This window comes from Vulpes lagopus, chromosome 22 (assembly GCF_018345385.1).
Source record: "Vulpes lagopus strain Blue_001 chromosome 22, ASM1834538v1, whole genome shotgun sequence".
NCBI classification, from domain to species: Eukaryota; Metazoa; Chordata; class Mammalia; order Carnivora; family Canidae; genus Vulpes; species Vulpes lagopus.
Genome location: NC_054845.1, coordinates 20,495,390 through 20,783,747, shown reverse-complemented (window position 1 = coordinate 20,783,747; position 288,358 = coordinate 20,495,390). Strand labels below are relative to the sequence as shown.

The following is a 288,358-nucleotide window of genomic DNA, read 5'->3' as shown; positions in this document are numbered from 1 at the left end:
ATATTTATTGAGCAACTCCTTTATGCCAGGAAATTCATGTTTAATCTCATGTAATTCTTACAGCGACCATAATCCACATCGTATAGGTCAGAAATTTGAAGCACAGAGATTAAATAAATTGTCCAGTGTCGCCAGCTGTAAGTGCCATATGCAGGGTAGGATCTCAGGCAATCCAGCCCTAGTTCAGCCTTGTAACCACCATGATATGGCACTCCCTAATTTTGTTTCTAATCTTTTATCTTCACACAAATACTCTCCTCAATTCTCCAGATTTTTATGAAGGAATATATCTTTTTGGCACACAACTATATTCTGTTCTCTTAATAGTGGTTCTGTTTCTTTTGAACCAAGAATGATCATATCCTTTCATAGTGCATTTCCAGGAGCAAATTCCCTCCTTTCTTGCTTCTCAGTTTATATTCACTTTCATGTCAAAATCTCAGCTTCATTTTGTTTGTTTGTTTTTTGTTTTTTTATTTATGATAGTCACAGAGAGAGAGAGAGAGAGAGAGAGAGAGAGAGAGAGAGAGGCAGAGACACAGGCAGAGGGAGAAGCAGGCTCCATGCTGGCAGCCTAATGCTAGACTGGATCCTGGGACTCCAGGATCTCACCCTGGGCCAAAGGCAGGCGCTAAACTGCCTTGCCACCCAGGGATCCCCTCATTTTGTTTATTCATCATATTTTTCAACTATTCTGGCCCTTAGATAATGCACAGGAATTGAAAAAAAAAAAAAAGGTGGTCTGAGTAAGTTAATCTAATGTACCTCCCTCAAAAGTATAATACGTTTTGACAAATACAGGAAGGAATATACCCTTCTATTCCTATTACTTCTATTAGATATTTTTAAAGTGAAAATACTGAAGAATGGTCATTTGTAAGGTTAAAATTGGAAGAAATTTTGGAATTCATCTAATTTAACTCTATGTTACCATTGTTGTTTTTTTTATTTTTATAAAATACAGTCTATAATTTCAGATACAAAAATGCTACATACAACCATATTTTGATATCCTCTAAATTGTAATCTGAGTTTTCTTTTTTTTATAAATTTATTTTTTATTGGTGTTCAATTTGCCAACATATAGAATAACACCCAGTGCTCATCCCATCAAGTGCCCCCCACATCGCCGGTCACCCAGTCACCCCCCCACCCCCCCCACCCACCTCCCTTTCTACCACCCCTAGTTCATTTCCCAGAGTTAGGTTACCTTTGAAGAGAAGATACTTGCATATGTTAAATGACATGCCTGTAGTTAAACCAAATTCCTTGTTTTTCCAAAGTAATGCTTTCAGCAAGTGATCAATAGTTAAAATGATATTTAGTTGTAAATTTAACTATATTCATTATCATTCTGCAACTCTTTCTCCCAATTTATTAGGTAGTAAATTTAAAATATACCCCTTTATCATTTTGCATTTTGAGTTTCTAAGGCTACAGTGTTTCAATTATGTCTGTAGTGATAGATTCAGAATGGGTGAAAGACTACATCTTGTAACATAAAAACTTCTACTGTAATTAGACAACATGTATTCTGGAAAAGACATGTAAAACCAGCGTACATAAAAATTCTATAGCATTTCTAATGAAGAAACCTTTCTAAAATTTCAAATGTAGGCAAAAGGAGAATAATAAAAATAGAACACTGGTTCTCAAAGCAATCTCAACAGGAAAATGTGTATTCAGTGGGAAAGCATACAGCCCCCCCCTTTTTTTTTAAACACTAAAGGCTTTTTTATTTTAATGACGTTAGATTCCCCTCCCTTCCTCCACCCCAAAATGTGTTGGGTTTCCTTCAAATGACAGAAAATTATGAGTGCTAATGACAGAAAACTTTGGCAAAGAGGAAGGTAAAAAATGAGGGTTGTTTTGTTTTAATGAGCTGTTGCCCTCTCGTTTTTTTAAGTGGTAGAGTACATTTGTGGCCATTTGGATGCTTTCTGCCAAAGGAGAGAGATCTTGTCCCTTTCACAGCAAGATAAAGTCCAGAGGCAGGACTTTTAGTTTTTCTTTTCCTGAATTGGAACTACAACAGATTTCTTCTCTCATTCTAGTAACACTATATTTGATAAGGTAAAAGTTCCCTGTGGTTGTCTAATTCATTACAGGCATTCCTCATTTTATTGAGTTTCGTAGATACTGTAGGGTTTGGTTGTTTTTTTGTTTGGTTGGGGTATTTTTTGTTGTTGTTGTTGTTCCTTTTTGCTACAAATTAAAGGTTGGGGGATCCCTGGGTGGCTCAGCAGTTTAGCTCCTGCCTTTGGCCCAGGGTGAGATCCTGGAGACTCAGGATCGAGTCTTGCATTAGGCGCCGGCATGGAGCCTGCTTCTCCCTCTGCCTGTGTCTCTGCCTCTCTCTCTCTCTCTCTCTCTCTCTCTCTCTCTCTGTGTGTGTCTTTCATAAATGAATAAATAAATAAAATCTTTAAAAAAAAATTAAAGGTTGGTGGTAACCCTGTGTCAATCAAGTATATTGGTGCCATTTTTCTAAAAGCATTTGCTCAAAAAATAAAATAAAATAAAATAAAATAAAATAAAATAAAATAAAAGCATTTGCTCACTCAAAGCATTTGTGTCACATTTTGATAATTCTTTTTTTTTTAATATTTAATTTATTTATTTGAGAGAGAGAGAGTGTGTGTGTGTGTGTGTGTGTGTGTGTGTGTGAGCATGAGCTGGGGGAGAGGCAGAGGGAGAGGCAGACTCCTGCTAAGCAGTGCAGGGCTTGGTCTCAGGACCCCAGGATCATGACCTAAGCCCAAGGCAGATGCTTAACTGGCTGAGCGACCCAGGCACCCCACATTTCGATAAGTCTTGCAATATTTCAAACTTCTTCATTATTATTACATTTGTTCTAGTCATCTGTGGTCAGTGAACATGATTTGCTGAAAGCTTAGATGATGGTTAGCCATTTTTAGCAATATTTTTAAATTAAGACATGTACATTGTTTTTAGACATAATGCCATGCACACTTAATACACTACAGTAGTATAAACATAACTTTAAATGCACTAGGAAACAAAAAAATTCATTTGACTTGTTTTATTACAATATCTGCTTTATTGTAGTGGTCTGGAACTGAACTCACAATACCTCCAAGATATGCCTGTATTTTGCCATAAGTGTAATTTACTGACACATTTCATTAAAAATACATTGGTTTTAAACGTAAGCATTGACAAAAAAAAAACGAGCATTATGAAGAAACATTTTCAAAATCTGTAATTTAATGATAAAAATTTACATAAGTAGGTCAAAATGAATATTTGGGAAGTCTGAGAAAATTAAAAATTGTGGAAAAACTGAAATTGCACATATGATACAGTTTTAATTGTAACCCAGTGCATATCCTTTCATGCATCTGATATCATATTAAAAAGAAGACTCAAAGGTAAAAAATAAACTTGAAGGAAACTAAATTTCATTGCATATTATATGCATCATTTATGAGAATAAAAATTTGCAAATGGGCTTGTGGAATGGTTTGACAATGATATAATAGAAAAATAGGGACACTTTGGTGACTCAGTCATTTAAATGTCTGACTCTTAATTTCAGCTCAGGTCAGGATCTCAGGGTCATGAGATCAATCTCCAGTAGGGATCCATGCTAGGCATGGAGCCTGCTTAAGATTCTCTCTCCTCTCACCCTCCTCACGCATGTGCCTTCTCTCTCTGTGTGTCTCTGTCTCTAAAACCAAAAAAAAAAAAAAAAAAAAAGGAAAGAAAAGAAAAGAAAAGAAAAGAAAAAAAAAAAAAGTAATGATCTCAACAAAGAAAACCATTTCTTCCGGTAATTGTGGTCAACTATTGACAAGTGTCTCTTCCTTGTCAGCCACCTACTGTGATGGGATCCACCTTTGCTCCATTCCACAAGGGGCTTATCCTCAGGGCAGAGCAAAAGCCCTTACTAAAGTAGACTAAAGGTACCTACTTTTAAGACCTACGATTTTAAACTTGAAAAAGGATGTTTCAGAAAGTGAATAGTTTACTTTTTAAAACAAGAAATGAAGACACCAAATATTATGGTCATAACAATCAAACTGGCTTCACAGATGTCCTCAGAAAAGCCAGGAGTTTCCACCCAAGGGAATATTGGGTCCAGAACCCAAAGTGCTTGAGTTCCTCATTTGCAGCTATAAAAACTGTTAATACATTAAGTCAAGTCACTTACCTCTCTGTTCTAATAACTTTCTCATCTATAAAAGTAAGATGATGGGGATCCCTGGGTGGCGCAGCGGTTTAGCACCTGCCTTTGGCCCAGGGCGCGATCCTGGAGACGCAGGTTCGAGTCCCACGTCGGGCTCCTGGTGCATGGAGGCTGCTTCTCCCTCTGCCTGTGTCTCTGCCTCTCTCTCTCTCTCTGTGACTATCATAAATTAAAAAAAAAAAAAGTAAGATGATGCTAATTGGCTGTATAGCCTTCATTTTTCATTCATTTTAGTTTATGTATTCATAACTTAATTTCATATCAAAATAAGTTTGAGACAGCTTCTAAAATAAGTACAAAAAATAAGGAGAATCAGAAGAGGAAGAATACGGAAAGTAAAGCTAAAACGAAATCAGGGGAAGGGTTGGTGGACAGTTTTCATGGTGTTATATCTGGGCATAAGCTATTCCACAGTGAATAACTCCCATCTTCGCGTGAAGTGATATATTCATCTTTACTGTCATGGTAAGAAAGAGTAAACATAAAAATTCCTTTTTAAAAAAAAATATTTTATTTATTTATTCATGAGAGACAGAGAGAGAGAGAGAGAGAGAGAGAGAGAGGCAGAGACACAGGCAGAGGGAGAAGCAGGCTCCATGCAGGGAGCCTGACATAGGACTCGATCCGGGGACTCCAGGATCACACCTGGGCTGAAAGCAGGCACTAAACCGCTGAGCCACCCGGGGGGGTCCCAACATAAAAATCCCTAAATAACTAAGAATGGTAAACATTCTTTAATTATTTTCCAGTTTTGTTTCCACTCATATACACCTTTTAAAAAAAGGAGCAAATTTCTAAAACTTAATGTAGGCCAGTATTGATAGGCTCTGACTATGTATCCAAATCACCACATAATTTGTACACAAATCTCACAATTCCAGAACTTAAAATATCCTTTTACTGAGGCTGCTGTAGGAAATGATCCCATATAATACTTGCTTTTCTGACACTACTGCCATTAAAACATAGAATCTTCCTGTGACTAATTCTTACAAATGCTTTCTTTCATTTTCTGCCACTCTTCAGTTTTTTTTTTCTTCCTCAGTCCCAAATTATGGAAGCAGCTTTCAATGTCTTATGGATGCATTCCCTTCCAATCCAAAATGAGCCTTAATAATGTAAGTGTCAGAAACTAGTTCCATAGCAACTGTAAAAGGAGCTTTTACATGGACACACGTTTCTAGAGAAATTAGGTTTGGAACTCACAATAGTACAAAGAAACTTACACTAAAATTATCTTTTGCATTTGGTAGGAAAAATAGGAGTAGTTCAAATATCTCAAGGATATTTCTTAAGAGCTCTCCCTAGGTCAATTAAGTTGTATTATTTTGCTACCAAGCTTGTGCCACTTTAAAGCAAGATTCAGAGCCTGGAAGTAATACCAAGCTCTTCTAAGTGATTTAAATGATCGCGGTTTTCAAAAGATTAAAAAAAAAACAGAATAATTTTGCCATGATATTTTGTAATTTCCTTTCTCACATATAAAATAATTTTATTCCTCTGAGAAAACCTGCTGAGTTAATATGGAAGACATTTCCACTACAGGTACTAAAAATTCACAGTAACCCTTACAGTTCATACAAAGAAAATCAAATTCTATTTTAGTGAAGTTTTCATAACAGCCTTTTGGCTAATAATGTTGAAGAATCATGATATATTTAAGAGATATTAATTCTAGTAATAGTCATTTATCTTTGATGTCAAAGAGAGACAAAGGCTTGGGAAATAGAAGATTTATGATGACATATTATAGACTCACTTGGTAGATGTTAGATTTTTTACTCTTCCTCTGAAACGACAGATAATGAAGCTTTATCAACTTCCTTTTATTAAGGCTAAAAATATATCCTATAATAGGATCATAAACATTTAATGAAACTCACAGCTGTACTGAATTTTAAAATTAGTGGAGGATGGACAAAGTAGATCATAGAAAAGTAAATCAGCATAACTCATACATTATGATTTGACAACCCAGCTTGTTTTAATTTAATATATCTCTGGGTCTGACCTCTGTCCTGGAGTCCAGACATGTATTTCCAACTTCCTAAATGAACCTAGGAATCCAAAATGAGTTGATTTTCTTCCCAAGCACATCCAAATATCTGAGACATGTCAGTAGAGAAAGCTCAAATTCAAGAAGATAGAACAGGATGAAAACTTTCCTTTTATTCTTCTCCTGCTTTCTGAGAAGATTGAAATTCTTCTCTCTCTCTCCAGTTGGGTTCCCCAGAAAACACTCTGAAGTGGGGATTCATGTGAAGGTGATTAATAGGAAGCTTTCCCAGTAAAAACCATTTCCTGGGAAGCTTTCCCAGGAAATACCATTTTAGGGAAATGGGACTAGCTTAGGTGACTAGGGAGGTATGTGTTATCACGCAAAATTTCGCGAAGAGTAAGTTTGACTCTGTCCCACAAAGGATGTCTAAAGACAGTGTAGGCCACACCTCAGATTTATCTTTATCAAGACAAAGTAGCTGGAATATTTATTCTCCTGTACTTGTCGATCATTGGTTAAGAATTGCCCCTGGGGAGCTATAAACTCCCAGGTGCTTCTGACAAAGTAAAGCAAAATGAGTTCTAGCTGCCTGAGGCCAGCCCCCCAACAAAGAGACATAATGCTGGCAGTTTAAGAGTGAAAATACTCCTGGAGCCAGTGTGCATGGAAATGAGAAAAGATCCAAGCAAGCTATGGTGGTGTGCTGACTGGGTCTGCTCCAGTCTTCATACTGGTTACTGGATTTAAACTTATTTTCCTAATACCCACCTTTATTCTTCTTTAACTATTATTTACACAGTGAATCCTGGAGTAGGGGAGTCTCAATTCTTGACAGTAAAGTGCTACAGACAGGCCAAAGCTGAAGCTCCTTCTCTATTCCACAACTTAATGAGACCAGTTTATTGACTGTATGATTGGTCAGCTCAGTGTTTTAAAAAATTGGATAGGAATGCCTTCAGATGAGGCATGTTTTCTCGAATTCACCAGAATTTCCTAACTATATCAATTATAATTTAATTCAGTTGCATATAACAAACACAAGAAAAATCCGAAGTAATAGTGCTTCTCCAAGTATGGTTTCCAGACCAACTGCATCAGCATCACCTGGAAGCCAACAAATAATATGGTTTCTACGACATCATCAAGGACCCAGTCTCTCCCACCTTCGTGGAATTAAAAAATAAATAAGTAATGGCTGCGTTAGCAGCACCATCACAGCCCTATACCAAGATGGGGGAAGGTGCAAGAAAGGACGTGAGGGGCTTATGAAAGGTTTTTTTAAAGGTGAGTAATGCGTTCTACTGGTGGTTGTCCTCAACCAGTATTGTGCTGGTCAACGTTTGATTGAGACCCCCCCCCCCCAATTTTCATTGTGTAAGTACTCCTGTGTGGCTGACTTCAAGCTTTCAACTCGTTATTAAACAGAGATGAGGAGAGACATAGTTAAGTAAAACAAAGATCATGATATTTGGTGCTTAATTGTTCACATATATGCAAAAATCTCTTACATGAAGGAGCAACGTTAAAAAGGAGTTAGATACAGTTGCATAGCAACCTTCCACAGTAAAGGGTACTCCTGTTCTGTGTGTTCATGGGGTCACTATGTTAAAGAGCCTTGCTAGCTCACTCTTTAGTTCAAGAATTGCCATGTAGAGAATAAAGCCATTGAAACTATCCTGCCTCCTCTTTTACACAAAATTTCTGCTCATCGACACTGGGTACATTTTGTCATCCCCTTTCCCAACACACTTCACAGTGATGGTGGTTGAAGATGGTTCTGAATCTCAGAACATAGCTGAAACATCTCTCATTTCTATTTTGTGCCTGACAGACCTTGGTCGTGGTTATGTTAACAGGGCTCTAACTTCAGTCCAGCTGAGTTTGAACCCAACTCTGCCATGTGCTATTAAATAACCTCAGAGATCTTATTTTACCTGTGTGTGATGAGCACTGGGTGTTATACGCACCTGTAAATTATTGGACACTACATCTGAAACTATGCATTATATGTTGGCTAATTGAATTCAAATTAAAAAAATTTTCAATTCACATAATTTGCATATGTGTTATGAAACACTATTCTGACTTTTTTCAACTATTAAAAATAATTAAAATATTTTTAACTTGACATTCTGTACAAAAAAAAAAAGGCAAAGGGACAGAACTGGCGGCTGGGCTAACATTTGCCCACCCCTACTCCCATGGTATCTTCTTTAGAGTAACAGCATTGTTGCTATATAAATCCAACAGTTCACCCATTTACATTTAAGTATACAATTCCAGGTTTGTTTATTTATTTATTTTTAAAATTTATTATGATGATTTTTTTTTCAATTCCAGGTTTTTAAATACATTCTCAGACATGCGGATCTCATAATCTAATTTTAGGACATCTTCCTCACTCTCAAAAGAAATCCAGTAGCAATCATTTTCATTACTCCCCTGACCCCTCTGAACCCCTGCAGCCCTAAGCAACAAGTGTCTATCTTCTGTCTCAATAAGTTTGCTTATTCTTTCATATACGTGGAGTCCTATAACACGTGACATTTTGTGCCTGACTTCTTTCACTTACATAACATTTTCATGTTTTACCCAACTAATAGCATGATCAGTACTTCGTTTATTTTTTTTTAAAGATTTTATTTATTTATTCATGAGAGACCCACAGAGAGAGAGAGAGGCAGAGACACAGGTAGAGGGCGAAGCAGGCTCCATGCAGGGAGCCTGATGTGGGACTCGATTCCGGGTCTCCAGGATCAGGCCCTGGGTTGAAGGCGGCGCTAAACTGCTGAGCCACCCAGGCTACCCTACTTTGTTTATTTTTATTGCTGAATAATTCTCCATCTTGTTGATTTTCTGTCTGGCTGTTCTACCCATTATCAAAAGTGATATATTGAAGCTTTTAATGATTATTGTTGAATTTTCTCTTTCTTCCTTTAATTCTGACGGTTTTTGCTGCGTGTATTTTAGAGCTTTACTGTTTGATACACATGTTTACAATTGTATCTTCTTAGGAGATTGACCCTTTTGTCATTATCAAGTGACCCATTTTAATATCTAGCAATATATTTTGTTTTAAAGTCTATTTTGCCTGATATTATTATAGCCATTCCAGTTCTTTTATATGGTTGCTGTTTGCCTTGCATATATCTTTTCCATTCGTTTACCTTCAACCTATTTTTTTATTTTTAAATCCAAATAGTATTTCCTGTAGACAGCATATATTTGATTTTGTTTTTGTTTTTCTGTTAAATATAATTTTACTATTTCTTATTTTTACGGGATTGTTTGATATATTCACTTTTAATGTTATTGATATGGTTAGACTTACATCTGTTTTCCATGTTTATTTTCTGCATGTCACATTTCTTTTTTTGTATCTATATTCCTCCTTTCTTACCTTATTATATAGTGAGTGGACATTTTCCACTGGAACATTTTAATTCCTTTAATGATGTGTTTAATCATATGTGTATGTTATTTTCTTAGCAGTTGCATCAGGGCCTACAAAGTGTATCTTATCAGAATCTACTTCAGATTTATACCGACTTAATTTCAATGAAACCTGGAAATCCCACTCCTATGAAGTTTAGTTCTCTCTCCATCTTTTTTGTGCTTTTACTGTAATGCATATTAAGCTTATTCATGTTATAATTCCAACACTATATTATTCTAGTTACTATTTTATATAAGCTGATGTACTTAATGAACATTATCATATATTGTCATTTCCTCACTCTAATACAGCACTGTTCACACCCTTCTCCCTTATGCCATTATTATCAAATACATTTTGTCTCTCCATTACAGACCCCCAAATATAATTATATTCATATTGTATTATGTAATTCCTTTTAAAATCATACAAGAGGTGAAAGGAGAAATATGCAATTAAATTATTTTTCATAATTACCCACATACTTACTGTATGAGATTCATACAGATGCGGTAACAAATTACCACAAGGTTCATGGCTAAAAGCAAGGCAATTTATACTCTAATAATGGACTAATGTCAAGATGACTGCAGGGCTGGTTAATTTGGGAGGCTCCCGGAGAGAATTAGTTTCCTGTTTCTTCCAGCTTCTAGAGGCTGCTCGTATTTCTTGAGTTGTGGTTCCATGACTCCACCATCTACTTCTGTCATATACATCATCTTGCCTGTCACCTATCGGATGTTCTTGCATCCTTCTTTTGAAGACCCTTGTGACTACATTTGTTTCCATCTGGATAATCCAGGAGAACCTCGCCATACAAGACACTTAATTTAATCATACATGCAATGTCCTTTTGCCACATTAGGTAACATTAATAGGTTCCTGGGATTAGGATGTGGACATCTTTGTGGGGACCATTATTAACCTTACCACAGCCTGCTCTGTCATCTGACCACTAAAGATTCAAGTACATTTCAAGTACATTCAAATAATGCACCCCATTCCAAAATCCCCCAAAGTGTCAACCCATTACAGCATCAACTCAAAGTCTAAATATTACTAGCTCAAAAGTCCCAGATATAGTCCTCTAAACCACCTGAATCCGGTATGATTCAGATGTTCAATATGATCCATTCTGGGGGAAATTTCTTCTCTATGTCTGGACCAATGAATCTAGAAAACAAATTATCTCCCAAAATACAAGACAGGCATAGGTAATAGTTACTGTCATTTCCATTTAAGAAAGGTGAACATTGAAGAAAGAAAGGAGTAACCAGTCCCAAGCAACTGAGATCAAATTTTCCTGAATATGTACAGCCTACATTATGTGTAGGCTTTCTGACTCCCGCAGTTGGGTGTGATCCCAGAGAGACATTTTTGGCTCTTTCCCTTGTTTTGTCTAGTGAACTTCTGATTACTCTGCAATTTTGTTTGTATCAGAACTACCAGCTTTCTCTTAATTGCTCTCCGGCAGGATCTCCATTCTGCATGACAACAGCCTTAGGTGCAGAGTTCTCTTTCTGTTCCAAATAAGAACTGTCCTCTCAGGGTCGCCTGGTTGGCTCAGTGGTTGAGTGTCTGCCTTTGTGTGATCCGTGAGTCCCAGGATGGAGTCCTGCACCGGGCTTCCTGCATGGAGCCTGCTTCTCCCTCTGTCTACACCTCTGCCTCTCTCTCTGTGTCTCTCATGAATAAATAAATTCTTAAAAAAAAAAAAAAAAAGGAACTGTCCCCTCAGATAAGGCTGCAGAGCTCTTTCTCTTTATGGCCCTCCTTACCCCTTGGGCAGAATTCCTGTGCCACTGCACCAGAGCTGAGGTTGGGGGTCTGCTTTTCCAGGAGTGATACTTCTACTCTACAAGTGGTCACAGGGGCAAGTGGTGGCTGCTCCAGCTCTTCTTGGCTTGACTCTGAACATGGAACTTCAACTCCATGAATGAGCTGAGAGAAGGGGAGGGAGGAAGGGAGAGGTTTATAATCAGGACCTCAATATTCTCAGTCTCTTGTGCCTGGAGCAGAGCTTCTGCTTTAAAAATGGGGGCTGGGTAGGGAGGAAGTCCTCTCCTCCATGCCTACTTCTACAATATGGCTCCAGGAGAAATAAGACCTTCTGGCAGCCAGCTCCTCATGGTAATATCCAAAGCTCATGACAGGGAGCTGGAGAAGTAGGGAGCTCCCATCTGAGAGGCAGAGCCGGGGTAGAGCCTCGGCAACACTAAGCTGAGTAATGGAATGGATGAAGGTTCAACTGTTACAGAATCTCATTATTCTTAATAGATTTAGTAGATTTTCTTGAATAAATTCTTTCCCACTTGCTGTATGCTCTTAGGACAATTTCCGGAGGTTTAAATAAATGTTTTTTATAACCTACACCACTTTTTCACTATTTTTTTTATTCGCTTGAGAGTTCTTGTCATTCTGGGAGTCCTGCTCCCTAACCTCTTTAAGCCTCATGTCCCCCACCTGTAACATGAAGATGATGGTTATATGATGATTATACGCTGATGCATTTGCCGTAGCTGGGAGATATGAAATACCAAAAATAAGGTTACTTATAACTAGAAAAATATGCAGTTATATTATTCCATTTTGTTTATTTTTTATTCTTCCATTTTAAACAATTATATTTTACTAAAATTCCTTAGTTAACAGAAAAGTAGCAGCAATGCATTATAGAGCAGAAAGAAAAAAATTAGGGGATACGATCCTCTCAAGCTGTGAAATACTGCATATATGTTATATGTAAATACTTAAGTTTTAATTTCAGTTCTGTCATGGACCTCTAATGAAATTTTTGATAGTCTATTCTGCTGTACAAACATTGCTTCATTATTTAGTCTTGTTCTTTATTTTCAGAATTTACAAAATGATTGGATATGGAACCTGCCCTAATGAAGAAATAGCTTTCTCAGGGAACAGTAGTCTTTTCTTCTTGTGAAATGTAAATAGAAAAGATAGTCTTGAAACCCCACCCTGTCAGGAAATAGCAGTTGGTTGATTATATGCATGAATATTTGTGACATGAAGACAAAGTGTTCTACAAGTTCCATCTCTCCTCTTGGAATGCTGAAACTCTGCTTGACCCTGGAAAAAACCTGATGGAAAACAATCAGTTATTTCAAAAAAAAAAGATTAGCATTGTAGCTTCTGGTGACTCACTTAGCACTTGGACTTGCCCAAACTGGTTCTGGCTGTTCCTTTTTCTGCATTAGCCAACCGGGAGATTACCTAAAGAAAACTGGTCTTGATTTCTGATATGGACTAAACCTGTTACTTTTTTAGTTATGTAGGTGGATTTGTACTCATTCATCTATAAGGTCTTCCAAGATAAATTCTAGTATTTGTAAGTCATAATACCTGGGGTGGGGTGAGTTAGAAACATTGCATTAGAACCTCATTACATCAGTTTTACAAGCCTCGTCTTCAAATTAGAACTTTCATAATGTCTCTGAGCACTTAAAACTTCCATATGTTGAAAAATACTATACACTTTTTACTATGTTTGATGCCTGTAATTCCATTAAAGCAAAATTTATCTGATTTTAAACCATTAGCTCTTATTTATATGCAAATAATCTTAGAGGGGTCATTATATTAACCTATGATAACTTACAAACCACCTTATTGTTTTATTTTCAATTGTGCAATTATTTGAGATTAGTCTTTGGTAAATGGAAGAAAAGACTGAAAACAATATAAGTGATCTCAGAATGTCTATCGATGGACTTGTCTTTCGACACTGGAAAAATGGCATCATGGAAGATTATATAGATCCCAAAAGGAAAAGTAGACTCTCCTGCGCGCACACACACACACACACACAATTCAATCACTTCCCAGTTGTCCCTAGGCCAATATTGAATACCAACTACACTACATTAAAGTTGTATGAAGATATACCAAAAGACAGCACTAATGTGTGTGTCCAAAAAGCCTCCCTGATAGTTTGTCAGGGGCACTGAGGCAGTGCCATATAAAGAGAATCCGACAGTTCTTCCTAGCTTCAAAACAAGCATAAATCAAATGAACAACATAAAAGAATCTTGTGTAAGACATAGGGTGATTTTTCAATTGTACTTTCATATAGATGACAAATATGCATCATTAATTTTTCTAGTTATATCTCCATTTTCATTGCAAATACTGGTTTTAAGTTCTTAATAAATTTTGACATTCTCAATTTTTATGTTATTGATCTTCTTTACTATTTATATTTTGTTTCATTAATCTCTTCATTGGCTTATTCTCTACTATCTTTTTTCTGTTCTTACTCTAACTCCCTAAGTTCAATGATTACATCACTATTTTTTTTTCCATTTTTTATGTTTTCCCTTTGGTAGATACACAAAGAGCTAAAAATGTCTAAGAACTTCTATTACTGGATCCAACAAATTTCTAATACAGTGCATTCACTGAAATCTATTTCTAAATGTCACGATTTACATAATTATTTATTTTTGGACCTGCAACTGCTTAGAATTTAGGTTTTTAGTTTGCCAAGATAGGACTATGAGCTTTCTTTCCATATTTACTTTATAAACTAATTGCATTTTTAAATCCATTAATTAACAAATAATGTATTATTGGTTTCAGAGGTAGAGGTCAGTGATTCATCAGTCTTATACCCAGTGCTCATGACATCACATGCCTTCTTTAATGTCCATCACCCAGTTATCTCATTCCTCCACCCATCTCCCTTCCAGCAACCCTCAGTTTGTTTCCTATGATTAAGCATCTTTTATGGTCTGTCTCCCTCTCTAATTTCATCTTGTTTTATTTTTTCCTCTCTTCCCCTATGATCCTCTGGTTTTTTTTTAAATTCCACATGAGTGAGATCACATGATAATTGTCTTTCACTGATCGACTTATTTTACTTAGCATAATACCCTCTAGTTCCATCCATGTCATTGCAATGGCAAGATTTCATTATTTTTGATGGCTGAGTAGTATTCCACTATATTCTAGTTGATAGATATCTCACATCTTTATCCACTCATCTGTTGATGGACATCTGAACTCTGATATTAATTTGTTTTATAGAGATTTCCTCTGAACCTCATTGTAGATTATTTTTATCATCTATATGCAATTTAAAAGGCTGCATATTCTGTTTTGCAAGTCTATAGTTGACTAATAGTTCAATTTTTAATTGAATACTGTTTGATAGTTAATAGTTCAATAGTTAATTTCAATTTTCTTTGTCATTACCACTTTTTGCTTAGCTTCAATTTACTGGCTTTTGAACAAGGTGTTAAGATTATTTAATTATGGGGCTCCTGGGTGGCTCAGTTGGTTAAGCATGGGATTCTTGATTTCTGTTGAGGTCATGATCTCAGGGTCATGATCAGGGTCCTGAAATTGAGTGACATGGCTCCACGTTGGGCATGGAGCATGCTTAAGATTCTCTCTCTCCCTCTCCCCCTATTCATGCCCCACTCACCTGCTCATGCATGAGCTTCTTTCTCCCTAATTTTTTTTTAAGATTTTATTTATTTATTCACGAGAGAGAGAGAGAGAGAGGCAGAGACAGAGACACAGGGAGAGGGAGAAGTGGGGTCCATGCAGGGAGCCTGACATGGGACTCGATCCCAAGTCTCCAGGATCAGGCCCTGGGCTGAAGGCAGCGCTAAACTGCTAAGCCACCCGGGCTGCCCTATTTCTCCCTTAAAAAAAGAAAAAGAGATTATCCAATTATGTGGTAGATCTACCAATTTATTCTTATAATTCAGTCCATTTTTACTTTATATATTCAAGGCAATGTTGTTATGCTATATGCCTATGCCTAGAGACTCAGAAATGTTTTGTTTTTCTGGTGAATTGAAACTTTATACTTAAATACATATCCTATTAATACTAATAATTTTTTCTTAAGATCTGTTTTCTCTGGTATTAATATACCTGTGCCAGATTAATTTTGGTAATTATCTTATGATTTTTTTTCTATCTCTATACATCAATCATGTTTTAAGTGAATGTTTTATGCAATCACATTTTAAATAAATCCCTTATAAACCACATTTAGTTGGGCTTCCAAAAAAAATCTACTTTTAAAAGCTTTGTTTTTTTACATGCTATTTTTACTAGGATACATTATGATGAATGTATCCAGTGTATTTTGATTTATTTCTATTATATTGTTATACTACATCATATTACTGTATGTACTATATTTCCATTTACCATACATTTCCTTTCTTCCTTTTTCCATTCTTCCTGCCTTCTAATGAGTAGATGATTTTTCTTTCTCCCTGTTTTCCCTTAACTAGTTTAGAAGTTTATAGACTCTATTTTTATATGTTTAATGATTATCCTTATTACATAGCATATTTACTTGATTAAAAAAATTTAAAAGTAATCATTATAGAGGGACTAATTAAATAATTTATTTTATTCTTTTTTTTTAATTTTTATTTATTTATGATAGTCACAGAGAGAGAGAGAGAGAGGCAGAGACACAGACAGAGGGAGAAGCAGGCTCCATGCACCGGGAGCCTGATGTGGGATTCGATCCCGGGTCTCCAGGATCGCGCCCTGGGCCAAAGGCAGGCGCCAAACCGCTGCGCCACCCAGGGATCCCTAAATAATTTATTTTAGGGACACCTGGCTGGCTCAGCAGTTGAGTGCCTGCCTTTGGACCAGGGCATGATCCTAGAGTCCCGGGATCAAATCCCACATCGGGCTCCCTGCATGGAGCCTGCTTCTCTCTCTGCCTATGTCTCTGACTCCCTCTCTCTCTCTCTCTCATGAATAAATAAGTAAAATCTTTAAAAAATAAAATAAAATAAATAATTTATTTTACTCCAAACGATAGGTTATGATAATGATTTTTTATTTTAAAAAGCATCCTAATATGTACTGATACAGGATGATCTCCAAGTAGTTTAATAAGAAAGGAACAGTTATGTAATGAGGTGTGTTACTATTTTTACATATACAGACATATGCAAATGAATGAATGTACAAAATATCTCTGGGAGTATACCTAGGAAACTAGTAATAGTAGTTGCCTCTGGGGAAAGGAAATAGGCATGTATGGAGTAAATGTGGGTAAGAAAATAATTTTCACTGAATACCTTTGTATATTTGAATTTTGTATATTCTTTGCCAAAAAAGCAATAATTTAAAATAGATTAACTAATACCTCTTCTCCCAAACAATTCAAGAGATTTAGTATGCTTTAAATCCAATCTTCTCTGTTTTCACATCCTTATTAGTAGCTTACATATCCATGAGGTATTGCTGCTTAACCAATAGTCACAAAATTCCAGGAACTTTCAACAATAAGCAATCACTTCTCACTCATGTGTCTGGGTCATGTGGGTATGACTGAGCTAGGCTGGACTTGGCTGGACTAAACTTTGGGTCCAAACTACGTATTAGTTCAGTTCTTCAGACATCTCTCATCTTCCTCAAACCAGTGGCTACCTGGAGCATACTCTTCACATTGCTAAAAGTAGGAAAGCAAGAGTAAGAACAGAGGAATGCACATCATTTCAGGGCTTTTCTCTTATTAGATATGTTAGCATTCCATTAACCAAAGCAAGTTACAAGTCCAAGCCCGACATCAATGAAGTGGAGAAGTATATTCCTCCCATGTGTGTGAAGAGTAGAGTGAGTGGATATTTGCTGAATAATCAGATCTAACACATTAATGATTTTAACTCTGCTTTGCTTTGAAATGTCCCCCAAATCAGTCTTTTTATAATACTTAGTATTTAATTTGATTTGGTTAAGTCTTTTACCTATTTCTTTGCCCAAAATATCTACTTGAATTTCATTCCTTTTTACTTAGTTCAATTTCTCTCTTAGTACATAATTCTTTCAGCAAAAGTTTGAGTAGTAAACTTTCATTGTCTTTATTTAGGGATGTATTTTGAATGATAACTAAGTCTAGAGTAGAAAAGCCTAGAACTTAGGCTCAACAATTAAGTATTGAATATTTTACAGAGTTAAAATATAACTTTGATCACAGTCCTGCCAAATATTTTGTATGAGACTTAGAATTCAATTGGGAATGAAATGAACCTTAAAACATAGAATAAGCACATCTAGGTGTGCTCAGATAAATATGAGGACTTGGAGCTGTCAAATCTCCCTGAATCTCTGTCATCAGAACCAGTCATTCCCCTATTGTATGAGAAGACCAGCATTTTCTTGCTTGAGGATCCTGTAATAACTTCACTAGTGGTCTCTTTTCAACATCTTCCAATAGGCTTCATTGCCTCCAGACCTATAACCACAATTAAATCCGAGTATGCCTCAGGGGAAGGCACAAAGTCTGGCTATACCTAGTGAACTGTGAGATTTTGCTAATTTATATTGACAAATCTCTGAGGATTATGAATTCTAACAATGTTAGATCAAGTGGGATGGAATAAACATTGGCTCAGACCAAAGTTATTAATATGATGTACTTGTCAGAAATTCCGAGTTTAATGTATAAGTTCCAATACCTGAATCTAAAAGTTAGCTTGTTTAACTTAAACCTGGACTTGGTGACGGATTATGGCTGAGGGTGAAATTCTAGAATTTCCCTTAAATAATGTAGAGAAAATAATCCAGAAACATGGAGATCTGAGTGTATACATCATATGTGTTTTGCAAATCCACCTTCCCATTCTGTCCCTCAGAAGAGCCCAGAGTGTACTTCCTTCTTTAAGACATTGAGCAGTGCATGAGAGGAGGCCACTAACATCCTTGAATAGCACTGTAAAATCTGACCTATGTAGGCCAGGTCAGATAGAGAAGTACCATTACTCAAATGCACTTTCTGATTTCAAGGGGTTAGGTATGATGGCATCTTGAAGAGCCAAAGCAAGTAGGTACCATTACCCAGTAGATAGCAGAGATACAGATTGGCTATATCTCTTATTTGCAATGTGTATTTGGAGACAGCTGGGAGTTTTCTTAAGACAGTGTTTTCCATGACCCCTCTGCCCTCTCCATATGCATTAACACAATATACACAAAGTCTGATGCTAATTCTTAAGATAACATTCTCTTCGTCACTATTAAAAATGCAAAAAATCCTTAGAGGAAATATCGGGACAACTATTGGTGACTTGTAATAAGATCTTAAGTAGGACGTTTTCTCTTGTCCAGAACTGGTTACTAAGACCCAAAGTTCAGGAAAAAGAAGCCTCAAGTAAGCTCACTCTAAATAAAGTAGCAGGTTAGTTGAGTAAATAGTAGGAGCTAGATATTCATTTTTGATATGAGGCATCTGAATCAGCAACCTCCCCCTACCCCACTATAATCTCAGCTGTAATCTGCAGTATTGTCTGTATAGAGAGAAAATAAAGAATGAGGGCTAAGGGTTTTATTTACCCTTCCCACCCTCACCTCTACCTCTTAGGTGGAAGAAGACCATGTGAAGGGAAGGGTGCTTCCCTTTTCCAAAGACCAGTAAGAGTGGAACTCCAAGAAATTCACTCAAAGTAATTGAAAATGCTTACCAGAATTGGAGAGAGCCATGCCATCCAGTTCAGCTAACACATTTGCTGTTTTGTTGAGCCTACCAGAGCCAAGAAAAATAAAATTGGAAAATGACAGCCAGATAAACACAAGAAGGTAATGAGACAGCCAACACTTCTCTCATTTATCATTGTGGAGCTCCCTAAGTTTCCTCTGATCCAAGAAACACAGATAAAAAGTTTGTTCTGTCTTGTTGGTACCTAAGAAGGGAAAGCCTGTCAGGGAAGGGGAAGATCAGCAGAGAGTAGCCATGGAGGATAATCAAAGGAGCTGAAGGTTTCTGGAAAAGGAAAAAAACCTGACCAAATTGGTACAGGGAGTTTCAGGAAAGGGAATCTTCTCCAAATGTCATTAAGGATGGCAAAGTTTTTATTGATAGAAAGCAGTAATTTAAAAAAAATTAAATAAAACCTTTTTTGTTTGTGTACTATTGAATTCAAAAGGTTCAACAAATAAGTTATAAATACAGAGAATGCTGAAAGAGGATGAACCAAAGAAAAAATAAAGACTGAGGTTTCAAGTTTGGGCAAGACGAGGATTCTTCTGAAAAAGGGAAAGGGAAAGAGAGGATTAGTGGGAGAAGCTAGAATAACTGACGTGTTGGACATTTGAATTCCACAGAGGGCTATATTTCCAAATGGAAATATCTAGAAGGTAACTGGAAGTGCATGGAAGAAGGTAAAAAGGAGGTTAAGGAATACAGATATGGCAGTGGTTCAGAAAGAGATGATCGCCAAATATATGAAAAGGAATAAATTTTCCATGGTATATATTCCTTAATGATATACATACATCTCTCAAAATCAAACTCAGGGTTCCCGTTGTCTGCCTCAGGTCACAAACAAAAAACTTAAATATTTAAATATTGCATTAAAGTAACAATGGGAAAATCAAAACAGAGTGGCCTGTGCCTTTCAACTATTCTTATCCCTTCATTGATTAAACCCTAAGCTCTTATATTTGATGATAGCTGTTATATTTATAATAAAGTCCCTTCTATTTTTTTATGAAAAGGACATTTCTTTTCAAGAAAGCCAAACTTTGTTGAAAGATCCTGTCACTTAATAACTCCAGCTTTGCTATTTAAACAGCCTAGATTTGTCCTTAATGACCAGACAAGTGTCTGTCACTATAAAATTAGGCAAGTCAAACTTCTAACTTTTGGAAAGTTACAGGTAACTTTCTGAGAACCATTCTTCACAGGAATGGGAGAACAAAAGTATAAGTGCCTAATTTCCTAGGTATAGAATCTTTTTCAACCAAAACTATATGCTATGTTTATTTTTTTCTACAAATTTGTCTATTATCACTTGAACTTCATTCATAAAAACCAAAAATTAGACTGTTCATTTGAAACGATAGAGGTGTGTGATGTTCTGGGTGTTCATGGTGTTTAATAAAGCATAACCTAATATGAATAAAGAAAAAAAAAACCACCTTTATTCTGAAAGCAAGGGTGTTTTTCCCCCCCGTGGCACTTTATGACACTTGGCAGCTCATTATCACACTTCACAGAGTCTCGTGTCAGCATGTCAGATTTCTCTAAATTTTGACAGAATTAAAGTAGTGCCGTTTGATATAATTGATATTGTACAGTTAATCAGGCAGTAGCTCCATAACAGAGTAACATTCTCAAAAGGCTTAATTACTGAACTGTGAAGATTTACTGCCATCTGGAAGTTCCTTTCCAAAGTTCTGTTCCTGAATTTTATGTAGGGTTCACAAAAATAACTTGGTCCATTTAGAAATCATGCCCTCGATTTGAAGATTAAAATTGTTATTTTTGGAATCTCATTTGGCCTAGAGATCATAGAAACCTTATGAAAAATAAAGGAGCAATGGCAAACGAGAATGAAGAAAATAAAAGTGGAAGCTCTGGAAATTATTTCCTTTATAGCATGTTTAAGAGTACAGACTCTGGAGCCAGATGGCTTGGTTTCAAACCCCCGTTCCACCACTTACTAAGCATCCGACCTTGGGCAAGTGATTTAAACCCTCTGTGCCTCAGTTTCTTTGTCTGTAAAATGAGGATACTAATAGCACTTAAATGATGGGGTTAGAGTAAGGATGAAATGTAATAACATTTGAAGAGTGCTTGGCACTATCCCTGGCATGTTGTAAGAGCAATGTGAGAGCTTGCTGTTATTGTTATTATTAAGATTTAAAAATGACTTTGTCCTCAGGATTGTGCTCATCCTAAGAGACAATTATACCATTTGAAAAGTTTCTTCTGGATCTTAAACTTTCTATGCCTAAACAATCATAAGATAAATACATAGCAGCACCGTCACTGCTCAGGAATCCTATAGCCAGGATCCCTACTTTTGAGTAAAAGGTTGAACTAGATTTTCTCAATTTCATTCTGGCCTAAAAAATCTATGATTCTATAAAAATTATAACAAGTACTATGGATGAAATTGTGTTCCACCAAAATGTATATGTTGAAGCTATAACCCCCAATGTGATAGTATTTGGAGATGAGGCCTTTGAGAGGCAATTAGGTTTAGATGAAGTCATGAGGGTGAGGTCCTCATGAGGAGATCAGGACCATTATTAGAAGACACGAGAGAGCTTGCTTCCTCCTTCTCCTCACCATTTGAGGACACAAGAAGGAAGCCACCTGCAAGCCAGGAAGAGAGCCCCTCACTAAGGGACTAATTGACACCTTGATCTTGGACTTCTTTGAGAAATTTCTATTGCTTAAGCTGGTTAATATAACCCATAAGATAACTGATAAGAAATTTCAGGAAAGGAGGCTTTTATCCAAAAGAAACGTTAATTTTGTAATTATCTTGCTGATGCAGAAGAAGATGCTATGAAGGAGAATAAGAACAGAAATGAAAAGCAGAAGGAGAAGAAGAAGAATTGTTGTTGTGGAAACTCTCTATTAGTAGGAAGTTCGAAATAATTCCTGGAGAGAAAGTGAGGTCGTCTTTAGCCTGAGTAGAACCCTAGGAGGATGAAGCAAAATATATGGGAAAAAATAAATAATAAAGAAGTACATTAGTCGTTCCCAAGAAAAAGAAAATTATTGTTTTAGACAAAATAGAATTGACTTTATAAAATCAGATCATATGTTGATATGATATATCTATAACCAGAAATTTCAATTTTTTATTGTGAATATTTTGGGGCACCTCAGTGGCTCAGTCAGTTAAGCATCTGCCTTCAGCTCAGGCCATGATCTCGGGGTCCTAAGATTGAGCATCATGTCGATGGTGCTCCCTGCTCAATGAGGAGTCTGTTTCTCCCTCTCCCTCAGATCCTCCCTCCTGCTTATACTCTTGCTGGTTGCTCTCTCCCAAATGAATAAATTTTTAAAAATCTTTATTATGAATATTTTAATATCATCATATATCCTTCTATTGTGATTTTTTGTTGTTAGGGATCCAGTGTTTCACTGAATGGACAGACCACAATTTATTGAATAAATCCTGAATTAATAGTAATTTATCAATTGTTTTCCCTTGCTTAATGATATGATAAATATTCTTATGACTACAATATTGGACACCTCTTTAGCTCTTCTTCAGATCCTTTCATTCTTACCTGTTTTATCACAGACACTTCTGTGACAACCACTTCTGTACAAGGTCGGAACAGCTTCATATGGATGCCACCAATAGCATCTTTCCTTGAATATTTATGATGAGCCTCTCATCTCCCATCCCAGGAATTCTCTATTGACTCAAAGACATGGGATTCCTAGAAACCTCCTGGTGCACATGCCTCATGGGATGAAATCTTGATCAATAGGAAAGAACCTGGTGGATATAGGCTTATCACCTTCCTATCTCAAGATGGACAGATCTGATAAGAATTTTATAAAGTTTCTCAGATGTTCCTACAGGATTTAGCATACATTCATACATTCATAGTGATTTTTCCTCTTTCTCTTCTTTGCTTCCCTTTGCAAATTTCTCCAAATAAAGCATATATACATAAGCCCTTGTTTTAGATTATGCTTTTTGGAGAAAACAAATCAAGAAAGATGATATTAGGAATGACCTTAGAATTAGATCATCACAATAGGATTTTGGAGCTGGATTACTCAATGGTTAGACATTAATGAGGACCCCTCCGTGCACCCCCACACACACATACACACTGATGACATCCCAATTACCAACGCTTTCTCCTTTGGTTGATTAAGATGAGGTCTAGTTAGAAGGTAACACATCTGAATGGTATAAAGGCAATTATAACTAGTTATTGTAAAGATTGTGGCATACGCTAGCTTTTGTTTACTCTATTAGAAATCTTAGAAAAAAGAAATGACAGCCAATGAATTGCAATTGTCAACTCTAGGAGACTGCTTGGCTCAAAGATCCTCTATGGGGCAGCCTGAGTGGCTCAGCGGTTTAGCACCGACTTCGGCCCAGGTTGTGATCCTGGAGACCCGGGATCGAGTCCCACGTCGGGCTCCCTGCATGGGGCCTGCTTCTCCCTCTGCCTGTGTCTCTGCCTTTCTCTCTCTCTCTTTCTCTCTCTCTCTCTCTCTCTGTGTGTATGTGTGTCTGTCATGAATAAATAAGTAAAAAAATCTTTAAAAAGATCCTCTATGGCAGCTCTGAAGGAGAATCTTATCTCTTCCAGTTACAGCAGCCACTTGACTGAAAATCAAGCTTGAGATACAATTGTAAAGGTGGCAGAATGTAAATGAGATTATGAGGCAGCATCTGTATAGAAATTCTATATCAGAGTTGGGGCCCTGATAGGGAAGGGGCTTGGAGCTCAGAACTGAAATGAGAACATTTGGATGGAAAAGCCTAAGGATCACACTCTCTCACATTCTTAACTTGATATGTTGCTGAGACAGCACCTTTGCCAGAAGAAAGGACTCTTCCCTTGCATCTGTAACGACCTCATCTGAGTCTGGTACCTTGCAGGATGATGCAAGACCTGCCACTGAAACACTTGTTAGTCTCCAAGTTGGTAACCAGGGTCAAACTGAGTCATCACCATGTATAGTTTCGACCCTTAGGAGAAATAGCTTAACTACCAAGAAATTGCAGGACCTGGATAATATGTATTAGCAGGATTCAGGAGAACATGTAAGAATGGCTCTTCAGCACAAATAAGGAAGGTGTTGGAATAAAAATAGAGATTGCAGAAAATGCTTTGACATGGGGTAGAATGCACGACCTATAATTCAGGATTCAGTGTCTTGTTGGGAATATCTGGAACTGGTCCTAATACTTTCCTGGGATGGATTCTTGAAACTTGCACTAAAGTAAATTAGATGAGTGTAAATGTTAGAATTTCCTTGGAATGGTATTAAGAGAGTGGTTAAAAAGTTCATGGAGATGAGAAGGCAAAAATGGATTCAATATGCAAATCCAGAGAATGCATTTGACATTTTATTTCCCCCAAATGGCCACACCATTATCTCGCATCCCACATTTTATCCTAGGACTTAACCATCAAGAGGTGATAGTTAGAATCTGGGCAGGTCTGTGACTGCTTCAATGAACAGAAGGCAGTAGACTTGGCATTACAAAATGTCTGAGGTTATGTTACTAGTTGCTGTACCATAAATGACATCACACTAATTGGACCGGTGAGGAGCTGATGCCCTAGAAAGACTCATGGCTGTCAAAGATTAAACAATGAAACCCACAAAAATTCAAGAGCTTGTCACATCTATACTTTGTAGGGCCTTTGATTTGGAGGCATGTTAGGGTATCCTCTTTAAGTAAAGACATAAACATGTGAACCAGACACCCTATGTGAACCACTCTGTTTCACCAATACCCCTTTATCTTCTCCAACCTGTGATTTCAAGGGGGTAGAGGGTCTTGTCTATAGAGCAACTGATACAGGAGGAAAGTACCTGGGCCTGGCTCACAGTTGGGTCAGCACAATACTTTGATGTTAATTAAAAATGGACTGGCTCTGTATTACAGCACCACTCAGGGTGACCTAAATGCCACTGGTGAAGGGAAATTCTCTCAATGGGAAGTGAGCAGTATACTTAGTTGTTCAATTCAAATAGAAAAAACAACAAAAAAAAAAAAAAAAAAAAAAAAAAACAAAACTGTGACCCAGGGTAAGGATATAGAGCGAGCCCTAGGCAGTGGCAAATGACTAGGCTGGTTTTCCAGTGAACTAAAAACAAGTTTAGAAAATTGATGACAAGTAAATCTGTGAAAAAGTCCTATGCACTGGGCACAAAGAATGAAGATTTGTATCTGACATCAGTGCCCAACAGAGGACATCCACCACAAAAATTATATGGCTTATCCTGTGAAGATCGACTTCACTCGGTCCTTTACTAGTGCTAGGAATGCAGTGGCTATCGTGGAGAGGTAGAGACTATACATGGCCTCTCTTTTATCACTACTGTCCTGCTGAATGACCAACCTGTCAACAGCAGAGATCAACACATGATATAGCATCGTTCCCTGAGGAGATAAGCCAGACAGCTTATTGCAGGTTGATTACATTGGATCCATTTCCACTCTGAGGGCCAAGTGTTGGCTATGGGTGAGGGGAATCTTGAATTGGTGATGAAGAAGGGAAGTAATAAGTAAAAATTGCAATCTCTGGACCAGCAGCGTTAGTGGAGATTGTGAGGTGTTTTGCTTTGGTTTTGTTTGGTTTGTTTGCTTGTTTTTCACTCATTTTCTTCTGTTAAGTCTTTGTAGCTGTCCTTTACCTTGAAAAAGTTTGTGGCAAATTTGACTTGCACATTTCCTCTTTCAGGGAAGAAGTGAAGACAACCTACTCTCTCAAAAAAAGAAGGCCCGTGTCACAGTAGGGGAGATGTATGCTATGGAGGACCTGAGCAAATCTATGTTGCAAGGAATGGGTTTTTCTTGAATATCTCCTATGCACATCAGATCCTCTCAGCCTCATGTTCCCGGCAATTCAAGGGCATTGATAAGTTTCAGACAAGTGCAATCTGACCACACCGCACCTTGGGCACAGGTGGAGTGATCCTCCAACTAGACTTGAGACACTAGGATGGGGATGGAGGGACATGTGCAACCTGGAAATGCGGCAGAGCTGACCCTCTGTGAGGTGAACTTTTGCCCATTGAGAAATGGGGCAGGTACATAAGTGCTGCCCCTTTTCCCTCAGATAGAAAGCCTGAGACGCATTTCATTGGCTTCCCAGATGACCTTGCAATATCAAGCAAACTCTTTCTCATAATGGTGACTGAATCAATATTAAATCCTTAAGCTGGCTTTCCTTCCTTCCTTCTTTTTGTCCCCAGCCCTCCCTCCCATTCCCTAGAATAACACTGTAGTAAAGGACTCACCCATAAAACTTTATTTCAGGGTCTGCTTTTGGAGACACAGGCAAAGACACTAACTTTCTTCATATATTTATGTTTCCTTAAGATAAATTCCTATATCTGAAATTGCTGAGTCAAAGCACATTTTTAAGACTTACATACAATATTGCCAAAATTGCTCTTCAGAAGGATTTTGCAATTTACCCTCATGCATTCTCATTATCATGAGGCATATATGAAAGTGGCCATTTCCCCACATATTCATTAATGGCTGGCTTTTTTTTTTATTATTCTGTAATTTCATACATAAGAAATGATATATCTCTTCTAATTTTTATTTTTCTGTGTAAGCATAAACTTGGACTCTATTCAATAAGTATATGTTTATTGTCCAATTGTTTATATTCAGAAAAGTGTATATGCTTTGACAGTGCTATATCATCTTTAATGTAATTTTAAGAGATCCTTATTTGTTAAAGTTACAAAAAAAATCCATTATCTTTTTCATTTGGGGACTGTGTTTTTCTACTTTGTTGTCTTTAGATTTTCCTTATGACGCTTTTGGACCTACAAACATTTATTGTTGTTTTGGAGGTCTGTCCAATTGATCTGGCTCTTCCTTTATCAAAATTATATTGTTTTATTATGACAGGTTTATAGTGCTTTAATATCTTCTAATGCTAGATTCCTATTTTCTTTATTCATTTTTAAAAACTTCCTTGGCTATTCTTACACAATCATTGTTTCTAAAATATCAGTTATATGTTAAATTTAACAAATGATTCTAGACATCTGAACTCAGTGTTCACATAGCTTTCATTTTGACTTATTTCCACTGTGAATTATATTCCCAAATTAAACAAGTATTTAAGTGTCTTGAATAAATGCTACATGATCTCTTTCTATTCTCACTACTGCTAGGTTAGTTTGAATTTTTTTTCTAATTTTATTTATTTGACAGAGAGAACACATGCAGGGAGAGCAGCAAGCAGAGGGAGAGGGAAAAGCAGGCCCGCCGCTGAGCAGTGAGCCCATTGTGGGGCTCGATCCCAGGATAGGGAGATCATGACCTAAGTGGAAAGCAGATGCTTAACCACTGAGCCCCCAAATGCCCCAGTTTGGATTTTTGTATCTGTTTTATTACAATGGCCTCCCCAAAAGACTCAATACCCTACAACCTTGACTCTCCTCCAAAGACATAGGGTTTTCTTCAAAGAATCAAATCTGATGAGTTTCCTGGTTCTTCACACCCTTCAGTATGAACTCCATTTAACATAGTGGGCATGATCTCTCTCAGTCTAGCCTTTGGATTTGTCTCCTATCCCAACCCTTGCCATTTTCTTTCCCCATTCCAACCCAACCTAATACAGGCCTCTGTAGCTCTTCAGTTGTTCCCAGAGTGGGCAATATACTCTGTCATTGGTGCTTCTGCCCAGGGTGCTGCCTCCACAAAAACTGTCTCATCCTTCTCCTGGTCATCTGCCTGTCTAACGTCTACTCATGATTCTTGGCTCAGCTTTCATCTTCTCTAAGATGCCTCTCTTGATCCAATTCTGAATTTGTTTTCTTTCCTACGTATTCCCACCTCATACATCCTGCTATCATTATATGTTTACACTCCATGATCACTGTTGTTAAATCTTTAGAGTCATGGATGATGCTCAGAGTCTAGCACAGCATCTGGCATATAAAACTCAGTTAATATATGATGGTTGAGAGGATGAATAACTCTCAGTTTTCATATCTTAGAGATGAGAATGATATTTCAGCTGAACAACATAATAGTAAAACTACATGAACATATGAGAGGGGTTTGAATACTGTTAATTGCTATAGAAATGCAAGATGAGAATCAAAGATATAAAGTCATACACCCAAATGATCAGAGTGAGAATATTGTTACTTCCTAGGATAAAGAAGATAATGTAATCATTTACACATTTTGTTTTAAAGTCCATTGATTCTCAGGAATAATTTTGAGTTTATAAATATTTTACTTGGGGTTTTTTCATTAATACCTAAAAATGTTTTTAGGATGCATAATTACCATTATTTCCACCCAACCTTTATAGTGTCTAACATTAAGTTTAGAAACTTTCCTTTGTTAAAAGGTTATCTTTTACCTTAAAAAAAAACAGTTCTATCAATTACCTCAAAAGGAGAAACCATATATGTATATTATAATCTGAAAACTGTGGGTATTTATATTCATTTTAGAGTGTTTTAAAGGGCAAGTACACATTCTGAATAACAAGTTATGTATATTAAATGAGTGTAGCAAAAGTTGGAAAGAGTAATCATAAATGTCTAAAGTTGCTGACATTCTTGCCACATGAAAAAAGGAGTATAGAGTTGAACATTTTTTAACCTACTCATTAAAAATACGTGTATAGGTGGATTGAGGGACTGTGATCTCCTAAAACCTTTTAAAAATTTAAAGACAAGTTTTTACACTGACAAATGTACCAAGCTGATTTACAGAGGCTATTCAATTTTGCTGAAGGTTTTAAGTATTTTTCTTTAAATATGCTTGCCTTTATATAAATTTTATTTTGTAACTCCTTAACAGTTATTTTAATGCAATGATTATGATAAATTTACTGGGGGCAAGATTTGTTTAAGAGCTAATACATAATTTAAGAAACAGGAGAGTGATATGAATTCTGTGACCATTTAATGCATATTTATTGAATAAATATCTATCTAAAATATTCAGAAAATTTTCATGAGAGCTCACATCTGATTTCCTCCTATTACGATCTTCTAAAAATGTATACTTCTTCCCATATTAAATCTTACTTTTGGATTGCTTTAATTAACTCATATTTTTGCTACTTTTTAAATGTCTTAATATCTTAAGCAACTGACATTTCTTTGATCTCTCTTTTGACTCTCTTTGCTAATGTTAGATCTACGTATATTTGAAGGAACAATTTTTTATCTTCCTAAAAATTAAGACATATATAATGGAGCTTTTCAGTACAGTGCTTGACTCAAAATGTCATGAATTAAAATAATACATTCTTCAGGAAAAAGCAAAGCACTTCTGTTGGATATGTGTTAGGGAAAAGGATAGGAGGTAGTAGTTAAAAAGTTCCCAAATATTAAGCATCCCTGGAACATATCAATTCTCACCTGTCAACCTTTTTTGTTGTTTTTGTTTTTCTCTCTGGCTTCCAGGATGTGTATTTCACCTTCCAAGGGGTCTATAACCCTTACACAATTCATTCCCTATCTTAAAAATTTCCCTGCCTTTTCTTGCTGAATCCTTATTGCCAAAACACTTCATCTCACAGATATGAAAGCAAAACGTGAAAATGGGGCCGCACATCTGCACATGTACTTTTAAAGGAAAACAAAAACGATGTAGGAGAGTATGATACGTAATCAAAACCTAATAATCATCTTATTTTTGTCGATTTCCTCTTCACTACTAAATGCAAAAGTCATACATATTGGTACTTAAATGGACTCATGATAAATAAAAAAATTTTTTTTTCATTATTTGGCACTAGGCTTGCTGAAAGTAGTTCAGTATGCTGTTTCACTCCCATCTGAAATGCCAGCATGGAATTTTTAGCATCATGGGTATGTTGTGGGATCAACACAACAGACTGAGTATTAAGTCCGTAAAAAGTGAACTTTGCATATTTTTAAATATACTTGTTAGGAAGCAAAAAAAAAAAAAAAGATTTTAAAAATGTTGACAAAAGTCACATAACATAGGGTATAATAAAGATTACCAACAAAGAACTTTCTATACTATATATAATATGGACATGTTTGATCTTTTAAAATCAAATACGCCCCTTAAAAGAAAGGAACTCAAAATCTTGCTTAATGGACAATACTTCATGTAGCAAGCAAGCAATACTTTTCATGTAATAGGAAAGAGAGAAATCACTTGAAACTTTCTTTAATCTTAATAGCTGGTGTTATCACTTTTGAAAATCTGTGTACACCTCTCCACACTAGGGATAGACATCAGCTTCAAGAGAAACACTGTGGGGCAAGGTGCCTCTCTTCCACCATCCAACTATTTCTCAAAAATCTTTCTCATCAGTGTCAAGGAGCCCTTCTCTGTTACCATATTTCATCTACAGATAACATAAAGCTTTCACAGGAAAGCTTCAAGTCTTTGTTCCCCAAATGTTCCCCAATACTTTTTTTTAAACAGAGTAGGGGAGGGGCAGAGGGAGAGAGAGAATCTTAAGCAGACTCCATACCCAGCATGGAGGCTTATACCTGGCTTGATCTTACAACCCTGCAATTATGACCTGAGTGGAAATCAAGAATTGGACACTTAACTGAATGAGCTACGCAGGTCCCCCTAAACCTGTAATCTTTAAAAGGCCTTTTCTGGGATGCCTGGGTGGCTTAGTGGTTGAGCATCTGCCTTTGGCTCAGGGCATGATACTGGAGTCCTTCCTGGGATCGAGTCCCACATCAAGCCCCCTGCATAGAGCCTGCTTCTCCCTCTGCCTGTGTCTCTCATGAATAAATAAATAAAATCTCTAAAAAAATTTTTTTTAAAAAGGCCTTTTCTGTCATGTTAAAAATGTATTTTCTGTATATTATATACATAATTTAATATACTTTTAATTTCTACAAATTGACGTAAATAAAAATAGCTTTATTTGCTGATTAGCAAAATATTGAATGTTCAATGTAAATGCTTCAGGTTATAAATAACCATTTTTCAACATATGTTCTTATATTTTTTACAAAAATGGGAATATACTCTAACCTGCTTTTTTTCACTTAACATTACTCTTAGAGATATTTGTCCATAATCCAGAGAACTGATTATTTCTTAGTAAAGAGTATTCCACTGTGTAAGTGCTATCTTAATTGGTCCATCCGGTCCTATATTTCCTAATATCAAGTTTGTTTTCTATTTTCATTCCCTGAAACAATCTTCCATTCTTGTACATACCTTTGTGCTTACCCACAAGACCATGTCTACAGGATGAAATCTAAGATGGAGAAAGGCATACACATTCTTTTATTATGTTATGAATTGCCGAGTTACTCTCGGCATAGGATTTCTATCAGCCTACTACTCCCGCCACCAACACTGTGGAAGTGTACTTGTATATAATTTTATCTCTATAATCTCACCAATGCTAGGTCTCAGCATTTTTTAAATCAAATTAATGAAAAATAAGACTTTTATTATTTTCTTTGAAATTCCTTTGACTTTTTGTGAAATCAGAGACTGTTTTTTGCCTTAAGGTAATACTGAAAAAACATTCCCTGGTATTTCCTCGCATGGCCTTTTCTTTGCGCACATGAATCCCTGGTGTCTCTTCCTTTTCTTATAAGGACACAAATCATATTGGAGTAGGGCCCCACACTTATGATTTAATTATCTTAAATACATCTTTAAAGGCCCTATTTCCAAATATGTTCACATTGGGTGTTAGGTTTCCATATATAAATTTTCTTTTAATTTTTTAAATTTAAATTCGCTTAATTAACATAAAATGTATTATTAGTTTCAGAAGTAGAGGTCAGTGCTTCATCAGTTTTATATAATATCCAGCGCTCATTACATTACCTAGCCTCCTTAATGCCCATCATCTAGTTACCCCATCACTCCACCCTGTTCCCCTCCAGCAACCCTCAGTTTGTTTCTTATGATTAAGAGTCTCTTATGCTTTATCTTCCTCTGATTTTGTCTAGTTTTATTTTTCCTCTCTTGTTTCTTAAATTCCACATGAGTGAGATCATATGATAATTGTCTTTTACTGATTGACTTATTCTACTCAGCATAATACCCTCTAGTTCTCTCTGCATCATTGCAAATAGCAAGATTTCATTTTCTTTGAATAGTATTTCATTGTGTGTGTGTGTGTGTATCACATCTTATTCGTCCATTCATTTGTCAATGGACATCTGGGCTCTTTACATAGTTTGGTTATTGTGTGTGTCGCTGCTATAAACACTGGGGTGCAGGTACCCCTTCCGATCACTACATTTGTATCTTTGGGTAAATACCTAGTAATGCAATTGCTGGGTCGTAGAGTAGCTTTATTTTCAACTTTTTGAGGAACCTCTATACTCTTCTCCAGAGTGGAAGCACCAGCTTGCATTTCCACTAGTAGTGTAGTGTCCATATCATCCTGAATGTGCCTGATCTGATCTCGTCTAATCTCCACATGTGAATTTTGAGGACACACTGAAAAGGCAGCTATCTGCAAGTCAAGGAGAGAAGCCTTGACAGAAATCAGCCCTGCCTGCAGTGATCTTGGACTTTGCCTCCAGAACTTTGAGAAGTGAAGTTAAATTCTATGATTTAAGCGATCCAGTCTATGATATTTCGTTACAGCAGTCTGAGTTGACTAACACATTTCCCCCACCTCAAGATTAGAACATTTTAAATTTTCTTCTCATGCTTTATGATCTTATTTTTTCAATTTAAATATCAAATGTTAAATGTCAAATAAAAATTGTGATATATTTTAGTGTAAATGGGCATAGGGTTTCAACTTTATATTTTTACAAATGCTATGCCATTTGTTCTAAAATATCTTTGTAGAATGCATTCAATGTATGGATTAGAAATGTCACCTGTAGCACAGGCTAAATTCCCTCTTGTATCTTCTTCTGGACTCCTTAATCTCTTCCACTGTTTTGCCTGTTTCTTCTTTTGCTATTATCATACTGTTTTAATTGTCACATCTTAGCAATATGGTTTAATATGTCTGTGGCAAATTCCTAATCCTTACTCTTCTTTCTCAGAATGCTTCTAAATAATCCTACATATGTAGTCTTCCAAACAAATGAGGATTATATTGTCATGTAAACACAAAACAAACAAAAAACAGAGGGAATCTGTGGTATAAATACAAATAAATTAATAGAAAATTCAGGCCTTTACAATATCTGTGCTCCCAAAAAGTACATACAATGCCTTTCCATTCATTCTAATATCCTTTGAAGTCCTTTATTTAGTTGGTCAGTCTCTGGGTTTTTTGTTTTTGTTTTTATTTTTCATACAGGTTGTATGTATTTCTTGCTAAATTTATTCTTGGCTTCCTTTGTACTGGGCCTGGACTTTGCATGGTAAGATGAGATGCCCTGCAGAGTTGGTTTGAGTCTGAAATCTACCCCTCCTTCTTAGGTCTGGCTTATTTCTAAAAACATCATTCTTGAAGAACTTTGATAAGCTTCTGACCAATTTTGGTCTTGACAGCACCATCATTTAAAATACGGAACCAGAAATTTTGAAATGAGAGGCTTCTCCCTGCGTTGCTACATCCACCTTGTCACTGATTCTCAGTAGCTGCAAACGTGACCTGAGAACAGGCCTGCAAAGCTTTGGTTGCTTAGCAACAAATGGGACTAGCTCCTCCTTTCCCCATTCTTCTAGAAATAAAGGCTTAAGCCTCAAGGCCCTGAAGGGAAACATCAGTAGTAAAGGGCCTTTCTTCCTTAATCTGCCTTTGCTTACTTCCAAAAGCCCTTACTGCATTCCAAGCTTTGGTCACAGGATGGATTTATAAAGGGAAGTCTCATCACACGTGGGAGGGGACCTGTATTGGAAAGTACCTCATACAGGTTAGAATTCCCAGCTCTCTCCATTCTCCAGGATAACATTATTCTCTGTCAGGATCCCAATTTTAACCCAAAAAACACAGCTTCATGGAGGACTCTGCTGCTGTCACATAGTGGTCTCAGTGCAGGAAACAGCGGTAGAAACCACTTCCTTCAACAGAGATGTACCATATCCATGTATTTTCTTGTCTGTTCCCCACAGGGTAGCCTAAACCCAAGGCAAGCTTCCTTCTATGTATCCCTTCTCTTACTGTACTACATTTAAACTACAAAGAGTTACCAATTTACTCCAACAAAACTCTCCCACTCAGCTCCTTTAATTTCCAAATTTGAGAAATGAACCTATTGTCTCCCAGACCTTTTTCAGCCACAACCCAGTGCTGGCCACTAGCCACTAGCCAGACCATAGCTTGGTTGCCCTTGGTTAGGTGTCCATCTCTGATCCAACCTGCTGTAGCCAGAGTCAAGGGACAAAGAATATGGCCTTTATCTCGTGTTCCAGATAGTACAGCACAGAATGAATGTGATTGGGTAATAGCAATTAGCTTTTCTATTGTACTGTCTTTTTTCAACTTTGGAGTCAATTTGTTTCCTTTTCTCTCCTTTATACACTAGAGAGGCTGTTTTCAATCTAATTTGAGGATGCACCTTTTAAATAAATGAGTTGTTAAACCCATTTTCATTTAGATTTAATAATTTAAATGAAATGCATTAAATGACTTAATTTAACAAAAGCATTTGGCGTTTATGGGACACTCAGGATGTGCTAGGTATTATCATAATCCCTTTCTATAGAAGTGATATGTTATCATTAAATCCTCACACATGTGGGATGTTTATCATCTCATATGATAGATGAGAACATGAGGCACAAACAGGTTAAGAAACTTGCTAAGTAGCACACATTGAGTAGTCAGTGAACCGAGATCACAACCCAAGGGTAACTGATGCAAAGCAAGACTTTCCTGTCGTCTTAGTTCCAGTTTTCCATACAGTGTGTCCTCTATTTTTAACATTTTGCCTTGTGGTCCATATTTTCTTCTCCACCTCCATTGGTGTCCTTATTCCTGTCGCTATTTCAGACTTACCTCTTCATAGGAGAGGGATGCCCTCCTTCCTTTGAGGGAACTCAGGCAACTATCAAAAGGCCAGATCAGAGAAACAGTGAGGAGGGCTGGGTACTCACTTTACATTCCAGGGATGCCAGCAGGGGCCTTGGAATGTTGTTGAACTATGGTATGAGAGAGGCTCAGAGGCCCCATCCTTTCTTAGAGTGGGCCTGCAGCCAGCGGGATCTTTGATATTAGCAGAGCTTGCCAGGATTTCCTCTACTTCCCATAGGACTCTCTCCCATGAAGAAATGGCATCTTCTTTTAATTTGCTTCTAGACTCTATTTAGAAAAAAATCTTAGACATTTGTGGTCTGTGTTTGATATCCTTTCCAGAGCAAGCATCCTCCCCGTCATCTCACTCCACCTTACCCGTGTGTTTGCTTTATTTTGATGAAAAGGTACTTTTTTTTGGTTGGGGGTAGGATATGTGCCCTTATGCCACCATCATTCTGGAATTGTTTGTTTCCTTTTGCTTCATCCTATTCTAGGTGATCTTTAATTTAAGATTGGTATCTACATGAGGAACATTTTCAGCTGCCTAATATCATCATTAAAATATGCCTAAATATTTTAGAAATGAGCAATCAGCAAAAAATTATTGTTTCTGTATACAGACTCCATTTAACTAAGGTGCCTAGAAACTAATGTTAAAGAAAAATAGCAATAATGATAATAATAAATGGTAATGTTAATATTTTATATAATAAAACCATTAAGTATGTATATATATTATAAATTAATACTTATCTACCAGGAATCTAAATGTCATTTTAAATGCTACATATTTATCAAAAAATCCCATTGAGACCAGGAAAAACATTAAAAGAACATTAACCTGCTATATGGCACAAAGTTCACCAGTTTCTCGTTTGTAGTTTTGTATTCTGGGATATAGCAACGAATTAGACTCTGGATGTCTGACAAAATTTCACCGACTCCAGTAAAAGTCAATGGAAGTTTTGCATGAGTCAGATCATGCTCCTTAAGTTATTTAAACACTAAGTATGAATTTGGACTAATAGAAGAGAAATTGATTAAGGTCAAGCAGTTTATAATTAATGTGTAGACCAATAAGCACTGCAGAAAGCTTAATTCCAAAAGCTATTCTAAAGTAGGACAAAATAATTTAAAAATTAACTGGAAGAGCTTTCATTGAATTGTGTATTTTATTGAAGAAAGGTACACAGAATGATGTAATGACGTCTTCTTTTAAAGGTATTATACTAGTTGAAAAATGATCATATTCCATGTGGAATTGTCTGAGATATAAATATATATATATAGTTCCATTAGTGTTTCACAAACTAGTATAAGAAAAAACTTAAATCTTTCTGCTACAGAAATATAACAGCAAAAAAGTCTAAATATAATACTACTAAGCCTCATAAAACACAGAATCCTTTCTCACCACTAAAGTCCTAAAAGGAGGATGCAACATGGTCAGAATTATTTCTGGTTTTGAAAACATCAATTATGAAAACCATTAGGATTGTGTTTTTACCAGCAACTGCTTACCACATATCTGGGAATTCGGTATAATTTTCACAAATGAGGTAGCTAATGCAGTTTTATGCTATAACTTACCTCAAAATAGTACCATACCTCTCAAGGAGCATCCTAGGTCTTGGAGATATTGAGTGCCACACAGGAAATTATATCTATGCTCTGCAGGAAAAAGAAAAATATCAGAAGACAAACCTATGAAAAGAAAGGCAGGTAGAGCAGAAAAGGAGAACAAAAAGAACAGAAAGAGGAATAAAAATTAAAAAGATAAAATTATGACTTCTATTTCATCGTAAAGTAATGGTTCTGGCTTTAATGTGAAATATTTTTCACTGCTATTTAGTTTTAATTCATACATCTTCCAGGAAAAAAATCACTTAAAAAATTATGGCATATGGCTGAAAGCTAACCTTGTGCCCTCTGTGAGAGGGTAATTAAATCAGACAGTGTTTAGCATCCAGTTGTAACCCTGTGATCCTTACATTCACCTACTGACAAATCTGGTTCACGACTATTTGGAATATAATTTTTCTACACTGAATCATTTCCATAATAAATTACTTCTGTGGCTCTTTTTATTATATCTGAAATTAATGCTTTAGTTTAAAAATTAAGGTAAAATAAGCCTTCCTTACCATATTTTGAAAAAGATTTTTAAAAATCTCCTTTAACAGTCTCAACTTTGAGGACTGATCAAAACTAATATCTTGATGTTTTTTACATACCAGTACCTGAGAAGGTACTCAAAGGTAGTCTCTCTTGAAAACACAACTTCTGAGCCATCATACCCCAGTAGCTTCATAAGTGCACCAGTTTCTCAGTTCAACAAAAAGAAATGAAAGAATTTTAAGGAAATAAAAATAATCTTTACATGTATTGGAAAACATATTTAGAAAGCGGAATATTTCTAGCATGTTCTTTGACTGCCACAACTGACACTGGTCTGGATCTTTAAAAAGTTGGGACTAATGACATGATTTTCCCAGAAATGTGGCATTTGAGATAAATAGCATGTAATACAGCCTAGAATTTTTTTTTTTTTTTTTTAATGAAAAGGATCCAGAAAGAAGGACTACTGCTGTTTAACAAACTCTAATGTCAAAACAACCAGACATATAATATGGATGAATGAATAGGGCCTGTGTAAGTGTATATGCATAGTCTAGTGGGTAGTGGGGGCCGTGGCAAATTAAAGAGAGCACGTCCTGTCTAAATGGGAGAAGACTAATGTGCTGGTGTAAATACACACACACACACACACACACACACTTTTTTTTTTTAACACACACTTTTTCATGCAGAGCCATTCATTAAATATTAGTACATTCCTCATGATCAACACTCATTCCCCTGTATCTTCATTCAGTCATACAGTTTTAGAACTATTGTTTTTAGCAACAGCCAATGTTTTATCCCAGTCCAAACTACAAACTACTCATCTAAACTCCATACTGTCATATCCAGCTGCCTATTTACCATCTCCACTTGGGCATATACAAGGAATCTCAGATATAACAAATTCTTGATCTTTGATTCTGTCTTTTGAAATCCAAACAGGATCTCTCCTCATTTTGTCCCAGCCCGGTGAATGGCTCTGCCATGAATGGTTGCTCAAGTCCAAACCTGCAAGCAGTCCTTGAATCTTCTTCCCTCCCTCCCCCCATCCTTAAATCTAATCCATGAGCAAGTCCTGTGGACATTACTTTTGAAATGTGCTCGGGGCCAGACTACATCTTTCCATATCTATCATTACTACTCTTATTTCATCTGTGTCCTGAACAATTGAAAATAGCCACAGCTATCTCTCTGCTTTCATTCTTACTTCTTCATATCCTCTTCTCCATGCAGCAACTACAGATTCTTTTAGGTATTAAAATAAATAAAATGTAAAGTGCCCCCAGGTACTTTAGCCCCAAAATGATCTTGGCTAGGGGGGAAAAAAGCTATTCAGTGTTCCTCTACCTTGGAGATTTGCCCTCTTTTTTCCATCTCTCGATAATACTATATATGCACATCAGTCTCACCATGACCACAGCTCTGGAGCAGTCTATCATTATATGACATACCATATTTGCTCTCTTGTTAATTGTTCATCTTGTGCCTTTAGCATGAAAGCTCCAGAAGGGTGGGCTTTGTCTGAGTTCTTTACTACTCTGTCCACAGAGGCAAGAACTGTTCCAGGCCCACAGTGATTACTCAATAATGGATGAATGGATGGATGCATCAATCCATTGGTTGGTGGATCAGTGGCTAGATGGAAGGAAAGAAGGACAGATGAACAAACAGCTAAATCTAAATCCAGGCATGTAATCTCAAAGTTTATGCTTTCACCATTAAACAACTTCACTCATAGCTGGAGTCAGGTCATGAAGGGGCCTTAGGCGTCAAAACAAAAAGCTTTAATTCTATTCTGAGAGCAAGAGGTTATTGAAAGGTTTTAAATGGAGGGATGACACAATTGGATCCACACTAAAGAAAGACTGCTTTGACAGCATCTTTGAGAATATTTTGGATGGAGGGAAACCACTTAGAACGAATTGTCATAATCTAAGCAAGAGAGGCCAGTGGCCTGAAATAGGGTTGTGGCCAGAGAAAAAGAGAGAAAAGGACTAATTAAAAAGTTGTTTTAAGATGGATTCCTAGGGACCTATCACTGATTGGCTGTGGGAGGTAAGCATAGTGAGGAGTTAAGGATAATTTACGTGGTTATGGGTGTCATTCTCTGTAATTGATTGGCCTGGGAAATAATTAGTTCAATGTGGTCACACTAAGTTTATGTTTGTAGGAAATTCACATGGAGTTATCATCAGGCAGTAATACAGAGGTCAAGCCTAGGGATTTAGATTTTTGAACCATTTGCTCTACAAATTATAATTGGAGCTATTGGAGTAGAGATCACTGAAGCATACCATGAAGATTAAGAGTTGAAAGGAATCTAGGATAAAAACATAAAGAAAACATATAAGAAATAGGCAGAGGAAGAAAAGCTTGCAAAGAAGAGTAAGTGGTCAGCGAGTAAAAGCAAAACCTACTATTGTTTGCCCAGAAAGAACTAAAGCAGTTGACTGAGGTGCCTAATATATTCTCTAGAAGTAGTATGTACTAGGAGACTGTGAATCAAATTACACCATCATTCAAAAAAGCTAATGTGTAAAACCATCAGAACAGAGGAGATGGACAAGCTGGAAAGACATAATGGGTTGATCAATACAATGTCATGCTTGGTATTAAATATGGTATATGATAAATAAGCAATAACGGATAGCAAGGTGCTGGGAAATGCCGAGTAGAGAAATGATGACAGAGGAAATAAAAGAAAGGGGAATGAAATATCATACCAAGCTAGCAGCCTGTATAACTATTCTACCTCAATCTTCCCATTACACTCACTGTTTATTTGTAAAATTTTGCAACATTTTGAAATCTCTAATAGCTGCTTCTCATCAACGCATGTGGGAGCAGGGTAGGTAGCAAACTTATGTATGTGTCTCACCAAATTAATTCTATTGTATACACTGAATCATGTTTATTGTTGATCCTTGTGATAAAGAAGTAGTAATTTTAAACAATTTTTTTTTAAATTTTTTTTAATTTTTTAAAATTTATTTATGATAGTCACAGAGAGAGAGAGAGGCAGAGACACAGGCGGAGGGAGAAGCAGGCTCCATGCACCGGGAGCCCGACGTGGGACTCGATCCCGGGTCTCCAGGATCGCGCCCTGGGCCAAAGGCAGGCGCCAGACCGCTGCGCCACCCAGGGATCCCCAGAAGTAGTAATTTTAATAGCAAAATCAGCTAATTTTCAATGATTGTTTCAGAGTATTGTTGCAAGATCTCTGACATTACTTTTTTAACAATTGTAAATGCAAAATTTTTCAGTATAATTGTACATAATAAAGATACTCAGAATAAAAGTTAAGATTACATTTTAAAAATATGCTTTGTTTAACAACAGCTCACATTTATTGAGCGATTATTATATACTCGGGAATCTTTTAAGTGCTCTATGCATGTCAGCTAATTTAGTTTGCACCACAACTCTGTATAGTGGATTTTATTAGGTTGCCATTTTACAAATGAAGAAGCTGAGGCACAGGGTGTTTGGATATTTCAGTATTTTGCTTATTCTTTCCAGTTATTTTGCCTACAATATTTTATCATTTGGCCATTCATTTATCAGGTTTTTTTGGGGGGGGAGAGCTAAATATCACACCGAATACATTACATCTCACAAAATGACAAAAAATGTTATCTCAATCATTTTTTATGAGAAAAATTAATTTTTATAATAGAAAAATTCTCTTGTGTTGCTTTCTGAACTGAACAATCATACAGAAACTGAACTCAATAATGAAGCACTTATACATATAGATTTTAACATGAAATAAATACAAAAATGTGATCAATATTTAATTTCTTACAAATATTTCCATTTGTAAATGGAATTCCATTTCCATCCAAATGGGCTTATTTCCATTTCCTGGTCAGAAAACCTCAAGAGATCTCAGCTGACAGAACCGATGACTAGGAGGGAACACAGCTAGGCAAGTACTCTCCAAAGTAGTTCCTGAATGCCTGGTTTCTTTGAACTGAAATTATTTAAGAGTACATGGCATACCTTCTGGTCTCATCTTCCTATTTTTCCCTTTTACTGCCATAAATTTCAAATTTTCTGTAATTTCTCACACTTTGATCAATGTATTTACTAATAACTAATTTTGCATTTAGAGGGTATTGATAATCTAGGTATAATTCGTATTTTAACATTTTATATTTGAAATACATGTAATACCTTGTCTATTTAAAAGAATGTAAGAGACAGTGTCTATTTCTATTTTATTATTTTCCATAAATGAACTTCAACGTCATGTACATCTGATAAACATGGGTAAAATACTGTATATAAATGGTGAAGTAAGAGTTTGGAGTGATTAAGTCAGATAGAAAAGTCATGGGTTTGATTTTAATAATACTGAATGAATTCCTGCAATTCAAATAAAGGACAATTGAGCACAGGGTAAATAAATAAATGAGTCCTTGTATTCCCAATTCTATTCTAGAGAGAGAAATATACATGTGTAGAGACGCTAGGGAAATATATGTACATTCACAGAAATACATGGATGTGCCTGTTAATGAATGTTTCTCAGGGAAATTTACACCAGAAATACATGACTAGTTGTGAATGACTTTGTAGTAGTAGGACTAGCCTGTGCTTGATTTCTAAGATTGGTTTGTTCTTTTTTTTTTTTTTTTCTATTAACTTATTTTTAGTTCCAAAAATAAGTTCAGAAAGGAATGGAGAGAGATGGATATGGTGTTGCAACTATTCAGTATCTTGGCTGTGGTGGAAACAGGACTGAACAGAGATGAGAAAATGATAAAGAACTTCACATGCACATGCGCACATCCACACACAAATGCGGACACTGGGAAACCGAGTAAAATTTCTGAAATGTAAAAATGTCAATATCCTGGTTGTGATATTATATTATGGTGTCGCAAAATGTTACCGTTGGGAGAAACCTAGCAAAATGTATAGGAAATCTCTCTTCATTATATCTTACAAGTGCACATAAGTGTATAATTCTCTTGATGACTATCTCAATAAAAGGTAATAAATTTTAAATTAGCTTTATTAAACAGTGAAGTAAAATAAAAATCAAATTAATTTTACAGTCTACATTTTATGAATTAAAAATATTTCCATGTATTAAATTTGTTTTAAAGGCCACACTGTGTTTACTTTATTGAAAAAGTAACATATAATTATTTTATTTTCTATAACTTTGTTACTATCTTTGAGGGCTCATCTATTTGTTAAGTTTCTTATAAGTAGATTTATTTATTGCATGGACACATGACTGGAAAAGAGTCCAGCCAGGTTTTATCTATCTCAAAGTACATGGGAAAATTATAAAGCAGCAAATACAATGTTTTATTGAAACTGAAAGTAAAATAAGTGATTTTACATGGAATAAACTGCAATTACTTCCCAATGTGGATGGTAACAACAAAAATTTTAGAACAATATTGTAGAACAATAAGAAGAAGGAGGAGGAGGAGAAAAGGGGAAGAAGATGAAAAACTGAGTTATCACTCATGAAGAATTTTTACACATGACAGTAATCTAAGTCCTTTCTGTTTTTAATTTATTTAATTTCTATAACAATCTCGTAAGGTTGATAGTATAATTATCTCCATATCATAGATGAAAATACTGAGACCAACAGTAATTAATCTGCCAAAGCAAAATATCCAATTACAATCAAGGTTTAAATTAAAATCAAGGGGATCCCTGGGTGGCTAAGCGGTTTGGCGCCTGCTTTGGTCCAGGGTGCGATCCTGGAGTCCTGGGATGGAGTCCCACGTTGGGCTCCCTGCATGGAGCCAGCTTCTTCCTCTGCCTGTGTCTCTGCCTCTCTCTCTCTCTCTTTCTCTCTCTGTCTATCATAAATAAATAAATAAGTCTTTAAAAAAATTAAAATCAAGTTAGAATTTTTTTGGTCTTCAGCTAACTTCTATGCATCCAAATCCTCATGTATATCTTTTCTTTACCCAAGATAAGGCTGCATTAGCTAACTAAAATTTCAAAGTACTCAGCTTTTGGGTAGAATTACCTCAACAGAACTGATAACACTGATTATTTTTTGCAAATCTTTAGAATTTTATATGAAATGTCATGACATTTTAGAAATTTTTGTGGTCTGTGGGGAAGAAATTAAAAACCAGAAATTACTCTTATAGCATTTCCAATAGCAAAGAAGAGAAACAAGCAAACAAACAAAATCAAATGACGAAATGATGATGGTTACATACTTAGTTTAGTCAACAGTTTTAGAATTATTAATATGTGTTAATTACAGTATGGAAATGAGATTAAATGCACAAGTTCATAAATTTGATTTATTCATTTTACAAGTATTTATTAAGCGTTATTACCTGCAAGCAGTATTCTGAAAGCCAGGAAAAACATGGAAATATGTAAATTGCAGTCCTTGCCCTCAAGGAGCTCAAAATCTGTGCAGAAAGATAAGAAATGTAGGCAAATAAATTCAGTGCAAGTCAGTATGTTCTGAGGTTCAAATAAATGGGGAAAATAAAACATTTTAGTAGGTGAGTATAAATGTAATTCAGAAAGGTGTCTTAGTTGAGTTGTGATACTTACCTAGCCTTGGCGATAAAGGCAATTTATTAATTTACAAATTCGAAATATCACTAGTGGAAGTCGCAAGTAAGGCCTGATATGGTAGCTCTATGGCATTCACCAAGAGGCTGTTTTATTTCTCTCTCCAGTATTTTTCTAGTGTGGCAAATATATTCCAAGGTTAGTTAACTTGTCATTACAAAATGGCTACCAACAATGACAATAAGCAGATGGGAGAGAGAAAGAAAGTGAGAAAAAGACTAATTTTCTTACCTCAAATACCAACTAAAATCTTATACTTCCTTCTAACTGAACCACTGAGGTCCTCTACTGACACCTGGCCAATCTTTCTGACCAGGGGAATCCCATATACGAAGAAGCCTAAAGCCTTGATTCACATGACCCATCATCCTTGAGCTAATCTCTATACCAGGTTCATGGCTGTATCATTCAAATGGGCATCAGCTAATCAGAGTCCAATCTTAGAGGAGCTGAACTGGCTTAATTTCACTCCAACCAGGAGGCTTCTAGACAAGAAGGCTAGTGTAGAAAGAATATTAGGGGGCAGCCTGCTCCATGCTTCCATACCCATCCTCCTTCCCATTTGAAGGCCTTCTTGAAAGAGGTGGCATTTGAGGTGAAACCATTGAAGAACAGAAAAATACGCAACTTTCTTTTCTTGATGATTTCAGAAGGCACTTCAAAATCTTTATAAGCTAAGGACATCATTATATTCAATTTACTGGAGTGAAGAAAGGATGAAATGTTACTCAAGTCTCCCAGGTAATCATTCGGTATCAGGGAGGAAAAGCTGTTGCTAGAGGTAGGGTGGTTTTGAGTTCTATCTTACCAAGAATTTCCCCTTCTGCTCCCCACTTCTCCATGTAACCACTCAGAGCCAGGGTTTCCAAAACTGAAACCTGATCAGTTGTATGGCTGAGTGTGGGTGTTTAATGCCCTATGAGACATTCTATTTTAGATATTAAAACTGGCTCTTGTGTGCTCATGTTTGTGAGGAGGCTTGATTCATCTAATATCTGGTGCCTACAAATGTCTCTGATGCTCTTAAAAACCCTCTGAATCAACTTCTTCCCCTAATTTCTGTCATTTACGTTAGACATCTGAGGTCCAAAACTCCCTGCCACAACTTCCCAACTTTCAAATTTGATTTTATTCTTTGGTTTCCATTTCCCACAGTGAGTCCATTCATTCTACTATATCATAAATTTCTATTTCACTTATTTAAACTCTCCTTTCTCATTTCTTTATTTATGTCACCAAAACATGTTAAAGTGGACCTTACTTTATTTCCCACTCTCCTGAAGCAAGACTGGGTTTCTTCAGAAAATACTACAACATTTAGCCTCTAGTGATGATTACACTTTTGTTTGCCCTTTTCATATCACTCAATGAGGAAAAGAGAAATTGACAGATTTGGGGGTCTCCAGATCTTGAATTCACCATTATTATTCCATTGTCCTTCCTTTGATGTTTAAAATATCCAAATAAAATACTTTTTAATTTTTTTTTGCATTTCCTTCGTTTTTCTCTGCCTCCACCCACAAAAGATGCTCTTTTCTTGTTATTTTCAGAATTGGGCTCATGATTTTCTCCTAGTATTTATTTATTTATTTATTTAAGATTTTTTTTTAAGATTTTATTTATTTATTCATAGAGACACAGAGAGAAAGAGAGGCAGAGACACAGGCAGAGGGAGAAGCAGGCTCCATGCAGAGAGCCTGACATGGGACTCGATCCAGGTTCTCCAGGATCACGCCCTGGGCTGCAGGTGGAGCTAAACCACTGTGCCACCTGGGCTGCCCTATTTAAAGATTTTATTTATTTATTCATAAGAGACACACAGAGAGAGAGACATAGGCAGGGGGAGAAGCAGTCTCCACGCAGGGAGCCAGATGTGGGACTCGATTTGGGGACTCCAGGATCATGCCCTGGGCCAGAGAGAGGTGCCCAACCACTGAGCCACCCAGGCGTCCCTTCTCCTGGTATTTAAAATTGAATGCCATCCCCAACAATTTCCAACTCTTTGTTAAAAGCTCACCTTATATAATTATCTTCAAATTCTTTGCTTTCTTCAGATCCAATATGCTGCATGTCTCCTCCATAATGGCTCTGTTCCAACACAACCAGGTCTCTACAGATGGCGTTCTCACAAGAGTTCAGACTCATCAGGATTTCAGTCTAGATCCTCTCCCTTGTTGACTCGTACTTTTACCTGCCATCTCTTCCTCTCCCAAGTAACTACTCTTCCCCCTCCATCCAGAGCTTCATCACTGGATCTCATCCATTTCTCCCAGTCCAGTTGATCCTTCCCGCTAATACCTTTTTTTATTATTATTATTGATTTATGATAGTCACACAGAGAGAGAGAGAGAGGCAGAGACATAGAGAGAGAAGCAGGCTCCATGCAGGGAGCCCGACGTGGGATTCGATCCCGGGTCTCCAGGATCGCACCCTGGGCCAAAGGCAGGCGCCAAACCGCTGCAGCACCCAGGGATCCCCGCTAATACCTTCTAAGTGCCAGGTCCATCCACCTGCACCACAAAGGTGAAGCTTTGGCCCTTCAGGGATTTCCTTACATGTTTCTAATTTTCACTTACTGTATCCTCCAACACAAACCACATATACTATCTAAACTGGTTTAATTACTACCCCATGGACACATCAGTGATTACTTTTACCTTGCCATCTTTATTCACCCTCTTTTCTGTAGGAAGAAGTAGATATAGAAGTAGGTTATTCCTGCTTCTATATTTATGCAAATTTACTCATTCTCTAAGGAATCACTCAATTTCCACCTCCACAAGGCTTTCCCAGCCCATGCAAGCAGAGTGGCCCCTGTCTCTTCTGAACTCCTATGGAACTTGTGTGTACTATCCTCTTGGAACTTTATCATATAGATTTTATGATTATTGAATTTGGCATACATATATATGGGCTGTTATTCTCAAAAATATAAGATTCTGAACGTAGGGTTTATGTCTCATTTTTTCGTATCCTCTACTCAGTGCTAAGAGCAAAAGATGGACATAGTGCAGTACTTTGAATGAAAAAAATAAGAAAAACTTGGTTTTAAGGCAGCAAACCCTAATCAGGTTTTCAATCACATGGCTACACTACATCTTGTTTAAACTATCAGGTTTAGTGACAGATAATAGAACAATGTAAAAAGAAAGCACTCAAGTTAATTGTATTAAACTTTCTATGAATGTGATGTAGTAATCAAGCATGCAGGTTCTAAAATCAACAAAATCTGGATTTGAATCCAAGCATATTAAATGTGTAAGGATGGGCAAATGTCTTAACTTTTCTCTAAGACTCAGTTCCTATTCTTTAAAATGAAGATTTTAATACTGCCAATCATATAGGGTTGTTTTAAAGATTAGAGCAAAGTGTTAAGTACTCTGCTGACCACTGAGTAAGTTCTAGAGAAATATTAATTATTATTTTCAGATATCTATAATGTAAAGAGGACCAATGACTCTAAAGGATTACTATATGATCATTTGTCTGTCTAGAAAATGAAAAATACTCTCTGCTGGTACACGCGGACGCCACAGCGTGTCAATTGCTATTGCATGAACTATTAATATGTATATTTTGCATCAGGTAGTTTGAAAAGACCTAAAGTCTTGTGATGATGTAAAACAATGAGAATTTTCCAGCATTTTTTGACAAGCAGTTTTTTACATTAAGCTCCACCTCCACTATAAGTAGCTCCCAGAGCCATCTTAGGTATGAGAATCCTCTGTGGAGATGATTGCTCACTGCCTTCCCCACATGCAGTCAGGACTACTGCTCTCTATTAACAAGATGTCCTATGTTGTATCTTCCTTAGCCTGTGGCAATTCTCAATTACACAGTAACCCCCATTATTTGGATGCTCTAGATTTCAATAAAAAATTATTTCCCATGTTCTATGCAGGAGCTACTGTTTTGTTCACTTTTAGGACCATGAGCAAATTTTCCCTACAGAATCCACAGGTTTAAAAATAGGGGGCTACAGGGATCCCTGGGTGGCTCAGCGGTTTAGCGCCTGCCTTCGGCCCAGGGAGTGATCCTGGAGTCCCAGGATTGAATCCCGCATTGGGCTCCCCTCATGGAGCCTGCTTCTCCCCATTCCTGTGTCTTTGCCTCTCTCTGTGTGTCTCTCATGAATAAATAAATAAAATCTTTAAAAAAAATAGGGAGCTCATCATGACTTTCCTCCTCCTAAAGCTTCTCTCTTCTGCTGACAATTCAGCAGCCTCTTCTTACTCTCTTACCTAGTGCAGAAGTTGCCAAGTTTTTCCATTGACTGCCCACTATATGACAGGCACAATTTCTACATGGAGAATTAGTAGCTCTGACCCCTAGGAGTTTATGTTCTAAAGGCATGAGGTTTGAGTGGAAAAGGGGCAGCCACACTCTCTTATTTTGTGTTTATTCATTCTTTCCCTTGAATGATTGGGTAACAAGCTTCTAAGCTACTACAAACTCATCCAAAGACTAGTGACCTTCCTAACCTTTCAAAGAGTGGTCTGCTCCTCAAGATGGGTCTTCTTTCTTGTCCCAGTGCTGACAAGACATTCCAGTAGACTCCAGGTTCTCTCTCAAGAAGCAATAAATAGAAATTGTCAGTCTCTTGGGCATATTGATGACAAGTGGTATCTTAAACAAAGCTGAATGCTCATCAGCTCCTAAAATATTTGCCCAGAGGGGCAGTTTTCAACTTTCCTAAATCTACTTAAGGAGGCCAGAGGTCAGAGCTCTGAATTCTTATTCTAACTAAATCCCTGGAATATGGCAGAGGTATCTTCTTACACAAATCTTAGAATTATTGTCCTGAGCTGTTGAAGTTACATTAAATGCACATAATTTCAAAAAATAAAAAGCAAGCCAAATCCAACCAAATAAAAAAATTTTAAAATCAGGTTGATGTCTGTTGAGAACTAAACAGTACACTCTTTGTACTAACTTTGGAACTGTTTTTCCACAAATCTAAAACTATTCTAAAATATAAATTAAAAGAAAAAAAGGTTTCTGGCCAAAAATGGTAGAAGGAAGTATAGGTGTCATTTGTCTCCCATTTTAGTCTTTCTGTTGCTTCAGACCCCTTCTGCTATGAAGCCGTTGGGAAGCTAAAATCTTATTCACTGTGTAAACTGCCTTATAAGATGTTTCTTCTTTTTCTTTCTAAAACTTCTTAATTGATTTGCCAAGAGTCAAGCAGAGAAAAAAAAATAAAAGTCATTCTAACCTTCATAGCAGATTAAAAAAAAGACTTAAGTGCATTGACATAATGTGTTGTTCCTCATATATAATCATAAGGCTGACATACTGTCAATAGCACTCAGCTTAGAGCTGAGCAGTAGTGACAGGTGGATTCTGGGCTATCCGCAAAGAGCCAGAGGACGCATTCCCTGGAAGATGGACATGAGGCTTGGCTGGAAGCAGGACAGGGGCTGAACCTGAGTCCAGTACCTAGATGAGAATCAAAACAGTGTTGAAGGCAAAGTAAGCACAAAGTATGAAATTCTTCCTGCTTTTGGGCAAGATACTTACCAGGAACTGAGCGAGGGCTGACCCGCCTACAGTGGTCTAAAGGCATATTCTTTGGCCCAATGGTTTTGAAGTGGTGTAGGTGCATCCTAAGGAGTCTGCAGTAAAGGCTCTTAGGGTTAAAAGAAGAAAACATTAGAACTTATATGTATTTTTATCTAAAAAGGAGTGCATTGAAAAATACTGATACTAAATATAGGGGTTGACGCTAACACCCTCACTAGATCTAGTCGAGTAAACTTTGGTAGAGGAGAACATTGTTTTCTCACACCGTGCTTCCTTTAGAGGGGACTTTCCTAGGCAAACTTTTCATCTTTCCACTCCTCTGACCCAATTTGAGCAGTCTTACCTGAGCGGTCTTCTCTCTTGGCGAGTCCAGCTCTAATCTAGCACTACCTAGAATGAATAGGCAAGTCTGCTCATTCTGGGACCCTGTTGGCAGGCCCACGTGGCTCTCACATCAAGCTGCATTCTCTAATCTAGATTTTTAGTACATATACCCATATCATTTCACACCTCAATTTGTTTAAAGAGGCCCCATTAGAGACTCCAACAGTCTTTTATTACATGACCATATCAAGCTTTTCTAAGGGAGATGTAGGAGTTCCACAACTAGAGGCTCGACCATGGTACTCTCATTCATTCATCATTCATTCATTCATTCATTCACTTTTAGGCTCTTGCAGTTCACACATGAATGCATATGATTTTATGAGTATTCCAGATGTCTTTCATTGACTCCTCCAGCTCTCCTCTCTACCCTTTTTACTTCACCCTTTTCACTCAGAAAGACTGACCTTAGTGGGCTACGTTGTCAGCTTCTGGTTGGTGACATTTTCTGTGATAACCAGTGGCTATACTTCCTAATAGCCACTTGCAAAAATATAATCAATCTTTTCATGGTAGAGGTAATGTTTTAAAAATGACTGAAATAGTAATTACTTAAAAAAATCTCATGCTGTGGAGGGCACATTTGGAAAAGGAACTTTTGGAATGATTTCTACTATAATTTTTTTTGTGTGTAGCTGAAACAGTGTAAGTAAATCTGCCGTGTTTAAAAATATCTTATATCCTGATACCTAGAAAACTTAAAGACAGAATTTTCTGACTTGCTTAAAAATATTTCAGTGACTTTGAAATATATTTGTCAAAAACAAAATAGTCAATCCTTTGATTGCTTTGTAACAATTGCCAATTGAAGATGGAAACTTAACTTTACAAACAAAATTTCAACAAAACCTTTGTGTAAACTTTTGGGCAGGATTGAAAACTAAGTGTCATAATTTTTTTTTTTAGGGCAGGCAAATATTTCTCCCATTTGGTTCTGCCTCTAATTGTAAGAAGTCTTTTTTGGTTGTTAAAGGAAAGCATTAGGAGATTTTTGATGACTGCTTCAATTTCCTTGCTGGTTATGGGTCTGTTCAAGTTTTCTATTTTTCCTGTTTCAGTTTTGGTAGTTTATACATCCCCAGGAATGCATTTATTTCTTCCAGATTACCTAATTTGTTGGCATAGTTGCTCATAGTATATTCTTATTAAAGGAAAGCATTAAAATAAACTGAGCTTCTAAACAGAACTTTCAAATTTTTAACAAAGAGGGTTTTTTTTTTTTAAGACTTTATTTATTTGGGAGGGTGGGAGAGCACAGAGGGCGAGTAGGTAGAGGGAGAAGCAGACTCCTTGCTGAGCAGGGAGCCCTACACGGGACTAGATCCCAGGACCCTGAGACAGTGACCTGGAGCTGAAGCCAGATGCCTAACTAACTGAGCCACCCAGCTGCCCCCAGAAAAGAGTTTTAAACTAAGATTTTTTAAAAATGTAATTTTTGATAATATGAAATAAAATAATTTAAGATGGAAAGAGCCTAGTTCTCTTAATCATTTAGTGGTTCATCACTGATCGTGAACCCACAGTAATGTGTAATGTGAACAAAAATAAGCTTTAGTATGTTTAAGGCACTGAGATTTTAGCGTCTAGTTACAGTAGCTATCCACCCTTGGTAAGTGCAGAAATTGGTACTTAGACATGTGCTGCTGTTGTAACAAACTCAAGATAAGTGCCATTGGTTTGGAGACCGGCCAGCAGGAAGTAAGGAGACAATACAGCAGGCTAGATGTCTGGAGAGTTCTGCTCTGGCTCAGGATATTTTCAGTGAAGTTGTCATGGGAGATCATGGAATGCAGACCGCAAATCTCCTGAGCCTGTAGCTCGGGGGAAGTAGCTATAACTGTCAGCTTGATGGTGTGTTGTTCACCACTTACTCAAGAAAGGCATGTAACTCAGGTGAGTTTGGGCTAATTTTTAAGCCAAGAATGGTGAGAGTAGAAAGTTCAGGGATCAAGGGCCTTCCTTAGTAGAAAAGTTGGTAGCTTTGGGACCTGAAATTAAAAAAAAAAAAAATAATGGCCCCAAATGACAAAGGGCTAGTGAGATTTCTCAAATGACTCAGCCCTTCAGTAAACATCAGAGAAGTTAGCATATGGTTTCACAGCATGTGGTTTCGGATTGCCATTAAGTTGAAGGGAAAAATATGGAGACCAGGAAACAAAGGAATAACCCAAGTTTAATAACTATTAAAAAAAAAAAAAAAAAACCTTGGCACATGGAACTAACTGAAAGTAAATAGATCAGAAACTCACCAAAACAATGTTTAAAGAAATTGTAATGCCAAAGAAACCATGAGCCAGGGCTGAAAAAAAGACCTTAAAACCATCCTTGGAGAGCAAGAGAGATAGGAAAGCTGCACAATCCACAAAGAGGATGTTCTTCAACAACCATTTCAGATATCTCTGTGGAAGATAATGGTTAAGGAAGAAACTCTCAGAGAGAGGAGCCAAGGGCCACAGAGAGAAGAATCAGGGACAGAACAAAAACCTATTCACATCTTGGCTAGTCACCATTCACAGGGTCTTTCCAGAAAGTTTTAATAATTTCTGTGGGTCATTGACTATTATGTGTATCCTCTTCCCTTTTTTTGACCCGAAGCTTTTATTGCACTTATGCTAGGAAAAGGATACAGAAACTAGACCCAGGGAGGTCTGCATGATTGTAAGCCCTACTACAAAATGAAAATTTGGTCTCCTTGTTCAATCAGTAGGGAAAAGTTGCCATTGAAAAAGTTAAAACATAAAGCCTTATCCTTTCCTTTCCGGTAGGTTGTGACTTATTATGGTATTTTATATTTGCTACTTAATGTCATTCTAAGTAAAGAAATGTTTAATTTTACCATTCACGTTTTTATTGTGCAATGCCAGTTTTAAAATGCAAATACAAGAGCATTTAACTCAAATGTGGAATTAATGAAATTATACTATTTTTCTTTTGTGGCTCACACATGCATATGTATTTTGTTCTCACCAGAAAAGTGGAAATGCTGCACCCAATAATGCAACTGTTTTTATTTTGCTTCTCTGTGTGTGCACATTCTTTCAATACTCTCTACCTTTGGCTTACTGATGAGTAAAAAAGGAAAGAAGGAACTATGGTTGTTCTTTCTCTTTCCTTCTAAGACGTCATATTAGTGTAGGTGGAAGATAGCATAAGATCAAGGATATTACAGAGTTCCTGGATCTTCTGTGTTTCTTAGAATGCCATTGCCTTCTTTCTGCATTCATAGCAAGTTTTTAGTTCATATGGAAAGCATGGTTTCTTGGGTCTATCAATGACCTGCTTATTCAACCATAGATATACTTACCTTGTGCTCACATTGAGCTTGCTAAATTCCCAAGCACCATAGACCTACCAGAATTCTGTCCTCAAGAGCAACACAAACTTCATATGAATGGGGTAGTAAAGGACAAAGAATACATATGTACATATCTGCTCTACTCATATGCATGCTCCATTATCCCACTGGACTTCACTTATAAAACACAAATTCAACAGTAAAATTATTAGTAATTTCATGAAGTGAGAGCAGAGCATTAAACCAATTGCAGGGGCTCATCTGAGTGTGGGGAACCATGTAACTGCATGGGCCCCATACTCATGAGGCCCTTCCTTAGTGGACTTGAGAGAGCCACAGCAGACATGAGCCCAGAGATTCTGGACTTTGAGCAGATTCTGTGACTGGTTGGGGCCTTGGATGATCTCATCTGGAGAGATGAGAAGTAAGTTCTTTGTGAAGGAAAAAGAGTGGAATGGTTTTCTTCCTTCCCTCTTTCCCTTTCTTTTTTCTTTTTTTTTTTTGAATAAAAATACTCTGTTTTACTCACCAAACCTATTTCCTTTTTCCTTCAGGGCACACAGTTAGGCTATATTCCTAGCCTTCTTTGTTGTTAGGTATGCCATATGACTGAGTTCAGTCCAATGAAGTGTGAGCAGAAAGGATGGCTGATCCACAGAAACTTCATGATCCCCTGTTCTCTCCCTTTCTAGTCTGCTAGGCAGATGCAGAGGAACCAGTGGAGGACTCCAATCCCCCAAGGGATGATTGAGCATTTGAAAATTTGGAAATGTCCTGAATCTCACCATATGCTTCGAGAAACAGATAAACTTCTAATGTGTTAAGTCACTGAGGTATTTGAGTTTATTTATTATGTATGTTAGGCTCTTCTAAATAAAGCAAACTTCCACTCTCATAGTATCATCATGAGGGCCTAAGTGGCAACAAGAGAAATCGGGCTACAGATGTCAGCTGACCTTGGAGACTAGACAGATATATGTGTAAATCAGGGATGCAAATGAGATTTTAGTGGTGGAAATCCCTGGACATGGGGAGACCAGTGGTTGATTACAAAAGCTGGGAATTAAAAAAAAAAAAAAGCTGGGAATAAGGCTAACCATGATTATGAATCTTAAAGAGCCGTGAGGTTAGTAGACCATTGTAGCTGGGGGTGAGAGCTGGGGTCAATAACATTTTCTAAAAATCAATGTTATATTCTCTGACAGGCCTTCTGTGATACCTAAGTAGCACCTTTCTTCTCTGACTCTTTTATTCTTTACCATGACACTTTGACATATAAGACACATTTTAATAATATATTTGTTTGCTGAATTAATTATTGTTTTACCCAGTATAATGTTTTATAAGATCAGTTTTGTCAGGGGCTCTTGGGTGGCTCTGTGGTTGAGCATCTGCCTTGGCTCAGGTCATGATCCCGGGGTCCTGGGATCAAGTCCTGCATCAGGCTCCCTGCTGGGAGCCTGCTTCTCCCTCTGCCTGTGTCTCTGCCTCTCTGTGTGTGTCTCTCATGAATAAATAAATAAAATATTTTTTTAAAAAGACCAATTTTTTCAGGTATATTAACCCTTGTTTCTAACAGCTCAGTCCTTGACTGAACAGGTGAATACATGAAAACCTCTATAGGAACATGCATAAATTATGTTCAGTCATGGGACATTTAATACTGTAGACCATCTTTAATTGGTCCCTGCCTTGGCCCCTGGTACTACATAAATGGCTATCCTATTTCTGAGCTCAGTCTTGCTTGACTGTGTCACTGAATCATGTAGTTGGACTTCTACAATATTACCCACCCTACAGCTTAGACCTTTTGTATTTGCCTGCCATTTTGACTTTTGCCCACCACACGCGCCCTGCTTGTTTAAATATACTCCCTAGGCTTTCCTCCCTTGATTTGGATGCTTTGCCTTTAGGACTTTTGCCCATTTTCCCATTCTTGATTCATCTTCAGATTCACAATTTTGTGTATTTGCTCCCAGCATAGCTGACACTTGCTTCATACTAAGGTCCTGGATCATGTATCTTATTCCTGCCATTCTGAGTCAAGTGTGCTCAGACTGAAGCTGCCACTGAGCCATCTCTTTCTAAATTTCCTTAGCATTCAACATAGAACAGCTTTTATTGGGCTCACACTGCCAATTATCCTGAACAAATGTGGTCCATATGAAATGTATACCTTTAAAAATAAAATGAGACTGTCCAAATGAAAGGGAAAAGGATTTAATTTAAAAATATTTTAGCAGTGCTGAAAAAAATTATGATATGATAAGTAGACATTCATCTCAAAGAAGAGCTTGGGAGGTCAGGGATTGCATGTATACTACCTTAGATCACACACAATCCCCAATACAGTGCTATGCACACAGCAAATAATAAATATTTCTTTATGGATTGCTTGGTTATTGTGACTAAAACTTCATAATTTTGACAAATACTGATGTAGTGGAACATGCCACAAAGTCTGCTCCTGGTTCCCATCCTCTTTAGCAGCCTTGGCTCGCTATCCAAATGATTATGTTCTGAGGCCTCTCATAGCCACATTTCATCACAGTGGTGACAGCGTTGAAGTGGCTGAGTGAATGTAGTGCCTGTTCATAAAATCATTTCAAGTAAAAGGCTTCAAGATCCTTCCAGCTGTTATTCAAATCTATATCATTATTTACTGTAGAGCATAAAACACCAAGGTCTCATATATTTCCTCCCTCATTGAACTAGCACCAGCCAAGCCATGTGATGGGGCACTGAGGTACAATAAAGTCGGTCACCTCAGAATTTGTTTCCTTAAGGATTCTATTCTTTCTCTAAATTGTGGGTAATGGAACTGACAGTCTCATGGACTTTAAGATAATTACATTCAATAGACTAAAGCTTGGGTGCTTTGAAATGAACAGGCCACATGCAGTGGGTACAGAAAACTGGGAAGTTATTATGTAGCTGTTTTGAGATAAACACTTTGCTGCTGCTGACATTCTGCAACTTTTTATCATATTTTCAAAAAAAAAAAAAAAGTGAGCCAAACTGGTTGCCTTGGAAATGATTATGATGTCACAGAGGATGATGACTTCTAGTAATCTATAAGCAGCTAGAGCAGATGTGCTTGTAAGAAACAAAGATCTTGTTTTCATACAAATGTTCTCAAAATAAAACACAAAGGAAGAAAAATACCCAGAGCACATAATGCAAAGAAAAAGAATTGGTTCTAAATAGAATGTTTTACAAAGTTTTCCATAAAGCCTCAGCTGCTCCTCAAAGCACAACCAGCTTGAACATGGATAACAGACGTGAAATTACAGTACTCACAAAATTAGTATTCAGGTTGCACAATCTCTCCTTTCAAAGGCTTCAAGCATACTTTATGCATGCACAATTATAGAAGCAGGTAATGAGAAAGATTCTGATTCTCTCCCTATTGTTGCTATTGTACTTAGCTAGATAAGTCTTGATAAAAATTGCTTTGTTAAAAATAAATCTAAGCAATAATTTATTAATTCTATTGAAAAGATTTTTTTGCCTTTTATTATAAGATACATTGGATGATTTTTCTAAAACACACATTATTCTGTCCATGGAGATGGGTAGCAACATAATCAACTTTTAGTAAAGAATCAAAGCTCAGTAATAATTAATAATCTGCAAGCTACGGTAATTCTTTGTAATTTTATTATTTCACATCACAATTAATTTCACTTCAATTATTAGCGATTTTAAAAAAGGATATCCAAAGTTTATGACTATGACCCCCTGAAATACATAGATAGGATAAACAATATATCAAATGAATGGGTCGTGTCAAAATATATTACAATGCTTTCACTACGTCACTTTGAATTTAATCCTCTACCTTGATGGTCATTGATAACATCCTAAATTAATTCTTCGGATTCTCAAATATCTCCCACGGTAACTTCAAATATTTCTTAGAATTAATCAAAGTTTAAATAATGAAAATGAATTAATTATGATAAAGTTTTCACTCCATACAATAAAAAAACCTCTCCATCCTACTTACAGTATGTATTTGCCAATAAAAATTTTAAAATTCTCATATAACTAAATGAGAAATATGAACCAGTAGAAAGGAGATAAAGTAACAATTCTGACAATTCCTAAAATATATTGTTCCTAAATAAATCTAATATAGAATAATCTTTTGAATGAAAATGGAAAAGATAAGAGACATTAGGCCAGAATTGTGCATTACTATTAAGTAGTAGCATACACATTTTTTTTTTACTTCTAATCTAATGCCCAAATTAACTTTTCATTTCATTCAAATGAAAATTGAATTTGTTAATTTCATTGAGAAATGCATAATACTAAAACTACATAAAAGAAAAACATACAAATAAAAGAGTAAAAATTAAAAGTTCACCATGTTCTCTAGCCTGAGTTAAAAGAAATTGAGAATAAGTAACAGGTGTTTCTGAAAGCTAGCCTTTAATCCTCGTTTTAGTTCTGTGATCATATTGAAGTCATATACTATTTTAAGACATAAGCTCACTTTTTAAAAGTACATAATATGAATACAGTACTCTAAATGGACACCAGTGTTTGAGGCATATAGTGAGAACTGACATATTATGATAATATAAGAAGAGGAATAAAAACACTCCAGAGATAGGCTTTTTATAAACATTGCAAGGAGTTAGAAGAAAACAAAGTGACTTTTAATAACTGCAAAAGGCAGGAATAGTTTAGTCGATTTAGCCAAAGTGCAAAGATCTAAACCAAAAAGAAAATATAGCATTGATATTTGAAAATAGAAAAAGAGAAAGGAAACTGCATTAAAAGTACTTTTTAATGAATGAATGATGAGACAGCTTTGGAGTATTTTATACTACTTTATTGACAAAGGATTCAATCTCAATGATAATTTTAACAAAGATGGTTCCAAGTCTGTGTAAATCATTGTATTAAGAAATAAGACCATTATAAAAAATGATGACCCAGTCATTCTCTAAAATTACTCTAATATAGTAAGAAAGGTAAGATAAACATGCATGAAAATATTTTATTGTGAAATAAAATGAATAATGGAAACATTATTAATGCAGATAGTAGAAGCAAGCAATAAAGTTAACCTAAATGAAATTATAAGGCACATATTTATAACGTACGGTAGCACACGAGTTCAGGGAAACAAATACAAAATGTGTTTTAATAATTCAACAGAATATGATAGAAAATGTAGTCTTTTCGTATATAAAAGTTTTTGTCTATAATTAGGTTTTTAAAAAATCTTTGATTTCATTAAATAATGCTTATGTCAAATTTTTCCATTTTAAAGACTCCTAAGGAGGGCGAGCAAACAAAAACTGGATAGTTTCTAGTCTCTGGGCAGATATCTTAGTTTGCAAATTGTCATAATCCTTGCACCCCCTACATGAGCGTGGGTTAATTTAGCTGTTTGTTGCTATGTGAGGTTTTTCTAGGCAATGACACATATGCTCTAATTTATAGTTGGCTGAGATCTGTATTTAAAAAAAACCCGAATCTGACATATTTCATTAGGAGAATTACATTTTAAAAAGCAAGCATGAGAAATGTGTATTTGATCCACGTGGCAGAGAATATGTTTATTTTTCTAATTTTTCTTTTCTTTAAATGGAAAAAAGGTTTTAAAACTTGGGAAGAAAATAAACAGAAAAATATGGGGCAAAACAATGGTCAGCTTGTGTGTCACTACAATAATCAATTACTAACTGCAATCACACTAATTTAAGAATGTCCTTTGAAAAACTGTTATTCAGATTATTTGCTTGCTTAATTTATTAAAGAAATACAATATAACCCTTACCAGGGCCAAGGGCTTTTCTCAGCCTTGATTTGATCAGTTACAAATATTACTTGCTTAATCCTATTGTTTTAAAAAACGCTTATGGGGTAAATTCTATTATTACTATCCACTTTTAATAGATGAGGAAACAGAGATTAAGAAATTTGTCTAGGGACACCTGGGTGGCTCAGTGGTTGAGCATCTGCCTTTAGCTCAGGGCATGATCCCAGGTTTGGGGATCAAGCCCCACTTTGGGCTCCCTGCAAGGAACCTATTTCTCCCTCTGCCTATGTCTCTGCCTCTCTCTCTCTCTCTGTGTGTGTGTGTCTCTCAAGAATAAATGAATAAAATCTTTAAAAAAAATTGTCTAACTATTAAGTAACAGAAAGTGATAGAGCTGGGATTTGACCCTAGGCTTTCTAGATTGAAGATGTTTAAATCCTGTGCCACCAATGACACTTTTGGGAGTATCAACTGGGTCAAATTTCTCTTGTAGCACTGAGCTAGGAAATTGTGTGTGCTTGGGATGATGAGTTCACAGGCTTCCCGGATAATTAGAGCAATTCGTCTTTTGCTTGGTAGCTATGAGTTCAGAAGTAAGCTTTGTGTTCATTTGTGGGGTTTTCATTATCAGAATTTCTTAGGATTTCTTCTTCCCCTTTGCTTCTTTGTTTCTTTCATGTTATATGTGGTTTTTCATCTTATTGTTCTCTGAATTTACAATGAGTTCAAATTCTTTTAGGAAGTTTTTGGGGGATCAATCGCTAATCAACTTCTAGCAATAACTACAAATCAGTCTCGAACAGAACTCCTTCATATTCTCCAATTTATAAATCAAATAACTACGGGAGACCTGACACGGCTACCATCGATTATTTAAGATTAAGGTGTGGCTAAACTAAACTGAAAGGTCACCTGAAACCAGTGATCATAACTTCTTTTAATATAACAATAAAGAGACACATTTTAATTGAATTTGGCCTTTTTCAAAGCATCCACTCTTTCCTTTAGTAGCTCCAGAAGAACCATTGGTCACTAGGCTCAATTTATATGGTGACGGTGAGGATAATGGTATCTCTTGACCTTATTATCCTAGATAAAATGATGCTGTGTCTTTTCATCTTTCACAAGGGCAGTTGCATGGTAGAAAATGAAAGAGTATGATTTTAGATGGCTTGCCTTTATTTAGCCTGAATTCTACTACTAGCTAGCTGGTAACATTGAAAAGTCATTTAAATTCGATGGGTTGAATATCATGTGATTAAAAACATCTTCATTATAGATTTCCATCTCTCCTTCCAGCTGGACATTTTAATCACTCTCTTATCTTATTCTTTTATTTCATGTGTGAAGAAACAAATATCAGAAATGAAGTACATCAATCATTGGAAAACAGTACAAAGGTCTCCTGATTTCTGGAATTTTATTAAGAACTCAAATATTGTAGGTATATCCCATCTTTCTCCCTCTCAATCCAGAGGTTACTGCTATTCTGAAAGTGTTATCTTTCTTTTCCATTTTATTGTACTTAGTACATATATACATATATATATGTAAATAAGCAATATAGAGTACTGTTTTCAAAGTTTATTTTTTATTTTACTTTTTAAAAATATTTTTTATTTATTCATGACAGATACAGAGAGAGAGAGAGAGAGAGAGAGATCGATCCTGGGTCTCCAGGATCACACCCTGGGCTGAAAGTAGCGCTAAACTGCTGAGCCACCAGGGCTGCCCCCTGTTTTCAATGTTTAATGTAAGAAAATTCTTTTACTATTGACCCAACATAATATTTTGGATTTTATCCATGCTGATATATGTGGTGGTATATATAACTGCTATATATTTTTAAAGATTTTATTTATTTATTCATGAGAGACAGAGAGAGAGAGGCAGAGACTTAGGCAGAGGGAGAAGCAGATTTAACACAGGGTGCCGGATGTGGAACTTGATCCCAGGACTCTCGGATCACACCCTGAGCTGAAGGCAGATGCTCAACCACTGAGCCACCCAGGCGTCCCTATAACTGCTATATGGTATTTTGATAAAGGGATAGACCTCGATTTGTTCATCTGTTTTCTTGAACAATGGCTTTCAAACTTTTATTGACCATGCAGTCCATAGGGGTAAAAATACATTTTATGTGGTAAGCCAGATCTGCATATCTGTGAAATCAAAGTTTACCTTTTTATTTATCCTTGTCGTATATGATGTACTGTACTTTTCTATTTCATTCTTTAAAAATGCTGGTTATGACACACTAAATATATAGCCCTCTATTAAGTCACAACCTGACATTTGAAAAACACTGTTCTTGAGGAATATTTTTCAAACTGCTACAATACTTCCAATACTCTGATACTTCTCTAGGATGGGTTTGGAAGCTAGGGGTCGGGGAATAAGTGCTGCTTAGAATTTTTTCAAGCAAGGAATGATGTAGGGAAGTAGGAATATATTAATTGATGCAACTAAATAGAAATAAAACCTGCAGATGGCTTAGGTACAGAAAACAAGTTTGTGAAGCACGGTTTTAAGAAGTTAGGCTGATTTCTTATCATGAGATAATTCTAAAAATATCTATAAGATTTTTAAATAAGTGATTCATATTTTAAATTGATGCTGCAAGCTTACTACTTTAATGATTCCTATTAACAGTTTATTTGTAAATTGGAATGAGTATTTTTAGAAAGTGAATAAAAACCACTCATTTTAACTTATATATTCATTTGTCACGGTGAATGAAGAATGTCATAACTCAGAGAAATGGCGTTATCTATATATTTCCATAAGCTACATCAATAAGCTTTATGCCTAAGTTGCATTGCAGCGTATTATTTACAGACTTAAAATACAAATGACTTCAGTGACTTACAGTCTCCTATGAAGATGTTGCAATGGGGATTTCTATGTTGAGTGGAAGTAGGACCATTTCTTTTTTTAAAAAAACTTTAATTCCAATATGGTTACATGTTATATTGGTCTTTAAAGGTGCATTTTATCCTATGGCCATGACTAGAGACATAAGAATAATTTGCTTTAAACAAGATTGGCCATTATTATTTGGTTTTTGGCATTATCATCTGACTTAAGTACTCCAGTCCTTTCATCATCAGCTCTCAGTATACAATGCTTGGCAAAATCTAATGACTTAGATGAATACACCAGTCTTCATAAAATCCAGAGGTCAGAAACTGCCTTGCTCTCTTATTCTGATTTTTAAGTAAGTAATGAAGTTGAGTTGACAGAGAAAGCCAAATCTGCCAAAACTCCAAAGAAAGAAAACTCAAAATGTAAGTGCAAGGGGAAGCAAGTGTTAGGAGGCTATCATCCCAATTAGGAGCCATGGTATGGCCATGACCTGTAGCAATTTAGGCCTCGTGAATCTTTCACGTTGGAATACAGTGCTACAATTTCTGGCCACAGTGTAAAAATGTAAGTAATGATAAGCATATTGTCAATTCAATTCCAGATCAAAGAAATCAGGAGGTTGATAAAGAAATTGATATGGAAGATGGAAGCTCCAGGTGAGGCTAACTCATCTATTCCACACTCTCAACTCAACCACTATTTGCTGTCTCCTCTGATTCAGTGTAACACTGCTCCTTCTCCTCCCAAACCTTTCTTACCATGGTCCCTGGAACTCCTTTTTCAAGCATAACAAGCCAGAAATTTCCATCCTACATCTGCTCATTAATTTAAAAAATACTTGTTTCCTAAATGAGAGAGCTCTTTGTTGAGGCCATGACTCCCTTTTAAGCTAGAATGAACATGTAGTTTAACATAGAAACAAGAACACTGGGGATCCCTGGGTGGCGCAGAGGTTTAGCGCCTGCCTTTGGCCCAGGGCGCGATCCTGGAGACCCGGGATCGTATCCCATGTCGAGCTCCCGGTGCATGGAGCCTGCTTCTCCCTCTGCCTATGTCTCTGCCTCTCTCTCTCTCTCTCTCTCTCTCTGTGTGTGTGTGTGTGACTATCATAAATAAATAAAATTTAAAAAAAACGAAAGAATCAAGAACACTTTTAAAAGCAAAAGAGGGTACTATTAATAGTTATGAAAGGACCATAGGTGTAAACTGGGACTGTTACTGACAAACCGGATGTTAAGGTCCCTACCTATAGTCCTCTCAAGTGAAGGCCACTCACTTTCCTAATATTCACCTAGCTCAGGGTTAGAAAATAGGATCAGCATTCCCTATACAACCCAAACCATTTTTTCAGACTATTTACACTACTGTGTAAAACTGCAGTTCCTCTGATGTTCCTTCTTCACTGCTACCTCAATACTCTTCAGGGACTAGCTCTTCAAAGACTTTAGCACCTAGTTCAATATCTTCCTCTACCTCCAAGACCCAAGATAATCTTCTGATATCCCATCACTTTTCTCATAGTCCAACCCATTGAAGTCATGACTTCTCAACCTCCATTCTGGATCCTGGCATGTTATTATTCAACAGAAATGACAAATTTCTGTTCAAAGTCCCATATATTTTCATATATCTCACTCAGTATTCCCTTTTAGACAAGTTCTTCAACCTCACTGGGATGCAAGGTCTCTATATCTCTCTACTTCTTGTGTTGGTCACCACCCCATCAGTATCCTTCTCTATAAAGCTTACTCAATAGTCCATTACTTTATTTCTTTTCATTAAACTCAACTTTTTTTTGATCCAGGGTCTTAGAGCTCTCTGTTGAAATTTCTACACTGGGTCAATCCTGTGGTTCAGATTTTCAAGAGTTTTATACCTAGTTGGTGAGCTCACCTATAAGTTATAGCATCCAGCATATTGATGGTTTACTTGTGGTCACCAGCCTCAACTGGTTCTTCTATTCTGCCTATTAGTTTTTCCAAATACATTTTAAAAATTAGCCTCTCTCACATTCTTCATAGCAAATATTTCAAGCTTATTAACTTTTGTTAAACTTTCAATCCATTCACTCTTCTCCTCACTCTCAGAAAATAACACTGACACCTTCTTCAAACCCTCCCCAACTTCCTATCACGTCAACCAACAGACTTCTTTGTAAATACTCATACTTTCTTGCTTTTCTTGCATACAAGAGGTATACTTATTTTATTTGTGCTCTATGACTTTTTTTTTTTTCCTGTCCCTTCAGGGACTTCCCTTCACCAATTTTCTTCTATCTCCAATCTCTAAATTGCTATTGGCACCTTCTGATCAGCATGCTTGAAGTCTTAAAAAAACAAAACTTTCCTCAACCTCACATCCTCCTCCAGCTCCTAGCCTCTGTCTTTCCTTTTATAGCCAAACTCATCGAGATTATTGTTTTATACTCACAGACTCTATTTTCTCACACTCTCTTCAGTGACTCCCATCTGTTTTCTGCTGCCATCCCTACAGGCAGCATTTATTGCTATTAGTCTCTTCCTTTATTCTTATTTCGCCTGGTTTTCCTCTTGATCTCTAAATGGTTCCGTTTGGATAGCTTATCTCAAAAATGCTATTGTCCCTCATGAATCTCCTTAAGTAGCCTGGTTTGATTGAGGCTGAAGGATTCGTTGAAGTTCTAAGACATGATATTCTTTTTTTTTTTTTTTTTTTAAGATTTTATTTATTTATTCATGAGAGAGAGAGAGAGAGACACAGGCAGAGGGAGAAGCAGGCTCCATGCAAAGAGCCCGATGTGGGGACTCGATCCTGGAACTCTGGGATCATGCCCTGAGCCAAAGGTAGACAGACGCTCAACCGCTGAGCCACCCAGACATCCCTAAGACGTGATATTCTTGAGGGTCAGGAGAAAAGTCTGGCCAGATGACAAGGGTCATGTGCATGTGCAAAATGGAATAAACATAGTGAGCTTCACTATCCAGGGTCTGGCCTTTAGCCTTGGAGGTTATAGAAATTCAAGTTTGTAGGTGTACCTAGGACAACTCAGAATGTTTAAATTTACAAAACATGGCTGTATGAAACTTAGAAATATCATCTATGTATAAAGGAAAGCGACTATTAAGTATACTCTCTTCACATAAGAAAGTTACATGAAAAGTGAAAATATCACTAAGTAGCTAATGTTGGGTTTGAAATTGATCAAAGCATTCTGTGTATGAAAGACTGTCTAATGGAATCAGGCCTTATAGCCTGCAATGTCTACCTCCACATTAGGAAGGAATTCCAAAAGTGTGTTCCCAAAGTCTTGGGAGAAGGATACCTCTCTCTTAGATATATTAGATTGTGAAGTAAGAAGATTCTTGTTTGAATATCAATGAGTCTTCTGTTAGGCATTTATTCTTGAACATAAGTATCAAGAGATGCTCAATTGTTTTTAAGAATATATTATGAATGAAGTGTCTGTCTGGGTGGCTCAGTTAAGCATCTGCCTTTGGCTTAAGTCATGATCTCAGGGTCCTGGGTTGGAGCCCCCACTGGGCTCTGTGCTCAGCAGACAGTCTGTTTCTCCTCTCCTTTTGTCCCCCGCCCCCACTCAGTTCTCTCTCTCTCTCAAATAAATAAACAAAATCATTTAAAAAACTCAGAATATATTATGAACATGCCAGACCCCTGGTTAATTTCATATTTTGGCTATCTCAAGATGTTTTGGGAAGCTCTTCTGCCTTAGGACAGGCCATCCAAAATCCTAAAAAAAAAAAAAAAATTTTTCCCCAAAGCCATCAGTCAGCTTCCTTCATAAGTAGTACCTCTGTTATCAAATAAAAGTAATATTTCTTTTTGTTTTGGGGAAGAAAAACCTGCTATGAGAGAACAAATATGTTACTCCTAATACCTATGCAAAGTGGGGTAGAAAAACCTAATTAAAAGACTATAGTTTTATGTCTCTATTCCAGTATTCAATTTGTAAATTAAAACATAGAAAAATCCTATTCTCACAGGCTTCCTTTAATGGATCCTAGCAAAATGTTCAAATTGACCTTTACTATAAACTGAGAGTTGCTCTCCACTAGAAAAAAATCTGTTATTTGAATTCAAAATGTCATTTAAGAATACCATAACCATTTAAAATCACAATGTTCACTACACAAATTCAGTCATTCATTTTTTGCACACTTAGGTCAAGTAAGTCTACAAAAGGAAGGAGTATGATGCTTATGTTTTTGGGAGCAGTGAATCAGAAGTGTTCCCTTTTGAAATAAAAGTGCAAATATGCTTGGTGAACCAGAACTTAAAGTTAAGATTTTTTATGTATCTCTTTGTCACCATTAATTGATACTCATTCTTTTTTTTTAAATAATAAATTTATTTTTTTATTGGTGTTCAATTTGCCAACATACAGAATAACACCCAGTGCTCATCGCGTCAAGTGCCCCCCTCAGTGCCCGTCACCCATTCACCCCCACCCCCCGCCCTCCTCCCCTTCCACCACCCCTAGTTCATTTCCCATAGCTAGGAATCTTCATGTTCTGTCTCCCTTTCTGATATTTCCTACCCATTTCTTCTCCCTTCCCTTCTATTCCCTTTCACTATTATTTATATTCCCCAAATGAATGAGAAAATATAACGTTTGTCCTTCTCTGATTGACTTATTTCACTCAGCATAATACACTCCTGTTCCATCCATGTTGAAGCAAATGGTGGGTATTTGTCATTTCTAATGGCTAAGATTCCATGGTATACATAAACCACATCTTCTTTATCCATTCATTTCTCGATGGACACCGAGGCTCCTTCCACAGTTTGGCTATTGTAGACATTGCTGCTATAAACATCGGGGTGCAGGTGTCCCGGCATTTTATTACATCTGTTTCTTTGGGGTAAATCTCCAGCAGTGCAATTGCTGGGTCAAAGGGCAGGTCTATTTTTAACTCTTTGAGGAACCTCCACACAGTTTTCCAGAGTGGCTGCACCAGTTCACATTCCCACCAACAGTGTAAGAGGGTTCCCTTTTCTCTGCATCCTCTCCAGCATTTGTGGTTTCCTGTCTTGTTAATTTTCCCCATTCTCACTGGTGTAAGGTGGTATCCCATTGCGGTTTTGATTTGTATTTCCCTGATGGCAAGTGATGCAGAGCATTTTCTCATGTGCGTGTTGGCCATGTCTATGTCTTCCTCTGTGAGATTTCTCTTCATGTCTTTTGCCCATTTCATGATTGGATTGTTTGTTTCTTTGGTGTTGAGTTTAATAAGTTCTTTATAGATCTTGGAAACTAGCCCTTTATCTGATACGTCATTTGCAAATATCTTCTCCCATTATGGAGGTTGTCTTTTAGTTTGGTTGACTGTATCCTTTGCTGTGCAAAAGCTTCTTATCTTGATGAAGTCCCAATAGTTCATTTTTGCTTTTGTTTCTTTTGCCTTCGTGGATATCTTGCAAGAAGTTACTGTGGCCGAGTTCAAAAAGGGTGTTGCCTGTGTTCTCCTCTATGATTTTGATGGACTCTTGTCTCACATTTAGATCTCTCATCCATTTTGAGTTTATCTTTGTGTATGGTGAAAGAGAGTGGTCTAGTTTCATTCTTCTGCATGTGGATGTCCAATTTTCCCAGCACCATTTATTGAAGAGACTGTCTTTGTTCCAGTGGATAGTCTTTCCTCCTTTATCGAATATTAGTTGACCATAAAGTTGAGGGTCCACTTCTGGATTCTCTATTCTGTTCCATTGATCTATGTGTCTGTTTTTGTGCCAGTACCACACTGTCTGTGCCAGTACCACACTGTGATACTCATTCTTTATGGGGTAGTTATCTTTTAACTCACTCTCTGTGGTTCTCTCATGTCTTTCACTTGTTCAGAAGAGCTCAAGGGAAGTATTGATGAATACCTGATGATAAAGTATTAGGTGTCAAATAGGTCATGTTTCACACAGATAGTCACTGGATTTGGTAGAGTTCCATGTTGATACCACATTTCAATAAACTTCTAAGAACATCATGGACATTTGAGTTTTCTTCCAAGCAGGTTCAATATTGAACAGTAGTTACCCAAAGGGGTGGAGTTAACTATGGCAGTGGTCCTGTATGATTGGTAAATACATCATGGTAGTTATTACCATCATGGGCTTTTTAGAACTTAAAACATGTCTTTGAGTCCAGCTCTGACAATATGCTTCCCCGAAAAGATAATAATGTATCCACATTTCAATTTCTTCATGTGGGAAATGGGGCTAATATTATCCCTTAAAAAGGACTACGGGGCTAAATGAGATAATGCATGTAACATGCTTATCATTATGCTTGGCGTAAAGTTAATGCCTATCATGGTAAAATAGGCATGGTATATAGCTGGTATACCATGGCATAGATGGTATATAGCTAGTCCCACTGATACTACATTGAAATCAGTTATATCATCAATCTTAAGTGCTATAGATTCTGCATAAGGATTTCTCAAAAATGATGTATTTCAAAAACATAGTCTTCCAATGAGGCAATTTCTGGAATATAGTTTATAGGACTTTTGATGATATCCTTAGTCTACTAAGTGGGACTTTCCCAGGTGTCTAGTACCTCACCATGACGTCAAGTTTTAAGTTCCTTTTTGAAGCGTGAACATAGCTGTTAGGGGGAGGGATACCGATAGTGTTATTCTCATCTTCATATATCATGTCTTGAGACAGTTCAGAATGCCACACTAACCTCTATATTAAGCTAACCTTTCTCTAAACCACAAGTCATGAGAATTGGGGGAGGTGACATTTGACTTTACTACCTGTAAATGACCTTTCTTTGATTAATTTCCCTCTTCCAAACCACACGCCATCTTTCAGAATTATCAGGCAGGAAACGGCTCCCCGTTTCTATCCCTGTGTGGCTTTTAATTCCCTAGGTTGTCGCCATCTGGTCATAAAAAGGGGGAAGATTGAATCCCAGGATCCTTTCCTTCACTTTCTGTTGGTGTGTTCTATTTTCTTCAGTCTATATAGGATTGTTTAAACATGTGATTAGATTCTGGCTGTACTGTGAAAGAATTTTGGTTTACAAGGAGTAGAGGCTTCTCACAAAAACTGGACATGTAATTCCATGAGCTTTTCACAGGACTGAAAAACAAAACAAAAGAAAACAGGATCATACTCCTATTGGCACTGGTTTAACTACCAAGTATTAGCCTTGCAATGTAACCTGTCATCTGCTTTGGACTATGGATATCTCTAGCAGAATCTCACTATTGGTATTATAAATCTCTAGGCTACTATGCCCTAATTTCATTTATCAACTCCAAAGTCAAATGGTCATTTTTTGGTTTTCTCTCTTATCCCCAGAGGGTGTTTATTATCTTGTATCCAACTTACTGCTCAGTAGACAACGTATGTTCTCCTTATTAATTATCCCTTCTATTTGTAAGCTGTGTCTTTAGAAAGTTGAATCATCTTTTTCTTCTTTTGTGCTAACACTTTACTGGAGAATTCATTAACCTCATTATACTTTCTGTGTTCATGGATTTTAGGGTGTTTAAGAAGAATGTTCTCCTCAATGTGTTTTAGAGTTGTTTTTTGAGCATCAGCTATCTACACTTGACCCGGCCCAAAGTTCCTTCATTTTTGCATTGATAGAATTCATTTCCTCATAATGCTGAACACAACTGCATCTTAAAGCAACTATGATATATTCTGATGACATCTTTAAGAATGTGTACTTTCATTTTGATTCAGAAACTTCTCCAGTCCTCACCCCCTTGGTCTAAGTTTAACTCCCACAATTTGTAATTCTCATTTGGGATAGAGATAGCTTATCTTCTGCTCTACATCAAAAGGTACTCTCTAGAAGAAATCTGATATTATTCTATCAAAGTGTGAATTTAAGTCACAATGTTACCTTTTCTAGGGACATGGGTATTTGCACAAGAGCCTTATCTCTAATTGCAAAGTGACACTCTTAAGAATTGTTAAAAGAAACTACTGTTCAGGGTGGATGGAATAAGAAGACCCTTACCATGGGGGACTCACATGCTATGCAAACAGACTCCAGATTATCAGTGTACTTGGGGAGGTATCAATATGCCTTACTTATGAACTGGATTTGGTATCTTAGAATGTTTTCTTTGAAATTATGGTTCTATTTCTGGCCTGCTTGCTTCTTCATGCTGTCAATCTAGGTCGACAGGAGAATATGAGACCATTGTTCCACATCCCGATTAAAAGAGAACACCACTTCAAAGAGAACACCACCACCTGACAAAAATAAAACAATAAGCAATCAGTTTAAAACATTGTGTCTGGTGCTTGTTAACTTTAACTTTTTCAGGGATTTAAGTAACTTTAGGGAACCTACTTTGGGTGATTATGTTCTATATCTGCACAACAAAGCCACCTAAATAAAAATAATTAATATATAATTAACTTCCAAAAATTTCCCCTTTAATATTAGGCAAGTATTACAATGTTTAGAATTGTCCCCTCTTGTCCCCTGCTAAAAACAAAAGTTAAAAACCATGGAGTAAATTCCTTGAACAACAATTCACTTTTATTAAAATTCCTTTAAATCTAACACAGATAAAATAAGCCATCCAAAGAAAACAAAATCCTTCATAATGTACCTTTTAGCTATGCTGCCTTTTAAAAATGTTCTTTTGCTAATTGCATTCAGTGATTACAGAATTAAATCTGTTGCGTTCTTTGTCAGTCAACTTGGTTTACGCATTATCAGGCATTAGCGTGAAATAAATTGTTTATGAAACAGAGAGGTCACATAAATGCATATTACTGAAAATTATATTTGATGTACAATTTTAACCACTCTTCCTCTTTATATTTGTAAAAATTATATTCTTTCCAAAGTGCTCACATTCTTCCTGTGGATGTAAGCCAGAGAGCTGACCTGTTGATGATGTTCATAACATTACTTATGAGCCAAGACTTGACCAAAGTCTTTATGAAATTAGACTATATCTTGTTATCCTACCCTTTTTGTCCCTTAAAAACAGTTTAACATACGAAGCTAGGTGAGTATGTGATTAACTCCACATTCATCCACTTAGTAAAGGTTTATTGAATACTGACGTACCAAACACTGTGCTAGTTGTGAGAGAACAGTTGTTAGCAGGACAGACTCTTAAAAAAGATGACATTCTGGTGGGGGAGACAGATTTTCTTTTAAAACTCAACAGATAAAAATATTTACAAATGGTACGATGAAAGAAACGTGCAAAGAGCCAAGATATGGGCTGGTGCTGGGTAGGCACAGTTTCTGGTAGGATGGGACAGAAAGGATGAGAAAGCAGCTATTTGAAAAATGGTGGGTGTGGGGTATGTTTTCTCCCCAACTCCTAACTCCCCAAAGTGAATATTTATACAGTACTGCACTTCCATGGTGGCACATTTTTATGCATAGTATAACCATCTACGTATTTTAAAAATGTGTGTATTGTAGTTACAGCAAAAGATGGAAATAAATACATCCTCTAGCCGCTATAAAAATACTGTAGAGAAAAACTGTGAACACAGTGAATTACTACAGTTTATACAAAGGTTCCTTTCTACAAGTACAATTGTGAGTCTCAGAGCCAGGATTATCCAACAGTAGAGGATAAAATAGAACCCCTGGTCTAAGGATGTAAACATAACCTTGACTTCTTTGGGGTGAGTTGGACATACTATGATCTGCAAATGAGAAAGAAACGTAAGACATTAAACCAGGGAAAAATCTCCCAAATGGTCTAATTCTCACAAATGGTTATGTGATCTTTGCCATCCTAAAATTTGGGAGCCATTGCCCCTTGCCTAAATCCCCCAGTCTTGGGGAGACAGGGCCACCAAATGTAAAGTGTCTGAATGCTTAGCCACTAGAGGGAGAGAGTGTGCCTCTGGTGCTTCCCGAGCCAATGAAAGTTAACTCCTGGAAAGGATAGGCTTTCAGGGGAGCTAAATTAAGCTCTAACCAGCTAGGGGTAAGGACTATTCCAACTCGAGTAGCTTTGGGAAATTTGAGGATGGTTCCTTAGGACTTCACAGTGGATCCTCTTCCACTAGTGATGAGACCGCTTAAACGATGCAGATATTTCACCTTCTTAATTCATCTTTTCCAAGGACCTCTTTGCAGATCCTTAAAACACAAGGCTTAAGTTTTAGAGAGGACTTGTGGCGATTCAGGGAAGTCATGTTTCCCTTTATGTTTTGGAAATTTATGTATGATGAACAACATTCCAACTTTCTAAGATAATTTAGGACTAAAATCTTTGCTGTCTACTGGGATGACTGGAATGATTTGTGGAATTCTGTCTTCAGTCTTCCTCAATTATATAAGACTTTAGGAAGATTTTTCTTTAGATAATAGGCTTAAAAAGATCCCCCAAACCCTGCCTTGCCAATACATAACTCATAGGAGAGAGAGAGAGAGAAAAAAAAACATATATATATAGACTCACAGGAATTGCAATTTTTCTTAAGATTGTCATGAAGTTGTTGCTGCCCTAAGCCCAACTGATTCCTTCTCCAATGAAAATTGGTCAATCTTGTTTGCACAATGGCACCAACTTTCATTTTCCATAATTCAGAAACGAGCTTCTCTGTACGATTGTCGAAAAAAAAAAAAAGACCCTTAAGTTTTTTTTTTTTGAAACAAACTCTAAAGAAGTAATCATTATACGACTTATATGCACAGTTATTACACAAATCCCACGGTGTCCATTACTCAGTGTTTATTAATGTGAATGGATTCCCCTTCCCACCTCGTTATCTAAAGACACGACCCAACCATTTACAGACCTACAGCCTAGGGTGTAAGATCTAGTTTGATGATCTTTATTTTCAGTGCAGCACTTCTCTTTCCACAGCAGGGAAGGAGAAGAAAAAAAAGAAAAAAAAAAAAAGACCAAACAAACCCAAAACTCTCCGCGACTATTTTTGGGATTCTTGAAAGGAGTAGGAGTACGATGCCTCCTCCTAACTCTTGCAGCATCGATCCCCTTCACAATCTGTGATACGGTTTCTCAGAAATGCTGTTTGGCAGTCCTGATAATTTCATGTGTTTTCAAACTCAAGCCACCCAGACTCCACAGTTCAGTATTTTCAGCTCCTTTCATTTTCCTTTTCCCTTTAATTATAGAAGCCTCTATTCCCTCTTTTTGCAAATGCGGTCAAGTTAGATGCTCCATGCTACTATTTGTAGAAGATACATGCTTTTTTTTTTTTTTTTTTTTTGCTCCCCCCCCACCCCCCAGGACGCTACTCTGGAGGTAGGAAGGCTGTGCTGTACCTGGCGGTGCAGACGGCAGCGCCCTGGGGGGTCGTGCGAGCTCCCCGGGACCCTCAGCCCCCCCACCCCCCCCACCCCGGGCTTCGGTGAACGCCGCAGCAGCCCCGGGGGCCGCAAGCAGAAGCCAACGCTCTAATTTTAAACTTGCACCGTGAGGCACTTTGCAGAGTGGAGCTCCGTCTCCTCCCTTCGCGCCCTCGCTTCCCCGGGACTGGCGCGCGGGGCTCCCCGGGGCCGCGGGTGGACGCCGCAGCCCCGCTCCCCGGGCGCGGCCTCGTCGCCAATCGCAGTTTGAAAGAAAACTTCGGCATGGACCTCGGGCCGCCGCTGCAGTCCCTCCTCCCCGGCCGGCGGAGAACGTGAGGTTTATTAGGACTCGGGGCGCGCGGGGCGGGCTGGGGGCCGCAGGTTACCTGGTCGCCCCCCCCCCGCCCCCCGCCCCCCGCGCTGCGGGGGGGGGGCGGGGCGGGGGCGCGCGGGGGGGCGCGAGGCAGTGCGCGCGCCGCGGAGCCGCCGCCGGGCAGCACTTGTCCTGTAATCGATTGCCGAGCGCGCCGAGCGGCCCAGAGCGCAGCCCCGCGCACACGCGCCGTCGCCGGCCCGCGCGCACCCGCGCACGCGCGCTCGCGCACCCCCCGCACCCACACGCACGCGCGCCGGGCCCCGCCGCCGCCGCCGCCGCCGCCGCCGGCCCGCCCTCCGCCCGCGGGCGTCTGCGCGAGCCCGGCCGGCGGGGGAGATGTGCTCCGGCTCCGGCTCCGGCTCCGGCGGATCGGTTTCTCGGGGTTTGACCAGCTGTCCCGGGCTAACCCTGCTCCTCGCTGAAGATGGAGGAAGTAAAAACAGGATTACCCTTAGCTCCAGATCCACTGCCTTAGTTTCCACCACCCACCGCAGTGCACAAACACACGTTAGGCTCAGGAAAGAGAGAGAGAAAGAGGCGATACAGTAACAGTAAACACACACAAAAGGGTGATGGGATTATTTTACTGCTTGCACTGCTGAGGTAAATCTCCGCTCGGCTTCGGCGTGGGGAAGAGCCGCTCCGGTTTTATTTGTCTTCTGGTTCCTAGATGGGCTATAAATACGCGTGTCTGATTTGCAGGGGGGGGGCGGGGAGTGTTTTCAAAGTTGAGCGTGATTCTGTAGCATCTCGTTTTGCACTGTGCTGTGATCAAGTGACTTGTTGCTGCGGAGCGGTCCCGGTGACAATACGGCGGCCGCTCGTGCGGGCGGCTCCGCGGCGGCCGGAGGGAGGGAGCCCGCGTCGGCGAGCGGGGCCCCGGGTCCGGCCGCTCGGGGCACCGGCCTGCGGGGATGCTCGCCCGCCCGCCCGCCCGCGGCTCCGCGGCCCCGCGGCTGTCAGGGCTCCGGGCTCGCCTTGCTTTGTTGTAACTCGAATTCCGAGGGAGACTGGGTAGCTTGAGATACCTTGCAGCCAGCCGTCCTGGTGGAAGGAAGGTAATATCCAGATCCTGCTGGAATTCTTGAAAAAAAAGCAAAAAAAAAAAAGAAGCTGGCATGACACATGTGCAAAGGCAGCCGCTCAATCACTTTGACAGGTTCCAGTATGGGCGAAAGCGGTGGCATTAAGATCTGATTTCTTTCTCTTTTTTTTTTTTTTTTAATTTTTTTCCCTTTTTTTTTTTTTTCCCCCTCCTCCCCCTTTTATTTTTATTATTTTATTTTGTGTGTGTGCCCAGGGCGAAAAGCCGCCCAGTGCAGTTGGCCTAGGCTCCCGGCTGCGATCTGACCGCCCCTCCCCTCCCCTCCCCTCCCCTCCTACCAGCCCCCCCCTCCACCCCCCCCCCCCCACCTTTTCTTTCAGTTTTCTTGTCTTAGCTTTTGGTCGATTCTTAAGGAACCGGTGGATCAAGTTTTTTCTCTTCTGGTTAATCGCATTGCTGTAGCACTGACTGACCTCTCTCTCCCTCTCTCTCTCCCTCTTTTTTTTTTTTTTTTTTCCTCTTTCCTGAAAGTACGTGGTGCCATTCCTGAGTGACTTTTCCTACTAGACCATCCCAAAGGGACGAGGGGGAGGGGGAGGAGGAGGAGGAGGAGGAGGAGGAGGAGGAGGAGGAGGAGAGGGGGGTGTTCCTTCTCTCTCATTTCTTGGTTTTGTTTATCAGCCGATCTGTTTGCAGGATTTGGGCTCGGAATGACCCACCTGTAAAGTGCTTTTCCTTCCTCCTCGCCTTGAACTCTGCAGGGGGCTTGGCGTGGAGGGGGCCAGGGAGGGAGAGAGAGAAGGGGGAAAACACAGAGAAAAAACTTCTTTCTTTCTCTCTCCGTTTATCTTCAGCCCGACATTGTCACCTCCTCTTTGAGGGGTTAGAAGAAGCTGAGATCTCCCGACAGAGCTGGAAATGGTGATGAATCTTTTTTAATCAAAGGACAATTTCTTTTGTATGTACATTTCGTTTCTCTTTCTCCTCTTTTTTTTTTTTTTTCTTCTTCTTTCTTTTCCTTCTTCTGAGGGTCAGTAACCATTTCATTGATGGGGGCAGACTTCTTTCGCTTCTCCCTGACGTTTCTTTTTTTTTTTTTTTTTCCTTTTTTGAATATGTGTGTGTTAAATGGTGTGTACAAGGCTAAAGAGATAAACTCATTTGTAAAATATCCGAGGAAACTGCTCCCCCTTTTAAACTTTGCGGATGCCTTTCTTGAAAGCCTTATGTAATCATAATTTGAAAGAATTTGATAACAGTACAGCAGGTTGAAATTTAAGTGCTATGTAGGGACTGAGTTGGGAATTTGATCTGATGATTCCATAAAGAAAGAAAGAAAAGTTTTTTTTTTGGGGGGGGGGAGGAGGTGGGGAGGGTGGTGGTGAAGAAGGGGAGGGGAGGGAGAAGGGAAGTGGTTTTGGAGACAAGAAGTGAAGCTGCCTGTTTTCCAGTAAGTAATGGAGAAATTCCAGGAGCCAGGGCTAAATATACTTGGCGATCAATACAGAAATGGCTCATTGTGAATAATTTAGCTGCTGGTGCAGTGAGAGTTTTGAAACTAAAGGCAAAAAGGACCAGGGCCAGAGGGGAAAAAAAAAAAAGAAAAAAAAGTAAAAATCTCCTCAGGACGTGTCAATTCTTTAAACTTTTTTTCCTTCAAAGAATACAGTTAGCTTATCGATCTTTTCATTATGTGAAATCAAAGCTAGGGGGTGTCATCCCATACAATTTACTTTTGTTTCTGAGAATTAAGTTCTTGTTTTGTGTCACTGGTGCATGAAAATAATTCCCCAAACTTTTGAAAAAGTGATCCCCTTCCCAAGAGCAAAAAAAAAAAAAAAAAAAAAAAAAAAGTTGGTGAAATTTTCAAAATCAGAATGTATTAAGTTGGCTTGGCATTTGTATCCAGCCTTCGTCTGGCAGGAAATTAAGGTTGCATTGAACAGGTGCTTACACAGAACTTAGTGTAGGCTAAAATGTCAATACAAGTCTGGGAGTAGGGTGACTGCCTGCAGAAGCCTTCGAGACACACTTGGGCACTAAATTTTTGTTTTGTTTTGTTTTCTTATGTTTGTTTGTCCTCCCCCCTCCCTATTAGAACATGATGAACCAACTTGCAACAATTGTGAATAGAGCTATCTGTATACCAGGGAAGTCCTCAAACTGCAGTGTGATTGTGGGAAGTAGTGAGTGGTAAAATACTTAAATCCCAGGGAAAGCTGGCACATTTGAGGTGTACCCTCCCTGTTTTTTTTTTTTTTTCCTTTAAGTAAATTCTGATTAACAGAGTCATTCCTTTCTCGCTACAGCCCATCTCACAGCACACTTATCTTTCCTATCCTATCTCCAGCAGGAATCAGATCATTTGCAGAAAGAGTTCAGTGACTTGCAAATGAGCACATACAGTACTGTAGTATGTTTCTTGGGCACAGGTTGCAGGAGCAGCAACATGGGCTAACTGCTTGGAGCTTCAAATAAGTTAAGCATTTAATGGCAGATACTGAAAGGAATCATTGTGTTAAGGGTATCATCTTTTGTATTGCAGCACTGCACTTTGACTATGGAAACAGAGGCTATTGATGGCTATATAACGTGTAAGTATTCATTTTCACTAATTCGTTATTGGTAATAAAATTGCATTTGTGTTGCCTGTATTTTATCTTCTGAATTATGTTTTTATCAGGGATTCTGTACTCTTATTTTCTGTCTGTTCACAGTTTCACCTTTAAATAAGTCTGAGGAAAATATCAGGAATATATATATCAGGAAATATATATATATATATATCAGGAAAATATATCAGGAAAATATCAGGAATATACCTACTCTATTAATGATAGTATGTTTAGTCAGTAGTGACTGGCTTAGCAGGTCAACACTTTTCCACTGGAGGGTTTTCATTTATTTTACTCTAAGTTTAGAATAAGTCAGGTTACATATATGTCTACTAATATGGCGTGTACTAAATATTTACTACTCTGTAACCTAATTTTTTGACACATAATGTGAAAGCTCCTTAAGTTGACCTTTTTTTTTTTTTTTTAGCCAACTTTCCTTTTTTGACATCCAGCTCTCTGATAGTCAGCATTTTGGAAAATGCTCGTTATAAATTACCCTGTGCTTAATAGTTAAATTAGATGTTCAAAGAAAACTTATTTTTTTCAACAGAAAAATACTTTAGAAATCAACTCTTTCAGTTGCCCTTATTTTACAGTTGATTATTATGATAATCAAATTTTGTAATTTCTTTTTTTTTTATTGTGGGCTGGGGTGGCTCTTCATTATTTCATTCATTTGCTATATATTTCTAAATTAAAATTCCTGATAGTTTCTTTTAAGGGAAAGATGTATTGCATTAAAATTTCAAGGCTATGCATGCCTCTGCATGTATGAAGCAAAGTTGGTAATTAGATTTTATGTGACAATGAACAGAGACTGAAAGATTTTATTTTGTGAAAGCAGGTGACAATGAGCTTTCACCTGAAAGAGAGCACTCCAATATGGCAATTGACCTCACCTCAAGCACACCCAATGGACAGCACGCCTCACCAAGTCACATGACAAGCAGTAAGTCTTCATTTTATGATTTTTTTTTTTTTCCTATTTCTCTAGCGACACACTTGAATTTGTTAGGTCTTTAGGGTCCTCTCACATTGTGGTGTAGTAGCTGCTATAGATTTTGCTAAAGAAAGAACAACACAGATTTATTCCTGTTCATTCTAGTATCATAAAACATGAGCCTGCTTACTAGTCTGACCTATCCCAAGGTGGCATTTGGGAGCTGGTGCTTACCTGTATCAGGTAAGAAATGTTAGACTTTGCTGGTTATTGTTTTGACTTGCCAGGTTTATGACTAGATTTGTTGTTGTTGTTAGATAAAAGAATATGGAAACAAGTCACTTCCAAAGGACTCTTCACAGAAAAAAAAAAAAAAAAAGAAAAGAAATAATTTTATATTGCCTTGGTACAAAGCTAATCCATCAGTGGGAGAATTGCAGTATTACTTTTTCTTTCTTTTTTTTTTTTTAATACGTGCAAGTTTCTTCACCAAAGTGATGGAAGTGAAGTGTAATCGGAAATTTATGGACCTGATTTAAATCCATTTCTCTAACAAAGTGAAAGCGTTTTGTTTTACCCTCTCCAGAGAACTGTGAAAATTAGGAAGGATGTTTTGAACTTGCAGGAATAGACAAGTTTGGGCTACTATTTTTGATAGAGTCATTCATTGATGTAGTAAACGTTGTTTTTTGGTAATAAAAGAGCAACTTCTCTGCTGTCCGTACAGAAGACAAAATACTTCATTAAGAATATGGTTTGTTTTCTCTTAATTATAATGTTTTTACCAGTTTAGTTATTAAGTGCAAATGCTGTTACTCTTCCTCAAACGTAATATGAAATACCGTGTTTCCCTTATACTTTTGTATGTGTTAAATTCTTCTGTAGAAAGGACATCTGACTTATATGTAAATATAACTTAATTTAAAAGTTTTCTATTTGGGTAATATGTGAGGGTAAGGCAGTTTCTTAGCTTTTTTTTTTTTTTTTTTTTAAACAAAGATTTAATAACTAAAGGAAACTGAATCTGCTACTAAACTATGAACATGTTCTCAAGTTAATTCTGATTATCCAGAGAGAACAAATGTTCTTTCCAGTTTCCTCTTATAGTTCTCAAAACTTGAGGTTGTTATAAAACTACTAACTTTGTAAATAGTAAAGACTTCTGAAGTATAAGCAAAAGTATATAAAGTACTATTAAATACATTTTGTAGTTCATTAACTTTAAGTGGTTGTAGCTATTGACTTGAAATTTTGATTGAACTATATGAATTTACCTATATAAAAGTTTTCTTTTTATTAATGGGAAGTATTTCCCAGGAGATTTCATTCTGGAAGCAATCGTTAAAAATCCTTTATCACATAGAAAGAAACATTAATAGAGAGTGAGTGAATGGATATTAAATTATAATGTTAATCTTTTATAATGGATCTTGTAACATTAATTTATTTTTTTGGCTAGTTGGCTATAATTTGACAAGTTATACTACTACAGTGTAGTTAGTACAATTTTTAGATTTTAACATTTAATGTTATTAGTTGCTTGGTACAATAGATTTTTTTATTTCTCTGATAATTTCTGTTTCAATTCCTAAAGAGTAAAGATAGATTGATAGGAAAATTTCTCTTAGAAGATTTAAGTACCGGCTTTAGAAACTTGAGAAACTTTGAATAATCATAGACTTTTTAGCTATCACCCCCTACCCACCACTAGGATATCAGCAGGAAAATGCGTGTTAATTGGCTCCTTTATTTGTGAATTTGATTTTGGTTTTGCAAGTACTCTTCAAAAAAGCAGCTCACCCATTTATTTTTAAGTAAACATCGCAGAGTGTGGGCATGATCAATTTGAACAAATAAGAACTGTGCTTTTCACATTTGAGCTTTCCTCACCCAGCCAACAACAGTAAAATTATGTTTGGTACAAGAGTTTTGTTTTGTTTTGTTTTTTTTTACCCAAACTTACTAGCCTGTGGCAATTCCACGTTAATACGGTTTTTGGCTAAGCTGCATGTGTTTTCGCGTTCTTTTTCCGAAGAGTTGCAGGTGAAATATTTGGCTCTCACTTCAGAGCTGTCTGTTGCATCCTTTATGTAGCCGGTCTTTACAGTATCTAGGTTACCCACTTAGGTGTTAGATGGAGAAGATACCCATTTTTCCTTTCTGTTAGATCTAGGAGAATATCAGCATTTTAGATTGCCCGAGCAAATAGTGGTAAAGAGGGACTCTTGTCTCTTACTTAGAACAAGAGACCTAAAATCGGTAACTCAGATGTTTTTCTGTAACTTGGAATAATTTATGAGTGTGCGCTGGGCCTGTCAAATTGCTTGTGGCAGAGATGATTGGTTTTCCTAAATCCATTTAAATGCATTGTTGAACTTTATCAAATGAAAATAGCTTATTTTTTTTTCTGCAGGATGTATATATATATATATATCTTCAAATACACTTCCTGAAGGGCTGTTGCGTCCAAAAACAGAATTGAAATTTTGATTGAAGGTATTTAAGCCAAAAGTAAATGGGAATACCTTTATGATAGATTAAGATAGCCTCCAGGAGCACCAAGGAGAGGACAGGATTGTATGTGTACAAGGGAGAAAGTTATTTTAAAACAGTTTAGGGGGAAAAAAAAAAAAGAATTAAAAAACCTTCCCCCCCCCCCCCCCCATCCCCATAAAGTAACATTCTGGCAGTAAAGTATCAATAACCTGTGATAGACCACTTCTTTTGGTTTTAGGAAACTGGTCAGTTTTACCACAAGGTCCTAGTCATTTGTTTAGGTTATTTGATGACTATTCTAAGATGAAGGGTGTCTGTACAACTTGCTGGCAGCTATTGTATAAAAAATAATGACAGCAGCTATCATTATTTGACAGTGCTAGGAAAAGAGCATTGGCAACTTGGGGGAAAACTAAAAATGTTATATTGTCTGCCGGCTTTTGGTTTTAAAATTCAGCATGTAAGGTAATCTTAAAAAGTAAAGGGTAATACTGATCTTAACATTTTACAGTAGTTATTTCCTGTGTTTTAGAATGAATTTTCTTAGAGAACTTTAGACTTTTGCTTATGGAATAGGATCTCTTTGATAAGAAGATGGGCATTGTTGGGCATTGTTGCCTGAGATCATTAGTGTACATATTGAGTCCGCTGACAATCTTCGGTGTCAGGGATGACAGTATATGCCTTGATGGCTACTGGAAATACACAGTGTTAAGTGATTTTAAAAATAGACTCTGGAAGTTAAGAATCTGAGACAGACAACTCAGACAGAACAATATAAAAATAATCCATATTGTATTTTGGCCATTCAGATGAATCTTACTTTGTGATTCCTTCTGTTTCTGGGTTAGCTTAATTCCAGTTCTTGCATAGTTGCTTCAGTATCGGTTTCAAATTGTTCCATCTATACATGCTGCTTACTATTTTAAGAAATTAAGGTTCAAAAATTCATAATTAATCTTTATCTTCTACTTTTATAATGCCAATAAGTAAATGTTCCTTGGAGATAGCTAATGGTATGAAAATACCCTGTGGCACAGATTTTGTTTCTATTACTTTAAGACTTTTTACATGGATCAACTTTGCAGTCAATACTATTTACCAGTCAGTTTGATGGCCAGGTGGCATGTATGGAATTGGAAGAAGTAGTAATTCTAGTTTTACAAGACTCTGACCAATAATCAGGTCAGGGAATCTAGTTTATTCTTTTCATAGTGCTACACATTCATTTTTTTTCTTAGTGAGTTTCCATTTTTAGAGCCTAGTGAAGCAGAAGTATATTATGTTTTCCATTTTTCTTATGTAGAAATGGAGATCTGAAGAAATCGGTTGACCTTGTAGGTCTCTTAACAAAAGGAGGGAGTTGTCAGGATTGGGACCAAAAAAACTATGATGTTACCTTGCGGGTTAGTTAGATCACTTAACTGTTCTCTCTCTATAATGTCATTATCTCAGTGTGTCCGCCTTGTCCAATACTGACCCATGTTTTAGTGACAAAACTGTATTACAGAAGTAGAGGAAGGTTATTATGAGGGCAGAGTGATAGCAGATAATCTTGTTAAGCAGATGCTCTTATGCACTTTAAAAAATATAGTTTATATTATGGGACTCACCAGCTTTCTGAATTGTCTTCTGTAGCTTGGTTTGGCAGTCACCCTTGGTTGGATTTCCATGGGATACACCCTAATGTAACACCAAATGGGCTTGATATAAAAACTCACTCTGTTTTGAGTTGTTGTACTTAGGTTTACGTGTATACCCAACCTACATTTAATTTTTACTTGTTGGGAAATTAGGAGAAGAGTTTGATTTGATTTCTTTACACCTATCAATCAAAGTTAAGTATCGTGGTTGTGACTTAAAAAAAAAAAAAAGGAAACTAAAGGAAGTATGTATGGGCAGGGAATTAACAGCAGAAATGCTGTATATTTGTCTTTGCCCCTCATTTCCCCCTCCTGGCATTTTTAGGCTGCCTCAGCATGAGAATAAAGGCCTGTATTCCTATAGAAGTGTTATCCTTATTGCCTCTGTCTTTGTCAAATATGTCTTTCCCACTGGAAGTACTTTTTTTTTTTTTTTTTAATGTAACATGATTGGTGAAGTTCTTTGGGAGTCTTCCTTCAAGCTTCAATGAATTGAGCTCTCTGGGTTCCTTGTTCTTTCTCCTAACTTTTAATACTGATGTATTTTGATCTGATGAAGTTCTGAAAGATCAATAGCAGGGCCACAGTTGTAAAGTGAGATAGAATGTGCTGTTTTTCTTTGATTTTTTTTTTCCCTTTATATCTATTTAGGTCAAATATATTTATTGATTGGGTAACATTTTCCTTTTGGTATTAATCAAGACACAGACTATCTATGCTTTGAAAGAGGTAAGGAGTATTTAGGAACAATGTATTCCTTATTATAAATGTTTAATCAGCACTCGAGTGAGAAAAGGACGGGGGATATAATTTATTGAGTATATATAGGAAGTCTAGCACTATGCTAGATGGATCCCTATTATTTCACTTAGTCTCAATGATAGCTCTGTGAGAGAAGTAGTTACTCCATTTTAAAAAAAGATTTTATCTATCTATCTATCTATCTATCTATCTATCTATCTATTTGAGAGAGAGAGAGAAAGTGAGAGAGCAGGGTGGGAGCAGAGGGAGAGAGAGAATCCCAAGTAGACTCCAAGCTGAGCGCAGAGCCCATGCTTCATTTTATAATACAGAATAAGGCACAGAAGCAGCAGATTATAAGTGGTTAAAGATATGGGCTTTGGAGTTACACATGCCTGTGTTAGAATTCCTGCTTTGCTATTAACTTGCTGTGTGCCCTTAGGCATGTTACTTCATGTCTCTGAGCTCCAGTTTCCATACCTGTAGAATGGGGATAAGCCATACCTGCTTCAGTGGACTGCTGTGAGTTTTAAATGAATATACACAAAACATGCACCAAGAACATGCTTAAATTCAATAAATAATCACTACTGGTATTGCTCAGAGCAGTCAAGGTACTTTATCATCGATCAGTGGCTCATAATAAAAAGAGTTTATTTCCAAATCCATTTCTGTTTGAAATTTAGGTCTTTTGCTCTTTCCTTTTTACTATGTGGAACAGAGATAGGGATTTCTAATAATTTAGAGTAAAAATTGAAAAAAAGCCTTTCTATTATTTAATATCTAGGAAGATTTCGATTAACAAAGAAGTAGAATTTGTCTGTATGTTAGAAATTCTTTTTATTAGGTTTCAGTGTTCCTGAGTGTAGTTTTATGTTTTTGGCTGTATGTAAAGAAATCATTGCTTACCTTCGGTGCTCCAAAGATATTGGTCATTAAGAATGGTAAAAGAGGGGATCCCTGTGTGGCTCAGTGATTTAGTGCCTGCTTTCGGCCTAGGGCGTGGTCCTGGAGTCCTGGGATTGAGTCCCCCGTCGGGCTCCCTGCATGGCATCTGCTTCTCACTCTGCCTGTGTCTCTGCCTTTCTCTCTCTCTTTCTCTCTCTCTCTGTCTCTCATGAATAGATAAATAAAATCTTTAAAAAAAAAAAAAAAAAAGAACGGTAAAAGAAAGAAATCCACTTAAACCTATTCATATCTATAATCAATTCTTTTTTTGAAGGTCTGTATCTAAAATTTTACTTCACTTGATGCTTCTGGTAGTACCATAAATTCTTATTTGATGATACCTAATCATGTTGTAGGCCAGATTGTTACTAATTGTGCATTTTGGGGTAATTTATTTGTTTTAAATTTGAAGTAAGCTTAAAAACTATAATTATCACTTCTAGGCATTTGCCATGTTGCTGCATCATTCTAATTGATTAGTTCAGCAAGTTTATAGACTACCTTTAATGCATCAGGCACTGCAAGGCGAATCCAAAGGTGAATAGTACACTGTACTCCAGGAGCTCATGCTCTAGTTTGAAAGGCATTTAAGCAGAGCATTATACTATGGTATGCTCAATGTTCTGATTATAATGGGAAGTGGACGGTGATACTAGTTCAGGAAGTCTTCTTAGAGACGGAGGCTGGTTGAGCTGAAACTTATTGAAGGAATAGGATTTAGAAGAGAAGTGGAAGGCTTTTTCCTTATAAAGGATGCATCCACAATGGGAGCTGAGAAATAATATATGTTCTGGGAAATAAAAGCAGTTGGTATTTCTAGAGTGTGAGGTTGGTGCATAGGATTTGAGGCCAGAGATGACTCTGGACAATTAATCAGGACAAAATCATGGAATACTGTATATAGGAGAAAATTTGGATTTCATTTTCAGGGGAGTCGAGGGATTTAACAAAGCAGATGTCTTCTGTCTTGATTGTTGTGGGATCACACTGGCCATACTGTGGGAGAAAAGACTGTGCATGGAGACCTGTCTAGAAGCTGGAGTATTTTAAACAGGTATTGCAATGGTTGAGTGAGAAGTTGTGAGAGCTAGTGGTAGTGGGGATAAAAAAGAAGAGAAGGATTTGGGAAATATTTCACAGCTCAAAGTGGATAGGACTTGGATAGTAGGGTTAAGGAGAGAAGGAAGTTCATGATGATGATCCCTCGATTATTGGATAAATGGCAGTAGGTTCCATCAGGGAGGATAGGGTATATTGGAGAGGTTTCCAGGAAAAGATGTAGTTTAGTTTAGTTTAGTTCTGAATCCAGAGAGTTTGAATCATCTGTAGGATTTCTGAGAAGATGGCAATCAGACATATGGACAGATGGACTGGAGTGTGAATTTTCCTAATCTCATAGATTGCGATTTGGTTACTTTGCTACTGTATTACTTTAACAATAATTTAGGACTTAAAAAAAATTCTCCCGTAAGTAAGTCCCAGCATTTGATCAGTGACTTTATTCCTAGTTGCCCCATTAAGTCAAGACTCTATGTTGAAATGTGTGAGTATAGGTTTCAATGCCCTCTCCCTGTTTCATGGAGTCCTTTTATGCCAGTCTCAGAAGTTGGATTAGTTGATGTGATTGACTTAACCGCATTTTGAACAAAATATGCCAACCCTTCTCTTTAAATTTTTGTGGTACATTTTATATCATAATTTTTGTGGTTATTTATTTTAAAAAATCATAAAGCTAATGTATAACATACACTCCAGTGATTTTACTATAATGATTTTTCTTTACTCTGTAACCTATTTCTTTATAAATCTAATCTATATAAATTTCTATATAAATATAAATTTCTATATAAATATAATCTAAAATACATGAGGAATGATGTTATCTACATGCTAGCCAGTTCTGCCACTTTAAGAGCCAAGATATTTAGTACTTTTATCCAGCGCTTTTCTGAAAACTTGAAGATAAATATACATACATGATATATATTATTTGAAAATGATTTGATACCTAGCTAATTTTTTTTAAAGTTTATAATATTGTGCCTGTTGGGGTAAAATTACCTAGAGTGTGATAATATAGTATGATATAAAAATATATCCTAATTGATATATTTATTACCTCAAAATATCTATTACAGAACTCCATCTTAAAAATGTAAGTGCTGATTACCCAAGACACCATAGAATTCCAAATGAATGTTAATGATGGAAATACTTTGAGATTTCCTGTATATGGAGATTCAGAACTCTCTAGAGAGATATTTTTCATCTTTCAATCATTGATCCAGTAAACATTTATTAAGCAGTTACTTTGTGTGATGCACTGCTGATGCTGAGGCACAAAAACTATGTTAGGGTTTTTGTAGAGAGGGATATTGTCTTTCAGGGTCCAAATGAATCTATTTGAGATATTAATAATCCTTTTGCATTTAGAAGTAAGTAAGTATGGTGTACTTACCATGATTTATATCCATTGTACATAAGTGAGTTGTTTCTCACCTTTTACCACCAAGAATTGTTCAAAAGTATATAAATTTGAAGATGCACAATGAAACAGAGGCAAAAAATGCAACAAGCTTCTAAGATAGGTTCCTACAGGATAACATTTCCCCAAGAAATGGGGAAATGTTATCCTGTAGGATTTGGCCATAAGGCTTGCAATTTCTCAGAATTGATTGGCTCTACATTTAGAGTGGATCCATATCTCAGGATTGACATACATGAAACAAGTTTATGAAATTGGCATTTAAAATCAGAAGACCAGTTTATATCAATACCTTTATTAAAAATAAAACAAAACAAAAAAACCCAACCAACTAAGAGAGGATCTAGATCACTCCAGTTGGCTCGAAGAGATCATTTTGGGTAATCAACAAGGTCACTTGGTGAACAAGGATCTGAACAAAAGGAGTTAGTTTATATAATTCAGATGTTTAACGGCATCACACTAAGAGAGCCTAATATATTCAGCATCACAATAGAGATAGCATTGCCATTTGTATGTTATAGTTAAGTCCTTTGATTCCTTCTTGCCTGAATGGACATGGATTTAGATTTCATATGTATAGGTGTAGCCAAAATACTTCTGGGACTCATTTTGTCCCCCTCAGCTTCCTTGGCTAAATCCTGCAGATTCAGTCTTTAACTTACATTAGTACATATAATCAGGTTACAACCAATTTTACTGGTCTAGGACCGATTCATTTTCTTTAGTGTTATTTTACATTCCTGCCTTAGATTTGTTAATTGTTGATATTATAGCTTAACTGTGTAAGAGCAATCTTTTAATGCTTATAAGGATACCCCAGTTACTATTACCATAAATTCAAACTTCTGTTCAAAGAAATGTTGATAGGTGATAGGGTCAGCAATTTAGGAGGTCTTAAAATCAGTTTTAAATGAAGATGGGAAATAGCATTGCCACTAAAGAAAGGTACTTCAGGTTAGCTGGGAATCTGGAAGTGCTCCTTGTTATAGGTCAAGAGAAACCAACAGTACATCAGTTTCCTGAAATCATTGACACCATCTGACGATAGCAAATGAGATTTTACAGAAAATTATAGTATTTTAGTTTAGTTAATAAGGAAGGGTATCGGGACGCCTGGGTGGCTCAGCAGTTGAACATTTGCCTTTGCCTCAGGACGTGATCCCGGAGTTCTGGGATCCAGTCCCACATAGGGCTCCTGCGTGGAGCCTGCTTCTCTTCCCTCTGCCTGTGTCTCTGCCTCTCTCTGTGTCTCTCATGAATAAATAAATAAAATCTTTAAAAAAAATAAGGAAGGCTATCTTAATTACTGAATGTTAATTTAAGAATATTTGTAGGGGTGCCTGGGTGGCTCAGTCGGTTAAGCATCCAACTCTTGATTTCAACTCAGGTTGTGATCTTAGGGTCCAGAGATCCAGCCCTGCCTGGGGCTCAGGGCTGAGTGTGGAGCCTGCTTAAAGATTCTTTCTCCCCACTGCACCCCTCTCTCTAAAAGTAAAATATATTTATTAAAGCATACAGCTTTATTTTGGGGCTGTACATTGATTACAAAGAAGCTAATCAGGAGATTTTCCAGATATGAATCTTTGAGGAAAATGACCATGCCCTATCTCTTTAGCCTTCAGTAATTATTTGTTAAATTAAGGAAATACTTATGATTGTATTGCATATATGTATTTAAATAATGTATTTCTGACCTATTTGAGGAGATTTGAAAACTTTAGTTTTTTGCTATTGAAATGATTCTGAAATCCTAACTTGTGATTTTCTCTGTTTGGGTATGTTGTTTTTAACTATGCCTCACTCTAAAAAAGATTTTATAATCTTCAGATTAGCCCCCAAAAACATAATTCTGAGATTTTAAACAGCTTTTAAGTTTTCTGATTCAATATAATCATGTTCAGTGGAATCAAGTGAATATAAATATTTTTATGAATATTTTATAGCCACCATCATCATCTTCATTACTATTATTTTTATATAGCACATTTAGAATTTACAGATTGAATTCCACATACTTACAATTTTGAAATCAGTTCTCTATTACTTATTTAAAACTAATTTTAGTAGCGTGTTCAAAATGAAATGCTTCAATTAACTTTTCTTATGCACTCCAGATATTTTGAGGAGCATATAATTAATCAGTGTAAAGTCACGTTCTAATAAATTAACATTCTGGGTGTCTACACCTTTGACATTTTTGTCATTGCTCTCTTATTATCATGGAAGTTATAGTTCTTATTACACCTGACTATGTCAACTCTACTTTCTTCTTACTAAGATATCAGTATGCAGGGCTTGGTCATATTTTGAAGTGCTAGGTGGCTACATTGCTCTGTTTCCATTGAATTAACTTTAAGAATTTCTGGTTGATTTCTAAAGAGGTGTCATTTCTTCTACAACTATAAGAAATATTTTTGTCATGGTCATTTTCATAAAGATCCTTGTTATTTAAAAACTAAACATTATAACAAGTAACACCTAGTCATTTTTAGGTATTGCTTTAAAATTCAAACACTTTAAAAACACTGCTTCTAATATAGTGTTTGAAACATGAGACGAATTCTATTATATTGCTGAACATTCACAAAATATTTGAAAACAGTAATAGATTTTGTTTGGACATAACTGAAAACTAGAAAAAAAGAAAGATATTTTCTGTGAGTCTGCTGTTTTTAGATTCTCAAATTATGAATTACACACCACCATCTGTCCGAACTATGACACATTAATCACCTAATGACAATTTTTGGATTCAATTTTTTGGAAACAAAAACAAAAAAGAAACACCCCTTTGTCTCCCACAACCCCCCCCAACTTAAAGTAAATTATTTTTACAAAATTATTATTACAGTAAGGCTATTTGCATAAAAAATTCTGATGGATTGAATAGTTTTAGTTGGTCCCACGGTTTGAATACAATAGCTGGTAACAGATTTGAAGAGATAATATTTTTTTTCATCAAATCAGAGAAGCTGTAGTCAAACAATTACTTTCATACAACTGTATGTACAAGAAAGTGCCATATGCCTTTTAAAGGCATATGTGCCCTGTGTGTGCACTTGTGTATGTGCGCGTGTGTGAATGCAAGAATAAGGACACAAAAGAACTGTCACATTATCGATAGAGTTCACTTTGGAGTATGGGAGGGTAGACAGGGCATTTTATCAACTTATTCCAAATAGTTCTGTAATATTTGATTGAATCTTTCACAAAAGATCTTTTACTTGCATAACTAAAAAAACCACCCTATTTCAGTCAGATATCTTCTCAAAGAAATAAAGTCTGAAGCTTTTCTGTAAGGGACAGTCATAGCTCTGATCACATGGGCTTATCCTTGAAATTTCAGTGATATTATAGAGTTACAACAATGGACTACTGCCATTAATGACAAGTATTGGGATGCCTGGGAGGCTCAGCGGTCAGTGGAGTGTCTGCCTTTGGCCCAGGGCGTGATCCTGATCCTGGAGTCCCGGAGGGCTCCCTGCAGGGGGCCTGCTTCTCCCTCTGCCTGTGTCTCTGCGTATCTCTTTCTGTGTCTCTCATGGATAAATAAATAAAATCTTAAAAAAAAAATAATGGGTACTGATTTCAGGGGTATTCTCATATACAAATGGTGTCCTGTAGGCTCTTTGAATATTAGATTTAGTCTGGATGTAAGGTGTTAATTACTATAATACAATGGAATTTACAAATAAAGTAATATACTTTGCATTTTTTTATGAGTGATATTCATTCACAGCATGAGATACTGTAAATAGTGTACATATCAGTGTACTTCTGGCAGTGGTTAGGAGACATAGCATTATGATACCAGAATAAATCTGAGTAGAGTGAGTTAAAACTTATAGCCTATATATGATAATCAAGATCAGTTTTTAAAAAGTGCCTTAGTCTCTTTTTCATGTTCATCAATTTAAAACTCCAGTGAGTGTTGTTAATGTTTACATTAAATCTTTTAAGGATACAGTTTTTAGCAAGACAACTGGGGTTTATTGCTAATGGGAGTAGGGTCTGTGAAAATAACTTCAGGCATATGAATGGAAGGAGCAGAGGTGTGAACCATAAGGGAACATAGAAGAGAGCTAGTTCAAGAAGGAAGAAAATAAAAATGATGAATGCAGGAGTGAGGGGCAAGCCACAGAACCCACTAGATTCCTAGATCTGCCAAAGACTTCAGGGCATATGAAAAATAATGATCTTTCCCTTCTTTTTTTCTTTCAGAAAGTATAAATAAGGCTAATAAGGCTTATTATATATAATAAATAAGGCTAATTATATGTATATAATTACTGCTTACATTTATGTATTATTATATTACATGTTTATATATTGTATTACATATGTAAATATAGAAATAAAGCTAAAGTGTATTTATAAGCTAATTAAAGAAGCTACCTGTCTGAATGATGAGGGATATGGCAGTAAGGTTAGAATGGTTTCTGGTAGGGGATCCCTGGGTGGCTCAGTGGTTTAGTGCCTGCCTTTGGCCCAGGGCGTGATCCTAGAATCCTGGGATCAAGTCCCACATCAGGCTCCCCTGCAGGGAGCCTGCTTCTCCCTCTGCCTGTGTCTCTGCCTCTCTATTTCTCTCTATGTGTGTGTGTGTGTGTGTGTGTGTCTAATGAATAAATAAATAAAATGTTAAAAAAAAAAAAGAATCGTTTCTGGTAGAAGATAAATGAAAAACCCTGAGATTCAGTAGAATGAAGTTCTTCACATATCTGAAGTCGGAGGGTAGAAGATGGGGGTGGAATAGTAAGAAGAACTGGAGTACTGTGGGTTTCAGTCTAGAAGGATGGGCAGATGGAAGCAGTATATAGAGGTTGGTAGTCCCTGGAATAGATTGCTTGCTGTCATAAACAGTGGCATTACTGATGGCCACTTTGTCCTTTTATCTTTTGCAAAAGTGACTGTGTAATATACTGTGTGTGAGAGCCTTAACTGGTTGTATTTCTGAATTACCACCAATGCAGTAAACTTTGGTCTTGTCCCTCAACCGCCTTTTTACCTCACTTCAGTGTGAGAGGGGTTCGGGAATTAGGGAAAGCTGTAGTCTTGACAGAAACAGTAAGAACTTTCTCTGCTTGCTTTCTTTCTTTCTTTCTTTCTTTCTTTCTTTCTTTCTTTCTTTCTTTCTTTCTTTCTTTTTTATTTTCCCTCTTGGGAGGTGGCAATGAAGAAGGAACTTGATATTGAGCAGATGAGATGGGGTTTTGCATCCAGTTTTTGTTCTCTGATCTGTTTTTTGTTTTTTGTTTTTTTTTCCATTTTCCTCCTGAAGTATCTAAGACACAAGCACTGAGTGTTTTAAAATACTTTCTTAAGATCATACTCTGTCAGAGATTTAGAATTCCCAGGTTGGCTTTTACTCACTGGAACACTTTTCTAAAATTAACCTGTGATAATACTGCAGTAAAAATTTATCAGACATGAGATGAAGTTTACACGTGTATTATTGTTGAATGAAAGGTTTGCTAAGCCCATAAATAATAAAAACAAGATCAGGGTATATGTTTAACTTCCTTAAGAAAACAGACTGCCTTGAAGCCTATTATTTAAGCCTAAGTACCATTTTATTTTTTAAGACACTTCACACTATTTGTAATGCTTTCACATCTAACATACAATGTGCTCATTAAAACTTGGACTTAAATATTTATTTAAGCAGTCTCTAAGGAATTTATTCTTCCTGGTAGTGTTTAAGCATTTTATTTGTTACTAGAAAATAATAAGCATATATATATTTTTAATTATAGGATTGAATAAATTTTCCTCTTCCCCTTCCGCCATAGAATATAAAAGTAAGCTCTGGTATTATATGTCAAATCTGTGATCCCCTAGCCAGATACTTCATCTCTTGGCATCTCAATTTGTGAGACAGGGACCTTATTGTCAGGAGTGGTGAGCTTTAGAAAGAATATTCATAAAGTCTCCAGAATGGTGACTGGCATGTGGTAAGTAAACTAGAACGGTAGCTATTATTTATTAGAAAAAAGAGCATAAGAAAACACTTGAGTCAAATAACTAAGAAATAGATTCCACAAACACGTTAAATAGTCTTCTAGGAAGGACATGCTTTGAGACTACTTTTAATCAACAATTGTAATAATAGTAAAAAAAAAAAAAAGAAGGAAAAAGCATTGCCAATAAAACACAAGAAATCTGCATCATTGACTAGAAATTTTGTTCTTCATCTGTCTGAGTGCTGTCAGATAGTCCTTGTTTGAAAAGAAATGTGTGTGCAGATATGAGGCAATTATTAATTCTGTTGTATTCAAATCAATTACTAAAGAAATGAAACTAAAATTACCTAATCAAAGTGAATCACAAATAAACCTGCTCTGTTTGTGAGGGATATAATTGAAATGGTAATTACGCAGTAGTAATGCATTTCATTTTGAGGATGGCAGTTCAGAAGATGTGTTCAGGATTTGACGGTAATGTGTATCTCCCTCTTAACCTGGTCCAGAGTAATCTGTTAGCAGGGACTTGTTTACTTGTTTACTTGTTTACTAGATGTGTTGGTGAATTCCCAATATGGTTCTGAAATTTCCTGAATTCCATACTCATGGTGCTGTGTGTCCTACATCAAAACACATTGCTCTGTTGTATATCTGGAATTCTCAACTATGTATCAAACCCTAGTAATGTCCATTTTTCCCCTTTTATCCTGTGAGCAATCAAGGAGAAAAGTGGATATTCTTTTAAAAAGATTTTATAGCAGAGTATGTTAATAAACAGACTACTCATAGGTCATTTGGTTAAAAGTCGCTGAAATCTTCGTAAATCCCAATGAGATCATTTAAAGATACACAATTTGCTTTTCATGTCCAAGTTTAACTTTTCTTGGGTCAGGGTTACTATTAGCATAGGGACTGTGTAATCAGTCTTTCAAATCAAATGACCCTTTTTATCCAAGAGTAATTACTTCTTTAAAAACTAGGAAGCCTTTATCACTTCCTATCTTGTTTTATCATTACTCCCTGACTTCTCTTCATCTTATCTCTCCCATGTGACTGGAATCTCCTTGAGGGCAGGGGAAATGATGTAATTTCTGCAGCCCAAGGATAGCAGAGAATAGGCTTGAATTTATATTGGCTGAGTTATATATTAGTCTTCACTTCCTCATTTGTAAAGGAGGGAGAGTTAGTGCTTGTCTCTTGGGATTGTTGTGAGGATTAATAAAATAACTCTATCATACTGCCTAACACATTTCAAGAAATAATTCAAGAAAAGGTAGTGGCTCTTTTCTATAGGAGCTAGTTAGTACAGTGCCTTATACATAGTAGTCTCTCTATTTAAAAAGTTGCCTGTTAATTTTTAAATACATTATGTGGTTAATATGTGTTGTTTGTCTCACTGGATACATTAGAGACATATCTCAGTTATTCCTGTAAGTTATTACTCAGATTGACCCCTACAGGTTTGGTCACTTCAGTACTGTGTGTGCTGTGGATACCAGAGACTACTAAGTCACCCAGCTAGTCTTTTTACCCACAAAGCAGTTTTAAAATAAATGGTCTAAAGTTAGCACTAGCTTCTTAGACTCTTTCTTCTCAACACACATTCAGGCAGAGTACTGCAGAATACTGCATTGGACTAAAAGTTTCAAGTACTTACAAGTTTCACAAAAATACTTCACAAAAATACATCCTTTCAGCTTCATAAAAATACATCTTTTCAGGCCAATGACACTCTCTTTAGAATATAGAGATGGATTTTAAAAAAGACTAAAAGATCTGTAGAGAAAAAAAATATATATATATATTCACCCTGAGACATTTTAATTATTTGTGTATTATTTAGAAACTGTATAGTTTTAAAGTTATTACTACTATTATTATTTTGAAGATTCTAATTTCATGATCTAGGATCTTCCAAATCATAACATGCCAATTTACTAAACATGTGTGAAAATGGGATATCATATTGCTGTTGTGTCAGTGAACTCTTATACAGCAGCTCAGTCCCAGAGATCATGTAAAATCTTAGAAATCAAATGGCTCTTCCTTAAAACTGTACCCAGTTCTGCTTATGCTAGATTGTGAGGCCAGATGTCAATTTTCTTAGAACAACTGTGTTAATTATCACATTTGTCGATGATATAATTATCATAACAGTACGTAGGATCAGTTACACAACCGTTACAAAAGTTTTTTTTTTCCCTAGTTTTTATCTGCATTCTTTCATGAAATCCTGTTTCCGTGTGTCCAAGCAATTTAGATGAGCAGTGGTTATCTAGTTTGCCAACATTTGTCATCATTCCTATGACTACAAGAATTAAGACCGTATATTTAATAGCTTAGAGAATACTAAGTCTTCTTGTTAGCATTATAAAAGATCATCTTATCTTTCTATTCTCTTTGATTTTCCTTCTTTTTTTTAAGTTACAACAAAATTGTATATTATTTAGAAGTTGGTGGAATGTAGTTCTCTTGATATAAGGTTCTGTAAATTAAGCCCATTATACTTAACTGGCACATAGAGGAAAAAAATGTACTTAATCCTAACTAAAATGAAAGTGCCTGTCTCCATATAGTACCTATTTAATGTAACAGGTTATCTGCATTTTTATGCTGAAAAGAAATCCTTGGTGGTAATCAATCTGTGATTTTCTATTTGCTATTTCTTTTATTTGTTGTATGAATGGTGGGATTTAAACTGCTGGAAAACATTTTTAGCTGCTAGCAAGTTTGTTTTTAATCAGTTAATAAGTATTACTCCCCACTTGGGTGACTCTTCAGGATGGTGGCAAACTTCACTCCTCCAAATGCTTCCTTTTCAAGTGTGGAGTTCATGGATATTTTGGATGTTAATATATTTTCAGGATCATGTATCTGGATGGGTACAGTGCTGGTGATTGATGCCTATTCATTGTTTTTATCACTTTATAATAAGGGTTTTATTGTCTTAAAATTCTCTCATACTTTGAAATTTGTGTTTTTACTTCTCTGCTGCCTATGAGATGTTGGGCTTAGAAATTAGTATTTATTTCTAAGTTTCCACTTTTAGTTTTGATTTTCTAGGTCACTGGCTATTGAGATAAAGGGAATGATCCAGTTAGTTGAAATCAGAAAGCTAGAAGCTTTCGGTAGGAATGTGAGAAGTATCTACTGCTCTAAGAGAATGATATAGAGAAGCAATGGCTTCATTAGAAGTGTCATAATCAGTGGTTGCCAATTACTCAGTGAACAGGAAACATCTGTTGCTCACCTTCATCTATTAGCAGCCCTTATGTCTCCATCTGCAGGTCCTCCTTTCTCAGTTTATTCCTTCAGATACTAATGATGCTTTGACTTTCAAATCTGTATTTGGTAATGTTCCTTTACTGAAACTCCAAGTCCAGTCCCTCAGAAAACATTGGCTCCACATCTAAAATACATCCTGAATGTGCATAATTCTCACCGTGTTCACTTCAATGATTTTGGTCTGAGCTACCATCATTTCCCAATTGCCTTAGCCAAAAATACAGCCAAAACTTATATCTGGCCTTCCTGCTTCCATTCCTTTTCCTCTGTTCCCCATAATCTACCAAAGAGGCAGAACTGGATTTTCTAAAACCTAAATCAGATTATATCAATCCATTGCTTCAAATACAAAAGTTTTCTATTGAAAGTAGAATAAAATTAAAATTCCTTTCTAAAGTCTATAAGGTCCTAAAGGCTGTTCCCCCTGCTTCCATCTCTGAACCCCTTTTCCTTCACTCTTCTTGTTCACCAAACTTTCAGATGCCTTCTATTTTTCTTCTTTTTGGACATGGCAAATTCATTCCTTTGAGGGTCTTTGTATTTAACTGTTCTTTCTGTTTGGAATACTAATGCTTCATAACTTTGCATGAAAGGCTCCTTCTTTTCTTAATTCAGTTGTTTCCTCTTTGGGAAGGAAGGCTCTTCCTGAGTACCCCAGGTAAATAAGCCCCTTATGGGCATTCTATGAATAATGTCTATTTTGTTGTCTTTGTCATACTTACTGGTATCTGAAATTATCTAATTTATTTATTTGTTTCTTCTCTAAATACATAGTTGTGGAGCACTTGTATTGGTTACTGACATAGTCCTAATCCCCAGAATAGAGTTAGGAACATAGTAGATGACAAATGTGGGCTCAACGGCCAACTAAATCCTATCCTTTGCCTTCCATAAACAGAATTTTCAGTGTGTGTGTGCGCTTGTGCGCACTCTCTCTCTGTGACTATCATCTGTATAGTAAACATAGTATTTTATATTGTGATATCCATTTGAAAACCTATATTGAGGCCCATGGTCATCTGGGGCAAGAATAGTAAAACAAACCTTGTCTTCTGGCTTTTGGCTTCGTGATCCTTCCCTTATATAAGATGTTCATTCCTTCCTTTTATTCATTTGTTTATTTACTCCACTTAAAGCAAATATTGGGTACCTGTCTGCCCTGGACTATAGCAGTCCCGGTGGGTGCAGTTGTTCTTTCATTTTGAGGTAAGATCCAGTGGAAGTGGTTAAGAGTACTGACTTTCAAGTTACATAGACTTGGGTTTGACTCCTGGCTGTTTCTTACTTTAAAGTTAAGCCTTAGGAATTGCTGATATCTGATTGTTTTTCAACTTATGTGACTGGGAATATTCCTTGGGTTTTCTACATTCTCTTCCCTCAGCCACAAATAATAGGTTTTAAGGTTTTACCTTTAGAGGTTAAACCTTTCATAAGGTTTTAAGAAATAAAAGCAATAACGTACATAAAGCATTTAGCTCATTTTCTGGCACAATTACCTGTTATTATTTGTGGATTGTAAATATTTGCATATGGTTTTTATACTTATTAGACATGGTTCCTAAGATATTACTTGAAATATAAAGAATAGGGATCCCTGGGTGGCGCAGCGGTTTGGCGCCTGCCTTTGGCCCGGGGCGCCCTGGAGACCTGGGATCGAATCCCACGTCAGGCTCTCTGCATGGAGCCTGCTTCTCCCTCTGTCCGTGTCTCTGCCTCTCTGTCTCTCTCTCTGTGACTATCATGAATAAATAAATAAAATCTTTAAAAAAAGAAAGAAATATAAAGAATATCAGCTCAGTCACAAGTTATTTCTTACATTCTTTTTCTGACTTGTTATAATATTTATTATTTATTTATTTAGAGAGAAAGAGAGTGCAAGCACACATGAGTGGAGAGAAGGACAAGGAAGAAGGAGAGAGTGGATCTTAAGCAGACTCCATGCTAAGCCCAGAGCCTGACATGGGCTTGATTTCATGACCCCAGTATCATGACCTGAGCTGAAATCAAGAGTTGGGTGCTTAATCCATTGAGCCACCCAGACTCCCCTTGATTGTTATAACATTTAGAATATTCTGCATTAAACAAACAAAAAGTTTGGGATGCCTGGGTGGCTCAGTGGTTGAGCATCTGCCTTTGGCTCAGGGCGTGATCCCCAGGGTCCTGGGATCAGGTCCTGCATCAGGCTCTCCACAGGGAGCCTGCTTCTCCCTTTGCCTGTGTTTCTGCCTCTCTCTCTGTGTCTCTCATGAATAAATTTAAATCTTAAAAAAAAAAAAAAGTTTGACATTTATAAATTTCACTGTTTCACAAATCCATTGTGGTGTTTCATAAATTTATTTTATTATGGTAACTTTATTTAGCTTTTCTATTTGATTTTATATTATACTTAATAGTATTTTAATTATTATGGTTGATTATCATGGTGACTTAATAGTCTGAGTACTTAGGAAAGGGAATGCTTTATAAAAACAATCAAGTCTCATTTCTTTAGTTCCTAGGATGCTTTGGAAATACTTTTTTTGTTAATTGGAAAAATCATGTCATAATTTTTTTAATTTTTAAAAATATTTTATTTATTTATTCATGACAGAGAGAGAGAGAGAGAGAGAGAGAGGCAGAGACACAGGCAGAGGGAGAAGCAGGCTCCATGAAAGGAGCCCGATGTGGGACTTGATCCTGGGTCTCCAGGATCACGCCCTGGGCCAAAGGCAGTGCTAAACCACTAAGCCACCAAGGCTGCCCATGTCATAATTTTTTTAGAAAATAAAATTGATATATCTAACCAAAAGTTCTGATGACAGATTAGAATCTAAAGAGAAAATGGAAACAAGCATATTACTGAGTCCAAATTACCTTTATTTGGGTTGAATTAACTATCTTCATTCCGAGGCTGTATGTGTGCAATATAGATCAATAAGGTGTTCAGAATGGGATTAACTATCTGGAAGGAAGTGATGTTATCTAAACCCTACAGCTGGAAAATATGAGAATTAGAAATTTAATTGATTAATAACGGATCACATCGTTATCCGATGATTAAAGACTGCTGGGTGGAACCTACATTCTAGGGTTTTCTTTTTAGAAATATCTTAATTGTAATGGTGTTCCACTTGGTATTTAGTAAAAATGCAATTCACTGAGAACACATTTAAGGTTTAGAAAGAGACCTAACCTCTGTAGCTTAGTGGTTTAGAGCCTCTGATGCAGAGTTGGGGAGAGGTTTAAAATTCGGATATAAAATCAGAGCAGCAGGACTTTAGTTAATGTACTATTTGCCCTTGACCTCTTCTCCACAACTTGCTAGTTATGATAGATATTTGACAAGTGTAACTGCCTTATGCCCATTTTATTTACAGTTTTCATAGCTAATGAATAATAAGAAAAAAGTCCACCAGGACCTGATTGTTTACTTCTCTAATAGCAATTTACGGATGGTACATACTGTGGCTGTTACAAACTATGTCCTATAATAGCATTTAATGTAAGTAGCTGCTCACCATTCTGTATTGTGGTTGGAGCTGGAGAAATAGAAAATTGGTCATTTCCCGGCAGATAGCAGTAAGTTTCAATTCAGTCAGAATGCCGTATGTACTGTGATAGGTTTATAATTATTACCCAAAGATTGATGGTTTTTTGGTGAGTGTAAATTTGTGCAGCCGTAATCCATTAAGAAATCAATAATCATTCCATTCTGATGTGTAGTTCCTACTCACTGTTATAAATGTTACCCAGAGCTGAAACCAATCCTTTTTTTTTTTCTTTAAATTGTAGTTGACACTATTGGAAATGAGGGTATTATTATGACATTTTTTTTTCAGTCGGATTCCTTTTTCTTTGCTTGTGTTCTCTTGCCCCATACACCATCCTAATGAAAGGGTGTATATTTTCTTAACATTTAAAAAACTTAGACCTCCTTACAGTTTCTGTCTTCATCTTTTACTTAGTTGCTTAATGGCAAATTATTTATATGTTTAAAGTACATTAGTGTTTCTTTCTGTAATATGAAGGTCGTTAATTACCAAATCTACATGATCAGGAAGGTGGTAGGTTCTTCCTTTTAAGATAAATTTTAATCTGAAAGCTATAATCTCACAAAAAACAAATTTAACATTTATTGTTGACATCTGTTAAGTACTTTGCTAGATGCTATTGGGAGAAGCAAGGATCAGGACAGCATTGCTCTCAGAAGCGCATATATTTTAGAGAAAGAGAGACTCAAGTCAGCACAAGTAACATAAGGATGTGAAGAAAGAAGAAAAGTAGTGGAGGAAATGTCAGCTCTGAAACCATCCATTACGTAAGTTCCGAACTGGAACTTTGGTGTTAGGGTATGATAGTGCTGGGGATGATAGGGTGTGGGTAGTGAACTTCATCCCACAGGGGATGTGGCCATGTTACAAAATTTGCCATGATCTGGGGCTGAAGAGTAGTCTATGTAAAGATTCTAAAGAAAAGTGATATAGGAATAGAGTATAAAATTAAAACAGTGGAGAAAAATATAAAATGAAAAGTAAAGGCCCCACTGCCTAGGTAATCCCAGTCCTCATTTTTCGTGTTACCAGTTTCTGAATTGTCTTTCCATAATTTTTTTGTATATTTATTCTAGCATAGTCAGGATAGAGGTAGTTCAACTGGAATATACAGTATCATGTATATGTATTTTCTTTTTTTTTAGTACAACTAGGAGTACACTGTGTCTACTGACTTATGACTTGGTTTTTCATTTAGGGATTTCTTTTTTTCTATCAGTATTTTGTTCTTGAGTGCATGTCATTCTGTTATACACTGAGGATACACTGTGATTTATTTAGCTAGTCCTTCACTGATGAACATTTAGTTTGTTTCTAGGTTTTTACTCTTACATACAGTATTACTGTGAATGTCTTTGTCCATCTATTTACCTTTACATACTTCTTTAGGATAATTTGGCTGTAGATTTACTATGTCAAGAAATCTGTGCATGACCATTTTGGTGGGTAAAGTATGGTCAGATTGCCTTCTGCAAAGGTTACTGATTCACACTACAAGTAGCTTGTGAGTTTCTGTTTTGTCATCTTTGACAATATTGATTTTTATCTATTTTAGTTAACCCAATGGGGGAAAATAATATTTAGGGATATTTTATATTTCTTAATTGTTGTTAAACATTATTTCATAATGCTTGTTGGTGGGGATATCTGTGTCTAATTTTTGTTCTTGGCTCATTTCTCTTTTAGCATCCAGGAGAAATTATAATTAAAAGCTCTATTGAGAACTTTGAGGGGTGCCTGGGTGGCTCAGTTGGTTAAATAAGCGTGCTGCTGAAGCGAGCACTGGCTCAGTTGGTTAAGTATCTGGCTCCTGCTCAGGCCATGATACCAGGGTCTTGGGATCAAGCCCCACATTGGGCTTCCTGCTCAGCTGCTTCTCCTTCTTCCTCTGTGGACCCCCTAGCTTGTGCATGCACTCTCTCTCTTTCAAATAAATAAATAAAATTAAAAAAAAAACTTAGAGAAGGGAAGAAAAAAGGTTTTATTTGGGGTCCATGTTTTGAGGCAGAATTAATGGAAGAATGCCTATCATTTGATGTTAAGCAAAAACTTAAGGATGTAGAATACTCTATAGCAGAAGATGTAGCTTTTGTTTCACTGGTTGGTTCATCTTGGCAAATCACATAAGAAATCCATCCAAAGTATTTAGCATAGCACTTCAGTAAAGTTCAGAGGTTAATGAAATGTTGTTATATCATGAAACCTGGCTATCCATGTAGCAGCAATTATTTTAAGAGGAAAGAGTATGTATCTAAAAAGTAGAGGTAGGATACCATCAACAAAACTAAAAGGTAATCTATGAAATGGGAGAAGATACTTGCAAGTGATGTATCTGATAAAGGGTTAGGATCTGAAATGTATAAAGAACTTATAAAAACAAATACCCAAAAAGCAAATAATCCAGTTAAAAAATGGGCAGAAGACATGAATAGATATTTTTCCAAAGAAGACATACTAAGATGATGACTAACAGACACATGAAAAGATGCTCATCATTATTCATCTTTAGGGAAATACAAACCAAAACTACAATGAGATATCACCTCACACCTGTCAGAATGGCTAAAATTAACAACACAGGAAACAACAGATGTTGGCGAGGATGCAGAGAAAGGGGAACCCTCTTACACTGTTGGTGGGAATTCAAACTGGTACAGCCACTCTGGAGAACAGTATGGAGGTTCCTCAAAAAGTTAAAAATAGAATTACCCTATGACCCAGCAATTACACTACTAGGTATTTACTCAAAGGATACAAAAATACTATTTCAAAGGGATATATGCGCCTTGATGTGTATAGCAGCATTATCAACAATAGCCAAACTAAGAAAGAGCTCAAATGTCCATCAACTGATGAATGGATAAAGAAGTGGTATATGTATATATACACATACGTATATACATACAGTGGACTATTACTCAGCCATCAAAAATAATGAAATCTTGTCATTTGTAATTATGTGGGTGGAGCTAGAGAGTATTAAGCAAAATAAGTCAGTCCGAAAAAGACATACTATATGATTTCACTCATGTGGAATTTAAGAAGCAAAACAAATGAACAAGGAGTGGGGGGAAGAGAGACAAAACCAAGAAACAGACTCTTAACTTGAGAGAACAAACTGATGGTTACCAGAGGGGAGTTGAGCAAGGGCATGGGTTAAATAGGTGTTGGGGATTAAGAAGAGTACTTGTGATGAGCACCAGATGTCGTATGTAAGTGATGAATCACTAAATTTTACACCTGAAACTAATATTGCACTGTAAAAACTTGGAGAAAAAAAAAAGTAGAAGTAGCAAAGAATACAGAAATAAAAATAAAGTTTTACTTAAAAATTATTTGATTAATTACATTTAAGGTGCTAGGAAAGGTATAAGCTGGTAAGGAGCTACCTATGTAGGACTCAGTTTCTCCTCCTTTCCTATTCCAAGACTGGTGGAGATCTCTGAGCCTTTCAGTTGATGAGCAGTTTGAATTGCCTAGAAACTCATAGGCTGAGTCTAATCTTGAAAAATACTGGAGTCTAGTCCTCTTTTTGTTTTCTTGTACACTTTTCTGGAAACTACTAGGTTTAGACTTGCCCTGTGTTTTGCTCACTGAAATATACTTGAGAGCTGAGAAGATTAATTGCATGACAAATGTTTTTCACGAGCAATTATGCATCTAACTGTGTTTTGTAGTTTTGTAGTTCCTACTCTGTCCCAAGGACTAGATTGTTGTGGCCTGCTGAGGAAAATGCTAGAGGTCACCAGGACCTGGGTTTGTTCTCAAAGAGGATATTATGGTAGAACAAACTTGTACCTCTTTCCCTTTCTCCCTTCCCTAGAATGGTGGTGTGAGAACATAGCTGATTCAACCTCTCGCTTTTTTGTGTACAAAATCACATTTAAAAATATCAGGCTTCCAAGTTCTCTTCTGGGGCTATGTGTGTGTGTGTGTGTGTGTGTGTGTGTGTGTGTGTGTACTCATGTCATTCATCTCAACACTGAAAATAGCCCTGATGAATCAAATACTTACTTGGAAGTGACCCCAAAGGTCATTTAGAACAACTTCCTAAAGAAAGCAAGAATATCCTTGACAGTGTGTATGACAGGTGGTCTCTGGGATTTTGTTTGACTGCTTCCAGGGCTAGAGGAAGGAAGCTCACTGTTGCATTGTTGATTGGCTCTAATTCTTAGAAAGTTCTTCCTTACGTTGAGTTCTCATCTGCCTCTCCGGAATGTCACTGCTTTTTACTAAGATACAAACTAAAGATCTAAGGGGAATTTCAGGTGCTTTGTTCTGTAATAGTGCTTATAGGCTAGGTTTTCACGTAGGTTTTTGAGTTTTGCATTGACTCAATATTTAAAAGACTATCATATTGTATTTAAAAGACTATCATAATTTCTTCTGAGGAATAATGCCACAGGGTAATATATGCCCTGTCCTTCTATCTTCACCCAAACAGCTACATGTGAACTAAGTATGGTTAAATAATAAACAAACAAAAAACCCAAAAATGGTTGGCTTTATTTTCAGTAACTTACATCTTAATGTTACTTTTAGTTATTTTACCCTTAAATGGCTTTTCAGTCTTTTGACAGTTGAAATTCAATTATAGTTAAGATGTTATTTTGCCAGAAAACTATACGTGTTTTCAAGACAGAAATCCACTGAGTATGTTTCCATTTCAAGTGGAATGCAAAATTTTAGTTTTGTGCATAGATGCTTTAGTAGTTACCATGTTAGTCTAAACTTTAATGCTGTGAGATTTTTTTTTTCGCTTTGGGATTTTAAAATGGACTTATAAGTGGAAAGGTATGTGGAGAAATGTCGCAAAATTTATGTAAGGAAAATGGGATCATTTTTCAGGGATTCATTTAACTTAGGATCTGGAAACTTAGCAACATTTTCCAGCTGAAATTTCTTAGGAAAGATTCCTAGGTGAAAAAGGTAATATGAAGTCCCCTGATGGGAGTTTTAGGCATCCACATTTGTTCCTCTCAGGACATTAGCAATTATTGAATTGGCTTCTAACTTTGTATTTCTCCCTTGCCTGACTGACAGTTTTACCGTGACTTTATTGGATTTACTATTGTAATTGGTTATGGAATTGTGCCGGGAAGCATATATTTTGATGTGTGCACCTTAACAATCTGAATTGTTAGGATGGTGACTCACTCCAATTTAACAGGAAAATTAGGTGGCTTTGTCTTTGTCTGAACATTTGGGGAGGAGTTGACCCCAGCTTCAGAGATGTACCAGTGTTCCAGATCACTTGTGGCAAAACATACCCATGTGGAGGGTGGGAATTTCTCTTGATTAGACAGGCTAGGTTTTGTCAGACCTGTCTTTGCTTTATTTTGGAGAATTATCTAATTAGGGCATTCACTGGCTGAGAAATGCTTGGGTATACATTTAGGGAATGTGTTGGCCCATTTAATCATGTCACTGCAGATTTGATAAGGGTGCTTCAGCAAGTTCACATACTACCATTGGGGTGTCATGACAAGGGGCATTATATTTTTTTTTTTTTTTTTTTTTTACGGGTTAGGGTTACGGTTAGGATTAGGGTTAGGGTTAGGGTACGGCTTTGGGTTAGGGTGAGGGAACGGGTTAGGTTTAGGGTTAGGGTTAAGGTTAGGGTTAGGGAAGGGTTTACGGTATGGGTTAGGGTTAGGTTTAGAGTACTGGTTAGGGTTAGGGTATGGATTAGGATTAGGGATAGGGTTAGGTTATGGGTTAGGATTAGGGTGAGGGTTAGGGTTAGCGTTAGGGTACAGGTTAGGGTTAGGTTTAGGGTTAGGGTTAGGATATGGGTTAGGGTTAGGTTTAGGGTTAGGGTACATGTTAGGGTTAGGGATAGGGTTAGGGTTGGGGTTAGGCTTAGGGTTAGAGACGGGTTAGGGTTAAGGTTAGGTTACGGGTTAGGGTTAGGGTTAGGTTTAGGGTTCGGGTTAGGATTAGGGTGAGGATTAGGTTAGGGTACTGGTTTGGTTTAGGATTAGGGTTAGGGTACGGGTTAGGGTTAAGGTTAGGGTTCGTGTACGGATTAGGGTTAGGGTTAGGGTTAGGGATAGGGTATGTGTTAGGGTTTGGGTAAGGGCTGGGTTAGGGTTAGGGTTAGGGTTAGGGTTAGGGTTGGGGTTTGGGTTATGGCTGGGTACAGGTTAGGGTTAGGGTACGGGTTAGGGTTAGCTTTAGGGTTAGGTTTGGGTACGGGTTAGTGTTCTGTTTATGGTTAATTTTTTTTTTTAATTAACTTTTATTGGTGTTTAATTTACCAACATACAGAAAAACACCCAGTGCTCATCCCGTCAAGTGTCCACCTCAGTGCCCGTCACCCATTCCCCTCCAACACCCGCCCTCCTCCCCTTCCACCACCCCTAGTTCGTTTCCCCGAGTTAGGAGTCTTTATGTTCTGTCTCCCTTCCTGATATTTCCCAACATTTCTTTTCGACAAGGGGCATTATAAAGTTCTTGGGAAAGAATAATCCTAATAACCAAATTATTTTTTAAAAATAGTTACGTCTGGGATCCCTGGGTGGCGCAGTGGTTTAGCGCCTGCCTTCAGCCCAGCGTGTGATCCTGGAGACCCGGGATCGAGTCCCACGTCGGGCTACCTGCATGGAGCCTGCTTCTCCCTCTGCCAGTGTCTCTGCCTCTCTCTCTCTCTGTCTCTCTGTCTCTCATGAATAAATAAAATAAAATATTAAAAAAATAGTTATGTCAGAGAGCACTTTTTCTCAAACTCGCTTGATCTTAACAATCATCTTGCTTGCCTGTAAAAATAAAGAGCCCCAAGCCTCACCACAGGCATACTGAGTCAAAATCCTCAAGAAGGAAGCCTGTGTTCCTGTGATACTGATGATCAGACAAGTTTAGGAAACACTGTTAAATAGTGTAAATGTAGGGAATTGGAAAGGACTGCACTGGGAAAGAAGATAGTGATTGCTCCAAGGAGCCAAGGAATTATAGCTTGTTACCTTCAGACACTAAAATGTTGCTTACTTTCAATGATACTATAGGGATATAACTGAACTGTATTTTTTGGGTTTGCAGGAGGTAGGAGAAAGAGATTGCTCTTTTCCAGAAAAAACTAAAAATGTAAAGATATATTGTCATTGTATTGTACTAGGCCAAAAGTCCCGGGATGCCTTGGTGGCTCAGTGGTTGAGCATCTGCCTTTCACTCAGGGCATGATCCCGCGGTCCCGGGATCGAGTCCCACATCGGGCTCCTGGATGCAGCCTGCTTCTCTCTCTGCCTATGTCTCTGCCTCTCTCTCTGTGTCTCTCACGAATAAATAAATAAAATCTTTTTTTTAAAAAGTCTTTATTCTTTTCCTCTACCTGCCTTTGGTTATTTTCCTTTTCCTACGCCTTCCACTTAATTTTGTTTGGAGCATTTATAAAACTATATGCAATGTCTTCATACTGGGTTTGATGAGATGGAGTATTTTCTCTCTTCATTTCTTTCTCAGTTGTATTCCTTCAGCCTGTTTACGAAAAATAGATACACGTTCCTGTTTCAGCCAGGGAGCTTGTGCATCTGTTGACACTTCAGAAATAATCAGTTTAGATTTCAACAGCTGATTAGTGCTCAGTTCTAACCAAACTGAGAAGGAACTCTTAAGAACGGTAACAAATATTATTCTTAGTTATCTCTACAAAAATGTAATAATGATCATTTTAAAGCAATGCTGTGGTTATAAAAGTCCTGTGCTGTAGTTACGTTTTTCTTTATTGCATCTCAGTGAAACTGTCAAGCCATTTAGTGACCAGTCTACCAAGAGCAATTATTATAAAATAATCACAAAAATTTCATTAGTGTCCTTTTACTTATCTACTCTGGTGGTTAGAAAAAGTATTAGTGAAATTCCAGAAACATCCTATATAATCTGCTAAACAGTTTCATGGGTGTTCCAACTTCCACATTGAATTACTACTGAATGTAAGAAATGTAGCTAATGGTATCAGTGTGGCACCCAAGTACTGATTTGTCTAAGATAGAAAGCCATATCCCCATGAGTTGGAGCCAAAAGGAAAGAAGAGATGCATGTTTTAAATGCACTTGTGAAAACACTTACCTGGTTGACCTTATATTTCTTCAGTAGTCTGGAGAAATAGACTAGAATAGATTGATGAAAATAATAGAATGGATAGAAATAAAATCAAAAGGCATAAAACTGATTTATAGAATAGATCCTATAGGGTTATTATGCATATTCATCTATTAATATTTATTGCATACTTAATTTATGAAAATATTGCATATAGGACAGAGAAGAAAAATGCGTTCTTCCTTTAAAGAGAATGAAATTTAGTAGAGAGACATTACAAAATAAATAAAAGGTTAAATATCAGTTGAATATTTCAGGCATGAGTTTGAGATAGGGAAACATAACAGTTTGCCAATTATATCCATATAATTAAGGCAGAGGATACATTGATTTCTTAGGAAGAATTGGAGGTTGTCTATTTTCTAGTTATATTCATAGAATTATCATCATCTTTCTGTAGTCTTGTCACCTATTTGTATAATACAGATCTGTTTGTCATTTCCTCTTTCTAAAAACCGTCATGACTGCTCCTACCTTTGTGCAGCTACAAAGAGCTAATAAACTCTCTTTAGTATTTTATACTGCTTCCTTCATTAAACAACACAATCTTTTTTATCTTCATCTCCTGAAATTCCCTTTCACATACACCGTGCTTCAACCACAGACACTTCCATGTCTTGAACATAGCAAGTTCTTTTGTATTGCCTTTTCTTTGCATAAACCCTTCTGTTTTCCTTGAATTTCTGTCTCCTTTACTCCACCAGGCAAACTCCCAGTCCTTAAAGAGCAAATGTTACTGCCTCTTTAACACTTCAGCTACTTCCCCATATTCCTGTAGCACGGAGTGTGTATATATCTCCATGACAGCACTTACCACATTCTGTTGTTACTGTTTTCCGTCTCTCCCATTTCAGACTGAGCTCTTCCAGGGCAGAGACTGTGCCTTATTTACTTGTGTACCTCTCATAATGCCACTGTACGTGGCACTCTTACCCAGTGTTTTTGAAACAAATGACCAAGAGAGAGCGAATGGGCTTTCATGAAGTGGATGGGAATGAGGACTGCTTTTGAGAAAGGCAGATGGTGGCAGCTCCATTAGCTGAAGGGAAAAAAGATCAAACAATAAAGGCTAATTTTCATCTGCCCATATGTGAACAGGTTGCAGTAAGGATCCTTACAGGATGGTCAAGTCACCTCTGAACCCAGAGCTCTAGAGATGGTCTTGCCCTCAGCGCTCAAGGCTATTCAGGTCTTGCTTCCTGCTTATTCTTGTCCTTTGGAGCTATCCAAGATGGGTCCATCTATAGCTGGGCTGCATGGTAGGCTGGAGTATTAATAAGCAAAATTCAGATGGACTTCCTTGTATGTGTCATCTGTAGCATGTACACTCTTTCTTCTTTGTCCTTCTCGTATTTCTTCTCTCCCACACTTGCATCTATCCTGTTTGTGCTGGCTCATGATTTTAGATTTCTATTAAAACTTCCTCTGGCTAAAGCTAGGGAAATTTGTTTCAGCTCACTTATTTGCCCTTTGTCAAGCTGACCTATTTCATTAAAAAAAAATGAGGTTGTGGTGGGATGAGTACTGAGAAGGCAGGAAGGGGCATGCCACTGGTGCCCCAGCAAAGGTTATGTAGATAAGGCTAGCTGTAGTGAAGTACCTGAATTGTCTTTGGGCCCCTTTTGCTATTCTTTCTTCTTCGTTAGCACTCCCCTTTAGAAACCCACTTCCCTTGTGGTACTTTCTTGCTTCTTCACTGTCCCAGTCTGTCCTGCCTTCCTTTCAGGGTTGCATGTTTCTGATCTTTGTCTCCACAACCCCTTTCCATCCAAATCAAAACTTATCTCACTAGGAATCCTTTCCTCAGCTTTCTATCCTGTCCTAGAACAATTCAAATAAACTCATTCAAGCTGAGATTTTATGAAGTGACTTTGTTTAATGGATTATTATTGTTTTATAGTAACATGTATGCTTTACTAGAGCTTTTTCTAGAAACTTGTTCTGAAGTTGTGATAAATTTCTAGGAAGGGGAATTTCATATCAGGTCACACTGGATTGTATGGAAGAGAAGTTTGGGGCTATGAAAATTATTCTCTTCTTTTCTGCCAAATTGATATCATCAATGTAACTGTTTTTCCAGCTCAAAGACCGTACGAGACCTGAGGTGAGACTTTTTTCCATGAGTACTAAGTATCAGCAGCAAAGACTAATTTTGTGGTTGAAAAGTGTTAGAGTGTATTAGGATCTAAAAGTGACTCCTTGGCCATTCTTTGACCCTTTGTCAATTAATTTTGGAGAAAGGAGGAAGTCTCAGGTGATTGTATCTATAAAGCCATATTAGAGCTTGAGCTAATAAGATTTGAAACTACCTTTTTCAGTTTGTTGAAGTTATATATATGTTTGTTTTGATATAAGAAATTTCTGGTTATAGTTTCATAAATACAGAACACATTTACAAATGTCTTTATACTGCATAAATATGCACTTGATACTCTCAGAGATCTCCACCTAGCCCCTGTTTATGGGCTCAGTCATATATAGTGTGGAAAAGTTGTACTCGTATTTAATACTTTCCACAGTTGTCCAAACTCTGATATAGAAAAGCATTGCAGCTGTTTTGATAAAGCCCCCATAAAACCACAGCTTTAAATATCTATAAAGATGAAAATGCACAGGTATAAAAGTATATTTTGCAAAAATATACCAAACCTTTTTATTTAGGTATACAATGTATTTGTCCTAGGAAGGAGGGAGAATCTGATCATCTGGAAGACACAGAACAAGAAATGTTTAATATAATAGGGATTGCCTTTTAAGTCCACTTTTCTTTTTTGTTAAGAATGTAGTTTTGTTCTGTATCCTGATTATGGTGGCTGTTACATGAATCTCTGCATGTTGTAGAACTGGATGCTAAAAGGAAAAAAAAAAGCTCAATTTTTTATAAGATAATTTAAAAAATAAAATTATGGAATAAAAGGATGCATTCTTTTTCATATGAAACCATGGTAAAATAAATCATGGTTAAATTTCCAGAATAATCAATGAAAAAGCTTGGTTAATGTAACATTATCTGATTGACAGTTTTAATAGTATTATGCAGATTAATCATTTATGAGAAAATACATTTCAAATCACAAATCAGAACTTGAGGAATGTATTTTCTGCTATATTGTCAGGAATGGGTAACAGAGTCATGGTGATCACAGTTCTGGTGGTAGTGGTGATAAATACAGTTTAGAGGTTGTCATGCTAAAGGGGTTCAGATTGAGAATTGGAAAAGGACTGAGAATAATCGTTAGAGACCCTGGCAACTTGGCCATGGGCAGTAATCAGTTACTTGATGTACCTAACATTTTGCCCATAGTAGATGCTCAATAACTACTGACTGGAAGCTGGGGCCTAGGTTCTGCCTCGGATCAGATACTGGCTCTACTTGCCAGCTTTGTGACCTTGGATAAGTTATTTAACCTCTGCGCTTCATGTCCCTTGTCCTTAAAGGTTGGGAAGCACACCTCTGTCATAGAGCTATTGGGAGAATCAAACGAGATGAGGCATGAAGCTGTAGGAGAGTTTGGTGCACATAGTGCACCTGTGAATGTGAAATGCTGTTATTAAAGAACTATTGGATGAATGGAAGTAGCTCCTGTTACTTTCTGTGTTAGGGAGGCAGTGTTGAATAGTGATGACTTGTTTAATGCTGGTTTGTTTATTGGGGTCAGGAGCTTTTGTGAAATTAATTTCTTAAATAGTACAGCACAGAACACTCTGATGTCTAAACTTCTTCTTGTTCCTTTCCCTTTCTAGATACCTTTGTTTTTGAACTTATTTCCTACTGAATTTTACCTTAAATGCCATTGAGTAAAAATTACGGAGTATTCCAGTTGTATGAAGGATTTATAATATGGGTTAATTTTCCTGCCTTGTGATTAGTGGTTGTGAAAAGGATGATTTTAATAAAGTATAATTTAATGGTATACATGCTTCACTGTAAATTTTTTTAAATAGAATGAATGCAGGTTAATTAAGGGGAAAAAGAAAATAAGCATAAGTAAAAATGGGGAAAAGCACTCAATCTTACAATCAGAACCAATTACTATGCTAACTAATAATAGCAGAAATTCTTATCTAGCATTTACTATATATCGGGAATAATTTTAAGTGCTTTGCATCTAATTTATTTAGCAACTCAAAGTGTATCTATCCAGGTTATTTTCTATGCCCCTATAAATATAGAAATGGCTGGGATCATATAGAAATAGTTTATGATATGATTATTTTTACTTAGCAGTATACATTCTAAACATTGTCTCATGTTACTGAGCACATATATTCATTATGATTTTTAACAGCCACAGAATATGTCATTCTGTATTAATGAGCCTACTGTGCTTCTGTAACTGAGGGAGAGTTTACCACTTCACTTGTTTTTCCTACAAATAGTGTTATTAGCCAGAAAGCCAATAAAGTATCATCTATTATTCTTTCATATTAAAAGAGATTCAGGCAGTGCTTTGTTATGGCTAAGAATTTTACCTTGTTTGTACCTCCTCTACAAAATATCCAGTGTTACACAGCTACTTTTTTACCGTCATTCACTCAAATGCTGATTCTGAGATAGTTATTTCTTTTCTAAATTGTCTTAAAGTAAAATTATGTTTGCTACATAAGTAATTAGATTTTTTTGGTTTACTGACATTTGGCCTATAGCATTTCTATTATCTTTTTGTTTTGGTGGGAAAAACTTGGTCTAATGCCAATTATGACTATTCCATGAGAGTTAATGGGACATATTTGTTGAGATCCACATGGTTTGAGTCATGCAGTGCCTTCACCTATCCCTTTAATGTATTTTTAAGGCAGGAGATGAGAGTGATGGATTGGTTTCAGGGTGTGAACACCAGTCTCTGATTGTAATTCGGGAGATATGTGGATCTGAAGTTGATGGGCAGGCTGCCTGCTTAGCCAGGCGAGCTTCCATTATCTCAAGAACCTGTACCGATTAGTCTGCTATCATATTGAGAGACCTCACTATGAAAACAGACATTTTCCCGGAGTGGCACAGAAACAAAAGGAAATATTCCATTTGAGATTTAATTCTTCCATTGTTTCAAGCCTATAGAATTTCACCTAACTAATAGGATAGCATGTTTATTCAGGAGGGGACTAGAAATCTTATTTTTCTGTCTAGTCACTATTCCCCCCTCCTCTCTCACATCAGGATCCGTTCATATTTAAGGCAAAAAAATGTATAATTTTATTTTCGTAGGCCAGTGCTTTGCATAAACTAAAAGTTCAATACGTTTATTGAATATCGAGTGAGTGAAATTTAGATTAAGACCTACATAGCAACATGAAATGTGATATAATGTGTGAGATTATACACGTTATTACCCAGCTTTTCCACAGCTACTTTGCCCCAGCATTACCTAATTTAGCTGTGATTTTGTCTCCTTAGAACCTGGTTGAAATTCCTCTTTTGCAGCTTTTAAGAGTTAATGTGCATTTGCTTTAATTCTAGAAGGCTTTCCCTGTATAGGTTTATGCTTTTGTTTCTTAAGAGGTTTTTGCCTTAAACAAGGTCATATTAGATTAGATCCTGTGGAAAATCGGATCTTCATGCATTTGGGGGGTATTTCTTTGACGGATCTCTTACCCTGATTTTCACATTATTTTTCATATACTTTATTTTGTGAATGCATTTAGTTCATATGTTGTACATTACACATTCAATTAATATGATCACTAACAATTATGTTTCTCTAGTCCATCCAGTAGTAAATCAGTGGGTGAAACATGAAAGGCAAAAAATAATAATAATAACAAAAAACAACAAAAGCTTGTCTTTCTTAATGTTTTATTTAACCAATATACTCTTAGATTTTTCTGTAATGATTTACATTTAGGATCTATCAAAATAAAACTGTCAGTGGAAAAGAATAAAAACACCTTTGTCTTTACAATACACACAGGTTTACAAATATGAACACTGAAAATATATTCAAAATTTTCAGCCAGCTGTTACTTGAACTTAAGCTTTGGAGTGGGTATCAATATTGAAGGAATTCAGGAAGTCATTTAAGGGCAGAGAACAAGGCTCAAGCAGATGTATTAGGCAGGACTGATTGCTATAGGTATCTCAGGAGAAGGGTGGTGTCGCAATTTCAGTGGGAGATGGGTGTCCTGCTAGCCTGCTAGCTACTTGCCATCCCTGTCATAAGTATAAAAACATTCATTTACCTTTATTTATGTCAAACTCATGTAGTTTGCTCCTCCTTGATGAATAGATGCCAAATGTAAGATTACAGTCCTAGTCAGATTTAGGAACATGTTAAAACTTTACAAAACCTTTCTTTATGTCTCCACAATTAGAAAAAAAATGTGCCAAATGTCAGTCGGTACAATTGGAAAAAGAGAGGACGAGGGAGAGGGAGAAGGAAAAGGAAGGAAGGAGGAAATAGAGAAAACAAAATTTCTTACTTCAAAAGTAAATTATCTTGTGGAGTGTCTGACTGGCTCAGTGGGTAGAGCATGCAACTCTTGATCTCTGGCTTATGAGTTTGAGACCCACATTGGGTGTAAAAATAAAATCTTAAAAAGGTAAATTAACTTTTAAATATGACTCTTTAGTTTTTGGAGAAACAGCCACTTGCATAATTAGGGGATTTTTTGAGATTGTACTTAATGTAGCATTTTTACCAGAGGTAGTCTAAATATTAATATTTGATATATAGAGAAGATAGATTATAGCGATTTGACAGAACGGTGAAATTATGTCTAATAAATATTTATTATTTATCGGTTCCAAAATACTTTTTGGAGAGGCCATGGAATACTGAGAATTAAGGAGGGAATAAAGGAATTCTTTCCTGCAGGCTGGATTTAAGATGTTTGTATACCTAAGTACCATAAAGATTAGAGTACTCTTTGCCTACCATTTCAAACTGAGTTAGAGTTGTACCATCATATGTCCAATATGTACCGTCATATTGTCCCTTGCTACAGCTATGCTAAGAACCAGCATGGATGTGCATTCGTCTTGGTGAGTCATTTTTGTTCTTGTGGGAATGATCACTGGATACCTGTGCCCTTTAATGTAGAATTTGCCACATGTATCTCCATTTCTTTTTGAATCCCTGAAGAATTAGCATATAAATCTGGGGAGGGCAAGCTCTCTCTACTCCCTAGGAGAATATTTGTTCACACCACCTCTCTTAGTGCCACCAACTTCTATAGGAGTTATGAGTAAGAGACATTGAACTCACGTATTCCAGGAACTTAGTTACTGAATTCCTTTTGATACTTGTAGTTAGGTTGAAGGTACCATTAACCTCTTTCACTATTCAATCAGAAGCAGTAAGGAGTAGGGGATAGGCAATAAGTCAGAAGGTTTTCATAAGTATCTTTTTTTTTAAAGATTTTATTTATTCTTCATGAGAGACAGAGAGAGAGAGAGAGAGAGAGAGAGAGAGGCAGAGACACTGCAGAGGGAGGCTCCCTGCATGGAGTCTGATGTGGGACTCGATCCTGGATCTCCAGGATCATGCCCTGGGCCAAAGGCGGCGCTAAACCGCTGAGCCACTGGGGCTGCCCTTTCATAAGTATCTTAAGAAGCATAGCTTAAGAGTGTTTCTTTACCTAGTTTACAGATTTGAAAATCTGGAGCATAAGACTGTATCCATCAGAGATATTTATATATTTCTGTGAAGTAGTTAAAAGGTATGTAATTAAGAATTGTAATGTCTGGTGACTTCTTTATAATGTACTGGTAAATTATAATTTTTGTTGGCATGCATATTCTTTTTGTATAGCCCCTAAAAAGACTTATGTGCATCTATATATATAGAGAGAGAGAATAAATGGAGACCATAATGCTTTTTTAATTCAGCAAATATTCTTTAATTATTTATAAGGTCTCAGAAGAGAAGGCGTGGTCCAGATTAGACATTGTGATCACATTATAATGCTCATAATTGTTTGTAGTAGTTGATAGGAAGTCTGTGTTTTTACTGATTTTTCCTCAGTTTCTATATTTTATGAGTTTGTTTTCCTCAGATGCTGTTTTTCTTTTGGCAGCTGTAAGCTCAAGGAAATATTTTATCAAACCATTCAACTTTATTATTGAAAAATGCATTTACAAGTATTAACTAATTTAATATGATCTCTATGAGGCATGTACTATTGCCCTTGTCTTATAGATAGACATAAAAGTACAATTAAAAGCCATTAAGAGGTAAAACTGTGATTCAAGCCTGGGTTGTCTGGCTCTAGAATCCTTGTTCTAGCAACTAGTAGCTGGTTCTAGTAGCTGCTCTGACACTTTACCCAAACTATGAATTGCAATGTATTATGGGTTACAAAATCAGTATAATGTGTTGAAACTAGCACTTTAATAAAATGAGATGGAATAAAAAAATAGAATAAAAGGTAACATTGTGTGTATTAAGTATATGTTATGTGTAGAAAGTGTAAATATTGTTTTATGAAACCATTTTTCATAAACATGAATATATATTTAGACACACAAAGATATAGATATATATTGAGTAATAAAAAATGTATTTCTTACTGTGCATCTAGGTCAAAAAGCATTTGTAAGCCACTGAACTACACTATAGGGCCACTCAGTATAGAAAACAATAGGCATCCAGTAATTCTTTATTAGGTCGAATTAATGTATTATTAAATTTAAGAAACCGACACAGTGTTAAAAGGCTTCTACTGAACATACAATTTCCTGTGGGGTAGGACTAAAAATCTTAATCCCAATGTTTCTAACCAATGGAACTGTAGCAGCCCAATATAATCAATTAATTTATGTGTAATCTCCAACCTAAACTCAAGTTCTCCTCCCCAAATCTTTTTGGTTGGTTATTTTTTATTGCTTTAAGATTTGGCCTCTTGTAGTTTACTGTGCTCAAATTATAATCATAGTCCCAAATAAGTGGCAATTCCTAAAAAGTAATTTAATATAGATCCCATTAAAGTAAAAATACATTGCCAACAAGTGGGGTTTATTTCAGCAATGTAAGGATGGTCCAATAGTAAGAAAGTTACTAGAATATATCATATTAGAATAATCATATTATCTTTATAGACACTGAAAAGACATATGATAAAAAGTTAACAACCATTCTCTAGACTCAATACAATAGGATTGAAAGGAGACTTCTTCAATGTGATGAAATATATTTATTTTATCCCTAAGGCTGTTAAGATTGGTGAGAAAACACATGAGGCATATTACTAGCATCAGAAAAACAAGAACAAATTTGGTCCACTTTCTTCACTGTTACTTAATATCACGATAGAGGAAATTGTTAGCACAGTTAGATAAAAGAAAATAGAGTATAAAAATTAGAAAGATACAAAAAAAAAAAAATTAGAAAGATACAAAAAAATTACTGTTTACAGATGGTAAGATTTTATACCCATAAATTTCAGAGAATCATTTGAAAAATGAAGACAAAGAAAATAATGGAGTAATAGGGAAGTTCAAAATTAATATGCAAATTTCATTGAACTGAATATTATTTATATTAAATAATATACAAAAAATATTTTTAAATGGGAAGAAATACTATTTTCTTTGAAAAGTAGATTCAAGATCTTTCCTGTCTTTGCTGAACATCAGGATAAGCACTGAATTAGAACAGATATTTAAATGTGAAAGATGAAAATTTAAAAATAGAAGAAAATATGCATTTCTTGTGTCCTTAGTATAAGGAAAGCCTTTTTAATAAACTAATAAAATTCAAAATTTAAGTCTGTTTAAAGATGATTATATATGAAATTTTACAAATTTAAAACTTTTTTATAGCAATCAAATATCATAAGCACAACCAAAGATAAATGACAAACTGAAGGTAAAAATTGCAACTCCTTATGAATAAAGATTTAATCTCCCTGATAGCAACAGCTCTAGTAATTGACAAAGAAGACCTAAGGAAATCTCGTCAAAATATCCCTACTTGTAGTTCGCAGAAGAATACCATTGTCTTTTACACATGTAAAGAGTTTTCCAACTTCTTTCAAAATAGGAGAAATCTTGAGTTACACTGACAACATTTTTAATATAGTTTATTAGCAAAGATCCAAATGTGTAATAGCCTATTCTATTGTCAAGGCTCCAAGGAAATAAGAGCTTTCCACTGTTGATGAGAATGTAAGTTGTTATAAATGTAAAATGGAGCAAATGTATATAAGCTATGATTTAATATTCTTATTTCTATGAATTTATCTCTATATATTTATAAAATGTTAAGTGTACAGATTGATTCATTGCAGCTTTGTCTTTAATAGCAAAAGATGAGAATTACATTGCAGATAGCATCTATTAGTAGAGGAATGGTTGAATAAATTAGGTACATCCATAATGGAATACTATACAGGTGTACAAAAAAGGAGGAATCTTACGAATATTGAAAGATTTCTGAAATGTATTGCTATGATCTGAAAATGCCTACAAGAAAGCAGTAAGCTGGTTAATTGTTTGGGGGGTATGTTGGTAGAATGATGGGAGCTGAGTAGTTAGGGAACTGGGATGGAAGCGAGAGTCTTCATACATATTCTTTTTTTAAAAAAGGATGTTTCTCTATCCTGTGCATATGAACCATGGAAATATAGAACTATTCAACCAAAGAATAAAAAGGAAAGATAAACACAGAATTACAAACCATACCACTGTGTGTGAGTTCATAGAGAATATAACTTTCCTATGGAATGGGACTAAAAATATCAACCCCACAGTTCCATGCAAGTAGAACTGTAAAAGACTAACATAATCCGTCAAGTTGCTTTCCCCACATACAATTACAATGCAGATTCCTCACACTCATATTATGTGTTGATAGTTTTGTTTCTTGTAGACATTTAATAATTTTAATTGCATTTTATGTCTTGGTTTCTTACACTTTAATACCATCAAGCAATTATTACCTAAAAATGTATGTAAGTGGCAGTGAAAAAAATAAGATGGAACAAAAATCAGGGCTGGAATTTATCTTAAAAATTACCTGACATTGTTATATCTAACATGTAACTCTGAAAATTATAATATTGTTAAAAATCCTTGTATATATTTTATCTTGCTTATGTGCTTATCTCTCTGAAGTCTAACATTGTCAAATTGTCATGGGCTGTAATGGCACAGAAATAGTGGTAGTCTTAGGATTTATTTTCATTAGCATTGAAATACAGCTAACAAATATAAATATACAGAACATAAATATAAATGAAAACTTTGAACATGTGTTCAATGTGGGATTCAGGAGCTACATCTCAATTTTTGGTGGGATTCATTAGCTGTATGTATTATTTAACCTTGCAGAAAGTTGGTTTCTCAGTTTGTAAAAAAGATATCAGTACTTAGCTCAGAAGGTTGTGGTCAAGATAAGAATGAATGTTTTTAAGAAACACTAGCATAAAAGATACTGGATATAAGCATTTGTTATTTGTGTTTATGTTAATCATGATATATATCCCTAAAATTTCAAAGTGAATGTTAGCAAGACGATGTGCACAGTTGCCACTACCTAATATTTGATTTATTTAAAAAGATTATTAAGTAAAATGGAGGAGCTGATTACAATATTCACTGCCATAGGTTTGTGTCTACTTGCATTTTTCTTTTACTCAGAGTTTGATAGGATAAATTATTAAAATCACTTTTAAAATAATCTTCTCAAATTGAATATTTACTATGGAGAATTAACTATTAGATTTAAATTCTTTAAGCATCTTAAATAATAGTAGATTATTTAAAAATGGCATTATCACTGGATAGAATTAGATATAGCTATTGAAAATCATGTGCTATAAAGATAATTATGACATAGAAATTTTACAAAATACAGAAATTTAAAAGGCTGTCCAAGTTTATATAGTAGGACCTCAAATTTGTAAACAAAAGACCACTATAGATAAGTGTGTGTGTGTGTGTGTGTGTGTGTGTATGTATTTCATAGAGAGAAGATGGGAAGAATATATATCAAATGTTAATAGTGGTCATCTTTGTTGGAATTATGACATTTGTTCATTCTGTATTTTCTAGATTTACAAATTTTCTACATTATAGAAAATTTGTATGTGTGTGTATATGTGTGTACACTTATGTGTGTTTTTACAGATACTTTGAGGATAGATTGAGGATGGGTAGATCCTTCAACAACAACAAAAAAAGAAGTTTAAACTATACTAACTTTGTTAGTGGAATCTTATTCCAGAGGAATAGTAGTTGGCACTTGGAAGCACTCTTGGCACTTTTTCGTCTTGGGGAGGGGTTTATTTTGGTAAAGTAACACTACCACTATAGCCTGGTGGCCACCGCAGTAGGATCAGATCTCAGGTCATATCAGTTCAGTAGCTCAGCATGTAGCTCAGCTCTCTGAAATTGTGGGCCACAACTCAGGGTTTTTAGAAGGGTGATCCCTGTGTCTTTTCACACAAGTAAATCTGCTTATTGAGACTAAATACAGATCACAGGACATTGGGGAGAGTAAAAGTAGCAGATTAAGCTAATTTCAGCAAGGTTATTTTGTGCTATGTAAATGTAGGAGAAATTGAAATGTATACAGTTCTGTCGTACTTCTACTTAATTTGAAAAAATCCCTTTCCAATGAAATCTACATCTTCTATAGTCTTCATTATTTCACTTTTTTAGCAGCTGGTGTTAAGCTAGTTGACATTATACATTTGTCTGGAGTTCAGATTCCCTTCCTTCAAAAGCAGGAGCCTTGTAGCCATGAGACCTTTTAATTATCATCTCTTTCTTGAACTAAAAATGTAATAATAAAGCTCATTCAAATAAGAAATAATTTTTTGTTTTTCTGCCTTGATAAACCGTAAAGTTCTCAGGGGGCAAGGGATTACAGTCTTCAGAGGACCATTATTTTGATTGTCCTTTATAAACAGCCCAAGTGCTTTGTGATAGTCCTCTTTTATTATGTCCAAGGGTACCTTAAGTGTTGTTTCTGAATCTGGGCAGGCTAATTTGCTCCCCCTCCGTGTGACATAATTAAATTTCTACATACATGACTGTTTCCCATTTCTCAATAGCATGATATATCTGTTCCTTACCGTATGATGACTTGATTGGTGAAATGATAGAGATATTTTGAATGAAAATTATATTAAATTAAAAAAATCTTTTAGCGCTAAAGTATCTAATAGATACTTTTTAGTATGTTAGTCTAAGTATTACATATTGACTATATCTTAAATACTTGCATCATTTAGTGTGTTCATCATAATACTGTGAACTAGATATATGTATCTAGAGAGTGAGATTTGAGGACCCTTTACTTGATATTTTCCATGTGGCAAAGGGCTTTTAGATATTTGGTATTAGAATGGAAAACCTAAAAAATAATTGTTTTCTTAAAAGTAGTTAGACCATTTTTTTCATTTAGAAAAAGCAAAGATGTCCTAAATTAAACAAGAGTTTGATCACCTTTTCTCCATGTATTATCTCTTTAGAAAGCACAGGAAAAAAAAAATTATAGGATCTGTGTTAAAAATTTGCATACTAGTTATTTGCTTCATACTTTTCAGTCATTATTGTAATGCTTTTTTTGTTTTTAAAGTAGCCAATTTTGAAGTTTAACAATTTAAATAAACAATGTAAATTTATATCTTAAAAAGAAGTATGGAATCATTTAATTCTTATCACTGTGTTTCTGGTTATACAAATATATAGATTGAAAAAAAGTTCTCAAAGAAATTATACATTGATCTTTTGTCCAGAGATGTTTACTATCTGAAGTAGGCAAAAATTAAATACTGTAAAAGGAGTTGTTTCAAAACTCTTAAATCTTAATGCAAACATTATAATGAAGTTAAGAATTTTTTACTGTTCGTTTAAACTGTGAGCTAGAGCATAGCATTCTTAAAACAGGAGTTTTGAGCATGATGCCAGTCTGTCAATAGTTTTGGCTGTAGAAGTTTGTTTTCAGAATTCTGATTTCCAGTGTTGGATAAGAGGGTAACCTGAGTCTCTTGCACTTCAGATTTTGCACTTCAGTCTTGATTTTTGTCACAATTTTATAAGTTAGTAAGCTTTCTCTAAGTTGTATTGTTTTTATTAAGAAAAATATACACACACACACATATATTACACTTTAAATGTTTTAGATAAAATCACTTCATCAAGCAATTTGGGAAAGTTTGACTGTATCAGAGATGATATGATATATTGTGTATAAACAAAACTTTCAGATAAGAGAAAAACCAGTTCAGGAATTAGAATGTCATTTCTTCATTGTGTATGTGTGTGTTTCTTTGCTACTGTGGTATTCTCTCTCCTTCCCAAACCTCTTGTGTATTTTCACTAATAGTGATGTCAGGTTCTTTTGGGAGCAGTTGGAAAGGAAAACAGTAGGGGAGAAGTGGATTGGATCTTTGGGGAATGATTGGGAGGGAAGGCAGTCAGGGGAATTGGTTTCTATGGGTAGCTCATGGGAGAGAGCTCCGCAGAAGGAGAAGAGTCAAATCTTTTGGGAGGTTCAGGGGAATGAAGGGTCAGGAATTGGACATTTGAGGGAATCACTGGAATTGAAAGAAACAGAGCAGTGAAGGAATTTTTTTGGATGCTCCTCAAAGGAGCCTAGTGAGGAAAAGCAGTGAGCTCCTCTGAGAAATTTCTGGAATTAGAAGCAGGGCAGGGAGGAGGGGTGGAATCTTTCTACTACTCTTGTCGGCCCCACTTAGTCCCTGGTGTGAGGACAGATCTAGATAGCCGTAGTTACAAATGGGTTGGCTGTGCAAATCTATTTGTATATGTGAATGTTGTGATTTCCTCTTCTTTTTACTGTCTTATCTGGGTATGGGAATGGCTGAAGGCTTTATTGCTATCTGCGTGTTGCATGCTATGTGGATCTTTTAAGGCGTGACCTTATCAAAGTTGGCATCTAAATGCAGAGGAAAATGCAGGGCAAGCTTGTTCTAGTTGGGGTTCCTGTCACCAGACCATAGCAATGTGGAACAATGGATACTTTACCTGAATTCACTGGGTGCAAGCAGAGTCCCTGCTTCCATGCTTCCCTTTATCAGTGTTTAAAATAGCACCCAGTACTATGAGTTCTGTCTATAAAGAGAACGCCTCCTTCCCATTCTTTTCTTTTCCTATCCTGTATGAATATTTTTGGGGTAAAGCTTTTGTTTGAGTAGTTAGAAAATGTGGAAAAACAAGATTACAAGGTCGGGGTGAAAGTAGTACAAGATTGGAAGAATGAAACTCTTTCTCTTCACTCAGAGTAAAATGATACTCTTGGCTCAAGGCCAGACAGACATAGGCGTTAGGACGGTGCAGACAGGGCCATCAACAAGTTTGTTAAGGAATGGGCTGAGAGAGCCTTGTCTCTGGCCTGTGGTTGACTGTTGTATTTGAGTTTTCACTCTGTGTTTTGCCGTTGGAAGCAGTGGTAAGAGCGATTACACTAAGCTTTAAAACCACAGCAAAACAAAACTTTTAAAACACTTCTGAGGTAGCTTAAGAGACTAACAGGTTCTGTTTTAACTGTTACTAGTAATGCTTTTCTGAGAGTTTTCAGTACTTCTGAGTATGGAATAGTTAACTCTTTTTTTTTCCCTTCCATTTTATCTCCATTACAACAATCTGAAGTGTGTAAGCATTAAAATAAGGGAAACAGTTTTTATGCAGAAAATATGTACATCATTTATACATAATTAGCATTCCTTTTCTCAGTACTTTTCAAAATACACTGTTTTTAGAAAATTCAAAGTCATTTAACTTTTTCCTTATGAATCTGATCACTGTGATTAATAATTTTACAACATGTATTTCTGTAATAGTTCTAAGTTGTAACAATTAGCATCGTTAGCAAATCTATATATACTTTAAAATGACTCATTCTTAAGCTCTTAACAATATTTAAGCAAATATTGTATTATGCTCTTATTTTCCCTAATTATCCAAAGTTTACAAAACAAACACTGAAGATTAAGATGTAATTTTATTTTAAGAAGACGCTTCCTTTCAGGGAACAGAAGTAGTAATAAGAAAGGTTCAGGGGATTTCCTATTCTTTCCTAAAAAAAAAAAAAAAAAGCCTATTTATCCTTTGTTGTCCTATGTTCATTCATTCATTTTTTTTTCATTCAATGTACATTTATTAGGTGCTCACTAAGCTTATATTAAGCCTTTTCTTTTTATTTGTTGATTTGATAAATGAGAGGATTATCTTCTGTAAGCATTAATAAAATATATTTTGATTAGCCTTTTGTGATTTTTTTTTTAAGTCTAGGCTTTAGAGGCAGTCAGTCACAGGTTAAAATCCAGGAGTTTCCATTAGCTGTGATAAACATGTATACATGTGTCTGTCTGTCTGTCTGTCATTAGTTATCACAAACTATCATTATTTACCCAAAAGAATAATTAGCTACTGAGTGACCTTGTATGAATACATGAATATCTCTGAGCCTCACTTGACTTACCTGTATAAAGAGAAGTGATAACACTTATTTGATAGATGGTTAGAATTAGGTTAAATGTATATTTAGGCCTCCTATATGGTATTTGGAACATGATGGGCACTCAGTAACTTTTCATTGTTATTGTTTATGTTACCATTACTGTGACCACGTTATGAACTTGAGCCTCAGATTATTTCCTTGCCTTCAGGCCATGTCATCTCTCTAATTTTTCCATTACTGCCTACCCCACAATATTCTAGAGTAAAAAAGAACTCTTCATCTACCTCACTTGTCACACTTGCTTCCGTCTTGACACCTTCATACATGCTGTTGTACAGTAGCAGGGAGGCAGTGGGAAAGCACTGCTTTCCTCCCCTCCCACCCCCCCCCCCGCCTCTGGTACAGTGGGAATAAAGAGTAAAATATTTCATTATTAGTTAAATAAATAGTATGTTTTTCTATAGATTCAATATAACTGAGACCCTTTCCTTTAAATGTTGGATATAGTCTTATTGAAACTCATTTTGCTGTGTGCTGTGGGTTTTTATGTATTCTTCTTCTTTGTGGTAATGAGTTATTAAAATTTTAAGAGATTAACATCTTCATCTTAAAATTTCATATTGCTTCTATGTCAGAAACAGGAGAGGTGTAAAAACAACCTCCAAACTTGCCTTGGTGAATTATGAACTGCTCTGGTTTGTTTCTGTTTGTATTGCACTTAATGGTCAAGTACTGACAGCACTGTGCATTTTAATTCAGTATTGGAAATCCAATCTGTAAGTTTTGTCTTTTTCCACTTTCACTTTATGCTTTAAGAGCTCATTACCTTTGCTCCAGCATAAAAGTTGGGCAAACAGATACCTTGGCAACTACCAACAGTACCACACCTCGGCTTTCCTGGGTACAGAAAGTAGTCAGTTATTTCTGGGAGTATACATCTGCCCCATCTAAAAGATGCCACTCATAAATCCAAGTTAAAATATATTATAATTGAAAAAGTGAAAATTGCTATAACTTTAAAAATATGTATCATATGTGCGTCTTTCTTGGTTTTACCAACAGAGTGAAAAATCTGTATAGCAGATTCAAGTCTCCAGCCTGGAAATCACATCCTATTGGCTTACTCGGTGATACTGTTCTGAGTGTCAGTTTTGAATACTAGTAACTCGTCATGGATCAGTTATCTGAAATGGCAGGTTTATTTGTTAAGGGAGGAATGACATTATTTCCTGTCCTTTAGACAGAGCTAAAGTGAGAATAAAGTGGTAAGAATGTTCCTTTGCTCTTTAGGTGTGAATGTACTATCATTTGTGCTACTGATTTGATTGCCACAGCTACTATCATTAGCATCTTGGATCAAATGCAGAACAAGCTGTACTGTATTTCATGTGATGGAATACAGACACTGATTAAAAGTACTCTGAAAGGCACTGGATTCTTCATTCGATAGCTGATTGTAGCCTTATATGTTTGGGTCTTAAAGTTATGTTCATTTTTGGATGTTAGACATTTTTAAACGTTGCTTTTTGAAATGAAACATGAATTTCATTTGGGCCTAGAAAATGCTTTTCTCTTTTTGAAACTAATTTACTTTTGTAATCTCATGATCATCTTCATAGTAGGTAGGGTTAGTCAACAGAAAAACCTTAATGTGGAGAAGGCTTGTAGATCACAAGTACTTATCCTAGTGCATTCTTAAAGTAGACTGGAGTGAAGGTGTCTATTCCATTCCATCTCTGATACCTCTGTTGGACTGCCTTATGTAAGGAAACTTTTAGTTTGACATATGAAAGAAGGAAAAAACCTTTCACGTTGGAGAAATAATGAGGAATGTTGGTTTGGAGACTGCCTCTCACTTTCATCTCTAATCCTAATCACGCTATATAGCGTTTTAGATAGCCAATGAAAACATTTCATGGGGGATCCCTGGGTGGTGCAGCGGTTTGGCGCCTGCCTTTGGCCCAGGGCGCGATCCTGGAGACCCAGGATCGAATCCCACATCAGGCTCCCGGTGCATGGAGCCTGCTTCTCCCTCTGCCTATGTCTCTGCCTCTCTCTCTCTCTCTCTCTCTCTCTCTGTGACTATCATAAATAAATAAAAATTAAAAAAAAAAAAAAAAAAAAAAAAAAAAAAAAAGAAAACATTTCATGGGTTCTGAGATTTTCTTTTTAAAGTAGGCTTGAAAGGTATAAAGTGATATTGCTGATAAACCAAACTTTGTCATTGTAGACACAAGAATGTTTTCTGTCCATTTCACTTTTCTTATTGTATTATTAACTTGTTAGGGATAGGAATATAGGAGATTTTCCTCCATCAATAAAGGAAGATAAATATATAAAGGGTCAATACTAGTGAAGTTTAACTGTGTAGGTAGGGTCTGTTTTGTTATTTGCATTAATGCCGAAACTGATAAGAGATTGTGTGGGAACCATAAAAAAATAAAAAAATATATATATATATAATATAATATAATGTATATTAATATATAAAATACTTTTTAGTATTACATATTCAATTAGAAAAAACTAAACATTTTACTGTACTATTGACTTTGTTGGCTTTATATTATTGGCACTTCTCTTCAACTCTATATAGGTACATAGCACTTTCTTTTTTTTTTAATACTACCTGAGGTACCAACAGGTTCTGTTATAGTTGCCAAATGTTCAAAATATATTGTAGTCAGATTAGTGTGAGGAGGGCAGCCTGGGTGGCTCAGTGGTTTGGCGCCTGCCTTCAGCCCAGGGTGTGATCCTGGAGACCCAGGATTGAGTCCCACATCGGGCTCCCTGCGTGGAGCCTGCTTCTCCCTCTGCCTGTGTCTGTGCCTCTCTCTCTCTCTCTCTCTGTGTCTCTCTCATGAATAAATAAAGAAAATCTTTAAAAAATAAAATAAATAAAAAGATTAGTGTGAGGAGCTTTTTAGGACTATTTAAATGTACACCTGCAAGGTTACTCTTACTGTTTTTCATAGTTTATTTGGTGACTATTCTACAATATAGAAGTTATTCTGTACTGTAGTGGTCTACTCTCAGTAGTCAAAATCCAGTTTCTTCATTCAGTGACATTTTAAGATCATAAATTAAATATATGGTTTTTATGAAGGGATGAATATAGTATACTGGCTATTTTACTTTTTAAAAATTGGTACCTAATTAGAATTGAGATCCATGTAAGTGAAACATCATTAATGAGAAGGTTTTTTAATTTCTAAATTTAATTTATCGCAAAGCAGTCACTATCATTTCTAAAATCGAATGTGTATTCACTGTAACAAAGATATGCAGCATACTTGATACGTGGTCTATGGACTGTCTTTGTTACCTGTCTTGAAACAAATATAGGAATTAAGTAATTGTTTAAAACTTTTGTAATACTTTGGCACAGTAATAAAAATTGTTGAGTTTGTATTTTGTTTCTTTTTCGAATTTCACTTCTTTGTATTATGTGAAAGTATTTGAGACAAATTGGAAATTAAAACAAAAATGTTCTTCACAGATTATTTAACAAGCATTGCTTTAGAAGACATGAGGAGAGTCATCTATGTTCTCAGCATCAATTACCTTAAATACTATATATTTAAATGTAAACATATCCCAAACCAACTTATATAACTAACCTACTTGTGTAAATAACCATATAGGACACATTGAAGTGGGTTCCATATTATCCTCATTATAAAGATGAGGATAGGGGAAGGGATTGTTAAATGTGTAAATTTCATGTGTTAGACTAAGAGATAGTGTTTTCTAATTTATAGTCCAGATCTTTAGGACTTTCGTTTTTAGTAATAGAAGGAAAAAAGACAATATGCTATATTTGAGTAGATATTAATATTTTTATGTGTATCATCCTCTAAAATCAGGAGCTGATTAGAGGTAGAAGAAGAAAGCTCAAGTAGTTGGAGATCTTCAGTGGTAAATGGGCACAGGAGATTAAGATGAGGCTTCATCACACATGTTATCAATTATTGATAATGTAGAGTTTTAGGGATAATACATTCAAGTTATAGTTGATACTTGTTTGTCAAGTAGAATCCTTCTTCCCAAAAAGGAGATGAGAAGTGATTTTTCTTTTCTTTTTTTTTTAAGATTTTATTTATTTAGTTTAGAGAGAGAGAGCGAGAGAGAGCGAGAGAGAGCGCACGGGGAGGGGCAGAGGGAGAGAGAGAAACTCAGGCTGACTCTGCCCTGAGCTTCGAGCCCGAGGTGGGGCTCGATCTCAGAACCCTGAGATCATGATCTGAGCTGAAATCAAGGGTTGGATGCTTAACCAACTGAGCTATCCAGGCATCCCCGGAAGTGATTTTTCAGTAACATTCCTACTTTTTATGTGGATATAAGTACTCAAGAAGCATGTATATAATATTTGCATCTAATAAAATAATACTTTAGATAATTTTCCCTTTCCCTGCCTCTTCAATAACCTGTTTTCTCTTTATCTTTGCAAGTGAAAAACAAGAAGGACGGGAGAGAGGATGTCAGGTGGGAAGAGAAGGACCAAGGGTAACTTTCCTTATGTAGAGTCCTTAATAAAATAAGTCTTTGGATCTTCATCAGTAGATGGGTAAATTCAGTTGGCTTGCTAGATGCTTTCCTTCTCTAAATCAACTAGTTAATATTTAGTTGGATTTTTATTTTGTCTTCATTTGGTTAATTCTACCACTGATAATTGACATGTCCATTTGCCTGATAGCCTTTGGGGAGTGTTTAAAGATTGAGGATAAAAACTATCAAGGGCAGAACTAGAAGAGGTGACTGACTCCTGATTCTCTGCTGCCCTTGAAGGCACTGGATAATGGAGAAACAAGTGCCTGCATGTGTTGGATTTTGTTAGTTGGATCCAGCTCCAGCAAAGAGACAACTGAGGTCACGTCAGCACCTCGGAAGGCTGGGAAGCTGGAACTGGAGCAGCTGAGCCAATCCCTAGACAAACAGGTTTTAACCAGGACAGAGTAAAAAAGCGCTTTGCTTTGGAAACTCTTTGCCCATCACCTAAGGCACTGATTCTGTTCTCATCTTTTCCTCTGTCTGTTCATTTTTGTATAGAATAGAATCATTATAAAGAATCTATCTATATTTCTCTTTATATAACAAAAAGTAATTGCTAATTTTTATGTTAGACTTTGAGTGTTTTTTTTTCTTCTTCAGAGTTAGAAGCAAAGGAAGTATTAGTTCTGTAATTAGGGTAGCATAATGAGAAAACCATTCATGGCAACAGTAAGGATGACCTTTTGTTGACTATAAGCATTTTACATAAGGTTAAATGTGGATTAAATGTGGCACCTGTCCCAATAACGTGTTTAAATATTTCCAGGTTATGTAATACGTAATTTCCAGGTTATGCTCAAACCTCTTTTGACTGTAGATTGAGATTTTCATATAATTCCTATAAATGGAGCCTTGGACTTTAGTCTCAGCTTCTTTACTGACTTCCTTTATAAATTTTTGCAAGTCACTTTACTCTTCTGTAACTTATTTCCTCTTAAGTAATATGCAGTTCAGTGGTTCTCAATTCTGGCTACATGTTAGAATCGTCTGGGGATGCTTTAAAAATACTGATGCTCTTGACCATTCCATACCAATTTAATCAACATTTTCAGGAGTTGGGCTCAGGTATCAGTGATTCATCAGTTTCCCAAAATAAATTGATGTGTAGTCAATGTCTAGAACCATTGGTATAGAATGATATAGGTGACCTAACTTCTGGGATATTTTGAGGTTAATTAATATATATTAACTATTTTAATCACTCTTGCAAAAAGTATTCTTTTGCAAAGTGTCTTTTCTTTTTTAATGTTGACTTGGAAAAGGGCCCTTCAAATGATCCTGTACTTTAGCAGATTGCATTTAACTGTTGATAGAGTGTAACAATGTTTGGTGATGGATATTGTTAAGTATGTAATTAAATCCTGTTTTATCACACATCTAATTACAAATAAATAATTGATTTGTCAACAAGTATAAACTGATAGAAGGGTGGGAGAGGGAAGAGTGAAAAGTGAGGGAACAATGTTTATTGAACACCTCTGCAGGCTATTGCCATGTTCTATAACACAGTAACTTCTAATATTGGAATCACTTTTCCCTCTTCCATGAAGAAATTGGGACTTAGTTTTTAAATTAAAATTATTACATTTTATTAAGTTATATAATCTCATGAATTGATTTTAAAAGTCATCCAGGTAACTTATCTATGGACATAAAGGCTAAATGCTGAGGCTTCTGGACAGTTAAAAAATACTCAATTAGGAATGAAGTTTGTGATTTAAATTATTGTCAGCAAAAGTAAATATACTAAAAAACAAACTAACAAAAAGCCCGGAGAAAAAGAATTGGTTTTACTGGTTGTAGGGAATAGCTATTTGCTTAACTGTGCAGAATTTTATTTTTATTTTCTGTATTTGGTAATTATAGCAGAGATGGAATTTTACTTTGATTATTTAGATATGTTTATTTACATATGTTTTAAAGTGTTTTAAAATATTACATCATTTTACATTATAAGTCTGATTATTTCCAATTGCACAGTTTTAGGACCACAATAGTTCACTTGAGCATCTATAATGATTCCACAATTGTGTTAATTAGCACAGGAAACCATATTATTACATAAAGCATACCATTAGCTTTGATTTTACTACCTATTCTATTATCTCTTAAAATATAAAGACAGCAATAACTTAATCTTTCAGTGACTGATATCGACACTTTTCAAAATTTTTATCACAAGTTAATAGCTTACATAACAAACTTATCTTAAAATGCTTTAAAAATGGGCAGCCCGGGTGGCTCAGCGGTTTAGCGCTGCCTTCGGCCCAGGGCGTCATCCTGGAGACCCGGGATCAAGTCCCACATCAGGTTCCCTGCATTGAGCCTGCTTCTCCCTCTGCCTGTGTCTCTGCTTCTCTCTCTCTGAGTCTCATGAATAAATAAATAAAATCTTTAAAAAAATTTTTTTAAATAAATAAAATGGTTAAAAATTAGAAAAAGAAAGAAGTGTCCATCCCTATTTGCAATCACAAAACACATTTTGCCCATGATCTTAAAAAAGATTAAAACTACTGAGATTATTTTACATTGCTAACATTGTATTGGTTTGATTCATAACAGTATTGGTAACATTGATGTTTTCGCCTAGTCCTCCTACTCACAGAAATATAAATTGGTGCCCTATTTTGGAAGGAAATTTTGTAGTATATATCAGGACCCTTATCATGTCTGTACTGGTTTTTGACCTCCTAATACTAGAGCCTTTTTTAACACTAATCTTAGGAAACTTGTCATAAGTACAGACAGGACTTTATTTTTTTTTAATTTTATGTTTTTAAAGATTTTATTTATTTATGAGAGACACAGTGAAAGAGGCAGAGACATAGGCAGAGGGAGAAGCAGGCTCCCAGGGAGCCTGATGCGGGACTCAATCCCAGGACCACAAGATTACACCCTGAGTCAAAGGCAGATGCTCAACCACTGAGCCACCCAGGCGTCCCTACAGACAGAACTTTACACCTAAATACAGCCATTAAGATTTATAATTGGAAATTATTTTTGGAAACAACGCTTAAGTAAATTATGGTTATTCTTTAGATGAAACATATGTAACATTAGAAAATTATGTTGATGAAAGTTTTCTTAATGAAATGGGAAATGCTTACACTAATTTAGAGGAATAAACTATATATAGTATATATTATATATGTCTACAGTTTGTTTATTAATATCATATAGCCTCAACTCTCCTTAAAAAGATATGATAGAGAGAGACACACTAAATGTTAAAGTAGGGGTAGGTTTGTGGGTTTTATATATTTGTGTTTACCAATTTTATATAGTGAAGGCTTGTTGCTTTGATAATCAGAAAGGAAACAAAACAAATAAATTTTACATATATTTACCAGCAGCTTTATTTTGAGGGTCAGGCTTGAGTTGCTATTCTTGGATATTTTTGGATATTCTTAGGCATTTTTAGAGTTAATCTTTTAGCTATTAAGTTTGTGAAATTTGTACCAAGTTTAGAGTATGATATTCTCTTGATCAAGCGACTTATCCTAAGAGAATGGGATGCTGTTTTTAGAGATTTCAGCTGTACGTTCTTCTCTAGTTCATCTTTTATGCTTTTCTGGGCATATCCTCCATGTTACCTTCCAAAGGCAGGAGGTTAAGAAGTCATTGTAACCTAGCCATGGGTTCCTTACAAATATCAACTGATATTAAGGAAACTGCAGATGGAATTCTTTTACTCCAAGTCATAATATTTGTATGTTATTTTAAATATCTGTAATTTTGTCTTTAATAAATGGAAACAATATGCTTAGATGAGCTAAAAATACTAAATTAGAAATTTTTCCTGAGTTTTGCTTCTGCTGAAATATGTGAAAATCTTATTTTTCTTTAGATTTAGTGGAATAGCAAGGTATAGGCTTAGCATAAATTGCAATGTCCATTTTTTTTCTTCAGCCTTTTATTAATAGACATCACAAGAAACAAGTAAAAGTAAAACTAAGTAAAAAGGCAATCTCAAAGTTGTTTAATTTTCATAAAAATATTTTTAAAGTTGATCTTTGCAATTTTTATTATATACCAATGAACAATTAAGGGGGTCATTATATGATTAAAATTAGTAATAAATGCATGGTTTTAAATTTTTGACTCTCAATGTTTAAACTCTCTTCATCATCTAGTAAGTCTTTATTGTTGTGTACTTCTTCATTGAAGATTAAATTTTTATATTTTCTCAGCTTATGGTATTTGACTTTTCTCTCACAAGATCATTTTATTCAGTCACTCACCCATGCATTTCTCATTCATTCTTTTCATATAACAAACATTTATAGAGTATTTACCATGTGTGGAACATGTTTTTCCTAGGTCACAGATCTTCCCATCAGAGTGTTTCGATTAAATTAATCAAGTGACTAATTTGTATATAATTATTTTTGCAGTCTTAGAATATTGTTTAACTTAGTGATTCTCCTTTAATTGTTTAAGTATCAGTATGTTAGCATAGTTGGGTCTGGTGAGGACTCTTCACCAGCCTGTACACACATTCTCACTATATTCTCATAAGGCTGAGAAAGAGTGAGGAGGTGGGTGGGAGAGAAAGGGAGAGGGAAAGCTCTATGGTACCTCTTCTTAAAAGGTCACTAACCTCATCATGAGGGCTCTACCCTCATAACCCCATCTAAACCTAATGATCTCCCCAAAAGGCCCCATCTCCAACTACCATCACACCATGGACCAGGGTTTCAATATAACAAATTTTGCAAGGATGTAGTTCAGTCCGTAGCAATCGGTATATTTTATTTTATTTAAAGATTTGTTAAAAAGTTTTATTTTAGAGAGAGATTGAGAATGAGAGCAGAGGGAATGGGCAGGGAGAGTGAGAGAGAATCTGAAGCAGACTCCCCTCTGGGCATGGAACCTGATGCAGGACTCAATTTCACAACCGACCATGAGATCATGACTTGAGCTGAAACCAAGAGTTGGATACTTAGCCAGCTGAGCTACTCAGCTGCGCCAAGGGTCACTGTTTAAAATGAATCTTGGGCTTATTGAAGGATTCATTCAATTTGCAATTATATAACATCCTAATTTTTAATTTACTGTTATATTTTGGTCAATTTTAATTTACTTTATTGTAAAACTATCAATCATTCATTATAATGTTCACTTAGCTTATCTACAGTTATCACATTTATACTGATTTTTCCTTATTTTTTCTCGAAGTCTTCAACTTTGAGTTGAATTCTGAATTTAAGATCTATGTTTCTAGTTGCCTTTAGGATGTTTAGAAATAACTACAAATAATGTTTTGAGCTCAACAGGTAAAAAAATGCAGAATTCTTACATGCCATTTCACTCGAATATATTCTCTTTCCAAATTATCTTATCCCTGTCATTAATATAACCCTTTACTCTGTAAGGTTCTTCAGGCTTTGAAATCTTGAACTCACTGATTACTTAATGTTGTTTCTGATACTTAATCTTCTAGTTTCTTTTTTTCCCCCCCCATAAGATTTCTCTTGGTTTGATCCTATCCTCTCTTATCCTACTGTTCCTTGTCTCATCTAGGCTTTCTTTACTTGGTGCTGATATTTACCTAGCACTCACAGGTACATTATACTGGTTACTAAAATATTAAAATGCTTCTGTACAGGTTTGAGAAATAGCCTTTTCTCCAGTTCCCTTGAGTCATCCCCCACCCTGGCCTCTGCAAATGCTGAATATCCCTCTGGGCTCCTGCAGCTATCTATGGTAATTTCTCTCTCCTGCTGTCTTTTATGGAAACTGTGGCCTCTGTAGTGTGATATGTAGAATATTGCCCCTGTCTTTATGTTGAGCCTCATAATTATGGTAGATTAGTACCCTCTTACTGGTCCTTTATCTCTGGCTACTTTTCCCTCTAACATATTCATCATATACAGATGACTCTCCCTAATCTCTTTACTCTTATGATCAAGAGATGGAACTCAGGTCAGACCCTTTATTAACTGACCTTACCATTTCTGCCTAACCTGTTTTTTTGTGCCTCTCTCAATGAGTCAGATTGATCTCCTAACATAAGATGTTCTCATTTCTGCTTTTATTTGCCTTTGCTCACTTTCACACCTCTGAAATTCTCTGTCTTGTGCTATTTCAAGTGAAAGATTTGTCTTAAGTTCTATGTCACTTCTACCTTAGGTAATTCCTCCTTGAACTGACTTCCTCTTAGAATTCCTCTTAGAATCCATATAGCAGACTGTATCTTATAAAGTATTAGTTTCAGAGTTAGAAAGTTAGAGTTTGTATGGTTGATGTTGCTTTCTAACTCAGGAATTTCTTCTGCTGAACCTTTGATATACACTGAAGATTTTTTTCCAAGCCTATAACATTGATGGTTCTGTTGTTGGACACTCCTAGTTATTATTCAGTTTTGAAATATTTCCTGATGTTTTATGTGCCAGGCACCTAACTTGCCCTACAGTAATGAACAAAACAGATATGGCTCTCTCCTTATAAAGCTTACAGTCCAATTTAGGAGAAAACATTAAAAAGTAACCATACACAGAAATGTATAATGATGATTTTTAATAGGTGCTGTAAACTAAAAGAACAGGGGGACAATGAAAAACAGCATTAGGCTGGGATCCCTGGGTGGCGCAGCGGTTTGGTGCCTGCCTTTGGCCCAGGGCGCGATCCGGGAGACCCTGGATCGAATCCCACGTCGGGCTCCTGGTGCATGGAGCCTCCTTCTCCCTCTGCCTGTGTCTCTGCCTCTCTCTCTCTCTCTGTGACTATCATAAATAAATAAAATTAAAAAAAAAAACACATGTAGACTATCTTTGCAATAGAGAAACATTTAAAAAACAAAGAAAAAGAAAAACAGCATTAGGACCTTGGTTTACACTGAATATTTACAACAGGTGAAATTTAAGCTGAAGAGTCAGTAAGAAGGGGATACACATAGAGCTGTGGTGTATGAGAGGTATGCTTACCTTAAGGCAAAAGTTTTTGTTCATCAAAGAAGCGAAGGAAGACGAGCAGGCTTAGTAATTGCAAGCAAGATGAAGGGTGGGACTGGTGGTGGAGACTTAGGAAGGGAGCCTTATGACATTATACTTTCCTATAGATCATAGAAGAAGTTTGTATTTATATCCTAATTCAGATGAGCAGCTACTGAAAGATTTTGAACACTGACTTGGTAAGATTTGATTTATGGGTTTTTTTGGTGGAAGGAGGGAGGAAATTTTTAAATTTAGAAAGGCTGATTTTCTGCATTACTTAAATGAGTTTCTTAGTTATAGAAATGTAGAACAAGTACACAACCTTTGTCTTGGAATAGAAAATTTTCTGACTTCATTAATATAAGGCTGCTGTCTCCAGGGAGTGCAGATATGTTCTGCTCTGTACAGCTGGTTTGTGGGGAGGAGGAGGTCAATTTACATAAGGTGCTCAGGGCCTTCTGCAAGAGAAAGAGCTAATACCTGGTCTCTGATGGGATGGAGGCATGTAGGTGGCCCTGCTCCCAAAAAATCCAGTCTCAAGAAAGGGCAGTAAGACTTCTGAAATAAAAATACCTTGAGGAAAATTTTACTTGAGGACATAAAAGTGGAATCCAGGCTGGGGACCAACTCTCAGAAGAGCTTTTGTGCTCCCAGGGCTGATGCTGGAAAGTAGTGCAGATGTCCTGAGGGTAGTTTGTACACTGAGGAAGAGCAGTTGATAATGGGTAAGTGTAAGCCACTGTGGCTTGAATAGGGAGCCAGTAGTGGGCCAGCATTGATGGGTGATAAAACACCAGTAGCTTTGAAGGTAGCAAAATAATCAGTACTTTCCACTCTTCTTTGACGTATGGTATACAGACTGCACTTTTAGGGCACGTGAGAGCGCTATTCAGTTATATTTAATATATTTAAAATATATTTAAAATAAACTCTAACTCTGTTTATTTTAGCCAGAAGTGATAGAGCAGGCTACTATGGTTATGATATATAAAAGATGTCTTAACTTGTTTTTTTAGAGCATGGATTAGAAAATTGCATGAGAAGAAATGGGCAAACTCGTGGACATAAGGAAACCAGTAATAGTTAAGTAAAATATCATATTACTTGGAACTAGAGTGATAGTAGCAGAGAGAAGTGAAGTATTATTTCTTTAATTAAGATCCAGATCTTGGGGCACCTGGGTGGCTCATCGGTTAAATTTCCGCCTTCTGCTCAGGTCATAATCCTGGAGTCCTGGGATTAAGCCCCATGTCAGGCTCCCTGTTCAGTGGGGAGCCTGCTTCTCCCTCTCCCTCTGCCTGCTGCTCCCCTTGCTTGTGCTTTCTCTCTCTGTCAAATATATAAATACCTTTTTTTAGAAGATCTAGATCTTTCTGCAAGAACTTTGTTGGTCCTATATCTTTCATATATCTAGACTTGAGCTTTCATATCTACCTTTCTGTTCTTTTTCTCCTATTTAAACATCTCTAATTCCTTCAGTGTTTCCTCTATTAGATAATTTCTGGAATCCAGACTTAACCATTCAGAGGATCAGGTATCCTTATCAGCTTGTGTCATCCACAGGTTTGATAAATATGCCTTGCATTTTTTTTTTTTTTTCATTCCTGTTAAAGTAGCCCTGTGGCATAGGACTTGTTCTCTTCAAGTTAACATCTTTCCTTAATCAACTCTTTTTGGGTGTGGTTGTTCAACCTGTTATGAATGTACCTAACTCATATTATTTCCTGCATGTTTCTCTATTTTGACCTCAAGAATATCGTGAGAGGTTTCTTCAAAAATGCAATTAAGTTCAGGAGAGACAAAGTTCACATTTTCTTTATCTGCCAGTCTAATAATTGAATCAACAATAAAAACACTATTTTTAGTGAACCCACATTGGAACCCTTTCTAAAGTTGTTACATAAACATTTGCCTACTAATTTTAATGGGTTCATTGCAAGTTTATTTATCTGAGATTTGGAGAATTCAAATCCTTTGCTTTAAAAAATTATAAAAATAGCCCACCTCTAGTGTTCTGGCAACTTTCCTGGCCTCTTAAGTATTTCAAAGGTTCTTATGGTAGTTTCTTGATCACTTATACACTTCCTTTGAGGTCCGTGGGATGTATCTTATCTGAGCTTGTATTTTATGGGCTGCTGTATCAAAGTACCACAAACTGGGTGGCTTAAACCATAATTTTTTTGTTTCAGAGTTCTGGAGGCTAGATATCCAAATATAAGGTGTTAGCAGTGTTGGTTCCTTCTGGGAGATATGAGGGAGAATCTGTTCCAGGCCTCTCTTCTAGGTGTAGGTAGTTTGCCGTTCCTTGGTCTCTGGATGCATTACCCTAATCTTTGCCTTCATGTTCACATGTCTTTCTTGCTGTGTGCATGTTGGTGTCCACATTTCCATTTTTTATAAGGTTACCAGTTATACATCATCTTAACTAATCACACATCCAATTTAAAAAAAAAAAACACTAATTTTTGAATTGGCGTATTTCTTGGCGAAAATGAAGTATGATCTAAAATCATTTTGTTGTATTATATAAGTCTATGTGTGTCCAGGGCACCAAGTTAAAGTGTAAATATCAGAGTAAATGAGTCTAGAGCTGATGACACAAAATATCATGTTTGTTTAGTTTCCATTAAAAAGAAATAGAATAAAGAAAAAATGGGGCTCCACCTATAGGCAGAACCTATATGCCTATAGGTCAACCTAGATGTTACATATCTCACCAATCTGTGACTTTCATATAAAGACACATATCTTTTTGTGAGCAGATTAAGGTGGTTAGGGCTCCCTAGTAGCAACCCCACTGGCCTGATTCATGGAAATTAGCCCTCTTTACAGTGTTTCAAGTTACCCCTGACCCACTATCACCTCGAACATGTCTAAAAACGATTCTCTTAGTTGTCACTACCATAGACTGTCTTTCCACTCCGCCTCTGGCTCCTGAATGTTCATATCTTTAGCTCAAGAAGTTCTTGACAAAGATCCTTTGTTGACACTACCTTTAAGGAGAAAACCATTTCTCATATCAAGGATGCCATGTATGGCTTCTAGATTTTTTTTGTAGGGATCCCTTTCCCCAGCTTTGCCATACCACGTCAGCTGAGCTGTAAACAACCTCTGCTAGGGGCGCCTGGGTGCCTCAGTCAGTTAAATAAGTACCTGCCATCAGCTCAGGTCATGGTCCCAAGGGCCTGGGATCAAACCCCATCTCTGTTCAGCCAGGAGCCTGCTTCTCCCTCTCCCTTTGCCCCTCCCCACTGCTCATGCTGTCTCACTCATATTCTCTGTCTCTCAAATAGTCTTAATTTTTTTTTTAAATAAACAAACCCTGCTAGTGCCCAGAAGATCAGGAAGTGCCTCTTGATCAGTTTGTAGCTGTAATCTCTTTTCCAGATTTTCATTTCTCGTGAAATGAAGCTCCATCATTTTTTTGGTCTTCATTCCTCGACTATAAACATTCAATCTCAGGCAAGGAGTTTCACAGGGAACAGATATTAGGCTGTACTTTCACCTCTATACTTATCTGTTACCCTTAGTTCAATTTCCTCCCTCATCTCCCTTTTACAGAATAAAGGTTGTCATGCACATGACTGATTACAAACAGAATTGGGGCTAGCTGAGTGAAGATTACTTTTTGGGCCCCAGATCTGGCAGCCAAAAATGTTCTGTTACATAAAGCATTATATTTAGCAAATGAAGATATATCTGGATCATTCTTGAGAATTGTAAAACATTGCTTATTTGGTGTATTTGAGGAACAAAAAGACCAGTGTGGTTATAGTGGTGTGAATAAGGAGAATAGTAGGGCCACTCCAGATACTCTGTGGGGTATAGACAAATGGAGCAGTAGTACAAGCCAGGGCTGTTATGGGGGCCTGTGTGAAAGTGATCTACATGACCGATAGTAGTGGATCCAACTGGAGGAGAGCACTGGAGTTGATGCGAAGAGGTCAGATGTATTGTGTAAGTAGAACCTACCGGGCTTGTTGATGGATTGGAAGTGGCATGTGAAGGAAAAGAGGTGTTAGGAATTACTGCTAGTTTTTGGCCCAAGCAACCCTGTGAATAGTGATGTCATTCACTGATATGGGGAGGCCTGGAGGGAGGAGTGGATTTAGAGACTGGAGTGAAAAATTCTGTTTTGAACAGGTCAAGTTTGAGATTCATTTCTATAAGACATGCAGATAGCGATCTTGACTCTTAACCAAAAGGTCTTAACCAAAGATGGGAGAGCCAGAATGCTCTTGCAGCACAGAGCAATTTTGAAACTACTTACAGTGTAATCACGGTTCAAAGCTGCCAGATATGTGAACATCATGCATGACTTTCTTTACTCCTGACATGTATGGCAGATCTTTTATGTGTGATACACTCTTATTTTTTTTCCTATCTGTATATGTTTTTCTTCTTTACAAATTTTTACTCTCCAAGATTTTGCTACTTACTAATTATAAGATTTGGCTAAGCTACTTATTTTTTTAAAAAATGGTGTTCTCGATATAAATGAGGATAATATCACTTATTTCAGTGAGTTTTTCTGATTATGTTAGATAATGTTCTTGAAACTCTTAGCATAGTGCCTAGCATGCAGTTAGTATCTATTAAATATCTTCAGTTTTGGTTATTATTTTTGGAAAAGGAATATTATTTTTAAAGCTTCTTTTAAATATTTTGGAATGAGATAGGGTATAAATGAGCAAATAATAGTGGACTGTCATTTTCTATAGACATGTATAAAGCAATTTTTTCTTAAATGAGTTGCATTTTTATACCTTTTAGAATTACAAAATATTACAATCAGTATTTTGAGTTTTACAAGCACATGTGGGTTTTTTTCTTTTTTTGGCATCGTAAATATGATTAGTGATGTGAGTTAATCTTTGATGCTTCATAAGGTTTGCAATACCTTTATGCAAATCAAAATTCCCACAGAAATAAGGAGTCAAAATGAAGCAATGGGCATTATTTAGATCACCTTTTTTTCTCTGCTCTACCAGGATTAACCTTACCATATGTTGTGTATCAAGACCTTTGATATGCTCAGGTTTTCCGTTGATTTCCCCTACTCTTTGTTTTAACACCTAAGATTACTGCTTTGAGGGTACTGTTATTATGAAAGGGTTTTTTTTTTTTTTTTTTTTGCTGAGAGCAGAGTAAATGTATGCTAGAGAATATAATGTTGAGATGCTCCTTATTGCATTAACACAGAGATCTTTAAGGAGCAAAGGCTAGATCACTTAATAAAACCACAGTCTCTTCTTTGGCAATCGTGTTGAACCTGGAAGAAAGCCAGACATGGCCAGTATAAGGTTAGATTCCATTCCATCAGCATAATAGTTAATAATAGTTGACTGACAGGGATGTGAAGGGTGCTCTTTTTTCCTCCCCCTTCTACCCCTGTTCCAGGCTAGCCTCTCTAGGGAATATGCCATTCCTTTCTCCATTCCTAAAATTCCTTGCTTGAGCACAGCCAGGGGCTGCTGGACTGGTGTCTGATTTTAAAGGGGGTGCGGGGTGGGGGGGTATCTCCTTGAAAGAGTTGTTAGCTCTTGTGGTTCCTGCTGAGGGATCCACAAATCTCCAAACAATTGTAGAGATATAGAAAAAAAGGTGGGTTGCCCCATTACGGCTAATGTTTATGTGTGAAAAATAAGTGGACTCTTTTTACTTACCTGAATTAACTTAATACCACATCAAGATCACTTCTGCTTCCCCACAGCCACAGGTGACATTCTTGTCCATGGAAATTTAGTGCTATTTTAGTCTGATTTTTGTGACTCGTACATGTCATACACTATTTTGCATTGTTAAAACTATATTTTGAGAGAGTTTTGTACTGATAAATTAGTAACATTTGCAACTTTCTTGCAGCCTGTCTGTCTGTCTGTCTCTCTCTCTCACTCTCTCCTTTTTGGATGCAGGTATTTGCAGGATAGGAACTATTCAAACAGTTACAACATTCCAGAGATTCTTTCCCCGGATTCTACATGTCTATATTCAGAGTTATATTTAAATAGTAAGAAGTATTGCCGAATATTAAAGAACATAAGATTCATTAGTATAGTGTTTAGGTGAAAATTCAAAGGTTTTCCTAAGTCCAATTAATTCTTCCTCTTTACTGGGGTGGTGATTCCTGTACTAAGCAGTCTTGAATTCTATAATTTGGTAAAGTTAGTATTTGGTGTTGTCTGTAGTTTGGTTTAGCCATTATTCTTTACCCCACATCTCACCACAACAGAGCCACTTGCTAACTTTTAATCACCACCTTCTCAAGTTTAAGAACTTGGCCAGAGTGATCCCGGAAAGTCTCAACATTTTCCAGTGAGTAAAGTCCATCTCTTTGGGAGATCTTGACACCTATCATTAACAAGGGTGCAACCTCCTTAAGGATAATCAAGCATAGAGACCTGCTCTTCTGTATACATGGCAAAACGTAAAGACGTTATACATCAGAATAAGGTAATTCTTAAACAGAGTGCGTTGTATTGACTGGCAGTGTCGCCTCCCTCATTCTACAGATTATGTTGTGGGTTTCAGATGTTTTTCTCAGGTCAGTTTCCCTGTCATTAATGCTGCAACACCTTTGCTGAGTAGATAGCTACTCTCTCATTCTTTTATTACACCACAGTGAAACTAGCACGCTGACTCTTATGGGCTGATGAATAAACTCCAGTTTTATTAGCTTTTGTAAATAAGCTTTAAAAATAGTTTCTGGTATGAGAATACAGTGAATAAAGACTTTGGTGAATTTGGCTGGTAACATGAGCATGTGTCCAAAAGCCTTTCTGTTTGATAATATATATAATCTAGAAAATATTTAGTTGCTCTTTAGCACTTTTTAATAAAATAGATCTCATCTTCTTATTTAAAAAAATGCTTACTAAAAATTGCTTTTAACAACACCTGTTTCTAAGTGTCTTTATAACAAATTAGGAAGGTAATTTGGGAAAGGATTCAATTTGTTTCAGTGAAGATTTTCTGAATATTACTATGTGCCAGCCACTGTGTTAAATCCTTGGAATGCAGAGATGAGTAAGATTGTTCTCAGGTCACAGTGCAAAGTTTAAGAGAAGTGAGTTTAAATCATATCACTCCCCTTATAACTGGGGTGTACTGCTCTGATGGAAGACATTAATTTTGCTAAAATAGGCCAGAAAGAGATATCCTTTGAGGAAATAACATTGGGGGCCTACCTGGCATGATGAAAGCAGGAAAATGAGGACAAAAAGGACATCTAGTGAAGAGGAATATTGCATGAGCAAAGAGCATTATATTAGTGTGATGGGGAAACAGGAAAGCGCTGCAAAGTTCGTAAAATATGACTTCAACAAAGGTTACTATTATTGTTGTTTTTCAGATTAGAAAAGTCATGCTAATATTTTTCCATGTATGAAAGGCTTTTAAGTTATGCACATTCCAACAGGAGCTTGGGACTTTGTAGCAACTTAGAAAATACTTAAAGAAGAGACAGTTGAGGGAATCTGTGTTTTGTTGTTTTTTACATTATATAGATTTCAATGATACAATGAGTAAGTCATAATAAAAAGCAAAGCATAAGAAAGACAGTCATTGATATTTTAATAGGTATGTAATAGGACAGATGGCAGCTGTACTTACAGTGAACATACCATAATGTATAAACTTGTCAAATAATTAAGTTGTACACCTGAAACTAGTGTAACATTGTGTGTCAACTATACTCAATATACTTTTAAAAATTAAAAATAAATTATATAAGGCTGCAGAGGTTTTCAAATGAGTAACAAAGAGAATTTCCCAAGATTAAAGTCTCTTAATATTTGATGGGAAGTGAATTATGTCCTTTGCACATTTATTCATTCATTTATAAGTATGACAATATTAATGTACTATCTACTATATATCTAGTACTCTCTCTGGGTTGGGAAGACATCAGCAGATGAAGGTAGACATGAAACCTGCCATCATGGAACATTAAGGTTAGGGGAAAGCCATGATTTTTATCTTCTCAAGTATATTCTTGTTTCAGAGTGACATAGATGATTTTTTATTCATATATTTTATCATATTATGATTATTTTAAAAATACTTTCTGTATACATCTATAAGACTTTAGATATTCATTTCTTTTCCCAAGCTATAGTAAAAATAATTACCAAGCACTTTTCTAATACTGGCTGTAGGAATTAAACTAATACTGTATGTGCAAACTGTAGGTTAGAATTCAATGGAGAAGTAACAAGGAATGGAACTAACATCTATTGAGTGCCATTATGTGAGATGATTTCATGTACTTTTTATACCATTTAATCTTTAAAGTATCTCTGGGAAGTAGCTGTTGTTTTCTTCTTCTTCTTCTTCTTCTTCTTCTTATTATTATTATTATTATTATTATTATTATTATTATTATTTAATCAGGGAAACATTCTAGGAGGGGGAAAATGAGGCCAACCAATTTGCCCTATGATACACAACTGGTAAATGACAACTTTGGAATTTGAAATCAGGATGAGCTTTTGCTCACTTTACTATGGCTTAGACAAGGGTACTTGAATAATTGGTAAATGATAAGTGTTGTTTTGGGTATTTGAGCCAAGGTCTGACTTATTTCAAAATCTGTTCTTTACATGAGAGCTTATGCAGGTTGCTTAAACTTAAAACATTATAAAAGCAGAGTGTTTTCATTATTTAATTTTAATATTTCTTGCTTTCTATGCTATAGGTTTTGATAGTTTCTCACCCATATGGTTCATTTTAACTGAACGCTTGAAAATTTATTATCTTGTATTTAAGGTATAAAATTACCATCCTATAAGAAGACACATTAAAGAAAATAAATATGAAATGCTTTTTGGGGACTTAAATGAATTGCTAATAACCCTGTAAAGCAAAGCAAAATCTCTCCTTTGAAATTGTTTTTTCAAGCATATTTCAGCATGCAAAAGGAAAACATAAACAGTCAAACCTAGTGAAAATGTCCCTATGGATATAACAACTTCTTTTTTTGAAAAACTCCTCAAAAACAATTGTCAGGAAAATTTACAAGCCTTTTAGTATTTGTGTAGAGTTGACAGCAGGTATTTCTTATTCACATACTCAACCAAACTCTGAAGAAGAATGTTTTTAATTCTTCATATCATTCAAGTCAGGTGATCTAAATATTCTTTCATGTCTCATACACTGATGGCTTTGAGTAATTTGAATGGCAGGGGATCCTGACTGTATATATAAGATCTGTACCCTATAAACTTTGAGTTTTATTTTTTATTTTTTTTTAAAGATCTTATTTATTTTTTCATGAGAGACACACAGAGAGAGAGAGGCAGAGACTCAGACAGAGGGAGAAGCAGGCTCCATGCAGGGAGCCCGATGTGGGATTCGATCCTGGGACTCCGGAATCATGCCCTGAGCTGAAGGCAGATGCTCAACCGCAGAGCCACCCAGGGATCCCAACTTTGAGTTTTAGAATTGATTTGTTCATAGGATTTGCTCATTGCCACCATTAATACTGATTCCATAATCGCCCTTTGCTCCTTTTATCAGTATTTTTTATTATAAATCTTATAACTACAGCATGAATGTAACATCAAAGGTTAAGCTAGTGAAAAATTACATTGGTAAATAAAGGAAAACACTTATCTGACACATGTCCTACTTTGTATATTTGTTCATATACTTAGGTAGTTATTTTATTTCCTTAATTTGGCTGTAAGATTCTTTTTTAAATTTTTTTTGAGATTTTATTTTTAAGCAATCTCTACATGCACTGTGAAGCTCAAACTTACAACCCTGAGATCAAGAGTTGCATGTTTTACTTACTGTGGCTGTAAGTTTCTTGAGTTTAAAGATCATTCTTTATTACTTCTTTATTTCCTAAAGTTAACACAATAATCTCTATTTTTTTAAAAGATTTTTTATTTATTTACTTATTCGTGAGAGACACAGAGAGGGGGCCAGAGAGAGACACAGGCAGAGGAAGAAGCAGGCTCTCTGCAAGGAGCCTGATGTGGGGCTTGATCCCAGGACCCTGGGATCATGACTGAACAAAATGCAGATGCACAACCACTGAGCCACCCAGGTGCCCCTGTCCAATAATTTTCACATAGCAAGTCTTCATTATGTATTTATTGCTGCTGGAATTCATGATAAATTGTTTTAATGTATAGTAAACAACACTGCTGAATAGAAAACAACTGGAAAAGTAAATTCCCATTTGATATATTACCAGAAATCTTAGCTTTCTGCCTAATTATTGGTAACTTGCAGTCAACCTCACTTACCTTTAACTTGATCGTGTGTTTCACTAGTTCCTTACAGACCTTTATTGAGTCTGTAGTTTAGTTCTAGTTTATTTCTTATTAAAATATATTTAATGATCTGCCTGACTTTGCAGCCTGACCACTGATCTTAACAGCTAGTTATCTTTAATGGACCCATATTCTAGGCCATTAAAAAGGGGAAATATTTCTTCATTTAAGGAGAAAATCTGGAGCTGTGTGGTGGCTCACTAGTTGAGTACAGAGTTACATTTGATGTTCGTCCTGGCTTGACCTTGGTACCTCGGTTCCTCAGGGCTTGAGTTTATGGTTTGCTCCGGGGTTTTGAATGTCTTGTGTACTCATCACACAATATTCTCATTATTTCTTGATTTTCTGTCTCTACTAGACTGAGCTCTTTATAATTCAAAAAGTATTTAAAAGAATGAATGCTTTCTGCTGCTTCATTTTGGATCATGGCCAATCACCTGTCTTTCATCTGCTTTGAGGATATTGTGGGTTTTGGAGTTAAATTGAATGTAATATTGCCATACTCTTATACCTAGTCTTTTTTGCCTTCTGTTCTAGTCAGTCTTGATTCCATTGTACCTTTGGGCCATGTTCCAGTTGGTTGATTGCTAAGATAACCACTGGCCAGCTCTGTAGGCTATGAATTTTCCTGAACTACTACCTCTTGTGCTCTCCCCTCACCTGTTATGTCTCCCCTTGAGTTTCAGGGTCAGTGGTTCTACCTTATTCATCTTTCTGGCCTCTAGGCTTATGATTCCACCTAACTTAATAAAACCTGAACAAATGAATAGAAACTTAAATTGGTTTTTTATCACTTTTAATAGATTTATGCTAAAAAAATTCCAGCCTAACACTTAAAAAAAAATCTTTATAAAAGGCATTTTTAATGATTTGGACTAATTTAAGAATAGATCGTGACGTTGCCAAACATCTATTAAACAGGTTCTGGAGAGAACTTAGTAAGTGGCCTTTCCCCCCAACATGTGTGTTGCAGTTATCAAGCTTATTAGAGTTAGTTAGGATTTTGAATCAATGATGTGTTTGGTATCATATAGTTTGTTTCATTACCAGCAAACCATTTTTTGCCATTTTTTGCTAACTCATAAGCTTAATTTTGTCATTCTTTTGAAAACTAATACTGTTCCTTTAAAAATCATTAAGATTGCTGAAATTTTGCTAGATTTAAAAAATTTTTTGAAGTGTTTTACAAACATTTAGTTTTCACTTATTTATAGAGTCTTAATCATTTGCATTTTACCCTTATTCTTATTGTCATGCATTATTAAATGTTTTTTTTCTTTCTGATCACTTTTTTATTTCAACTATTTTCAAAGTTCTCAATTATACTTGCTGCATTTTTGTAACTGTTGGCACTGGATTGATTGATTTTTCTCTTCTTTTTTCTCTTTTAGTATGGAAAATGTGAATATATACAGGAGTAGATTCTAAATGAACCTTCATGAATCCATCATCCAACTTCAGCTATTACTAGTTCATAGTTAGTGTTTTCTTAGCTATACCCAAGTTACTTTCCCTCAGATACTATTTTAAAGCAGGTCTCCAACTTCTTTAAGGGTTTATGAATTACTGAGTGAGCAAAAGACTCTTTCTTGGTTATCACATCAGAACTGAACAAACCGGATCAAGTCCCACAATGGGGAGCCTGCTTCTCCCTCTGCCTATGTCTCTGTTTCCCTCTCTATGTCTCTCATGATTAGATAATAAAATCTCAGAAAAAAAAAATGAACTGAACATACTGTATATATATTATATTTTCCAGGGTACATAGTAGTTCAGGCTTGGTGCTTCTTACTTTTCCTCTTAAAAGTATTTTTATTCCTTTTGTTCCTTTGAACTTTCTAGTTCTTAGTTATCAGAAATGGAATTGGGGTATGTATGGTTTTTAAATGTTAACCAAGTTTTTTGCTAGAAATGGCTCATCAGTTTATCATATTAGGTAATTTGTTTCTTAAAAGCTTTTGTCACAGTTCCAAGGAATGGGTGAAATGATCAGTGAATTTTAATGGGGGCAGGTGACAGGGTAGCATATACAGAGTGTTGTTCATTTAGGATATGCTATGGAAAGGACAAATTGGATGTTAAAATGGAGAGCAGAAAAACATGAGCACCAATTAGGTGAATACTTTGGAAAAAATGGAAGTAGCTGAAAAAAATGAGATGACAAACTTTGCCCATTGTATTCAAAAGTAAATAAAAAAAGGTTTTGTTTTGTTTTTGTTTTGTTTTGTTTTTTGTCTTGTTATTATTTTTTTATACAGTTTTATTTAGACTGACAAACATACTCTGCCTAATTTTGGTGGGACAGCATGAGCTTCCCCTCTAGTAATATGAAAGAAATCTATGAGGGTTGTTTATGTATAGATTTTGTTACTAGTAGATACTCCTTCAGATCACCGTTCAAAATAAAAAAGAGAAACTAAAAACCAAAAAAAATGCACTATTTGCAGTTTTTTAATAGAGTTAACCTCATCTATGATGGGCTTGTCCTTTCATATCAAACTGCTGATATTTTTCAGAAGTTAGTATTTACCATGTAAGATGTTATCCTACAAAGATCATGTTCATTTGTTATTTTCATTCATTTTATTGTTCACCAGCATGCACTATAGATAAGATATAGTTAATGGCAACTTAATAAAACTTTTACACAATGTTTAGCTTTGGAAAATTCTAGTAATTGACTTTCTGTGATGAGAAAAAACAGTACTACTTTACTTTAGCTGTGGAATACTTCAACTTAACATATGGAATGTTTGTGCTCTTTGGGAGTACATTTTAAGAAACACTAATGCAAAAAAATGACAATTAGTATACATATTTGTCTTCCATTCTGATATTCATTTTCATGTTGAAATTCTTGAAATGAAGAATTAAGTCCCTGGGAAGTCATTAAAATAAGTCCTCTCCTAGTTCATTTCCCAGAGTTAGGAGTCTTTATGTTCTGTCTCCCTTTCTGATATTTCCCACACATTTCTTCTCCCTTCCCTTATATATACCAGACTTGGTGAATCTCACATAGGTAAGATGGAAATTTGCGTCATTTTTAAAACAGCCTGTATAAAGATGTTCCATAGTCCTTTTGGTAGATTTGTGCTAACGTGTAACAGTCTTTAATTCTGTGATAACCAGGATTTTTCTTGAAATGATTTGTACATTAGTTATATGCCTCCCGATTTTCTAAGTTCATACACTTTGTTTTTTTTATAGTGAATTGTAGAGTTTAGATACAGAAGTGGGATCTTTCTCAAGCTTTAAGATCACATAGAGAAATTTTCCTGAATAATTGAAAACGAATAACCATTCCGTAGTGTTGAGTATAAGGAAGTGACAGTATCCAATTGATATATCCAATATTTAATTCCAATATATCATAATAACCATAGTTATTACATGCATTTGGCTTTTAGAGTTAAAAAGTACTTCACATACATTATCTACTTTACTTTAAATAGGGGACAAAATACAAGTGCTATATCAATATAACTACATTGCAAGCCATCATACGTAATTTTCACATAAGCATTATATGCCTGATATACATTATTTGCCTCCAAATACTTCTGTCTTGGACCTCCAGTAGCACTTGGAGCACGTTAGTGTTCAGTACTTACACAAATACTTCTGTGTCTTATTCATATCTTGTTTATATCTTATATTTAGGGATTTTATTATTGTTAATTTTTCAGAAATGACATTATATATTAGGAACCTTTTTCCTATCTTAGTGTTTTGGAACAAATGAAATAGTTCTAAGTAGAATTTTCTATGTAAGGGAAAAACTATGTGGTAATCCATGGGACAACTTCATCCTTGCAGAAATTTCAGGTTTTGTAATGGGGTTATAGGAGGCTTAATTTGTCATTTTTCCTGCCTGTTTACAAAAGTCCAGTTTTAGTTTAAGTGATTTGATGTATAGAAAAGGGTTGGGAAAAAAAACCTATGTTATTTTTAAAAACCATAGTTATTAGTGTGTGTTTTAATATCTGTATATGAGTTGCTGTGATGCCACATCCACTTTGGTCTTTGCTGCGTGCCATTAACCTAAATTTGATCAAGTCCAGTGTCTAGGTGGTGGTTCTCAGTGTTTGTTTGTGAGTATTTTATGCCCATGGGTCCTTTGATAATTTTCATCTAAAGTGAAGAAAGATCATGAATCTTATTTCCATATACTTTAGGTTGCATATCAGTACTTGAATTATACAAAGATAGAAGTCACATGAAAATGTTAATGTGCATTTTTTTCACCTAAACAAGGATGAGCAATATATATATGCTTAGTGTGTTTAGTATAAATTAGTTAATGGGTATTGTGTCAACATATAGCATCAGTTAGTGAAAAATTAATGAAATGTTTCCCTTGAGGATAACTAGTTGTATTTTATTTATTTATTTATTTATTTATTTATTTATTTATTTATTTATTTATTTATTTTTGAGAGAAAAAGAGAATTGTGGAGCTCAAACCCATGACCCTGAGATCATGACCTGAGCCAAAATTAAGAGTTGGAATCTTAACTGACTGAGCCACCCAGGTGTGCTGCTTACCTAGTTGTATTTTCTTAAGATTTTCATACTACCTCAGAAAAGCAATATTTGTACTAGAATTCTCAAATGACAAATACAAATTGATAAACATGTATTTAGATAACATCCATAGCGAATTGTGTGTCACTTAAAAAATAAATTTATACTAATGATACTGTAATAATATCTACCTTTGAATTCACATATAGCATAAGATATTATATTTTTTCTACTGAGTGCAACCCAAACATACTTGACCTTTTTACCTATTTCTTGGTTAATCTTAAATATTTCTGCTGATATGCTTAAAAGTTTAAATGACCATTTTGCTAATGAATATAAACACATATAGCATTTTCCAATAGATTATTTCAGTAATACATAGTACAACTTTTAGAAAACTTTTCTCAGTGGGATTTTCTATTTTATATTTAATGGTGATGAATGGGAATGAAACATATGTTAAAATACTGAAAAGGCTATATGAAGCCAGCAGACTTTAACTGAACAAAATTACAGTGGTATGGACTTAAGCGTTTCTCTTTAGGTGAGACTAAGTCATGTTAATAATAGGGTTTCAGTACAGTAGATGGCTGAGAAACAGTTAATTTGTATGCCATTTTCAGATTGTTTCCTGGAAAACCACGCTCATAATTCAAATCACTAAAAGTCAGTTTTAAGAAGACAACTGCTTTTTCATTGTATCTTTGTAATAGGAATAAAGTTTGTACTTGGAGTTCTCTTTCTGTCCCTCTACCCCTCCCCACCACTCTCTCACACTCTCAAAAAAAAAAAAAAGCCAACTAAATTAGGCTTATAGAGATAATAATTTGTAATACTTATAACTATAATTATAATAGTAGTTTTCTATATCATATTAATAAAATTTTTGCAGACTATACAAGGGAAAGGTTTGAGGTTTTGGGGGGTAATTATAATAACTTCAGAAAATTTAGTATACTATTACTATAGCAAAACTTTGTAAATATTGATGTACAGCACAGAATCTACATTCCAAGTGAAATTTAAAACATTGCTTCTTTGCATTCATTAATGCTACGCCAGTCTTACACACACACACACACACACACACACACGAAATTATGAAAGCATAATTGGTCTATTGGATTTAAGAGTTTTATTTTGCTTCTGTGATTTCTATATAATGTTCAGTCTGAATTTTAATCTTTGACATCAGTATTTGTATATATCATGTTTATATCAGAATAATTTTATTCCTTCAGATTTACCTTTATATTGGATTACCAGTGAAGGGAACATATGAGAAACAAATACTGTGTTGGTTTTTTTTGTGTGTCTGTGTGTGTTCTTGTTTTTAATTTCAGATGGATCTGTCTCATCAGAGTTCTTGTTTTCTTACTTTTTTGCTCTGCTATTAATTAGTCTAATGTTTAGGTCAATGCTCTGGACATTTGCAACAAAATAAAGGAAACTATTGTTATGTTTTTAAGTTTAAGAGGATATAAAAATATATACATTCAAGAGACTGGGGAAATATGATTGTGGAAATTGGGTCAAATGGGTACATGTTTCTGAGGCCCAAGGATTAATAAATGAAATTGAAATTTACTTTTTCTCAACTTACAGATTTTTAGAGATGGTTCTTTACATCTTTTTGAATTTAATTTACATTATATATAAGTTTGTACAGACTTCTGTTTTCTTAGATGTTAATGTGGCTTTCACTTCCCTGATTTGAACTTTACATATTTAATATGAAGTTTGCATTTTGGAAAGGTATAAGTGTACGTTATTTTTCTGCTACTTTTCTCGTGGTATAAGATGTATACCCTTCAAGGATATAACATGCTATCAGTTACCTATCAAGCATTGAATAATTCTCTGTCATAACTCTAAAAATTTTTATCATTATGAGAAAATATTTGTATAATATTTCCCTGGAAATGTTTTTCTGTTTGACTTTTATAGAGTTATTCTGTGATAAATATGGAGTTAGTTTATTTCCATTTTACTCATTGGGAAACTGATATATAATGTTTATTTTTACTCATTGAAGTCCATTATTAACCAAAAGAATCCAAGCATCTTCTAATTTTGTGGTTGGTTTATTGTATATCATTTCCTAGGACCACATTAATTACATTGATTTTCTTTATTAATCTTCATTTATGATGTTTCTCAAGGAATGAAAAAAATAGACTTTATTTTGGTATTTCTCCTAAATCACAAAGTGTAATGGACTTACGATGTATTGCTTAAGTAGATTTTAAGGTTTTTAAGGAAAATATTTACATCTATTCCTTTAAAACTTCTGCCTTCTTGTAGCCAGGACAATTGTGCACTTGTACCAGGTGGTAATATTATAATATTTGTTAAATATATGTATTATTAAATGGATTAATAAGTTAAAAATTGGACATTGAGAGTATAGAACAAGTAGCATAAAATTTAAAGAATGGAGAATAAATTCAGGGTCCAGCTGGGTGGGTTTCATTGCCTATACTTCGTCAGGCTCATGTGTCATTTGAGTTGAATTTTCATTTCATCTTCTAGGATATACTTAGTTTTTATTGGGTTGCCATGCTTAGCACTTTTCAGCAAAAGCTTAAAATAAGAACAGTAGAAATATGAAATCTCTAATCAAGTCTCTAGGCTTGATAAGATGCCCTGCAAATGAGATTTAAAAGATAAATATCACCTCTTCTCTTATTAGGCTTACTTGTGAGACTGTTGAAATTCACTAAGGCTTATAGGAATTCATAATTAAAGTCAAGATATGTAGAGTATCTTTGCCTTCTCTATTTTACAGTGAACTGCTCAATGGCATATTCCCAACACTATGTGTTCAATACCCAATGAATGATAATCATAATCAAACCCGCAGCTGGAGTAGAAATAAATCCTTACCACTGTATTTTGCCTTACCGACATATTTTTGACTCGTTTTACTCAATATACTTGCTGGAGACAGCTTAAAAGAAGCAGCTGACTAGTAATATTTGAAGAAATCACCAGTGGGGGGGGGAAAAAAGGAATCTGAAGACTAATCTTTTTTGACCAATTAGTGACAGAAATTTCTGAGTTACTTCTTTTTCTTATTTTTCATTGTTAGCTGATTTGATTAGGAAAAGAGATTTTAATTTTACCCTTGTCATGCAGTGCAAGCATTCACTGTTCCAAAATGGAACTGACAAGTGAATTTCATTAAGACTGATAATATGGCAGCATAGTGAAAGCTTGCAACTATTATCATCAGCACCTAGAAATTTTAACCAAGCTATTACTTTTTGACCAAATGTTCTATTACTTGTCAGAGCAATCTTATATCTAATGATGGTGAATATAATGGGTTGAAGAGGTTGCATTTTAGAGTTTCATTCAAATTTTGTGTGTGTATATGTTTTATTTTTTTTTCAGGGTTCACTCACATGATGGAGCTACCTTCACAGTAAAAAACAAAACAAAACAAAACCCAAAAAACTCCAGCAGTTAGCTACTTTTATTTTTATTTTTGATGGAGACAATCTAGGAATTTTTAGTGAGAATGTCAGCTGATACTTACATGTATATTTCCAACAGTAAATATTTTGCTCTGTTATTTACCTACAAAGAACAAAAATTCAAGTTAATAAAACATTAATGAAATAATTAAGTTATTTCTGATAAAGGGCTATGTGGTAGGGCTACAAGTCCTTAATTATAGGAATTTTAGGGAATTGCTCTGAGCCTTTCTTGTTTCATATTCTTTGCCTTTCTACTGCCTCTTCCTTTCATACAAATAGGCTCTTGCAAGGTTGTCATCTCCCTTTGTCTCCACCAGAAATGAGCAGAATATGAAAGTAATGACTATGTCTGATTTGATTGTCACTATATCTTTATTGCTTAGTAGAGTATCTGCTACAACAGTTGTACCCCAGACATTTTTTTGGAGTGAATGAACACTCAGACTTTTGCCACCTTAAAATCAGTCATAAAGATCTAGTGGTTAGACCCATTTATTTCTTTCAGTTCCATTTCTCTGCAAATTCTTTGTACTTTTATATTTATTATGTTGCTTTTCACTCTTTTGCATGCTACTTAGTGAGTTTGTATTTTGCTTGATGTAGATCTTTATTCTGTATTACTCTGAGGTCAGTTACCAATAAATATTTGCATAGTACCTAGTAAAATATGAATGCCTTAAGATGACACCATCAGTAGAAAATGAACTTTGAATTCACATATTTGTAGAAGTTGGATTTTTTCCTCATTTGGTTCCCTTTGTAGTCAATTTATTATGAGGGTATTTGACTGGCTCAGAGTCGTGGTATTATTCAGCTTTATCATGTGGTCCATATCCTCAGCTTCCTTTTTTATAAAACAAAACTGATACCTACCAGAAAAAATTGGGAATCAAATGGCTGATGTTGAAGTATATTCGGTAAAATGGAAGTTCACTAAATTTTGGTACTTCTCCCTATCTTTTCACCTATTCTTTCCGTTGCTAGCCATTTTAAACTGGCCCAGTTTATATAATTAATACATTCCTGTGGCCACACTGACACTGGATTTCACCTTTAAGATCCTTGATTCTTCGTTAGTGGTACTATTTTGAGAGACTAGATCCTATCATTGGTTTTCCTATCTTTTTCTTTTTCCTCCTCTAAGATTCTGTATATTGTGTCACTGAGACATGTATTCCCCGATGCTCCCTGTCAGAGAACCACCTGCATTATTGGGATCATCTCCATCTTTTTTTTTAAATTTTTTTATCATCTCCATCTTTAACCAGACTATAACCCATGCTTGTCTTGTTCACCCTTGTGTCTCCAACACTTAGCAGTGTATCCAGTGTATAGATTGCATCCTATAAATGTGTACTGAGTGAATGTGAATGGATTTGCTTATTTATCCACTTTTATGGGAAAGTGATGATGTGAAAGCAACATCATGAAAGCCAGTGAATTCTCTGATCTTGGAGTACAACCCAGTGCCTTCCCAAGCATACACTAAATATTTGATGGAAGCAGTAACAAGAGTTTTAATATCTGAAGGGAGATGCTAAGTTTTCTGTTGGTAAAAGTGATTTATCAGGATCCCTTGCCTTAATTTGTTTTTCCTTTGTATGCTCGAAGATACGCATGCCATTTAAACCTTACTTGATCTCTGCATGGCTCTTTCTTAAATAATGTACCTTTCTTTGCCAAAATTGAGCGTAGTTAAAATTAGAAGTCTTATGCTTTCTATATTATCTGAAAAACTATATCAAGATTTTATTATATTCCTATTAACCTTATAAATCTGGTAATTCTGGTGTCAGCTTAGAATGTAAAGCTTCATTAGTTTAATTAAATTAATTCAAATTCTGGAGAGAGATTTTTTTTCTCTGTGTGTATAAAAGTTGAACTAGATATTTGAAAATAAATTTAATCCTAAAATGCATGAAAATAGTAGAATGTACTGGGTAATATCTTTTTTAAAACATCATTGCATAATTACAGGAAAGCTATCTTGCCACTAGGTAAATTAGTTATGCAATAGGTTTAAACTATTTAGAAATAGCACTGTGAGGAAGAAAGTAAAATTAATTCAAAAGATAGTGTCAGATAAAAAAAAAAAATGTAGTTTACTCTTGCCAGGCACATATTGTTAACTTTGTTAAAGTAGCAGCTTTTGTGGTTTGTTTTAGTTTCAGCTTGTCCCAGAAGGTGTTGCTACACTGTGAAGGTGTTAGGAACTATAGTAATGGAACAGGAGATAAAATGGAAGACTTATAAAATGTCTTATCATTTGGGCCTCCCTGGAAAAACCTAGCTTAAATTTCTGAGTGGTCAGCTTGACATTTTAAAACAGGGAGAAGTTGTGTCATTATTTCTAGAATACTACAGTGGTTAGAGGAAAAAGATTTAAAGTTCATTGCAGTAATTGCTGACAGCTCCCACGGAATGAAGTGCTTTTAGTAAGCATGTACTGCTTTGAAAAAAAGGCAACGTACTTGGGATGTGGAAGAGGACAGTGAACTTTGAGATGAATGTGGCAAAAATGTAGATTTGGGTATTCTTGTGCCCCTGAAATAATTTCATTCATTTTTTGAAGGTGGAAAAAAAGTAAAATGACTTTTAATGGTTCTTGTCTGTCTTCAAGCAAAGAAAGACTCCAGGCTTCTGAAAGTAGCAACTTGTATTTTTGCAGTAACTTAAAGTACAAAACCTGGTGGCCAGTTGTCCTGGGAGCAAGGTAGCTAGTATCACTGGGCTTGGCACAGTCCGTTCATGTGAAGTGCTGAGGCAGTCCCTACCCTGAGTGCGTGCATTCCCCCTCCCTGGAAACCTGCAATTTGCCTCTTACTCCCAGATGGGGAGGAAACTTGCAAACAGCCGCAAGCCATACATAATGGCAGGGTTCACATCCTGACAGGGACAAAGTAGAAAAAAGGAAAAATTCAGAAGAGTCTTCATAACATTATTTGAGTCAAGGACTTTATGCTTTTTATGAAGTTGTAGCACTCTTTTTTTCTGTTCGTTTTTTAAATTTTGAGTATGTTCTGTTTGTTTTGCTTCCCCCCCCACCTCCTGGATGCCAGCCAAAATTCAACTGAAGGAAACACATGAGGATGGCACATTAATCAAACTGCACTATCTTTTGCTTAAGCAGCTAACATTTAATGCTTAATAAAGACCCTTCTCAACAGATACCAACTAGGTTTCCAGTGTATGTACTGTTTATATGTATAAATGTACATGAACATTTAAACATGCCCTTACCTATGACCTTCAGAAATATGTTAGGACATGGATTTAGGAATGCTGTTTTTAAGCCAGAGTTTTAAACTCTATGATCTAAAATTGATCTTTATCTGAACTCCAAACGAGGAAAAGATTTGGTATAAAAGAATTATATTCATTTTTCAGTGCTTCCTGAATTTTTTCAGCTCTGAGTATAATTGACAAATGAAATTATAAGATATTTAAAGTATACATTGTGATGATTTGATGTATGTATACATTGTGAAAGGAATCCTCCCATCTAGTTAATTAACACATCTGTCACCTCACATGTTTGTCTTTTGTGTGTGAGAACATTTCTAGAACTCATTAAATTTCAGTTATACAGTCCAGAGTTAACAGTAGTCACCACATTATACGTTAGGTCCTCAAACCTTATAAATCTAGCTGAAAGTTTGTTTTAAGATTTTATTTTATTTTTTTTCATGAGACGTAGAGAGAGTAGAAGCAGAGACACAGGCAGAGGGAGAAGCAGGCTCCATGCAGCCTTATGCGGGACTCGATCCCAGGCCTCCAGGATCAGGCCCTGGGCCGAAGGCAGGCACTAAACCGCTGAGCCACCTAGGCGTCCCTCATAGCTGAAAGTTTGTACCCTTTTACCAACAGGTAACTCCTTCTTTCCTTCATCCTTCATCCTCCAGTCCCTGGTAGCATACTTTTCTACTCCTTGTAATATGACTTTGACTTGTTCTTAGATTCCACATGTAAATGATAACTTGCAGTATTTGTCTTTCTCTTGTTGGCATACTTTAGTTAGCATAATGCCCTCAGTGTCTATCAATGTTGTTATAAACAACAGAATTTCCTTCTTTCTCATGGCTGAATAATATTCCAATGTGTGTGGCTATGTGTATATGTTTGTATGTAACACATCCTTATCCATTTATTCATTGCTGGATACCTTAGGTTGTTTTCTTATCGTGGTTTTTGTATGAAAAGGAAAGGGTGGGAATAAAAGGCATCTAATTCAGAAAGGAAGTAAACTACAGACTTTAGCTGCAGATGACATATTATATACATGATTTAGAAAATCCTAAGGACATCCATCAAAAAACTGTTAGAACTAACCACCAAATTCAGTGTAGTTGCAGGGTACAGAATCAATATATAAAAATCAGTCATGTTTCTATGTGCTGACAACAAACTATCAGAAACATTAAGAAAACAATCTCATTTGCAGTTGCATCAAAAAGAAAAAGATACCTAGGGAAAAATTTAACCAAGGAGAGAAAAAGATTTGTACATTGAAAACTGCAAGAGACTGAAGAAGACATAAATAAATGAAAAGCTATTCCATGTTGATAGTTTGGAATAATTAGTATTGTTAAAATGTTTGTTCTACCCAAAACAGTATATAGATGCAATGCAATTTCAATCAAAATTCCAATGACGTTTTTCATGGAAATAGAAAAAACAATCCTAAAATTTGTATGGAACCACAAAGACCCTAAATAGCCAAAACAGCCTTTGAGAAAAAAGAACAAAGCTTTGTCTTGTTCATGCTTCTTGATTTCAAACTATGTTATAAAGCTCTAGTAATCAAAACTGTATGTTGTTGGCATTAAAAATAGATGTATAGATGAATATAACAGAATAGAGAACCCGGAGATCAATCCATGCATGTGGTCAATTTATTTACATCAAAGGAGCCAAGAATACATATAGGGAAAGTATAGTCTCTTCAGTAAATGGTATTGAGAAAACTGGACAGCCACATGCAAAAGAATGAAACTGAGATAAAACCCGTATCTTACACCAAACACAAAAATCAACTCACGATGGGTTAAAGACTTAAATTTAAGACCTGAAACTGTAAAACTTATAGAAGAAAACTTGTAGAAAAAGGGGTAAGCTTCTTGAGATCATTCTGATCAGCCAAGAAATCAGTCAGGCTTTTCGTATAAAGAAATTTATATTGAGATACTAAGTAGCTAACAATTATTACAAATTACACAATTTTTTAAAACATAATATTTCAAGCATAGTCTGGTTACATCCTAGATTCATAGGCATCACAGACTCAAGGGACCTCAAGAGCCTTGGCCTCAGGAAGGTAGGCTTTTAATTATTTTACCTACACAAATAAGTAGTGTTATCTCCATTTCACAGTTAAGGAAGCTAGGTCTCTAGGAGGTAACACGCCCGATTATAGGTGACAGATACACGATATCAGCACTAAATCATAAGGTAATAGGAGAAATAAAACCCAATTATTATAAATTTTACTCTACTTTTGATCTGACCAGAAAATATCAAGTATTTTAAAAGAAGTATCTTTAAATGAATAAGGAATTCTCTCACATTTGACGAATGTAAAAACTTACCTTTGCAAGTTTTTTTAAAAAGCTGTTGGTATGCCTTTTATTTAGCCTGTCTCATTTGCTCTCTGTGATCCATAGAACTGTGTCATCACTTTAAGAATGTTTCATATACTTTAGTTATGAGGTTTAGAAAGCTGGCTAACGGATGTTCCGGATATGGAGACAGACAACTCATTGAATAATCAAAACTTCAGTTCACAGATAGATGACATGCTTAAAGTAACTACTTACAATTCAGAAGAAGCTATCCTTTTGAAATAGTGATCTTATGAGAGTGTTTGATTATTTATGCTCTACATTTTGCACTGAGATTTTATAGTAGTGTTACATTCTGGAGGGAGGGCCTACCAGTCATTGTAATTCTCACCACAATATTTTACTGTGCATAGTTGCTCATATGTAAAAAAAGATATATACACACACACATCTATATATGTACATATGTATGTATATGGATATACATATATGCATAAATCACAAGTGCCATGATAGTAGGGGCTATATCTGTCTTGTTCACTGCTGCGTTGCAGTACCTGGTACAGAACAGATGCTCAGTCATTTTGAATAGCTGAATGAATGAATTCTAAGGAGTTTTCTCTTTCATATTGTAATTGTTGAAACACAGTCTGTTAATAAGTTGACAGTACTTGTCTTTGAAATTACTGCCTTACAAACATTAATTCTCTTATGTCTCACTCCATTTTAAACTCTCTTAGAGTTTAGGATATTTCTATTTATGTTCCTCATTGAATGTATGCATTTCAGAAAAAAATGGTGTCACTCAAACCAACATGTATCATGCCTTGTCTTCTCTTTATGATTGCCCCCAATGTTGAGTGCCATCTGTCTTTTCTCTTTATTATGTAAAGCATATACAACCTGTAAGTGCTATCTTAAATGGCACTTCCCTCATGAGGCCTTCTGTACCATCCTTGTGCTTCCCTATAGTATACATCTTCTATGTTTATATTTGTTTGATGTCCTACGCTTTATGATATGCTTTCATATTTTGATAAATCTATTAATAAGTAAAATAGTTCTAAGGGTATTTATATACAAGTGTATAAAATACTCAAAACAGCCCTAGAAGGCAAGTATTATTATCTTGATTTTATAGAAAAGAAAAATGGGACAGAGAGGTTTCTTAAGGTCATATGGCTAATAAATAAAAAAAACCTGGCCTTAAACCCAAGGGCACTGAATCTAGATCCCATACTCTTAAGCACAGGCTATACTGTCTGCTGTAAGTGACTGTGTGCTTTCCCAGTCTCAGGATTTTTACATAGAGGATGTTATCCTCACTTTACACAGTAGGAAACAGGGAGACATTAAGTGACTTAATGTTCACACATGTAAAGAACTTAAACACAAGTACTTGAATCCAGCATTTCCATTATTCACCTAGGACCTCCTATGTTGCAATACAATTTTTTTTTTTTTTTTACCTTTTAATCTGTATGACTATCTAAAGTGTCTATCCATTAGGGCATTGTTAAAAAAAATGGCTGCTGTTACATTATGGAAAATAAATATCTGGCACTGATCTGTTAAAATTTACTGGGTGGTTGTGCAGATTCATTTTCCTTAATCACTGCTATGAGTTTTCTCCTCTTTGTTACTACTTGAAATATTTTATTGGTTGTGCATTTATAACTGACCAGTCCTGCCTCTCGGGGCCAAATGTTAACCTTTCTTACTTCACACATATAGTGAAGTTTTTATGGATGAGCACCAGGGAAAGAATTTCTGTAGCCTTGTATGTACCAGATTTTGGAAAGCAAGGATATGTGAACCCAGAGCGTGAAGAGCTATTGAGTTCCTCTGTCACTTCAGTTCAGAGACTCAGTAAAGCTGCTGAAGTACGTCGCATGGCTTTGGTTCTTTCCTCTGTTAACGTTGCCCTGTAATAGAAACCCTGCTCCATTTCTTATCTGTTTCTCTTTAGCGTGCCGGCGGCTCTGCCTTCTGACCTGGTTTAAGCGTCCTTAGTGACCTCTGGCAATCCAGTGTGTTGGGTCCCTTCGGGAATATGCCCACTCAGCTGGATTTTATAGTAATGATTTTACTTCTTAACAGAAGTTTGGTTAAAAATTTGTACTCCCCTTATTAAAGAGATAATTTCACAATGTAATTTGCTTCACAATTTGCTTCCCACAGCTATGTTAAACAGATGGTTGCCAAACACCAGTTCAAAGTAGATTGCTCTTATATGAAATAAAATCCATGCTCAGAAAATCTGGCAGTATAAGCTGGTCTTCTTCCAAAACAGGCTCTCAGACAAATTTCTCTTTACTCAGAACTGGCACACTACTTACACCTGTATTAGCCATGCACAAAAAACATGTCAGATGGCACATACTGATTCAGAGATGCTCTTCATTAACATATTAACATCCTCCCCCCTCCCCCTTCACTGGTAACCACTTTGCTTTTGGTGACATAAGGGAAACAGCAAAAGTTTGTCATCAGTGAGTTCTGGGTTCTATTCTCAGATTTGGCTCTGAGTAGATGTGTGACTTAGACATGTTACTTCACTCCATTGGAACATCCTCATCTGTAAAATGAGGATAATATTAGGTACTTATCTTAATGGTGAGTGGTTGTCATGATTAAATCGGGAGGCACATATTATGCACCAACCGTCTTCCCTGTCATACAGTGGTCCTCTAATCAATGTTATATTGATAATGCTTTGTCTTTATTTTATTTATTTATTTTTTATTTTTTTTAATGCTTTGTCTTTAAAACCCAATTCTGTATTGATATATTTGTCACCTGTGGTTAATTTATGCATGGTCTCTGTAACTTAAAAAGAGGAGTGTAATATGTAAATTAGCAATAGTTCAACAATTACTAAGTGCCTGGTGTATGTCAGGGTATGCTGGTTTTACAACTGTGAATAAAGATAGCACTTTTTTTTCAAGGATCTTTTAATATAGGGAATGTAGAGTTAAGGCAAATACACTAATAAAATCACTAGCATGTGTTTTCATGCTCAGGAAATACTTCATGTAAAAAGATAGCAAATAAGTGGTCTTGAATGGTATGCTAATATTGATAGAAATAGAGAATCTAGAAAATAATAATAGGAGCCAGGAAGAAAAACAAGTAAGTAGAGATGTGTGGGATGTGTTCCAGGAAGAATGGCTGGAACATGATTCCAAAGAGTATAAACAACTAAGAAACTAATAGAACATATGGCTGAGAGCTATGATGGAGCTGTGCTGATGGTGTCCTTAAATTCCACACCAGCACGTTTGTATTTAATTTGTAGACAGTGGGCGGTCACTGAAGACATTTAGAAGAGAAATATGAGCTCTGCTTTAGGACGATTAATTGAACTGAATATAATGGGGGATGAATTGGAAGAGTGGAAAGTGGCAAAAGAGAGAAGAGAGACAAATTAGAGAGCTGTTTTGGGTGAGACATTTACAGGTGATCTTAAAGTTGTTCTAGGATGCATGAAATGCAAAAAAAAGATATGCAAGAAGTGGCGGATACTGAATCTTTAGGACTTGGCAAATGAAATCATTCATTTAAAGGATGGATAGAGGGGTTGACTGTTTTTTGCTTGTGGTATTTCTATTTAAAGTAGGCTTATTTACTCCACCCTGTACATTTCTCTTGAACAAGTGGTCTGCCAAAAATTGAAACTTCATCCTTGGACTACAATGATGCCACTGTGCTGGGCTATAAAGGTGTGTGGTTTGATGATGGGCATGCTATATAGGATTTCATGCATTGGGGGAGACCATCAAGGAGTCAGAAGTCTTCCCTTTTTCTATATTTTTCATGTAAAGAGGACACTTATTTTGTATTTATTTTGTTTTAAGACCTTTAAATGTAAGTGAAATACTACATGAGCTGCTCATAGGTATGATTTATCTTTATAGCAATTGACACAAAACTGTCAAAATTTGACCACAAAGGAAGTCCTAAAATGCCATCCACCATAAACTGTTGGTTTAGAGATTAAAACTGATAATATTGACTTATTCCTCAAATGGCTGTCTTTACCTACCACTGATAAGTCATAGCATGTCAAGGAATATAGAAAAAAAGTGGGGGGTGGGTAGAGGTTTATATATTGACAAATTCTTCAGGAACATGGGCCAACCCCCCCTTTAATACCAGAGCAAATATAAAAATTAGGAGGTAGTTGTTTTGAATGGAGATATACATTCTAGACTTGATAGAAAATATAAATTCAACAGTTAATTTTATGGAAATAATATTTTATTTTATTTGATCATCATAGACTTGAATTCCTAGTATTTTTTTAGCCAGTGGACATAGTTTCATAGTATCTGAAAGATCTTTTTGTTCTAAATATAATGCTAATATTGCTAATATTACTTATTTGGAGAGCCAATATCATGTCACAGAACAATAGCTTAGCTAAGAGGCTGAAGATATTGTTGATAAATTTGATAAACACAAATTTACTGACTTTGTATTCTTGGGAAAATCACATAATGCCTCCAATTGTTTACCTGTAACTGCCCTACCTATCATTCATTGTTGAGTATCAGTTGAGATAGAGTATATATTTTAAAAATTATGAAGAATTGCAATAAGTTTTCTGTTATTATTACTATTAAAAGGATCCTAGATCCTTAGTGTGAAGAGACTATCCAGTCTGCAGTTTTCATGAACATCAAGTGTTATTTTTCCCATATTTCAGATGATGCAGGTGGCTGAATCAAAAAAAAAAAAAAATCCAAGGTCTCACAATTAGTTAAGTAGCAGAAGGAGATAAAGACCCTGGTTTCCTGCCTCAGGTACAGGGAAACTTTCTACCTCAGTATTCCTAGAATAACAATATTTCAGATATCAGCACTGTCTTGATCTAGTTACTCTAGTAGGGTTAAGAAATACATAATGTCACTTTATTAGAGAGAGGAGAGAGGGTGCAGAGGAAAAGGAAATGTGGTGATGTGATGTACACACTGAGAATGCTACCCACAAATGGCTCAGCTGCAGTTAGCGACACCAGTGTCTGGACTTGTCCAACCATTTATAAAACAAATACTTTAAAGATGTGAGGGAGTTGTTTTGTAAGACACATGTATTTATTCACAGTTACAAGAAACAAAGAGTTCACATTGGGTGAATTTTGTTGAGGGAATTTTTACAAAACGATTGCATATACCTTAAAATAATTTTTATTGTGGTTTTACTTCAGTTTAGATGGTTGAAAAGTTCTTAGTAAATAATTGTGCTTTACATTAGAGTTTTGAAGGCGGTTTGTTTTTCTAACACATTATTTAAACAGCTGCTGGGCTGTTAACATGGATTTAATCATGTTTGGTGTTTCTGTTTCAATGGTTTAAATGAGAGAAAGTTATATTAGCTCAGAAGCAACTTCAACAGATTATTAGATAGACATATTGATTCAATTAGTGTGTATAACACCATTTCAAGTAGCTGGCATAGACTGGGAGAAATTGATGCTTATAAGTAATAACACCCCTTAAGTGTCCTCTTGAATTCTCACACAACAGAAACCAAGCATATAAAAAGTCCACTTATATATCACACCTGGAAGACTTCCCCCTCAATTTAGTAATTAAAGAATGGTTTTAGTTATCTTTTATTCATCACTGTGACACAAATATTTCTCTTAACTCTCATTATATTTACTTCCTTTAAAAATTAGAAACTGAAAAATATAATTAGAACCAAACAGATATAAATCACTAATTTGATGGTAATTAATCTAGAAATCCTACTTATAGTCCATTATTAATAAATATATCCCTCAAATACAGCAAATAAATCATAATCCCTTTGCATTACTTTCCTAGCTAGGAAATTTTAATAATTATGGTAAGGAAATTTTCATTATGACATATATGAATATAGTGAATTAAAATAATTTTTAACAGCTTCACAAAATAACAATTTTTCCTCATTTGGTTTTCTACCTTTTTAAAAATTTTAAAATAGTGATCTGTATCTGTTTACCTATGTAAATACTCTTATCCTTTTTTTTTATAAAGGATTTTATTTATTTATTCATGAGAGACAAAAAGAGAGAGAGGCAGAGACAAAGGCAGAGGGAGAAGCAGGCTCCCTGTGGGGAGCCCTATGTGGGACTCCATCCCAGGACCCTGGGATCAATACCTGAGCCAAAGGCAGATGCTCAACCACTGAGCTACCCAGGTGCCCCTATTCTTATCCTTTTATGCTATATTTAATACCATCTTAGTGAATTAAAGGCAAGTCTAGTGTAACCTGATCCATTCACTATTATGTATCTCAAAACAATGATCATTGTGAAGCCTTTGAGTGTAGAGAGCCTAGTATGGTTACTAAAGAGGCTTTTATAATTGAAAATTGCTTAGCCTGGGAGTCACTTATAAGCCCTATGTAAGTATTTTTACTTCTCTGCCTTGGTGTGATCACCTGTAAATGGAGGCAGTTAAACTATGTGTTTTTCGTAACATCTATAAGCTATCTTCTAAAGTGCAGTAGTACCTTGAAAGCATGAAGCAGAGGGGGGCGAATTTTAAATTTACAAACTTGTTTGCATTTTGAAGCAACTTGTTGCTTTAAGATATATGTGGTACTTTTTGTCCTGAAATATATTCAAAGCTTCTTCTATGTAAAATTGGCCATAAAAATCTTTTTTATTAACTATTATTTTACCTATGTTCACAAACATACAAGTCATCATTAATGCTTTAAAATTTGACTTGTCCTTTACTTGTCCTTTTTTTAAACTGTAAATCATATTATCTCCTTTAACTTAAAAATACATAATTTAAACATCTTTTCTTGTTCATTAAAATGTTCAAATATCTATGTATTATAGTTATTTGTGACTATCGAATAACAAAGAACAAATTGATCAACTAAAATCTTATTTCACATCCCCTTTTCATTGCTAATAATTTATTCTGACAAAATACTGTTCTTATTAAATAGTTTGTCATCATATAATAATGTGTGTAAATTCCTATAGATATGAAAAGAAGAATGTAAAATTCAGGCATATCAAGGAAACAGCTTGAAAAATAATTCTTGGTGTTGAGATTATAATCACAAGATTTGATTCCACTCACACAAACAAATTCTAATCTTTATAGAAATTAGCCCATAATTTCCCATAAATATGAGAATGTTTTCCTGTTACCAAACTATAAAAGAAATATCATATAATGAAGATTAAACATTTAATTTCAGAGATTTGTTAACTATATTATACAATGACTAATGGTTATAGTAGCTTTATATATTATAGCTACAAATAATAATAATACAACTCTGATACATAAATTGTAATTTAGAGTATATTTAAGTTTACTGAATACAGATTTAACCATTAATGAGTTAAAATATAGTGTTCTGCATTATTTAGAAACCTCTTTTTTTTAAATAAAGATTTCATTTATTTTTTTGAGGGAAACAGAGATAGCAAGAGATTGCAGGAGCAGAGGGAAAAGAGAGAAGAGTAAGCTCCCCACTAAGTAGGGAGCCTGATGTGGGGCTCCATTCCAGGAGCCCTGACCTCTCAGCTCATGACCTAAACCTATAACAGACACTTAGTTGACTGAGCCACCCAAGTGCCCCTGTTTAGAGACATCTTAAATAGTGAAAATAAATTGTGAAGGAATTTATTTTATATTCTTTGAGTAAGGAAATTTTTTCTATTTAACAATTGAAATTCAAAGACTAATTGCTTTTTATCCTAAATTTCAACCTAATTTGAGTAAGGCAGACTAAAAATTCATTAGGATGGGATTTTGTTTATACATAGGCCACCATATTTATGGAAAATTTAACCTATGATATGTATATACTAAAAATGTGTTGCATTTATTGATTTACTATATCAATGAATATAAATTACTATATTTACTATAGCAATAGTGTATACATTCAAATGGATAAACATAATTTCTTAGAGTATAATATTGTTAGAGAAAAGATTGCTAAAGTTTACCATTTCTTCCGTATTTTAATTCTCACAAATGTATACTTTTTTGGATATTCATTTCAGTTATATCCCTCTGTATATGTACAGAGCTCTAACTCTAATTTTAATATCCAGTAATTTTTTAATTTTTTTTAATTTTTATTTATTTATGATAGTCACACACACAGAGAGAGAGAGAGAGAGGCAGAGACACAGGCAGAGGGAGAAGCAGGCTCTATGCACCGGGAGCCCGACGTGGGATTCGATCCTGGGTCTTCAGGATTGTGCCCTGGGCCAAAGGCAGGCACTAAACCGCTGCGCCACCCAGGAATCCCCAGTAATTTTTTAAGTGACATTTTACCCATGTTGAGTATTATGTTTTGATGTCCATATTATAATATCCTCACTAGGAAAAAGATGATCATTTAATATAACATCGTCATATTCTTCATAATTAAAATTTAAGAGGCCCATAGTTTCAAACTCACACCTATTCTTTTAAGATACATTTTCTTCAGTTCCTGAAATGGAATGCTGGTAGACTTTACAGTCATTAAATACAGCTTATCAGATGTTGGCCAGTTCGGGAATATAAATGATGGCATTGCTGTGCAGTTTATAACCTCTAATACATCACTTATTTAATGTGTGGGACAACTTGCTCACAGATTGGTATATGAAGTCATGCTGTATAAAGTCATACTTTTCATTTGTTTTCTTAGCTTTTTCTTTGAATGAAATATGGGACTACATAGGGTAAAACTTAAGTGTTTTACTTTGATTAGAATAATCTTCATTCCCAGGGGGGGAAAACATGGAAAAATTTCTTGGAGTATAGGAAAGCTTATTGAAGCAAAATACAGAGTCTAGAAATCATAATTGAAAACTTTAAAATTCAAAATGTAAAATCAGTATACATGCTCCCAAATACCCTTGAGTAATAAGATAATTTGACATATTTGCAAAACATAACAAACATGGGGCTAAGTTCCTTAGTATATAAGGCCATTTAAATACAGAGAGAAAACTGACAACCTAGTAGAAAAATGGGCAAATAGCTTTCATAGACAGCTCCCCCAAATCCCCCAAACCCCAAACATTTAAATATAGACATAGATACTCAATTTCACCCATAGAAAAATAGATTAAAATCCATAGTAAAATACCAGTTTTCATCTATCAGATGGAGAGAGTTCAATGTGATATTATATAATAATATCTGTAATAGCAATAAGTGATCATAAATCTCTATTGATAAAGCCTAGGAATAAATTATATTGATAAAATAGATTCTATGCAGCTGTTAAAAAGAAGAGTGTGGGTTTCTGTGTACCAATATGGAAAAAATTAAACAGATTTTTTTTTTAAGATTTTATTTATTTATTTATGGGAAACACAGAGAGAGAGAGAGAGAGAGGCAGAGGGAGAAGCAGGCTCCATGCAGAAGCCCGACGTGGGACTCTATCCCAAGTCTCCAGGATCACGCCCTGGGCTGAAGGCAGCGATAAACTGCTGAGCCACCTGGTCTGCCCTTACACAGATATTCTTTTTTTTTTTTTTTTTTTTAAGATTTTATTTATTTATTCATGATAGACACAGAGAGAGAGAGGCAGAGACACAGGCAGAGGGAGAAGCAGGCTCCATTCCGGGAGCCCGATGCAGTACTCGATCCCGGGACTCCAGGATCGCACCCTGGGCCAAAGGCAGGCACTAAACCGCTGAGCCACCCAGGGATCCCCTTAAACAGATATTCTTAAAGAAAGCAAAGTTAAGGTCAGGTACACTACAATTTGTATAAAAAGAGAGACAGTCTGTACATACATACATACACACACACAGTTCTGAATTTAAAAATGAGGATAATAGTTGCTTTTGAGACCAGAATTTTGGGATGATAAACTTTGGGTAGAAAAGGACTTCATTTTTTTATCCTTTAACTTTTCTCCACCATGCTCATGCATTTTTTAAACATATAAAACAATCCTAAATAAAGAAAATTCTTAATTTACTAAACCACCACTGTGAATACTACTTGAACCCCTCCTAGATGCCACACATTTTTTAGCACATTTGTGATACCAACATGGATGAAATATTGGGTCTCCTCTTCTCAAAAACCAGCAAAGTAGTATTGATTTGTAAATAGGGTAAAACTTCGTGTAGTAGGTATTCTATTAGAAATGGGGCCAAGAAGGCTGTATAATCTTTTGTAGATCTCAGAGGAGTTTACATACCATAACTCACCTTCATTAACTCTATAGAAAAAATAGAACACTGTCACCGGAAAAGCAATAGTTAAGCCCGTTTTCTGTATTTGCTCACATCAGCCTGAGAAAATGGGTACCATTTTCATCCTCATTTTATAAAGTTCACGGGAACTTAAGTATCTTACAAAAGATAATGCTGCTTCCAGTAAATGCCAGAGCTGGTATTCAGATCTAGGCAGTCTAGTTACAGGATCCTCACTCATGATAGATGAACTATTCTACTTAAGCTTCATCTTGTAATCTGAATTTATTTCTGCTTTGCAAACAAAAGACAAAAGAATCAGAGGTTAAATAATTAGTTCAAGATTATACTGCTAATAAATGTGAGCGCCGCAGTCTTTGGACTAAATGCAGTGATCTCATTTTGTACCGCGCTGCCTCTATTCTAAGGGGAGTTCCAAGGAGGCGATCTGGGGAAGAACCATTTTGATAGCACTACCTGTTTAAAGTACTAATAACAAATCATAGAATGTGTGGTTTCTCTAAGAAAATTGCAATAAAGAGAACTTACTTCCTTTTTATGAATGTATTTCCTCCATTCAAGTAGTACCAAATAATTTGTTTTGCTCAGGAACTTTGATAGGATTTCTTAAGAAATTTTCAAGATCACTGGATAAAAAACTGGTATTCATTTAAAGCCTGTTTCTGCTTTGTGAAAAGACTTTGTCAGCAATCCAGAATGAGGGCTGTGCTAACAAAATTCCAACTTTTCTGTGGGATGATCCAAAAACAGCAAACAGAAGGCATTAAATTTCTTAACAGTCACAAGTGCGTGCATGCATGCTATGCCATTCCTGTCATTCACTGCTTTTTGGTGTGCATAGATTAAAGTTGGAATACTTTGATTTGCAGACTAATGTGTTCCATAGAGAATTTTTTTCATATAAAAAAAAGTAGCTTAAGAGCATGTGAGGTCTGTGCCTCTGCCCTACATTTATATAGCTCTTCATTGAATATGTTTTTAATCTGATTGTAGGATATTTGCCTTGACAGTATGCCTTCATATATCTAAGACATTTGCTAGATTAAGATCCCAAGTTGTTTCTCTTGCTCAGTTCTAAAGCAGGTTTATACAAGTACTCTGATGTGAAACAGAATGTGTATTTTATATATACATATATATGTATATATAATGTGTATTTTTTAATTTTTATTAAGATTTTTATTTTTTCATGAGAGATATATACAGAGAGAGGCAGAGATACAGGCAGAGGGTGAAGCAGGCTCCCTGCAGAAGTCCTGGGACTTGATCTCAGGACCCTGGGATCACAACCTGAGCCAAGACTCTCAACCACTGAGCCACCCAGGCGCCCTAGTGTGTATATATATCATACATGTGATTGTATATAATCCTATATACTATATGATTGTATGTGTAATTTATATGTGTGTGTGTGTGTGTGTATAAGATTGTTAAGAAGCATGGCTTAGTGGGTTAAGCAGTATCTAATCTGATCTCAAACACAATCCTGAGTTTCAGTAGTGAGAAACTCAAAAGCCAATACCAGAATTACAGATTGCTTTAAAAGTATATAACTAAGTTAAAGAAAGAAATGTACATAGAAATAAAATGTCATTCTGTTTACCTAGAGATTTTCTGAGCCTTCTTCACTTTCATGCCAAAGTCACTAAAACGTTTTAGAGCACAGTATGTATTCACATTGCATTGCTGGTGGTACATGTAGCATTCCCATCAATGTTAATAGAATGGCACTGGGTGGAGAAGAGAGCGATGTAGGTAACAACACATAACCTGCATTCAAAATGTCTTCATTTCTTCTTTTTTCAAATTACAGCAAACTCAGTAAAGCTAGAAATGCAGAGTGATGAAGAGTGTGACAGGAAACCCCTGAGCCGTGAAGATGAGATCAGGGGCCATGATGAAGGTAGCGGCCTAGAAGAACCCCTAATTGAGAGCAGCGAGGTGGCTGACAACAGGAAAGTCCAGGAGCTTCAAGGCGAGGGAGGAATCCGGCTTCCGAATGGTAAACTGAAATGTGACGTCTGTGGCATGGTTTGCATTGGGCCCAATGTGCTTATGGTACATAAAAGGAGTCACACTGGTAAGCAGCTGAAAGAATAACCTGATGACTGCCTGTGACATCTGATGTTGATATTACCTGACATCTATTCTCTTTCCTTTTTATTCAGGGGTGGCAGTGGTGAAACTACCTTTTCAGAATTCTGCTAGTATTGGATTGCTGAAAAGCAGAGAGTAGCCTGGGTCTTGACTTCCAGCCTTCAAATCTGAATAGCATATCAGAAAAGAAGTTTGGGATTCAGTTTCCACAGTTCTTAATATAGCAATAATATGATAAGGGTTCAAAAGGTATAGGAGAATCTCATTGTGTAACTTAATCTTTTTGTATTTCTATACATATTTTACCATACCCATGGGCAGGTAATACAGTTTGCTAGCTAAGAGTTTATACTATAAAATGGTACTCATGCATTTATATAGAGGTGGATCATTTTCACCTTATCTGGTTAACTTCTTGGAATACAATTTCCAATCAATCTTTGCCTACCATGGGTCTCTGTAGTAGGCAAATACTTTCCCTAGTTTGAGGATGTTACCATCTTCCTGTAATTGTTTTATTATTGTAACTCTTGCAAAGAAATATATAGGATGCAGTATAGCCAAGGATGGTGGGTATGCTGGTAGGAATGTGTAATCATGGAATAGGGTGAGGAAAGAAACCTCAGATTAATTTAATATATACCTGTAGACACTTGAGTAACATAAAAAAAAAAAAAAAAAAACAGCTAAATGAGAAGGCCTTATTTAAATCTCCCCAAATCCTTTGGCAAAATGAGAAAAAGTCTTTTAAATTAGAAAGAAACATAAATGAGATTATGTGTAAGAAAGAAATTTCCATATGAAAATTGATTTAAAGATGATACCTTTAACTATAATGCAAAGTAATATTATACAGCAAAATATTAATCATTAGCTGTATTAATCATTATACAGCTCTCAGGGTTTTAAAATATGATTCTCTTTGGAAGAGAAATAAATCACAATAGAGAATTTGATTTAAAAGATTTCTAAATCAATTATTTAGAAAATTTATTTAGTAGGTGCTTAAAACATGAGAGATACAATGTACAGTGAAGCCTTTTTAGTCCAAATCTCTCATTTACATATGAATAAACTGAAACCCCAGACAAGTGATGTGTCCATTATCCCTTATGTATTTAGGGGATTATGAGGCTAAAACCAAGGTTTTCTGATGCCCAGACTGGTTTTGCTCAAATATACTATGCTTGGTATCTCAGTGCACCAACATTTAATGTTGAGATACGACCATAAGGCTTAAAAGTTATAACAAGAAGTTACACATTAAAATCAGCTTTGGAACCTGTACCCTTATTCCAACTCTGCAGTTACATGTTCACTTTTGGTTTTGTTTTTAATTTCCTTTTTAAACAGCATATTTAAAAAATATTTATGTTACTAGTGCGGATGTTTTTTACCTTAAATTTTTTTTTCTAGAAAACTTAAAAGATCAAGTTTGGTATTTGATAAGAAAAATAGGAAAAGACTATAAAATAATGAGTTGACTTTTCTTCTGTGCTCACTAAGTAATGTTAACCGCAGGTCTAAAAGAAGAGTTCTACAAAGTTATAATGTATTCATTATCTCACAGTGATTATATTGAGGAAGGTAACACCCATTCAAATGTGTAACTTCCCCCTTCTAGCAACATATAAACTAAAGCAGTCTAATGACTTTTCAGTTGAATTGCATATAGTGTGCATTTTAAGGCTGAAAAATACGCTAACAACAATTTTTGTAGGATTTCTAATAAACCTTTTATGATCTGAGTTAAGAAAATGCAGAGGACCTGAGCATGCCTCTTGAATATTTAGGTTAATCAATATTTCACTGCATTTGCAGTGATTTTCATGAGGATTATTGGTTTGTAAACACAAGAGTAATTACATACCAACTCTACTGCTCATTTGATATTTACTACTATAAGTAGAGTTGAATTATTTTGATTCTGAAAATCATCAAATTGACATGAAGAATGTTTCTAAACAGTTATACAGATTTCCACAAGTTCTATAAATATGGGATTCACTCAAATAGTAAAGGCAAGGAGATTGGACAAAATAAAATCCTCTTGCAACTCAATGACGTTTTATTGTTAATGAATGTTTATTTATGGAAAGTTTCTGTTAAAGTTAATAGCCATTCATAGGGGAGCTTGGAATACCTGCCACACATTGTTGACCTTCAAATTGTGATGTATCTTTAAAGTAGCTATTTTTATATGTATTTCTGGTGACTCAGTTTATACATCTGAATGGGTCATGACCTTTTCAATTCCATTTTAGTACTCTTCAAGAATAGAAAGTCTGTTTTTTAATTTAAACTAGATTGAAAAAAATGTGGTCAGGATCTAGTCATTAACCAAATGTTTTCTCATTAATGTCATAAACTGTCTTCATTTTAGAATTTTCCCTTCTAATTATTTATAGCTCGTATAAAAGGCACTGTTTTAAATCCATATAAAGACTTTGGGAAACATGTTTGTGTGTTTAGCTCATAGAATATCTAATATATAATTGATAATAATAAAAGATACACAGCCTTACTCAGTTAAAATGTTGTGGAGTATCATATCTAATTCACTTCTTCTTCTTTCTCTTTCAAACTCTACTAAAGTACCAATTCCAGTGTCTTATAAACAGCTTGGTGTTATTTCTTGGTGTTGCTACTTTAGTAGGTAATCAGGTAATATTGTCATCGGATACTCCAGGCACTCTTCACTGCCATATAGGCAGAATAAAAGAAGTAGGGGTAGTATATCAGTTCATGCATAAACACAGATTAATGTGGACCATTATAAATATAAACTATCCTTAACTTTGCCCTTCTTTGGGTAGAGGACTCCCATCTTTGTAACTTTTTGTACATTGTAGCTTTGTGGAACCATTCTTTTGTTCCAAGGCCCCCTCAACAGGTACTTGGGATTTTTCATATTTGTAGGTAATTGTTCCATCCAACACAGGAACAGCCTCTGTCTTTGATTCACCAAAGCAAACTGATGCATATATATACTTGTATTACAGTTGAATATTTAAACAGATCTAGAAATATATATTTACAAAAGTATACAAAATACTGAAATATTATTTATTTCAAAATAAGAGTAGATAACTTCGTTCTGGGAATAACTATAAAAGGTCCTTGAACAGATTAGTAGGTTTAAAACAAAAACAAAAAACAGATTAAGAAAAAAAAGATTAAGAATATAAATGAATGATAGCATGGCTACGTATTAGTTGTTCTCTTGGATTCAGAGTTGTTAATCCAGACTTTTGTACCCACCCATGGGGGAATTAGTTATCATAGATACAATAGCCTACTTGATTTTTTCAGTTGGATTACTGTACAGTGTATTTAGTGCATTTGTGGTGTTTTCCTGAAGTTTGCTTTTCTTTATATCTGAAGAACATGATTAATATTATTTTTCAGGCAAAGCCTAAACTGATTCGAAAGGGACTAGTTGACTCAGCCTATTTGGTAAAGAAAAAGCAAATTATTTAAAAAATAATTGAGATGTGTTGTTTCAAGGCACAAACACAATATAGGAACCTTTTAACTAAATATCAGATCATTTTACACGTATCTCATAATCCCATTTTAAGACTTAATTCATGTAAAGCAAATCAGTATTTCTCAAAGTTTCATCCAACTGAAATCAAAGTGCATTGTTATCATTTCTTCTTCCTCTTAACCAAAAATGGGAGCATGACTTGTTACTTTCATCATGCCTTTATTTCCCTGGCCATGAGAATATAGTTAGCAAATGCCCCTACACTAAGACACAGTCAGCAACAAACAGTGTTTCCTGATGTACCTAAGACCGCTTTTCATTTCTCCTGCCCCTTTAAGGATGATCATATATATTCAGAAGAATTCTGTTAAAAAATATTTGAAGGTATCTGGAATATTTTGTAAATGTAAAAATGAAATTACCCTGTCATTAGTTTCATAAAGTCAATTAGATGAATTTTAAAATTCTTTTTAAAGAGAACTCTCTTTATCCTTATTATTTTTTCTTTTTTTGATTAGCATTACTTGGAATGACAAATTCAGTACTCTAAATTAGGAATTTTTAAATATTTCAATTGTAGGAGGCTTAATGAAAATCTAAGTTAGCATTTACAGGAGTATTTTCTAAAGGCAAATGTTTTTGTTCACCGAACCAATTTAATTCATTTTAAAGTTATTGCATACTAATTTGTTACTTGCCTGGAAGATGCTACATAAAGAGATTTCAAAAGTAAAATCAAGTATTTGGAGTGAAAAGTATAATTTGCATTTGCTATTTTCCTATGGTATAAAAATTCTCATGAAGGAAGTGCATCCATCCTTCTTTCTTATTAGTAATTCCATGGCAGAAATGGGGAGTAGAAATTCCTGATTTTAAAAAGCTGTAGACTGTTATTTCATTAAAAAAAAATGTCAACAAATTGTGTGTGTTAAGATTTACCAAATTTAGATTTTAAAACTTTGATTAATTTTTAAGACTCATATAAGAGGTTTTTCAGATTTATCTTTTAAGCCGTATTTAGTGTTGATTTGTCAGTTTTGTCAAATGAATCAAACAAGGGAAATATAAAATTTAAGGTAACTTTAATATAAATTTTTCCACTTAATATGTACAAGGACTTTTTGTAAATGTAGTTCAGATTTTATAAGAAAAACCTTTGCCCTTGCTACCCAAAGACACAGATTACATTTTTTTGGATATGTATCTCATAAGTTCCAAATTGAGCAATTAGTATAGAATTTGAGACAACTTGATATATCAATTTTTAATTTCTCTAGGTTTTATAGCAAATCTGTGTGATAGAATGTGCAGTGGCAACTGTAAGAAAATGGCCAGTTTATCATCTTTATGACTCCAGGCTTTAATAGAATCATTGAGTTTTGCATTAATTAAAGGCCTTCCCAAAATATTGAGGTTTCATTATTCAGTATTTTCAAATGTTTCAGTAAAAGATACAAAACATGAGAATTCAGTATAAATTTTATAAGTATTAAAATTCATAATCTTTATCTTATCTCAGGTACAAAAATGGTCCAGTTAAACCAAAAGTGAATTTTTTAAAATGTTATTTCCATTCTAAACTTTGAGCTTTACTACTTGTACTATTTATATATTAATTTATAATTTAATTCATGCATAGAGATCAGCAAACTTAAAATAATAGTACCTTCTTCATGGTTTGACCCTACTTGCTCATTTTACTGCTTCCTCCACTACATGTTTTTATGTTCAGTGACAGTGGTAACAGCCAGTTGATGACAACAGACTAAACTGACAATTCTGACTTAAACAGTTTTATATAGCAGTATCTAGTAATAGGAAAAAAGAAAATATTTCTCTCAAATTATTTTCACAACAAAAAGAAAATACAGGGCAGCCTGGTGGCTCAGAGGGTTAGCGCCACCTTTAGCACAGGGCATGATCCTGGAGTCCTAGGATCGAGGCCCATGTCTGGCTCCGTGCATGGAACCTGCTTCTCGTCTGCCTGTGTCTCTGCCTCTCTCTCTTTCTCTGTGTCACTCATGAATAAGTAAATAAAATCTTTAAAAAAAAAGAATATACAGGAAATGTCTGGATGAATAATTTTCTTTGGACTTTCCTTGTTTATATCAGGAAATTTTGCCAGAGCCTTTACTATTAGTGACTAGGAGAATGGAGAGACCTGAGTCTGGGCTAATTTTGGGAGATTTTGTGATAATTTAACTATGTAACCTGGGCCCTGGTCAGAAAATTATCAGCTAAATCAGAGAGTTAGACTAAAGATCCCTTCCAAACAATTTCAAAATTTCTGTATTTTTAAAAGAGATAGCATGGTACAATAGAGCAAAATTTTGTAGTCCAACTGAGCAAGATTCCTATCAATGTGAGTACTTACTAGCTCTGTAACTACAATCGGATACTTTGATACTTGAACTTCAAGTTCTTCATTTGCAAATTGAAATTATGGATACCTAATTAGTAATATCATTGTAAGGTTTGAAATATTCTGTATAAAGCAGCCAGTAAAGTCAGTAAAGTGATGGCTCTTAGTTGTTCAAACAATGGTCAATGCTATTACTGATTCTTTTGAGTCAGTGACAGGAATCCTGTAAAATTTATATCAAGAGAGGAAACCGCACTTGACCTAAAGTTAAAGCTTCAGTATTAGCAAGGAAGATAAAGCTTTAGAAGTCTGAAGAGGCAGAAGAATATTCTCAGCACACAGAACTGGCTCCAGTTAATAGTGTACAGCAGATTAGTCACTAACACATAACCTACTTGATCTTTCCTGCCTCTTTTCCTTTTGGCAGGTGAACGTCCCTTCCACTGTAACCAGTGTGGAGCTTCTTTTACTCAGAAGGGCAACCTTTTGAGACACATAAAGTTACACTCTGGAGAGAAGCCCTTCAAATGTCCTTTTTGTAGCTATGCCTGTAGAAGAAGGGACGCCCTCACAGGACACCTCAGGACCCACTCTGGTAAGTGTCCCTGACTCTGAGAAGAAAGCTAAAATATAGGAATTCAGGAAAGTGTTATAGAATAATACAGAGAAACTTACATAGCTAGGAATGAGCTAGACAATATTTTTATTTGTGTACATTGAATAACTGATAAATCTTGCAAGATGCAAATGCCCTTCCTTTTTATAGACTTACAGACTTGGCAGAAAGTAGTAGCACTGTCAACTGAAGAGTCTCTTGAAGTAAGGAAACAACTGTTCTGTAGATTTTCTATGGTTTTTAATTTTATAATTATTCAGTCATTATAGTGAACCCAGGATAATGGAAAATCTAGTAAAATATCATAGTTACATGCGGATATTACCACAGAGGAGATGAAACCTGTGATATTTTTTAGTTCATATAGTGTCCAGGCTGGGACCTCAGTGGGAAATCAAATACCGCTATTTTTAAACTTGAAAATATTATGTTCATTAAAAAATTGGCTGTTAGAGTATTTTATATTTCATTTAAATGCTCCTTGTTTCTTTAACTCTCAAAATATAGTCATTGGAATTTGTCAAAACTTTTCTTTGCTTCATAAATCATTACTTAAAAATTTAGAGTAAGTGTGATATTTTTAAAATACTGGAATATAGTACCTAAAAGAGAAAGAATGATTAGAAATCTGAATGAATCTCATTTGACTTTTAACATGAATTGCCATAACCAAGAAGTTAAAGGTGGAAAATTAATGTAGAATACTCTCAAGCCAGTTTTATATCCTCCTTCTGTCCATAATGACATATTAAAATTTAATTTTAATATGAAGATATGATGGAAGTGATATTTTCATCTACATTGACAAATTATATTAGAGAGTGCTATGGATTGTGAGGTAATGCTTATATTATCTTTTTTTTACGTTTTCCCTATTAATCCTTAAGGTTTTACTTAGTTTTTAACATGAAAGTGAAATGTGTAAAATTGTTTTAGACATTAACTTGTAAATTTGGAGCAGTTACAGAAAAACGAATGCAACTGTTAAAATATTTTAAGTATATGTAGTTATTTTCCTCCTTGATTCAAAGTAATTCCCTTATTTCCAACTGTGACATTTTATGTTTTATTTTACATTATCCTATGAAAATTACATCTTATTATAAAAATTATTCTTTATTGAAAGATGTTTTTAAGATGTGACAGTTACTTCCTTTAGCTAGCCATGCACTCTGGTTTATTAAAGCATTATTTAGTTGACCACTGATTTTTTTTTTTAAAGATTTTATCTATTCATTCATGAGAGACAGAGAGAGAAAAAGGCAGAGACACAGGCAGAGGGAGAAGCAGGCTCCATGCAGGGAGCCCAATGCGGGACCCGATCCCGGGTCTCCAGAACAGGCCCTGGGCCGAAGGCAGGCACTAAACCACTGAGCCCTCCCGGCTGCCCCAGTTGACCACAGATTGTATAAAACATAGATTTTCATAAACATTATCTATTACATGAAGTTGAGGAAAAAATATAGCTTTAAACATCTGTATCATTCTTTACAAAATTGTGTTGCTTTTAACATCGTGGTTTAATGTATTCATTTTACTTTACGTGGGATTGCTCTATTACCCTTAGAAGGTTCAGTGCCTTCAAAGCTAAGCCTCTGGAAGGCTTTCGATATTCACCTTAGTTTGTGTTGCCATGATTTCCTTTTTGTTCTTTTAACATATCCATCCCTGTTGGTGGTGTCAAAGAAGACACCTTGGTTTTTGTTTCTATTGAACTGGGCACTTGCAATCAGCATCTTTTTTGCAAATCAGTCATGACTCATCTAGGGGTTCCTGACTGGTGGCTAATGAAATGAGGGATGAGAAGGACATTATGCCAAAAGTAGGCCATTCCCGTTGGCTTTCACCAGGTCAGACACTTGACACTACTTATATGGTTCTGTGTAATTATAAAGTTTGCATGTATAAAGTAAAGCTCTTTCTGTGAAATTGTGTATTTTATATAAATAAGTATACTACTACTTTGAGGTTCAAAAAAATAAAGTCATGGACCCTAACCATAATCATGCTGATGTTGCAATTTGGTATATAAAGTCATGATTTTATAGATATATAAACAGATGGGATACTCAGACTGGCTAATTAAAGAGAATTTAATGGAACAATGAAAGACAGAGGAGGGTGTCATCCAGCTACTACATCATCAACAGGTGATATGAATTCAGTTATACTTCTAACTATAACCTAAAATGTTTGCCATCGCCAATACTTTTTGTAATAGAGTATTACATAAAATATAGCTGCTAAAGTCCGTGCCTCTCTAATGGTTCAGAAAGCCTAAATTGATCATTATAGCTTTCTTCCCCTACTACCAATTCCATTTTCCCCTTACTCTTACCCTCTTTTAGCACCTGGGCTGGACAGGATTCTTCATCTGATGAGTGACCCAAACCTTAATTTCTATAAATTCTGAGTATTTGATGGTCCTGTTTTCTTTGTATTACTGCAATTTTTCAATAACCAGGATTATTTGGCACTTTAAAAAAAAAAAAGGAGGTGCTCCAGTGAATCTCCTGAGTTCCAAATGTAGCAACAACCCAAAAATCATCTTGGTAGTCTGGAAAAGTTACCAGTCAATAACCCACTTCTCTCCCTGTTAGTTTAGCATCTTGAGATGCCCCATATGGCCAGGGAGTAGTCCAGTATGACAGTTCCAGAACTCTGATCCCTGGCGGAAAGATTCTTCCCTTGAACACCTAGCACATATATCAGAGCAACATACAAACTGTCTCCTTCTTCATGATGAAAGGAGCAAGATGAAGCCATTTTTTATTTATTATAGAGGACCTAATTCAACATGTCTAGACCACCAAGCCCATAACATTTCAGTAATGCTGCTAGTCTCTGAACTTTTTGTGGCACTTATCTCCTGTCCTCTAGCATATATCTTACTGAGGCATCTCAGGTATTTATTACTTCCTGCTCACCGTGTCCAGTCAGTACTGTGAATGTAATGTTCCAACTTGATGTTCTGTGGGATGTCAAGATGAACAAGATTTCTTTGGACTATAACAAAGAGGAGAGTTGACCTTCCCTTAAGCTAAGATAATAAAAGTATGCTGTCCCTGCAATGTGAAAGCAAAGTGCTTCAGATCTATTGATAAGGAATTATTTTCTAAAGAAATTGTTAAGTTAGTACCTCCCTACCTGGTATCAGGGGCTATGTTAATAGGTTCCAGTAAAGATATTACAGCTAGAACTGCATCTGCAGTTGACATTTTGATGTGATTAAGACTACATGCATCCACAGAACCATCTAGCTTGCATTAGCCTAATAAACAGTATAAATGGGTGTGTAGTAGGAATCCTCCCCTTCTAACATCTTTCAGGTTTAACTTAACTATCTTTAAGTCTAGGATTGTGATCTCCAGTGTGGTAGCCACTAGCCTCCTGTGGCTAGTGCCACATGTTGAAATGATATTTTTTATTAAGTAAAATCTGTTGAAATTAATTCGACCTTTTAACAGTGTGGCCACTAGAAAATTTAAAATTACTTGTGTGGACTCATTTGCATTGGACAACACTGTTCTTGGCTTTTGTAATAGCCATGGATCAGGGAACCGACAAAAGGATCCTTCCCATTATGAAGTTTATTTGTTCCCCCAATACTGTAAGATCAACTGAGTAAGTCTACATATATATCTTGACCTCCGTATGCCCCTACTTTGAACAGGTGGACTACAATGACATTTTGGGTTCCAGAGATTAATGTCAATGGAGAGCTAATCCAATAGACCAATAATCTGTGGTAGGACTTAGAATTTCCCTTCCCTACCATAGAGCCTCTACCACTCTGAGATCACATATACATTTAAATCAGGGAGCCCAGATCTATTGGCAACATCTCTCATTGTTCTAACCTAGAGAAGACAGTTACCAGCTTTTTACCGGTGTAATTACCAGTGTAATTCTTTGGTGAAGGGAGTGTCCCATAGCCCCTTCCAGAAGTATATTAAGTGGCAGGCTGAAATAGGTGATTCATAATAGAGCCTTTCCATTATTCTTACTTCTTTGGGCCTTTGTTCTTATTCTCTTTGCTATGCCAGGAAAATCCTGTCATTTCACCTTTTTACTAATAAGCTGTCATTGAATCAAGGATTCAATTAACCAGTCACTCTTACTTGCTCAAGGCAAAATCTTAATCCCAAATCCCAGGTGAGTGCATATCTATTGATAAATTTGGCACAATCTAGCATTTTGGTTCATATTCTTGGTATAAAACCCTTAGATACGATTCATTCCCTTATGTGCTAACTGGATTCCTGCTGATACAAATGGGCAGTGTTGCAATTCTTTAACTATATAGGCTGTCACCTCCTGGATCAGGCCTTGATTTTGCTTATATTAAGATCTAACTTAATAGGAGCCTAGGGGCAACCAGAGTTAATAGGAGTGAGTCCTGAAAAGAATTGGCGTTTTCTGATTGGGTTCTTGCCTCAGTTGCAGCAATCAAGTCTTCCTTTTTGGGAATGCTGATTTATGGGAATATTAGTTTACTTAGATGGAAAGGTGGGAAGTGAGGGGTGTCTTCCAACAAGGATGATTGGAAGTGTTTGGGAATTCAACATTCTGAGCCTTAGTATATGATCAATTAATACCAACCCATGTTTCATTAGTCCATTACCAAGACCTAGGTGTATTGGTATTGCCAATTATTAGCCTTATTTGCCCTGAGGCGATAGGATCTTTTTTTAAAGCTGACAAGAGGACCTTGATATTCCACTTCCGCTCTGACATGAAGTGAGCATTTAAGGACAAACTGTCCTTTTTCCTTTGTGTAATCCTTGGGGCCATCAGAATTAGCCATATCACACTACAGTCTTCACTCTATGCAGCACCATTGTCATGTCAGCAAGTAAAGGCTACATGCTGCCAGCAGTGATAATTTGGGTAGTCATATTGCCAGCAAATACCTAGAATTAGTAGTAATCCATTAACTCCCCAGTAGGGAAGCCATCCTGTTCTCTTCAAATGGAGCAACTCAATGCCACAATGCCATTTTGACTCTCTGAGGCCTTGGCCACTCCTGCTACCAGTGACTATCAATCAAGACCCTGACAGGAACAATGAGAGACTCAAATGAGGAAAATTTGGAGACATTCATGGTGATATCTACAAGAGAATAGTGAGGCATAAAGGAAACCAACAAGATGGTTGAAGCACTAGGAGGCTAGCAATGGCAAGAAGCCATTAGCAACCTATGTCTGGAGGGACAAGGGGATCAAGAGATCACTGGAATTAGGAGAGGCAGGAGACAGCCCTGAACACTGACCTTCAGTAGAGCAAGGTAACCCTGCTAACCTGTGACTGAGGAATAAACACGTTGACCTCAATCTTTTTACCTTCCAGTCTCTTGCTGATGCCTCACATTAACTGAACCTAAGCAGAAGCCAAGAGACAAAGAAGCCTACTGATGAAGCCAGTAGAAATTAGCTTTCTGGAGGAGCAAAGAGTGAAAATGGCTATGAAGGTGAAACAGAATATGCCACAGATTGACTAAAATTTAGGAACTAGTGCTTAAAATTACTAGTATAGGGTATTAAGCATAATGTAATAATTTTAATACTAATTTCTGGTTTTTATGAATATTATTAGTACAAAGTATTTTGCTTCCTCCTCTCCCCTAAGGACTGTCGATTGCTTTAGTTACTGTGTTCCATAATATTAATATTGCATCTTTGCTTCCTGTATTTTAGATTTGAAAATTTTCCATCTACTAGGTTGGTAACAAAGAACCAGCATTGCTGTACACTTATACACTTATATGTGAAATGAAAAACACTTAGAAAACTTAGAAAGTACATTCAATAAATGCTAGCCCTTTTTTTTTTGTTTTTTGTTTTTTTTCCAAAGTATGATCCCATTCAAGCTGAAATTTCCTATTTGGAACTCTACTTGCATACTTTAGAGGACACCAGATAGTGTCTTGGTTTTGATTATATAGTCCCAATAGTTAGGTTATTTACAGATAATATCTGGCATTTCTTAAGTCCTCCCTAGACACCAGGCACTGCGCAGAGCACTTCTCAAGGATTATTTCTTTAATTAAAGCCCTTTTATCTGACATGAGCAAAGCTAGGTATTTTATCAATTAGCAGCAGTAAGTCTAGCAACATGAGACATTCTTTTGATAAAAGTCCTTATGTTTATATTTTTAAAACATAATGCATCATCTCTAATTCCATTTTCAGTGTAAGAACTTAAAGACCCTTGTGATGCAATCAGGCTTCTATTAAATTTTTAAGATTTCTCACTAATTTTTATGAGTATCTTTGCCCACCTCCAATTCTTTAGCATATTTTAAATAAACTCACCTTTATTGAAACTTTCCAAAGTGACAAAATTAGTTTTAGAGACAATTTTCTTTTTGCGCTAATTTCCTTGAAATATGGATATTTTAAAAATTTACATAATTATAATACCAGGTACAGCTGGCATAAATAAATTTGGATAGAATCATAACCAATTCTTAGCAACTCTGTAATTCAACGACTGGAAGTGTGTGGGCATACAAAGAGGGGCCTACAAGCTCTAGGAATTCAGTGTTTCAGGAAGAGGCAAGGCAGTCAAGAGAGCTTCTGGCTGTTATTATTTTACAGGTGAAGAGACTGAGACAGAGAGGTCATACTGGCAGAAGCTAGATTTACACCAAGACAGTCAAACTCCAAAATCTATATAATAATGGGATAAATGATGCAGCCTCATATGTCTATTCTATAAAACTTTGTTAAATTAACTCAAAATGATAAAAAAAAAAAAGTGTCATCTGGAAGAGGTCAAACATCAGAGTTTGGAATGGGCTCAGTGCAAATTAGTTATATGACTTTGTCAAGTCACTTAATTTGATCTTTAAATTTCCCCATGCTCCCAATATTATGCGATGCTAAATACAATGTATTATGTTTTCTTCCTGGACTTAGCTGCTGATTGTTCACGACAACCAAATCTTAGAATAGGGTAGTAGTCCCCACTCCACACTTTTTTTTTTTCCTTGCAATTTGCTGTGGTTTAACTGTAAAATAGATTTGCAATAAAATAGGAATAGGTCTTAAGTTTTTCAGATGATCTTCACAGCATCACTATTACTTCCTGCAACTATGTGCTAACCTATATTTAAGAGATAGCCTTGTTATAGACAGTTTCAGATTTTATACTTTTACCTCCAGATAGCAGAAGTTTATTTAAAAGAACTTTTTATAAAGCCTCCTCCATTTTGCTGAACACCAGCAAAAGTGTTAAGCAATGTTGGATTTTCCTTCCTTTACTTTTGCTAATTAGCGCCTGAATAATATTTTTTACACTGGCATAGAAAATAGGTTTAAGTTTATACAACCCTGGTAACTACTTGATTGCATGCTTTAAATTTTTATTACAATCATTGATAACATTTTTTAAAATTGAAAGGATGTCCAGTGTTACAGATAATTAATAAATCATAACACTTTGGTAGTGTTTACCACTATTTGCCATGGAAAAGTTTGTTTTCTAACAATAATTTTTGAATACCATAAGATTATTATTTAGATTAATATGATAGTTTTTCAGTAGCAGATAATTCTAGTCAATAACTCCCATATTTTATTCCCCACTTTTTAGGATAATAACAGAAGTCATAACCTTTCTTACTTTGGTTGTAACAATGATGTATCCTATTTCTGAAATATTGTCCATTCAGGAATAAAAGAAAAAGGTGAAATGATAGAATCTAAGTTTTGTTTGTACAGCAATCATCAATGTTTGATGTTTGGTTTTTTAAAACTATTTTCATTTATTATGGGTTATTTAGGGCTATTTTACTTAATGCTGGATATTTCATTAGAATTGATTTTATTGCAATATGTTGGCTAAATTTAAACATATCTAGCAATTGCAACCCTCTTTCTACTTTTGCTTTTTGTAACACTCAAAACAAAATGACTGGCTGAGAAAGTAAAAAAAAAAATCTTTTTATATGTGAAATTTAAATGACATTCTAAGAAGGAGTGGGAGGAATGGGAAGGAGAGAGAAATAAAGAATTGGAATGTATCATCAACAATATATCAGCTGAAGATCACAGTGAAATTTTTTGGCCCAGTGAGAAAATAATCTATACTTTAGGATACATTATATAAGGATATAGGAGAATAAAAGGTACTGGCTTATATTTAAAACTCTTATCTGACTTGCTTTATATAAATTTATAATATATTATGTGAGTTTTAATGATGAATCAGTACTCCTGCTACAAGAATGATTTTTATTAGTTTTGTCTCTTAGATTTTTAGTTTAACAAGTAATTACAGTTCTTTCATTCCTAGAAATTTGATTAGTGTGCTTCATACGTTATATATTGCTCCTTTTAATTGTCTTTATTATACCCAATACACTGGGGAAATAGTGTTTCAATTAAGTCTTAGACCCCTATTAATCAAAATAATACTTAGCATACTTGTTATTTTTTTTAATCTAGGAGGAACTAGAATTGCATATTTTTTTCTAATTAGCATTTCAGGTATATTTCTCACAGGCTGTGTCCAAATTAAACATTTAAAACAGGATAGATTATTTTTAACATATGAGAATTTGTATAGTATATATGCATTATAAATTGTTTTGTATAAATTGTAAGGAGGATAAAGTAAGAATCTCTCTTACACAGTCTCAAATATCTTTAAGCCATATCTAAAATTCAGATGGCCATGAAATTGTACTGGATTCAGATTATTTCAAAATTATTTATTGCTTAAAAATGGAATCTTTAAAAAAAAAAAAAAAAGAAAATGAAAAATCCTGATGTCCCAAGGATATTGTCTCTCGTATTCTGAAAAAAAAAAAAAAATTACTTAATTCTTAGATATTTTAAGGCGTTTGCTTGTTGTAATACTAAAGTATTATTCAGTGTAGGTAGGTAGGAATTGATTTTTATTTTAAAGATTTATTTACTCGAGGAGGAGGTGAGGAGTGGAGGGGCAAAGGAAGAGAGAGAGAATACTCAAACAGATTCCCTGCTGAACATGGAGCCCAATGCAGGGCTCAATCCCAGGATCCTGGGATCATGACCTGAGCTGAAATCCACATTTGGCCACATAAACTCCTGAGCCACATAACTTACTTAGGTGCCCCCATTGCTTTTTTTTTTTTTTTCTCTTCTCATTTTTAAAAAATAATTCCTTTGGTTTTTCAGTAAGACTTATCTATAATATTCTAAGGAAAACCTTAGCTTTCAGTTAAAACCTTAACTTTTATCTACACGTATAACCCTAGATATTTGAGGAAACTTCCAGTGTCATGAAGTCTTCATCTTTTTACATAGGGTCAATAAGCCTGTGTTATTCTAAACAAATATCCAGCTTATTTCCAAACACTTTAGGAATGTTGATTTTTACAATATTACTTTGTAACCTATTCAGTGTTTGACAATTTTTAGTCTAAGAAGTTTGTGCTTTATGTCTAGTTGTCAGTTTAAAACTATTTTGTCCTATAAAAAGCAACTGGACCAGATGTACCATGTAAATAGCTATCTGTTAAAACAATAATAACTTTCCTCTCACTGTTCATTTTTTTTAATTCTATTATATAAGGCCTTTTTATTTTTCAAGACACTGTAATCCCAAGGACTATACTTTATCCATAAAAACAGCTCAGAAGTATTGAACACTTGTATTGGTTCCCAATATTGATTTTTTTTAACATTCTCAGTTAAATACTACTCTGCCACAAACTCATTTACACATTTTTCATTATTTTTAACTCTATGTTTTATTCAGCTATACTTTTAACTATTATCCAAAATACCTATAAAATATTATGACTCTACCTGCTTTTGAATGTATTTGAATATTCACCTTTAGTAGAATGTTTAGCCAACCAACAGGCATTTTTAAGGTATAAACTACATGCTCTCAGAGAAACTGACAAGAAGAGAGAATTCCTCATCTTCAAATTCTTAAAAATAAAACTCAAAAGTACAATCTGACTTGGAGTGAGATAGAGCTAACCTTTGAGCATATTATTAAAAAAAAAAAAAACTTAATGTCAAATGCTTTAGTTTTAAGTCTTCTCACATGGGACAGTCTGTTAATTCATCATAAGAATGAAATGCTTTCTAACATATCATCAGGTCTTACTATGGGATTCACTGCCATAGCCACATTTCCTTTATTAAATTATCTTTCCCTCTTGTGTCTCCTTTTGCCTTCTACTCTGTGTCTTTTTCATAGGTTCCCCCTCCCCATCCTTCAATGTTTGTTTCAGTATTACTTCATTTTTTTGAGGTGATGGCCAGAAAAAAAAAATATGTAAAGTACCTTTAGTTTGTATTACATCCAAAAGTATTTGTATGACATGGAATTGCTGCAGTTTATAGACCTTTGAATATTCACAATTTGTTATTTGTGAAATGAGTGAAGAGTGAGAAACATCTGAAAATTAAGTTCTTGGTCAAAAAATTATTATCAGTAATTTTCATATGGGCGTTATTTTGAAACCAGATCATCATGACCTTTCTGCCAGATTTGTCAAAGAGACCCACTTAAAAAAACCTAATGCATAGCCCAGTATAATGATATACATATTGGATTAAATTATGCTGGTTCAGAAATTGACTCTAGTGTAGCTCATTCATAATAGTGATGGTGCATTAAGTGTAGTGTAATTTGCCCTGCAGACTTCCCATGAGAAGGAACTGTTTTCACCTGATTGTAGACCTGGCACCTGGCCCACTTTCTGGGTGATCTCCCAAGTGTGAACTTTCCCCACCCTCCACCCCTCCTTTCCTTCCTGGAGATGCTTGATAGAGGTGGATTACACTGATAATACATACACAAGCCGTGTCAGTTGCACACATGATTTGCATAATTGTGCTGTGCTGATTTCACCCAAGTCCTGATAATGATGCCCATGGTTCCCTTCTGTATGCTTTGCAATAAACACTGGAGAGAGGAGATGGGATTAGTATTCTCATTCCTGACTCTTCAAACACACCCTTAAGGCCCTGCGCATTGAAATATGATCAGGAGGGAAAAACCACTTTCAGTCAAACTAGCTGGTAAGACAATCCATATGATTTCTATCCAGTAAGTAGAACACTTTTCTTTTCCAGACCAATAATCATTATATACACTGCCTTATAGGTCCCTCAGAAATTAATTTTTTTAAATAGCATATATGATCTCCTCTTTTTTTCAAATATCAACCATTATGCTTCTTTAAATTTCAAACACATTTCTAGAAGGAATTATTAAAGAGAAATCTTTCTTCTATAATTATTGCTCATGTGATGTAGTACTTCACTTTGGCACATTCCTTAGATCAGTTTACTGCTGGAACCTTTCCTCCTTATCTTTTTCTGTTGTTGGGAATTCTAAAGAAATAGGCAAGAATAGTGGAGCTATTTCTCATTCTTCTCAGTTTTCTACAAACATCATCCTCATCACCAAGTTGACTACCACAGTTTTGTACCTTGCATGGATGTTGGTGTGGACGAGTCTGAATTTGTGGCCATTTCACATTTTCTCTTCCATTTCCCTGAGTCTGTGGACCTGGCACTTTTGGAACTCATGGTAGAAATGGAAAGGTAGTGTGCCAACTTCATTAGTCAGTGTCCAAAATGGCATATCACACTGTTGTTTTGTTTTGGTTTTTTGAGGCTTTGCTTTGTTTTGTTTTGTTTTGTAAGCTAACCTCCACCCTCTCCTTTTATTTTTCCTACTTGATCTGTGTATGTGAGTCAAAAAAAACCTGTTCATCTACAGCCTGTACTATCTTGCCAAATCTTGTAAGAAAACTCCCAAATAGCAAAAACAAAAAACCAACAATAGGGAAAAAAAAACTTACAAATGAGGTATATAAAAACCAATATCATTCATTGTAATCATATAATAAATATTTAGAATATAATTAAATTTTTATCTGTATCATAAATTCTCTATCAGAGTGATAATGCCTTTAATCTGTACAGAAACATGATAAATATAAAGATAAGAATGAAAGATCCTAAGTTCAGCATCTCAAAGAAGAGATTTTATTCTATTTTGCATCTGCATCCCTTATACTGTATCAAATGAATAAATGGATCTATGGACGCTTTCAGTCAAACATTCCTGCATTAACTCAAAAATTAGTTTAAGATTTGTAGATGTCAGTAGTGGTTATATGTATTTCCTAGTAAATGATAAATGTCAGTCCATTACAAAAATAAAAGGTAGTGGATAATACTTAATGGGCTCTTATCTTGTGACAAACACTATTTTAAGGGCCTTATTTTACAGACAAGGAAAGTCAGATTTATTTATTTATTTATTTATTTATTTATTTATTTATTTTTAAATCTTTTATTATTCTTTATTTATTTACTTATGATAGTCACAGAGAGAGAGAGAGGCAGAGACATAGGCAGAGGGAGAAGCAGGCTCCATGCACCGGGAGCCCGACGTGGGATTCGATCCCGGGTCTCCAGGATCGCACCCTGGGCCAAAGGCAGGCGCCAAACCGCTACGCCACCCAGGGATCCCCGGAAAGTCAGATTTAAAGAGGGTGAGCGTAGCATAACATATAGAGAAATTGAATCATTATGTTGTATACCTGAAACTAATTTTAACATTGTATGTCAACTGTACTCAAAGACTTTTTTTTAAATAAATGAGAGATGCTACCTAAAATCTCCACAATCTGTAGTTTTAAATGTTACATGTATGGTTCTTTATGTATAGCTTTACCTTATCAAGGTTATTATACTTCTAGCTAATTTCTTTATTCATATTTGCCCTCAATGTATACTATTGGATTAGATTTTAAACGTACCACACACATACACACATCCATGCACCAAAATACTCAGTATAATAAAACTAAAGGATTATATCATACTGAAATAGAGATTTCCATAAGGTTTGAGGACATGTGGAAACTTAAAGTAAAATAAATCTAAGAGCAGTATAAATTATCTTTGTGAAAGTACTTTTTTTAAAAGACTTTATTTGAATGTGAGCAAGAGAACAAGCAGCGGGGAGGGGCAGAGGGTGAAGAAAAGCAAACTCCCCACTGAGCAGGAAGCCCCATGTGGGGCTTGATCCCAGGACCTCAGGATCAGGACCACAGCCAAAGGCAGACCCTTAGCCAACTGAGCCACTCTGGCGTCCATGAGAGTACTTTTTTTTAAAAATTATGTTCTGATATAGTAAAAATCTTACCATTAAAATCACATAATGCATATTTTACGCAACTTTTACTCAGGAAAAGTTGGAATATAAACTGCTCTGCCGGACCCCAGAGCCTATGATCTTAGCTACCATACTCCTGCTTTCCAATCTATTCTCCATATAGCAGCCAGGATTCTTTAGAAACTCAGTTTAAATCATGTAATTTCCTTGCTTAAAATATTTTAATGGGCTTCCATTGCTTTTTCAATAAAGTCAAACTGCTTATCATGGCCATTGGAAGTTCTTCCCACCTCTCCTGTCTGAGCATATGCCACTCTATCCCTCACTCTGTTTTTTGCCACCCTCGGTTCCTTTATTCCTTTCTACTCTTGGGATTTTGCACTGATGATTCTAGAAGTCTCTCCCTTCAGCTCTTTCCTCAATTCTTGGCATGGATGCCTCACTGTCCTTCAGAGATTTGCTTAAATGGCATCTTCTTGGCATGTCCTTGTACAAGAGCCCTACCTAGAGTATCCCTCCTAGTTACTCTCCCTCTCGCTGTCACTGTCTTAAAGTCTTGTAAAGCTTGAATCAGAATCTGCAGTTACCTTGGGTTTTTTGTTCATGCACACGTTGCCTGTCTCTCCCCACTGTCATCTGAATATAAGCTCTGTGAGATCATGGACCTCTTCTGTCTTATTTATTAATGTATCCCCAGCTCTTTGAATAGTACTTGGCACATAGTAGATAACAAAAAGTTTTTGTCAATTAATTGAAAAAATAATCTGAAAAAATAATATACATAAATTGAAAGGCAAAATAGCGTTTTTATTTGATTTTTGAACAGCCACAGTTTTTTACTAATGGGATTGTGTACCTTGTTGAACCCTGCACAACTTCCCACATCTAGGAAGCAGGTTGAATAGCTCCACTCTCATTTCCTGCTCCACATTTATTTCACGTAGTACGTGCTTTAGTTCCTGCAGCTCCTGAAACCTAGCTTCACAAAGATGTGACATCACTGAAAAGACCGTAATGTGATATACTGAAACTGTGAGCAAGTAGTTTGTGTGGTGTCTGAGGGATGTTGAATATTATTACTTCCCTCAAAAATGTAAAATATCTTGTGCTTATCTTGCTTTACAATATCCTTCCCAAGAGTTTGCCTCAGTGTCCCACTAACATTTAAGGATCACAGGCCTAGCACCTTAGAGGATTATTATTTTAATCAGAGTTCTGGTGGAGAGTATAGTCCAAAGGCTCTCTCTCATACACTAGTGGCATGAATATGAATTGGCAAAATCTCTTTTGAGGCAGCAATAGAACAGGGATCAAGAATATTAAAATTGTTTATATAGAGGGCTTATAATAATAAGACAACTAATTCAGACACAGTTTAACTTATGGGTGCTAAAAACTGAAAAAAAATTACCAATTGCACCATATTTTAGTGCTCATCTTTCTTCAGATTAATTTCTAATTCTGTAAGCAGTTGTCAAGTAAAATCAGATATCAAGTTCCCATTTTTTGCATTATAAATATTTATAGGACAGTGGGCGCTTTTAATTTTATTAAAGGAAAATGAATGTGATATATGCATCATACTATTTGCTGATTTTATATGTATCGTGACAAATGGTAAATATATTTTCTGTATATAGATGTGGTTTTCTGCATGTTTCTGTATGTGTAAACATACATACATCTATATAAAGAATAAAACATTTACCACATGTATTAGTGCTATTGTAATTTGTTTTATAGGTTTCACTAGGATAACTCTTGAAGTGACATATTTCAAGAAAACATAAGTGAACAAGATTGTGCTATATACCTTCATAACACCCTATGAATTTATGGTAAACATTCCTACTTCAAAATTATTTATGGCTATTTGCTTTGCTCTTCTTTTTGGGTAGGTATGTGGGGGTTTTAGTACAGGGGTGGGTATTTATCTCCAGTGTCTAATAATGAGAGATGGAGAAAATACTAGCAAATGCTAGCAAATTTTTTTCTAATTGAATAGTTGTCAGGATTGTCAAATTTTCTTTACTACATCTTCATTTTTAATTTATTGCTCAGGTCAGTTCAGTAATCTCTGTATCTCTGACAGGTTATACTGATACTTCTCTTTTTGTTAGTATAGGATTTTTGTGAGTGACTGTAGATCAAAGGAGACTATTAACTTTTGAGATAGTTGGGAACACTAATCCTGCTATCTTCTGTCTTAGAATCTTTATTGTGTTATATATTATTATTCACTATAATATGTATTGTAGAATTTTATATATAAGAAACTTCAGTTACCTGAATTGTAACTGGTAACAAAACTTACAAGGTTAGACTTTTTTTTTAATTTAAGGCAATTATATATATAGCTTTTGCTTTCAAATATGATGAAGTATTAGGAACCAGATTTAATCCCTGCCCTGAACAATTAGAATGCAAGACAAAAATATATTAAATGACTTTTAGGCATTGAACAATAGGCACTGCAGGACTAGGATTCCAGAGGGTAGAAAAACAAAGGTGGGGAGTCCTGTGATTATCCGAGCTTACTTCCTTCCTAGAAGCAGTTTCCAAATCATGCTTAGGAATAGGAATCCCAAACAGGGGATCCCTGGGTGGCTCAGTGGTTTAGTGCCTGCCTGTGGCCCAGGGTGTGATCCTGGAGATTCGGGATCGAGTCCCACGTTGGGCTCCCTGCATGGAGCCTGCTTCTCTCTCTGCCTCTCTCTCTGCCTCTCTCTCTCTCTCTCCTCCCCCCCATGTCTCTCATGAATAAATAAATAAAATCATTTTTTTAAAAAAAGAATTTTTTAATTATCTGGAATTTAAAATGCATTTATTTTATTTTGACCTTGTTAGAAAAACATAGTTAAAATACTTTTTAATAAATCTGTTTTTCCAAGGAAAGACCATATAATTAACAAATTCTGCATATAAACACAATCTAATTAATTATTTTAATATTTAAGTTTAAAGCATTTAAAGGGGGGGGGGAGGATATTGGCCAAATTCATACATCAAATAGCCAGTTAGTCTTGATGAATTGAGGAGACAGATCAGAAACCAAGGAGACGAATGTTCTTAGAATATATAGGAGTATCAAGAGGAAACTTCACAGAAAAAACCCTGGAGTTTCACAGAGGCCACCTGACTCTTTGGTTAAATAGTGATCTACCTATGTCTGTGGTGAAACTACCTGCATCTGGGAAAAGGAAGAAAGCAGAAGGCCAAACAATTCCTGGAGCTCATACCGCAGTGAGAATAATCAATTCTCTTCAGCCAATGTGGAAAGACTTTGTAATAGTCAGGTCACTGAGTAAAATACTCAGAAAGTTTGTCATTTCATACTGGAGCTAAGTTAGCCATCAGTTTAAAGCATGCTCTGGAGGTGCCTTGAAGCACAGATGCAAACATCAAAAAGGTTGAACTGATTCCAAGTAATGTAATGACATACCAGAATAAGTAAACCACAGTTTAAAGTAATGCAACAAAATTAGAACCCACTAATATAAAATTCACAATATCCAGAATACCACTAAAAAATTAACAGATATGCATAGAAGGCAGAAAATATTACCCATAATCAGTAGAAAAATCAATCAATAGAAATACCCAGAAATGCCCTAATGGTGAAATTAGCAGACGGGTTGATAAAATAGCTATTATAAGTATACTCCACATGTTCAAGAATATAAAAGAAAATGAGATTATAATGAGACTAGAAGTAGTACTAGAGGAAAATGCATAGCATAAAGTGTTTATATTAAAAAAAGAAGGCCTCAAACCAATTAACTGAGCTTCTTTAAGATATCACAAAAGAAGAGCAAATTAAACCTACAGAATGTAAAAGAAGGAAATAATTATAAGGGCGGAGATTAATGAAAGAGAAAACAAGAAAATGATACAGAAAAATCAAAGGCTGATTTTGTGAAAAGATCAATAAACAGATAAACCTCTAGCCAATATCAATCAGTACAAAAACACAACACTAATTTAACAATATCAGAAATGAAAATAGAATGTCATTTAAACTCCTATAGCCATTGGAAGTACAATATAGGTATGTTATGAACAAGTTTATGTCAATAAATTCAAGTGCATGAAATAAATTCCTTGAAACACAGAAATTATCTAAGGTCACACTCAAAAAGAAATACTGTGATAGCCTTATATTTATCCTAGAAATTGAAATCATAGTTAAAAACCTACCCACAAAGAAAACTCCAGATTACTTCACTTGTGAATTCTGTCAAATATTCAAGGAAGAAGTAATTTAAGAAAACATTAGGGAACAAATTCTTCCAGAGAATCAAAGGGGGGGAATAATGCTTCCAAACAGAGTATGAGTTCAGCATTACCTGATACCAAAACCAAAGGAATTGTAATACGAGAAAACTGTATAGCCATATCCCTCATGAACACAGAAACAGAAATCCTTAACAAAATTTTAGCAAACAGAATCCAGAAATAAATAGAAAAGGAAAACACATCATGACCAGTGGGGGTTTATCCCAAAAATTCAAAGTTGCTTTGACATTGGAAAAAATATCAGTGTAATTCCCCATGTTAACAGACCAAAAATAAAGAGAAGAAGAAGAAAACATAATTGTCTTCATAGATGTAGAAAAAAGTATTTGACAAGTTCAGTATTTATTAATGATAAAAAGTTCTCAGCAATAAAACAGAAAGAACTTTCTCAATATGGTAAAAGCCATTTTTGAAAAACTTTGAGCTAACAGTATACTGCTAATAAATGAATGAAAGTTTACCCTTTAGAGTAGGAACAGGGCAAGAATATCCTCTCCACTTCTGTTCAACATTGTGCTAGGAGTCTTGTCAATTCAGCGTGGCAACACAACGAAATAAGAGACATACAAATTTCATTGGAGTAAGTAAGGCTGGGCAGCCTGGGTGGCTCAGCAGTTTGGCGCCGCCTTCAGCACAGGGCATGATCCTGGAGACCTGGGATTGAGTCCCATGTCGGGCTCCCTGCATGGAGCCTGCTTCTCCCTCTGCCTTTGTCTTTGCCTCTCTCAGTGTCTCTCATGAATAAATAAATAAATAAAATCTTATAAAAAAAAAGAATAAGTAAGGCTATATTTTGTTTTAGATTATATAATTACCTATATAGGAAAAGCAAGGAACTGACACCACCTCCCAAAATTAAAACTTGAGTGATTTCATTAAGATTGCAAGAAGCAACATCAGTAAAAAGAAATCAAGCATTTCTATATGCTTACAATGGACAATTGGAAACTGAAATTTCAAAAGCATCATCGTTTATTAGAGCATCCAAAATACATGAATTACATAGAGATAAATTTATCTAATTTTGTGCAAGAAAAAATAAAAAAATACCATCACTGAGAGAAACTAAAGACCTAAATAAACAGCAAGATGTATTATGACTATGGTTTAAATGATTCAATACTGTTAATAGTTAATTCTCTGGAAATTAAGACTATCAGTGTAATACAATCCCAATAAATATCCCAGCAGGCTTTTTTGTAGAAATTAACAAACTGATTATAATATTTGTTTGGAAATATGGAAGATCTAAAATAGCCAAAATAATTTTGAAAAAGCATGGGGAACCTGGGTGGTTTAGTCGGTTAAGCATCTGACTCTTGATTTTAGTTAGGTCATGATCTCAGGCTTGTGAGATCAAGTTCCGCATCATCCTGTGGAGCCTGCTTAAGATTCTCTATCTCCCTCTACTTGTCCTGCCCTTCTCCTTCTGTTAAAAGAAAAAAGAAAAGGAAAAACAAAAGATATATGACTTATACTACCTGATTTGAAGACTAACTGTATTAATAGTATCTATTCTTTTAGTTTTTGCCTAGGCTAAAAGAGAGATCAATGGAATAGAGCAGAGAATCCAAAAATATACTCAAAACACATGATCAGGGCAGCCCGTGGCTCCACGATTTAGCGCTGTCTTCAGCCCAGGGTCTGATCCTGGAGACCCAGGATCGAGTTCCACGTCGGGCTCCCTGCATGGAGCCTGCTTCTCCCTCTGCCCGTGTCTCTGCCTCTCTCTCTCTCTCTCACCCTCTCTCTCTCTGTGTCTCTCATGAATAAATAAATAAAATCTTAAAAAAAAATACATGATCAATTGATTTTTAAAAGGTACTAAGATAATTTATGGAGGAAAGATAATATTTTCTATAAATAGAACTAGGACAATTGGATATCCATATTTTAAAAAAAGAATGGTTATTACTCAGCCATTAGAAACGACAAATACCCACCATTTGCTTCAACGTGGATAGAACTGGAGGGTATTATGCTGAGTGAAATAAGTCAATCGGAGAAGGACAAAAATTATATGGTCTCATTCATTTGGGGAATATAAAAAATAGTGAAAGGGAATAAAGGGGAAAGGAGAAAAAAATAAGTGGGAAATATCAGAAAGGGTGACAGAACATGAAAGACTCCTAACTCTGGGAAACGAACTAGGGGTGGTGGAAGGGGAGGTGAGTGGCGGGCACTGAGGTGGGCACTTGACGGGATGAGCACTGGGTGTTATTCTGTATGTTGACAAATTGAACACCAATAAAAAAATTTATTAAAAAATAAGTACATAAAATTAGAAGCTTTGAAGAAGAAAAAAAAGAATGGTATAGGCTTTACCTTGCATATATACACAAAGTAAGTTGAAATGAGTAATAGACCTAAGTGTAAGATTTAAAATACAATTACTAGAATAAAACAAAAGAGAAAATTATTGCAATATCTGGTTAGTCAAAGATCTTTTAGATCAAAAAAATAGCATAGAAGAAAATATTGAAATTGTACTTCAGAATTAAAAAACTTTTCATAAGAAACTCAAAAAAAAAGCAAGCCACATATCAGAGAAAATATTTGCAAAACATTATCTGATAAAAATCTTGTATCCAGAATAAGAACTCTTGCAACTTGATAATAAAATCACAGATAACACAATAAAAAAAATAGGCAAAAGAGTTGAACAGATACTTCAAATAAAATTTGAAGAAAAAAAAACACATACATGGCAAGGAAGCACACGAAAATATTAGTCTCACGAGACAATAGAAAAAACACAAAAGCACCATGAAATATCAGTATCACTACTTAATACTAGGGTGGGTAAAATGAAAGACTGGACAACATTGTGTTGGCATGCATGTGGGGTTGTTACAACTAGTATGTTGCTAGTGGAAATGCACAGTGATATAGCCATTTTGGAAAAACAGTTAAATGATTTCTTATAAAGTTAATCAGATACTTAACCATATGACCCAGCAATCCCACTTCTAGACATTTAACCAGGAGAAATGAAAATTTTTATCTGCACAAAGACTTGCCTGTAAGTGTCTGTAGAAGCTTCATAAATAATAGTCATAATAATAGCCATAAACTAGAAACAACCCTAAAACTAGTGACTAGATTAACTGTGGTACATTCATACAATGAAGTACTGCTCAGCAATAAGAAGTAATAAACTACCAACATGTAACAGCACAACTGAATCTCCAAATCATCATGCTGAATGAAAGAAGCCAGACGCAAAAAAGACTGCATGATTCGGTTTATGAGGAATCCTAAGAAAAAGGCAAAACAGTAGTGACAGATCAGGGGTTGCAAAGGGATTTAGTGCAGAGGAGCAAGATGAAATTTTTAGGGTGATGGACATGTTCTGTATTTAAATATGGCCATGGTTACACAGCCGTATATACTTTTAAACTCCTTGAATTGTATACTTAAAGTGGGTGGATTTTATTTTATGTAAGTAATACCTCAGTAAAGCTGAGTTTTAAAAATAAAAATCTACATACATTATAACTCAGATTTTAGGAGTAACAAATATTTGTGAGTAAATAGTAGCTTAAAAGAGCCAGTGTAAAACTGTTAGCATGTGATTGAGTCCTGCTTTATCAAGTCAGGAAAGTGGTAACTCACAATACAATTGTCTTCTCTCCACCTCTCTGTCTTTCCTCCAAGACTTCTCAAAGTTATAGCTGGGGGGAGGGGGTGACTTAATGACTTTTAGCTGCTGACAGCATATTCCTTTTGGCACATTGTGATGCTGTGGAAATTGGGAAAGATAGATTCCCACAGTCAATGCCCTGGCAAAACACTTACTTTTTATTAGTGGATATGATTAATTTCCTTGCTGTTTTTTCTAACGTAAAATAGCATCATAGAGCACTCTAAAAAGCAGCACAATTTGCACTTTGAGAAAAATGGGTCAGTATAACTATTTTTCGTTGAATTTTAGAATTCAGACACAGGTCAGTTTGAAGGAGAATTGATGCAAAGTTTACTATAACTGTATCACTGTCCTCAAAATATGTAGTCAACATACAGGAGTAAACTTCCATGTTTCTATATTTCTTTTTTTGTGTTACTACCAGTAATAAAAAATGATGCTTCTTGCAAGGGTGTTTTAGATCTTAATCTGGAAATTTCTTATAGAGCAAAGTTAATTTCAACTCCTTTGATAATACAATTAAGATCAATATAGTAAGGTTAAGAAAAATACTCTTCACCTTAAAAGAAATTTCAATTAAATTCCAGATTTAGAGAACATGATGATTTATGATTTTCTATAGAACCACTGTTTCCAACTTATGTAAGTAACTACTTGGAAAGTTTGTTAAACATGCAGACCTCGAGTAACACTCCTAAAAATTCTAGGTCCAGCATGGTACCCAAGAATCTCTACTTTTAACAAACATGGCAGGGAATTCTGACATGGGTAGGCTGCAGTTCACATTTTGAGATCCACTGGAAACGGTTAAGCTGCAGTGTTTTTAAATAAGTAGGGAATTTTATGTTAGAATAGTTAAATAACAATAGAAAAGAGGAGATATGCAGTTTTACTTTCCACAAATTCCCTGTCTTACTAATGTGTGATTACTTTTTTTGGTGGCTAAGTTTTCCTAATATATTATGCCCTTTTTCTATTAAAATGGAGAGTTACGATACATCCTTACAGAACGATACCATACCAACAAAAGTGATTGCATATTGCTATTTAAACATGATGAAATTAAACACTACATCTGTCTCTACTCCTTAAAACTCCACTAAAATCACAGTAGACATTTATAGAGGTTTATGATCATGAGATCAAAGTCACTGGGAAAGGATAGAATAGCAGCCAAGAGGACGATGGAAAGCAGATAGAGGGAGGGGTGGTAACAGACAGTAAGACAAGAATGAAATCTTTAGTGATTATAGAGGGGAAATAAGGGATGAGTAGCAAGCTAATGGCACCAGAGAATCCTGAGAAGTAGAAGAAACAGGACTGTTGAAGTCAGGGATGGAGCTTTGCACTAAATGTAAAGGTACTTCAAAATCTGCACACAAAACTTAGACCACAGAGCTACTCTCATTAGACTGTAGCTACACTACAGCCAGCCCAACTAATCCTCCCCTTCCCCCTTAGAGGAAAATAAATGTTTATTCCTTGGAGAAATTGAATTGGAAACATTCAGGCTTAGAGACTCCAGGGAAAGGAAAAGATGGGGAGAAACAAAGGATTTCAAGCAAGGAGATTATGTAAAAGACCACAATCGAACATTTAGATTTGTGGCCCCATTCCTTTCCTTCTAGAATACAGATATCCAGCTTATATCACCCTTGGGCTTGGAAATTGGAGGCATCTTCTCTAAGGAAATTGAAAGAGAAGACATGGGGGTCTAACAATAAAGAGACCACTCTGCAATAGTTCACAAACCTCCCCTATGTTTCCTGAATTCCAGTTAGCTTTTTAGTGCCTCACTGTTCAATATGAATGAATAATAGATATTCAGGCACATTTAAGAAACTCCTCTAATACAGAGAATAGTACAGAAAGAAAAAAGCTCAGAGAAAAGAGACAATATAAACAGGGAAGAGAATTTTAAAAGATAAAAGGCTCAGAGAGGTAAGTTTTGTGGCCAAGAAAAAAACAGAAAAATTATACTTTTTAAAAAAGAAGAAAACAGGAAAGAGCTCTTAGAAATTAAAATGCATGATAACCAGAAAACATTTAGCAGAAATACTCAAAGAAAAAGATTAATTTTTTAAAGTCAAAAGTATAAAAGGGTAGTCAATGTGAGGGGAAAAAGATGAGAAATTTAAAGGACCACTCCAGAAGTTCTAACATCAAACTAATAGAAATTCCAAAAAGAGAACAGAGAAATAGATTATGATTAGATGAGTGTGTGTGTGTGTGTGTGTGTGTGTGTAGACTGTGTATTTCAGGAGAAACAGTGTATAAAGTGACAATTTTATAACAAAATGTGTCTTTGCATGTACAGAAAAAATACAAGAGGATAAAAATGTTAAAGACAGTTATCTCTAAACGGTGTAATTATGAATAATTTTTTGGTGAATTTTCATATTTTTTATTGCTTTGAAAACTGGAAATTTAGTGAAATTTAAGGAAAACCGGTGAGAGAAAAATATTTTAAAAGTTAGGAAATGAGATTATTAATGAAACCCAACCTATTCTTTCTGTGAACAAATTACCGTACTAAACTTGTTGCAGGTTATAAAAATATACAAGACATTGCTCCAGTTTCTTAAGAAGGTCACAGTCTAACATGGGAGATCAAAACGAATGTATAAATAGCCATAAATATAAGATAGAATGTTATGTTTTCTAGGTGTGGAGCCAATACAGTCATGATTCTTTAATGGGAAAGATCACTTTTAGAAGGTTATTTGGGAATGGAAGGATGACTAGGATTTCAGGAAGCCCACATTGTTTAAAGCCATTTAAGAAAGAACTGAGACTCAAGTGTAAAAGTTTAAGGTGATTTTAGCCAGATCCTGGGATAGAAGATGGATGTAGACTTTGGGACCAGTTAGGAAAGGGTACTGAATGCCAGGTAAAGGGATTTGGACTTTGTACGATAGAAATGAAGAGTCAGTAAAGGTTTTTAAGGAGGGAACCAAATAATTACACAAGAGAATACCTAGTTTGAAGTCTCTTATGCTAGCCCAGGCTAGTAATAATGAAGAACTGAACTTGCATATTGGTTGTGGGATTGAGAAGGAAGGATAAACTTAGAAACACTGAAGGAATATATAGAATTTAGCAACTTTTTGGATGTGGGAAAAGAGGGAGGCAACAAAAAGGACTGCCTTGTTGTGAGTCTGCATTATTAAAACAGTGGTAACAGTAGCACAAAAGAACAGTCAGAATAAAGAAGTAGCTTTATGGAGAAGAGAATTTTGAATATGCTGAATTTTAGATTTCAGAGGAATATGCATGAGGCACTACTCAAAAAGGCATTTGAAAGTATGAGTGTGAAGTGCAATCACTCAGCAAATACGTATGGAGTATCTCCTGTGTTTAATAACCACCAAAGCACAATCAGTTCAAAATTGAGTAAAACATGACCTCTGTTCTTAGGACAAAGCTCATTTTTTGGGAACTGGGAGATGAATAGATATCATATGAATAATTACAATGAAATTATCGTAAGTAATGCATCAACACAGTATGGACAGAGTACTGTGAGAAAACAGGGAAAAGCTCCATCTTTGGGTTCACCAAGATCAGTCTAACAGATTTAAATGACTAGTAGCAGCTTACAAACATGGGAAACTATTCCAGGCATGATTTGGACATTTCACAGAAATGAGGGCTTAATCTAGAGGAAATAAGAGGGAGACTATTATAGTGAGAACAAAATCAGAAGTTACGTATCTATTTGCCAGGTAGGAAGAGGTTGAGAAGCCAGTGAAGGGCAACACAGAATCTGATCCCGGAGGCTAAAGCAAGACAATCAAGACACATCAAAGTTTGAAAGTGGCCATGAAATTAGGGCGCTTTAGAGCCAAATGTCCACTGGATTTACTGATTCAGAGGCTACTGATGACTTTATAAAAATGTCTCAGTAATATTAGAATGAAGGTGTTTCAGATGATAAGAATGCAATAATATTTATAAAAATAGATGCAAAATAATGGTACATATATGTTAACTCATGGATTATAAATATTACACAAATAATCACATGTAGGGAGTAAATGTAAACAATATTTTTGTGAACTCAATTTTTAAGAAATATCAAACAACTGACACGAAATGGTCTTGTGGGGCTTGTAGAACCATTGGATCTGGCAAGGATGTTGCTGATGTTTGAAAATAATTTTCAAAAGAGTAGTAAGGGAATGATCTAGACTTTGAAGGAGTTGAGTACATGAAAACAAATGTTAAGGATGACAGCAGTTACCGGAAATCCTGAAACACTGCTCTCTTCCACCCTACCCCCCACTATCTGATTCACTTACTTTTCCTTCAGTTATTAGAGGAAGTGTTCCTACCTCAAGGAGACCTTCCTGTCCAACCTTCTCAAACTAAATTGGGTTCCCCATGTTATGCTAACAGACCATTCTTTTGCTGTATAGGATCTACCATAATTTGTAATATATTGCTTACGTATTTGTTAAATATCCATCTTCCTCACCAGACTACCAGTTGCATGAGGATAGAACCATGAGAATGTGTTCTCCACTTTACATTCCAGCCTCATCACAGTGTTGTTGGTACCTCATAGGCTGTAGGTACCTCATAGGCTTTTAACAAATATGTATTGGATGAGAGAGGCAGAAGGGTAAAGTGGAGCATTCCCAAAGTCCGTGCCTTGAAGATAACACAGTTCCACGATATCAAAGTCCATCATATGTTGCCTACTATGTGGATTGCTGTAGTGGAACACAGATCAAGATTTGGAAAAAGTGAGGTTATACTTATAGAACAATTTGCTCAAATTGGGATGAAGAGGAAAGAGTGATATTTTAAAACAGATGTCAAAATGGGAGAAGCTAAAGTAGTAAAGCTTTAGGAACGACAGACTTTAAAAATGAGGCTAGTAAAAAAAAAGAAAGTTTTGAAAACAGTAAAAAGTATACAGTCTTTTCTTCCTTGGTGGGTGAGTTAGAAGTTTATTAATGGCTGTGTGCCAGGGGGGGTGTGGAAGAGAACTGTTTAAATGAACTTCAGAAGGTATCAGGTTTATATAAATAAGGGGAAGGAAGCATAGGATGATACGTTTGTAGTAAAACAGGTATCTAAGACACAGCGCAACAGGACTGATAAAAAGGAAGACAGAGAGGAAGAAACAAGTTTTTTTTTTTTTTTTTTGGAAGAAACAAGTTTTAAAGTGGGCTACAGACCACAGTTTATGTGCTTGTTAGTAAGTAGACCTGTTTAGTGCAAATTCACTTACTTCTAGAGAAGTAGCGCTAAAAACCTCACATTAAGTAACAGTGATGGCAAACAAAAGCTTTTTGTGATATGTAATGCCATATCTTAAAATGCAATTACATGTATATATATTTACACTATTTACATGAAATGTTTTTGACGAAAAGTATTTTCGTAAAAAAATATTTTCGTGTAATTTTTAATGTTCTCACATAGCAATAAAGATTCTTCACAATAGACAGAGATTCCTTGGTTCAATATATAGAAATTCTTGGTTCTGAAAAAAAAATAGAACTTTGCCTATTTTTAGAAATGACTAATCCTGCCTTAGCTTTTATTTAAGGCTGTTTACAAAAATCATGATCATGAAATAACTGGGCTTATGTATACGTCAAATACAATTTAAAGATTTGGTGGGGTTTTTGTTGTTTTTAATCAGTATAGCAAAATTTCTATGCAGCTCTGAATACCTTGCCTTGTTACAGTATTTCAGTTCCGCCTGCAACCAGTGTCATAGCTTGGAGTTTGTAAGGTGACTAGAGTTAGGGATACGATCTTTGACTATGAAAAAGAGTGGTCTGTTTGTCCTCTGAGCAAAACAAAGTGATTCCTATGTCAGATGAGGGCCACTGACCTGATTCACACTGTGCTTTGCTACTGAGAGCTTCGGCAAGGACCAGCTGGGGTCTTGTGTTTTTTCTGTACTCATTCAAAACTAAGAATCAGAGTGCCCTGTGATATCCTTGTGAATTGTCATACAGTAAAACATGTCTCTTTCCATACGTGGGTTTTTCTTCAATCGTTTTTTAAAGTTTTATTTAATGTGAGCATTGAAGTATTTTACCAGGTATACTGAGATAGGGCTCTCTGGCTACTAGGAAATAATTCATTTCCTGGATGTGAAAGACATTAGAAAAAAAAAGAAAAAAGAAAATGTTACTATCATTATATAACTACATATGTTAGGATTTCAGTGGTTATTGTTAATAATCCTGACTCAAAGCACCTAGTAGGTTAATTCTTGGTAATACAAGAACAGTGCTGATGTTGGAGAACACAGTTATCGGCTACAAAGTTTTGCATGTGTGAATAATTATTACCAAGGTGGAAAGAAAAGAGAAACTCTGCTTTTATCAGTACTTTTTCTCATCACTTGAATTCTTTTTAGTGTCCTTGGTACCGTGCCATGAATAATCTTTGCATTAAACAATGACATTCCATTTGTTGCATTTCAGTTTTCTTCAGTTAAAAATTCTCTGTCCTTATCAACCCCCCAAAAAAACATTAAAAAAAAATTCTCACCATGTATCTAGGACACTCCTGATTTGTCTTTTGAGTCAAAGCTGAGAAAATTGTGTAAGAGCAAATGTTAGTGTTAGAAGTCAGATAATTTGGAGACTGATCATCAGCCCCTCAAGATCGAGGATACAGTCAGAGCATGAATTTGATTCAGTGTTTCCTCTGTCACCAAAGGTACGACCTGCCTTATCTCCTTGCTGTCTTTTTAGTCTTTGGTAGAAATTTATTAGCTTTTCTCGCCTAAATCAGAGTGTGGAGGAGGAAGAGATTTGAGTCTGAAAAGCATATAAATGCTTCCTCCACACTACCAAAAGTCAGATGTTAAATTTGCTCTGGATGAGACTGACGGCACACTAACCTGGAGCTCTCTTCGCAGTGGGTAAACCTCACAAGTGCAACTACTGTGGACGAAGCTACAAGCAGCGCAGTTCACTGGAGGAGCACAAGGAACGCTGCCACAACTATCTCCAGAATGTCAGCATGGAGGCTGCTGGGCAGGTCATGAGTCACCATGGTGGGTACAAGTGCCGTTCACCATTTTCATTCCCCCTCACTGTTTTTGTCGTTCTCTATGGGTTAAACAGTTCTCTCTACCCTTAAACATGAAGATAAAATCTTACTCTTTTTAATAACAATTTCAGATTATGTTAACTTTGCATGGGATTATCTTCTTCAGCACTTGAAGCTTTGCGACCCTTGGCAAACAAGCTGTACTGGGTTTTTGTGAAATTCCAAATTATTTCTGATAACATGTCTTTGAATTAACACGATAATGACAGCCAACCTTGAATACACCAAAGGAAGATAGTATTTATTCTTCTCTTTCATTGGCTGCCCCAAACAGAAATGATTTGGAATGTCTATAGAGTTCCTAAAAGAGCTGGTTGTGTATTTTCATTTCTCTTAGGTAAATGATCAGTGATATAATTGATATAATTAGAAATTTCCCTAATCTGTTCTGTGATTTATCTTGGAAATTACTCATTTTGCTTTCTACGAGTACAGGGAAGAGCCTAGACTAAAATTAGGCACCACTTCCCTCCACAAAAATCAAAACCTAAGCAAAACATCCTCATCTCCGCAATATACAATATCAGGTAGGAAAGTAGTTTCTAAGATTTAGCAATTAACAACTCTATATTACTAAAAAATTAATGTCGGTAAATCAGCTTTAAAACGGAAAGTTATGATTTTGAGTTCTTTACATTTGGAGCATCTGTCTTGTCCTACTAATTATATTTTTACACTGATTAATTTTATCATTCATAGAAGTATATACAAAAATCTTAACTTACTGTTGCATTTATATCTTTTATTTTAAAAAGACTTAGCCAATATCTAATAGTATAATTGGAGAATGCTGTAGTCATTTTCAAAATATAAATATCTATTTAGCAACTTATAGACAACTCAAGAATTACTTGTGGGTTTTGTTTTATGTACTACATCCTGTGGAACTGTGCTTATTGGACAGCAAGTGATTATTTGTTGCTGAATTGGGGATTTAATTTAAATTTACTTATTTTGTTACCCTGAATAATTGAAGCTTTTTTCCTTGGGGATAGTTTATATAATCTAAAGAATTTTTTTTTAATTAACTTTTATTGGTGTTTAATTTACCAACATACAGAAAAACACCCAGTGCTCATCCCGTCTAGAAGGAAAACCTTACCTCAAAAAAAAGAATCAGAAACAGCCCACTCTCCCACAGAGTTACAAAATATGGATTACAATTCAATGTCAGAAAGCCAATTCAGAAGCACTATTTTACAGCTACTGGTGGCTCTAGAAAAAACCATAAAGGACTCAAGAGACTTCATGACTGCAGAATTTAGATCCAATCAGGCAGAAACTAAAGAATTTTTTAATTCGATTTGTTGTTGTGAATGAGTCCATATATTTTTATATTATTATTAACTAACATTTTTAAAAACTGTCTCTGTTTTATGTCTTAGTAAATTTGATATTGCAAGCTTGCATTACCTGGGCCTCTGAGGGTAGCATAGGAGCCCAGAGCAGGGAATTTAAAATGATGGGTCTAGGAGTCCAGCAAACCTGGCTTGGCCGAGTGGTGGCTGTGTCACAGACTGAGTGTGAGAATTAAATATGATTGGATGTGCAATAAATACCCAATATTACATTTCAGGGCATTAAATACTAAGAAATGTTAAATGTCCTATGCCCTATAAGGTTATATTACCAGCATTAACTTAGACATTCGAGGTTTCATTGCCTACCATTTCTGTTTAAATTATTGTTTTTCGAGGTGGCTTGAGGCAGGGTAACTGAGGGAGGCTCGAGGGCATGCCAAAATGTTAAAGACACCTTGTGGTACTACTATTAGTTTTTCTATATAATGTTCTCTCCTTACAGTTTTGACATTTGATTGGATTATTAATTTTTTTAATTCCTTTTCCATGGAGTCTTTTATGGGACTCTGTTGCACACACATCTGAATAAGAAATAGAGTCTCTTCTAAAAGACTTCATGTTGTTAGCATTTAACTATATGTTGGCAAATTAACCAGTTATAGAATAAGTGTTGACAAAAAACTAAGCAGGTTTATTTTGGGGGAAAATACTTCTAGACAACCATAACATTGACCCTCATTTCCCAGATTGCCTGCCCTTAATAATCAAAAGCCGTTTTTACAAGTTGCTCTGAAACTGGAACAGAATGGAGAAAGTGCGTAAGACACTCAGGTACTGGATAGAGCAGGGTGCAATGTCAAAGACAGGTGTATGGGGAGGGTGGGAGGAGGAGATAGGTTCTGATATCATTTGTAGACCCAAATAATTGTTCTTCAATATTGGATATAGTTTTAAACCACATAGGCTTATATTTATTCCATTTCATGCTTTAATTCTTCTAGGCATGTTATAATAATAATGTGAGATTATCCTTTATCTCCTTTTCCTTCCATTAACATTCTTAATGCAGAATTGAATGTATGAAACAGGAATTGATAAATGCCCTAAGAGGGGAAAAACTGGGCAAAATGCTCCTAGAGTTTATCATTAACCTTTTCTCACATACATACCTTGGCATGTGTCTCCTTTTAAAGACAGCCATAGTGAAATTCATATTTATTTCCTTTCCTCTCTTACTATCCTACTCTATCTTGCCTATTTTTCTTAGCTTTCTTTTAGTGGTAGAGGGTAGGGGTTGCCATCATTGTGGTTGCCATTAGCTTTTTGCAATTATTATTCCTTTTTTGTTCATATCTGACATAGTTATGTCTCCTAGCCTCTCTTTCCTAAAGCATGTTCTTCCCCATGTGGCTCTTCTAGAGAAGGGAATGTCTGAAGTCAAAGAGGTATTCTTTTGCTTCATTCAGAGAACAGGTATGGAGGGTTTGCTATGTGCCAATTTCTACGAAACATTCTGGGCATATAAAGATAAATGGACACAATTTCTTTCTTACATTTATGGTCTAGTAAGGAATGTGTACTTTAAAGATGAATAAAATGAAGCAAATGCTCTAATAAAGACATATACACACTTCTCCAGGAGCACAAATGCAGAGCTGACCTAACTCTGTCTAGAAAAATCAAGGAAAGCTTTTTACACATGAAGTGTTTGATTCGTACATGGAGTTGAGGAAAATTGCACAAATTAGATTCACAGAAAATGTATGTTCCAGGCAGAGCAATTGCCACAGGCTAACACTTGGAGGTATAAAAGAACATTAGCAGTTCCTGTACATTGAACATACTTGGAGTTAAAGAAATGGTAGGAAATGAGACTGACATAATTGGTTGTAATGCAAAAATGGAGCCTTTTATGCCAATCCAATGTTTGAATTCCATTGGGGTAATCCAATTTGTGTCTTATAAAGAAAAATGTCACCAGTGTACAATATAGGAGAGATGCCTGACTGAGGTGTGAGGAGAGACTGGAAGTGAGAATGCCAAGATAAAGATGAGAAGGCAGTAGCAGGAGAAGAGAACAGAATGAAACAATTAAGACATATTTAAGAGGTAGAATAAAATTTTTTGAGTTTGGGGGAAAAAGAAAATGCATGACTTGTAGTTTGGGAAATAAAGATAATAATAATGAATTTTATGGCAAATGATCTTATTTGAAGATATACTCATTTTTCAAGTTTGTTTAGCTTGAAGAAAAAAGCTTAAACACCAAAGTATGTAATTAGCTTTTTCCCCCTTGCCGGAAGACAAAAATGAAAGCATGAACCAAAAGATAGCAGCTTTAAAACAAGAACATATAGTCTTAAGTTTGTACTTTGAATTATTTGAGAAAGGGAAGTTCTTTATTGCAAGATTGGGGACATAATTGAAAACCTATAAACTCTAGTAAACTTTCTCAACTTGTTTCCATTGGGTAACATTATTTCCTTCATGAAGTCATTCAGTAAAAATACATTAAATATTATATTTGTCTCACATCATAAAAGGTACTAGAGACACAAATAAAATGCTGTTGGTAAGGTTGCTTACCACCTCCTGGAAGAAATAGACCAGTAAACCAACAGAACACTGTCGGACAAGCTTTATAGGGGCATTTGGGATAGATGTCCGAATCAGACTCTAGGTATCCAACAGGAATTTCTGGGGAAAATTATGTGAGTGGAGTTTTGAAAGGCAAGACAGCCAGCTAAATAAATGGAAGCTGTCTTTTATGCAGAGAGAACAGCACTTGTGAAGAAACAGAAGCCTAAAGAGCATGGTGACCTAAGGACCTACAAGTAAATGTGTATAATTAGAGCACAGTTTGTAAGGGCAAAGGAAATTGGAAGGTAATAAGTCAGAGAATAGTCTGTGAACAGAATATCAAGGGCCATTTGTGCTAAGCAAAGAATTTTGTACTTTATCCTAAAAAATAATTGTGGATTAACATTTAATTGCTAGAAATATAGGGCATCAATCAGAAGAGTAAGCCAGAGGCAAGTAGACCATTGCAACAACCTCCTGATTGGTCAAGTTGGGCTTAGTAACCTGGAATATACAGTTAAAAATTGAGGGCAACTGCACATGTAGAGCCTAAACTACATAGTACCTCCATGTGTGTATATGAGGAGGCGGCAGTAGAGAGAAGGGAAAGGAGACTGGGTGAAAGGAAGAAACCTAGCATTTGTCACAGGTATTTAGCATGGATGACCATGCAGATAGTGGTGCCATTCATGAAGATGGTAATTAGGATAACAGGAGAAAGTTTGGGGTGGGAAATGGAGATCTCAGGTTTTTGAAGGTTTTTAAAATTTTTTATGAGAGACACACAGAGAGAGGCAGAGACATAGGCAGATGGCTCAGCAGGCTCCTTAAGAGTAGCCCAATGTGGGACTTGATCCCATGACCCCAGGATCACAACCTCAGCCAAAGGCAGACGCTCAACTACTGAGCCACCCAGACGTCCCAAGATTTCAGTTTTTGAACACATTATCTTTTAGGCACTTGTGAGAGACTGAACTGCCAAGTGAAACTGTCTGAGAGGAAGTTGAATATATAAATCTCAAGTTTTCAAGAGTTGTCTGGTAGGAAATATATATTTGGGAGCCATCATTATATAGGTAGAAGCCTGAAGTTTTCTAAAGTTATATGGCTAACTATAGAGTGAGACATCTAGAAGGCAAGAACATACCAGGAAGGAAAAAAAAAAAAAAAAGACCTATGAACATGAGTACAAGCAGGGAATGGGAAGAGTGATCTCACAGAAGACAAAGCAAGCAAGTATTGGTACCATCGGATGTTGTCAAGAAAATAAGAGAACTGATTTTTGTTCTTATATTTGGCAACATGGAGAGAATTTATGACAATGTAGAAGACATCCATTATTTTTGCCTGCCTTATATATACCTTCTTTTGATAACAAAATTTCTGTTTTCCTTTAAAGAACTCTCCCATTGTATGAAGCCATGTCAGGACTGTCAGGTTAGGTTCCCAGCCCTCTCCTGGCCAGGGGGTAGACATGTGACCTAATCTAGGTCCTTCAGACCCTTATATTCTTAGATTTTGATTTCTGAGTGAACGACTTGGTAAAAATATCTGTTGGGAACACTCTTAGATGCTTCTGTCTTTAAAAGATTTATCAATGTGATGAGATAATAGAATGGGTATAAATTATTTTTACCTTGGTTATAATTTCAAAAATATGGTCAAGGAAGGTATTTGATGATGAAGTTTGCTTTAACAAGTAAAATTAGTTTATTATTTTCTTAGCCTAGATAAATCTCTATATGACTGATGTGTTATTAACTTAAAAACTTGTTTTAAGCCCAAACATTGGACCCAGATCCTTGAAAGCAAAGAAAAAAAAATTCAAATTAGTTATGTAATTGAGAAAACATATCAGATCTCTTTCCAATGGTAGACCTTAAAAATATGTCAAACTTGTTTATGAAAACTCAACACTCAAATCATGTCCACAAAAGAATAGTGTAGCATAAAGACTAAGGGCAAAGGCTCTAGAGCCAGACCACCTAGGTTCAACTCCTATATTCCCTACTAACTAGATATAAACCCCAAGGAATCTCTGGGGTTTTGTTGCCCTATCAGTAAAATGGAGATGGTACTTATCTCAAGGGGGGTTATTGAAAAGATTAAATGAATTATCAAACCGTGTCTTAAAACAGTACTTAGCACATGGTGTGTACCAGTTATTATTGCTGATACAGTAGAAACAGGATTAATACTTGATATGTGAAGGGCTGATATAAAATAGAAATAAGACCAAAGCTCTGACAAAGTCATTGTTTTCAGTTCACATGAGCTTCATTGAACTTGGGACAAACCATCTGAATTGAGGTGGATGTGGTGTGGGACAGTTCGCACACCCAGGTTTCGTTTTGAGTGTCAAATGTGTGCAAATATGAAAATTCAAGGTTAGACTTAGAGCAAAACTGCCAAGTTTTAGACTACTCATTTCAAAACTAATTAATATATTCAATTTGGGGGCAAACCCCGTTAACCAGTTTAGCTGTCTTTTAGCAAAATTTACAACAACAAACCTTTTTTTCTTTCCTTCTTTCACTTTAGATCCTGGTTTGTGACATATTTTCATCTCCGGTCCATATATGACCTGTTTTTTAGCTTTTAGTTAGGTTTAATAATGTAGTAAGTGCCTATAAATCCACCACCCAAAACAAAAGTTAAGATTTTGACAATTATCTAATTAATGGTTCCCAACCACATCCACTCTCCACTGGCATTCTGTCCTCCTGGCCACCCTTGTTTGAATTTTTCGTTTGGGCAGCCTTTCTTTGCTTTTCAAGTACTTGTTTTTATTTTAGTTGTTGCTGAAAGAGGACATAATGTTTTATATAATACATACATATATTTTTTTTCCACTCGCTATTATCATGGATTTTATCGTTATGGAAAATGACCTGAGTGTTTCCTTGTTTCTGAAGCTCCTAACTTCCTTCCAGGTCAACATCCAGCAATTGTAGAATCCCTTGTCAATCGTAGCCATATCTTACAGAGATGGAAAAGTAAATTTTTCTGGCCCATCCAGTAGACTCTACGTCAACCCAAGACTTAGATTGAATATCAATTTCTTTAAACATGTCCAAATTAGGAAAACATTTTTCTGTTGCCATTTTTCATTTCTTCAAAATCAGCAACCTGTATTGGTTATTAAGTAGGTCACCTGAATTGTGCACTGGATTTTTTTAACTTTCATCTCTTGCTTTCTCGTTTTATTTTAGTGTCCGCCCTTCTAGACAAGAATGTATTGTGTTGTACACAGCGAAACTATCCTTTACAAATGAAAGGTGCAGAATAAATCGTTTTACAGTATATGCTGAACAAGTAAAGATATTCTAAGATATGAAACCTTTAGGCTTCCTAGCACTACTGGTGCAGGTATTTTAGAGAAAGCAAGGATAATCAAGAATAAGTTTATGGTCTTTCCTGTGAACATTGTCTTCAGTCATTGATTTCATCTGTCTCGGATGTTACTGTATCCTTAAACATCCTTTGATAATATTTTTACTCAAAAACTTTTGTAAGTTCTTTGTTTATATTATGAATTTCAATATCTTGTGTCAATAATATCTCTGAGCTAATCTGTTAGCCCATAGCAATTTAGACAAATGGGACGAGGAGGGAGCAGCTTTGGAGAATTTATGTCAGATGAATTAGAGCAGTAGTTTAGTGAGCAAATATGCCATTTTGGAAATGGTTTCTTTTTATCCTGCTGAAGAGCTCTTTTTAAAATAAATTACAATCATAAAGCGGCCACAGTTTACTATGTGTAGACATGTTCAGAATTGAAGCTCCTTCATGAAGGCTGCTTTGTGCAGGTATTTATCTACTGCCAATAGGGCTAGCAGCTCACTCAGCTCATCAATAGAAAATCTGCTACAGGAAAATACATGGGTGAAAAAAAAAAAAAAAGCCTGGTTAAATATCGTGCTGTTATTCTGTGTGCCTATTTAAGCTTTCCTTCAAAACAAGTTGACTTGCTTAAATTGTTTTAGAAAAATAAACTCCAAAAGCCTTGAAAATAGTGCAGTCTTAAAGTGGTATTGATTTTAATCAATGTTAAAAACACTTTCAGAGGAGTAAGATGAGAAACAAGATGAACATGTTTGCCACCAGTAGTGGCCAACAGTTTGTGTCATTGATCTGAGAATGACTCAGATAAAAACAAATCCTCTGTGTGTGTGTGTAAACTTAGAGAGTGTACTCTAACACTAAACGTTATTCTTTTTACTTTTATTCAAGCATACTAGCTTATGTTTAATACATATTGAGATGGCAAATCCAGCTTTGTATCTTTTAATAAAATGTTGAAGAAATTATCAGATTGCATTTTTTGTATGGTTTTATATAGTACCTCCTATGGAAGATTGTAAGGAACAAGAGCCTATCATGGACAACAATATTTCTCTGGTGCCTTTTGAGAGACCTGCTGTCATAGAGAAGCTCACAGGGAATATGGGAAAACGTAAAAGCTCCACTCCACAAAAGTTTGTGGGTAAGCGCTACAAATGATTTTACTTCTTAAAAAGTGGTTTCAATGGGCAGAGGTATGTTCCCATGAAATACAGATGGTATATTTCAGTTCAAGAGATAGATACCCATCTCTTTGTCCATTATTCATTTCTACTTTATGCTGTTCCATATGTAACACAGTTATACACACGCGCGCGCACGCACACACACACACACCCTTAGGCATGTGGGCCTAGGAAATAAAAGACTGATAGAAGTTATTATCTCAAAATGAAATTATATATACAGTATATAAAATAAAATATTCATTTATTTATAAAATAAAAATACTTAGGGAAAATGGTGTCATCTATAAGCCAGCTTTGTAATCTGTTTTGCAGCTTTCATTAGTCTTTAAACTATTTTCTTTACGTGATATTAATGGTTTCGCTGTTTGATCTAGAATTAAGAGAAATCTTTCCCCCAAAAATAATGCAGCAACCCTCATTAAAGGGTTTTCAAAAAAAAAAAAAAGGGTTTTCATTCCTGTATCTGTCTTTCATATTTGGATCTTTGTTTTCATCCGGCTTATGATTTTGAAACAAAAAGATTATATATGATGTACTTAAACTTTTATTTTTTAGACTTTTCTTTTTCATTTCCAAGCCCTTAAATATTCTTTAATACACTCAGAGTTGGCATCACTCTGTAAATCATCAAGTATTTCTGAGGATGCAAAAATCATCCAATTTTTAAAGAATATATAAAAATGGTGACTCCATATAAGGAATTGCCATTAATTATATATGTAATATATCAGTCTTTATATAGGGTAAAAATTAGAAGAGAAAGATTTTCAAATAGATTCTCACATTCTAGTGTCAAAGAGTATTGTGGAACATCCTTCTTTGGTTGAGTGGTGACTGGGAGAAAATATTCTCTGGTTATTTCAGGGAGGGAAGGCTAATAAAATTCTTTTACTCCAGTAATCACTTAGAGAAGATTTCCTTCCAATCTAAAATTGAAGAACTAACAAATCACCAAAATATCATTTTAAGACAAGCTGAAGAGATTTATTGAAGCTCATTGAAAAAAAAGGCCATAGAATAGCCCTAAGGGATCACAGTTGATCCTAGGTCAATTTAAAGCCCCAGAAAGAATACTCAAAGGCCTGCCTTGGGCCCTAAGTAACTTTTCTTTCTGTCCTTCTCTCTTCCTTTTTATAAATAACTATTTTTTAAATGCCATTTCATCTATTTTTTAAATTGAGCAATTTTGATGGATGTCCATTAAATGACTTATGTCCTTTAAACCAACACTAGTGTTGTTGGGAAAATATGTCTTTATGTCTTCTGAATCTATTTAATCCTATTCTTTGTAATAGTTTTATTTTTCCTATGACTTGGGGATACTAGTCTCAATTCTTTAGTAAAGAGGGACAGATTTTCTTAAATTACATTTTGATTTTAAAAAATTAAAAAGAAAAAATAAAATAATAACATTAGATTTTTATTTGGAATTTATGGTATTTTTTATTTGAATTATCCTTTCTATTAATATGTGAAAAACACACACCATCTCTATGATGTTTTTGAAATGAAAATTTCATCATTCCATACTTACTATAAATTCCTTTTTACCATATTCCTCAGTTAAATACTATTCTTCGACCTTATCAAGCCTTCCAGACCAATGATCACTGAACTTTCTACATATCTTTTTGTGTCCTCTTCTCTTTTTCTTATCCAGCTTAGATTCCATGGTTAATCACTTTTAACACTCTTTTGACAACATTATTGATTCTTTTACTTTGTTGCCTTTCTATCACCTTCTGATGAAATTCTACCCTCTGGTGAAAGCAGAGGAGCATCTTTCCCATGTCTATAGGACTGCTAGTACTTGTGAAGAAAATCTTGCAGCCCTACAAATTGGTGGCACTATTCATCAATGAATAAGTGATCTGAAATATCAGTTGTTCCATCCATATATGTAGCAGTCCTCCTTTACTCCATCCTTGAAAGTCCTCTCTCCCACCCAACCCTATAGCCATTTCGACATTTCTTCATTTCTCCACAAACATAGTGTATCACTCCTTGATGGTATTATATCTCAGCTTCTAGGGAATAAAATCAGTTGAAATGATTTCAATATAATATAACCAATCTTATAAAGATTATGTGCATTTATATGATTTATATGAATACTTTTTTTCCCCTCTTTGTTTCAATAAACGGATATCCTTCTTTCTAACTAAGGGTAAGTCGTCTTTTTTGTGTTCTGGAATTCTTCTATCTCAGCTTCCCAAATATCTTACATTATTATTCCTTTTTCTCACTCATTTTTTCAACCTCTCCCCTCTCTTGACATTTTCCTTTTTGTATTTAATATGATAAGTTCTCATCCCCCAAAAAATCTTCCCTCAAACTCAAGTCTCCTTCCAGCTACTGCCTGCTTTTTCCTGCTCTTCAAAAATGGAGTTGTTGAAAGAGTTCTCTATGCTTGCTCTCCATACTTTCTTTCTTCCTACTCATTCCCTAGTCTATGCAACCTGGCTTTCTTCCCCAGGCTCCACAGAAATTATTCTCATTGAGGTCACCACTAGTTTTCATAGTGCCACGTGCAAGTGGATCCTTTATAGACTATCTTACACAACTCCTCGAGAGCATTTGCCACTCTTGAATAATTCATTCCTTTTGAAACACTTCTCTCCTTGGTGTCCATGACATTGAGCTCTCCTGCATTCCATCCAGCTTCTCTGCCCCTTCTAAGTCTTCTAAGTCTGAAGACTTAATAGTTAACAGTTATGCAAATGGAGCAAAAGTGCTAATGAGTCCTCCATTCCTGTGCCTAAGTATTTATTTTAAATCAAGCTGAAAAACTATGGTGTTCTATCTTCCTAACTTAGAAAATTGAGTTCAATTACAGAATCACCAGACCTTGACAGCATGAGTAGAACTACCACCTGACCTGCAGCCCAGCCTCTCTCTTAGATCCACTTCTGGTTCTGTCTAGTACCAAAAGGGGCCTCATGCACACAACTGTAGACACTCAGCCTGGACATCCAAGATCTTTTCACATTGTACCCCACACAGCACATAAAGAGTAGTGTGTTGGTCACTCCTCAGGGCTGTGTACATACCAAGAGCACAACTGGTGCTCAGGAGGATGGGCCTATGAAGAGGACTGCGCTAACCCTTGGTGCATGCTCAATGCCATTTTGGCAAGGAATTCAGGGGTTCTGGGTATCCAGGGTATGGTCTAGGGAGTAATCTCCAGACGGGCACACTCCCTTGGCTAGACACAGTCCTCATTCCATGAGGAGCAAAAACTGTAAACATGGGGCCCCATGCAGGAATCCAACTTGCCTTGGTCTCTGGGCAGGTATAAAAATCCTGGTGTTCTTCCAGTTTCTATTTTTTACTCCTCTTCTTCACACTGTACCTATGCTTGGGTCAGATCTCCAATTCTCATGGCTTTAAAAGTTACCTTCTATCAACTGTGACTTATATATCTATATCTCAAGCCCAAGTCTCTCCGAAATTTGAGACTGTATTTTGGTAGTTCCTGGACCATGACTATTATTCTGTCTTTCCCAGCCTGAACTCATCATCTTTTATCATTGCCATCCACTAAGTTTCCCAGGCCAGAAACTTGAGTTCCATATTTAACTTCTTTCTTTTTCTCACGTCTTTCTTCTTTCTTTTTATCTAGGTCTAGATAATCACCAAACTCTACAAACTCTATTTTCTAAATTTCTCTCCATTCCAGCCAATTTTCTCCATTTCTGCTGCCACTATACTAATTCAGACCACCATGATATTTATATCAAGAACTTCCTACACGGTCTTGATAAATAAAGATCTAGTTAAGTCACTTCCCTGTTTAACCCTTTTAATCCTTATTGCCCTCAGGATAAAATTCAAATTCCTTAGCTGTTGACTGAGCCCTGTTATTATCTTCTCCATCTTTCTCATCTATTTCCACTCTCAGCTATATACTGAAATGTAAGTAATCCCTTGAACAAGTCATGCCCTCTTGCCTCTAAGCCTTCCTACCAGCTGCTCCACCTCTGCATTCCTTTACTTGGCTAATATTTGTCATCACGTTTTTATCTCAGATGTTACTTTCTTCAAGAAGTCGTCTTTTACTCCCCTAATTATGTATTCCTTTTATTTGACCTCATAGCATATATAACACTGTATTAATAATGATCCCTAAATCGCTACAACTCCTGCTAAAGTGTCAGCTCTTTGAGAATATAGATTAGGTTTGTCTAGCTCAACTTTTAAACTCTTAACATTGTAATATCTTAAATTGGATGCCATGCGGTAAGGTCTCATCTTTTTTTTTCTTACATTTTCATGACTCTGATCATTACCCTGATTCACTTTGGGGACCTCTCTTCAAACCTGAAATAATACTAGCTACTTGAAAGTGCTTTTCCAGAATGCAGTTCTGTGGATCAGCAATTTTTATCAACATTACAAATTAGGCATCCATCTATAACAACATACTAAACATTTATAGGAAGTTCACATATATTTTAAGAAGTTTTTATCTGTGAGATTTACCTCTCAAACTAACCAGGCAATTAGTAGGATACATCATTGTTTTAGTGGCAGAATTTTAAAAAGATAAAATATGCTGTCTAAAGCTGGCAATATTTAAAAGAGAAAAATTAAAGTTACTTCTCCAGTTTTATGCACAGAATTTTTTCATGGTTAAATACTAAGAGTAAAATATAAATTTGTTGAAGTAAATATTAAAGGGAAAATTACAAAAATTCTTCAATCAAGGAAAAATATAGGAAATTAACAATGGGTGTACATACCAGCACCACTACCCATATGACTGAATAAGGCAGAGCTGAGGTAAAAATGATTAATTCTCCATTTCAAGAAGCAAAACAACAAAACAGTATCTTCTAAGTTTATAAATAAACTACCTTTGGTAATAACTCCTATATTTAAACAGTCCTAAATTTCATTCCATTTATCAAACTATACAACTTTTTTGGTGGGGAAAGGGGAAGAGAGAGAGCATGCGAGTGGGTGGTGGAGGCAGGGGAGACAAGAGGGCGAGGCGGAGAGAGAGTCTCAGGCAGGCTCCACACCCAGCATAGAGCCCAGCCCGGGGCTCAGTCTCACCACCCTGAGATCATGAGCTGAGCCAAAATCAAGAGTCAGATGCTTAACTGACTGAGCCACCCAGGTGCCCCAAAACAATACATCTTTTAACAGTATTTTAATGGTGATGTTTCTGAATTCTCCACCGTGACATATACCAGATCTATATATTTTTTTTTCTAATATAGCCTTTAAATCATCCAGATTAACCCTATATAACACCAAGGTGACAGATGTTATAATCAGATCACTCTTGCTTTTGTGATCTCTGTAGCTTGGTCACTGATGTCTAAAATAGCAAAATAGGCATAGTCTCTGACTTATTTTCACCTGGTATTTCTTCTTTCGCCTATAGTCGCTAAGCTCCAGACAAGTGGAAATTTTAATTGAGAATGAAAGTAAGATAACACACTCAATCATACCTTTCAGGCTAGATGCATTTTCATGATGGCATTAAAACAAGTGCAAATGGCTTGTGAAATTCTTATAACTAATCCTCTTTGCAGGTTGAGAGTATTTGTGAGTCTCAGCAGAATTAAAGAGCCCAAATGCTTGATCTAAAGAATAAGATTATCATATTATAGAAAATGGAGACGATTAACTTTGTACATTTATATTTTAATCCAATCACTAATTTTGTTGTATTTTGTTTGTTTTTTACTTTTCTCACCCTCCCCCTTTCAGGGGAAAAGCTCATGCGATTCAGCTACCCAGACATTCACTTTGATATGAACTTAACATATGAGAAGGAGGCTGAGCTAATGCAGTCTCATATGATGGACCAAGCCATCAACAATGCAATCACCTACCTTGGAGCTGAGGCCCTTCACCCACTGATGCAGCACCCGCCAAGCACAATCGCTGAGGTGGCCCCAGTTATAAGCTCAGCTTATTCTCAGGTCTATCATCCAAATAGGATAGAAAGACCCATTAGCAGGGAAACCTCCGATAGTCATGAAAACAACATGGATGGTCCTCTCTCTCTCATCAGACCAAAGAGTCGGCCCCAGGAAAGAGAGGCCTCTCCCAGCAATAGCTGCCTGGATTCTACTGACTCAGAAAGCAGCCATGATGACCACCAGTCCTACCAAGGAAACCCTGCCTTAAATCCCAAGAGGAAACAAAGCCCAGCTTACATGAAGGAGGATGTCAAGGCTTTGGATACCACCAAGGCTCCTAAGGGCTCTCTGAAGGACATCTACAAGGTCTTCAATGGAGAAGGAGAACAGATTAGGGCCTTCAAGTGTGAGCACTGCCGAGTCCTTTTCCTAGACCATGTCATGTACACCATTCACATGGGTTGCCATGGCTACCGGGACCCACTGGAATGCAACATCTGTGGCTACAGAAGCCAGGACCGTTACGAGTTTTCATCACACATTGTTCGAGGGGAGCACACATTCCACTAGGCCTTTTCATTCCAAAGGGGACCCCTATGAAGTAACAAACTGCACATGAAGAAATACTGCACTTACAAATCCCACCTTCCCTCAGATGTTGACATACCTTTTTTTTTGTTTGTTTAATATTATTACTGTCATTAATTCTTATTTTGTGGACGCAGTGTCATTTGCTCTGCCTAATTATAATAAGGAAAAAAACAGAAGAGCGAAGGGACAGGGGATATTGTTTCTTGATAAACTTGGCTTGTTTATTTTGTGGGAATTTAAGAGCAGTTCCATTTCTGCCATGCATAAATACAAGGTATATCATGCTTTGGAAAAAAAAAAATCACTTGATTCACCTGAGAGATTCTAATTTGCCACTGATGTTCAGGATTATGGTTGAAGGCAGGAAAGTTTAGAGTATTCTGGGTAGAACTTTCACAGTTTAAAGTGGCATAAGTAATTTTACCCTTCAAGGAAGAATTTGTTTCAAAATGTAAACTGTTGTTTTTTTTTCCCCTCTAGAGATCATGGAACACAAACATTGTTACTTTCAGTGATAACTCCTTGGATGAGTTGTTGTGGGTTCTATGTTTACTTCCCCAGTGGAATTTATAATACGGTATGCTGTACACTGTACCATATAGCAAAACTTTTAAACTACAGGTAGTTAAGGACACCTACAATACATCTGAGGTCCTATGATCTTATTTTTCTAAACTTAAGCACTGTTTTCCATAGTTTTGATGACTGGCATTTTATAGACACCCTGGCAGCCTTACTTTTAACACCTTTAATGAATAGTATTTTTATCTAGTCTTAAGAATAACATATGGTCTAAGAGTGGCTAAGAGGCAGTCAGTAGTTTCCAGAAAGGACCTCTACTTTTCATAAATTTGTTTGGGAAGATTTCTTTTAAAGTTGTAATGTGATGGCAGCATAGTTTGCGTATTTGTTTCTAAAAGTATGCTTACGATTGTCACTTTATCAGCATTTAATCAGTGTTAACCAGTCAGCAGAAAAATATAATTAGGCTAACAGTGGGGGGGGGGGGACCCACTCAGAAATCTCTTTTCTGGTATGTCTCTTTTCACTGTTTTTTTTTTTTTTTCAAGCTGTGACCACCCAGTGTTCTATCCATAGTCCATCATCTTTTACTATTTAAGTGGAAGATCATAAAAATCTTGTTTGAGGTTTTTGCTTTCCAAATCTTGGAGCAATTACTAATTCAACTTGAATGGGTAACTTGAACCCCATAAGTTGTGGAATTAGGGCTATTTATTCTAGTATTTCTTCAATAATAATATTTACCACTTTTGGTGCAAGGAAAAGGGAACTTCTTTGTAACCTGTACATTAGACTACAGATAAACAAAAAACAAAGCTTATTTTTACCCTTCTTGGAGTCTAGTAACCTAACCTCCAAGTGAAAGTCACCATGTCCTGCACATTTTTCTCTATCTTGAAAACATTCAACTATTTATAAATCCCTGTCAGAAATGAATCTCAATCCCTTAGTAAAAACTTTCTCTTCTTTATCTGTACATATGTCACCATTTTTCATGTGCAGATTTTTTATTTCATTTATAAGGGTGCTGTTTTTTTCTCTGCAGTCCAGCAGCATTAGAGGGAAGGAACCAAATGAGATCTGTCATTTTGGGGAGATATACTTGGGTGCAGAACTTGCTGCTTGTGTTGAGGGAGGACAGGCCTGTCCGTGACTGGATTATCTGGTAGCCATTTATGATTCCTGATTCTGTTAAGCAGTAACTGATAACTGCTCTAAAAAAGAATCATTCAATAGGATGGTACAACTATGTTTCTTAATACAGATGATGTGAGAACTAGCAAGATGAGAGGCCTATGGACAGAGAAGTAAACATGGCCCCAATACTGCCCTTCACTTCTTTTCTCATTTATCATCTGCTGATTTAAGCAACTTCCAAGCACTAACACAGCAAGAGCGAGGCAACAATGATTATAACTCAGCTGTCCTTTACTGGCCCCTCTTGTAATTATTTTTGGAGAAATGTCCAAACTGTTCCTTTAAATCCAAGAGAATGCACCAAAACAGAGACGTGAAATATTTTAAATAGAATCTCAACTTTTTTCCTCCCTGCATGCTTTGGTACATCGTGAACATACAATTTATCTAAAGCATGTTTTGAGACTCCCTTAACTGCCCCTACCCTAACCACTCAAGAAGAAAATTGGAATTTTATATATTTTTTTCCTTTTTGGAGGAAGGTAAATAATTTAAGGTTACTGATTTTGTGTTTTACTGCAATTTAAGGAAACATTTGGATGGCAGATAATGTGTTCATAACTTTGGCTGTGTGTGGATTTCTGCTGGCATCACCGATGAATTTTCTTCCTGTTCACTGTTTTTTCCAGTGTGTGAACAATCATGTACCCAACTGTCCTGGGATGAAGCTGAATTTTAGGTGGACCTAAAGAGTTGTGTAGTACCCCCATGAAGACAGTACTAATATACCCTCCTCTTTTCATTTCATCTCTTTGGAAATTTATTGTATTGAAGGGACTTAATATTTGTGAGAGTGTATTTGCTACAAGTGTATGCTTGTACTTTCTTAGCTTCATGATATAAGGAACAGAAAGAGGTAAAGATGGCTCAGGGTGTGGCAGGGACAAATGAGGACGAGGTCAATTCAAATGTGCAGGTTAGAATGAATTCTTGTGGGCACAGTGCTTTCTGGGAAATTCTGAATGGCTATATTTGCATGCCTCCTTCTTCAAGAAAGGAAATAGGCAAGTTGTTAGGGCCTAAAAATAAATATGAGAGTCAGACACCAAATAAATCAAGTTTTACATAACAGTTATATGCCCGGTTTATTTAGGTGAGATTTCACATTACAGAGTACTTGAGGGGGGCATGAAAATGGGTTAGCCTCTCTTTTCTAGTCTGGCAAAAATTCAGAAATTCATCACATTGCTTTGCCCTAATTTTGCCGAGAAAATGATCTACAGCTCCTGTTGGAGATGTGTGCTGCCTCTCTCTAATAGTGGTCAATCACTTTTAAAAAGCCATTCTAATCTGGCTTTTTAGAACAGTGAAAATAACCATTAAGCAGATTGGAAGGATTTCAAGTCGTTAAAACATTCCGTTGAGAATTTTCTGGAGGGACAAAATTGGAGAATGAGAGACCAGGATTTAGATTTGGCTACGGAGTAGGGAATGCCTTTTCTGCATACATACAAGCAACTCTATGTGTGCAACAGTGTGTGTATGTTTGTATACACGTACACATTCTTTTAAGGAAAAGTCATGAAAAGAAGCAATTAGAGTGACCTCATGTGTTGCAAGAGCACATAAAGAGTTAAAATCATAGTTAATACCCGAGCAATTTAGGACATTTACCAGATTGTATTAAGAAATATTAAAGAAGTTATTGGCGTGTCTTTAGAACTAGTTCAACTATTAAACTTAAACCTTGGGTCTTTACCATCTACTTCCAGAAGAAATCAAAACAAACAAAAAGGTTTTCAAGCTGATTCTGTATAACTTCCAAAGTGAAAGAAACACAAATAACTTTTGAATAGGAAGATACAGAAAAGAAAAATGATTAACTTTTACTGGTTGGCAAATGGAGAAAGACCAGAATATTTTAGTGAGCTTGATGTTATTTTTATAGTTACTTTGTCTCAGTTCTACACCTCACAAAACTATGAAGTCTTTATATATGTTATAAAGGTTTGACAAAACATACATTAGTGAACGCATTTAGATGAAAATTATGTTTTACTTACTCTCCAAATGTTATTTCATCCTGTCTCCAAAATGATTCCGTAAAGTAGAAAAAGAACAGAAAAGGCTGCAAATATCAAACAAAAAACTGCATGTCCCTAGTTTTAAGACAGAACTTACAGTAAAAAAGGTACTGGTTACAATTTTTTTTTTACTTTGAAATACTCATTTTACCAAAAGGGATATGTTACATATATGGTCATCTTTAGTTATATTTTATATATTATTTAGTAAGTACTATCTGTATACGATTATCCAAAAAAAAAAAAAAATCCCCAAATGCAAAAGAAAAAAAGAATAGAGGTAAAATTGAAGTTTGTATATATGAGAGTTATCTTAGAAATGTTTTTAAACCTCCAGTTTCTGCAAAATAATTAAAATATACAGTAACTGGTATCCTAAGATCCTGAATTTAACGTATTAAATACTTGTAAGATTTCTTTATATTGGTGCCTTTTTAAAATGCATTGAGAGAGTGTTGGTTAGCTGTTGTAGCTCTACAAACACTTTTATTATGTATTTTTAAAAACCACTTAAATTTGAGTACTATATAATACATCTTCGTGTTCTTAGGGCAAAACTGTCAGAGGAATTTCCAGTACAGAGGATTTCAGCTCATCTGTTTAAAGTAAAGGAAACTTTGAGACAAGATTTTAATCTCATTAGTTTGATAGTATTTCTGAATATCATTACAAGATCACATAGGTAAAATATGGCATAGAGGGAAATTTCATCTGTGAATTGCATTATGGTATGTGTTTTTGTTTTGTTTAAAAGGAAGAATAAGCTCTAGTATCACACAAGGCTTTATTAGTGGAATTTTTGGTCAATAAAATACAGTATTGTTTTGGAATTCCATTTACAGACTAGTGTTGTACTAGTCTGAGAACCTGTCTCCTAATCTGTTAATGTTTTATGGAATAATGTAAAGAAGCAGGTAATTAATTCTCCTTGAACAAAACAAAACTGAACAGTCATATCACATTGCTATTCTCCAAAGCATAATCTCAAATGGTTTCCTACCATGATTGTGTATTACTTGCAATGGATGTGTTAGGATATGACAGCTTTTAAAAAAAAAAAAAAATGAGCTGCTTGTTATACAAAGCAAATGTCATATGACCAAGAAGCTGTGATATGCTAGTGTTTCTTTTTATCATAGTGTGTTGCTAGGCCAAATAATGACACCTTGAATATTTTTACATTTATTGCAGAAACCTAAAATTTTGGGATTTCCATAAGGTTTTTATGTAACATTATATTTCTAGCTTTTTAGTTTTCTCTTGCTGTACTGTAAGTTTGTGGATATTTTTCACATGCACAGTTAGAAATAAGTTCCTAATTCTGTTTATGGGGTTTTTCCTCCCATAACACTGCATTTGTATATTTTCTGTATAAATTTGTTGTGAATTAACCTTTACCCCCATACAGAGAGTGGTACGTGAATGACTAGTTTTCTAAGATGTCCTTTTTATTGTGAATAAAATATAAAATTTAGAGGCCCTCTGCTAAGCCACATAAAATACAACATATAACTTCAGAAAAGTACAGATAAGCCAGTTTGCAGTTAATTGGGCCCTTCAAATTACCTCAAGTGACACACAGTAAGAAAAGCTTCTCAAACGGGTGGAGGTCACTGAATCCCCTACTATGCACTTATCAGGATTCTATTTAATTTACTGGAAATGGATTTTTAGAAAATGAATACACTGTAACAAGGGAAGGACTCTGGGTTTTGTTTTTTGTTGTTTTATTAATTTGTGTGTGTTTTTTTAAGTAGTTCAATTTCTGAAACTGTGATAAAACATTTTGACTGTCAAGCACTCTCAGATTTTGAACACAAATCACTTCCCCTTCTGTGTAACGATGTTCTTTATTAGCTCTTAAATTTTGTCTCCTCCTCCTAACCTCCTTTGCTCCCTGTCAGTGTCCCTTCCAGCACTGCCTCTGGACTCTCTGCCTCTCTTCCCCCCACTAGTTTGAAGATTAGGTCGGCTCTTAACTTCCAACTCATCAGTCTCTTCAGTCTTAACATTTTTTTGTGTGATTTTTGTTAGCTGTATAATTTGCTGACATATTTTTATACTCAAGTGTAGTTTTATATTAAAAAAGAGAAGTAGTTGGATTAAAAAATAGTAAAGTATATAACCCTTGTGCTACTTTCAAATATTGGGTACCTAAAATAGGACTTCAGCGATTACATCGTAATATGGTATGTTTGCCTTCCTTTTTTTGTTGAGTTTTGTGTTCTGATTTGGTTTTCCTTCTAAAATGTATGAGAGATTAAACAATTTTTTGCAAAAATTTAGGAAGATGTTAAAAATCTAAAGCAAAAAGTCTTAACTGTCTCCCAGTTGGGAGAACATGCTTTAACATTACTATAATAATATTCCAGGTTTGGAGGGGGTTCTCCAGGCTTCATATCTGCTCTTAATAGTTGGACCTTTTAGACCATGTGTTATTTGCAATCCCAGAATGATTCCTTCTGCTATTTAAAGGATATTTTTCTTTTCTTTCTGTACAAGTGCAATACTTTCCTTGAAGTCTTAAAAACTATGGTTATTTTTTTTTAACTGACGTATTCTTTAATGTCAAAAAGAAACCCTTGAAAATCATGGTATGTTAGTTAAAGGACACAACAAGCAAAGGAAAAAGGCACTCCATAATCAAAAGATTAGAAAACGTCGAAACAACTAGTCTAATCTTAGGGTATTCTTTATTTGGGCTAAATTTTAATTGAAAATGGTAATCTTTTGTCTGAGAAATGTGTCCTAAAGTTGAAAAAGTTGCAATTCTTAGACTGAATTTTCTTCTTACCCTTGTCCAATGTTTTAAATTAAGAACCTAATATTTTTTTATTTCATTTTCGTTCTTTTGGAAATGAACTTAAAAAAAAAAAAAAAGCAAAGCACTTAGCTCAATTTTAAACACCTATCACCTACTGAAGACAATTTTTAAGAAATATTTGGAGCACTGTTTTCATACAAATTTAAGTAAGAAGTATTTTTCGTATCATACATATTTATATGTAGAATGCTGGTTTTCTTTTTTTATACCTGTGTCCCTGTAGTAAAACTGCTGTAATGTAAATACATGTTTTGTTAAAAGATAACATTTCTTTGGCATTTCTTTTAAAGGCAGTTACTGCATTTGTATAGTATGTGTCTTGGCCATTTTAGATTTTTTTCTTTAACAATACCAAAGGTAATTAGACTACTTTAAGAACTAATTGCTTGACAGTTTCTAGGATATTTTGAGTTTTAGAAGCAAAAGAAAAATAAGATAGGTCAAACCAGTAAACCTCATTTTTTTTCAAACTAATAATTTGGGAAAATAAAAATTGTTTTAAAAAGAAATATATATATCTATGTAAAATTAAAATTCCAGAACTTGTATGTCAGGTTTGCTCAGTGTAATGTTTTTTTTAAGGCTCAAATACAATACCTCAGAAAATGAGGTTTACTATGGAAATACTGAAACAGTCTTTGCAGCTGTGTGACAAGTCACTCTGCTATATTACCAATTTGGAGACCTCTGCTAAACAGTTTTATCACTGCAGACTAAAACGTGGGACTTGTATTTTCTTTGTTTTTAATGCACACACATACATGTTCTGTGCATGTATGTGGCTACTGTGTATACGTGTATGAGTGTTGTATATGCATGTGTGAGTGTGTGTCTGTATGTGTGTACAACTAAAGAAGCTGCAGAAACTTTGTAATACTTTGTGAAAAGGATTATATTATAAAGGTTTGTACTGTCTGAGTGCACAGCTACTGGAATAAATTTAGGGAATCTCAGGAACAAGCATATAATTTGTCCAAGATTTATTTCTTCTCAGAAGTGTAAGTGCAGTTTTTAATTCTGTATATTATTTAATATTTTACCAATAAAATAAACTTCTGACATAAAAAGTTTGCTATAAAAACTTTCTGGTGAAAAGTCTGTACCCAAACACATCTTCCAAATATGAAGATTAAATTATTGAATAACATCAGGCTTAAGTTATTGTCGTTGTGTACACACGTCACACTGCCTGACCCAGAGAGAGATGGGGATACATTTGAGATCAGGAATCTCCATCTTTACCATGTAGGCCCCCTGCCCCAGGGCAGAGGACAAAGTATCCCAAGTTGTTAAGGATGGCATCTCTTTACTCTTCAGACAGTTTTCATATAGGTCTTATTTCACCCTTAAATCTAAGAGGTATGTATGTCGGAGCCTATCCTCTATTTATAGAAGACACCTACGGGCAGAAAGTTGTTGCTCCAAAGCACACAGTAAATTATGCAGCAGTTCAACAAGTGGTTCAATAACCGTATTGGAAACCAGCATTTCTTAGGAGTCAGACCAGGATCAAATAAGGGTTAAATCCTAGAAATTGCTCAATCACATTGGCAAAAACAGAGATGTCTGTTCTGCTTTATGTTACATTATCACTCTATGAATCATGAATTGCCTACGTTTTAACAAATGCAACTTACGCTTTCCCATAAGTTTGTTCTGTTACCAATGTCTTCATAACCAGAAATATAAAAGGGCACATATGACTGCAAACTCATTTACCTTTAGCCATTTCCTCATCCCCATGCCAGTTCAAGCCCACCATCACATCTGAGATAATTATTAAATTTTTCTTCATCAATATGTGTTTGTAGATTTTCATGGATACTTATCACATTTTAAAAGTACTATCAAATGAAATTTTTCTTCCTTGAGTGTACCTTTTAATTCAAAATACCTAACTTATAGGGGAAAAGGCAAAAAAAGGTAGCAAGGCCAAAAAAAAAAAAATGAGCTTAACAAATACTTCCTAGTATTACATTTATGAATTCCTTGAAGATCGACAAATATGTATCAAATTCATCTATTTATAATGTTGACAAGTGCAAAATGAAAAAGACTTTTTACAAAGATGCCATATGTTTTTGATTTTTCTATTCTAGTAGGATCAGAGAAATGATAAATATTTGAAATCTTGATAGGATGATATGATTTTAAGATTTGATCAATATGCTCAACACAAAGGGCTCTTTAGGGTGTGAGCCACCTGGTAAAGGAAGTTTGTTTAGCATTTTGGCAACTCTACATCTTGCTGTTAGGGGCTCTAAGATGCACCCATTAAACTTCCAGCAACACCTCATGTTTTAATAACCCAACTAAAGGTTCCCATTATGATTTTAACTTCTCACGAAAGGTACCAATGAGGATAATAACTGGTGAAATTGAATTTTGCTGCTTTTCTTCCATTTGGCACAAAACTTGAGGGAGGTGCTTCCCAAAACTAACCTAATAGGCAGATAGGAGAAATTGACAAAGATGATGAAGTATCCGTAACCCCATAGAAAAAATGGGCAAAAGTACAGTAGGGGCAGATCCTGGAAAATAAAAACATACTCATGTGAGAAAAAGAAAGGTTAATGTTTTCTTGCCCCTACTGCTGCTCTATATTCCTAGAAAGTCATAGATCAGACCAACTGCTGCTAACTTGAAATTTTTTCAGGCACAGAAGTCCCTCAAAACAGTAAAAGCAGACGATGCCCTTATTGCTGTTATTTGTTCTAACCCTTAAAAGAGCTGTAAGAACCTGATCACCTGACTGATTGAAACATATGCAAAGAAGCAAGATTTTTGAGTGCTTCAGGAAGAACCAAAGGTATAAAGGAAGTACCGTAAGGGTACTGGACCTTAGGTAAACCTATAACTGAACAGGCAGGAATCACTTGTCATTTTACCTCCACTGATGGAGAGGGGTCAGTTAGCTGTCTCCCTTGGGAGCACTTCATGAAATCCATTGATGAGGAAGAATGTAACGAAGTGGGAAGGGAATAGAGTCCATATTACATTCATGCCCTGGGCCCATTGCATATTGCTTCAAGTTTAGTGGGTATAAAACCTTAAAAGACTTTGGCCAACACAACTTTTAAAAATGACGGAGTTTTCAACTCTAACATCCCCCATTCAAAATAAGGATAGGGAACCTAGGACGTTTGGTTTTTAGAGCAGTGAAACTGGATGTACATCTTGGAAATGGAATATCTGAGGTTACAGTGTGAGTGTCCCTTTCTTCCATATTTTTTTCCATTTATTTTCCTGGGTTTTTTTTTCCATGTAATTCATCTACATTTTTTTTCTAGCTCCTCTCTCACACTCATCTGTGTCCACCTCACTCTTCTGTCATTTCCCTCTTCTCTGCATAACCTGTGGTACCATTTGCTATCTGTTCATCCTGTCACAACCCTGATTAATCTGGAATAGTCTCTTTCAGTACATGTAATTTAATGCAACCAGAATATATAGGAGTTTAAACTATGTCCTTCTCCACAAATACTTTATCTAATTCACTCTCAAAATTCTCATGGAAAGTGTAGGGTATCTGATACTTCATGTTATTGATAGGAAAAAAAGTTCAGGATGGTTGTGATTTTGTTCATAAAAAACCCCAAGCAAGTGAGAAAGCTAAAACTAGACTCTAATTCCAGATACACTTAGCCCAGTATTGTACTTCCTAAATAAGCTTATTCGGCCTTTGATTGGTAAGTCCCATTAACAAAGGGGAACAGCAAGTCTATAGTGAATGTTTGTGTCCCTCTCAAAATATTTATGTTGAAATCTTAATGCCAATTTGATGGTAAAAGGAAGTGGGGCCTTTGGTAGGTGATCAGGTTATGAGGGCAGAGACCCCATGAGTAGAACTAACGCTCTTCTAAAAGAGATTCCATAGGGCTTCTAGTTCCTCCCACCATACGGCAATGAGTGAGAAGTCACCAGCTGTGAACCAGGAAGAGGGTCTTCAGCAGAATGTGTCCATGCTGGCACTCTGATCTTGGAGTTCCAGAGTCCAGAACTGTGAGAAATAAATTTCTTATTTTTAAGCTACCCCCTTTGTGGCATTTTGTTAGAACAGTCCAATTGGGCTAAGACAGCAAATATTGCAAAGTAGTGAATAAAAAAAACATTGTTTCAGCAGACATACCTTACAAGTAATGTTTTGTTTATTCTAATTTTTAAACAGAATCATCCCAAATAAACAAAGAGTCAGAAAGGCTGAGAAATGCAGCATTAAGTAGAAAGGCAATAATAACTTGGAATTAAAATTTTTCTGCAGAAATTTCAAAATTATCCCTAACTTGGTCTCCTCAAGACTACTTTAAAATATTTTGCTTTTTTTTAAAAATCTTATTTATTTATTCATGAGAGACACAGAGAGAGACAGAGGCAGAGACACAGCAGAGGGAGAAGCAGGGAGCCCGACGTGGGACTCGATACCGGTCTCCAGGATCACACCCTGGGCTGAAGGTGGCAGTAAACTGCCAAGCCACCCGGGCTGCCCCTAGAGACTACTTTTATATGTAAGTGTGGGCTTGTGATTATTTAGCAAATTTCCTTCATAATTGATGGAATTCTTTGCCCATTTCTAAAACATTGTCTATATCCCTATATTCATTTTCTTTGCTTAGTGCAGAATGTAATTTCCAGTATTTACACTTTGTTTTCTGATGTCTTCCTATGTAAAAACCATGAGTATGTCATCATGAACAATATGAAGTTATCAACTTGGAAGTTATCTGAGTGTTTGCAATGATGAGTTATCATTTTATTATATCTTCCAAATTCAGTGAACTGCCTGGACATTATACTTCTTCTGCTTAGGTGCTAAAACCTATCTACAAACTCACCTCTTTACTGTTAATTCTGTAGTAAAGAGCATTTCCAAGATTCCATCCCAGTCTCAACTCTATGCGTTGTGAAGTGAGTGATAAATTTAGAATAAAATCCAACCTCATGTTGTCTACCCTTAGGAATAAGACCCGTACAACCACTTGGAATTTCTTGGCTTTGACCTGACAAGTTTCTCCAGTCTTCAGGGATGGTTGCTGTAGTTACATCTACCATCATGTTCTCCTTGTTTTACTTCTACAATGTAAGTAAGTAACCTAATATTTTGGCCTTCAAACAGTCTATTCCTTGTCTCCCTGCCCCACCCCACCTCCCTTCACTATTTTATTTATTTTCATCAGATTGTAACATGCATATATATTACTATCACTTGATAATACTCAAGGGAAAAAAACTGGGACAGCAAATGACTCATGTTTTTCCAAACTCTTAGCCAAACTACTTTGTAGGCATCCTAACAAATGGCACTTTGGCTATACCATAACACTGATACATTTTCCAACCTAAACATGTAAGCCTAGAGTCTTCTGCTGTCTTATTTAATGTTTTGACAGATCTGATTACAGCTAAGAATGTGATCACCTCATCACATAATGAGTATGAGAAAAAAACTGTTTCAGGCATGGGTAAGGGGAAAAAATGACACTTTACTTATAAGATCTCAAGTACCTTTCTTGGGTCTTTGAGATATGAAGTGGGTTGTTGCCTAATTATTGTGAAATAAAGATGAGCCCTATGGTATTATATCTCTTCTTTGTTTTTAATAGAAACTCTTAAAAGGAGCACATAATATCTACTTAAACTATAATATGCTGAAAAAACCTTAATTATAAAAATGTGTTTGGCTTTTTAAAAAGTTTTTACTAAATATCATCTTGAGAGACCATATTCAATATGATGTCTCTCAGCTTTAATAAAATGTCCATTTGTGCTAACGTATTTTGAATTCTTCTTAGAGTAATTTATCTTGGTTCATAGTTTTCTAACCTATACGAAATTTAACACTAAAGAGTTTGGGTTAGTTATGTTATACTCCTGTATGTGACTCAGAAAACAAGTCAAAATTAGCCCAGTTTAAAAAAAAAAAAGTGAAAAGAAAAGAAAAAAGCCTCCAGAAATGACTAAAATAATGAAGGATATGCATTTTCTTTTATGATCATGTGGCTCATATTAATATCAGTAAGACTTGCCAACTACATTTCTAATGTGTGTATAACAACTACAATTATTAGTCACCACATAGAAGTTTATAAGTAGCTTTGGGCAATTGCTAGTGTCCCATGGTAACCCAGCCCATCTAACCATCACATATCAGTAATGGCGATCTCTCAGCCTACTCTTAGACAAATGTCACCTATAATATATCAGCACAGTGAACTTACAACCAGTATAATTGATTCATGTGTTATATTTTAAAGGCTTATTTTATTTTAGAGAGAGAGCGTATGTGCTGGGGAGTGGCAGACAGAGAGAGAAAGAGAAACTCAAGTAGACTCCATGCGGAGTGTGAGCCCAACTGGGGGCTTGATCTCAAGACTCTGAGATCAACATCTAAGCTGAAAACAAGAATCATCCAGTTAACCGACTGCACCACCCAGGCACCCCTCACTTATTATATTTTAAATGTGTAGATACTCTGGTTTCTGTTTATCAGCTATTTGTTCTTTAGTTCTCTAGAGGCTGAATTATAAATAACCCCTGTATTCCTCAGAAGCAAAGAATTTTTCCCACTTTACTTATTTTTAAATAAGACTTATTTTTGCTCTTTTGAGACTGTGTAAATTACAAATGCAATAGTCTGGGACGAGAAAAAAGCTTTAGCTTATTAATTTGTTTTGGTCTATGAGATCTGAATTTATCCCATTTGTCCAGCTATTATGACAGAACTCCATAATAAAACTAATTTGGAGAAACAAGGACAGCTACAGCATTGACCATCTGAATGACAGTTCAAGTGAATGGATTATCCCACCTAATTTATCACTATGTACAAAAGTAGTCCTGATTTATATGGAATAACACCTAATTCATGACACAGCAAGGCCTTTTAATATTTTACTGTAAGTAAAGGAAGCTTATATTTGGGTCTAAGTGTGAAATATATCCTTATTTTATTGTGTAATATTAAGAGTATCTAGAAGACACAGTTAAAGAACGTACACATTTTATTTTTTTTTTATTTTTTAAATTTATTTATTTATTTATGATAGTCACAGAGAGAGAGAGAGAGAGAGGCAGAGACACAGGCAGAGGGAGAAGCAGGCTCCATGCACCGGGAGCCTGATGTGGGATTCGATCCCGGGTCTCCAGGATCGCGCCCTGGGCCAAAGGCAGACGCCAAACCACTGCGCCACCCAGGGATCCCGAACGTACACATTTTAAAACTTAAATTGAAACCTGATTCTGTCAAGGTGAAGAGAAAAAAATTAGCATTTTAAAAGATGGAAAGTTTTTTGTTGTTGTTGTTGTTTTTTTTTAGGACCCTGAAGAAACTAATTCATAAGTGGTGCTAAAAGAACAGGTTTGGAGCAACATAGTCACATTTTCATTCTAGGGTCTGGCCCAGTGAACGTTATTTATTCTGGGATTCTTGAAAAGATCACTTTATGTGCTTGGAGTTCAAGGAAGTACCTATAGAATTAGCCTATAGGATGAGACTTTAAGAGGACAGAATGTGCAGAGACTTGGTTTTCAACATTAGGGTCTACTTGGAACGTTTGAGGTCATCAGCTCTCTCCCTTTCCTTTCTGTGATTGCTTAGCGTGATTGCTCCTTGTTACAGTATTCACTAGTAAAGTCATCCAAAATTTTAAGAATTAGAATGCCTACTGCATGCTGCCATTTCTGCTAAATACTATAGGGAGTTCATTTATTCAGTACTTCTAATGTGCCAGACTGGGTGTTTAGGACATAAATTAGACACAGTCCCTGTACTCAAGGAAATTATCTTACAGTGGAAAAAAAAAAAACCCCAATTAGGAATAAAACATGGTAGTTACTTCTACAAGTTTGAAAGTAAAATTCTATGGAAACAAATGGAAGGAGAACCTAATTTACCCTTGGAATGAAAAAATGTATCTTGATAAAAGTGACATCTAAGCTGAGTCCAAAATGCAAGTAAATTTGAAGAAGACAAAGGTAGAAAGGGGAAGATGGAACATGTGTTCTAAGCATTAGGAAGATGTCTACAAAATCCTAGAAGGGAAGGTGAAGAGAGAGATACGATAGATAGACACATAGAGGAAGGTCAAAGGAGAGTTAAAGACAGTGAAATAAAGAGTAAATATGAATGGTTACCCTTAGGGGATTGCATATTCGATATGGCGAGAGCATAGGATAAGAACAGGAATATAGCAGGTGATAAAATGAGATAAGTAGAGTCAGACATTGTTTTTTCTCATCAAGGAATTTGAATTTATACCAAGGGAAACAAGGACCAATAAAGGTTCTATCAGGGAGTGACATGATTACATCTACAATATTGCTTGGGATTCAGTAGATTAGATTGGAGAATGCCAGATTAGAGGTAGAAGCTATTGCAGTAAATCCTGGAAAAAGATAACAGTGGCGTGTGCTATGGGAGTGGTCTGGAAATGAAGAGATGTGGTTATATTCCAAAGACTTAAGAGATAGAATATGCTAGACTGGTGATTGCACATAATAAGGAAGAGTGACAAATTAAGGATAATACCCTAGTTTCTGAGTTGGAAAAGCTGGTGTTTGGTGGTGCCATTTACTGACATCAAAATCACAGAGATAGAAACAGATTTGAGGGGTACAAATAGGAGAAAAATATTGAACAGGTTGAGTGTGAAATACCAGTATGACATCCAATTGAAGAGGCCTAATAGGAAATTAAAGATACTGAGTTAATACCAGGAGAGAGATCAGAACCTAAGTTCTTGTTGTTATTGTTTTAAGATTTATTTATTTGAAAAAAGAGTGAGTGAAAAAGAAAGAATGCAAGCAGAGGGAGAAAGGGAAAGGGAGAGAGAATCTCCAAGTAAGAGAATCCCCAAGCAAATTCCCTGCTCAGCACAGAACCCAAAGCGGGGCTCGATCCCAGGATGCCCGAGATCATGACCTGAACTGAAACCAAGAGTCAGATGCCCAACAAACTGAGCCATCCAGGTCCTCCTGAGCCTAAGTTTTTATAAATGCCACTTGGGTATCATATAGTGTGTGTTTATATACCATATGGTCTTTGAAGCCGCAGAGTTGATGAGATCATCTAGGAACATTATACAGTAAGAAAGCAAATGTTAAAGTCAAACTCAAGGGGTTAAAGTAGAAAGTGTAAAAGATTTCCAGCAAAGAACCCACACAACAGTAGAAGGAATGAGACTTATATAAAAATGATCGTAAAGAAAAGGTGTCATCAAGGATCAAGGCAGAGGTACAAATAACCTGGGGCTCACGGTGGAAAAAGGTTTGGGAGCCACGAATAGACTCAGAAAAAAGTGGTGGTGAAAAGAGATTTTGAAAATTTTGTTGAAAAGTTTTCAGGAAGACAATAAAATGTTAGGTCAAAATTACGTTAGAGGAATTTTAAGGGACATGTATCTCAACTTTTCACTTCCTCTGAATTTGAATGTGTCTAAGAAAGAGAAACAAAGAGTAGAACCAGAGAGCTGAAACCTGCACAAAGGCAGAGCAGTGCTTGGCCAGAGAGGGAGTCCCTCTAAATTTCAGCTGTGGAGGGCAGAGAGGAGGCAAGTCTGGTCATGGATCTCTCCTCTCACCAACATTTGAGCAGTTTGTTTTTCTTTGTGCTCCATATAGGGGACTCATATCTAAAATTATTCTTTTAAGATTTGTGGCATATATAAATATAAAAAAGTAGGTGTATGTTTATATTTATATTTATGTGCCATGTACTATTATCTCATTTTGATGCAGAAGTTATTGCAGATCATCCCAATTTGGAGAGACAGAAAGTGAGACCCTCACACTGAGGTGACTGTCTCTATACACGCCTCTTTTCTTCACAACTAGTTAATCATGTACTGGGGGGCTGGGGTTTCATCATGACCAAGTGATCTTCAAGGTCACAATTAAGAGGCAGAATGTACAGCTGTGGAACAACCCTATATCCGGACACAGCTTTTAGACATTTCTCTTACTTACACAGGCTTCCCTGGGACCAGTTTTTAACCACAATCTTATGGATCTGGTAACTTGCCTGCCTTATGGTAAAATTAACTTAAGTTTTCCCATTTATTATCACATAGATCTTCAGTTTCCCCACACAGATATAAATTAACCGGGTACATAATAAAGGTTTACTTGGGCATATTTATTATTTTCACAAGCTATGTAAGGATAATATTTGACAAATATAGGACATGAAAAGAACTTCAAATTATAATAAGTTGATCATTTAAAATATATAATCCTAAGACAGAGCATCTTCTACAGATCTTATAATAAATGGTTTCCAAGTATTTTAAATACATATATATTGTAAGAAGTAGTAAAAGTTTATTATGAGTGACATTTCACCTGAAGTAGAATGTTTTGACAGGACTTTTAAGTAAAATTAAACCTTCTCATGAGTTTGTGCTTGTCATTTTCTGTAGCAGGGCCATGAAATAGATATGTAACATGTGCCACAAATACAAGCAACATATGTAAAGTTTTCCTAGTAGCCATATTTAAAAAACTAAAGTTAAATTTATTTTATTTTATTTTATTTTTAATTTTTTTTAATTTTTAATTTTTATTTTTAAAAATGTTTAATTAATTAATATATTTTATTTAATCCAGTAAATCTGAAATATGATCATTTTAACATATAAACATATGAAAACTTAATGAAATATTTTACCTTGTTTTCCAGAAAGTCTTTGAAAACCAGTTTACATTTTACATTTACAGTATCTCAGTTTCGACTAGCCACATATTTCAGAGCTCAATAGCACATCTATGACCTGTCCTAACAATGAAACTCAACTGTAAAAATATTCCTGTGCTATTATAATGTCCACAGCTACCGTTTAGTAAGTGCTTATGTAGCAGTCACTGTGGTGATTTCTGTGTCATCTTCAAAACAATCATATGATATAGATGCCATTGTCAACCCCATTTTTAGTTAGAGTAACACAAGACTTAAAAGGACTTAGTGACTTGCCTACATCTGTGGAGTCAACAAATGATGGGCCAGGGATTCAGACATGAAGATAAAGTATATTGAAATGATATTTATATTTTTTACATCATTTTGTATCTTTAATTTTCAGTGAAGATTGCCAATTTGATTTTTAGGGGAGGCAAATTCATGGTAAAGTAGTAGAAGTAAATTGATACCTGGAAAAGTCAGAGACCATTGACCCATCTTGCTGTGGGTTAAGAGAATTTGTAAGTAGTAAAGAAAAATAAGAGATGATAATACAGAGAGAATGATATTGAAGAAAGTGACCACAGGGATATAGATCTTTGCCAAAAACACTGAAAAGGAGGAGAGGTAGGAAAGATAGAAAGTAGTGTATCCTACACATGTTTTAATCATATGATATGGAAAATAATTTGTGGTAAAACACACAAAAGTGAACTTCTACCTTATTAAGCATACTGAAAGAAAATAAATTATAGAAGTGTTAAAAAAACTAGAGAATTGATTTTAGATCGGAATTTTCTAAAATATGAAGTGACTAGTTTGAGAGCAAAGAGATTTGGCATAAGATATGTTGTCTGAAGAACTAGGAAGAGTATCAGGCAAGTCTGATTTGGACAAAATCGAAGATGAACTCAAGGTCAGTGTTACAGAGCCGGAGGTCCGGGAATATCATTAATAAAAATTTTCTACAAATTCTCCACTGCTCAACTATAACATTGCAATAGCTCTTCACACTACGCACCATCAGGATTTGCCTATTTTTTACTTTTGTCAATTCTTTTATTATCACTGGCCTTTCAACCTGCAGATTGAATCTCTTTCCAAACACTAAGCTGTATTTTCATCTATCATTCAAGACACTAGTTCAAATTAATGTACTGCAGGAATCCTTCCCAAACCACACACGGGAAATACAGTATCCTCCATGGAGGGAAAAAGGGCATGGATAATTTATACAAATGTTCTCATTCCATGGGTTAAGTAATACCGTAGGGCAAATCTATATCCTTGGGTCTGGTTTGCTTTATACAATCTCTTCCCCACCTCAACCTCCTCATTCCTCTAATTCAAACCACATACTCTTCTTTATTCCTCAGGTTTGTACCCTTTTTCCTAAGCATTCTTCATCTGCCCTCCCTCCTTGATGTTTACCTATGAGTCTATTTTTTTAAAAATGTAACAAAGAGAATATTAATATTCACAAATAGCTGGCAGGTAAGAAAAATTGACCGAGGCCAGGAAACACTTTAATTCCATTCCTAGAAGAGGTTTTATTGTACTAGGTGATTGAAGGAGACATAATGGTGTTGAAAGAGAACATGAGCTTTGGGATCCACGTATCAAGGAGAACTCAAGATTCATTTGCTTTGTAATATTACTTAAACTGTTTAATTTTTCTGGCCTCAATTTCCTCATCTAAAGTGATGACAAGAATACTCACATGGCAGAACTATTTTATTTTTGGATTAAAGAAAAATAGAAACAAAATCAAATGCTAGTAATAGTGTTTTTAAGTGGTATGTTGGGACTAAGTATACAGTACGATGAGGCAGGTAAAGGGAAGTTACACATTTTACTTTGGAGGATGGGGAGGTCAGTGAGTCAGCCTGATTAAACAACTGACATGAGCTGTAGTGGAAGAAGGATGGACTATAAGGTGTATGTATTCTATGCATTTATTAATATATTCATTCCTTCAGCAAATACATGTTTCCAGCACACGGTGGTGAATATGATGATCAATTAAAAAGAGAGAGAGAGATAGTCCCTCTTTAAGACATGTACACCTCTCCTGGCCTCCCAGTGCCTACCATCAACGTGAAAGACACACATCGTAGACACACACGAGGATAACAAAGCGCTCTTACCAGACCTCCACTTAACTGACTTGGCAAATTAACTAATATTATCAATTGCCTTGGCAAAGCAAACTGATTAATATTCAGGGCTTAGTGAAAGCTCACAGGCAGTAGGCTATGCTCCAGTAACCCTACACACTTCTCTCATTGGTTGAGTTGCACGCCTGCCAAGAATTAGTTGTATTTGTGCCCAAACTATTTATGACAGTTGACTTATTATTGTAACCATGTAATATAATTAAACATTGCTTACATAATTCAGTGAAATAGAGTGTAAAATGAAAGAGTTGTTTCTTTGAAAATTAAGTTGAATATTTTCAAGAGACTCAGTAAAGAATTAGTAAAGACTTCTTTCAAAACTAGGTATAGGATAGACAACCAGAAAAATCTCAGAAAAATAAGTCTTTATAAACCTGAGAATTCTACATTCCGGTTGGTTGATACATGTCTGAGTTTTCAGTCCACTTGAAGTTATCACTCTACTTTAAATAAAGTAAAACTAGAACCTACACATGGTGCACTATGATAAAGACAACAAATTTCCAGTCAATGGACCCATATCCAAATTAAAAGCCACAGCCCTACATCAAAAAAAAAAAAAAAAAAAACTGGTGAGTAATGGTGCATTTAAGTCTATTAGGCTAAAATAAATGTTTAATATATGTAGATAACATTTTTATAGTTCTCCAATTTGAATCTAATTATTGGCAGTCATACAGGATGAGAGCTTCTAGTAAAGAAATGTGATGCAGTGATATGGAAAGTACTGGGACCTTAGAAATCTATAGTGGGGAGATAAAGTCCATCTTAGAGAATAGGAACCCTAAAGTATGAATAAGCCAGGTAAAGGGAGAGAAGAGGGAGAGGAGAGCATCTCATGCAGGCAAAACAGAGACAAAAAGAGATAGGAAGGACTGAAAAAGTTCAATGTAGCTGGACCCTGTTAGCATGAGAATGGAGTTGGCAAGTAGTCTGGGCTGGTAGGCAGGGCCAGAGCCAGCTCTTGGGAAGTCTTATCAATCTATTAAATCTTTGAACTGTATCTTGAATTAAGCTAGGATATTATATTATCAGATGTGGACTGAGGTAAAATAACTAGGTGAGTGTGAAGAATGGGTTGGTGAAGAACTAAGTTGGAGGAAAGAGATCAATTAATCTAAATAAGAAGCAATGGCAGCCTGCATTAAGGTGGTAGCAATGAGTTTGGAGATATATGGCAGATTTTAAGATATTTGTGAGGCATAATCAACAAAAAACGATAACTGGTTGAAATGCGGGGGTCAAAAAAGATTGGGAGAGGTTAAATGTATATTCTTATGGATTTCTGGCCTAAGAAATTGGATGAATGAGCAGTGCCATTTATAAAGGTATGTAATAAATTTAATGAAGAAAATGTACTGGTTAGGGAAGGTCTGGGCATGATGAAGTCCCTTCTGGAAACACTGTGCTTATTATGTCGCTTATAAGACCATCAAGTGGGCATTGCATACAAATGGTATTTGAAACTGGAACAGAGATGATCTCCCATAGATGATTAATAGAAGATGAAGAACAGAAGGACAGAGAAGAGAAAACTGCATAGGAAAGAGTCCATACTGCCATACTGAAGTATGGGCAGGAAAAAAGAATCACCAATAATGTGATTAATAAAGGACTAGCCAACAAATTAGGAGTATTCAAAGTGCCCGTTGCTGCTGAATCGAAAAATACCCAGTACCTTTAGCAGGATATAGGTTGTGGGTGCCCAGGATGAAAGGCACAGTCGAGGGAGCATCTGAAGCCTAAAGCAGCCTAGAGTGGGATGAGGAGTAAGGGGGGATGGGGATGAGGAAAGGGATGACAGATGCCATCATCGTGCTGTTTTAAGAGTCCACAAGCAAGGTAAACTGCAGAGAGAAAGAAAGCCTGAAGCAGCTAAAAAGGGCCAGGTCTGGAGGCCTCTGTGTGCCAAACTAAAGGGGGTTGAATTTCATCCCCTAGAAAATGCAGAGCACCCAGTAAAGTCTACATAATAGAAACTAGTGCACTGTGGCAATAGCGTGGAGGACGGGAGTAGTTGGGGCTAGAGAACTGGTAAAGGAACCTGGTTAACACAAAGCTCTGGACCATGATATAGCAGCATACAGAGGTGCCACAAGAAGTTTGCTACTAAAAGTATAGTCCTCAGATTTGCACAAGGTTTTAAAAAAAATTGGAACAGATTCAACTTAAACTCTTTAATGACGTTAGTCTTTCTTTTATTCCAATGTGTTTTCATGGCATGGGAAAGAAAGGGTGGAGTTACAGCCTCCACTCCTAGAATTGTACTTAACATCGACTCTGCCTGAGTCACATCCCACATGTGAACATCACCCAACCTGTTCGTTGATGCCAGGAGAAAAGGTTGAGGACCACCACATTAGAGAAAACTGCAACACCGAGGCAAAGATGACGAGATCCTAATTTGGCATTTATTAGCAGGGGTGATAAAGAGAAATGATTGTTGGAGTGAAGTTACAGAGTTAGAAACCACAGGATTCAGAAACTGATTGGACGTGAGTGATGAGATATTATCCCCAAAGAAGCAATATTCTTTATTAAGTGCTTTTAGTGTATCAGGAACTCTAAAAAAGGACACATGTAACATACATCATCCTATTTCATCTTCTCAACAGCCTTGCAAGGATGTTCTTTTATCCTCCTTTTATAGATAATAAAACTGGAGTTCAGAGAGTTTAGGGCAACTTGTCCAAGGTCAGCCAGATTTTAAGTCTCATAGGTAAGGTTCAAACCCAGCTTTACCTAATTCAAGGTCATTGCTATTTGTCATTACTCTACGGCATCCAAAATCTAGAATGAGTCTCACGTTATGTGTTTAGCTGTATGATGGTAAACATGAGATGAGAAGCAGGTTTAGGGAGAAAATGGTTAAGTTTAATTTTAAACATATTCTGTTTTAAAAGCCTGGAGAATATCCCTGGTGAAGACGCCTAATGGATAGTTACATATGTAAGTCTAGAATTTACGGGAGATGTCTGGGAAGAGATAAAGATTTGTGAGGCATTAGCATTTAAATTGTTAAAGTCATGGGAATGGATGAGATTTCCCAGGGAGACTGCAACATGAGAAGAGAATCAAGTGGAGAGCTAAGAAACACTAAAATTAAAAAGGAGGTCAGAGAGAAGTATCAGTGAAGGGACAGAGAAGGAATGTTAATACAAGTTGAAGGGAGTAGTAGACGTGATAGCACACTGAAGCAGGGGAGAGGTGCATGAGAAGGGAGTGATCAAATATTATCAAAAGCAGTGGAGGAAGAGGACTGAGAAAAGTCCACTAGATTAAGACGATTGTGAAGGAGAAATACAAGCCAAAGCAGCCTGCAATTTAACTTTCAATTATAACACCCAGTATGGTCTATAGTCTGCAAATCTACAGCTGTGGGAAAGAAAAGTATCAGCCTTTTGAAGGTCAACTGCCAATGCATTTGAAAAGCCAGCATTCTCATTTTAGGGATTTCTCTATGGAAAAAGAAGAAATAGGACATTCAGAGCAGCATTGTTTATGAGAGAAACCTTACCGCAGGAGTTAAGAACACTCACTCTAGAGCCAGACAACCTGAGGTAAGATCTGCCACTCACTAGCTCTGGGACCACGGGGAATTTACTTAGCTATTCTGTGCCTCAGTTTCTTTATCTGTAAAATAGTCAAAGGATTGCCATTATCAGTAAGGTTGTTGCAGCCGAATTGGCTGTTATAAGAATTAAGTGAGTAAATATCATAAGGTGTTTATATTGTTTGTTAAACCAATACAGATAAAAATAACCAAAATACTCAATGGTAAGATTGATTTTAAAAAATGTTTATATCCACATCTTTTGATAACTACATAATTTTTCATGGTTGCAAGTTAACTATTTAACATTATGGAAAGCTATCAATGGATATTTAGAAAAAATTATAAACCAAATGTTTAAAATGATTTCATTTGTGAATAAATAATGTACATACGTATATATATGAAAAACATTTAGAAAATTAGATCAAAGTGCTTATGTGTGGGTAGTTGGAGTATGATTTTATTTTATTTTTTAATTTTTATTTATTTATGATAGTCACACAGAGAGAGAGAGACATAGGCAGAGACATAGGCAGAGGGAGAAGCAGGCTCCATGCACCGGGAGCCCGATGTGGGATTCGATCCCGGGACTTCAGGATCGCGCCCTGGGCCAAAGGCAGGCGCTAAACCACTGCGCCACCCAAGGATCCCTGGAGTATGATTTTAGATTTTAACTTCTACACATTTATAAATTGTATACATAAAAACATTTTTTAAGTTATTTATTTATTTATTTATTTGAGAGAGAGACAGACTCTAACACGGACTCCACATTGAGCTTAGGGCCGGAGGTAGGGCTCGATCCCACGGCCACGAGATCATGATGCAAGCCAAAAGCAAGAGTTGGACGCTTAACCGACTGAGCTACCCCAATACCTCTAAACCTTATTTTTATAAGAAGAAACAAATACAAGCATCCTGGAGGCCAAGATCTAGAATAGCAAGTTGTTACGATTCCTCAGCAAAACTTGCCTGTGAAGGGAAGTAGAGTAAGGGCCTGGTAGCTAGGGCATATTTATATAACCACTGGAGAACCAGTGTATGTAAAATACAGAGTCCTACCACCGGGAAGGTCTCCTATAAATAAGGGCTGCTGCTACCACCACCACCACCATCATCATCATCATCATCATCATCATCGTTAACATTTCTCCAAGCCTTAAACTTTCAGTACCAGTACAACTCTGAGTAGCCCAGGGCCAAAGGTAATAGAAGAAAAAATTTAAGTAGAGAATATTTTACTTTATTTTTTACAGAGAGGTTCAAAAGAGCAGGAGCGGGCGTGGGGGGGGGTGCAGAGAGAGAGAGAGAGGTACTAGACAATCTGGAAAGCAGCCAAGATAACTAAGAATACATTGTTTTAGGACCGCTCCTCTGACCTGTCATGTATACAAACTTGTTTTAATATCTAAGCATTCGGACTACAAATGTTCTGCTTTGTCTCTCGCACAGTAGAGACACAAGCCCCGACACACTTATGGATTATATCTATTCTGGGATGCTTTCCCCTGTGCCAATCACCTTACATATTCAATACATTCTATATGAACAATGAATGGCATGAGCAGTACAAACCCAGCAGCCTTAAAATAATTTCAGGTAGTTACTAAATAATTGTGAAGGTCTATTGTAAAAATAACAAAACTCATTTCACTTTGAATTTCTGACTTCTTAGTTCTATGATGGACTGAGATACTAAAAGTAATAGCAAATAAGATCCCAGGAATACGTGCAACCCTGGCTCTCATCCAAGAACACTGAGAACAAAACGTGGTGACCTTAGAACTCTGTCAATTTTAATAATTTTAAAAACCACTTCTGAACCAGTTATGTCATCAGATTAGAACACTATCAAAGTAGAAGCCCCTCTAATTGTAATCTGTCTTTAAAAAGGACTTGAAGTGAAATGAAAACACCATTTAAAAAAGAAATTCAGAGCATATTGTGCATATCTTCAGAATAAAGAGAAACACACCATTTAAAGAGGAATTAAATTCAGGTGTCATTTTCTTCAAATTTTGAGTCGGTGGCCTAACCGGTTAGCCACAGTTTTAAACTTTCAGACTATGATAATAAGCCTGTTCAGTTCACCTAAACTTTCTGGATATTTTTAAGTCTTCACATTTGAAAGGAACACAGCCATGTTATCTAAACAGACAAGTCTAACAATTTCAAAGTTCAGGTAGACGTAGAACACAGAAGAGGGACTTATCAGTACATTCGTGGTTTGCCACAACTCCATAGCTAAGCCCCTGACTTCCCTGTCTCCCTTCTTCAGCCCCGCCACCCCATCCTAGTCTATGGACAAACAAGCTCTCCCATCTACTTCTTATCAAGATGGAAACAAGGCCAGACCTGCTCTTCTAGATAAAATGCTTTGGCTTCTAACTGCCTGGCTGCTTATCTTTCATCTTGCAGTGTTAACCATAACCCCTTTCCTGACCTGCTCTACTTCTTGTTTTCAGATGAGCAGTAAGGACTGGGGGGAAAACGTGCTTAAATGGACAAGTTCACACTCTTACATCCCTCTCCTTTCCTTTTCAAGTCTCTTCAAAACCTCTTTGTGTTCAAATTCTTTTCTAAAATCATCAGAAATCACATTGCATGCACATTTATTTCTAAGTCTCTCCTTTTCAACTTGTACTCTTCCTACTCTACACAATGACTTGTTTTTTTTTTTTTTTTAATTGAACTTTACTGTTGATTTTTGAAGGAAGAGGGATTTGGTTTCCTGAGGAATAGTAGAGCTCCCCGCCTCCTTCCTCTTCTTTTTTCCCCCCATTTGCCGGCCCATGTCCTAATAAGCTGAATCATCTTGGCTAAGCTGTTTGATTTGGCTTACCTGAATTCTTGTGTTTTCATCCAAACAAAGCATTGCACTTTCCTGCTCTTTCTCGAACACATAAAAAGTTGGTGTAATACAGACCTGGAGTACTCAAGCAATGTTTGAGCAAGCTTGTTATGTGAGTTAACTGGGGCACTACCCGGCTCTTAGACCCTTATTCCTCTTAAATGAAGAAGATGAAACATAAGCTAGTTTCCTTCTAGTCATGAGAGTTCTAGGAAACTCACTATTCTCCTATATTTTGAAGCAACTACAAAGTTGCATTATGTGAGATTATATAGGGCCCCAGTGTTGTAAACACCATGTTCTAGTTATGACATCTTTACTCCCCCACACACTCATGTACTTGAACTTGTATGTCCTTGAAAACATGAAGTCTTTCAAAAAAAGAACTTGTGCTCCTTGGGGGGAAAAAAAATCATCCCACGTTTATCATGCGCTAGGCTTTTTTTTTTTTTTTTTCCCCTGCTTAGCTTTTACTTCTTAGCATTCGTAAATAAATTTACGTAACACATCAGAAAATTTTATCCTTAAGTGACCTGCTCTGATTCAGGTCTTCCATTTTATTTTTTTAGCCTACACAAGATTCAATCTGGAACTACACTGCTTCTTTTCATTTTTCATTTTCTTACTGCAAATTAGGAATCTAATTGATCCCTTGAAGTTGGTTGTCTAACTATGTTGGTATTATTACCACTGGGGAAATAGGAGCACTGAATTCAATTTTTAAATACATATTGTAACACTTACTATATATAAGGCATTTTGTTAGGGGCTAATTGGAAAAAGATAAACACCTGCCTTTAGAGAATAATTTTATGCCAGAATAATCAACTGTGATATTTTTCCCTAACTGTGGTACTTTCATAATATTAATAATTCCATTCAAGATACCACATTCTTGAAAACCAGCAGAAGATACATTTCCTAGTTCATGTCCCTCTGTATCCATAAACAAGGTTCTAATGCTTCTTTTATTTTCAAAACAATTGATCTTTAAATATTGTTTACCTTTAAAGGAGAATCAAACTTATTAGAAAATGTTTTCTTTCTTACCTCTTCTACAAAATAGAATAAGGAAGCAAACTTTTAAAGTTTGTTACAGTTATGATAAATGTTACTTTCCCATGACTTTCAATTAGGGCTGGGAAATCTGAAGAGTAATTGGGCATTTACCTAAGTTGATTTCAACTACATGTACTGAACTTTTCTTTGAAGAGGGGATCTTTAGTAACCTGTCACTTCTGAAAATTCTCCTTTAGTTACCTATAGTCAAAGGAATTTGTCCCCTTCACTATCAAACACTAGTCCAGCTGGTCCACTTATTGTCCTAGAGACTTTTCACTAGACCTCATTTTTGTTTTGTTGTTGTTTAACCTACAGTAAGTTCTTGTATGGCTATAGAACAAGGGACAAGTTTAAATAAAATTATTCACTGTCAGATGATTCTGTCTTCCAATTCACTAAAAACTCTAAAAGTACAGTTTAAATAGGGTAGCAGGGAGGTGCCTGGGTGGTGTAGTCAGTGAAGCATCTGACTCTTGGTTTCAGCTCAGGTCCTGATCTGGGGTCTTGGGATGGAGTCCCGCCTCCTAAGGCTTAAGATTTTTTTCTTTCTACCTTTTCCCTCAGCACCAACTCCCACCCTCTGCTTAGGCACAAATGCGCATTTTCTCTCTCTCCTCCCACCTTAAATAAATAAAGTAGTAGGACTGGGAACAAAATTTTGTTAGTTCCTGGATATCACAGTCTTTCTACAAAGTCTTTAAATAAATGTAACTTAAAATCCCCTTCTTAGAAAATACTTTTTAGAAAACTAGCCAGTTTCATAAGTAAAATGAGAGTTTAAAAAACCAAAACAAAACAGCTATACTGGAGCAAGTTAGAAGATGAGTTAGAAGGAAACAAAGCTAGAAAGGAAAACTTCTAGATGGGGTCTGGGGATAAATTTGCTTTAAGATATAAAAAAAACTGAGGAAATAGTTTAGGCAAGGAGACTCTGGAAGTGGGATGATCAGTTGGGCTTTCACTCAGCCACTTGGGCATGAGAAAGTGAGCATATGGATTAACAATGAGAATAGAGAAGAGAAACATACGCGAAAGGTACTCTGAGTGAAAAAAAAAAAAAAAACCCCGGCCAGTTTATGGTGATTTATTGGATAAGGGGAAGTAAGATGGGCTTATGTCAAAGATGAAGTTCAAGTCTGAGCAACAATGAGAAGAATGGTGGAAGTGACATAATGTAGCTGGGAATGGAAAAGGTAATAGGGAATGTCACAGAAGTACAAAAAGTTCAAATCTTGAAGAAATGGAATTTCCAAATATCTGTCTCTTGGCAGAGCTAGAGGCCTGGCACTCAAAGGAGAAGCTGGGGCTAGTGGTTCTCCTTTTTTATTAAGAGCCTTTAGCAAAAAAGTGTTTATGGAAATCATGAAAATGTATCTAGAACTAAAGCCAGTCATGTTTAGAGAGAAAAGCTCATGTGAATAGTAGTACTTACAGGAATAGGCACGGTTGGGGAATTTAAAAATGAAGAACAACAACAAAGTTGGAAGGCTAACACTGCCTAATGTCAAGATTTATTATAAAGCTACAGTAATGAAAACAGAGATGTTGGTATAGCAATAGACAACCTAATGGAATGAAATTAAAAAAATCCAAACACATATGAACAACTGACTTTTGACACAGTTTTCAAGGGCAATTCAATGGTGGAAGGCTAGTCTTTTCGACAAATTATGGTAAAACTACTAGATATCCAAATACCATAACGTGAAAATGGATTCATATTTCATAATATATACAGAAATTAATTTAAAATAGATCGCAGCCTAAATGTAAGACTTAAAACTAAATTTCTAAAGTGAAATGTAAAATTTTTGTGATCTTGGGTAAGGCAAAGATTTCTTAGATATGACCACAAAAACAAAGATAAAATTGTTGGATTTTGTCAAAATTTTAAACTTTTTGAAAGATACTGTTAAAAAGAAAGTCATAGACTGGATGAAAAAATACTTGAAAATCATATCTGCTAAAGGACCTGTACCCAAAATAAATAAAGAATTCTCAAAGTCAACAAAAGAAACATCCAATTTAAAAATTGGCAAAAAAGATGGAAGACACTTCACCAAAGAAAATATACAGATGGGAAACACATTTTTAAAATGTTCAGTATCATTAGATATTAGATAAATACAAATTAAAGCCATAATAAGAAAAAGTTACACATCTATTAGAATAAGTAAAATTAAAATACTGAACATACCAAGCGTTAGGAAGGATTTGGAAGAACTGAAAGTCTCATACATGTTGGTGAGAATGTAAAGTGTACAGCGTCTTGGAAATCAGTTTACCAGTTTTTTAAAATGCTAAATATACTACTGTGTGATTTATGCATTTTACTCTTAGATATTTATCCCATAGAAATGAAAGCATATGTTCCGAAGAAAAGCTATATACAAATGTTCATAGAAACTTTATATGCAATAGCCAAAAACTGGAAATAATCCAAATGTCTATCAAAGAGTAAATAGAACTGAAATGAGTAGACAAATTCTAGTGTATTTATACAATGAATTCAAACTTGACAATAAAAAGAAATAAACTATTGATATGTGTAATAGCAGTTCAGAGTCACTGTGCAAAGTGAAAAAAGCCAGACCAAGAAACAATGAATACTCAGTCGTTTGATTTATAAAAATTCTAGAAAATGAAAACTAATCGATAGTGGCAGAAACCAGATTAGTGGTTGCTTGGGGATGAAGTGGGAGGCAGTTGGAGAGGGAGGAAAGTGTGATTACAAAGGGTCATGAGGAAGCATTTGGGGTGATGGTTTATTATCTTGATTGTAGTGATGGTTTCACGGTGTTTAGGAGTATCAAAACGTCAAGCTGTGTGCTTTAAATATGGTCCATTTATTATATGTCATTTACATCTCAAGAAAGCTGCCAAGTAAGATGAATAAATTCATTAAGTCACCATTACATAGAAGCCCTAAACCAGGAGAAAATAAATAAAAGTACAAAGGGAAAACTAGGAACAGAAGCTACTGAAAGTTGTAGGAAGAGACTAAGAATGAAGCCAATGTTTCAAGGAGTGAAGTAGGTAAAATAATATGGCACAGAGATACCCAGAGGGAAGCCTGTCCAATATATTTGGCAAAAAAAAAAAAACCAAAACAACAACAACAACAACAAAAAAAAAACACTGAACCTCCACGAAAAGGTAGTGGGGTGGGAGCCAGAATGTTGGAGGCTGCAGGGAAATTGTCTGAAACAAAGGTGAGGCAGCACATGGAATCCACTTGTTTCAAAAGATTGGCAATGAGAATGAGAGAAGTAAGATGGTAGCTAGAGGGGACAGGAGAACAAACTAAAGCTTTTTGGGTGAAGTTTGAAGGCAGAAAAAAATAAAAGTGGAATGAAGAAGAAACTGAAGATTCTAGAGATGAAGATAAAACATGTAGAAACAAGTTTCTTGAGGAATTTGGAAGTGATGGGATCTAAGGCCCAGGTGCCAGAATGAGCCCTGGAAAGGAGAAATCTGTAATTGTTAATTCCTAGACTGTCTCCCAAGACCATATGGGCTACAGAGTACCTAAGTGGGTTACTTCAAACTTTGAGAAAAGTTATTCTTTTGTCAGAAGTTTTTTTTAGAAAACTTGGATGACTAGACATTCTGACATTTCTTAAAACTGATCTTGATACAAGACGACATCATATTAATCATCACCTCTGACCCCCAAATTGTGACCTTTCCAGGCTGTAATCAGCTGACCACAGCCCATAGGTCGTTGTCCCAAATGACATAATAGCACTTCTGCTTCATTAACCTCAGTGTCTTGCTGCTTCAGGAAGGTTATTCTGAGTCAGATGCTTAAGATGGAACAAAGGGCAGGAGAAGAGTTGGGGGTAAACTGTGGATTGTGTGTACAAGATAATAGGGAAATCCTCGTAGAGAAAAAACAACTGGAACTGGAAGGCTGAAAGGCACTGCCAAGGTTTCCAGAATAGTAGAAAGGATATAAGCTTCAGAACTAGACAGACTTGGTCTATTCCAGGCTCTTCCTCCTGTCTATGCTGTGAGACTGGGGGTAAATGTGTCTACTTCCATTACTGTCTGTTGCTTCATGTATGAAGTGGGTATTTTGTTTACCTCACATCCTAGTTCAAAGAATTAAATCACTTGATGTTTTAAATATGTAGTAGAAAATAGGCAAACACTACAGGGTCACTATATTTCCTATTATTATATAGTAAGTGTTCTTAACCCATAAAAAAATGCCCCAAGCGGTCTTATTTTCATCATTTGTTTACCATGGATGGTTAATTAATGCCTGTTGGAACTGAAGTGACGATGTAGCAGTCCTCTCTGCACAAGAGTGGTAAACTGTCTAAAGGTAAAATAACACATCGGCATGCAAGGGTGAAGTAAAAATGCAAAAAACTGCCCTTTCTCCATGTCACCATGTTGCTTTCTTTCTTGGTACAAGCTGGGACTTAATACAACCATTCTCTTCCCCTTATCACAACTGAAGGCCTGCAATGAGGAGACAGTGACTTTGAGAGGTCTCATGAGTCTAGAAAACTGATCCCCACAGAGGAGTAGAATCCGTGAAGATCTTGATGTGTTGGAAGTCCATGGAATATGGCCCATGTTCCAACAGATGTGCAAACTTTTGAATTTCTGAGTACAGATCCTTATCCAGAAGTGATGCAAAGTAACTCAACTATCCACTGGGATGAAAGCAATATTTCTTTAAAGCAAGTTAATTCTTTAAATGCATACCACATCGTACCTTGAACCTACTCTAATTATAGTAGCAAGCCCACTGCTGAATTACAGCTTTTTGATAGAATTAAACTGTGCCTTTTTAGAACAACTTGTAGTGTATATCAGGCATTCTCTGGCAATTTAAAGGATCTAGAATTTGTTCACTCAATGTATTCTCCATTTATCAAGGCAAAAGAAACATTTTTTTTAAATGATAAATGCTTAGAACAAATGCATACACACTCAGTAACGAATCTTTACTGGAAGTGCAAATATGGGGAACTAACACATCATAACCTTAATCATTGGTGTTTAAGGGCAGGTCAGCTTGTCTCCAGTTTTAAGGCACAATCAGGAATTAGTTCAAGTATAAAAATGGAATGTGGTCTTGGTGATCAGGATACATTTGCTAAAATTAGCACACCCCTTGCCCATCTGATCCCGCTGGTGGCAGTTCCCTGCATACTGAGTCCTATGACTTAAGAGCTATAAAGGGTCTGGCATGAGCTTTTCCCTGCTCTATATCATGGCTGGAATTAGTTGATAACCCAATCCTGGGCTTTGGGTTTGGCTCTAAGCACCATTAAGTCAAGTCATATCACTGCTAGAAGATCTGCCACAATTTTTTTTTCCCCCAATTTGCTGGGTCTTTGGAAATCACATGATTGGATGGACTACCACTGAAGCACATATTTTGAGTTAAATCCTGCATGAGTCAAAACCTACAAAAACTGTCCTAACTTGAACTGAACTAATTGTGTAAAGTTAACATTGCAAAGGTAGTTTTACGAATTTGACACATTTAATGATATACATTACAGTGCTACATGGTCATTAGGCATAAATGGTAAATAAATGGTAAATAATTAATATATATGGCAGAAATTAGTAGTGTTTTACGCAGCCAAGTCAAGTTCAAATCCGTCTTTTTCTTCTTGCTTCGTTACTTTCCGATTTTCTATGAACATCATTGACAGCTTTTCTAACACCTTGCCTTAGGAATCTTAGAATATTATTGTGTTTTTTTCCAAATGCAGTGCAAATCATTCATTCATCAATGGTTTGCACTGTTCAACCAACATACACAGACTGCAGAGATGCTTATGATAAAGTTTTAAGGAGGCACTGAATAGCGTCACCTCTGGATCTATGCTCCATCCTCTGCAGCTCCGTGGCCTGGGTGGCTGAGGTGTGTGGATGCCATCAGTGAGCCTTCTCACTCTGACTTTTGGGCAAGCATAAGAGGGAGTGCTGGCGAGTGGTGGCAGGGGGGATCTCAAAGTGGAATGGTGCTGGAGACTCAGTGCCATGGATTTCAAAGGTTTCAGCTCTGTCCAGCTACTTCTTCACAAGCATCTTTTGTCTCCAGAATCCCTAGTAACTCTCTTTCTCCGCTGCCTCTGCAGACCTGAGTATTGTGCACAATCTGCTTTGATACTGGTGCACCACACTGGCCCTAAGGTTTCCTTCCACCCAGATCATAAAAGGGATGTTGTGCTGTTCTCAAGCTTTCCTAATTTGAATGTGCCATCTGTTTCCTGCTTGGACCCTGACTGATTGAAAAGGTAGGACTTTACCTGTAAGCATAAATTTTGTCATTGATAACAAAAAAATCAAGGTTCTCATAACAGGCCAGTATTTGATTTACTTCTGTTGTATTTTATCAGTCCTGGAATGTGGAATGTCGTAGGTACTGAATATCCACTTGTTGATTGATTAAATGAAGCTATGTAATGTAGAATATTTCCTGAATTATAGTTTCTAACCTCAGTATTATTCCGTAAGACCATTAATGATCAAACTACATGTTGTATATAGTGTAGATAAAAAATTATTTTGCCACATTTCCGGAGAGACCAATAAACAACAAGCTCTAGTTTGCAGTCATCCTTATGAATTTAGAAATAATGCGTACATTGGACTAAAACTTTGTTTTCCTTCCTCCCTTCTTTCCTTCCTTCCTTTCTTTTGTAGGCTCCATGTCCAGCATGGAGCCCAGTGCAGGGCTTGAACTTACAACTGTGAGAATAAGACCGTAGCTGAGATCAGGAGTCAGACACTTAGACTGAGACACCCAGGCACCCTAAAACCTTGTCTTCTAAGTTGAGTTTCTTATACTTTAAATTGCCAAAGTTTTACCTTTTCACTTACAGCATAACATTGATATAATTGCTTGGATCACCAAGGTAGCTTTTTCCTTGCACAAAATATATGCTTAATGAATTCAATTAACTGATTATTGAGTACCTTAAAATAAGATCGTTTGAGCAGTTGTGTGGAGAATGGATTGGACAGGAGAGATTGGAGGCAAGAAGATTAGTTAGGAATCTATTGCAATAGTCCGAGACAAGCTAAATATTTACTGAGCTTTGTTATGGCTTTGCTTTGGACATTTCAGTCCTGCTTAGTTTTGGGGTGGGGCTTATGGAGCAAAGCTGATATTTGAGTTGTTCTGGCAAATTCCTCTGAGTTTCAATGTTTGCATTTCTTTTTCTTTATTACCTTTCCTTTTCTTTGGTCAGCTAATTAAAAAAGAAAAAGTCACCTTCCAGAAACTTCAAGTTCCTTGTAATCTATTTGGGAAGCAAAACATTAACACAGGAAAAGTAATAACCCAATATTAATAAAACAGCAGAGTAGTTTTCAGAGTGTGGCTTGGAAATAATATGCAAGTGAAGGGAATGACAATAAATGTCAGAACTTTAATGAGAGTAAGAGGTGACTGTGGGCTGGGTATCTTGGGATATTTTCATGAAGATTTTGGTTTTGAATGATAGGCGGAGAGCTAGAGAGAGAAAAGACGACATTCGTGGAAAGCAAAATTCTCAGAAAGGCAGAATTGCAAGAGAACTCTTATTTTTCTTATCTTTCCTTTAATCCCTCTCCTCTTCAAAGTACAGATCTGAGTTATGAGAGGGTGGGGAAGTATTATCTCTGAATGGGGAAGGCTTTTCTACTTCCTTTTTTTCCCATTCCTCAAGGCTTAGCCAGGCCTGAAATGCTTGTCCAACATGTTGAGTTACTACAGCTTTTCAAGTCTGGCCTAAGTTCATGTTAAAGACCCACATAAACTTCAAACAAGAATGAAAACGTATTTTAATTCTAAAATTCACAGGGATGCTACTTCTTTCAGAAATATTGAAAATGGAAGATATCTTGCTATTCTTTATATTAGTCTAAAAGTCATGGAGGAAAATTAAAATGCCTCACTTTGAAGGAGAGTTAAAGAAGTTGTCATTTGTTGAGGGCAGATCAGTGACAAGTATGGGTTTGAGAGGTTTATGTGTATGAGTAGAATTCATTTATTCCTTGCAACAACTTTATGAAGTAGTAGTACAAAAGCACCCCAATTCTATAGACGTAAAACTATGGCAAAGAGAGGTAAAGTAACTTGCTTGATGCCCCACAACTGGAAAATACTGGAGCCAGTTATCCAACTGAAGGAGTCTGACTCCCAAGCTTTTGCCACTAACTGCCTTGAAAAGTTATGTAACTGAGCTGGTTCTTTGTGAAATCTGGGAGGTTGAATGAGATAATTTTGACATTTGCCCTCATGTTAAAAATTAAGTATTGGGCTCACGTCGTCAATTCCTAGTCTTCTCATATGACTCAAGTTTGAAACTCTCTGTCCTCACTTCCAAAGGAATTAATTCTCCCTTCATAGAAATTCTGACATTAATTGTTCTGAATGTCTTAAAGAGGATCAGATTCCAGGTCAGTGATGAACAACTCCTAACTCAGTTTTGTAATCTTCCTGACTTTTCCTTGTGATAGAGGACCTGTTTTCAGGATGCCATTAGAAAACCACCCTGCATTATGACAAATCTCAACATGTTAGTAATTAAGAAGTGGCTCCAGTTTTTTGCACTGACGTTAAATGGGTAATCTAAGTTGAGTGAGTCTACTTATTCTTACAAAAGACCAAATGAAGCTATACTCAATGTTGAATTTTTTTAAGTGGCTTATACATTTTTCCAAACCGCTCTAAATGAAAAGGAAAATGGTTCTCCCTTGCACTGGCTCATGACCTGTGCACTGCTACCCTTGTAGGACCAATGCATATTCCACATATGCATTGGTCCCCAGCTGCTTCTGTATCTGAAGGACGATGGGCACTGACAGAGAGAAGAGGGGAGCCCTGTTTTAAAGCAGAATAAACTCCTGCTTGTTCACCAGGAGTTCTGTGTCCCAGTTTTGACTAGAAAAATATCAAGCTACCCTTAAGTCCCATTAGTATCTATACCTCCTGGAAACGGGTGTGCAACAGCCTCTGCATTACCCCCAGTGTGAAAAAGAGCATGGTGATGAGCACAGAATCCTGCCACTTCGTCCATCATAAATGTAAAGAAGGAAGTTTATTCTCAGACCCTATCTCTTAAGTAAAACATAGTATAATAACTGAAATGTCCTAGGGACAAAGCTTGATGTTCCAGAGTTGGATGCAAGTGTTTAAATGCAAAACCTTAGAAGAAAGTAGCACAGGGACAGGAGCACAGCTCACAGAAAAGTGTAAGGGAGAGAAGAAGGGACAGAGACTTTTTAGTTGAGGATCCCAGAAAGAGAAAAGGATAAAACTGGGGATGAGATTTAAAGACAAAGGTTGTGTCCTTAATTATTTTTGTTTACTGAACTAAAAAGATTCCACAAATTTAGTATTTTTGGTCTTAAATAATAAGAGGAGTCACTGATGGAATCCCTAAGAAGCCCAGGGATTATTCTTCACTGCAGAGTCCAGGTTCCCAACAATAAATATGAAGCACCTAAATTTGGAGAAAAGGTCTCAATATGTTCTCCATTTTATGATATACAATAAGTCCTACAACAGTCTACTGGCAAGAACCCTTGAGATGGGGGTGCTTGGAGAACAGGAGGCTCTACCTTCAGGATTTAGCCCCTCAGTATGTTCAAGCAACAGTGCTGACATTATAACCTAGCAGCCTCCAAATATTCTAAACCGCTTCCATCCCCTTTATACTTTCAGGTATATGATTTAGCCTTTAGTATTTAAAAGCATTTAAAGGTGGTTCTTTTCCATTATGTCAGCTCTGAAAAAAATATTTTTGCCCTCCTTCACCTCCAGTTTAGTTAAATATCAATTTAGATGTACACTCTTTACCACTGGACGGTGCCTGTGGCTCTGCTGGCAGAGGAGCTGCTTGCAGTTGTATTTTGGAAGGTGGCAGGGTACTTCAGCCAGTTTGAAAAACTGACAGTTGTTAGTCTAGAGACTTCTAGGCCATGGATGAATACATTTGGCAGCAATTTTTGACCTTGACCAAAAGGCCAAGAAGCACAGTAGGAATATATTGGTAAAATGTAAATTAGTGCTTAATGCTCTTGGAGGAGAGTAGTTTCATCTCTGATGAAGGGGAAACAAACAAAGCAGTATTTAAATTTATTTCATTCAAGGTTGCCACTGGAGGAGAATTCAAGTTCCAACCCAACTCATCAATGAGGATGGATTTAGTTCTCATACCCATATATACTGTTCTAAGTATTTTAAATTGCAGCTAAATAAATAAACAAACAAATAAATTGCAGCCAGACTACCAGCGACCTCTAAGGAATTAAACCAGAAATAAAAAATACTTCTGTGCCCACCCTGCAGATGTGGTCTTTCAGCTAATGTTACACGATGAGTATCTTTCTGTTCATCCATTAGCATACACTAAAGTTCCACTGTGGTCTTCCCTCCAGGAGCTTACTTTCTAGGGATAAAATATAAATAGAGGTCATAGTTGCTTATTTGGCTTTTTTGTTGTTGTCGTCTCTTCAAAGAGAGGACATGTGTTTCTAGTTTTCTAAATTGCTAATAGTTCCATCTTGGTGAAAATTCTGCATATTATTCCCCAAACAGACCCAAATGGATAACTGAAGAAGAGTTTCCAGTTCAGGGGAAAGAACTTGTTTGCAGTGTATATATCACTGGAGAGTCCATCCTGTGTCCTCAGTTAAGACCAGAAAGATGCAGAGTCTAACATACCACCTTTCCCAGTAGTAATGTCAAGCACAAAGAAATTGAGTTAAACTTAAGCATCACATGGATTAGGACAAATACATGTGTGAGGAGTCTAAGGGCAATTCTGTCTTCTACAGAGAAGACATGTTTTTACCCTAACGTTGAAGTTAGTTTTAGTCAGTCTGCATGGGGTGGTACTGACGTGAATCAACTTTTTCTGAATTTTGAATGATGAGGAAAATGAACGAGTTGGGTGGAGCTCAGATAGGAACAGAAAATACATAGCAGGTGTAAGCATGACTTAGACGGGCATCAGTTAATATGAGCTTTAAGGGAGGAGGGGACATATTTGCAACAATTTGTCAACAATTTGCAAATAATGCAGAACAAAAGGTATATTATAGGTGTACAAATAAGCTGCGTAGAATTAACATTTTTTGTGTTAAGAGAAAAAGAAAGCAGAACTGCTTAATTTCCTGAGACTTCTCAGTTCTTTCTCATCTCTAGAGTAGTTGTCTGTCCACCCCAGAATTCTGTATACGAAGCGTGGAGTGTGGGCTTTCTGCTTTGCAGAATCCTGTACTGGGCTTTCTTCTTGACATAGTATTTTGACTCACTATGTGAATTCTGACTAATTGCTAGTATCTCCAGGCCACTGGTTTCCCCCAGCAGCATGGCAAAAGCTCACACACAAAAAAATGTTCATGTATGAAAATCTGCGTGAAAGATAGTTCTGAAACGTATTTATGAATTATCAGAATTCTCTATATTAAGAAATGCATTTAGAAGTTCCAGTTTTCACATGGACTTAAAGTCTCTTCATGGCCCTCCTCTGGCCTTTGTCTCCTGCTCTTCTTCCTGGGGGTTAAATTTATGATAATTACATGGAGTGTTGCATTCAGAATTTGAATAGATTTCTGCAAACTCTCCACTGGTTCCTACAGGATAAGCTCATGCTCACATTAACACTATGATGTTTTCACTGATCTGTTTGGTGATTCCAGATTTATTACCCTAATTACGAGCTAATGAGCACAGAGTTTTGCAGGGAAATTTGCATGACTTGCTTAAGTAGGACAAATTATCAGCTTATCCAAGATAAAACATCTCTTGTATTTTGAGACCCTTTAAACTCACTAATAGAGATGCTTATCCTCTAGCCAAGTTAAATCAGCTTCAGAGAAAGACACTGACTGCTACCTTGAAAACAATGGACTTCTTCTGCAGTTTTAAGGAGTTTGCTTGGCAGAGTCCAAAAGCCTTTGGAAACCCTTTCAATTAGTGTTCTCTCTTAGTCACTTCTACACACGTTTCCTAATTTCTAAGTCAGAGTAACATGAAGGAAGCTACTGACAAGTCTACTTCCAACCAAAACAGGAGTTTGGGAATAATTTAATGTAAAGAAAATACAGCACACATGCAGACCTTGAAAGATCTGCATTAGATATTAAGCTTCCTTTCTCTTAAAAAAAAAAAAAAAACAAAAACAAAATAAAGTGCAAATTACCACATGTTAATGTGTTCTTCTTTTGGAACCAGAAAAACAGAGCTGCATTTCATTTGTATTTTCTCACACAGAAAAATAACTTTGGGATTTGTATTTTCTCACACAGAAAAATAACTTTGGGATTTGTATTTTCTCACACAGAAAAATAACTTTGGGATTTGTTTAGGAGTTAGATGGTTATTTTAATAAATAAGTTAAAGGCCTTATTTTTAACACCTCCTTCTTTTTTTTCCCCAAGGGTATCTTTCTAGTATTAACTGTTATTTTGAGGATTCTCTGTGAAATGATACAAAGTGTAATAGAAGGGGACCACCACAGTGTTCCTAAGAGATTAAGTAGAAAAGGTGAGTAAGCAAATTAGTCAGCTAAATTAACTAGTTGTTTTAGAAGACATGAGATCTTTAGTGCCATCGCGTTATGCCTCATTAAATCCATTACTTGCTTGACATTGTCATTATTCTACCCACTTCTTTCTGTGCAGTTTTACCGTGTCAGCTTTCATTTTCCCTGTACTTATTTTTTTCCAGCTTAAAGCTATTATATCACCTTCTAGAAGCATTGATTTTTAGTCAGGTGTCACAGATTTCCCACTCATCATTTCCTTGCAAGCATAACATTGACTGTTGCTGCTCCTGCTGCACCCTTTCATTATTTCAGAATTAATCACTTATTCTTATTGGCCAGTTCTAGCATATTCCTTCCATTAAACTCAATGTTTAATTTTTAAATGTTTTAATTGGCAAACACTGAAATAACTTCCCATCAGTGTGCATTGGCAAAAATAAACCATTAAGAAGGCAAGGAAGAGGTAAAGGATACAAGCATTTGTTTTTTAAACAATCAGACATTTGTAGAACTTCTGTTACTGGTCTGGAATTGTAATAGATGATATTGGAGGGGTGACAAAAATATAAGATGTCACCACCCCTAACACTTCAAGTACTTAAAATCTTGCTATGGAAAATAATTTTGAAAGGAGATTTAGAACCTCAACTATAAAGTTCATTGTCTTTATGTTTAGCTTAGTTTTAACTTACCTGGGTTACTTTAAAATTTAGAAAAATTTAGTAACTTAGTAACTGGTGAAGGAGGGTTTTTGTTTGTTTGAACAATTTAAGTAGCAATAATTTTCCAAACTTAAACAAGGAATTGACATTTTAGAAACAAATCAAAAGCGTGGCCAATTGAAATTTTAGTATAACTCTCACTAGAGGAGCTTATATGCCCATACAGCATCTCTCTTAAAAATTGGTAAGATAAAAAAAAATTGGTAGTGCAGTAGTGTAAGTTGACATATATATTTTTAGTAATCTCTACACTCAACGTGGGGCTCATACTTATAGCCCTTGGATCAAGAGTCACATGCTCTTCTCATTGAGCCAGCCAGGTGCCCTTGCCTCACTAATTTTTTAGGTTATTATTTTTTTATGAACAAGCTATTTATTTCCTCTATAGAAATAAAAACTAAGATGACCTTTGGAAAATTCCTAGAAAAATAACTCTTTTACAATAGTATCTGTCTTAACTGGCATTATGGTCATTGCTTTTTAAGAAAGAGTAGTATAAATTCACATGACACAGCCACACAAAAGTCATGGCATACACTGGCAATATTTCTAAGAAGGACATAGGAGATATTATAAATATAGCCACCTCATTTTATCACATGTTATACGCCTCCAGGTTGAAAGTGATAAAAATGGTAATTTTAGGGAAAAAGAACAGAGGTAAGGGTCAGGATTGTATCATAATCCATCACAACTCAAATATTTTAAAGCTTCTTTTTGACATATGTGATAAAGAATACTTTAAAAAAAAGAATACTTTTGAAAGCATATAATATGTATTAAAAATACTGTAAGAGAAAATGTTATTTCTCTAAAGCATCAGTGAGGGGGGTAAGATTACAAATGCTGATCAAACCAACCCAAAAGATTATGAAACTGCATGATCTTCACTTGTCAAATCACTTGTCTCTCTTTTTAAAATAATTTCTTCTTTTCAGGGTCATTGCCAAATTTTGGTTGAAGTCCACCCTGCTTCCACTTCTCAAAAGGCAGGAAGCCTTACCGGAAAGAACGTGAAGGTGATAAGAGTTGTAGTCTGAATACAAATTCTGTATTACTCTCCTTGGGCAGGTAGCAAGCTCATTTCCCACAGTAAAATGTGAATAATTCTAAAGGCCAAATTACCCATATCCTAGGAATGTTGTTAAAATAAAACAAGGTAATGGATTTGAAAGTACACCGAGGGAAAACATTTCATCTAAATGCCAACTGATATTCTATTCTCTCCACAATTTGTGAACTTCTGCTTCCCTGCATTTCCAAATCATGAATTATATGCTTACATATGGTATATTTAAGCTCAATTAAACTTGAAGGCACTATGGGAAATATCATTGAAAAGGTAATAAGATGCTTTATAGTAAAGAAAAACTTAAAGGACTTTTCATCCAACTGCTAAGCATTAATAATGCTTGATCAGATTTTTCAGAAATTTTCTGGAGAGCCATTTTCCTGTTTCAGATACCATTTGTAGTCTTGCGTATTCTCAACTTCGGGTTTTATTTTTGTCTGCATTATATTGGTTGCAGAAATATGCCCTGAAATTCTCAACAGTATATCATTTGATGTTTCCAGAAATAACTACAAAGTTTCCATATGTTTTTTTTCCCCACTGATTGTAATACATAATATAGAATATTTCTGTAAACACCTATTTCTCTGCAGCCCTCCTTTCAGGGAACTTCCAGCTTACACACTTATTACCGTCTTATGGATTCTGTTATTTAAATGACAGGCAGTGTATAAAACCTGCTCTACAGGGGCGCCTGGGTGCCTCAGGCGGTTAGGCATCTGCCTTCAGCGCTGGTTGTGATCCCAGGACCCTGGGTCCAGCCCCACAGTTGGGCTCTCAGCTCAGCGGGGGTACCTGCTTCTCCCATCTCCCTCTGTCTGCCTCTCTGCCTGCTTGTGCTCTCTCTTCCTCATTCTCTGTCAAATAAATAAATAAAAGCTTTAAAAGCAAAATGATACAAAACCCTGCTCTACAAATAGTAAAATACCAGAACACCACATACATAGAGACTAGGTTTTTTCTTATCCTTTTTTAAAATAATTTCACTTAGCAATCTTAGAAATTCTAATTCAGTTTGCTCTATCACTGAAGACAGAATGTAATATTGGGCAGAAATTGATATATTCTTTTTTTCTTTTTTTTTTTCAGCTACAATACCTGACAGTGTTTGGCAAATGTAGCTCAAATTTAATTTGAAAAATAGCAAACATTTCTTACTCACTTAGCACAACTTGGAATTACTGTCTTATCTAATTCTAGATGCTGCATAAACAGATCCCACGTAAAGGGCTAGAAAAAAGGGTAATTAGTACACTGGCATTTCTCTTCTGGGGTAACAATCTTTAATCTTAATGCAAAGCATCTTAAAGAAAATGCATTTTCGAGTTTTCAATTTGATGCACCTTTGGGAATGTGCATAGTGACCTACACACTTAATATGTGTTTGTGGACTCGAAATTCCTTTATAACTAGTGAATCTTCCATTCAAGATATCTTAAGATAAAGACCTAGTTTTTCCAGTTACGTACAGAAATATGAGTCTTAAGATTATCTTACATCTATGCTAAAATTGCTCAAGATTCCTAATCGTCCACAATATTTGCTTATCACCCCCATGGAAATAGTATTAGATAAAAATTGCAGTAATGTCTTAGAACTGTAGCAAATGATTCAAAATACGAGCTTTTCTGTTCTAATATTTCTTCTAAAATCCAACCGTGTATGTTTACTAGAACTTTATTTCTTCTAAAATCCAACCGTGTATGTTGTAACTAGAACTTTCTAGTTACAACAGTATGAGGCTCTTCTTTTGTTAAGTCCTTTCTTTTTTTGTTGTTATTCAATAACATTGCTAGTCAGATATCTACTTATAGAGCTTAATGATGAACTTGTACAAAAAAAAATCCCTAGATTTCATAATTTTTCTTAAGACCTCCATCCTCATGTCCCTGCCATTTCACACTGGGTTTTGTCCTAAATCATTCCTTCAATAAGTGGATGAATATTATATATATAATATGCAGTATTTATTCAAAACAGAAAGGAATGAACTAGAATATCTATATAGGAACAATAACAACTAAATATATAGGAAGATATATGTAAAGCCCCTTGCCTGGTACCCAACACTGAAGATGCCTAATCATTATTCTGTAGTCTCCCTCCTCATCTGTTATAGTTTTTAATAATAAGAGGCATTGCAAGAAATTGAAGTTCCTCTTGAATCAGAAAAAAATAGGATATATTCCATATCATTATTTTGTTTGTCATACTTTACTTTTCAAAAATCAGAATAAAATCTGTTCCCAAATGTGTAGGGGAGAAGAAGAAAAAGAAGGGAAGAATGCTTCATTTAGTTAACTGTAGACAGAGCCAGCCTTTGACCCCTAGCAGCAGTCTTTCCTGGTCCCAGAATATTCAGAGATGTCAGGTTTCAGTAAATTCCATTCCCTCATAACATCAGAATTATTGTATGTACTATATTTTGTTATTTTATACCGATTTGGGGCTTACCTACTGTTTTTTTTTTTTTTTCACCATTCATATTCAAGATCCTCTTCTCTGTAGATATGTTCATCTAAATGCTACTAACTGGTTTCCATTGCTGGAATCCTGTAATTCTCTGAAAATCCTTCAAGTACCTGAATTGGATTTTCAGATCATCTATCAACATTCCTATTGCCATACCTAGCAACTGCTCTATTTCTCCCTGTTTCTCCTTTAGCCACATCCTCAACTATATGCATTTCTAAACTTCCTTCAATAGTCAGCTCAAAAACCACTAAGCTTTTCTCATCTTAGTAAAGGCAAATGGAGCCTCTGGGCCATTTTCAGAGATAACATTGCTCACTTGGTTGCAATTAAACCAATGCACCTTTTTACCCTACCTAAATGGAGCTGAGATAGGCTACAAACATGTGAATATAATCACACGTATTTAATTTGACTTTTATCAGGTTATCTCAAACATACAGACTTCCCCATAATACATATGCTTTAGGCTTCTCCCCACAGCTCAAATGCATGGCTATAAGCAATAAACACTTAGACATGTTGTATGTGGGTCATAAATATTACCTATGTTGACCTATGACCAGGTACATAGATCCATAGTCAAGATGGCAAACACTGACCTTCTTCTATTGGTCTACAACTCTCTGATCATCACCACAACTTGCATTAATTTGGTCTCCTATCTTTTGAACAGACTGGTATGGGTTACCAAATGTAGAGAATATGATACTCCGCATTATCGTGTGTACTATATTTTGTTATCCTATGTTGTAGTAGGGGCATTTCTCATCTGGGTTCTGATTATCTTTGGCAAGTGGGGCACTGAAATACAATCCTTGGGAGAATTGCTTTTTATGGTTTTGGCGGGGGGAGGTTATCCTTTTTGTTGCTATTTCTGTACTACGTGGTAGCATTATAGCTTGTAATATTTGGTTTACTTTCTTCATAGCCTTCTTAATCTTTGGTAATAAAGTCAGATCTGCTTGATCACCAGCTTATTAGTATAGTCAAAGGCATCTTGGCACCAGAGACCAACTTAGGATAAAATTATAAGTCTAAAGTCTTATTAGAAGATATCAACTCAATTCATAGAGAGGCATGTTAGTCACAAGCCACTAATAGAGATGACATCTTGTTACCAGTTTGTCTTTGCACACAAGGCAGTCTCTATATCCGTTGCACACCACAAGAGAAGTGCTTTGAATTCCTGGTTAATTTGTCTAGGTGAGAAGTAATTTGAAATAAGGCAACCTCAAGTGTTCAAATAAACCAACCAAGATGACTGTAGAATTGGGAAATAGACTGCAAAAATGGAGTAATTTTAATGGCATGAAATCCTTGGATAAGATCAAAGAAAGTTCCCTTTTCAGTTGATATCGCTTCTGGGGTGGGAAATGGCACCTTGCTGTGGCCAGTATTTAGTCTGTGCAAGCTTAAGACAATTCTTATCTCTGGTTCCTCAGCGTGAAAGCCTTTGAAACAGACTTGGGTTACCCAAGAGAGTGCTGGAACAGAGCAGATGGCAGAGAATAGTGGCAGCCTGGCAGTTGGATAGCTCTAATTAGGAGTATTTCAAGATTATGTATAGATGGCATTAGTCTATAGTAGGAAAGGTGGTTGCAGTTCATGCTTCGGAATTGCAAAATTATTTCTAATATTCTTTAATTATGAAGCCAGAGAATGGTTTATTATTTTTTTAATTTATTTATTCATGAGAGACACACAGAGAGAGGCAGAGACACACGCAGAGGGAGAAGCAGGCTCCCTGTGGGGAACCCCGATGTGGGACTCCATCCTGGGACTCCAGGATCACGACCTGAGCCCAAGGCAGATGCTCAACCACTGAGCCACCTGGGTGCCCCAGTTTATTATTCTTTGATATAAAATGGGTCCCGATGATTTAGCAAAGTCTCCCTCTCGCCAAATGTAATTCAGAGGTTCACGAATACAAACTTTTTCATTCATTCAGCCAATCATAGTTCCTAAAAATGTAATTCCCTTACTTTGCAGATTTTACATGCAGTGTCCTAACTACAAAAACAAACAAACAAACAAAAAAACAACAAAAACAAAACAAAACCACTCTCCTCCTTGTCTCCATCATAGGTCCATTTTATGCTTTGCAAACTTTCCATATAATTCCAAAATTTTCTTTCCTATTCTTATGTATTTATTCTTTAAAAATAGACACTGAGCAAACAAATACACACTGATGGCAACTAAGTACCTCTCGCCTGTAAAGATAAAGAACTATATGCAAGAAATTGGAGACACAGAGCTTTAATGAGAGAAGATAATGTCTTCCTAAAAAAAAAAAATAGAAAAAAAGACAATGTGATGTTCATCAAAAATCCACACAATATTAACAAATAATATGGGTGATGTCCATGTCATGGACTTCGATTTCATAAAAGCCTAATGTGTCTTACTTAGATTTCAGAGCTAAAAACGACCTTGGATATTGAGTAGACCCATTTTTTTAAATATTTTATTTATTCATGAGAGACAGAGAGAGAGAGAGGCAGAGACACCGGCAGTGAGAGAAGCAGGCTCCATGCAGGGAGCCTGATGTTGGGACTAGATCCTAGGATCACATCCTGGATCAAAGGCAGGCGCTAAACTGCTGAGCCACCCAGGGATCCCCTCCATTTCTTGACTTTACAAATGAGAGAACTGAGGCTTAGAAATGCCAAGGGATAATCCCCAGGCTACCCAGCTAGTGAGATTTGCCTCCTTATTCTGCTCTCACTTTAGTTTTCTTTCTAAACAACCACAGTATCTTCCGTAGAATAGTGAAAGACTGCAAAGAAATAGTTGTGCTGCAAAGCTATACATATAAGCTGGTCATTTAGGAATGAAAAAGACAAGGATAGGGGCAGCCAGGATGGCTCAGCTGTCTAGTGCCACCTCCAGCCCAGGACCTGATCCTGGAGACCCAGGATCGAGTCCCGCGTCAGGCTCCCTGAATGAGCCTGCTTCTCCCTCTGCCTGTGTCTCTGCCTCCTCTCTCTGTCTCTCATGAATAAATAAATAAAAATCTTAAAAAAAAAAAAAACAAAAGAAAAAGACAAGGATAAAAACAGTAAAATAGAAATTTAGAGGATGTGGATCAGATTTAATAATTTGACCTACATTCTTATTATACCAATCATTTCACTTTTTAAAAGATTATTGTAGAATGTTTTAAAATAAGCAAAACAGACCCATTGTTCTGATTGACCACAATCCTATACAATCAGTTAAAACTCCCTAGGAATGCAGTAGAGAGGCTATGTAGCCAGTTTTCCAATATGATATATATATATTTTTTACATACGATTGCCCCCAAATGATTATTTTTTACTGCTTATAACCTACTTTAATTCTAGGCCATTTGAAACTTAGGGCTTCATTCTTTACTTTGTAAAGATAATTCCACTGTCATCTGTTTTGGGAATCAAGATGGGATACTTCGGAAACGGATGTGTCTCACAGAAAAACTTTTTCACAGCATCTGATAAGGAGGCCACCAATCGCTTTCTTAAGACGTGAAGTAGCTTGGAATCTCTCAATATCACTTAACCGTTGACAGATAACCAGGGTAAGGAACACTGACACATTCCTTATTAACCAACCAGGGCCATGTGGTAATCGGGCTATCATCTGGAAGGGATAGGCATCGAGGATGCCTGAAATGCATAGTCAGGCTTGCTTGCCTGAACAAAACCCCAGGGGAAGAAAATGTGTAGTACAGTTCCTTGGATGCCTGTAAGAAGTTATTAGCCAGCTGAGCAGAGTAAGTGACATTTGTTTGAGGCAGGGTATGGGCACAGTACCCCAGGCAGTCTGGCTTTCATCTCCTCTAGTACTTGATAAATTCAGCCATCATTTCTCACTACTCCCTTTCAGATCTGAAGCAGTCATCTTGGGATAAAATGATTTATTATAAATTTTACATAGTGTTACTTAAAGAGCTTTCCAAAGGAAACCGATCCTCCAGGAAAACTTGGCTAGGTGAAAGGAGGATAACAGCACCAACTCTGCCCTGGCCTGATTGACCTCAACCAGTTGTGGCTTATTTGTGTTTTTGAGACCTTCCTTTGTCCTTTTACATGAGCCCTAATCAAGCTGCAATCTCTTTAGGCAGGACAGAGAGGACACATGGGGAGGCATTTTCCTTACTAAGCTGAGGAAGCTCTGAGGCCAACAAGGAAGAGGCATTCAGCCACCTTCTTTATCCAGAGCTCCTAGTCTCCTATGTAGGGGAAGGTCAGGGTTTCCTCATCCCTGAGAAACTGTGGTAAGGAGAGCGCCCTGTTCCCAAATGGCTCTGGTTTTTAAATCGCTTGGTTTCTCCCACATCTGGCTGCTTATTCAGGTCAAAATTAGGGAATCAATTGTAAGGAATCATCTAGTGCAACAGAGTCCAGAGGAGGAATGATACATGCATACACCAACAAGTGAGGGCTGTTTGGTCCCTCGGGGTCAGTCAGCCTTTTGATTTCCTTTGTGCTTTACTCAGGAACATAAGTAGGGCATGTGACTAGGACAAGGAGGTTACCGTTTGAAGGTGGTAATGGAATGGGTTACATTTGTTCCATTTCCTATGCTCTTTACATTCATGAGATGATTATCATGCAAACGGATTTGTGCTGTTCCATTTCCTGTTCTTGTTACAACCTTTATCACGACAAGAAGGTACGAGGTCTTCACGCCCGGTGTTATATTTAACTGTTTTCAATAACTGCTGTGTAGTGTGACTTTTCTTCCCACATCATATCTTCTGTGCAGAAAATAAAGGTAGTGCTGCCTGGGTATTTGAAGGATGTATACACCAGGCTGTCTCGAGGCTCTGAAATATCAGGGTAGGGAAACACATGCTCTTCATTCGGTATCACCCACCTCACCAATGGGGAACTCTCACAAGAGGCTCTGACTTGCTACAGGACCCTCCACATTGACTTCAGATGCCCACTTTTCCTATCTTTGGCTCCTTATAGCCCAAATGACACTCCTAGTGACAGTCAGTATGTATAACTTAAGGGGCAAGGCAGTGCAGTTTCCAATTATCATCAAAGAATTTTCTCAGCATTACCATGCTGAGACTTCAGGCTGTTGATAGGGATTAGATCAAAAATAGAACATGGTATAATAAGAACCTTTGCTTCCTGGCATGGACTAGAATCAGAATAGCTAATGGTACAACACTTTCAAGCTCTTTTCTCTTTCTTGCTCTCTTTTTTAAAAGCAGGTGTAGTTCTTGTGAAGCTGCTGAATTGACACCCCAGGATACTATGGATAGAAAAATGATAAGCTTTCCTTTTCTGCTTTTCCCAGTATACCTTCGGCCTGCCCTGGAGGGAATGTCTCAAGGAGGGAGAAGTTAGTTCATTTTCCAGATACTTTTAATCTTTGAATTCAGGGCTAGGAGTATTATCCAAGCTGCTTATTATGAAGAAAGTATCAGATGTGGCTAAGTTTTCCCTAAGACCAAAGCTGGAATCGACAAATCATTTCAGAGGCAACAGCAAAACCACCCAGCTAGAGACAGTTTTGAAATCATGTGTGTCTTCTCATCAGTGAACTCCTGAGTGTTCCAAGTGAGTTTTGCAATGCATTGTTTGTGGTTGAAGTTTTAAGAACTCAACACTTAAAGAAAGATAGGGTAGAGCATTTGCTTTCTAACCAGCACATATGAAGAATGTAGTCATTACTACTGATGACCTGGCTGTTATTTCTTGATGGCAGGGTTCAGAGCAATGAAGCTCAGTAGGAACACCCAAAGACTTCAGCCATAGGTTGAGGTATGGTGGGGTATCCAAAGTCTTCCAAAACTTGATCGAATAGAGGTAAGACCTTCTACCCCTGTATTATCCAGGGGTATCCACTTATATCCACTTATATTCATAACCTTTGTGGTGAGGGTCAATCGATGCATGTTAAGGGAGTGCTGAAATTCCCAAGATTCTATATAATTTTTTATGAGCATGTAATTTTTTTTTCTTCACAGTGTATCTTCCTAGTTTTTATTTTCACAGAGATCTGTGACATCTCACACATTAAGAGCCACCACTTTAGATGATCAAGTTTAATTCCTCACTTTTCTCCAGTTCTGGAGAAACTGAACTGTCATCAGTCCCACTCAGAAAACACTTAGAGAGAAAAGGCAATAGATCACTAATACAATAGTGTCTTCTTAAAAGTAAACTTCTAGGGCACATCCACAATAACATACATATTTGTGTACAATCACCACTCATTTTAAGGAAAGGATTTGCTTAATGAACATTTTCACTTTAAAAAACATAAAAGTAAGAAAAATATCATCCAACTTATAAAGAATGAAAGTCTATTATCGAATATAATGATTCCCTCTGAGAAATAATCTATGAGTGCCAATACAAACATAACTACATGGCTTGCTCTAATTAAGAGAGAGAGAGAAGCTAAAGAGAACAGCTCCTCCTTTTCCACCTAATATTGTTCTGAGGAGTTCATAAGGTCAGGAACTTGACACTGGTTTCGAGTGGAAGCCAGTCAAGCAGGATTTCTTTGCCCTCTGGACAAATGGTTGGCCTACTTCAGGAATTCTGAATAATTATTGCTGTTCTCTTCAGCCAGGAGAAGTTTACCTTTCACAAAAAGAGTTTGTGGTATTAATTTAACCTGTTGCCTGAATGCACGGAATCAGTTTTGCCCTGCAGAGTTATTGTTTCTAATTTACCAGTCTGAGACCTATTTTATCTCACTCCTTGGGTCTTCATGTAAATGAAGCACTCATGGTGTTGCTGAGAGCTTGACATAATGCCCAGCCCCCTGTATTTTCTGGAAGGAAATCTCCTCACAAATATAAAGTAGTTAAAGGAGCATATTGCTGATCCGAGTGTGTGCAATGTCAATTGCACAGAGGTAGCAATTCTGTGCCTGCAACCATGACACCTAAGAGTTTTTTGGCCCCGTTTCCTCCCCTAAAACTACTTCTAGTAATTCCCATACAGATAGCCTGGTAGTAGCTGAACAAGCTATAGCAACACCGAGAGTAAGGAGTCTGTCATCTGTATTGTGATCATTATTGTGTTAAAAAACAAACAACAACAAAAATACAAAACAACACACAGTTGAATAAAATCTTCCGTAGTCAGGCTCTTAAAATTATCATGTATTTGGTTTAAAGAGGACATGGTACTGGCAACCACTGGCCAAGATTGCCAACAGCTCTCTTGTCATCAGAAAAGCAAGGTTCCCTTCCTTTTTAACTCCCTCTTATTATTCCTTGGTGATTTCTCTTGTTTTGGAATCATTCTCTGCCATACATAACAAGTACTATTAATCATATGGGATTAACCATCTAAATTCCCAGGGAACAAAGAGTGGCTGTGAATATTTTTGTATAGCTGGTATATTATTGCTTATAAAGGCATAAGCTGCCTCAGATTACTAATTTTCGCCAAGAATCCACAAGCAATTGATACTTCAAGAATTACTTCTAATGGGAAGCCCATTATCTCTGAGAGAGAATAGATAATATTATTTCACAAGCACTACATGGACTTAAAAATGTATATATGTGTATATATACTTTGATCTAATATAGAAAAATCTTGTCTGTTTTTTGGTAATCTGAAGGTCTTTCAATTTTGATATGTGTGTCTCATAACATCAATTCAAGGCACTTCGTTTTTCAGCCCAATAAAAAACACATAGTACAAATCCCTAACTTTTTTTTTTTTTTTTTTGCAGCCTATGCAATTGACTTTGTATCCAGTTAGGCAGGCAACAAGATTAGTGCTTTGCACAGAATTAGTCTCAATTTGTTTGACTTTTATTTGAGTGCTTTATCATTTTAGTATCAAAATGGGTTTTTTATATTTTTTTAATAACAATTAAGTTGAGTGACCTCTTACACAATTTGCCTTGGTGTCTGGTCATTGAAACTTTTCAGTTGCACCTTTATATCATCATCTCACAGACACAGAAAGAAAAAAAGCTTTTGATGACATTTACTTATTTACCAATTGTTTTTGCACTCCTTAGATAAATTTAAAATACAAGAAACACCAAGTTAATATTTGATTAGGTGATTTGGCTAGATGTTTGAGATGGGATAGTTAAGTTTGTGGGTATGTTCTACCTCAGAATTTTGTTTCTCATAGCCTGTGTGTTATGCCACATGGACTCAGGTGAGGAAAGCTGATTTATATACCTTCAATCTGCTTGTTCAAGAGTATCCAGAATTTTTAAAAATACTTTTAACCTGTAGAAACAACACTTAATATGAACTCTGCCCTCTTAAATTTTTAAGTATCCTATAGTTTTGTTGACTATAGATCCTATACTGTACAGATCTCCAGATATTTGTTTTATGTAATAGACACTTTATACCCACTGAAAAGCAATTCCTTTTTTCTTCTTCTTTCCTGCCCCTGGCAGCCACTGTTCTACTCTGTTTCTATAAGTTTGACTATTAAGGATTTCTCATATAAATGGAATCATAAAGTATTTAACCTTCTGTGACTGGATTATTTCATTTAGATTAATGTCCTCAAGTTCACCTGTGTTGTCCCATGTGGCAGGGTTTCCTTCTTTAAGGCTGAATAATATTCCAATGTATAAACTACCTTTTGTCAACTCATCTGTTGATGGTCATTTAGGTTATTTTTGCAGATTGACTATCATGAATAATGCTGAAATGCATACAGGAGTACAAATATCTTTTGGAGATTTTTATTTTCACTATTTTGGAGAACTGAGTTTTAATTTTTCGAAGAAACTCCATACTGTTTTCCACAGTAGCTGCACCATTTTTACATTCCTACCAATAGTATACAAGGGTTCCAATTTCTCCACATCTTTGTCAACACTTTTATTTTTGATAATAGCCATTCTAACAAGTATGAGGTAATATCTCATTGTGGCTTTGATTTGCATTCCCTAATTAGTGATACTGAACATATTTTACACACTTGTTGGCCATTTATATCTTTTTTGGAGGACTACATTCAGGTCCTTTAACCTCCTGTCCCCTTTTTTTTTTGCTATTGAGTTGTAGGAGTTGAATGCCCAGATTTGATATTCAATGAGGTATCACCTAGGATAAAAGTAATTAAAAATACTTTAGTGGTACCATTTAAATGCTGGGATAAACTTTGCTTTTGTACAAATGTTAGCGTTAGAGGCATCAACAAGACAAAGTTCATCGCATTTTACCTTATAAATTGTAAGTTGTTGAGTTATCTGTTCTACTTTGATTCCCATCAGCATACAAATATTACAAGCCTATATACAAAACAGATAACTCTAATGTGATGGCCATGGAGGTTTGCCACAAAGGTCTGTCTTTAAAAAAGGTCTTACTAAAAAAAAAAAAAAAAAAAAAAAAAAAAAGTCTTACTGATCAGCTATAAACAGCTCAGTTAGCTGACAGCCTCCAGCCACAGCACCTTTTGGGATCCACTACAACACTTTGCCAAGGCAAGGCTCTTCCCAGATAACCCTACCCAATGACTAAGCATGACAAGGCTCCTAAATCCTTGTCATTCTGTCTCATGAAGGACTCTGTGGTCAACTTTCTGACTGAGCTTCACTACTAGGCTAGCTGAGGCTTCCTCAGAGCTGCACCACAGTCTCTTCCCACCTAATCCTGCTTTTCTTTTCCTCTTCTTCCACAGGAATGGGAACTGTATCAGTATCTAGAGGCTTCCCCACCTACCTGTTCCCTCCCCATTATTCTTTAGAGACCTTATCCGGATAAACCTCTAGCACTTCTATCTTCACCTTGTGGTCTGCATCCCAGACCACCTAGCCAGTACACCTCTCCTGTGTCCCAAATTCCTTTCTAGCTGAAGCCTTTCTGCTTTGCAATAGAACTTTGCATAAGAAACATCTAACACTGTGGTTTCTGCTTCCTACTTCCTGCTTTCTGGTTAAGCCCCATCTATTCATCTTCTATTACCAATGTTCCACTGAACAAGCTATCTCCACTGAAACAACTTAACTCCACTTTACAAATTCAAAGTATACTTTCCTGTCATCTTGTCTCCCAGTGACATCTGACATATACATATTTTTAAAGAGGGTAGAAAGCTACTTTTCATTTGTAAGTCAGAGAGTCAATATCAGGTCCTAGTTAAGAATATGGTCTTTGGAATTAGATAGCTTTGAGTCCTAAATCTATGACTTATGAGCAGTATGAACTTGGGTAAAATGATAATTTACTGTGCCTTGGTTTCCCTGCCTATAAATAGGTAATAACAGCACCTATCTCTTGAAATTGAGGATTAAATTAGGTTAAGGCAATTAAAGCAGTATTTGGCACAGGAATTGCTAGTAATCATTCTTATTTAAAGACATTCTTCTTGTTTCTCCCCCTACTTATGAGTGCTCCTCCATTCTTTGCTAGTTCCCTCTTATGAATGAGACCTCTAAATGTTGGAGTACTCCATACCCACTTTTCTAGCTATACTTTGTCCTAGCCCAGTAAATTTACATTCTACCTCAATGCCAATAGCTCTTAAATAGGTCTTTATCCTTGACCCGTATTCAACAATATATTTTACATTTCTACCTGTATATTATAAACAAGCATATTAAAAACAGAACTCTGATAACTTCTCATCTTGTCAAAACCTGTGCTTACTTTCCCACCTCCACCAATTTCTCATTTGCTCAAGTTGGAAATCTAGGAGCCTAGGCTCTCTCCCTTTATCTCTGCTATATCACTATGGTGAAACTACCATTACCTCTAGCCTAGATTATGGAAATAGTCACCAATGTGGGCTCCTAGCTTTCACTTTTGTTCTCCTCTGCAGCAGATTAAGCACACTATTACCAAATTTATCATTTTAATATGTAGTAAAGGTGTGTCACTCCTCTCCTTCTTAAAACCCTTGACTTCTGATTGAATTTTAACAAAATCTAAATATTCTCCTTTGGATTACATAATATGTATGTAATACATATGATCTGGTCCCTGCATACTCACTCACAATTTCCTCCCAGATTATCTATTATACTCCCAACTCTGCAGGTCTACTCATTGGCCTTTGTATATGCTAAACTCCTTATCTACCATCAGGTACCTTAGGTTTGTTCCTCCCCATCAACATCTTGCTTTTCCTTGCTTTTTACATAGCTGGTTACTTCAGTTCAAATTTTGGGTAGCTGGGCAGGGGACGCTAGTAATCATTCTTAACACCTGACCAGCTATCTAAAGGAATATATACTACCCTTGTTTATTATTCTTTTTTTTAAAGATTTTATTTATTTATTCATGAGAGACACACACAGAGAGAGAGGCAGAGACACAAGCAGGCTCCATTCAGGGAGCCCGACGTGGGACTCGATCCTAGGTCTCCAGGATCTACACCCAGGCTGCAGGCGGCGCTAAACCGCTGCATCTTGAAAATCTGAAATTGTTTTGGTTGTTTGTATGCTTATTATCTTTCATTCCACACTAGAATTTAATTTGTTTGAGGGGAGAGACTTTATCTGTCTTATTTATTTCTATATATACCCACTACCTAGAGCAGTACCTGGTACACAGGAGGCAATTATTAATATTGCCTCAATTAATAAATGACTGAATCTTGGCAAATAATGAACATTTATTTTAGCAAAAGAGTGATAGTACAGTGATTAATAATTTAATTACTACTGTGATAACATTACCACTGTGGATAACAGAATATAGGTAATCATAGCTCTTATTGTCTGCACTAGAAATTGTAGAAGTCAGGCAAATGAATGAGGTGATAATATTAAAAGTAGAAACTAATATTTAAAAAGTTAAAGTGAAAAAAATAAAAAGTTAAAGAGTTAACATTTTTGTCATGGACTTCATTTTATCTTAAAGTTTATGTAGATATTGGGATGAGGTAAAAATAACATTTCTTAAACATCAGTATGCCTAGAACCTGGCTCTTCACTTACAAATATATATTTGTCAGAATATGTTCACTTTCTATTTTCATATTAGGTTGATAAAAATAAACTACAATATTTAAGGGTAAAGTAGAATTTTTATACTCTAATATTTCCTTTTATAAAATAATACTTGCTAAATTTCCTATGTAATCTGAAAATTGGTACTTTAAAATAAGTGCTTAGAGACCTATAAAGCCCTTTTCCATTTGGGAGATAGTATGTTTTACATTTTTTTTTAATTAAAAAAAATTTTTTGAATATTTTATTTATTTATTCATGAGAGACAGAGCAAAAGAGAAATGCAGAGACACAGGCAGAGGGAGAAGCAGGCTCCATGCAGGGGGTTTGACGTGGGATTCCATCCTGGGTCTCCAGGATCAGGCCCTGGGCTGAAGGCAGCACTAAACTGCTGAGCCACCTGGGCTGCCCTGTTTTACATTTTAATACATTATAAATTAGAGATAAAAATTATGGCAGAATACTTTCCTGAATATTTTCAGTGATTATATAAGATAAAGGGAGGTATTTAAAAGATAAAAATGTACACTTGCTCTATAGAGACAATTTGCTATAAGTAAGGTAGTTGATTATCCATTTTACAGATTTAGAAAACTGAGACTTAGAAAAATTAAGTAACTTGCCTAAATGCTGTTGGCTAGTAATTATCCAGATTACTGGCTTCAAATCTCTTAAGCATAGTTATGAGCTAAATGTTAGTAACCACCTCCCCCTCATTCATATATTGAAGCCCTAATCCCCCATGTGATGGATTTGGAGGTAGGTAGGGCCTTTGGCAAGTAATTAGGTTTAGATTTGGTCATGAGTGTGGGACCTCATGATGAGATTAGTGTTTTTATAAGAAGACAGATATCTCTCTCTCTCTCTCCATGGGCATGCAGTGAGGAAGGGCCCTCTGAACACACAGCTAGAGCGTGACTATCTACATGCAAGTAGTAGGCTCTCTCTAGGAACTAAATCTGTGGGCACTTTGATCTTGGACTACCTAGGCTCTAGATAGTGAGAAATACATTTCTCTTGTTTAAGCCACCCAACCTATGGTACATGCAATAGTCGCCCGAGCAGACTAAAACCACCAACATTGTTAGGCAATCATTATATTGGCTCTAAAGCACAAAGTCACATTAATGAGAAAAAGCTGAGTTCTTTACTGCTCAAGCTCTCACAGTAAAACTCACAAGAGATTTTTCTCTTGGTTCAAATAATATTTTATTAGAAATTAAGTTGTAAAGGTGTATGGTGAGCTTCGTCACCAGAGAGACCTAGTTCTCTCTCTGCAGGGTTGTGGTTGAAGCTCTGTGGGAATCCTTCAGTGTATTTGAAGCAAACCCTCTGGGGTGCCTCACTTTCATGAGCACTAAAAAATCCATGTGAGTATTGAAGGGAAGACTTGAAAGGCCCTATGAGCTGACCCAGAGTCAGAATGTTCCTTGCCTACACTCCCTCGTAGGGGATTCTGGCTTGATCAATCTCAGATTTTCACTCATAGCCAGCAGCAACAGTACATGCTGCATAGGCAGTATCTTAAGCTCCCAGAGGGATGAAATGCCTCATCACTCAGCAACCACTTTGGCAGACTAAAGGGTGACATTGATTGGCTCTGAATGAGTAAGAGAAACAGTGTCCAAATCTCCAGAGGAAGCTGGGGGAGAGAGAGAGAGAGAGAGAGAGAGAGAGAGAGAAAGAGAGAGAGAAAGTATATCCATTTTAACCCAATCTTAAAATCTTCCAGACCCATAAAATAAATGCAAATCCATCTGCAGTGGGAAATCCAGCCATTCAAATGGGGGTCCCAACAAACTGTCATCCTTAGAAAGTGATACATTATTTTATTCATTTATTCAATTGTTTACTGAGCCCCTATCATGTGCCAAATACTGTTCTAGGCCCTGGGGATACAGCCTGTACAAAAAGTCCTAGATCTTAAAGAGAAAGACAAATAGATAATATATCGGGTGTTGATAAGTGCAAGGGAGAAAAGGAAAGTGAACTAAGCAACAGCATGTACCAGGAGGAGAGAAATGAATGCTGTTTCCACATTGGGGTCAGGGGAGACAGGCCTATTTGATAAGAGACCTGAAGGGAATAGAGTGGCCAGCTATCCTGATATTTGTCAGAAAAGAGTCTAGCAAGAGTAGGATGTAGAGGAGCCACTTGAAGAAATCAAAGTGGCTGGAGCAGAGTGAAAAGACAAAAGAAGAGATGCAAGGGGTAATGTGGGGCCAATCAAGTAGTACCGGCCAACAGGCGGTGCTAGGGCTTAAGCATAAGTTGGAGAAGATGGAAAATGATTGGATGGTCTTCAGCAAAGAGGAAACAGGATAATGGATCACAATTTTAAGGGACCATTCTGGACAAAGAATATAGGAAGTAAGGAGGAAGGAAGCTGAGAAATCAATAGGAAGCTACTCCAGTTTTTCGAGAAAGAGCTGATAGTTTAAACCAGAGTAAATACAGTGGAGTTCATGAGAAATGGTCATATTTTGAATATACTTTGATGGTAGAACTGATAGGTTTTACCAACAGCTTGAATATGGAGTGTGATAGACCAAGACAGTGGTTTAAAGGATGATCCTGGACCATTTATGGAGATTGGGAAAATTAGAAGAGGGTCAGTTTGACTAATGGTAAAAAAAATGTTGAGAAAGAATTCTTTTATAGATCTGTTCATTTTGAGATACCTTTAGATATTGAAGGAAGTAAACAGTTGGATATAGACATCTGGGTTTCGGAGGAAAGGCCCATGCTGAACATATTATTTTGAAAGTTGTCCCAAATAAGAGATATAGTTAAACACATGGCCCTAGAGAGAAAGAAGGCACAAGATAGTAAAGAAGTAAAACACAATGATAAGAGCTAACAGTTGAGTGTGGTTAGTATGTGCCAGACATTATTCTAAATGTTTTACTTATATTAAATTCACTTAACCCTCATAACACTAGATGTAGATACCATTATTCACCACTTGAGGAAAGTAAATCTCAGAGAATCTGTCCCAGATGGCACAGCTAGATAGGTGTAAAAGGAAAGGTTCAAACACAGGCACATAAGTTCCAGAGTCTTCCACAGAGAAGGCACAGGTACACATTACCATTTTCAGATCTTATTTCTGCTTCAGTGCATGCACTCCCCAGTGATGGTCAGAATAAAGAATAAAAATAAAGGTCAGAGTTTTGCACCATTTAAATTCTAGGCTCATACAAACATTAAACACTAGCAAGTAGAAGACTCATAAACAAGTTCTTAAAAACAGAGCCCCAAGAAGCCAAACAAAAAATATCAAACAAACCTTCCCTTAAAAAGGAAGGCAAACAACCCCAGGAAAGAAACAAAAATAATTTATTTTATTCTATTTACCCAATTTCATCCATAGATTATAAGATACCCTTTGATTTTAGAGATCTAAAAGTTCTCAAGAAAGAGGCATGTGTCTTAGAATTGACAAAATATTTTTAACTTTCTACAACAGCCTGGCTTGTTTGGTTCGCTGGGTTCTAAGCATTGTTTTGGCAGAAATACATTGTTCTTAATATGCTCTCCATTCTATTAAGCCACAATGCTTCCTCTTTAATAAAAATGACTTTCTTCTCTAGGAATAATATCCACTGAAAGCACCAGTAAAACCTTTATTTTTAACCTTCAGTTATCTTTCTGCATATATCACCTCAGAGTGAGGTACCTACGGATGGCTGGCAATAGGTAGAAGAACACAAATTTACACATTATCCTTATTGATGATGGGAGTTTTAGCTCATTCCTTTGATAGCTCTGATGTGATAGGGGATTGATAAGTCTTTGTTAACTCATCAATAAAATTTGAATGTAATATTTGTTCCTAGTGTCAAAATACTGTCATGTACATATATTGCAGAATGCACCCGCAAAATTCTTTGTCCTTTTGGATTTTGCTGATCTGCTCAAGTGCCAATGTTTATGAAAAAAAATACATTATTCTTGCTTGGTTAATCTGCATATTTATCAAGTTTCCCCATCTCCGGTATCCCTGGACAGGACCAAATAGTGAGCATTTCACCCTAAAGTTGCTGCAATTTTCCAGTGGCAGCAAAGAGGAGCTTAACAGTGGCACAAACCTTGAGGATGTTATGCAAAGTTGCAAAGTAAAACAAGCCTAACACAAAGGGACAAATTTTGTAGGATTTCACTTATGAGCCAGAAAGTGGAAAAGGGGTGATTAGGAACTGACAGGTGGGGGGATGAAAAGTTATTTTTTTAATCAGTATGATATTTCAGTCTGGGGGATGAAAAAATTCTAGATAGCTAGTGGTGTTGGTTATACAACAACGTCGATGTATGTAATGTCACTGAATTGTACATTCAAAAATGGCTGAAAGGGTGAATTTTAGGTTATGTATATTTTACCAGAAAACACTTATACACAAACAGCTGGACAGCTACAATGCTACATTTCTCCATTCTTGCTTAAGTGGTTTTCTGGAAGCACGGCAGGATGAGTGGATTTGTCTGTCATTGACTTAAAGATGCATGTGTGTACACATTTACCACCAGACCATGCCCCTACTCTCAAAATAAATTACACTTTCGCCTCCTCCAAATCAATCCAAAATACTATTTTTCAGTTTATTTCAAATATTCAATTTTCCAATTGACTTTAGGATCTTTCTTAACACAGTACTAATTGACAGACTCCTGAAATCTATGCCTGAATTTGTCCCAGGTTGGGCAGGGAGGGGCTTTTTAAGACACAGGATATTTGCCCCTGGGCAATTTACCATGAGACCTTATCATAGGCCGGGAGAATCTGAGAAGCTGAGAAAGACTGGGAACCAAGTTCCCCAGAGCAGAAGGGTCAAATACTTGGGAAACTACAGTTTAACATCTTTTTTCTCCTAGTACTGGGACATTATAGGAGGGCACATATCTTTGCTGGCCAGAAAGTCTGGGTCTAGTCCATGGTCTTGCCTCCAATACCCATGTGATTTTCTAGAACTTATTTCTCTCATCTCTGCCTCCTTATATAATACTGGAAACACCAGTACCTATTTTGCTCAGCTTTTGTGACTCTAGCATGCTGGCACAGAGCAGATCCATAAGAAATTCTAAGTTTCCTTCCCTTTCCTAATTAGAGTATCTTGGCATGACCAGTAAGAGTTCGGATCTTGAGATTATAATTATGGGCAACCCATAACTGGTCCACAAGCCAATCTATATGAAAAGGGTTTTGTCTGTGATCCTCTGGCAGAAAAAAAACGAAATTTCTAAAACTGAGGACCATCTATAAAATGGAGAAAAAAACCCACAGATGGTTATTTAAAGCCCAAACTATAACTACTTTGGCTCAATGGGGAATGACAAAACTAGAAATTAATCAATACCGTTCCCTTTCCTGAAGAGTCCACTGGGGTTGGGAAGGGAATGTAGAATAAAGCCAAGTCTAGAACTTTAATGAATTTCTGTGGTACCACTCAAAGGAAAGAGCAACAGTAGACAGCCCATTGCACAGGCTGGCGTACTGATGTGGTTTTAGTGATACAAGAGTGGAGAGTATAGCTGCTCTACATAATCACATGAGGGCAATAGTAATTTGGGGAAAGTTTAGAAAAAGAGATACGATAGGGCTAACTATATCAATCTCCTAGTTATCTTCAAACCTTTAATAACAAGTTCTACATACATGACAAGTGAGAATGCTATTTTAGGGGAGAAATCAAGGAGAAAGTTCTATATTTTGAGTCAGGGGTTATATGGGACAGTACAGATACACCTTATAACAAATTTTTAATAAGCAGTTCAGAGCCAGAATTGACCAAGAAAAGCACACACCATCCTTACCCTCTTCTTTCTTTCTCTTGCCAGAATTTCTGGAAAAACTGTGAGGAAAGTGAGGTTCTTGCCATTTGTGGGATAAGGTTCAAATGCATTCCATTTGAACAGAAAAAGCACACCTCAACTATACCTGGGATATTCTGGCAGTAAAAAGCTGGAAGAGAAGTAGGAAGGGTGCCCATGGAAGGTCAGAGAAGGTCCTATTTCCCTGAGCAAAACTCAGGGATGGGAAAGCAGAGATCACATTCTGCAGTTCACTTCTCACAAAGGAAGTATCAAGTCATCTCTGGAGAAAAGATATTCTATAGAATCTGTTATGTACCTACACATGAAACATAATTCTAGTTTCTTAAAGGGAAGTGGCTTTCCTAGAGAAAATTCATAAAAAAATTCCTTTTAAAGTATTTGTCAACTGCCAAGATGTGTACTTTAGACTCTGGATAAGAAGAGAGATACAGAACTACATTAAAGACGGGGTCTTATTTCATGGAGACAAAGAAAAGATATGCAAGGAGACATGCTTTCTTTCAGGTAGAGTTTCAAAGTAAATACAGTATACCTATTCATTGTGTTCTCTTCCACAGTTTACTTTTTGAACTGCCTAGAAGCTTGCTCCTATGCTACAATTTAATCACTAACTTAATGCTAATAGACACCCCCCATGGGATATCTGGTTTAGATACTATTTTTTTCTAGAATTATTTTTTTCTTCAAATTTTTATTTAAATTTTAGTTAGTTAACATATAGTGCTATCTTGGTTTCAGGAGGTGAATTCAGTGATTCATCATTCACATACAACACCCAGTGCTCAGCACAAGTGCCCTCCTTAATGCCCATCACCCATCTAGTCCATCCCCCACCCACTTTCCTCCATCAACCCTCAGTTTGTTCTCTATCTTTGAGAGTCTCTTATGGTGCAGGTGTCCCGGCATTTCATTGCATCTGTATCTTTGGGGTAAATCCCCAGCAGTGCAATTGCTGGGTCGTAGGGCAGATCTATTTTTAACTCCTTGAGGAACCTCCACACAGTACACCGATGTTTATAGCGGCAATGTCCACAATAGCCAAACTGTGGAAGGAGCCTCAGTGTCCATTGAAAGACGAATGGATAAAGAAGATGTGGTCTATGTATACAGTGGAATATTCCTCAGCCATTAGAAACGACAAATACCCACCATTTGCTTCGATATGGATGTAACTGGAGGGTATTATGCTGAGTGAAGTAAGTCAATCGGAGAAGGACAAACATTATATGGTCTCATTCATTTGGGGAATATAAAAAATAGTGAAAGGGAATAAAGGGGAAAGGAGAAAAATGAGTGGAAATATCAGAAAGGGAGACAGAATATGAGAGACTCCTAACTCTGGGAAACGAACTAGGGGTGGTGGAAGGGGAGGTGGGTGGGAGGTGGGGGGTGACTGGGTGGTGGGCACTGAGGGGGGCACTGGATGGGATGAGCACTGGGTGTTATTCTATATGTTGGCAAATTGAATACCAATAAAAAATAAATTTATTAAAAATTTAAATAAAAAAAAGAGTCTCTTATGGTTTATTTCCCTTTCTTTTCTCCCCCTTCCATATGCTCATCTATTTTATTCCTTAAATTCCACATGAGTGAAATCATATGGTATTTCTCTTTCTCTGACTTATTTTGCTTGGCATAATACACTCTGGCTCCATCCACATCATTGCAAATGGCAAAATTTCATTCTTTTTGATGGCTGAGTAATATTTCATTGTGTATATATACCACTTCTTCATTATCCATTCTTCGGTCTCCAGTATTTTTTTTTTAAACAGGCTACTATTTTGATATTAGTGAAACAAACTCAAGTATGCTTATTTCCTCTATAGAATTATAGGAACTAACTTTCTGGCTTGTTAGTATTTCAAAGGAGACTAGCTGTGCTGAAGACAATAATTAAAACATAGTAGGTTCTCAGTATACTTTAAATAAAGATTGAATGAAATCAAGTGAACCAATAAATGAATGAACTAATGAACACATCAAGACTTGGCCATATTTCAGAGAAACTGGCCAAACACTTTCAATTTACATAGGTGAAAATTTCACTCTGCCTACCTTTTGTATCACCTCCCCATCAACAACATCACAGACAACAGGATGCAGGATGCATTCACACACATACACAATGGCATCAGTATGTTTATATGTTTGTCTGGGTATGTGGGTAACTAAAAAAAGCTTTTTTTTTTTTTTTTTTTAGATGTCTAGTCTTCGATTTATAGGTTGAAGTCCAAGCAAGAGAAAGGAAATGCTTTTACCCTTCAAGTGCCTTCCTCTTTAGTGAGTACTGGTTAATTAAATGAAAGAATAAGTGGATACTCAACTCAGACTAGTATTCTTTCATCTGAGCTCTCTTGACTTTTGTAAATGAGTATAAAATAGAAGTTTTGATTTTTAATAAGACCTGTGCATTTAATGATGTTACTGTTTTTTCACAGAATGTGAAAGATTATATGAAACTTTATTAGAGATCAAATGGAAGTTTTCTGTCCTCTCTCCCCTTTTTCAACAATTTTCTTCATGGGTCTGTGTTTCTGATTAGATAATTACGGCACTGCATCCAAATCCTGAATTTACATTGCGTTGTGAATGTGTAATATTTCTTCATTCTTGTGATTAAATAAAGATGCTATGCATAGTACTAATGGAATAATACTTAATATACACTGTATTATCTGAGTAAATTGTTAAGGTTTCTTTTTTTTTTTTTTTTTTTTATTTATGATAGTCACACAGAGAGAGAGAGAGAGGCAGAGACACAGGCAGAGGGAGAAGCAGGCTCCATGCGCCGGGAGCCCGATGTGGGATTCGATCCCGGGTCTCCAGGATCGCACCCTGGGCCAAAGGCAGGCGCCAAACCGCTGCGCCACCCAGGGATCCCAAATTGTTAAGGTTTCTAATACCTGCAGATTATGGAGATTTTTGACAAGGTTTATACTTTCAACTCTTGGCAGCTTTGCCCTTTTTCTTTGAATCTATTGGTACAATGGAAATCTATGCAATTAGACCGTTTACCATCGAGGTACATAACAGCAGAGGAGTGCAGAAGCTGCAGCTGGTATGGGCACATGAGAAGCCTGTAATATATAGGACCACAGTGAAAAAAAATATAAGCTGGAAATTGATCATTTCAAGAACCAAGTTAAACAAAAATCCTAAATATTTGTGTTAACCTAAAAAGATTCAACCTAGCCATGATCAAATGACTAGTACGGATTAACAGAAAGGAGAACAAAGGTGTTGGCATTTGTAGGTTGGCTCCAGTAAGTTCCAAGGGCCAGCAACTAAATGTGAACTCTGATTCTTTCCTGGCTTCTCTGCATTGTTTGGAATTAGAATTGTCTAAATACCATGAGTAATATGGAAGTTCTCCGAAGGGTAAGTTAGTGCTCTGATTAGCACTTTCTGATAATTCAGCTGGAAACATAATTGAGAAACTTTGTCCTAACAGTTTCTCAGTGATGGGAGCGATATGCAGAGTCACTCTGCTTGGAACTTTATCAGTTTATCCCTAAATCCTGGCAGAACAAATTCAACACTTGCTTGGTCATTGCTGTTGCCTTTTTCATGCTTAAGAAAAAAGGCCTGGTCCTTAAATAGCCACAGTCATGGCCCTTAACACCCCAATACACCTTCTTCTTTCTCTACTTTCCATTTCAAACCCTACAGAATATGCTACCCACAATATTTCTGAAACATAAGTGATATATATGCTGTGCTTTTCCCTGAAACTGCTCTTGCAGTGTTGAGTTTATAGCTTATAAAGTTTCCATTGATATTTCTGTACATTCCATCTCTTAAGAAGTTAGTGTTTGGATTAGGTTTTATCCTTTGGTAATTAACAGTCAAATTACATTGATGTAACACTTGCTATTTATCAGATTCCTCTTCAGAGGATTTTAAAATGCCTTAGACATTTCATGTCAAAATGCTTTCATGCACTACACTGGCTTATTTTCAACTAGTTTGATTATTCAAATACCTAGATAGTCATATAAAATTAATTTCTCTTGTAAAAAGAAAATAATGAGAATGAAAAGAACTGGGTTCATGTCTTTCATACATTCTCTTCGTAGTCATTTAATAGAGTGCTTAATTTTTGGGCCCCAGGTAATTCTACTATGGCTATATATCACCACATTGGCTGGCCAAGTGGAGATTGTGTTTTAATCTAAGGCCAAGATAAATCAAATGTAGATAACAACAACATGAAGAAACTGTAGTTAAAAAGGGCGCCAAATTATAACCATGTGTTAACATGATCTAGAACTAATTTTATGATTCTTTAGTTTCTTGAATTAGGATTCACATTTTTTTTTAAAAGTACATCTTAATCGCTCTTGTTGTATCTGAAGCACCGAAAATAGTAGTTACGATAAAAGGGTTTTACTACTACAAATTTCAAGAAAATAACATCTGTGATAATGACGTAAAGTGAATTTTGATCGTACAGAACAGACACCTTTTGGATACTTCAGCAAGTTCCAGTTTTCCTGATTGTATAATAAATCCCAATAAATGAAATTCCTTAATAAGCTGTGGAAAACTTCCTAGAAGTTCTTACTTGCTTTTGTAGATTGTGATATTAAAAATCCTTGGAAAAGGTTTTATTTGAGTTTTAAAAAAATATTAACAATAAAGTCAAGGTGTCCTTTCTTTTTTACTGCAGGTTTTTAGACCTTCAGTTCTTTAAAGTTCATGGGGACATTAGAATCTAATAATCTGCCTAGCTTAAAATTTGTTCTCAATTTATAGCTAGAAATAATTAGAAGTCATCATTTTAAAATCAATCAAGTTATGGACAAATTGTTAAATGACATTTCTAAGAGCTTTCTATTAAATAAGAGGAACCATATAGATCATTTTCTTGATATTTGTAATGGTAAAACCCCTGTACTATTTTTTTTTTTGTCTGTCATGCTTCTCACCATAAGCATGGTGACAGAAAGAATGAATAGAATGTGCTTTTTCATAATAAGGATTCTAACCCAGGAGAGTTAAAAAGAACCCTAAAAAGGCACCAAAATTTATTCTAAATCTGCTAATACCTGGTTACAATAGGATGACTTCTCACTAATTTGTAACTTCCTCGGATGTTGTTAATCTACAATTGGCTTTACATTGTAGTACCTCTTACATTCATTTCTCTATTTCCAGAGTCCCTGAACTAGTCCTCAGGGACTCTGGAGCTGATTAGGTTTGCCTCTGCCCATAGGAACATAGGTAAGTCATACTGTGACTCAGAAGCTCTGTGAACCCCCTGACACATACGAGAGTAAGGGGGGGGGATTAAATTATATCTAACATATAATTTATGTTCTCAAAAACTTCATTATACAATCCCAATTCTGGCTCCGTTCACCTTGTACCAGAATCGGTCCTAGGTGGTCTCCCTACCTACAATCTGACCTCTGGCATTTCAGGTTGTTTCCAGCAATGTAATCACTTTGGACTTTGGGAAATATTTTCTATCTATATTTACTGTTTAAAGTTAAAACTGTCACCTGGCTTTTTTTTTTTTTCCCCCTCCAGATAGTCCCACCTGTTTCCAAACTTGAGTAAAACCAGAGTGAAAGCTGGAACTATTCTTGTACTTCTTGGCAGCATACTATGCAGGCAACTGGTCCTGCTGGCCATAGGTTTCTTAGTCACAGCCACAGGTAATCCGTTTCCTTCTTGGCTGTTAGGGAAGGGCCTGATTAGCCAATCCAACAAATTCCGCACCCCACCCCCTGCTTCCTTTGCTGGTTCTCTGCTCCAGCCTCAGGCTCCCTGCCAAGTTGTATGGAGAGCGATCAAGTTCCCTTTGCAGTGGAGCCAGCAACCAGCAAGGGCACAGCGCTGTGTATCTGCCCTCCCCTCCACAACTGTCTCTCCTACATCAAAAGTTCTGCTTCCTTTAACTGTTAGTCATTCTTTTTCTTTCTAAGGAAACCTACCACTTCTCTCACTTGTTTATAATGAATCAATGATTTTTATCACAACTTTAGCTCCTTGTTCCATGTTCCACATCACTGAATGTCACTGAACTTGGTGAGAGACTTCACCTCGGCAAGCAAATGAAATAAGCAAAACCAAGATCTTTTCACCTGTCCAAAATGTCATGCGCTAAACCTACTCAAGCAAACACCAACTGAAACAATTCCGAAACTTTAGATATTTACAATTTTTGCAAATATGGAAACATTTCATCCTAGTCAGAGTTTCACTTAAAGCTGATGCCTTCTGGTAGTCGTCTTTGCTGAGATTAATACATGAAAAGATCTCGTGAAGTAGTAAAATCCTCAACATATCAAGGTACATTTGACAGGGAGAATGACTCATCTTCATGATTTCTGTGTGCATTGAAGGTTTGGTTGGGCAGCCAGGTGATTGGTAGGAGTGGGTTATTTACCTGGGAGGACCTGGAAAGCTTTTTACACAGTGTCAACAGGATTGTTGTTAAGCAGCAAG

At 36.0% G+C, this 288,358-nt stretch overlaps 1 protein-coding gene and 2 long non-coding RNA genes across 14 annotated transcripts; 2 read left to right on the top strand and 1 right to left on the bottom strand.

Annotated features, from left to right (window-relative positions):
* Positions 1 to 67,208: 67,208 nt before the first annotated feature.
* On the bottom strand, positions 67,209 to 72,206 carry LOC121480722. 2 transcript variants are annotated; one of them, XR_005985082.1, is made up of 3 exons: positions 71,972 to 72,206; positions 69,541 to 69,779; positions 67,209 to 68,648 (listed from the first exon to the last, which is right to left on the bottom strand). It is a non-coding gene; the product is annotated as an uncharacterized LOC121480722 (long non-coding RNA). The 2 variants fall into 2 exon arrangements; XR_005985083.1 differs by lacking the exon at positions 71,972 to 72,206 and adding an exon at positions 69,880 to 70,008.
* Positions 72,207 to 72,836: 630 nt separating this feature from the next.
* Positions 72,837 to 228,140, top strand: IKZF2 (IKAROS family zinc finger 2). 11 transcript variants are annotated; one of them, XM_041737571.1, is made up of 9 exons: positions 72,837 to 73,160; positions 75,104 to 75,170; positions 76,795 to 76,843; positions 77,712 to 77,816; positions 170,707 to 170,973; positions 177,270 to 177,437; positions 205,433 to 205,570; positions 213,850 to 213,993; positions 219,761 to 228,140. In XM_041737571.1, exons 2-9 carry the CDS (start codon positions 75,168 to 75,170, stop codon positions 220,483 to 220,485), a joined length of 1,599 nt encoding a protein of 532 aa, XP_041593505.1. In that variant the 5' UTR covers positions 72,837 to 73,160; positions 75,104 to 75,167; the 3' UTR covers positions 220,486 to 228,140. The 11 variants fall into 11 exon arrangements, with proteins under 11 accessions (XP_041593505.1, XP_041593508.1, XP_041593511.1 ...); XM_041737574.1 differs by having other exon boundaries at positions 75,104 to 75,207; XM_041737577.1 differs by lacking the exon at positions 72,837 to 73,160 and adding an exon at positions 73,491 to 74,262 and having other exon boundaries at positions 170,707 to 170,895.
* Positions 228,141 to 243,123: 14,983 nt separating this feature from the next.
* On the top strand, positions 243,124 to 284,460 carry LOC121480763. The gene is made up of 5 exons (XR_005985099.1): positions 243,124 to 243,479; positions 253,499 to 253,657; positions 259,797 to 259,902; positions 261,564 to 261,644; positions 284,106 to 284,460. It is a non-coding gene; the product is annotated as an uncharacterized LOC121480763 (long non-coding RNA).
* The last annotated feature ends 3,898 nt before the right edge of the window (positions 284,461 to 288,358 follow it).

Bases quoted from the DNA above. Each gene is read 5' to 3' on its own strand.
- IKZF2 (XM_041737571.1), top strand. The intron at 76,844-77,711 runs GTAAGTATTCAT...TTGTGAAAGCAG, and splicing joins TATTGATGGCTATATAACGT to GTGACAATGAGCTTTCACCT. The intron at 177,438-205,432 runs GTAAGTGTCCCT...CTCTCTTCGCAG, and splicing joins ACACCTCAGGACCCACTCTG to TGGGTAAACCTCACAAGTGC.